The following is a 288,358-nucleotide window of genomic DNA, read 5'->3' on the forward strand; positions in this document are numbered from 1 at the left end:
GAATCTCCACTGATTGCCAGAAATGTGATCAAATCGGTAGATTGCTCATGATCCAATAACTAAGATGCATTCTGATTTCAGAACATAAAAAGCTGCAATAGGGTGACAAAATACAATCACACAGCGCAAATATATGACTGTTTCAATTTAAGTATGTTTTAGCATTCTAACTGTCTGGTCCCATAAGCTTCAGAGAAGTTATAGCTACTTGGAATTCTATAGCAATCGTCGCAGACTTAATAAACCTGTCTTGGGGACTAATGAATTATTTAAAGACTGCATAAAGAAAATGTAACCTATGCATTTAAAGTAGGAAAATCCACTTTAAAGTCATCATTCTGCCGTCTTTATCAATCTTGCCAGGTTTTTTTTATTCATATATCAGTATTTTGTTTGTCCAATCTGAATGAATTTAGAATGGAAAGTATTGTCATTTAATTTAGGCTGATCTTTTAGTCTGCATAAATCTATATACACATATATATATGTATGTATGTATATTCTCTACAGCTCTATTAAGCCATAAAGTGCCTTAAACATAAAACAGAATTTCTTTGTAAGAGGGGGGGATGAAATTCTATGTACAAACACACATGGAGGAGGAGTTTGTGGAGGGGCAGAGAGGTACGCTGTCATTTTTGAACTCGACCTTGATTACTATGGATCTGTTTGCTATTTCGGGAATGTGGCAACTGAGTGTTCAGTAGTGAAAAATGACACTGAACGGACAAAGAAAACACAAGCTCTGTGATGCATAAACAGACCAGCCATTTCCAATGAGTTCAGCACCCATAAGTGAGGCCAGATTTTCAAAAAGCCCAGCACGTTGAGCATGCAGCGGGCGCTGAGTGTTTTTGAACATCTGGCGCCAGATGGGGGTGCTGAGGGCTTGAAATTCCAGCCCTTAGCTCTTCTGAAAGTTGGCCCACAGACTGTGCAGAGGTGGGACTTGGGGACGCCACAGAGGAAGAAGCTACAGGAGTTTAAGATAAAGGCTTGGGTGAAGATCTCGGCAGATGAGGAGTCAGAGCCACGGTAGTGCTAGGCCGTATTGGGGTGAGGGTGATGCTCACCTACTTGGGCAGATGACATAGCAGCTTTATTGTGCACCTTTATGTATTTTACAGCTGCCATCTGCACACCCTTTCCCGACGTAAACACCCAGCAGGAGACGGAGATGGAACGGAATAGATCATCAACAGGAGCCACCTCCCAGCTCCCCACGGGCCTGGCTCAGCTCCAAACCTGCCTGACGATGGACACAGAGATCCTGGTGCAGGGAGAAGTCCTTCTAAGAACTCACCTCATCACCCAGCCGGGCTGCTCCAGAGATGCAAATGGTCATGGCTGCAGGAAAGGCCCTGCTATTTATGATCTGATTTTTCCCCATTGCCCGAGCCCCTGAGCACCTCGCAGTCTTTAACGGCTTTATCTTCTCAGCATGTCTGTGAGGTAGGGCCATGCTGTGCTATGATTCCCCTTTTAGACGGAGAACTGATGCTGAGGGAGACTAGGCCAAGTCTATGGGAACTTGGGGAATTAATCTCAGGTCTTCTGGAGCCCAGGCTAGTACTGTAACCACTGGGCCATCTTTCCTTGATTCCTCTTGTCCAGGGAGAGCCAGTTCTGCAGAGGCCCTAAACTGGAAAGAGTGGAGTCAGTGCAATGCCCAAGACCCACCTTAACTGGAAGCATCAGTTAGCTGGGAGGGTCGCACGCACTGTGAGTTGTATCATGACCCTACAAGGGGCACTGCATAGCTGAATAAGGGCTAAAGCGACAGGGGATGGCTCACTCGATGGTTCCCCGTTTCTCTGGGGCACCTGGCACTGGCCACTGTGGCAAGACAGGATACTGGGCTAAATGGACCTTTGGTTCTTACATACTGCTCCCATTGTTCCTCTGACAGTCACCATCCAGTCCCTGCTCCCCCCTTGCCCATGGGGGACGGAGGAGCGGAACGAACCTGAACCATCCCTTTTCCTGCGGCAATTCAGTTCCCCTTAGCGTCAGCTCCAGGGCACACTGCCTTCCCAGCTACCTCCATTGGAGCAGTAGTTGGGTGGCAGCTGGTCCAGGCTCTGGCCATGTGGCTGGTCCTTATGCCCCCTCATTCTGTGGCCTGGGTGCACAGCTGAGCTCACGCACAAGCCCTGTAATGGAGAGGGCTGGATGCTGGAGTCTCAGGAGCTAAACTGAGTGGGAGCTGGTTAGTAAGTGCCCTGTAGATCCAGTGAGCTGCTGGCAGTGGTGTTGGGTGATAGGAGATGGTGCAGGTCAGCACTGGACCCCACATGGTAGTAGAGGGCAAATCCTGTCGCTGGGCCCAGCTGTGATCTCACTTAGCAGTAGTGTAAATCCATTGTCTTCAGCAGAATCACTCTCTGTTTACAGTGGGGAAAATGAGATCAGAATCATGCGGCCTGTCTTCGGGGGGTGTGATGGAGCATGCATAACCTGCACTGGGCCGCAAGGGGTTAACCTCACACTATGGGCGTGCTCCATACTGGGCATGCTCCAAGTGCTAGGCTAGTATAAAAGGGAGCAGCCCAGTTCCGTCTGGGCTGACTGCTGGAGAGGGAGGACCTTTGGTGGAGGCTCCAGCTGAGAAGCCAGTTCAGCCCTTGCCTGCGGGAGCGAGAGATCCTGAGAACTGGACTGGAGACCTGTGGCCATCAGAGTCCCTGGGAGTTACCTGCTCTGAGGAACCTAGACATCCCGATGCCCCATGGACTGCAGCTTCAGGAAGCTCGGTAGGAAGTGACGCAGGGAGAGTTTGCAAGGGGTATCTCCCACCTGTGTGAGGTCAGCGGGTTTCGGTGGGACTCCCCACTGACCAGTGGCAGACCACTCGTGATGGCCTCCTGGGTACTGGCCACTAGGCTGCGCTGCCCTGTATCTGAGGCCTGCCGCTTAGACCCTGACCATTGAATCTCAGAGTAGCGAGACTCAAGACAGTCGGGAAGGCGGTAACCACGGTACCAGCACGCCTCCTGCCTACCACTACAAGGGATGGGGTGTACATACGCCGCCACATGGTGGGATGCAAAAACCAAGGCGCCGATCCGATGAAGTGAGCTGTAGCTCATGAAAGCTTATGCTCAAATAAATTGGTTAGTCTCTAAGGTGCCACAAGTCCTCCTTTTCTTTTTGTGATCCCTTGTGTTTATACGTTATTATTGGAATGTCTCAGGAGCCAAGAGCACCTTCCCCGAGTGCAGAGCTATTCACCCTGGAGATCTGGCCAAATTCCCAAGTGGGATAGCAACATTCTGACCAAAGGCCCCTTTCACAGTTGCTGTTGGTTACAATGCTTTCCTTCACTTCCTGTTCGAAGATGCCCACTTGCTATGTCCTGTTAAAGAGTTGCTGCAACCTACTCCAGAGGTAGCCACACTTTGCCAGCACATGAAAATCATTTACATGCTCTCATCCTCACCTCTCAATGTCGTCCCACACCCAGGGCCAGATCTCCGGCTGGTATAAATCATGGGTGCTCCTGTGACGGGTTCAGTCACAGAGACCTCCTTGGGACTGTCACATGACGTGCTGAGACTGACTCTGAGCCCGTTTTCCCCGCCAGCCTGAAACTCCAGAACCCTGCCTTGTTGAGCCAGACACGCTAGCCTGATACAACACAGACCCAGGTCTGGGCCACACCCCCAAAGCTGCAGACTTTAACCAAAACCTGCTCAGCAGGTCACCTATCTCCAGCACCCAGACACCCAGTTCCCAATGGGATCCAAACCCCAAATGAATCCGTTTTACTCTGTATAAAGCTTATACTGGGTAAACTCATAAATTTGTCTGCCCTCCATAACATTGATAGAGAGATAGGCACAGCTGTTTGCTCCCCCAGGTATTAATCACTTACTCTGGGTTATTTAATAAACAGAAGTGATTTTACTAAGTATAAAAAGTAGGATTTAAGTGGTTCCAAGTAACAACATGCATCCGATGAAGTGAGCTGTAGCTCACTAAAGCTTATGTTCAAATAAATGTGTTAGTCTCTAAGGTGCCACAAGTCCTCCTGTTCTTTAGACAGAACAAAGAAAGTTACCAAGCAAAATAAAATAAACACGCAGGTCTAAGCCTAATACATTAAGAGACTGATTACAAATAAAATCTCACCCTCAGATGTTCCAATAAGCTTCTTTCACAGACTGGACTCCTTCCTAGTCTCGGTCCAATCCTTTCCCCTGGTACAGACCTTGTTAGTTCCAGTAGATATCTTAGGTGAAAAGCAAGGGATTCCACATGACTCAGGTACTTTTTTCTATTCCACCCCCTTTTCTTGCTTTGGCGCAAGGCGGGAATCCTTTGTCTCTCTGGGTTCTCATGCCCTGTGAGACCCCTAGTCTCCATTCTTACAAGGCTGGCCGGCAGATACCCAGGAAGTTTTGCAAGTAAACAGAGCTATTCACAACCAATTGTCCAGTTAATGGAAGCAATCAGGATTCCAGGCCACCATTAATGGCCCACACTTTGCATAATTACAATAGGACCTCAAAGTAATACTTTATATTTCTAGCTTCAGAGACAAGAACGATACATTCATACAAATAGGATGATCAGTAGATTATAAACTTTGTAATTACGCCTTACAAAAGACCTTTTGCATAAAGCATATTCCAGTTACATCATATTCACACTTATAAACATATTTTTTAAAAGCATATGGAGTGCAACGTCACAGCTCCATTGAAGTCAATGGGCCAGATCCCCAGTTGATGGACATACCCTGACTTATGCCAGCTGAAGATATGGCCCATCCTTTCCAAGCTTGTGAGGAATTGAAGGTGCTTTGCAAGAGCCTAACCCAAAGCCACTGAAGTCATGGATTTTGGATCAGGGCCTAAAAGCGACATGAAATAATAAGTGCAGGCCTATTGTACTGAGGGTCAATCTTTTAGGAAGCCTGTAACTTTAGAAAAGATTGTCAGAGACAGAGCTATTAGCAGATAATCATGCATGACGCTTTCAGTCCTGCATCTTTCACGTGTGTATTAACTAGTCCCAGCAAACAATTCACCATTCTCCTTAACAGAACTCTCATCATACACCATTCTTTTGTTCCTCTGGCAAGAGTCGCCTTTGTTTGCTTTTCAAATTACAGTCATTTCTACATCCAGCAGCACTCACCACCACCGCAAAGGGAGCTGGCGTTTGGGCGCCATCAGTGCAGAAACACCAACATCAGGCCTTGTTTCTGTTGTTGCCGAGTTGAAGTGCTTTAAAAATATATTTGAATATCTCCTCTGCGAGGGAAATTACATGTAAATCTCAGATCAAAGTCAGGGAAGACTTGGGTGTATCAGCTTCTAATGCTCTGAAACTCTGGAGTTTGGGGTTAGCAGACACATTCTGTGTGGACTATGTGCTTACAAGTCCTACAAGGTGAAATCTGCCCTGTCCACTGCGACCATGAATGAGTCCCAGGGCTTGTCTACACTAGGGTATGTTTTGCACCGATGATGCAGCTAAGCCTATGCAGCTGTGCTAGAGCATTGTGGGTGTACTGCACTGATGTTAAAGGTGATTTGAACCAGAACAGCTTGTTCCACTTTCAAACCACCAGTGCTAGCCACTTTATATACGAGCACAACGCATCTACGTTAAGGGTTTGCACTAGTGCAGTGGCCTTGGTGCAAAATGCTCCCTATGCAGACCAGCCCCCAGAATCAGGGGAACCTGTGCAGTGCTGCAGCATGGGGTGTGTGCAAGATTTAGGGAGCCTGTATGGGGGCGGTCTGGACCTTGTGTGTCCCCGTGTACCTGGGCTTGGGGACGGGGCAGGGCAGTGATGTCACCAACACTGTTTCAGAGAGTAGACGTGCACATGCATTAGGTGCTGATGCTTCCACAGGGCTTCAGGAGTAGAGGATTTCTTTCACTCTCTACCCCCTCCCGTTGGACTCACCAAGCCTAGCAGTGATTTGGTTAGTGCTCTGGGAAAGCCCAGTGCTCTAAGGTTTACCGTAGGTGAGAGCTGCTCCTGATGGCACATGTAGGGCTCGTCTGTGTCCTGCTGCAAAGTCTTCATTTGTTCTGGCCACACAAGAGGGCCCATTGCCCAGCAGCGACTGCTCAGTGGCTGGTCTCAATCAATAAGGTGAAGCACCCCTGGGCGACGGGGGTGGTGTGCCTTTGCTGAGTGACTGAAGCCCAGGCCCTCTGGCTTGGAGAACCCGCAGCGGCACTGCAATGGAGGCTGGAGAAGCAAATATGCTCATGGCATCATGGCAGAGTGGCTGCAGGCAGGCAGGTCTCCACGGCAGGATCTGGGTTTATTGTGCCTCGGATGTTAAGATCCCTACAATAGTCAAACTCCCACGATTGTAAATGGGCAGTTTGCCTGGGCGGGGCAGCAGCATCCGGCCCTGACCTGGTGCCAGTTACAGTCTCCAGCCCCTTCATATTACAGTCCATGAGAGAGATCGCAGGGCTGTGTCCTGGCCGGGAAGCTGCAGCCATTCTGAACGAGGTGCCCACCCCAGCCCCACCCCCACCTGGAATAGGGTGTAAATCCCACACGGGTGAACAAAGGGTTAACAGGTGCCTAAGAGTTCAGATGGCCCACCTGGCTGCACTTGGAGGGTGTGTGAGGTTTGATTGGTTCTCAGACCCAGTGGGGAGGAGCTGGGCCTTCTCCATAAAGGAAGGAAGTGAAAGCTATGAGGGAGATCTCAGGAGGGAGAGGGTTAAATTGCCTTCCCTCTGGGACAGGATCCATGGGGAAGCTGTGGGAGAGGAGCTTGGGAAAAGGGCCTGGATCCAGGGGAGTAGGCCCGGGAGTGGGTGTTCCCCAGCAGGAAGAGGGAGCTGGGGAGAACTCATCAGGACAGCAAGCTCATGCCCAGCCAAGTGGAAACGGCTCTAGCTGGGCTACGTTTGTTTGGGGTTTGGGTGTTCTTCTGGAGGATGCCAGGAAAGCCACCACCCTGAGAGAAGAGTGGGGCTGCAGAGCAGGCCCGGATGGGTGGGAGACACCAAGGTGTTAATTGCAGTTGTGGGGGACGCTCTTTGTGTGGGACACTGATCCCCTGGGTTGGGTGAGATGCTACAGTGAGCTGGCCAGAGGGCTGAGTCACGGGAAGAGGCAGACAACCATAGGGCCGGAGCAGCTGCCTGCATCTGGCGCTAGATGAAGAGATCCTGCTATGTCACTCAGGCACAAGTCGCTCTTGCATATTCCCTTTCTGTGCACTGAAGATGGTGCCCGCAAAGCAGGGGAAGCCCATGCGGCTGGGTCAGCAGCACATTGAATCTGGAGGGATGGGAATGCCACATCATAGGGATGCCCAATGCATGGGGCTGGAGAGAACCACTTTCTTCCTGAGTAAGGGAGGGGGCTTGATGGCTCTGGTGTGCACCATGAGCTCCTGAGCCTTTTGCTTCTCGGTCCCCATCCAGAACCCTGGGAGACGTTCCCCTCGGAAGGATCTTGATTTAGTTGGGGTTGGTCCTGCTTTGAGCAGGGGGTTGGACTAGATGACCTCCTGAGGTCCCTTCCAACCCTGATATTCTATGATTCTATGATCTTCACTGGCGTGTGAGAAAGGAGCTGGAGGACTCATTGCACAAGTGACTTCTCCTCAGGTGGTATCGTTTCTGGCAGTCTGAGGTGGAAGACCAAGGGCTGAATGCCCAGATTATCTGACGTGCCCCCTAATCATGAAGGAGAGCCTGCTGCTCTGGGTCTGTCTGAAGCTGAAGTGCAGAACACTGTGGGGGCAGCTGGTGGGCAAGGGGCACTGAGCTCCATGCAGGGCTCACTGAGGGGGAAAGCTATGGCCTGGGTTACGCTGGAGGTCAGAGAAGGTGAGCGTGATGGTGCCTTCTGGCCTTACAATCTATGGGTCAAGTCCTGGCCCCATTGACATCAACAGGAATTTTCCCCTTGGTGTCAATGGAGCCAGGATCTCACCCTGTGCACTTCTGTTACATCACGGTCATCATCAGTGGAGAATGAAGACAGGACCTTCAAGGCCCAAACCAGCCTCACTTGAGCTACAGGATAGCTCCTCTAGCATTGAGTAGCAGGCCATTCGGGCCAGCTCCTAGACCACAGGGATAAACCGGCGTGTCACACCCTCACTGCCCCATAGACACCAGTGGGCGCTGGATCCGGCACAAAATGAGAACTAGCAGCTGAGATGGCAGCTCCTTCCAGCATCCCTGCTCCCAGTGCCATGAACCCCCCCAACACTGTGGCTCCAGCCCTGGGACCCACAGCATTGCCAGCTGGGGCTGTGAAGCCAGGACTGGCTGTTACAATCTCCTCAGAAGGGTTTGTTCGGTGTCTGCAATGGCCTGGATTGAACACAGGGTAGAGAGGGATCTCCTGGGAGCATCAGGTGGGTCTGCTAAGCACGTGGCAGCCCCTCCGTGACTCCGGTGGAAATGGTGTATGAGGTAAGCAAACAGATTTAGATTCAACTGCATAAACCATGTGTGCTTAGAGCCTCCAGGAAGTCTTTCAATATTAGCCCTGGGCATATTAGCTTTAGATGAGATCCAGGGTGTGTCGTTATTTTAATACCCAATACAGTGATTCTGTGCCTGGCTTCCCTCCCCCAGCCTAAAGTAAACATTGGTGGAGTTGGAGGGACTGGGAAGGCTCTGAGGATCGGCAATGGGCTATGAAGCCCGGTGCCATTTCAAATCTAGCCGTCTGAGTGCATAGGAAGTGAGCTCTCGGTCTCCTCACACATGGCTCTGTGGGTGTAAATTTCAGCCCAGCTAAGCCGGGGGACCCAGGAGTCCAAAGTGCCCTGCTGCTGCTCCAGGGAGGATAGTCAAGTTCCAACATCTGCCCTTTGCCCTGTCTCTTATCGGCTCTGTGGCGGCAACAAGAAGCCACCCTAGCTCTGAGCTTGTGTGCTAAAGACAATAGTGTGGCTGCAGTGGCATGAAGGCAGGAGAGGCCAGCCACCCAAAGAATGTAGCTAGGGTCGGGATTGTACTCGGGCAGCCGTTAGCTCCTCCCGCCACTGGTACCACTATGGCTATGCTTCTGTTTTCAGCATCCTAGCTTGATCTGGGCTAGCACAGAGGTGTCTACTCGAGCTGGAATTTCCACCCTCCAGCTGTGGGGTAGCCATACCCCAAGGTGGGGAGGGGTAAAGAGAAAGCAGCCTGTGTTAGGATTCATGTTTGGAGAGGGAGGTCAAAGGGGCCGGGTGTTGGTGAGCCCCAGCCTGGTTCGCCTGTGGGAAGGCACATCCCAGGGAAACTAAACTTGGGACAGCAGTTCCCATGCACCTTTCTCCTCCCTCCAGGGGAGGGGAAGCCTTGGTAAACTGCCCCCCATGTGCCTTGCCAGCAGGGTTTGAACCTCAGACCCACAGCACAGATTTCAACCCCTGGAGCTAAAGGAGTAGCTCCGTCAGCTGGCAGCAGTTGTAGGCTGTTCTCCTCTAGTGGACCAGTCGCCCCACGCAGGCATGACACACACCATGCTGAGGAGGGTTACACACACACTGCTGTGCTTGTTCTGTAGATAAATAGCAGGCGTCCCTCTCCACGGCTGCCAGCTTGGTATCTTTCGCAAGCATTCATGTCACTTGGATTTTCCTTCCAACATCTCACGCCCCTACGTAGCTGCCAGCCCCCTGCCGTGTAACGTCCCTGCGGGGTGCCGGAAAATTAGCTCAGGGTGCTGGGATTCAGGGAGCACGTCACCCCCTACCATGGTTCCTTTTGTCATCGTTAGCTGTAAACACCCATCATTTATGATCAACAGCCTAGAAGAGGGGTGAGGTCTTTAATTCTGTGATTTCCTGCTGCCTTCAGCCTCTGACTCGCTCCTCCCTGCTGTTTCTGTACCAAAGGCCACAGAACTGGGTGTGGGGAATGCCCCTGGATTTTGTGTATGTGTGGGGGGGGTCTCCCCATTCAGTTCTGGGTCTAGGGCCTGCTGCCGGGGAGGGCTAGCCTCAGCTGGGCTCCGTTTTACACCTTCCCCAGTCCAGTGCAGCAGTACCTGTTGAACTGCTTCCGGCAGCTCAAAGCACTCAGCACCTTTGAAAATCAGGCCACTGATTTAGGAGTCTATCCAGGGGACTTGACACCAAACTTTGGGCACCCCAGTTTGAAATTTCCAGCACTGGTACCTTGCCCAAAGCCATGCCCCAGACCGGTGGCAAAGACGGGATGAGAACCTAGGACCAAGGTATGAATTAGCCCAGGTGTGCTCTTCGTCTGGAAGCTTGGATCTGACTCATGGATTCTTCATTTCATCCTTTCTTGTTCTCTCTCTCAGTATTTTTCTCCTTTTATGACCACTGAGGACAATCTCTGCTGGCTTCAGATGTTTATGAAGCAGCAGTTAGGGGGAAGCCAGCTTCTAAGAATTCTGCAGTCAGTGTGAGTAGGTTCAAGTTTGGCTGAGCTCTGAAGAGTCTATAAAGGCTGAAGAAAATGCACAGAGAAACATTAGTGGAATTATTAGAACATCATTTCCATGCTCCAGTAATAAGAAAAGAGATGGAGCCAGGAGCTGACCTGCAAAGAAGCAGCATCTCCTTCAGCTTTGCCAAGGACCAGAGAGCTCTGGCTACCAGGCACTTGGGTCAGGGAAGGCTAATCGTTCTGCCTTTTCTTAAGTGCCTGGATCTTTGCTGCCTGACCCCTGCTTACTGCCCCATCCTGCTCTGATGCAATCACAGCATCTTGACTGGGATTTCAACACGCTCCATCTTGCGCCATGATTGGAAACGTCCACTAAGCCCCACCCCCTCAGCTGGGAATTACCCGTCCTGCTCTCTTCTAACTCACCGCACCAGAAATGTCTGGTATCTCAAGGAGCACGTTCAATGGGGTTAGCGACGTGGGGGCTCAAGCAGTAGCTGTTCTGGTCTGGGCTCATCTCTATTTAGGAATAGTCATACTGGACACCGTTAAACTGGCAAGGGCGTAACAAAAGCCCCATTTTACAGATGACCACTCAGTGAGACTGTGGTTGGGTCCCTCTGCCTATTATTTGTATTTCTATCGCACCTAGAAGCTCTAGTCACAGACCAGGACCCCATTATGCTAGGGGCTGTACATGCACAGAAGAAGGAGGGGAGCTTGCTTCAAAGAGCTTCCAGTCTAAATAGATTTCAGAAGTCCAATGAGATCAGATTAGCCCCGCTCTAGCGTCTGTCATTCAAACCGTCCCTTGATATGGAATTCAAACCCACAACCACTCACCTGCCATCCAGGATTCCTACCCCCAGGCTACTTTGATTCCTCTGCCCCCTTCTATTCCCTGCCTCCTCATGTTATGCTAATCACATAGGGTGAGCTCTCCTGGTTTACAGAGTGTTATGGAAGGCCCTGTTTATTCATTCACTGATCACATTTTTGGAGGCTATTTCTCATGTGTGCTATGGGTTTTCCTTGTGGTGAATTTTTTTCCCCTTTGTTGTTCTCCGTTTTTTATTTTATAATAGCTGTTGTTCATGGAGTTGAAACCAACATGGGATCTGAACTTTCCATGGTATATCCGTTCCCGGACAAGACTAGGGATAACGTTTTAAAGATGTGTCAAGGTGACTTAGGAACCTAAGTCCGACTGACTTTGGATGAGACTTTAGAGTTTTATGAGGAGAGGCTGAGGGAACTGGGGTTATTTAGCCTGCAGAAGAGAAGAGTGAGGGGGGATTTGATAGCAGCCTTCAACTACCTGAAGGGGGGTTCCAAAGAGGATGGAGCTCGGCTGTTCTCAGTGGTGGCAGATGACAGAACAAGAAGCATGGTCTCAAGTTGCAGTGGAGGAGGTCTAGGTTGGATATTAGGAAACACTATTTCACTAGGAGGGTGGTGAAGCACTGGAATGGGTTACCTAGGGAGGTGGTTGAATCTCCATTCTCAGAGGTTTCTAAGGCCCAGCTTGACAAATCCCTAGATGGGATGATTTAGTTGGTGTTGGTCCTGTTTGAGCAGGGGTTTGGACTAGATGACCTCCTGAGGTCTCTTCCAACCCTAATATTCTATGATTCTAAGGCCCAGGTCATCCAAGGAATTTAGGCACCTAACTCCCATGGGAGTTAGGTGCCTAAATACCTTAGAGGATCTGGCCTACTTGACTAACTCAATTTTGAAAATAGGACTTTGGCTTGTAAGACAATTGGCTTCTTTAGAAAATCTGACCTAAACCTTCATGTTACTTTGGAACTTGAGGAAAAAAGGCCACAAGAAATATAAACAGAAATACGAATACTTTGCTATTTGGGATATTCCGGTTGCTACTGAATTTAAATTCATAGCCCTAAATTCTGGTGCTAGTTGGGTGTGAAAGCATATTCAAGACAACTCCTGTTCTAATAACAGTTTAACAGCTTAGCATGAGTCGAATTATGCATGTGAAAGAATAACACTGAGAATAAGTCTACACTACGAAATTAGGTCAATTTTATAGAAGTCGATTTTTCGGAAGCAGTTTTATACAGTCGATTTCGTGCATCCCCACTAAGCGCAGTAAGTCGGCGGAGTGCGTCCACAGTACCGTGGCTAGCGTCGACTTTCGGAGCGGTGCACTGTGGGTAGCAATCCCACAGTTCCCGCAGTCTCCTCTGCCCACTAGAATTATGGGTTGAGCTCCCAATGCCTGATGGGGCAAAACCATTGTCGCGGGTGGTTTTGGGTACATGTCATCAGTCGCGCCTCCCTCTCTCCCTCCATGAAAGCAACGGCAGACAATCGTTTCGCGCCTTTTGTCTTGGGTTAACCATGCAGACGCCATAGCACTGCAAGCGGGAGCCCGTTCAGCTCACTGTCACCAATGCTGTTGAGGGCAAATCTACTGTGGGGGCTGCTATGATCCAAGTAGCCAATGTAATCACTGATGTTCTGTTATCAAGGGTAGTGACTCTGGGAAATGTGTGGGCCTTTTTAGATTTTAGGTGCATCGTATTCCTGTCCTTTGTTGCTAGTGAAGAAGTCTTGCATTCCACATTCCCCATTCCGTACATTCCACATGTAACAGCTCCAGGGTTTTCGCTCTTGCTCTTCCGCAGCAACTCTGCTATCCTGAGCTTCTGTGAGCTGGAGGCTTCTGCCTCAGGCTGCTCTCCCGGCCGGCAGCACCGTGCGGTCGCACCTACCCCTTGCTCCCATGGCTCATGAAGCCTGGACAGTAGTAAGGAGCAGTTCAACTGTTGGCTGCGCAAGTGCAGAATGGTGGCAGAACCTGCCTTTGGAACGGAGTTCTGACAGCGCGGATTCGTCTCCCCATAAAGCAATTGGATCCAGTTCCTCCCGTTCGGTCCATGCTGGAGCTCTTTTGCGATTCTGGAACTACATGGGCACCTGGGCTGATGAGCTCGCCATGCTGGCCAAACAGGAAATGAAATTCAAAAGCTCCTGAGGCTTTTCCTGTGTACCTGACTAGTGCATCTGAGTTGAAAGTGCTGTCCAGAGAGGTCACAATGGAGCACTCTGGGATAGCTCCTGGAGGCCAATACCATCAAATTGCATCCACACTACCCCAAATTCAACACAGCGATGTCAATTTTAGCGCTAATCCCCTCGTCGGGGAGGAGTACAAAAATCGATTTTAAAAGCCCTTTAAGTCGACAAAAATGGCTTCGTCGTGTGGACAGGTGCAGGGTTAAATTGAGCCAACGCTGCTAAATTCGACCTAAACTTGTAGTGTAGACCAGGGCTGAGTCATCATGTTTGTTGGGGAAACAGAAGATAAAGTAACTATAAAGCTAGAAAGTACAGGTTGGGGTGAGCACACAAGTCCTGTCCTTACAGAAGAGGACAGTTAACAGGGAAATGAGGAACTAGTACATACGTATAAGAAAAGATAACAAAAAGTTATAGTCAGCCTAAAAAGAGATTGGGGAAGTGGTGAACTGACTGTTCCTAGAAGCCTGCGTGATATCGTCCTGATGAGCTTCCCACTTGTAAGTAACTGATCACTGCTTGCTAATGTTTTGCCTGACTAATAAATTTTTGTTAAGCTGATTTGATGAGTGGTGAATTTCAATACAACAAAACTGTGGATTACCCAGTGTGGAATTTAGCTAGGACATCACTTGCAAACAGAACCATGGAATCTACAGTGGCTACAAGTGGTTAGGACTGTAATTTTTAGGTTTGTTTGTACCAGAGCATCTTTAGCTGCACAGGGGAATTGCTTCTATATTGGCTCAGGACATCTTGACTCCAATGGCCTGTGATGGGATGTTAGATGGGGTGGGATCTGAGTTTCTACAGAGAATTCTTTCCTGGGTATCTGGCTGGTGAATCTTGCCCACATGCTCAGGGTTCAGCTGATCGCCATATTTGGGGTCGGGAAGGAATTTTCCTCCAGGGCAGATTGGCAGAGGCCCTGGGAGGGTTTTCGTCTTCCTCAGTAGCATGGGGCACGGGTCACTTGCTGGAGGATTCTCTGCTTCTTGAAGTCTTTAAACCATGATTTGAGGACTTCAATAGCTCAGACATAGGTTAGAGGTTTATCGCAGGAGTGGGTGGGTGAGATTCTGTGGCCTTCATTGTGCAGGAGGCCAGACTAGATGATCATAATGGTCCCTTCTGACCTTAATATCTATGAATCTTGTCACCAAGGGAAAAAATGCAATTACCAGTGCACTGAGCCTTGAAAATTTGTAATAAATAATTATATTTATAATTAGTGAAATAATTAGTGATGCTCAGCAAACTCTCCATCATTCAAATTGGCATCTCGATGGAGCTCCAACTTCCCAGCTCATCAAAATTCAGAGATACCTTTAAAAAAGCGATTTCTAAATCCATTTGTCTTTATATTGCATATTTCAATTTAGCAATAAAAATACTGCGTGCTTTATGTGGCTCTCTCTACATCCCAAAGCTTCATGGGATCCCAGAAATGTATAATGAACGTATCAAATGTCTGACTCTCAATGTTGATAACATAAGCTGTAAAACATTGCTATCAAATACTATCGCTACTTACCGCCAGATTAAATTAGCAAAGTGCCGTAAACTGCCCAAGAAAGAGAGTTAGCTGCATATTCAGCTCCATTTTTCTCCCTTGCCCTGGCAGAGGTACACAAAATTCCATTTGCCATCTAAACACCTCAGAAATCTGTAATTCACATCCAATTTACCCTTAACAGAACAACAAATAAATAGATAAAGGCCACCATCTCTGAGGCAAAATCCAGTGACAGAAGCAATGAACAACAGCATCTGTATTTACCCTTTGGGATATCAGTTCTCAGGAGGAACATTCCATAAGCTAATAAGGGCTTCTATGGTATCTTTCATGCAGGGATTGCAAAGCATTCTGCAAACACGTCAAGGCACCTGCTACCCTTGTGATGGGAGTAGGTGGCCCAACAGAGCAAGCCTCTAAACCCAACTCAGTGGCATTCTTCTGTTTGGCTGTAATGTGATAACTTTTGAAAAATGCATCCAATCCATTCCAAAATGTTGGGCATCAAGGGTGAGAACTCTCTTGATTTTGGGGGAAATCCAGAAAAACCTGATTTCACTGAAATCAAACAGTGAGCTGTGGCCATTTAGAGTTTTGTGGCATCAGAGGGAACAGAATTCTGCGCTTCCTGCTCCCATAGGTCGTCAGACGTACCAGCTGAGCAGGCAAGCCACCCAGCTAGCTACCGTGGGCTCGATGACCAGCTCTCTTGCGGGAAAGGCTATAGGAGGGAGCTGGCGTGAGGAAAATGTGGTAAAGTTCATTGTGCTGGGGAAGGGCAGGGTTTGCTTAAATAATACTTAAACCCTTTTAGCCGATAGAATACACCTGCTATTGCTATTTTATTCTTTTAGGTAGTTCACCTTGAAGAAATGGCTTGTGATTAGGGAGAGAGGCTGGGCCACTGGCTTTAGAGCTCTGGGTTCAATTCCCAGCCTTGCCAAAGCTTGGGCAAGTCACTTAGGTTGGAATGTTTAAAAGGAGTTCGGAGCTTAATGCCTTTGGAACATTCCACCATCAATGGCTCTGTGCCTCAGTTTCCCATCTGTAAAATGAGGCTCATAACTCTCCTTTTGTCTGGCTTGTCTTTTTAGTGTGGGGTTTTCTAAAGCATCGAGCCTCAGAGTTAGGCACAAAGATGTGGGAGTTAGACACTTAGCTTTTTTGGCACTTTGGAAAATCCCACTCTTAGACTTCAAGTATCAGAGGGATAGCTGTGTTAGTCTGTATCCACATAAACAACAAGGAGTCCAGTGGCACCTTAAAGACTAACAGATTTATTTGGCCATAAGCTTTCGTGGGTAAAAAACTGAAAAAAAAAAATCTGTAGAAGTGGATTTTTTAACCCACGAAAGCTTATGCCCAAATAAATTTGTTAGTCTTTAAGGTACCACCAGACTCCTCGTTACTCTTAGACTTTGACTTCTTTGGGGCAGAGGCTGACTTTGCATTATTCTTTCGTACAGCTCCTAGCACATGGGGCCTTGAACCTTTGATAAAGGCCCCCCAGGGTGCGGGCTTCCCAGTGGTTCATAGTGCAGGGGGCTGGGCCAGGGCGTCTAACTAGCTCGCTGCAGTGCCTAACATTATACATTGCAGCAGCCGTGCAGCCCCTCCTCTGCTCCTGCTCTCCTCCATGATATATTGGGGGCGGGAGGCAGAAATACAGATCTACCCCCCAATATTTCCATTGCAGGGCCGCTACCCCGCCCCCTTCCCCTTATTCCGCTGCCCTGGGAGAACAAAGACGTGAGCAGAAAACAATGAAGGACATTCAGGAAACGCAGCTGATATAAATTCGGGGTGGAGGGGAAGATAATCTGAGACAAACAACTAGCCCCCCCCAAATTCGTACCCATGGGGAACAGGTGGGTTTGTACGCAAGGCGGCTAGCCTGTGCCACTCCTCACCGCTGCCCTGGCTACTATGGCTACTCTACTAGTTTTAGTGAGCTGGGAACCACCCCCAGCTGGAGGTGTAGATGTAGCCAGGGAAGACAGTGATGTTAAAAGATTAAGGGGAGGCTAGTGGGAGAGAAGGGGTGGCCTTGTGGTGAAGGTTCTACGGTGGCTACAGAGGAGAGCTGAGGTCTATCCCTGGCCCTGGGGATGTTCCTGAGCCTGTGTCTATGCTGCGTAGTTAAGCTGGCTGTGAGGGTCCCCTCTGCAAAGCACTGCTCCCAGTGTTGTGTCCTCACTGGTCCGGCAGCCTCTCCCACGGGTCTTTTTGCTGCACGGCTCTAGGATTCTGTCCCACTCTGTGGCAGAAGAATGTGTCTTCCCTTTGGGGCGAATTGCAGGAAGGGCAATGGAAGACCATCACTGCGGTGATTGTAGCCTGCAGCCTCACTGCAGTATGGATGGGTTCTAGCCAGAGTGAAACAAGAGCCCAAGCTGTATAAACCTATACCCCGAGCAGGGTCAGCCAACGTGGGCTTAAAGCACCTGCAAACCCAGATCAGAGGTTTTTCTGTGTGGGCAATAGAGGGGTTAAGGCTAAAACCCAGGTAAGAGCTGGTGTTAACTGTGCAGACCCTTAGTCAGAGGCGCTGACTTTTGGTTTTGCTCGTGGATGCCCCTTACGGGGTCTGCCCCCTCCCCCGATGCCCTGCCCCCACTCTGCCCGTGGGGCCCTGCCCCCACTCCACCTCTTCCTGCCCCCGCTCCTCCCCCTCCCCCAGATCCCCTCCCCTGAGCAGCTCCCACCCACTGCACGGCAGTGCTGACCAGAGCCGCCATGACCCAGTGCCTTCCACTCCATGACCCAATACTGGGTCAGGACCCACAGTTTGAAAGCCACCAATTTAGATAGCATGGCCCTTAAGAGGATTTTCCCAAAGATGGATAAGTAGCATTATCCCCATTTTACAGCATTCTCCTCACTCAGGAAGTGAGTGAAGGTCGTCTAATGACTCGGTAGAATTGAGAATATATGCAAGTGGCAAACTTACCTCACCGGTGGGTTCTGACTTCTGGAAAGTCAAGTTTAATTCCCTAAAGCTGAGTGATCAATATCAGCAGTAATCACTACAAGCGGACGGCTCATCTCCATATTTAATGCCCACAGACCCTGGCTGGGATCAAACCTGGGAACCTCGGGAGCGTAGCACATAAACCTTTATTGTATGAGCTAAAAGAGACAGCTCTCTCTGCCAGTGCTGTAGCAGACTCATCAAGTTCTAGCTAGGCTAGGTGCCACGAGAGGGAGACAGAGTGCCCCACCGAGCAGGCGTGGGTTACACACAGAATGAAGCACATTCACAAAGCTTTGTGTGATAAAGGCCATAATCTGAAATACCCACGACCTTGCTCAATATTTCAATGCATGAGACAAACTGGAGGCTTTCAAATGGCAGGCTGGAAAGGTCACGTTTTGGTTAAGATTTCTGATTAATTTCACAGCGGTTTAACCCATGATAAAATAACCAAATAATAAAAAAAAAACCCTAAACTAATTTTACAGCTTTGAAATCTCTGGCTTTCCTTTCGCATGCACATACTGAGCTGGGCTTCCTCAGTCTCAGCTGATGTTGTTCAACCCTTGAGACTGGTTTCTTTCTTTCTTGGAGTGACCTTGGGCATGTCACTTTATTCCATGCCTCACTTTCACAGAATCGTAGAATATCAGGGTTGGAAGGGACCTCAGGAGGTCATCTAGTCCAACCCCCTGCTCCAAGCAGGACCAATCCCCAATTTTTGCCCCAGATCCCTAAATGGCCCCCTCAGGGATTGAGCTCACAACCCTGGGTTTAGCAGGCCAATGCTCAAACCACTGAGCTATCCCCTCCCCCCCACTGTGAAAAAGGGAATGATGACACTGACCTCCTTTGCAAAGTGGTTTGAGACCTAGGGATAAAAAGCTCTAGATAATTGCGAGGCGTCACGGCACTTCGGGTGCTGCCCAATGCTAGGGCATTGCCGGAGCACAAAAGCCGTTGTTGCTTTCATCCGCCCAGCCCTTCTGCGCTATAACAGCTGCTTCGGAGACGTCCAGCACCGGTCAAGGGCTGCTTCCTCTGTTCTCATACCGCTCGTGCTAATGAGTTCCTAAATGAGTTCCTAAAACCTAATGCAGTTCCATCAGCACGGCTGCACTGTCAGCTGTTTGCAGGCCTGGCTTTCCCCTGGGCGGATGAAGCTGTTTTGCTGCCCAGTCTTGTTACCAGGACCCTGAAAGGTCACATCTTAGCCCAGGAAGGGCTGCGGAAGATGAAAGGGGCGGGGGAGGGGAAAGAAAGAGAAGAAGGGATGTGTGGGGGAAGGGAAATAAGAAAGCAAAGAGTGAGAAAGAGAAGGAAAAGGGAGGCGGGGACATTGCACAGACCAACCGACCCCTTGCTTCCCCAGATGAACTCAAGTGACCAGGCCAAATGTTGTTTTATAATCCAGCAGCACGTCTTATGGGGGTTAAACAGCCAGTGCAGAGTCCCCCTGTCCTGGGGGGGGTGTGCCTCTGGCTAGCTGGGTGACTCTAGGTCGGCCCCCCTCCTTGTTGGCTCTCCAGTATAGGGAATATTTCATAGTGGACTAGCAGCAGGAGTGGGGGCTGGGTGCACTGCATGCCAGTGATTCTGCACCTGAGGGATGGCCCTGGGGCTGCTCTAAGTTGCCCTGGGAACCAGACCCAGTATGAGGAAGGCAGACGCAAAGGTGGCTTAAAGCCACCCAGAGTGGGGCGATAATTGAGCGGGACAACACTGTTAGACTCTTACACCTCTCAGAAAATGCCAAGGGACCTCTTTATAACCTCTGCCAGAAAAGACGAGGAGAAGGGACCTCGGGTTAGCATATCTCCCAACAGGGCCTGGTCCCTGAATGGTGCCTTTGAAGATTATCATAATAGAAATGAATTGTAACAACACTGTAACGTCCCCTGGAGAATGGCACCTCCATTAATCCCTTCACTGCTAGGGCCCCACCCCAGTGCTGTGGGGAGCAGTGTCCTGTCACCATCCCTACAGAATGCCACCGCATAGAGCACATGGCCCACGGGCCAGAGCTGTGCATGCATTTGACCCACACCTGGCAATAATTCCAATACCAGGCAATCTCTGCATGGCTTTGGCATAGCCACCCCTCTTATACTGAGTCCGGCTCTAGGCAACATGGCCCAGATCTTCAGAAGCGTATAGACACCCCACAACTACTGATGTCAGTGGAAGTTGGGACCCTAAAATAAATGTACCTGTTAGATATTGACAGACTGGAGGGAGTGGAATCATCCCGAGCCTGGATTGGTGAGGTCACTATAGCTAGCAGGGCTAAGCAACAACAATGTGAGGGGGACGTCATAACGGCCTTGTAGTTGAAGGCTAAGCACCAAGGATGGATACTCTCTAAGAACCAAGTGTTGTTATTCCAGTGAGTGCCTGCCTACAGCTCCTGCTTTGAAGTGACCCTCTACTGTGATTTTGCCTGACCTTTAATTAAAGCCCCAGATCTGCCAAGCAAGTGATTCTTCGTGAGCTCTTTGGGCGGTTGTTGGAAGACAGGCTTTGCGGTATCATCATTTCAATCGGTCTGGTGGAGCACCGACACCAGGACTGCACGCGCTAGGCCAGCTCACCCGCGGGTGTGAATCGGTGACTTCCGCTCTGCCTGTTTACTCGGGTTGACAACTTTCTGAGCGAATAAAACCAAAACACCCTTGCCCCGCCCTTTCTCCGAGGCCACGCCCCACTCACTCCATCCCCCCTCCCTCCATCGCACGCTCTCCCCACCCTCAATCACTCACTCATTTTCACCGGGCTTGTGAGGGCTGGGGAGAGGATCCCTTTTCGAGCGGGTGTTCAGCTGAAAATGGGACACGTGGCAACCCTACTGTTTACACTGAGGACCCAGCTCAGCAGCCCAGATGCCATTGCTGCATCAAGCATTTCATCAAAGGCCAGCGGGGCAAATTCCCAGCATCGATGGATGCGTTTAACGACAGCTTGGATGGGTCTTAGCAGCGGCAACACAAAGGAAACATTAATACACATTGCTGCTGAGTAATCTGCCTTTAGTGCGCTTCCTTTGGTGGGCTGCGCGGCTTCCATTCATGCAAAGAGAATGGAGAGCGAGAGAATCCCGCAGGAACAGCAAATTTAATCCCGCTCTTGCCTCCTCTGTCACTGAACCCTTGCCGCTGACGTTCTGCAATTCTCAGAGCTCCGTTAGGAGCCCTCCAGATGTTCCAGCTGTCTCCAGAACGGGGAAGAAGAACAAATTCCCATTACATCTAGCTCCATGTGCATCGCCCTGAGCCAGAGGGCGGGGGGAGAGATGCCAAGTAATATGTCAGCAAGCCCAGCATGGGATCTGTGCCAAAGGCTTGTTCTGTTGCATGCAGGGATAGCAGAGGTGTCAGGGTTGTTGTTGACTCCAACCTGCTTGGACATACAAGGTGGGTCTCTTTTCGTCAGTTCTGCCAGCTGGAAAAACATCCATCACAGGGCACATTTCGACAGAGAGTGACAAGGGCGGCGGAGTCTTTGTTCAAATGGGTCCAAGCCCATTATCCCGTGAGTGTTCCTTGTGAAATGGCCTTAAAGAGCCAGTGCCACACGCCAGCAAGCTACAACTAAGGACAAGTAATATGTGCTTAACGTCAACCAGGACTAACCCTTATGGAAAAATCCAACAGAAATTAAGCCCTATACAATATCGGGATGAAACCAATAAGGGGCTGCAGAAATGTAGGCCATGCTTCATAATATTTATAAATAGTTTATATTGGGTCAATAGATATTTTCATAAACAGTTGATTGTTATAGACTCCACTAGGTTGCTTAGAACCATCTACCACACTTTCTACTGAGGTGCTCATAAACATCTGTGGCACCTACTCCTCATGTCTGTAATATGCTTATACCATCCCTGAATCATTTATAAGCTAGCTACCAATCCACCCTTAATACAAAGGGTGCCAAAATGTAACAGGGTCCGATGGAAATCCAAAGAGCCAAAACTCGTGCAAAGTGGCACATATCTGCCGAAATCGTTGAGGGAAAGGGGCACATGGCCAGCTACTGGAATGGCCATTAAAGCCACAGGGAGCTGGGTATAATTTACAGCAGATGAACGCCTCCCTCCCATCACCACCACCACCACCACCAGTCAAGAATGGGTTAAAGAACTCCTGTGTTCCTAGTCAGCCCCAACCCGCCACACTTCTGGGGCCTGTCAGATTTGGGCTGGACCATGAAAAGGAAGGAATTCAGTCCTCTTGGGGCGGCACTCTGAAACAAACAGAGCTAGCCTGCCCAGGCCAGGGCACTGGGTTGTTTACTAAGGAGCAGCTTGAGAATACCGCCAGCCCAAGCTCTCTGAGGAAAGAAGAGAGGGCCGGTTTGTCTCTTTTGTTGAAATCCCCAGGACAGGCTGGTCTTTAGCTGCCCAAGAGGGTGGGAGCTGAGACTTCCTGCAGAACCGCACAGATAGCTTCCTCTCCTTTGTGCGAGGAAAGAGGGCCTAGTCCCTTGTGGGCCTTGGAATCATTTTCCTTTTTGTTGGTGCTATTTTATACCCCCCCAGGAAGGGGAAGACTCACTAACAGGTACGGCAGGTACAGCAGGTGTTGGGCTATAGCTCATGCCATAGGGCAGTTGTTGATCTGGGAACGGACATACAAGGTAAGCAAGGTGCCTAACTTCACCCAAAATAGGCAAGCTTGAGTCATGACCTTTGACAAGCCCGAGGCTGCTCTAACTTGTGCAAGTGTAAGCAGAGTCTGAATGAGCTCTCCCCTGACATCTAGTGGTGAGCTGTGGACAAGGACTTCAGGAGCTGATCTCATTTACCTGGGCACACTCACCCTGCCTAGGTGCTCAGCATGATGGGATTGCTTGCCCAAATGATCACTTGTGGCTGGTGTTGGGATCCCCAATCTCCTTGTTATTGGGACAGGAGTAATACAGGATTGTTATCCTTGTTGTGTGAATTGAGGGCAGCAGAACTGTACCTGGCATACCCTGATGGAGGGATTCACCCTCAACTGAATGGCACTTGCTAGGCAGGGGACATGGGTTCCAAAGCCCAGTGAGTTGAGAGAGGATGGGGACAGATGTTTGTTCTTAGATGCAATTTGACTCTTCCTATCTCCACAATATAATAAAAGAGCTTATTTAGACTCAATTGAGAGTCTTGTTCCATGCTGTACAGCTGAAATCATTATTACCTAGGTCTAAGTATTAGGCCTGCTTTGGGACTGTGCACCAGCAATGAGACTCCCCCGCTAACAGCTGAAATCACTAAGAGCTGTGTTAATTGGTGGGCCCTGAAGACATCTTGGTGAGCGGCCAGCAGGGGCAGCTAGCAGAGAGGTGTGGCAAGCGGCCAGCAGGGCAACTGGTGGAGAGAAGTGGCTGGCGGAGAGGGCCAGAGCAGAGCCCCCGAGAGAGTTGCGGCAATTGGCTGGCAGGGTGGCGAGCGAATGCCTGAGCAGTGGAGTGTGTAAATGCCTCCTTACCGCCACCCCTCCTTCCACCGAGGGTGGGAGGTGAACTCTGCAGATGAAGCTCTGAACTCTGGGGCTGCACTGGTCAAGGACAGCAACTGTGAGTGGGGTGCAGAGAAGGGACGGGCACACGAAAGGGACTTGTGGGTTGCTGGACTTAAGAACCTGAGGGGAAAAGGACACTGCCCACCTTACTTGGGGGTGGGTCTTTTGCTCATGGTTTATGTTTATGAACCTAGTTGTGATCTTTTCCCAAATTAATTCTGAGTTACTTCCCACCTTTTATTGAAAGTTTTTGCCACACTCAGACTCTGTGCTTGCGAGAGGGGAAGTATGGCCTCTTAGAGGCACCCGGGGGTGGTGGTGTGTGATTGTCCCAGGTCATTGGGTGGGGGCTTGAGCCGGTGTTGGGTTGTACTCATGGAAAGGAACCCCTAGATACTGAACCCAGCCCTTGTTGTTCCTGGCTCCACCTGGCAGGAGGGTTACACCAGATTGGTGCAACTGCCCCTGGATGCTGCAAAGGGGGTATAAAAACCCCTTTCCCCCCATTTTTGGTCCTGCACTGAGCACAGCCCAGGCGGGCCCTGTGTTCTCACTGTAGCAGGGGGAGAATTGTGCCTCTCTGTGTTAGGCAGCTAAGATAGCAGCCTGCTGTGTCTCTCTGTATTACATTGCAACCTTCCAGCGGGAATATTGTGTTTGTCTCTAACTTCTCTGCATGTATGCCATGAACATAACAGGGAACAGTGAGGGTTAGTTAATATAGGGAAGTGCTTTGAGAGCCTTAGCTACTAACATTTATGTAAGTCTCCTTTTCTCTCTGACAGTTGGGTTTTCCTGTCTCTCCTTTGCTGTCACCGCTGATCATCGAGGGCTGGCTGTGAACCAGAATCCTCTTCCTTTAATCAATGCCTCCTACTCTCACTTGACTCATTCACAAAGGCAGCTCATCATCTGTGACATCACACCATCTCCAGGGTAATGGATTCTGATGTCACAAGCGATTGATTGTGGTGAGTCAGCAGGAAAGGAAGGGAATTAAATTTGACAGGCTTCTATTCACATCCAGTGAAGGGACAGCGATGGCAAAGGAAGTGCTGGGAACTACACGGACACTTGATGGAGTTAGTCAGGGCAAGGTGACCTGCAAAGCTTTGGGCTGAAAGTTACAAATTTTTGAGGAATAGGAGAATGCCAGGGACTCAAGATAATAATTTAATAATTCCAAAATTATTTCCAAGTAAAATTGCGAACAAAGTGATTTCATTTGAAAAATTCCAAGGAAAATTTGGATTTTTTTTTAATGGAAAATTTTCGAAACAACCCTGCTGTGTGGCACTCTGTGTTTGACTTGGGCAAACCACTGAGGCCCAGATTTTTAATGGCATTTAGGCACTGCTGCACTCATTGCAACAACTGACTGAGTCAGGATTTGTGTTAATTGGCTCCTAAGTCCCTTTGGAAAGGAGCCTTAGGCTCCTAAAGCACTAGGATGTTGCAATGCTGAGCGCAGCAACACCTAGATCCCTTTGAACATCTGATCTTGAATCTCTCTGTGTTTCAATGTCCTATTACTAAAATGGGGATAATAATTCTTGCTTATTTACATTGCGAGCTTTTTGACTGAGAGATTGTCTCTGCCTATATGGATGTACAGCTCTGAAGCCTTAATTCAGTGCTAATCTCTGCTGTTCTGAGGAAGCTAGCAACATGTGCAGGATGCTGGCTGCACTCCACAGAGTATACGCTGCAATGGCCCCCTCCCACATGCAGTGTGGGGCATTCGGGGCTAGAGAACGGAATGTGGAACCTCCTACAGGTGTTTGGTGGGTGGAGAGATCACTGAGCCCACTGCAAGGGGGGTGCGGGCGATGTAGCCTTTTACTTGGGTGATTTTGGCTCTGGCAGCTACAGTTCCAAGCTCAACAGCCTGAAAGTTACCTCTGCTATTTGCTTCAGATATAGAGTCTCTAGGACACATAAAGTCCGAGGGTCATGGCCACACAGACATTCACAAGTACAAGGTCTAGTCTGTTTTACAAGTTTTATTCAAGTTACAATTCAAGTTATGATTACCCAAGCCTACAGAAATGCTAAACAGACCTATGCACACGTTACAGCTATAGTTATACTCACATCCTTAAATTAACTTAGAGTCCGATGGGTCTCTCATGGCTTGATCATCAGTAAAGGGATAGTTCCTGCTGGAGTTTCCCATAGGGAGCTCAGTTTTGCCACTCTGGCCACCCCCTTTGTATAATGTGATTCTGACTATATCTCATTAGCGTTTACACGCATTTAGGACATGTGTTTGAACAATGTGATTACTGGGTATCTTGTAAGCAAAAAAAAATTACTTTTACTGTTAATTTTTCGCAGTATCACCCACTGGTACATCTTTTCCCATCGTCTTCTGGCCGAGAGTTATTCTTTCATCACATACTTATGTCAGCACTTTTTATCTCCAGAACCTAAATTTTTCAGGCCTCAGCCTCAGGCCCGCAGACGGGGTGGGGTGAGTTAATTATAAGCACACAATAAATGAACAATAAACTAAAATCATTGGCTACACTGGGAGATGATACCAAGCTGGGAGGGGTTACAAGTACTTTAGACGATAGGATTAAAATTCAAAATGATCTGAACAAACTGGAAAAATTGTCTGAAGGAAATAGGATGAAATTCAATATGGACAAATGCAAAGTAGTCCACTTTGGAAGGAACAATTTGTTGCACACATACAAAATAGGAAGTGATTGCCTAGGAAGGAGTACTGCAGAAAGGGATCTGGAGGTCATAGTGGATCACAAGCTAAATATGAGTCAACAATGTCAGGCCAGTCCTCGCTTACAGACAGCCCCCCAACCGGAAGCAAATACTCACCAGCAACTACACACCACACCACAGAAACACTAACCCAGGAACCAATCCCTGTAGCAAACCTCGTTGCCTGCTCTATCCCCGTATTTACTCTAGCGGCACTATCCGCAGACCCAACCACATCAGCCATACCATCAGGGGTTAATTCACCTGCAGGTCTACTAATGTGATATGTGCCATCATGTGCCAGCAATGCCCCTCTGCCATGTACACTGGCCAAACCAGACAGTCCCTATGTAAAAGAATAAATGGACACAAATCAGACATCAGGAACGGTAACACACAAAAGCCAGTGGGAGAACACTTCAATCTTCCTGGACGTTCTGTAAGAGATTTGAAAGTAGCTATACTTGAACAAAAAAACTTCAGAAACAGACTTCAAAGAGAAACCGCAGAACTAAAATTCATTTGCAAATTTAACACCATTAATTTGGGCTTGAATAGGGACTGGGAGTGGCTGGCTCATTACAAAAGCAGCTTTGCCTCTCCTGGAATTGACACCTCCTCATCTATTGTTGGGAGTGGACTACATCCACCCTGATGGAATTGGCCCTGTCAGCACTGGTTCTCCACTTGTGAGGTAACTCCCTTCTCTGCTTGTGTCAGTATATAATGCCTGCATCTGTAATTTTCACTCCGTGCATCTGAAGAAGTGGTTTTTTACCCACGAAAGCTTATGCCCAAATAAGTCTGTTAGTCTTTAAGGTGCCACCGGACTCCAAGACACAAGAAGTAATTCTTCTGCTCTACTCCACGTTTATTAGGCCTCAACTGGAGTATTGTGTCCAGTTCTGGGCGCCCCATTTCAGGAAAGATGTGGACAAATTGGAGAAAGTCCTGAGAAGAGCAACAAAAATTATTAAAGGGCTAGAAAACATGACCTATGAGGGAAGATTGAAAACAGTGGGTTTGTTTAGTCTGGAGAAGAGAAGACTGAGAGGGGACATGAGAACAGTTTTCAAGTACATAAAAGGTTGTTACAAAGGGGAGGGAGAAAAATTGTACTTCTTACCCTCTGAAGAGAGAACAAGAAGCAATGGGCTTAAATTGGAGAAAGGGAGGTTTAGATTGGACATCAGGAAAAACTTGCTAACTGTCAGGGTGGTTAAGCACTGGAATAAATTGCCTAGGGAGGTTGTGGAATCTCCATCACTGGAGATTTTAAGAGCAGGTTAAACAAACACCTGTCAGGGATGGTCAGATAATACTTAGTCCTGCCATGAGTGCAGGGGACTTGACTAGATGACCTCTCGAGGTCCCTTCCAGTCCTACAATTCTATGATTCTATGCACTGGGGGCTGGCAGAGAGCTGTTCTGCCACTGGGCAGATATTATCTGGGGGTGCGTGCACGCTCTTTAAGGCCTCTTTACACTGCTTTCCTAGATTAACAGAACTTCAGACCCTATCCCCTTCTTTCAAAGTAGTTCTCAAACTCCCCAAACTCTCCTTCTCCCAGCAATACACACATCTCTCTTTCTCTCTCTCTCACACACACAAATACATACACGTGTCTCACACATGTGATGGAGGTGGTGACAGCACTAACTGATGGGCTAAATGTATAGAGAGAGTCTTTCACAGAGCTGTCATCGCTCAAATCTGTTTTTCTCTCTTGTTTTTCTAAGCCAATGCAGGAGCCATGTAAGCATCCCCGGGAGTGTTTGGAACCTCTCCGAGCCATCACTCACTGTCCAGGATAAGCACTCCCCTTTGATCTGTCCTGGCATTTCGTTTTCCCCACAGCCCGAGAGAGCGAGCCAGTTGCTGGCAGACACAAAGGAGAGAATCAAGCCTGCATTTCAATAACCAGAGTTGTCCCCAGGAGTTTTAGGGGCGTGATGACTCAAACAGCATTAAGTGATTTCCTTCCTCTGCTGTCCTTGTCCCCAAAATCAGGGAGTGTCTACAAAGAGACTCAGGAAAGCTGAACCAAATTAACTGCAGGTGTGAATTTAAAGCACGCTAATTAAACAGCATTAGCCCCCTGTGTGGATGCTCTCATTCAGAAGTAAAGTGGCCTTGGTTTGCTTTAGCTTAATTCCTTGTGGAAGTGGCCCCCATATGGACATGCTCTGAGAGGCAGTTGATGATGTTGGCTCTTTTATATTAGATGGAAGCTTATTTTCCTTCAAGGGAGAAGAGCATCTGAGACTCATGTTGACCCTGGAATTTAATTCCCTCTCTCTCCTTCTCGATAAAGCTAAGCTGCCCCCAGCCTCAGTCACTCCAGATGCAGAAGAGAGTCTCTGTCTCTCTCTCGCTCTCTCTCTCTCTCTCTTCCAATGTGTTTGGAACCAACTTTAACACCTACAAGAGTTTGCTGAATTACACCTGCCTCTGACGGAGCATCTGGATCCTCCAGGAGAAATAACTCGCAGCTGAAGAGCTGACATTTGAGAGAAAAAAACAATCTCTCTGTGCCTCCAATGTGATGCTTCTGTTCCGTTGAAGTGCTCTCCGTGGCTAAATTAATTCAAGCTAGTGTCCCGGCAGCAGCAGTGGCAAGGCTAAAGGGTCGGGCTTTGTCCCTGGAGTCCCCAGCCACACTGAGAAGTGCGTGAAAATGCCTTCTGGTTCCCCAGGAGTTGCAAAAAGGTACAGGAGAATTACAGGTGCATGGAAACTGTTTTGCACCAGAGGGAATGAATCATGGTGCAGGAGTTAGAGCTGAAAAAGACCTGCTAGCTGTAGCTTGAACATTACATGGGGCACAAAGTGCACTTGTCCCAGCTAACGGGTTCTTTGTCTACCTAAGTTTGCTAACAGATGAGGTTGGTGAATCGCAGATTAGGGACATAAAAACTTTATTTATCATCCAAATACAGAGCAGCATTAATGCCACCGAACAAGAGCCATACAATGGAAAAGCCCCTTGTGGATTCAGACTGATGAACCCCTGGACACCGAGAAAATACAGACAGAAGAAGATAGTCAGTGAAGTACAGCATAAATAGGAAGTCATGGTCCAGTTCACACCAATCTCCCACTGTGCCCACTAAAGGTCGGACACACAACTTCTTTATACAACTTTTCGCTCTGACACCCACAAAGGTCAGGGACTGTATCTGATGGTATTCCATGTGTGGTGTTCCAGGAAACCTTGTTTGGTATTCCAGCTCCCCATAGTTCTCCTTTCCAGGTTGGCGTAAGTCATGTGTGTCCACCCCCTTTCTAATACGTTCCACACATCCATGCGGTTAGCTCCATAGGTACCTCTGCTCAGAATTCCCCCCAAATCTACTATTTTAAGTTGCTTTTGCTTCTTCACAATCACCTTTGTCTGTCACAAGACACATATTGCAAAATGAGACTAGGTCACTGGCTAACGCTAACCCACTGTCAGAACCAGATGTCCCAGTTTTATAGGGACAGTCCCAATATTCGGGGCTTTGTCTTATATAGGCGCCTATTACCCCACCTTCCCAACTCCTGTCCCAATTTTTCATACTTGCTATCTGGTCACCCTACCTAGTGGCCAGAGCAGGAGTGGTCAGAGCCAGATCCAAGCCAGGGGTCAGAGCGAGAATCACAGTCCAAGGATCAGAACCAAAATCAGAAACCAGGGATCATTCAAGAATCGGGTCCAGTGCAGCAGCCAGCCAAGAAATGTCTCAATTTCTCAGATAGCTTCCTATGACTGTTTCTGGATCAAATTTTATGGTCCGGCCAATCGGTGGGGCCGGTCATCTTCCCCAGTCAGGATCCTCATGGGCGGTGCCTCTGGTAGGGGTCAGAGTTCTGCTAGCCCCTCAGTTCCAGTAGATCTCGCCAGCCAGCTTGTGAGAGCCACATGGGAGCGAATGGGCTGGAGTTTGAAGTCTGTGGGCCCTTACATCCCCACGCTAGTGATGCGCATTCATGACCACCGCATAGGCCTGGCTAGATATCACCTTCTTGCTAGGCCTGTCAGATTATACGGCATGTTCCTCTACTTGCATCTCCGCAATCTTCAGTTTTACTCTTATCTCTTGAACGCACGTTCTATAATGTATTCACCTAAACGCTTTCTATGTAATAAACCAGGTCAGGAGTCAGAGGCCAACAGAGTTCATCAGTCGATCTCTGTGCCCTTCTCTGTATTCTCTGGTGCTCTATCCAGCCTAGTTCTAAACATCTCAAGGAATGGGGTTTCCATCCCTTCCCTATGTCACGGCCAAAGAGATTCTCCATCCACATATGGGGTGATACAGAGCATCCTTTCTAGAAACGTGGCTGGTGTGTCTTGCTCGCATGCTCAGGGTCTAACCAACTGCCAGACTAGGGGATTGGAAAGGAATTTCCCCCAGGTCTGATTGGCAGGGACCTTGGGGCAGAAGCGGGATTGCCTTCCTCTGCAGCATGGGCATAGTTCCCCTGCTGGGATCATCCAGGTGTCTGAATTCCCTGGTCCCTTCTGGCTTCAAACTCTATGAAGCACGTACTGAACAGGCTCCTGGCAGCGCTTTGATGCCAAGTGCTCACAAGAACAGCGAGTGAGTTTGTTGTTTTGCCACAAAAACAAATCCCTTTGGTAAAGCACAACAATGGCAGGACCCTAGTGCAGCCCTAGTGCGTGTTTGTGAGGGAGGCATGGCTAGCTGCCGTGTGTCACACGCAGGGGCAGGCAAGCCGTCACCCTTCCAGGTCTATAATAAAAGGACCCCCACCCCCAACAAGCCTTCATTCATTGCTCAAGAAGCCAAAAGAAAATCTTTCTCTTTGGGTAGCTGGTGCAAGCTAGCCCCACGGGGATAAGGGGATCATCGAATGTGAGGGAAGTAGAGTCAGAGAGGTAGGATGGTTCAGTGGTGCCTGCTATGTAGGAGACCCGATCTGATGCCCTGCTCTGCCACAGCACTTCTGTGTGCCCTTTGGGGTCAGATTTTTAAAGGTAATTAGGTGCTTAAATGCCACCGATTTCAATGGGAGTTAGACACCTAAATACCTTTAAAAATCTGGGCCTTACCGATTCTCTGCCTCGCTTTCCCATCCATAAAATGGGGTTAATGGCATTGCCCTGCCTTACAAGGATGCCGGCAGGATAAATATATTAGAGACTGCGAAGTGCTCAGAGACGACAGTGATGAAGTATGTAAGCTAAATAGATAATGCACTGCTTCCCCTTTAATACAGCAGTCGTCCCCGGTGCCTAGTACAAACATTCGCTGAGCTTTAAAAACAGTAGCTAATTAATAATTCAGCCTCCCAGCCCCTGCCAGGAAGGTGTCATTTTCCTCATTTATTAAGTAACCACTTCCCACATTCTCTCCCAGGAACCTGCTTCCAGGCTGTGCCTCTCGGCAATTCAAAATGCGTCGGTTTCCCTTCCTCTCCCCCCAGCCCCAATGGGCCTTGGGATAATTTAGTCCAGCGCTTGGTTGCTATTTGCATGCATTTTGCAAACACAGCAAGGCTGAACCCGAGGTGCGCTGCAAACCCTGCTAAGTGGGCATTCTCTGGCTGTTTGTGATGAACACCACCGCACTCCAGCCTGCTTTCAGCAAGGGGGAGCCTGCAGGCACTGGGTGAGAAGATAACATCTTGTGCTGTTATGAGGCACCGTGACTACATACCTACAGGTGCCATGGCTATCAGGCGGGACTGACTGTGGGAATCTCCAGGTCCCGGGGCACAGACCTCTACCACTTGACGTAGGCTATGTCTACACTTAAACCGCTTTGGCAGCTGCAGACACACTCTACGGCAGTGGTCCCCAGACTACGAGGAAGGAGCACCACCCCGCCCCACTCTCCCCCTGCCCAGCTCCGCTCCCTGCTCCGCCCCCAGCTGTGTCCTCAATCTTTCTCTGTCCCAGCCCAACTCTGCCCCTAGCCCCAGCTCCTCCCCCTACCCCAGTTCAGCCCTCAGCTCTGCCTTTAGCTGTGGGGTGCAACAGGAAAAGTTTGGGCACCACTGCACTACAGGGCTGGGAGGGGTTCCCTTCCAGAGAAGCGATAGCGAGGTCAACGAAGGGATTCGTCCATTGACCTAGCGCTGTCTATTCCGGGGGTTAGGTCAGCTTCACTATGGTGCTCATGGGTGGGGATTTTTCACACTCTTGAGCAACATAGCTGGGTTGACCTAACTTTTTAGTGTAGACCTGGCTTTAGAAGAGCTTGTAGGTATTAGCTGCAGATGGAAAAGTGGCCAGGAACTACCATCAGAGGGATAGCTCAGTGGTTTGAGCATTGGCCTGCTAACCCAGGGTTGTGAGTTCAATCCTTGAGGGGGCCATTTAGGGATATGGGGCAAAAATTGGGGATTGGTCCTGCTTTGAGCAGGGGGTTGGACTAGATGATCTCCTGAGGTCCCTTCCAACCCTGATAGTCTATGCTTGTGAGGCCACACCTGGAGTATTGCATCCAGTTTTGGTCCCCCCACTACAGAAGGGATGTGAAGAAATTGGAAAGAGTCCAACGAACGGCAACAGAAATGATTAGGGGGCTGTGGCACGACTTATGAGGAGAGGCTGAGGGAACTGGAGTTATTTAGTCTGCAGAAGAGAAGGGTGAGGGGGAGGTTTGATAGCAGCCTTCAACTACCTGAAGGGGGGTTCCAAAGAGGATGGACCTCGGCTGTTCTCAGTGGTGGCAGATGACAGAACGAGGAGTAATGATCTCAAGTTGCAGTGGGGGAGGTCTAGGTTGGATATTAGGAAACACTATTTCACTAGGAGGGTGGTGAAGCACTGGAATCGGTTCCCTAGGGAGGTGGTAGAATCTCCATCCTTAGAGGTTTTTAAGGCCAGGCTTGAGAAAGCCCTGGCTGGGATGATTTAGTTGGGGTTGGTCCTGCTTTGAGCAGCGGGTTGGACTAGATGACCTCCTGAGGTCTCTTCCAACCCTAATCTTCTATGATTCTATGATTCTTGTCATCCACTGGACAGGCACAGTCCCATGTCACCAAATTCACCCCTGCTATAATGCCACTTAGTACAATGGAGTCATCCCAGGGATGATTATGGTCCCGGTGTCCTTGCAATCAAAGGCTCATTGCACCTGGCCAAATTGTTTCTCTTCTATAGGTAATAAAAATCTCTTATATTTGGCACTTTTCATCCCCAAAGATCTCACAACTCTTTGTCATGTGAGTAATCACTTCACCACCTATTGGAATGCAGCCACCTCTGGGGTGGAATGGGACCCATTCTGGCCAGACAAGCTACAGAACTATTTAGGGTAGGAAGTGATGAGCAGTGTAGCCAGGGGAAATTGCAGGAAGGATTTCAGGAGACAGAAGGGAATCACCTGAGTTGAAATTGGGCTTGGAGACTCGATTTTCTTCCAAAAAAGTGACAGAGAAGGGAGGCTTAATGGGAGGTGAAAAGTGGCTGACATTAGGAACACACACACACATACTAAACCATTAAAGAAAAAAAGAAGCATTCCTCCACTGGTGCCTCACTAATCAATACATTATCTGACTTCACTTGAAATGATAAAACTTTTCTGCAGTTTAGTTCTAATTAAAAGGAATTAATCACAGAAATGACATGTTTATTCTAATTACAAAATTACTTCATGTGGCATTAGTTAAAAAAAACAAAACCCAATATTAAGGTTTTTAACCAAAACCTCTAAGTGTGAGAAAATAATTATTTGAAGTCAGAGTTCTTAAAATTAAGTCATTCTTTATTAGGAGGGGTTTTTTGTCCCTCCCCCATATAACTTCTTTTTGTATTCTTTCTTTTTGTTAGGGTTAGATAATAAAGAAATTGTGTCATACTGAGTAATAAAATCTTGACATTCTAATGAGTAATGCTTTGTAATTAGAACAAGGAAAAGTAAAGCATAATTTTATGTGAGTATGTGTGGTGTGTGGCATTGGGGGTGGAGTGTTGACATTCAAAGAGTTTTATTCTAATAATGATGATGAATTTCCAAAGATTCCACTTGAACTAGCATCCAGAAGTTCTGTGGCTGATCTGTGCTCTCAGATCCACGTGTTGCAGATAGTAGACTGAAGTGCTGAATAAATCTCTCTCGCTCAGAGACAGAGACACACACCTAGGGATCTGGTACTAGCAGAGGTGAAAGTAAGCTGGTCCGGTCCGGTATGAGCCAGTATGCTGTGCCAGACCGGACCAGCTTCCCCAGGCAGGCGCTTTAAAGGGCCCCGGGCCCCCCGCAGCAGCCAAAGCCCTAGGCCTTTTAAAGCACGGCCGGAGCCCTGCTGCCATTACCCCGGGGCTCTGGCAGCGGGACTCTGGCCACGCTTTAAAGGGCCTGGGGCTCCGGCTGCTGTGGGGAGCCCCGGGCCTTTTAAAGCGCCCCCCGAGCCCCACTGCTGGAGCCCCAGGGTAGCTCCGGAGGTGATTTAAAGGGCCTGGAGTTCCTCTGCGGTAGCAGCGGCCAGAGCCTGGGGCCCTTTAAATCGCCCCTGGCTCCCTGCTGCCTCGGCAGCTGGGAGCTCCGCAGGTGATTTTAAGGCCCCAGGGCTCCCAGCCACAGCCGGAGCCCTGGGGACTTTAAATCTTGATTTAAAGCCCCTGCCTCTTCCGGTTGAGGCCACACCCCCTTGCTCAGGACTCAGGAGTACTGGTAAATTCTGTAAGTTATTTTCACCCCTGGGTACTAGAACCTAGATTTTCATCACCAACGGGACAGGCCCCCACCGCTTGAGCTGTAGGAAGACCTCTTTTAGTATCACATGTCCTTTAGCCTCTGTGATAAATGAAGGATGGGGGAGGAGCTCCCTTTTATGGACAGCCAGGCAGTTAGCTATAAAATCCCTCTTAGTAGCTGTTCTCTACTTGTTTTACCTGTAAAGGGTTAAAAAGTCTGACTGCTATGCATTGGTAAAAGAAGTGAGTGGGCGCCTGGCCAAAAGAACCAATGGGAAGGCTAGAACTTTTTAAAATTGAGAAAAGACTCCCCTTTTGTCTGTCTGTTGTTGTTCTCCCCGGGAGAGGCGGATAGGGCAGAGCTCTGCTGTAAGAAGCTTGGGGCCAGGTATGAAAAATCCTCAGCATCATACCTAGAAACTACTCATCTGAAACCCCAGATATGTAAGTAGATCAGGAAATGTCTAGGAAGACGCGATTAGGTTTATCTCTTTTTATTTCTTTATGGCTTGCGGACTCCTCAGTGCTAACCCCAGGTGCTTTTGTTTTGCTTGTAAACTTTAAGCTGGACCTCAAGAAAGCTATTCTTGGTGCTTAATCCTTGTAGTTGCTCTTTTAAAATCTAGCAATAGCCTGAGTTCCCAGATGTATTCTCTTTCTTTTTAAAAAAAATAAAATTTACCTTTTTTAAGAACAGAATTGGATGTTTGTGTCTTAAAAGGTTTGTGCACATGTTGTTTATTTAGCTGGTGGCAACAGCTGCTTTCCTTTCTTCTTTCTTTCTCAGCTCTTCCCCGGAGGGGTTGGGGGTTGAAAGGGCTGGAGGGTATCCCACAGGAAGGAATTCCCAAGTGCACCTCAAAGGGGTTCTGCACTTGGGTGATGGCAGCATCTACCAAGCCAAGGTCAGAGAAAAGCTGTAGCCTTGGGAGTTTAATACAAGCCTGAAGTGGCAAGTATTAATTTTTGGAGTCCTTGCAGGCCCCCACCTTCTGCACTTGAAATGCCAGAGTAGGGAATCAGCCTTGACAGCCTCTCTGTGGAACAGCCACTAAAGGGCATTGCCAAGCTGCCCTTCAGTGGCTCGAGAGCATGAGTATCAACCTCAGGGTAAACTTAAGAACCAGGGCACAAACCCCAAATTGGTTGTGAGTTCTATACCTAGTTTCCAACAACCAATTATCAGATGTAAACTCCTTAAGCTCTATAACAGCCTTAACATGGAGTTACAGACAGTCCCCTCAGATACTACGATCCATCTCACACCCCAGGTAAGCTTGCCTTTGTGATAGATGGTCCCTTACAACAAAATTCAGGTTACTCCCAGTCCCAAAGGACCAGTTGCTTACTCCAGGTCAATTGCACCTTAGATCTCACACCAAACACAATGCTTGTAGCCAATTCTGTAATAAATCTTTATATAGTATGTTAACTAGGAAAAGGAAGTAAGTGAGTTATTTACAAGGGTAAAGCAGGTAAACATATATACACAAATGAACAACAGTCTTAATTTCAAAAAGTAATAGAAGGTTCAATAATAAGCAAGCTTTATATGTCCCATAGGGCTAACCCAGGCTAAACACTGGAGATCTCTTCCTTATGCCTAGAAAACATTGCCCTCAAGAGTCCAAGCAGCACAGAGACACAGTATCTTGTTAGGGAGGTTTATCCCATTCCCATTTTCTGAGCACCTGATGGGAGGAATTCACTTGCACACCTCCTCTTCATGCGGGTGGCGGTGTGGGGAAAGCAATCAACAAAGTCTTTTGTCCTCTGATGTTCCACAATAGTTAGTCTGGTGTTGATGGGCCTTCTTGGTTGGCCAAGAGATAAGACCTCCTGTTGGAGACTAGTATTTCACACTCATTAATGCTTCTCTGCTATCTGGTGCTGTGCAGTTACAGAGAAAATACTTGCATATTACCTTATAACACAGGCTACAGACAGTCTAAGAGAGATTAATGCAGACAGCAATTTACAGTCATTCAATAAAATCTAAACGTATTTTTATAACTCAAATCCCAATTTTAACAACACTAATACACAGGTGAGCCAGATGGGTTCCAGCTCTGTACTTGTCAGTGTTTAGTGAAGACCTCGAGCGAATGAACGAGTGTCCCAAAGAATGCCTTGTCCCACTGGGATGAGAGGGAGACGCAGTAACGCAAACCTCTTCCTGGCTTCACGCTATGCAGTCCGAGATGTTGAGTCTCTCTCAATGACTTCCCTCACCTCAGGTAGCTAACTGCAGATGCTGCCCTGTATCTTCGCCGCCTGTATTGACCATCATTTCCAGGGTTCTCGTTAAACTTGTCCACCTCACATAATGCCCAAGGCGATATTTTGAATGAGCCTTCATCGCTGATGGCATAGCTCCAACGAGCAATCCCCTATTTGAGATGTTACACCCCCTCCACCATGCCCACTGCTGACTCCAGCCCGTGAGGGCAGCCCCCTCTGGTTTCCCTGCACAGGCTCTGTCTGGCAGGGCAAGTGGATGGGGCTGTGTGGCCTGGAGCTGCACTGAAGGGGCTCTGTCTGGCAGGGGGGTCAGTACTCCCCAGGTGTAGCCTCCCCGCTCGCAGAGTCTCTGCCAACCTTCCCAGCAGGGTGCACAGCAGTGCAGCAGGCGAAGACCAGCAACTGCAGCCTCCAACGCAGCTCCTGGTGCCCGCGCAGATTCTCAAGAGGAGTTGCAGTGGTTGCAGGCCGAGCACATGAGGCCCTAGGTTCTCTGCAGCATGGGGGTGGTGGGAAAGGGACTTGTCCCCAGAGGTTCAAGTCAAGACTGGGGACACCTGAGGTCTCTCCAGTATTTTTTAAGTAACAGGTTGGCAACCCTGTACTTTGAACCGCTTCAGAAGATCGCATGGCAGATGCTGCCATCTCTTACGCCTCCGGAAGATGAGAGACAAAGCACAACGTGACGCTGGACGCCAGTCACAAACTATGGCCCGCATTGTACAGCAGCGCCTGCTTTGATTGTTTGCCGGGGGCATCTCAGACTGACACCGAGACACTCGCAAAGCTATTCGCTGGCTCACTAACGTGGCTGTGGTTACTTGAACACTGCTAGTCCCTTGGCTTGCCATATGAAAGAAGAGGCAGATCACCTAATGCTACGTTGCCTCTTTTGTTTCTGATCCTGGCAGGAGTCCACAAGTGCTGAGCTGGAAAAAAACGTTATCTTAAGTTTGATATGCCAGTAATAGCTCAGGTTGAGTGCCAAAGGGGCGGGGTAATTCCATGTACCCAAAGCTCTGTTTGCCTCCAGTCCCTACCTCAGCATACCTGTAATCACCAGCAGCCCCATCACAGAGAACGGTCCAGTGTTGTGGGTAGTACACAAGGACTTACGAGAGCTAGATTCAAGTCCCTGCTCTCTCACAGATGGTGGGCAAATCAATTAGCTCTTCTGTACTTCAGGTCTCCAGCTGCAAGAAGAGATGAAAAACCCTGACCTACCTCACAGGCAAGGTGAGTGCATTCATAGATTCCAAGTCCAGAAGCAGGGCCGGCTCCAGGCACTGGCTTTCCAAGCAGGTGCTTGGGGCGGCCTTCAGAATGGGATGGCAATCCGTGTCCTGCGGCGGCAATTCGGCGGCAGCTCCGCAGCTCTTCCGGGGGGTGGGGGGGGTGGGGGCGGCAATTCGGCGGCGACTGCGCGGGGCGGCAAAAATTGGTAGAGCCGCCCCTGGCCAGAAGGGACCACTGTGATTATCTAAAGATTATGAAGTGTCTGCTGATGAAAAGCAGCTGTGTGATAACGATGGAATGTTCCTGGAATGCAGAGCGAAAGAATGAAAGCCTCCTGCCTTCATTGGCCTTATGGAACAGACTACCTGAGGATTCCTGCAACATTCAGTGATGTGGCAGGTCTGCTGTGAGCATGTGTAGCGGGAATGTTTTGTTCCTCTTCCCAGAAGTAATTAGAACAGTTGGCGACAAGACAGACATGCTCCCCCTGTAATTCTGGGTGCCGTATGTATTCCATTGGGACATGCTAAGTTTGCTAATGGCAATAATTCACAGCACTAGAGGGCTATCTTATCTGTATGTTTCATCGGCATGACAGGCTGATGCTTCCTGTCTGTATGTACTGGGAATAGGGATGGTATGAGAGGCGAGTTAGACCATAAGAATGGCCATACTGGGTCAGACCAAACATCCATCTGGACATGCCCAAAATGGTGGATACACTGTACCTGAATGTACCCTGATTGTCTGATCTGGGGATGGGCGACAGGCGATGGATCACTTGATGATCACCTGTTCTGTTCATTCCCTCTGGGGACCTGGCATTGGCCACTGTCAGAAGACAGGATATTGGGCTAGATGGACCTTTGGTCTGACCCAGTATGGCCGTTCTTATGTTCTTATCTGTTTAGACAAAGTCCAGCTGCTAATTGGCATACACTCATCGCCTCTTTCTCCTTCCTTCTGTGTCGGTGTGTGCAGGCATGTGTACTTTTCTTGTAAACTCATCGGCGCTCTGAATTCCATAATCTGTTTGCCCTTTCTGCAGCAGTCCCTCTGCCTGGTAAATAACCCGGGGATGAGAGCAATGAAAGTAGTGAGGCAGAACAAAGTTATTATAAACCTGTTGAGAAGTATAAAGGCACTAAACTTGAGATGGCAAATAAATGCAGGAAGGAAAATAGGAAAGCCCCCAGGGGGGTGTTTCATTTCATGGTGGACATTAGGTTGAGTACATTATAAATAAACTGTAGGCTCGGCATTACCAGCAATAATTACAAATACAAAGCAAAAACAATTATGAGCAGCAGCGTTCAGAAGAGCTGGTCTTCCCCGCCCATCTACAACCCTAAGAAGCACAGAGGAGCGCTTGCGTGCATTCACAGGTACTTCAGTGGACTTATTTAACTGATTTGTTTATTTATTTCCCCCCTCCCGCAGTGTTCTCAGCTTAGACTGTGTCAAGATGTGCCAGGTCGGAGGGAGGTGGCACAAACCTGACTCAGTAGGAAGGGGCCGGAGGCACTTAGAACTCAGTGATGGCTCACAGCAGTTTGTGGGGAAGGTCCCCCGTTGCTTCAGTCTCCCATGGTTTGCTTTGGAATTTGAACAACCTTTCCACTCTGTAAGGGAAGCGTGACCAAAGTAGGCAGGATTCGGTGGGCTTCAGAGGGAACCAGGCCCAGACTAGGCTTGCATTCAAATTCAGTCCCAGGGTTCGTATCAAAATGCACCTCCAGGGTAATGCCAGAAGTCAGCCCCCAGGGTCACGCTGTAACGAGAGCTTTATAACTCCGGGCTCAGCCTCAATGGAAAGCCAGACGCAGGCTTGCTGCAAATTCAGGTGAAAACTCATTTGAAAGGCTGGCTCTTCGGCAGGCTATCTGGGCTTGGTCAAAGGCTGGAACTCAGGCAGAGCTGGTGGAAAAATACAGATGATTTTTGGTGAGAAAGGCTGAACACTTGTTTTCTTTTGTTTTCCTCAGAATGTCGCCCCAAACCTTTTCTTTGTTTGTTTTTGATGAAAAACCTCAACTTGAAAGAAAATGTCAGTTTTCAAAAATCACAAATTTGTGGTAGAAGTCTCAAGTCTTTGAAAACTGAAACCCACAAACCTTTAACCCAAACACGTTTGGTTTTCAGCTGACAAAAACCTGCAAAAATGTCATAAAAATAATTCTTTTTTCTATGAAACGTGTTTTCACCATGGAACCTTTTTGGGGTGAAAATTGAAAATTTCATTTTCAGTGGAAAGATTTTGACTGGCTCTAGCCTCAGGCGTCTTGAATGGCCGCATCCCAGGCTCACCCAGCTGGCCCTGGGATCACTCCAAACCTAGATTCCCTGGCTTGCTTGGAAACTCAGACCAAAGCTTGCTCTGAACTCTGCCCTACACAGATTCATGGGCTAATCACCCCTGAGATTTGGATTTTTAATGGCACCTGTAACCATCATTGCTTTCCCTGAGTTTGTGTTTCATGATGAATGAGTGGCACAGAGCCGAAGAGATTCGCAATGTGTGTTTGTTTCTCAGAGTTGGCCATGCCCAGCTTGACAAAGCCCTGGCTGGAATGATTTAGTTGGGGATCGGTCCTGCTTTGAGCAGGGGGTTGGACTAGATGACCTCCTGAGGTCCCTTCCAACCTTGATATTCTATGATTCTATGATTCTATGCCGATTCTGAAGGCACCAAAGGTAGCAGGTTAGAGTCCATGCTGCAACATGTCCGTTCCTCCTATCCATCTTTAAAATGAAGGATTGACAGCACTGACTGTGGCTGGACCCAGGTTTGTTATGCACCAGGACAGTCTTCGTGCACCAGGTCTGCTGACACACCTCATTCCTAACCTGCAGCACCCCCTGCTGTTGTACTCCAGGAATGCCTCTCAGCCGTACAGCTGTTGAGAGAGCCCCATGGATTTTTTGCAAATGTGAAATAACACAAAACCAAATGAACAAGATTGTATAAAATGACATAAAACGAAAAACTCACCCTACAGCAGCGGGTCCTGCAGCTCCTGTCCCAGGGGCCGGGCCTGGCCCCCTATTACAGGCTTTGCAACCTGGAACACAGGGTCTCTGTGCCACCTGGCCAAATCTGAGTGCGTAGTGCTGTGACCCCATCCACCAAGTCACGATGCCCAGAGCAGGTAGCTTGGCCCAGCCCTGTAGGACAGGAGCTGCCTCTGTGGGATGAGTGTGGGGTGAGCTCGCTCTCCAACCCCTCCCAGGGCGGGATCAAACCCCTCCACCAGGGCCTCTCACCTACCACGGGGGCAGGCCCCAACCCTCCGCCAAGACGGCCTCTCACCCTCCTTGGGGCAGGATAAAATGAAATAGTATGAAATTCTTGAAAACTAAAATGAAAATTTTCAAAAAAAATAATTCACGGGGCTCTAACTAGTGATAACGACAACTTGTGCCTACTGGTGAGAAGGTTTCATGTGATGTGATCAAACCACCACAAAGGAACAAAGCTATGATCATCACACTCATCTCGCTTGTGACTTATTCTAGGCCTTCCATCCATGTTTCCAGTGACTGTAGGTGAACCTACTGTGCAACCAAAAATAAAATAAAACCTCTCAGTCCCTCTCATGCCTTCCTGAATCTATTCCCCAAGCTTCTTAAGCTGTTGTATAAGGAGTCACCAGATCTGCAAATTGGTGAGATGTCCTCCCTTACATACATAAGAACATAAACATGGCCATACTGGGTCAGACCAAAGGTCCATCTAGCCCAGTATCCTGTCTTCTGACAGCGGCCAATGCCAGGTGCTTCAGAGGGAATGAACTCTAAGCTTTGTCCCTTCCATGGAATCTGTAGCCATAGTAGTTTGTATGTAAAACCTGATAGGATGACAGCCCAAAGTAATAGAATTAGGACTGGTCAATACTTGGATCGGAGACCTCCAAGAAAAACATAGATTGTACGGGAATTCAATGGATGGCACTCTACTCTAAAGCAATTCTCCATCACACCGTTTTGGGGTGCTGTCTTATTTATGAGATTTAATACCAAAAGTACTTAACCCTTGTGGTCATTACAGGTCTTGTGGCATTTTTCTTTGAACAGACATCTTAACCCTTGCTCCAGGCTGACTTCAAACCTAGATACGTCCTTTTTGCTGACGGCAATTTCAGCTAGACAAAGGATAGTATTCCTCTTCACGTACTGTCCTATGCTGGGTAGCATTGGGATGTTAAATAGGCCACTCCCAGAGGCTGCATTTCAGTCATGAGTGACGTGATTCCTGGATATTCGCTTGACACACTGTTTGGAGGATGAAAGATGCTACATGACTGTATGTAAGGTGTTAATATTGGCATTATCCTTGACCTGGAACACTCCTTTCCCCACAACTCTAAGATCTGTAACTCAGCTGGTCGCCACTTCTGCCACAGCTCATCTCACTATGTATATATGTGATGCTCTCATCACCAGAGCTTCCAACTGCCCGGTGCCGCTGTATGCCAATACTCTGATACCATCTCTCCTAAATCCCAGGCTATTGCATCTCCCTCTCTGTCGTTCCCCAGGTCCCACCTCTGGAGACAGAGCATGACATCATCGTCCCTACCCTTGAATAATTCCACTGGCCCCCTGTCTGGCTCCAAGCAGCCTGCTGTGTTTTATAAGCCCTTCTGCCTGCCAGTTCTTTCCATCTACTCCCATGTCCATTCCTTCTGGGAATGACACTGGCCAACTGAACTTAAGAAAGAGCACCAGGGCCCTCAAGATGGGGAGACTGGGTGAGTCAGAAGCCTGAAGAGGAGTTGGGTACAGGAAGGGCAGGTGAGAGCTGCCTGAGACCCAGGAGAGAGAGCTGAGTTGAGAGGAGACCTGGAACTGCTGGTGAGAACTGAGCAAAGCTGGGGACTCCTGATGAGCGCTAGGCTGGACGTAGTTTAGCCTGGCCAATCTAGAAAAAGGGGAAGATCCAGAATGGGAGGGTTGTTGCAGGCAGCTGGCTCCTCCTGAGCAGGGGTAGGACTGTCAGGCCGGCAGGCATGTAGGAGTGGAACACCACAAGGAGGTTAGCCCTGGGGGCAAAGACTTGAGCGAAGGGTGGAGGGAAGACTGGCCACTTGCAGGCAGGGATGCTGGAGAGCTGGGCCTAGATCCGGCACAAAGGAGCTGGGAACAGAGTGCTGCTGTTGACTCTCAGATGGGTGACTTGGTGGTGGTGTCCCAGGAGCAGGGAATAGGAAAAGCCCACTGTATGTTTATGTTTATTGTGGAAATGGTGAGACTGTTTTACTGAAAGGGTTTTGGGGGGATTACTGCACTGGCATATGAGAATAAAGTGTGCCCAGAGGCAGGCTTTGTATGAGACACTCAGATTCTAAGTTTCTTCAATGGTTGGAAGGAAGGGGAAACTGAGGCATGCACACCAGTTGTGCCTTGCCTTGCCACCGGGGGGGTTGTGCTCAAGGAGGGGCCTCCCTGCTACATCATCCAGCATGTTCCTTCACCCCTTCTACCATTGCTTATGCAAAAGTCTCCTCCTCTGATGTTCCTGCCATCTGGAACAGCCACTCCGTCTCATAGAGCTGCTTGGAAAATTGTTATCAAAATGTATTTTCGAGGGGAAAATGCCTTTTTCATTGAAATCAAACCATTTCGAAAAATGTGGCGACTTAGACTAAAATTCCCATGGCAAAACTGGTTTAGGAACCTTTCAGAATTTTGTATGGGAAGTTTGAAAATTCATGTTGTTTTTTTCATTTTTCTACTCATTTTATTACTGTTTGGCCAATTAGTCATAATAGTGCGCTGCTGCTAATGATGTGTCATAATATAAATAGGGTAATAATTGAACTATTCTAGCTTGATTTCACTGTTAAAATCATTAAGGGCAGCTGATACTTAGTTCTGACTGAAACCTCTGACTTTATTTTCTAGATCAAAGGGTCTCCTGTTTATGTTGAATTGAAACAGTCTGACACACGTCTCTTCTCCCTAGTCCAACTTCCCTCTATTGCTATGCAGCTCTGAAAAGTTTTAGGCTGCATATGTAGGAAAGTTACTCTGCAAAACAAAGGTGTTTTGTATCATTATTGGCCGAGACTGGTCAGACAGCCTAAATTATAACCCAGCAATACTGCAAAACTAAGTCAGTCGTGCCTTGCACCATTTTAAAGAAAAGTGTGCCTGTCTTCTCATCGTTTCCCGGTACAGGCTCAGTATGAATTTGATTTTCAGGTCTTCATCACAGAACATAAGCCAGCAGACTGAGTTGAGGCTGTAAAGCCCCAAACAACAAACAACTGGGCCAGCGATCTAAACAATAAACCACATCCTCCAGACAGCAGGGTTTATTTCTTGTGGTCTGTAGTTGCCTTATGAAACTGACTTAAGTTGTCTGTTTCGCTTATGTGAATATTAACATGCAAATGAAACAGCTCGCACCTTTTCAAATGAGATTCTCAGGTTAGCTCATTAGTCTGTGAACTGAGAATATACTTTCCCCCCCCCCCCCCGTATTGTGTGTGTATGGTACATGCTCAATCTGGGTGGAAAACTCACAGACGCATCTATACACACAACTGCCTTTAAAACTCAGATTCCATCTCTCGAACTACCTCTGAGACCACTCCATAAATCTATGTGGAATTTTATCTCTGAGGACCACAACTTTCTAAATTATGCACATACTGAGAAGCTGACTGAAAAACTGGGGCAATGCAGTGTTATTTTAAAAAGTCTTCTCCGTATATTACTGACTTGCAATCATATTTTCTGAAGCTTTCATATCATGCTTGTTGACCAGACGATTTATTAGGGGCTGTGTGGTGAATGCGGAAATGAACTGCTAACAGCCCGGAATATTGATCAGTTTGGTTTCCAAATCATTTTGAGATGTGGCAAACTTTCTCCGCTCATGGGGCTGAGCCACACAAATGCCACATTTCCTCCTCTTCTCACAGGCAACTCTCCCACTCACTCGGACACATTTTGCAACACCCTGGATCAGACCTATGCCTTGGAAGCTCTTCAGGGCAGGGGTCTTCTGAGGTGCCTCATAGATTCATAGACTTTACGATCAGATGGGACCATCATGATCATTTAGTCCGGCCTCCTGCACAATGCAGGCCACAGAACCTCACCCACCCCCAGGGTCGGATTAAGGCAGGATCTTTAGGGGCTTCAGCCCAGGATCCCAGCTCAAGTGGGGGTCCGGCAAAAATAAATCACAGGCAGTGATCTCTGGGCCACTACGAGGGGCTCTCAGGCCGGCTGCCTGCCTGCCATAGCTCCACGCCGCTCCCGGAAGTGGCTGGCTGCTGGCACGTCTCTGTGGCCCCTGGCGAGGGCCGGGAGGTGGCTCCGTGCGCTGCCCCTGAGCCCAGCACCGTCCCCGCGTCATTGGATAGCGCCCAGCGGTGTGCCAGGAGCTTCGCAGAAGACACAGCTGGCTTAGAAGGTAAGGCCCTGCTCCTGAGTCTTCAAAGAGGCCCACGGGGCTGTGTTAGCAGATCCTGATGCTGGATCAGCACCAAGGTTTGGCTGGCTCATGACGAGTGGGGGCAGCAAGCAGCAGGCACGGGGATAGCTAAGAGCAGCATGGCCCAGGAGGTTCCTCAGGTTAGGTACATGCCCAGTTTGGGGATTGTGTTAATTGTATTAATATATATATATATATATATAAAGCAATATATTAACATACCTATTGATAGCACTTACCTACCCCTTGCTGTCAATAGGTATGACCTGTCACCCTCCTCTGGGATGGGGGGATTAAGGACGCAGCATGGGGGGGTAAGTGGCTTGCCCAAGTAGAGAGAGGCAACCCAATGGGCCAGCTGAAAGGAGAGAGCAGGCCGTGAGGGAGCGAGGAGGAGGGGAGAAGGCAGAGCACAGACTCCAGAGTGAGTGGCAGAGGCCGCAGCTGGCTAGGCTGTTACCATTTCATTGCAAGGATTATTATCTATAAATCCTAAAAGCTCCCCGCTGGGTAATGAACTCTTGTTTTGAATGGCTTTACAGTCATACGTGCTGCTGGGCTGGATCTGGGCTCAGCAGACCGGAGCAGGTCAGGGAATCGAAGCCATAAAGGTGCAGATGGGTATATCAGGTATTTATACACCCATTGGCCACTTAACAGCTAGGCCATCAAACCTGTAACAACGAGGAGAGGCCGCAGACATCAGGGCCCCGTCAGCATTTCAGAGCTCAGAGGTGGTTTGAAACCCCCTCTTGGAAAGCCACAGGGACAGATCCTCAGCTGGTGTAAACTGAAGTGGCTCCATTGACTATGCTGATTTATGTGAGCCGAGGATCAGGCTCATAGGGTATTTCTACCCCAGATCTGGATGCTGCCATTGCCAGCTCAAGCAGACAGACCTGCGCTAGTGAAATGGAAGCGTAGCTACAGCGGCCCGAGTGGCAGGCTGGGCTAGCTGCCCTGAATGCGTCCGGTCTCAGGTGGGATCGTACTGGGGGCGGCGAACCCCTCCCACTGCCCGCACTGCCATGGCGACACGGCTATTCCTAGCATGCCGGCTTGACCAAAGCTAGTACATGTCCATCTGCTGGAAATGACGCCTCCAGCTTCAGCCTAGACACACCCATCGCCCACCCAGGTCGGCGTGTGTCCACCCGCTAGCATTCAGAAATCAATGGGCACAAAGGCCCTGACCCACAAGAGTATTTATGCCCAAAGGTGTTTCGTTGATTTCAATGCAAGTTAGGAGCCTAAATACCTTTGTGGCTCTGGACCAAAGAGTGTGGCTGTACCTAGGGCCCCAAAGATCTCTGCCCTGCCTTATTTTGCATTAGCGAGAGTGTGGAGCGCCGGCCCCCCAGATCAATGCACAAAGGGAGGCAGGGAGACGAGTTTCATCCTATTTCATTTGAACAAACCACCCCTCCCCGAGAGGAGAAATGTAACAGAGCCAAAGTAAGTTTATAGGAGATGCAATCAGAGAGGAATAAGGGTTAATACGAGGGTGCGTTCATACCTGCTCACGTCTACACCAGCCCCATTTCTGCTCCCCAGCCTTGCCCTGCAGCATTGTGGAAACTCCCTTGCTTCCCATTATCCCCTCCGTGCTCCTGCTCCCGGACAACCTTGCTCTGCAATGTTATTGGAGCTCCCCACGTTTCCCTTCCTACTGTGGCCACACGTGTGTGTGACGTGAGGAAGGACGGGAGAACCCAGCCGGAGTGGAGGTATCTTGCCTCTTTGGTGTGATCCTACTCCTGTGAGTTGGTGGCAAAGCTCCCATTGACTTCACTGGGAGTAAGAGCGAACCGTTTATTTGCACTCTTGTTCTTGAGCCGACAAGCTCGACTCTTTCCACCAGGAAACTCCTTCACTGGAATATTATATTGGGGGGCTGACAGGAGGGGAAGAATGCAAAACACGCCAGGGAGCCAATTCATCTACAAGGTTGTATGGATATAGGCACAGGATGAAATTTGCCCCTGTGCAGAGTTCAGCACAAGTCCCAGGGGTTACACAGTCTGTGCTGGCCCCTGGCAGAGCTCTGGCCGTCATCCTGGCATTCCTTTACCCGGCCCTGATCCTGATTGTCTCCTCCAGGATCAGCTCTGGGTAATCCTGCACCTAGCAGTCAAATCCCATGTGGGTCTTTGACAGACCCATGAACATGGGTGGCCTCGGGCATCATGCCTTGATGGGTTCAATGTGTTTCGATGACGTTCTCAACCCAGATCTGTATGAGCTCAGTGCTCAGATTTGTGACGGTAATAGGAAGAGCCGTGGGCGGCTGGCATCGCTGGCCAGATGCCAAGCTGTGGTCAGGAGGCACCTAGTGGAACTGGGGACAAGCCAGGGTCAGGTACCAGAGTCTAAGGTTCACGGTAAGCCACAGTCTAGCGTGGAAGCAAGCAGGCAATCTGCATCATTGCTCAGACAGCTCCCTGTGATGGCTTCCTGATTTATATATCGGCATGGGCCAATCAGAGGTCTGCAGGAGGTGCCACTCAGCCCCTGCAGGGTGGAACTTCTTGCAGGGACTAGTTTCACAGGGTCCCCCAGGGGAAGCCCGGCTTGAGATGCTGGTAGTGCTAGGGAAGCATCAGCAGCGTGGAACCTAAGTTGGCCCAGGTGTTGGTTGTGCAGATACTTACAACCTGTCCGCAACATGGTGTGTGGGGGCGGTGCGGGAGAGTCAGACCAATGGAGCAACAGCCACTGAACGGGCTCGTCCAGTTGCCATTGAAGTCGGGGAGTTGGACCGGCCCTGCTCCTGGGACGCAGACCTTCCTGGTTACTGCTTAGGGGGACTGATCATCTGCTTGACTGTTTTATCCCCGTTTATCAGGCACCCATGGCTGCAATGCCGGTGCATGCATCACACAACAGAATGCTGTAGCAGGAGCCACGCTCTCTCCTCGTCTCCTGCACGCAGAGCTGTGTGGTTTAAAAAGAAGGGTCCATCTGTACCCCATTTGGGCAGCAGTACAGCCAAAAGGCAGCAAGGCTCATGTTCAGCCAGTGCTCCAGTGTCATTGAGTTCCACAGGCCTGGGGCTTCCACTAAGCAGGGTCCCACAAGTTCCCAGGCATGTTCAGTCTCCTCCTGTGGAGGGAAGGCCCCAGGTATGTAGCTGCTTTCCACACTGCTCCTTCCTGGGTGAGTCAGTAGCCTTATATGGAGAGCCCAAAAGACAGTCTAGGCTGCATCTCTATGGTTAGGGTCAACAGACAACCAAGCACTTGCACGCTTCAGCGATAAGCAGGGCTGGTGGCGTGACCTGTTATTAAAGTTGCCCAATGCTTCCCATTGTAAGACCCTGTTTTGGACTGCTCAGAACATTGCCAACATTTAACCATTTGGGTTGATATTTTCCCCTGCAGAGCATCTGCCTCAGGCTGATTTTTGTTTAAACTTTGGTCAAAACCATGTAGCTGTTTCTCAGAATGAGGCGAGGGCCAATACACTGTTTTGCCTATGTTAAAAAATTCTGGCAACCTTTTCTCAGAGAAGCTCTTTTGCCCCAAAGCTTTGGAGCAGGGACTTGAAATTTGGCAGGGGCGTGGCCTTTGCCTCACGGATGTGCCTTGGGCTGTCCCTGTGAAAAGCCACCCAAATTTGGCTGAGCTATGAACCTCTGAAAAATGTCAGTTTGCACATGCTCAGAGACTTTATAGAGCCTCCCAGTGAAAAACTCCAAACATTCCAGCTGTCCTGAGCGTTTTCCAGCCTGGAGTTGCAGAAGGGAAATCTGGACTTTCCCTGAAATTGTGGATCTGGGAAGCGGAGCTAGACTTTGGGACTGAAATGAGGGAGATTGTCTGTCCTGTGCTCGTAATTCCCCATGCATCTGCTTGATTCGAATGCAGAGGTGACAAGAACAGGATGTGTGGATTGGGTCAAGGAGCCTATGGCTGGCAGCAGAGGGTAATTGAGATTGGCTGGGCAAGGGGACTCATGGCTAGAATGCTCACCTGAGATATAGGAGACCTGGGTTCAAGTCGTTGCTCCCAATCAGAGTGTCCTAACCACCACATGGCTACTCTGAGGTCTCTTGCTCTCTGGATTTCCATCCTGGACCTGAGACACTTCCTGATGAAAATTTTGTTGACACCCCATGAGACATTTTGGTTTGGATGGAAAGAAGTGTCATGGAAAATTTTTCACTCCTCTCCTTTGGAGTAGGGATCTGCAATTTGGCAGGGGACAGCCTTTGCATCAGGGACGTACCTTTGGTTATCCTTTTGAAAAGCCACGCACATGTGGCCAAGTCTTAAACCTTTGAAAAATCAGTTTGCACGTGCTCAGAGACTTTCTAGAACTTCACAGCTAAAAACTCCAAAGATCCCATCTGCTGTTTATCTCCATAATAGGCTAAATAAACCCTTAGATGGAACTCGAGGGAGTTCAAAATCTGGATCTAGATCTGAATTTACCAGTCTTATCTGCAGTTATTACTTAGGCCATGTCTACACAACAATATTTTGTCAATGCAAGTCACATTGGCGTAGAGTCACCAACTGTAGCCTGTCACTTGTGCACCTGGACATTTGGGTGCTTGCATCGGCCCTGCGCATTCTCACTGTGAGTGGTTGCATCAACGTAAACTGCAGTGCACTGCAGGTAGGTATCCCAGTGTGCCCAGCCCTGCTGTGGAGCTCAGTACCTAGTGGGACATTTTCTCAGAGCTTTGTGGGAAGCCACTGGTTCACCCAGGGATTTCTGGGAACTGGGGGGATCACTTTCTCCATCCCGTAATGCCTACTTCAGCCCATAATTTTTGCATCGTTTTTTAAAACTCCCACAGTCCTGCACACTGCATTCTCTCTGGCAGAAGCATGGACCTGACACAGCACAGTGCAATTCTCACAAGCACCGCTAACACGGGATGCAATTTTCTCCTGTATTTGCAGGATTTGAACAGGAGCTATTATAACTGGCTGTGTGGGGAGGAAGATGAAGAGATATTCAAGCACAATAACTGCATGCTGGTGGCCGCAGTGACCGAAAATGTCCGGCTGCTGCTGGTATTGACGGAGAAGCTCCACACTATGGATTGCCACTTCTGGGCCCGAGCAACAAACACTGCTTGATTGGAGGACAGGTTTGGGATGATGAACAGTAGCTGCAGAACTTTGGATATGAAAGGCCCCATGCCTGGATTTGTGCGTCAAGCTCACCCCAGTCATCTGATACACGGACACCAAAATCACAGCCCCATTGACAGTCACGCTCTGGAAGTCTGCAATGCCAGATTGCTATGAGGCAGTGAGTAATGAGTTTGAAGGTGCAAAATCCACAGAGGAGGCTCTTGTCATCAACATGTGTAAGGCCATTAATCATCCCCGGCTGCACAGGTCTGGGAATCTTGGTAATGTGTAGGAAATAGTGGATGGATGTGTAATAATGAAGTTCACAAATGGCGGTGGAGTGATAGATGGCACATATATCCCTATTTTGGCACCAGCCCACCTTACCACTGAGTACATCAACAGAAAAGGACACTTTTTCTTGGTTATGCAAGCCCTGGTGCACCACCGGGAATGCTTCACAGACATCAGTGGGGGCTAGTCAGGGGAGGTGCATGACACATGAATCTTTAAAAACATAGGACTTTTCAAAAAGTTGCATCCAGGGGCATTCTTCCCCGACCAGCACATTAACCCTGGTGATATTGAAATGCCAATAGTGATTCTGCAGGATGCAGCTTACCCCTTTTCCCCTCTCATAAATCTGTACAGTGGCCACCCTGACAGCACCAAGGAGGGATTCAATGGCCAGCTTAGCAGCTGCAGAATGACAGTTGAATGTACTTTTGGTAGATTGAAGGGGCACTGGCAGTGTTTGCTCACTAGATTGGATTTCAGTGAGGTGAGCATCCCCATCATTATTGCTGCATGTTGGGTATTGCAGAATATCTGTGAGGCAAAGGGGGAAAAGCTACCACTATGGTGGAGGAGCGAGGTGGACTAGCTGTCTGCTGAATTAGAAGCACTCTCCGTGGAGCGGTACAGCTGAGGGAGGCTTTAAAAGACTATTTTAACACTCAGGCACATTAGTCTTTGTCTGATGAACACTTATGAAACAGTATTCATAGGTGTGCTGTTGGCTCCCACTTAGAAATCTGTAATGCTCAGTGTAAGCTATTTAATATAGGGGAGTTACTGTCTGCCGCTATTAATTCTGTAATTCTTCATGCACGCTATTTAATATGGAGGTTATTGCCTCCTGATCTAATTTCTGTAATGCATGGTGTAATATTTTGAATATGGGATGTTAATGATCTCCCGCTATGAATTCTGTAATGTTTGCTGTACAGTAATAAAGATACTCAGAATTTCCACAAATAGAACTTGATTATGTGCAAAGAAACATTAAGAACTGTCAATAGTGTAACAGGCTGAACTATACCTTAAACGCCCCCGGTCCAAAACAGAATGAAACACCAGCATTGCCTGATCCTGTTGTTTTCACCAGTCCGTGTACGTGTAGCTGTGGTTCCCCTTGTTTTCTCCGAGTGTGGTGTGCTAGGGGCCGGGTGTAGACACCAGGGACCATGGAGCAATCCAAGGATTGGAAAAGGCTGCAGAGTCAATGGTCTTTGGGCATATAGGTCAACAATGCACTGCAACATTTGTATTTGTTGCCTGAGCAGACCCATGGTGTCCTGGGGCATTCCCCACTGCGCCTCTCGGTCCTTTTCCCACTCCTGCAGAAGCTGATCACCCCATTCTCAGTCCTTCTCCATGGTTTCCATGGCCCCTTCAAGCTCTGTGTTCACAGTCTAAGGCCACAGAGGATTGGAGGAGCTTGCCAAACACCTCCTCCCTAGTCCTCTTCTTTCTCTTCCCGATCAGGGTCTGACATGCAGCAGGCAGGGAGGCAGCACCCCTCAAGGCCAGTACACCAGAGACTACTGATTAAAACAGCCAGATACACCGTTAGATTTACAGTCACAATGGAAAGGGAAAGATACATCTAAAATTGCCTTGCATTAGTCCCATAAATATCTGTAATGAGAAATGATAATTGTCACTGAAGTACCTCGTTACAGCACCGCTCTGTAGCTGAAGCCACGGCAAGCATAGCCCAGCCCGGCGGGGAGGACAGGGCATGTTCTGTTGCACGGAAGCTTTAAAAGCTGGATTCCGATCCCTGGGTATTTGGAGAGAGGGAAACTGCAGTGAGTGTGGGCAATATTTCCCCAGGCAGTGGCAATCTTGGCTGATATGTCACTCCTGAGGGTGACAGAGGCACAGAGAACGCTGCAGCTAGCAGCATCCAAAAGCTGCCCCCATGCTGCTAGCCTGTTCATGGCAATGGTCCCAGATGAACTCGTCATACTGAGTGGCATGGGCAAGGCTACGTCACAGAGGGAGACACAAGGCTGCCATCCCTGGACATGTCTGGGAGAGGATTGCAGAGGATTTCTCTGGAAGTGTCACTGAGATCTCTCAAGAGAACAAAGGGGACGCCCTATTGAGAAAACAAAGTACTCATAGACTTTCAGGTCAGAAGAGACCATCATGATCATCTAGTCTGATCTCCTGCACATTGCAGGTCAGAGAACCTCACCCACCCACTCCTGTAATAGACCCCAACCTCTGGCTGAGTTATTGACATCCTCAAATCATGGTTTATAGACTTCAAGTTACAGAGAATCCACCATTTATACTAGTTTAAACCTGCAAGTGACCCATGCCCCATGCTGCAGAGAAGGCAACCCTCCCCACCCCCCCACCCCCCACGGTCTCTGCCAATCTAACCTGGGGGGAAATTCCTTCCCACTTAGACCCTGAGCATGTGGGAGAGACCCATCCGCCAAACACTTGGGAAAGAATTCTCTGTAGTAACTCAGCCCTCCCCGTCTAGTGTCCCATCACTGGCCATTGGAGCTATTTGCTGCTAGCAGTTGCAGATCAGCTACATGTCATACTCCACATGACTCTCGTTGCCTGGCTGTGTTTTCTAACATTACATAACAGCGGAGTAATTAATCAAAAGCCAATGTTCGCCAAAGCTGCAGATGGGATGGAGGGGGAAGAGTGAGGGAGGTGAAGTCTGGGGGCACAAAAAGGGGAAAAATCACTGTAAGGAATAAATCTTCAACAAACTTCCCCAAGCTCCTTTCCCCAAGCTCCCTTCCCCTTCATCAACAGGCTCATCTGTGCTCACCTGGTGGGACTGGCTTGTCTCCGAAGAAGTTGCAAACAGCTTCTCACTCATGACATGGGTTGAGTCCCCTGCCACGTCGCCCCCCAGTGCTGTTCACAGCAGGGAGCTCGGACTCCCCGCAAAGTGTCCACAGTGGTCTGCGGGCTGCTTGTGGGGTCCCTGCCAAGTTCGGCATGCACCATAAATCTTGTCGTCTTCCCTCACCTTCTGGTATGCCTGGTGTAGCTCCTTCACTTTCATGGGGCACTGCTGCTGGTCCCTGTCATGCCCCTTTGCCAGCATCCCCCATGCACTCTGCTGGTAGATGTTGATGTTTCTACAGCTGTTACATAACTGGGCTTGCACAGACTCTTCTTCTAGGGTGACCAGATAGCAAGTGTGAAAAATCGGGACAGGGAATTGAGGGGTAATAGGTGCCTATATAAGACAAAGCCTTGAATACTGGGACTGTCCCTATAAAATTGGGACATCTGGTCACCCTATCTTCTCCCCACAGGCTGAGAAGATCCCATGCTTCTTGCCTGCTCCAGGCAGGAAAGGATCTAGAAGCTCTCTGTGCACATGGTCAGATGAATACAGCAAAGGTGAGCTGCTAGGTTTGCTCACCAAGGTGGGCAATCAGGAAAAGGCATTTCCAAATCATGTTGAGGTTTTAAATGGGAAGGTTGGGTTGCCACCCAACTGGGTTTCCTCCAGACAGTTTGTTTTTTGGCTTCTGTGTCTGGGGGCCATTTAGGGTTGACAGGTGCCTGGTTGTCGACCAGAAAGTCCATTTGTAAAGGGGACCCAACAATCCTAAATGGCACCTGAATCAAAAGTCCAGTTACAGTGGGGCAAAGGGAGGCACTGGGTCATTAACCCATGACAGCTCCTGCTCAGCTGGGGCTGTCTGCTACCTGCAGGTAGGCTCCTTGAGACGATCCAGTGAGCGATGGGGTAGGGAAGAGGAGTGTGCAAAGGGCAAGAAGCAGAGAAAGAGCGTGGCCTTGGGGAAGAAGTGAGTGAGTGGCGCCTCGGGGCAAGAGGTGGAGCAGGACAGAGCCTTGGGGGAAGAGGTGGGCCAGGGGGCAGGGCCTCAGGCGTCCAGTTACCGGCAATTAGAAAAGTAGCAACTCTATAGGGAGAGGGGGCAGTGTTCCAGTTTCTGTGACCTCTGCGTCTCTGAGTCCCACATTATAACCAGGCCACAGGGACAGGGGAATTGTGGGGCAGCTTCTGGAGGACTGTTAAGATTGACACAGGTCATGCAGTATTTATGCCTCCACTGCATTGACCTAAGTGGTCTCTCCATATTGCTCAGGGAGGTGGTGTTACTGGGTCACTGGAATGGGGCACTTACATTGCCAGGAGACAAATTTTGGTGTAAACACATGCACAGTGGGACAGGGTCGGGCCAGATGGCTATAGGAGAGTAATTTTTTTTTTTGAAGCAAAAGATGTTTTTTTATTTGCATAACACACTTACAAAGTAAAAACAGTGGCATATGAAATGTGTAACACAGCAACCAATCACAATTGTTTTCTTGTGAGCTTCAGGGGAGGGAAGTGTTCAAGCTTGCCTGGGCCCAGAGCGGGGGGCTTCCTCGACTCTCGTGGTCTTCCACCCTTCCGAGTTACCTGGTGGCCCAGAGCGAGGGGGCTTCATCAACTCTCGTGGTCTTCCAACCCCTCGAGTTAATTGACGCCACGCCCGAGTGTCACCAAGAATTCCCTCCTCTGAAAACACCCAAAGAGAGGGGCAGGCTGTGTGGTGGACAATCCGGGGGGTGGGGGGGCATGTGCACCCACGTGTGAAAGGACCCCTCTAAGGTGGTGGTGTCCGCAGCAGCAATGGCTGGGGCTGGGGTCCCTTACTCTCTCCCCCCAGTCAAAGGGTCAAACAAAGGGACCCGGATGGGGACACCGAGCAGAGAACCTCGGACAGCGCCCACCGCTCCTCAAAAGCATCAAGGGAGTCGGTGGACGCCGCCCAGAGGAACTCCGCCCAGATACGTGAATGGACCAAGGATCGGAAAACGGCCCCACAGTCACAGGAAACTCCATCGGCCAACCTCCTCTCTCTGGTTTTATAGATGGCCATTTTAGCCAGGGCCAGGAGGAGTTTAACTAGGAGACCCAGCAACTTTGTGAGGCCATGGATGGGGAGTGCATAAATAAAAAGGTGAGGGGAAAAATGCAACCAAAAACGTAATAGGAGATTTGTGAGGAGCTGGAATAGGGGCTGCAGCCTGGCGCACTCTAAATATACATGCGCCAGGGTTTCCCTCACTCCACAAAACGGACAAGTATCTAGACGGGGGTGAACCGCGCCAAGTACATGCCCATGCTCACAGCTCCATGAAGGAGCTGCCAACTGATGTCCCCGACGGGCCTTGGAACCAAGCTGGAATATAGGCTGGCCCACCGGGGCTGCTCACCCTCCAAAGGTGGCAGAAGGTCTCGCCACTTTGTGTCGGGGCGGAACAATAGGGTGAGGGCGTGAAGGGTGTGAAGCACAAGCATGTATAGATGTTTCCTTGGCGCGGTTTGGAAGCGTACCAGCTGCAGTTCATGCAGCTGGCTCGCAGTGAAGGGGTGAGGGGGTCGATTGGGTCTGCGGGGCGGGGGTCCAATTAAAAGGTCCAGCAGGCCTGGCGTACAGGGTGGGCAGGGCGTGCCCTAGAGCAGGACCCAGTTGAGGTAAGCTCAAGCAGCGGGCGGCAAAGCGGCCTTCGCCTCCTGAAGTACGCACCGCGGGGTGCGAGGTCTGGAGAGCCCCATGCGCCGGGTGAGCGTCAGGGGATCAGCCAGTCTCCCCGGTCGTAGTCCAGGAGGTCTCCGACTCTCGTGACTTCTGCCAGGATCAAGCTCTGGCGCACCGAGCAGGACTTCGCCACCTGCACACGGAGCTGAGGTTTGTGTAGCAGGGGCTCCGCGAGGAGATCTACCCCCTCGGTAGCCGCCACGGACCTGGTCGTTAAAAACAGTTTCCAAGTCCGGAGGAGGTCCTGGTAGAAGACCGGCAGCCCCGAGAGGTCTTGTGGAAGACCTCCCGGATGGAGATAAAAGAGCTGCCGGTCAAACCAGAGCCCTTGGATACGGCGCAGGATGGTGTACACCAGTGTGCTCCACGCCGAACTGCCTGCACCATAGAGGAGCCTCTGTAGGGCCTGGAGGCGGAAGACACGGACCTGAGTGTGTAGACACTTCAGGCCCTGTCCTCCTTTCAGCGGTAGATGAAGAACCTCTACAGGGGCATTCCTGACCAAAAGAACCCCAGAATCGATGTTCGGAGGTTGGTCAGGAAACCTGGGGCTGGGACCAGGGTGTTGAACCGGTACCAGAGCATGGACAGGACTAGTTGGTTAAGCACCAGCGCTCTCCCTCGGAGGGAGAGACATTTGAGTAGTCCCGTCCATTTCCGGAGCCACTCTATCACCCTGCCCTCTAAATTTTCCCAGTTTTCCGGCGGAGAGGGATGCGTGGCAGAAAGGTAAATGCCGAGGTAGAGCAGCGGACCCGCACTCCACCAGATGGTCTGAAGAGCGGGTGGGAGGGAGCTCGCCTGCCGCCAGTCTCCTGCCGCCAAGCCAGAGATCTTGACCCAGTTGACCTGGGCGGAGAAGGCTGCCGAATAGATGGCCTGGCAAGCCTCCACCTGTGCCAAGTCACTGGGGTCTGGATCACGAGGAGCACGTCATCAGCGTACGCCGACAGGACCAGCTGCAGCTCCGGCTCCCACAGCACCAACCCTGTCAACCTCCTGCGGAGGAGGCAGAGGAAGGGCTCGATCGCCAGAGCGTACAGCTGGTCCGAGAGGGGCCACCCCTGCCGTACTCCTCGCCCGAAGCTGACCAGTTCGGTCAGGGTCCAGTTGAGCTTAGCCAGACACTCTGCGGAAGCATATAGCACCTGGAGAAAACCCACAAACTGGGGTCCAAAGCCAAACGCCCACAGAGTTCTCAAGAGGTACCCGTGGTCCACCCTATCGAACGCCTTCTCCTGATCTAGGGACAGGAGGGCGAACGACAGACTGTCTCTACGCCTGAGTTCCAAAAGGTCCAGAACCAGAAATAGGTTATCAAAGATACTGCGGTCTGGGACGGTGTAGGTCTGGTCTGGGTGGATCACGTCCACCAGCACAGACCCTAGCCGCAGCAAAATTGCTTTCGCTACGATTTTGTAGTCCGTGCTGAGGAGTGAGACGGGACGCCAATTTCGTAAATCGCGGCGGTCCCCCTTCTTCAGCAATAAGGCGAGCACAGCTCGCCTGCATGAAAGAGGGAGGACCCTGCTCTGCAGAGACTCGGCCCAGACGGTGACTAGGTCTGGGCCGAGGACGTCCCAAAACACGCGGTAGAACTCCACAGTCAGCCCGTCAATGCCTGGAGACTTATTAGTGGGCATACGACGGAGGGCTTTCAAGAACTCGGCCAGAGTGAGAGGCAACTCTAGCCAGTCTCGGTCGCTCGCGCTGACCATAGGGAGCTCCTCCCAAACAACTCTGCAAGCGTTAGGGTTGGTCAGATTCGGGGAGAAAAGACTTGTATAGAAGGCTCGGGCCCTCCCGCACATCTCCTCCGGTTCCGTGAAGGGGGTGCTGTCTTCTGCCAGGAGGCAGGTGACGTGTTTCTTGGCTCCCCCCATTTTCTCCAGGGCATGGAAGAAGCAGGAACCGCGATCCATCTCCTGAAGGAGGCGGATGTGGGATTGAACAAAGGCGCCCCGGGCCCGATGGTCCTCGAGGGCCCAGAGCTACTCCCGCTTCTCCCAGCATGCTCCGCAGAGGAGTGGGTCTTCGGGGCTGGTGGCCAGATGCCTCTCCAGCTGTAAGACCTCCCGTTGCAACTGCTCTATCGCCGCATTTCTCCTTCCATGGAGGGCCTGGTGGTTTTAGCGGGGCCCTTCCCCTTCTTCTTGCCCTGGCCTTTCCTGCTGGCTGGAGGGGCTTCCCTAGAGTCTGAGGAGGCGATGGGCATGGCAGTGGTGGAGGTCACCCTGGTGCCCTCCATTGCCGATGCCCCAGCGGGGCCGGTGGCAGGTGGTTAACAGAAGTTGGGGTCAGATAGAAAGGGACAGGCTGTGGGGTGGACAATTTGTGGGGGGGGGCACATAAACTACGGTACACTTGTCCAGAGAGTCCTGTTTGGTTGGCTGGTGCTTCTGGTCCACGCGGTGGAATCAGGGTGAGCAGCTGAGTCCAGAGGCAGATGTTAGATAGCCAGCAAAGATGGCGGGTGGGGGGGCAGTGAGGAAGGTCGTAGTGTGGGGGTTGGGAGGACACAGATGTCCCCCCAGGTCCCTGCAAACACAATTAAGACACAGTCAAAGCCTCCCCCACACGAGAGCACAGTTCGAAAGTTACTCAGTCTTAGGCCCCCTCCACAGCGATTTGTGGATTCCCCGGGCGGTGTTCCTCTGGTGGACGGCTTTTTTTCCCTCTATTCCGGGTTTTCTTTTTTTCAGCAACAGCATTCCAGAAATGCCGGAGTAAGTGATAAGAATCCTCTCGACCGAAAACGGGTCAGCAGACAAACAGCAAGCGGCTGGGTCTGAGGGCTGGGTCCTTCCACTCCCCTCTTCTGGGGAGCGGGCCGGCAGGCCCCCGCTCTCTCGGGGGAGGGGTTTCAGCTGAAGCGGCAACAGCGTCCGAGGGCGGGCGGGGTGGGGTGGAGGCTAACTAACAGCCGGCCAGCACTCTAGCAACAGCAGGAAAGAAAAAAAAAAACAAAAAAAAAAAAAAGAAAGGGAGGAGAAGGTGGGGGGAGCGTCTGGCCCGGTCGGGGGGGAAGCCGAAAGCAGGGGCAAAAAGCAAGGAAAGCCCAGGCCAGAGGGCAGCAGCAGGAAAGCAGGCTAAGTAGGTCCCTTTTCCCTGGGTAAGGTAACAGGGAAGGTTCCAGAACAATCAGAAACCTTCTGGAGACAATTAAGACAGGCTGATTAGAACGCCTGCAGCCAATCAAGAAGCTGCTAGAATCAATTAAGGCAGGCTAATCAGGGCACTTGGGTTTTAAAAAGGAGCTCACTTCAGTTTGTGGTGTGCGCGTGAGGAGCTGGGAGCAAGAGGCACTAGGAGCTGAGAGTGAGAACGCGGACTGTTGGAGGACTGAGGTGTACAAGCATCATCAGACACCAGGAGGAAGGTCCTTTGTCACAACAGTTAGGTTGTCGCAAGCTGACTTAGGTCGACCAACCGTTGTAACGTAGACCAAGCCTAACTCACGGGGTTTAATTAGACAGGCAGAGTTCTAACCTCATGCAACAGACCTGATGAAAGAAGGGAGGGAAATACCTGTCAGTCACTTCCCAAAATCTTGTATGCCATGGCCTACATTTCATCTGGCAACCCCACACCAAATGTGGGCTGTGATTTACTTTCAGGGAAGCAAGAGATTGTTCCAATTAGTTTACGTGCTAACCGTGGAAAACAATACAAACCCTCACAGCCAGTTTCTTTATACAGTATTCTGCCAAAGAAATGGAACTTGTCTGCTATGGACAAAATGCCTTGCATATGCAAATTTGTCCACAGATTTATGGATATGAATGTAGCTATCAGAACTGTTTCATGGAGGGAGCTCTTTTTCTTTTGCCATATAATTTCCCTCCTGCTATTTCTCCAATTCAATGACTTAAGCTGCAGAAGGATAAGAACATAAGAACGGCCATACTGGGTCAGACCAAAGGTCCATCCAGCCCAGTATCCTGTCTTCCAACAGTGGCCAATGCCCAGTGCCCCAGAGGGAATGAACAGAACAGGGAATCATCAAGTGATCCATCCCCTGTCACCCATTCCCAGCTTCTGGCAAACAGAGGGTAAGGGACACCATCCCTGCCCATCCTGCTAATAGCCATTGATGGACCTATCCTCCATGAATTTATGTTGTTCCTTTTTGAAGGATCTCTGCCCAGATGTGTCATTAACTGGATAAGCAACCTTTAAGATTCTATCACAGGGAGAAAAATGCCAGCTGAACCCCCAGCTTCTTTATGTCATATTGGGTTCAGGTGAGATTTTTTTGTTCTAGTGACGTTGGCAGGCAAGTGGAACTTGGAACTCTGCCCCCAGCCCTGAAGTGGAATAAGCTAGGAACAGATCCACCTTTAAGTTCTGGACAGCTTTTCCCCCATTAAACAAATTTGCTCATGTCACAGTGTGGCATTATGAGAATTTGTCCGGTATCATGAAAAGAAACTAGTCTGAGCCTGGATTGCTGTTCTATTTTATATAGGTTCTTATACTGCACTCATCATGGTGGTATCTGAGCACCTAGGCTAGGGTTAGGGTTTCAGCTGCAGCCATCCCTGCTCATATTGATCCCTTGTCTAGGGGTGTAACGATGCTGGTTCTGGTGGGACCCAACAGAGACTGCCAATTCAGGACAAATTGCTACAAGCAGGGCAGTTACAGCCCAAGGCTGGGGTTTCTCCACCTCTAAGGCAAACCAAACCAACCAGACAGAGAGGACTTTGGTTTTACCCCACTGGCTAACCACAAGTCACACAAGCAATTCCCTCAGACACTCCAGTTTCCCAGTATCTCCACCAATACCACTCGTTATGGGGATGAATGGTTATGAAAACCAATACCCCGTAAAAGAAAAAAGGTTCTCCTGATCCCAAAGGACCAAGCCCCAGACCCAGGTCAATATACAAATCAGATCTTACCCACAAATCACGCTGTTGCCAATCCTTTAGAATCTAAAATCTAAAGGTTTATTCATAAAAGGGAAAAGATAGAGATGAGAGCTAGAATTGGTTAAGTGGACTCAATTACATACGGTGATGGCAAAGTTCTTAGTTCAGGCTTGTAGCAGTGATGGAATAAACTGCAGGTTCAAATCAAGTCTCTGGAGAACATCCCCAGCTGGGATGGGTCATTCAGTCCTTTGTGTGGAGCTTCCATTTGTAGCAAAGTCCCTCCAGAGGTAAGAAGCAGGATTGAAGACGAGATGGAGGAGCTGCAGTAGCTTTTTATAGTCTCTTGTCATATGGCCTCTCTTTCTTTGTCCCAAGGACACGCTATCCAGCACGTGGCATGGGAAAACCTCAGAGTTTTGTCCATAGGCATGTCCCTGCATGCCTTGCTGAGTCCCAAGGTGTATCCGCCTTCTCTCAATGGGTCAGTTGTGTAGCTGATGGTCCTTAATGGGCCATCCAGCAGGCTAGGCAGAGCTGACACCAACTTGACTGGGGTGTCACCCAGAAGCATAGCACAAGTTTGAAATACAGAAAGTTTAGAGCCAATATTCATAACTTCAACTACAAAAATGACACACATATACAGACAGCATAATCAAAACCTGCAAACCATAACCTTGTCTGAGACACCTTATTTGACCCCCTTTATACAAGATTTGGTGCCACTACAGGACCTTGGTTGCAACAATTATCTGTACGGTCCCAGATTATGTCAATAACGTCACAAGGGGTGTCAGAAATTCATTTCCAGACGTCAAGGTCAGCATGGTCACACGTAGCCCACGGGGACTGAGTGGTCTAAATGGCTGTCCCCCGCCCTGCCCCCCGCCCCTCCCCGGGAAAGCACGTGTTGCAATCCCACCTTGACATCATGCATCTTCCCTTTGCTAGGCCCTCAGAGGCATTGCTCTAAGGGACAGAATTCGCTCCTGGGGCTGATGTAATTTGCAGCGAGTGTGTAATCGGGCGGGGTAGGATTAGCGTGGATGTGATTTTGTAGCTGTTTGCTAAGGCCACGTCGTCACTCGGAACAGCCACGTGTAGCACTCGCTGCAGGAGTTCTCCCGTTGCTGTAGTTAATCCACCTCCCCGAGAGGCAGCAGCTACGTCAAGGGAGGAATTCTCCCGTTTCCTAGCACTGTCTACATGGGGTGCAGGGGAGCCGGAATAGGGGAGGCCAGAGGGCCTGGCCTGTCCATTTTTCACCAGGGCCCCGCTTTTCCTCTCTCCCCGAGGCCCCACACCCCTGGCCAGGCCGGCAGCTGGATCCTGGCCAGGGAGCCTGGGCAGATATGGGGCGCAGCGCCACAGGCCCTCCCCTTCCCGGGGGGGTGCTGAGAGCAACCCCAGCCCGTGTCCCCACCCCATGGGCCCTCCACCCAGGGCAGGTCCACGGCTCCCCCCAGCTGCCCGCACGGCTCTCACCATGACTAGGCTGCGGCACCCTAGCTGGAGCTGGGCTGGGGTAAGAGCCGCGTGGGCAACTGTGCGGAGCCGCGGACGCTCCTGCCCTGGGCGGGGCTCCCGCGGGGCGGGGACATGGGCCGGGGCCTGCTCTTGGCTCCCCCACCCCGGGCAGGTGGAGGGTCTGTGGCTTTTGGCCCGCTCTGGCTTCCGGCTTGGCCAGGGGCAGGGCTCAGATGGAAGGGTCGGGGCAGAGGTGGGGCCAGGGGTGGGGCCATTTTGGGGAAGGCTCCACTGCCCCGATCGGGGGTTAGGTCGGCATAGCTACGGCTCTCAAGGATGTGGATTTTTCGCACCTCTGAGTAACCCTGACCCTGGCACTAGCGTGTGGGGCAGCAGCCCCGAGCTCAGTCCTGGGGAGAGAAACAGCCAGTGCTGGGCAGGGGGCTCTGAATCCGCCCAAAGGGGACAGTTGGAGAAAGCTGCTAGAGAAGAAGAAGGGAAGGAGAAGAAGCTAGATGCTGAGCTAGTGGAAGACCTGGAGGCTGGGTAGGAGGTGAGGTGATGAAATAAAGAACAAGAGAATAAAAGTAGGGGACGGGGAAACAAGAAGGAGGAAAGAAGGAAAAGGGGAAGGGTTTCAGGTCAGGCCGGAGAAGCAGAAGAAACAGCGCTGGGTGTGTGAGCGGGCACTATTAGAGACAGGAAGGAGAGGGAAATAAAATCTACTGATGAACTGGAGAGAGAGTATCCAGGGGAAAAACTGCAAGGAAATATAATTGGTGAAAAAGGGCACTGATCAAAAAGCCGCATTCGATGAAAACGGATCCTGAAAACAGGAAATGAGGAGCTCACCCACAAAGAACCTAAAGTAGCTGAACAGAGAGAATGCCTGTTTGAACAGCTCTTGATGGAACGTCGTTCAAAGGTGCCTAATGGACAAATAAGGTCCCGCTCCACGAAGGAACCCCGCTCGTGGATAAACTGGGTGAAAAGAGGTGTCACCACAGGAACAGCTCATCTAAGCAGCACCTTCAAGCTGGAGAAAATCAAAGAAGAGGACAGCAAGAGCAGAGCTGGATTTACAGCCGGGGAAAGGAAAAGTCGATGCTTCCCTGAAGTGACACAGTGTATTGTTGAGTCATCTCTTTTGTTCTCGTTAATAACAATGCCTTTGGTATTAACTGCTCAGAGTGAGGAAGAGTAGCATGTACAGGCTTGCCAAGGGTCATGTGTTGCTAACCTATTGTTTAGTATGACAAGGAATAAGTACTTGGGAACGTTCTATCTTATTCAAGCTCCTGGTACAATGATAAATTGCTAAAATTTTAACGGGATCCCTTGTGTCTTGGTTTGCCTCTGACTCGCCTCACAGTTAGCATAGCCTGGCCTTGCCGGGTCACTGTGTCGGGGTGAGTTTCCAGTGTAGACCAACCCTGACATATCAGTAAAAAATCCCCCCGCACTCCCCAACTGACATAGCTGTGTCAGTTAAACTTTTCAGTGTAGATCAGGCCTAAGGCAGGAAAGGATTTTACACCCTTCTGGGAGGTGCTCACCTGCAGGGTGAAGAATGTCACACTTGACAGGATCTCCACCTAGAGGCCAGTACCATCCCCTTGACCTGGCTTGGCAATAGAAGGACTTGCAGGATTCATGGGTTTGGTAGATGGAGGTTTTGGCCAGGATTTTCAGAAGTGGTTGGGGATTGTGAGGGCCAGACTGGAGATGCTGTTCTTAGGGTTTTCCCTGCCTCTAATTCCCTCAGCCTGAGAAAGATGCTCAAATCGTTCTATAAAGCTGGCTTGGAGATAATAGGACCCACCCGGGTGGGCGGGAGGGTGAGTCAGTAGAAGAGCTCTGCATCAGTGTTCAGGGTCCTGGCAGATTTAGGTTAGATACAAGTTAAAGCTTTCTAATGATGGGGATAGTTAAGCGCTGGCTGCAACAGGGTCTTTTTGTGGAATCCTTGTCATTGGAGGTTTTTTAAGACCATTTTGGACTAACACCTGGTCCAGGTTTACTTGGTCCTACCTTAGCCCAGGGGGCTGGAGTACATGTGCTCTGGAGTGCTCTTGCAGCCCTACGTTTCTATGATTTGTTCCTTGGTGCAAATGGATCGGATGGAGAAAGAAGGGAAGCTGGGAAAGAGAGTCTTGTGGGGTGCGGCTTGTCTGGACCATTGCCAAGCTTCAATCCCAGCTAACCGCTGAGAAATCTGCGGCTAGTATGACAGTTCTTGTGTGGTCAGCTGTAAGGAGGGGGATGCTGCTCTCTGCTACCGTTCCATATAATCCGTTGCAGGGCCGTCTGCCAGGGTGATGCCTGCCAACCCCAGGGATGTCAGGGGAAGCAGAGGGTGCTTGGTACCTTGCTGGATCAGGCCCTGGCTGTGACTTGGAATTCCTAAAATCTTCTTGTTGCTTCACTCGGATACAATGTTTTGTTGGTATCTCTTAACTGGCTCTGCTGCATAGTGTTCCTGTGGGCTGTTAAACACCAGCCACATCCTACCCCAGAGGTGGCTGAGTGTATCTCCCTACCTACATATGAATATGCAAGGGGTAAGGAGCAAAATCAAGCAATCTTCCTCTCGTGCCTTCCAGTCATTCCCACTGGGGAGTGGGGACAGTTGCTGCAATGCCCAAAGGGGGCAGACTGGCCAACCTTCCCCATGCCCTGAATCGGGTTGGCATTGGGGAATCACAAAGGTGATGTAAAAGCACCTTCTTCCCTGCCCTCCTTGGGTCCTGAGCTTGGCACCAACCCCAGGATCAGCCCCTGCTGTGAGTCTGCAAGGCCCGCTCGCTGTCTGGGTGAGCTTGCTGGGGTGACGCTAGCCACGGTCATGACAGAGGATGGCAGGTTGGCAGAGCTCAGTGCTGGCTCTGCAGGTAGAGAGCCAGGGTTTATTATCCATAAGCCAAGTGGCTCAGTGACTCATCTGTTTGCAGGGTTCAGGAGAGGATGCAGCTGGAAGAGAGAGGGGGAGTAACATTGTCACCGTCTGTTTACAGGTTCCTTTCTCTCCCTTTCCACCTCCCCCGGAGATAATGCTCATGAAAGCTGGACCCCAGTCATTCTGGAGCTGGAGGATTTTTCAGCAGAGGTAGAAGAAGCTGAAGTGCTGGCAGGAGACTGCGGGCAATGGAGCGATGCTGTATTAGGCTGATGGACTAAGAACAGAACATGGGGGAAATGGCTCCTTTCCTTCCCAGGGGCTCTGTAGGGCTGTCTGACCAAGGTTTCGATCAGGAAGGGCTTTGTGTCAGGAGGTTTGGATCCCAGGCTCAATGGCAGAGCTGGGGCTTTAATCCCTTGTGGAGAGTGGGGCTGGATTTGGAATTGGCTCCTCCACTTCGCGATTGGACCCAAAGAGGGATTGGGGCCAAGGGCTAGAAAAGGAAGTGGGCTCTAGCTCATAAATATGGTTTTCCGGCTGACACACTCAGCTACAATGACAGGTTTCAGAGTAGCAGCCGTGTTAGTTTGTATTCGCAAAAAGAAAAGGAGGACTTGTGGCACCTTAGAGACTAACCAATTTATTTGAGCATAAGCTTTCGTGAGCTACAGCTCACTTCATCGGATGCATACTGTGGAAAATACAGAAGATGTTTTTATACACACAGACCATGAAAAAAATGGGTGTTTATCACTACAAAAGGTTTTCTCTCCCCCCATCCCAGTCTCCTGCTGGTAATAGCTTATCTAAAGTGATCACTCTCCTTACAATGTGTATGATAATCAAGGTGGGCCATTTCCAGCACAAAACCAGGGTTTAACAAGAACGTCTGAGGAACAGTGTGTGTGTGGGGGGGAGGAATAAACAAGGGGAAATAGGTTACTTTTTATAATGAATCAACCATTCCCAGTCTCTATTCAAGCCTAAGTTAATTGTATCCAATTTGCAAATAAATTCCAATTCAGCAGTCTCTCGTTGGAGTCTGTTTTCGAAGTTTTTTTGTTGAAGGATAGTCACTTTGAGATCAGAAATCGAGTGACCAGAGAGATTGAAGTGTTCTCCGACTGGTTTATGAATGTTATAATTCTTGACATCTGATTTGTGTCCATTTATTCTTTTATGTAGAGACTGTCCAGTTTGCCCAATGTACATGGCAGAGGGGCATTGCTGGCACATGATGGCATATATCACATTGGTGGATGTGCAGGTGAACGAGCCTCTCATAGTGTGGCTAATGTTATTAGGCCCTGTGATGGTGTCCCCTGAATAGATATGTGGGCACAGTTGGCAACGGGCTTTGTTGCAGGGATAGGTTCCTGGGTTAGTGGTTCTGTTGTGTGGTATGTGGTTGTTGGTGAGTATTTGCTTCAGGTTGGGGGGCTGTCTGTAGGCAAGGACTGGCCTGTCTCCCAAGATTTGTGAGAGTGTTGGGTCATCCTTCAGGATAGGTTGTAGATCCTTAATAATGCGTTGGAGGGGTTTTAGTTGGGGGCTGAAGGTGACAGCTAGTGGCGTTCTGTTATTTTCTTTGTTGGGCCTGTCCTGTAGTAGGTGACTTCTGGGAACTCTTCTGGCTCTATCAATCTGTTTCTTCACTTCCGCAGGTGGGTATTGTAGTTGTAAGAATGCTTGATAGAGATCTTGTAGGTGTTTGTCTCTGTCTGAGGGGTTGGAGCAAATGCGGTTGTATTGCAGAGCTTGGCTGTAGACGATGGATCGTGTGGTGTGGTCAGGGTGAAAGCTGGAGGCATGTAGGTAGGAATAGAGGTCAGTAGGTTTCCGGTATAGGGTGGTGTTTATGTGACCATCATTTATTAGCACTGTAGTGTCCAGGAAGTGGACATTTGCTCCAACCCCTAGGACAGAGACAAACTTAAATGCTTAAATGCTTAAATGATGCTTATAGCGATGTAGGATAAAGGTGTTTTGTACTGTGCTGAAGGACGTAGATAAGAGGAAGTTAATCAGGACCCTCTTAATACACACAGTGTAATGTGAAAAAGTCCCTGTATTGGGAAAAACAGGAATGTTCCGATATGGAGTAAGGTGATATGATGACGTGAAAATAGCACAGAGAGCATGCCTATGCATGCGGTTGGTACCGGTTACAATGGTCAGATAATGTAGAAAGGTATCTATGCTAGAGTAGAAGGGCATAGCTGGGGACTCGTAAGAGAAATCCATTGTGCGCTGACTATGCCCCAGGAGAAGCAATTGATCAATATATTTTTTGACACATCTGTTATTCATTGCTTTTATAGTTACTGTGAAACACAAGGCCATGCTTCATAAAGGTATGAATTAATAAACCTGAATGTCTTGGCTTTGAGTGTGTGGTATTCCTCACCCCCCCGCCCCTGCAAGCTCTTTGCTGGCAAATTCTCTCTAGTTAGCTTCACACAGCTCCCCACGCACTGTGTAGACCTCCCAGCCCAGCAGCCCCCTGCCAGAATTCATTGTCACATCTTCTGCCTTGCCTGGCGTAAGCCCCTCCACTGCCAGGATTCATGGTCTTGGTCCCCCTCCTTCCAACCACTGATAAAGCCGGCTCCTTCTAGTGCTGCCTCTGCCTGGGTTCCAGCATTGCCAACTCTCATGATATTTGTTTTACTTAAAGTCCCAGCTCCTGGAGTCATGTGGTTAGGTGACAGGTTTCAGAGTGGTAGCCATGTTAGTCTGTATCAGCAAAAAGAATGAGGAGTACTTGTGGCAACTTAGAGACTAACAAATTTATTTGAGCATAAGACTCTCAGATTTCTTTTTCCCCCCTTCATTTAAATAAGCAAGTTTCTAGCCCTCACCGTTGCTTGAAAATGTGCCCTGATTGTAGCCTAAAGACACCAGAAACCAGAAGGCAAAGGAAAGGAACCCATAATCTGCTTGTTTTTAAATGCTGTGATCTTTAAGTCAAACTCATGATGTTTTGGAGGAGGAGGTGATGTCGCACTCCAGGTTTTATGGAAATATGTTTATAAGTGTAAATATGATGTAACTGGAATATGCTTTAGAATCATAGAATCATAGAATATCAGGGTTGGAAGGGACCTCAGGAGGTCATCTAGTCCAACCCCCTGCTCAAAAGCAGGACCAATCCCCAATTAAATCATCCCAGCCAGGGCTTTGTCAAGCCTGACCTTAAAAACTTCTAAGGAAGGAGATTCCACCACCTCCCTAGGCAACGCATTCCAGTGTTTCACCACCCTCCTAGTGAAAAAGTTTTTCCTAATATCCAACCTAAACCTCCCCCACTGCAACTTGAGACCATTACTCCTTGTCCTGTCCTCTTCTACCACTGAGAATAGTCTAGAACCATCCTCTCTGGAACCACCTCTCAGGTAGTTGAAAGCAGCTATCAAATCCCCCCTCATTCTTCTCTTCTGCAGACTAAACAATCCCAGTTCCCTCAGCCTCTCCTCATAAGTCATGTGTTCCAGACCCCTAATCATTTTTGTTGCCCTTCGCTGGACTCTCTCCAATTTATCCACATCCTTCTTGTAGTGTGGGGCCCAAAACTGGACACAGTACTCCAGATGAGGCCCCACCAATGTCGAATAGAGGGGGACGATCACGTCCCTCGATCTGCTCGCTATGCCCCTACTTATACATCCCAAAATGCCATTGGCCTTCTTGGCAACAAGGGCACACTGCTGACTCATATCCAGCTTCTCGTCCACTGTCACCCCTAGGTCCTTTTCCGCAGAACTGCTGCCTAGCCATTCGGTCCCTAGTCTGTAGCTGTGCATTGGGTTCTTCCGTCCTAAGTGCAGGACCCTGCACTTATCCTTATTGAACCTCATCAGATTTCTTTTGACCCAATCCTCCAATTTGTCTAGGTCCCTCTGTATCCTATCCCTGCCCTCCAGAATATCTACCACTCCTCCCAGTTTAGTATCATCCGCAAATTTGCTGAGAGTGCAATCCACACCATCCTCCAGATCATTTATGAAGATATTGAACAAAACCGGCCCCAGGACCGACTCCTGGGGCACTCCACTTGACACTGGCTGCCAACTAGACATGGAGCCATTGGTCACTACCCGTTGAGCCCGACAATCTAGCCAACTTTCTACCCACCTTATAGTGCATTCATCCAGCCCGTACTTCTTTAACTTGCTGACAAGAATACTGTGGGAGACCGTGTCAAAAGCTTTGCTAAAGTCAAGAAACAATACATCCACTGCTTTCCCTTCATCCACAGAACCAGTAATCTCATCATAGAAGGTGATTAGATTAGTCAGGCATGACCTTCCCTTGGTGAATCCATGCTGACTGTTCCTGATCACTTTCCTCTCATGTAAGTGCTTCAGGATTGATTCTTTGAGGACCTGCTCCATGATTTTTCCGGGGACTGAGGTGAGGCTGACTGGCCTGTAGTTCCCAGGATCTTTCTTCTTCCCTTTTTTAAAGATTGGCACTACATTAGCCTTTTTCCAGTCATCTTTATGCAAAAGGTCTCTTGTAAGGTATCATTACAAAGCTTATAATCTACTGAATACATTTTTCCTATTTGTATGAATGTATCATTCTTGTATCTGAAACTAGAAATATGAACTCTGAGGTCCTATTGTAATTATGCAAAGTGCGGGCCATTAATGGTGGTGTAGAATCTTGATGGCTCCCATTGACTAGGACAATTGACTTTAAATGGCTTTGTTTACTTGCCAGCCTGCCTGTGTATATGTAGGCCACCCCCTGGGTAATGTAAAATGAGGTCTTACAGTGACATGTGTCCACGTCACCTGATACTGGAATCCATCTTAAACTTGGTGCTTTTCCACTTAGAAGGATGGGTGGGGACCCAGAGAGACAAAAGATTCCTTCCTTGTGCCAAAGCTGTAAAAGGGGGGGGAGAGCAGGACAAGGGGGGGTCCCAGTCATGAGAAATCCCCTGCTTTTCACCTAAGATGCCTGCTGGACCTAACAAGGACTGGACCAGGGGAAAGAATTGGACCCAGACTAGAAAGGAGTCTGGTCTGTGAAAGAAGCTTATTGGAACATCTCTGAGGGTGAGATTTACTTGTAATCAGTTTCTTAATGTGTTAGGCTTAGACTTGCACGTTTTGTTTTATTTTGCTTGCTGATTTACTTTACAGGTGTTCTGCCTGTTATTACTTGAAACCACTTAAATCCTACTTTTTATACTTAATAAAATCACTTTTGTTTATTGATAAACCCAGAGTAAGTGATTAATACCTGGGGGAGCAAACAGCTGTGCCTATCTCTCTATCAATGTTATGGAGGGCAGACAAATTTATGAGTTTACCCAGTATAAGCTTTATACAGAGTAAAACGGATTCATTTGGGGTTTGGATCCCATTGGGAACTGGGTGTCTGGGTGCTGGAGATAGGTGACCTGCTGAGCAGGTTTTGGTTAAAGTCTGCAGCTTTGGGGGCGTGGCCCAGACCTGGGTGTGTATTGCAGCAGGCTAGCTTGTCTGGCTCAACAAGGCAGGGTTCTGGAGTCCCAAGCTGGTAGGGAAAACGGGCTCAGAGGTAATCTCAGCACATCAGGTGACAGTCCCAAGGGGTTCAGAGTAGCAGCTGTGTTAGTTTGTATACGCAAAAAGAAAAGGAGTACTTGTGGCACCTTAGAGACTAACAAATTTATTTGAGCATAAGCTTTCATGAGCTACAGCTCACTGCTCACAAAAGTTTATGCTCAAATAAATTTGTTAGTCTCTAAGGTGCCACAAGTACTCCTTTTCTTTTAGTCCCAAGGGGGTCTCTGTGACCGAACCTGTCACGGGGGGTGGGGTAACTAATATTTAATATGTGGGGTTGCCCAGACTGTTCTCCTTGAAAATGGCAGCTGGCAGTGACAGAGGACCTATGACAAGAAACATTCTTTGTTAGTTGCTCTCCTGCCAACGTGTTAGAGTCACCCAGCTGAAAGCAGGGATGAATTCAATAGATCAGACACTGTTACCTCCCTTCGCTTCCACAGCAGGGCCCAGCTGAACCTTGGATCACTATGTAAAAGAGAGGAGACCTGTCCTCTGACACCCTCGTGGCCGGATTTCAAGTTGTTCTCTCTCTCTCTCTCTCTTTCCTTTCAGGTAGAGCAAACCCCTCAAGATTCCTGCCAAACTCAGCTGCAAATCAACTCCAATTAACAGCCAGGACATCTGAAAACTGTTTTATGCCTCTGTGTGAGCCCTGTCAAATCGGTTGCATGCTGGGAGGCTGGGGTATTAGCATTGTTATTGTATGTGCTGGGTTTATTTGTCTAGCTAAGGTACGTGTGGCTCCCATCTCATTGGCGCATGTCCCAGTTTATAATGTGTTTATCCTCAGAGGGCTCCTGCAGGGAGGGCAGTGCGATCCAGGCCCATAGAGGGTAAGTGACTTGCTCAAGGTCACTCAGGAAGGCTGTAGCAGAACAGGAAAGTGACCCTGGATGTCCCAAGGCCAAGACTAGTGTCCTTACCACTGGGCCATCCTTCCATAGGGGTGCATGGTGCTTTCCAGACAAGTGACAGACAGGTTACTGCCCCATGGAGGTTGAAAGCTAAGGGCTAGATTGTGCACCCATGGCTCGCACTGGGGAGCAGCATATATCCATCCAAGCACACCCACCGAGTGCTCACCACCACCAGCAAGGGTTGTTGGATCTTGTCCTGTGTGAGGCCTAGCTACGGGGCAATGAAGGCTGAGAAAAGGAGGGAAAGTAGAGGGCTGTGGGCTCTTGCTAGCACTGAGTACTCAGTGCAATGCCTAGATCAGGCCCTGTGACACAGAGAGGATGGTATTGGGAGGGAGAAATAAAGGCCAATGGCCCCGTTCTCACACATACACACACACAGACTCTGCTCCTGTGCTTCAGGCCGGCAGTGTTGTTAAAGTGGCTTTTCAGTCTCCCTTGTGCTCTCAGTGAGGCCGGGCCCTCCCTTCTGCACCTCTAATATCTCCCCTGCTGGGAAGAGGGTCCTCAGGCCAGCTCCATGCCAGCTGAAGAGGCCCTGGCTGCGTGAAGCCACTTCAGTGTAACTGAGACACAGACCCAGTGTTTCGCTCCAATCTTTCAGTACGTAGTTCAAAGTTAAGTTGTTAAACATTTGCATTTACAGGCTGGAGTCATTTTTTCCAACTCTCTCCATTAAAACCTTTAAGCTAAAGAGTAATGTAACATAAGCCCCATAACCATGACAACTTCCTCGGTACTTAAAGCAATTATAGAAGAGGAAAATGATATGCATTTTATTTGGTACTGTGCAATGCACACTATTTTGTGTATTTAAGAGGTGGCAATGAGCTGTGTGTGTTAGATAATTACACCGAAAACAACAAGATTGCTGTGTTTTGGAAAGGGAAAATGTTGGCTCCGGGGAGGGGCGGGGGGGGGGAGGGAATGCAATGCCTGCAGGTGATTTATGTATTTTAAGGCGATTTTAAAATTGTTTTGCAATTGTACTATGTGGCACAGTATCTGGAGTATTCAGCAAAGGAAATGTAAAATTTTCCTCTCCGTTTTATGTAACAGATTCAAATGTGCAAGGTCGGCTCGTGTGGTTTCGAACTTTGGGGAGTTAATGGTTATATAAACTCCACACTGAGTTCTCTGGCACGTTTCTTTTTCTCTGGCACCACTGGTCTGGCTCTTGCAGGTGAACCTGTCGTCGACCCTCAGGCAGGTCATTCCACAGGTGGCAAAGTGGATGACACACAACCGTCAGGCAAACTTCTCGCCTTGAAGCAGCAATTACTGCTTGAACTATCTAGGTTTTCCCCTGTGTTAGTCATTTCCAACAACTTGCATTTGCTAAGATCAGAGTATCCAGAAATTTAAAATCTATCTACAGGTCTGGGGCTGGGAAGTTGACTTTTGTGCTACTCCTGTGGTGACAAGAGAACTGTGAAGTTATGTGCCCTGGGTACTTATATGCTCTCTGCAGTAGTTGAGTTCCTCACAATCTTTACTGTTTTTATCCCAACAACAGACCTGGGAGGTGGAGAAAAGCTTTCATCCCCATTGTATGGATGGGGAACTGGAGCACAGACCAAGTGACTTGCCCAAGGTCACACTTGTATCACTCAATAACCCTATGAGGTAGAGAAGTAGCACCCCACGTTGCAGAAGGGGAAACTGAGCCATAGAGTGATTAAGAGTGACATCAGCGTGAGCCAGGGGTCCTCAATACCTCTGAACATAAGGCTTTTATATCACTCCCTGCCTCAGTTTCCCCATCTGCAACTTTGAGACAACATTTCCCTGGCTAACAGGAGACTCAACTCAGTGTCTGTGACATACTTTGAGAGCCTTGGATTTAAGTCACTATGCAAGTGCCAATCACTTTTAATCTGATGTAGCTGGAAGGTTTCCCCACTTCTTGAAGAATCAGGTTAGGAAGGGAAGGAAAGCCTAGAGCCATGTTGTGAGAGGGGACATAAGCCCCACACCATAGGTGCGGGATCTAGTGGTGAGGGGGTGCTGCAGGACCCCTAGGTTTTACATGGGGGTCCCCTGCCAGTCCTGCGCCCGAGGTCCCAGCTGCCACTCTGCTGCAAGCCTGGGGTCCTGGCTGCCAGTCCTATGCCTGGGGCTCTGCTGCTGGCCCCCCCGCCACCCCAGCTGTGGCCCCAGCCTCGGCCCCTTTACCCCTGTCTGGGTTCCCCCCTCCCGGAGACACGGCCCTGCTCCCAGCCCCAGCTCTGTGGGCAGGGGGAGGGGCGGACAGGGGTAAGGGGGCTGGTTGTCAGTACCCCCACTATTAAAAGTATTCCAGCTCCACTGCCCCACACTGGTACGGAAAGGATTAAGGGGAGGTGGAGAGCTCAATGAGGGCACCTGCCCATATCTACAGGGCAGGGCAAAGGACCAATTTAGGATGAGATCCAGCTAGGGAGGAGGATGGGGGAAGAGTCTGTGGAGGGGTGAGCCCGGGAATAGCCTGGGGAAAAGGGCCTAGACTGAGAAAGGCTGAGGGAGGAATTGGCCTAAGGAGGGAGCAGACCTTAGCTGCTTCCTTCAGTGTCCACAGATTGGGACCCAGAATAGAGGGGCAGCCTGGTTTCCCCTACCAGCCACCACGGCGGGAAAGCCTCCTGATATAAGGGTTGGAAGGACTCCTGAGGCCGGCGTCAGGCCAAAGCCCTGGCATAAGGCCATTGGAATACTGCTTTGTGGGAGCCTGTTACCCAGGAAGGGGTGGGGGGACAAGTCACCCCAATAATCCCCCCACTCCGGTGACTAATGCCAGTAATTACAGCCGGAGAGACACCTGCCCGAATGTTATTCTGTGTGAAACCACCAGGGGAAATGGCTTTCAAGCACTGACATGAGGGACGGGTGACATTCACCCTCGTGTGGATGGCCTGTCCAAGGTCTCCATAGCAGCACCAGCCCCGTGGTGGGAGATTATGGGGGAGGAGACGTTCAAGTGGAGGGACCGTGCAATGCGGTCGTCAGTGCCACCTGGAAACCGACAGGCAGCTGCTGCAGCCCTGGTGTGATGTGCTCCTGCTTGGAGCTCCATGCAGTAAGGAAAGCGTTACATTCCCCAGGGATTTAGTTTTTGGGTGGCCTTGCAATGTAATCCCATGTGACGAATCCATGTGCCACAGGGCATGCTTACTACGTGAATCAAACACCCTCTGCCCCTATGGTGGCAGGGACTTGAAGTCTGGTGCTTCTGCTCTGAAGCCATGGGCCTGTGTCACTTGAGCTAAAGGAGGACCCTGCCAAGCTAACTGCAGGTATGTCTACACTGCACACTAAGCCCAGGCTCTGACTCAGGTTTGAGCTCAAGCCCCACTTCTGTCCACGCATAAATGAGTCTGACTCGGGTCAGCAAACACTCAGGGTCTGGGTCCTAGAACCCTACAAATGGGAGGGGGTCAGATCCTGAGTCCTGCTGGGACTCGGGTCCAAGCCCTGTCATTTTGCAGTGTGGATGCAGCTCAAGCCACAGACCTGAGTCAGAAGGTCTGTGTAGTGTAACATGGACGTGTTAAGAAAAGGAGGACTTGTGGCACCTTAGAGACTAACAAATTTATTTGAGCATAAGCTTTCGTGAGCTACAGCTCAATTCATCAGATGCATGCAGTGGAAAATACAGTGGGGAGATTTATATACATAAAGAACATGAAACAATGGGTGTTACCATACACACAGTAAGGAGATGAGCTATTACCAGCAGGAGAGCGGGGGTGGGGGGGAACCTTTTGTAGTGATAATCAAGGTTGGCCATTTCCAGCAGTTGACAAGAATGTCTGAGGAACAGTTGGGGGGTAGAGGGGGGGAAATAAACATGGGGAAATAGTTTTACTTTGTGTAATGACCCATCCACTCCCAGTCTCTATTCAAGCCTAAGTTAATTGCATCCAGTTTGCAAATTAATTCCAATTCAGCAGTCTCTCGTTGGAGTCTGTTTTTGAAGTTTTTTTGTTGAAGAATTGCAACTTTTAGGTCTGTAATCGAGTGACCAGAGAGATTGAAGTGTTCTCCGACTGGTTTTTGAATGTTAACACTGACAGACAGTTGTCAGCGGGCAGAATTGAACCGGGGACCGCTGAAGCTTAGCCTAGGAGGCTGGGTTTTAGCTCATGCAGTAGAGGCTCATACACTCAGCTTCAGAGGTCCCAGGTTTGATTCCACCTTGCCAACGACTGGGGTCTATTGGCCTTAGAAGTGGGGGCTTATCTAGGATATCAGTTGGGAAGTCTCCGAAGCTCGGGATGCCCTTCCTCAGCTAGGGGAAGTATGTAACCTACACCTGCTTGGTGGGGTGCTCTGTCCCCCACTAGTGGTGCCCAGCCTAGTTAGAGATTGATGAGTCTGCTACAGCATTAGCTAACAGCCACGTGGCTTTTAGCTCATACACTGAGCTTCACAGGTCCCAAGTTCAATCCTGCTGACGACTGTGGTCTGTTGGCGTTACATTAGCACAGCTGTGAGACCCAGCCCAGCAATGATAAACCCAGACTTATAATGCAGGGGGGATGCTCGAGCACAGACTGAGGAACACCAGATACACCAGCCCAGCTCCCACAGACCTGGGCTTAGTGCACAGTGTAGCCACACCCAGCTTGTGTTAGTTGGTCCCATGCCCTCCCGCCCAGCCACTAGGGGGCATCATCGCTGATCAAGATGCCAAGTCCATATGTTACAGAGGTAGCTTTCTTGTCAGTCTATATATCACTGATTGAACCACTGGCGCTCAGCACATGGTGAGAAAGGGGCCCAAAAGTAACAGCTGGATGTGAACACCTGCCCTGAGTCTTTGGGAAACACTCATACCCTGAAAAGGGTACGAGGTCCATGCTTTGTTCCTGCCCCTTCTCTCTAGAAAGAACCAAACCAAGCCTCTCTCCCACCCCCATCTCGAACACCCCCTCCACACTGGGGAAGTTTGGCTTCGGCTCCAAACTCTGCACCCTGGACTCGTGTCTATTACAACCGTGATCCCCTTCCAGAGAGGACGTCTTCAGTATGGCGCTAGACTCATGAAAAAGAAACCCACTCAAGGAGGCCATATCCTGAGCTCTGCACAGGAGTGTAGGGGCAGAGCTGGCTGTGATAGTCAGCAGTGGGTGCTGGGGGGTGAGTGGAACACTAGGCATTGCCAGCGGAGCTGAACACCTCACTGGGAATTAATGGACTGGGCCTGCTTTATAGCAGGTTTCCCCCCTTTGCCCTTACGGTAATCACTTCTCGAGGCATGGAACTGCACAGGCTGCCATCTTGTGCATGCAAACGAGGGAAGTGCTGAGATAAAGCAGAAGCTGCTGTCCCTGAAAGCAATAGTCTCAGCACTTTGGCCTCATGCACGGTTTCTTGCTAAGACTCCCACATATTTCCCTTTCCACTGGAGGATCTGAAAGCACTCTGCCAACATTAATGAATGAACATCCCCGGGAGGCTGAGAAGTATTATTTCCCAGGGAGGGAAACCGAGGCACAGAGCAGCTAAGGGGCTGTCAACACTGTGATTGGAGCTTGGATAGGCATACCCATTCCAGCTTTAATCTCACTGGGAAGCCCTGGCAGTAAGGGCTGTACACACCCGCCAGGAGCCTGGGGTATGTATTCCAGTTCCTAGCCCATGCCAGGGTCTACATTGCCGTGTCTTCACTGCCATCTGTAGCCATGCTAGCTAGCTTAAATTTAGCTCAGGTCTTCCTAGCCGAGCTGCAGTCAAATCTCCAATTATAGTGCAGACATACCCTAAGTGGCATGGTCAAAAACATACAGGGATCAGTGTCCAAGCCCGGACTCCAAGCAAGGACTCCAGCTGCCGAGTCCTTTGTTCCAACCACTAGATACTACTCCTCCAACCTGATCACACGCCTGAGCCTCTTGTGAGTTAGACTGTCATAAAGAAACAGCAGTAGGCGATGGGAAATCTTTACAGTCAGATGATGAAATAACCCCCTGGGCCCAGGAGAGGGTTTGAAATTCACTTCTGCCTACTGTTGTTGTTTAGTATTATGAACAGTTATAGGAGATGGTAGCTGGGACCTGTGTAAGGCTGAAAACCTGGCAAGTCACTGTGCAGCTGGGTAGTCTGTGATTTCACAAATCACACTGCTTTTCCCTGGGAGTCACAGGATCCGGTTTCACTCTCGCTGGTGCCAATGAGTGAGTGGACATGCACATTGAGATCAGTGGGGTGACCCTCGTGCCAAATGTGTGAGAGGAGAATCAGCCCCACAGTGCTCTGTTCTTTCTGATGGGGGAGGAGTCGTTGGGAGTTTAAATACAGATCTCCACTTAGCAGCTGGAGGCTCCAGCTAGTCTGACCTGCACAGAGTTCCCCGAATCAGCAGCTGTCATGCATTTATTATTTTTTCAGTCCAGACCAACTGCAAGCAGCAGAGATGCCACAGAAACGGTTTGGCTTGCCAGTGCTTGTAAAGAGAGGATCTGAACAGGAACGAGAGGAATTTGCTGTTCGGTTGATTAGTCCCATTATTAGAGTGATGTGGTTTGCATTTCTGCATGTGGCTTCAGTGCTGGGGAAAAGCGGCAGGGTTGACGAGGGGACAGTCACAAAGGGAAGGAGAGGATTAGATCAGGGCTCTCTTATTTACATCCCCGTGTCACTGAGCAATGGGTTGGGAAGACAGGGGAGGATTTTGCTTCAGAGAAACTGGGTCCCTTGACGTTTCCCCATTAGGTGTCGCCATCGGATTTGAGAAGAGCTTCATGTTCTGTTCTTTCAGGTGGAATGGAACGAGCCCACCCCGAACCCTGGGGACACCTTCGATCTGGACCTAATCCCCGTGGCTGGCCCCCGGTCACTGTAGTGACCCCCAACTTAAGCTTTGTCTCTGAGCTCCCTTGAACTCCCGATTGGGTCTGGATCTAGCGCATCTCTCTTTAAAACAAGCGGCACAAACTGTGTTGGGGTGGCGGGGAACAATCCCACAGGCCATCCGCTTTGGCTAAAAGTTGTCACAACTTAACTGACCAACGGCAGAGCTCCGGACAACTGAACCCTAGTGACTTGTCCTGTCTGGTCCTGGCAGGCTCTTTGTTCTCTTCTCCAATGCTGCATACAAACAGTTACCAGCGCCGAGTAAAACTGAGGGTACATCAACATTGCAGTTAGACCCCTGGGGCTGGCCTGTACCAGCTGACTGGGGTCACAGGGCTCGGGCTAAGGGGCTATTTAATGGCCGTGTAGACGCTCAGGCCGGAGCCCGGGCTCTGGAACCCTGTGAGGTGGGAGCTCTGGCTGCAGTTCCGCGTCTACACAATTAAACAGCCCTTCTTGCCCGAGAGCCCGAGTCAGCTGGCACAGGCCAGCCACAGGTATTTAACCGCAATATAGCCATACCCTAAGGGACCAGGATGCTGTAGCCCAGGTGCTCAGGGGCAGCAAGTTATATATATGGGCCCGTGGTGCCCAGGCTCCAGGAGCATTAGGGGCCTGGAGGCCCGGCTCCACCAATGTTTGGGGCCGGGTCTCTCCCCAGGCCCCGCCTGCCGCCCCATGCACCTCCCCCAGAGCATCTCCTGGCCCCACCTGCCACCCCCGGGCAATTTAAAAGGGCCTGGGAGGCCCAGCTGCCTCTGCCACCACCGGCAGTACAGGGGGCTAAGGCGGCTTCCTGCCCGGCCTTGCCCCGCGCCACTCCCGGAAGTGGCTGGAACAGCCCTATGGCCCCGGGGGAGGGCGTGTCTCCACGTGCTGCCCCCGCCCCGAGCGCCAACTCCGCAGATCCCATTGGCCGGGAACTGTGCACAATGGGAGCCTCGGGGGTGGTGCCTGCAGGAGCCACTGCCAGAGTGAGGTGCGAGTTGCTTTCGGGAGCTGCCCAAGGTAAGTGCCGCACCCTTTACCCCCTCCCGCACTCCAACCCCCTTTCCCATCCCAGAGCCCACACGCTGCACCCAAACTCCCTCCCAGAGCCTGCCCGCGCACCCACACCTGCACCCCAACCCCCAGCACCAGCCCAGAGCCCGCATCCAAACTCCCTCCCAGAGCCCAAACCCCCTCCCACACCCAAACTTCCTCCCAGAGCCTGTACCCCTCACTCCCTCCTGCACCCCAACCCCCTGCCCCAGTCCAGAACCCACACCAAGCACCCGAACTCCTTCCCAGAGCCTGCACCCCAAACCCACTCCCACACCAAACTCCCGCCCAGGGGTGTGTGTGTGTGTGTGTGTAACTTGGATACGTTCTGGGCACCACCCAAAATTATACAAACCTGCCGCCCCTTCAGGTCCTCAGCCACTGTAACATAGCTTCAACATAGCTCCTTTGACTTCCAGGGGACTACAGCAACTCACACCAGCTGAGGATCTGGCCCTATAGTGTGTGACTATCTGGCACAATTTGGAGAGTTTGTATTCTCACATTTGGGCATGTCTTCATTCCGGAGTTAGCCTGGGCTCTTACCCTAACCTCCGTCCACACGCGCAACCCTTTCAGCCAACTCAAGTAGTGCTTTCATCACAGGGTAGCTGGCCCCCCGGGGTGTGGGCTACAGCACGGTTTCCTCTTTCACCCAGGCTGGAGCCTGTCCACTTTGCACTAAGGACACAGGCTAAACTACTGAAGTACTGACACTCCTCCAGTGCCTTCCCACAATTCCCCACTGAGTGCCCAGAAGGACAGACAAGTCCTTCCACAATTTACCAGGAAAGAATGATAGAGCATCTCAGCTTCCAGCAGCATGAAGAACTGTGGACTATGCCCCCAGAAGCCCTAGCCACACACACAAAGAATTGCAGGACCAATGAGGACCAAGTAACTCAAGCAGGGCTTCACAGTGTGGCTGCTCTGAACTGGGCTAGGCTAACACAAGTGCTCAAACCCAGGTGCCAGTCACTTGAGTTAACTCTGCAATGGAGACATTCCCTTTTTGTTTGCTTGTAGTGTGCCGAGGGCAACGCAGTTGGAGAGCCATGTTAAGGAATGTGGTTACAGCTCAGGACAATGTTTTCCTTGGCCACACTACAAACATGAAACCATGTTAGAATGAGGTTGCCCCAAATTCACCAGACAAGCAGGTGTGTTGCTGACACAGTTTGAACTGTAGTGGAGATGGGCCCTAATGGTTTTGGGCCAACTTCAGACATCTGGAGGTTTAGACAGTGGGGGAGGTTTAGATTGGATATTAGGGAAAACTTTTTCACTAAGAGGGTGGTGAAACACTGGAATGCGTTACCTAGGGAGGTGGTAGAATCTCCTTCCTTAGAGGTTTTTAAGATCAGGCTTGACAAAGCCCTGGCTGGGATGATTTAGTTGGGGATTGGTCCTGCTTTGAGCAGGGGGTTGGACTAGATGACCTTCTGGGGTCCCTTCCAACCCTGATATTCTATGATTCTATGATCTTGGGATCTCTGGCTGGGTAACCAAACATTAAGGGATGCAAAATCAGAGGCTTACTTTTCTTCCTGGACCTGTAAAACCAGGCAGTTAATCTTAAGAGAATAGGCCTTCTCATGAGATTTCTGGTCTAGTCTATTTCCCAGTCGGATTGATATCACCATCAGAAAAGTCCTCTCCTGGAACTTCTGTTATTGACTGCAGAAGCGGAAAGTGACAAGACAGATGAATAAGAAGTAGTATTCATCATTAACAGTAATCAGAGCTGTTCAAACGTCAACATTTCCATTCCCTCAGAAATTCTGACATTTTGAAATTTGTTTTTCTTTTGAATTGGAATGAAAACAAAACATTGCACAATTTGCAGCAAAATTAAGACATTTTCAGAGATTTCATTTGGGGCCAATTTTTTTCAAAAACTTCTCTTTGGGTCAATTGGATGCTTCATTCTGATAACACAAACTTTTTTTCTGATTTTGACTTTTTAAAAAAAAATAAGGTTTTTATTTTCAAATTTCAAAATTAAAGGTCCCTTTGAAATGAAAAGTGGAAACATTCTGTTCAGCGGGTGTCCACATGCTTTGCATGTGAGGAGCTGCTCAATGAAATTGCTTTGAAATCTCACGAAAGGGTGTTTTCCCAATGTAAAAACGTTCCATGACTGACCAGCTGTAACAAGAATAATAGTTAGTACCTTCCACTTCACGGGCTCCTCTGCTCTATAGAGAATGAGTCTGAATCCATTTACAGCACCCTTGGGAGGCCGGTAGATATCGTTATCCCCATTTAATAGACGGGGAGACTGAGTCACAGGAAGGGGACGTGACCTCCCCAAGGTGACTTGTGTGCACTAGCATTGACACCGAATCACATGTTTTATGGTGCACAGCACTAGGGAACCTGAAAAACATGCCCCATCTCTCCGCTATGGGTGTTGTCTCTCTTGGCATTTTCTTATGTGGCTATTTACGGTATTTAAGAAACGCTATCGGGGTGGGTGGGGGGACGACACCAAAATAAAACTAGCTGTTTGCAAAGTGCCTTCCTTCTGTTTGCTTCCAAAGAGATACCTGGAGTGATATTTTTTTTTAAAGAAAAAAATTACATTTGAAACACCAATGAAGCTCAATTCCAGCAGTGCAACACTCACAAGCAACCCTACAATAACAACCCAGCAGCAGCAGCTCCGTGTTTGCGAGGGCAGCTGGGAACGAGGCTGCCAGCCAGAGTAGACAGATGTGCACTAGCTCATGACCCCCTAACACACTGAAACCAGCTGCGTGAACATTGCACCACCGACGGAGGCTCAGGCTAGACACCCAAGCTCGGACGCAGGGTAGGGCGGGCTTGCACTCAGGTGGCTTACCCGCGCTCTACCTGTGTGCCAATGTTCACCTGCTAGTTTAGTGTCCTAGCATGAGCCTGTCTAGCCAGGCTGAATGGCTTGCTCCCAGGCCCTGGGTCGACACACCCTGACATACTGCAACCCAACCCAGACCCAACGATAGGGTCTAGGTTGGGTCAGCTGGGAAAACAACTGGACTTTCTCGGGCTTTTTGAGAATGAGTACAAAAAGATTTTCCCTGTTAAAATTCATGTAACCTTTTAAATCACCTCTGCAACAGGTGGGCTTGGGTCCAGTTCAGGTCAGGCCAAAAAAGTAGGTCCCAGCAGCGCTCCCCTCTGAGAGACCCTACAATAATTAACCAGTATGCACAGCACAGCACTCCTCACCTGTCTTATTTAACCAAAAAAACAAAACAAACGAGGCCACAGAAGGGGAAAAATTCATTCTCAGACTTCTGCCACATGTGGCTGTTTTGCGGTAAAGTACATATAATCCTTCATCAAGGCAGGAGGCTGAGGGCTGGTACAATAAATACCTCCCGTTTACATATAAATGCATAGCTCTGCCTCGGCCCCCGATGCCGAGGTTTCCCATTAGCTAACAGATTTCTCCCTTGGTCTCCTTTCAGCTTTCAGGTAAAAAGTCCCTGCTGAACAATTAGAGAGACTTATATGGTTCGGGTTCCCCTGGCTTCCTTGATAATATCTCTGTCTCATTGATCCCAAGGTACTATAGGACACCAGCTGGAAAGCTAAGAGAATAAATAATAAAGGAGCGTTCATTTAGACTTCAGGGTTGGTCTCTAATCATTGTTCTGTGGCTTCACACCTGCTGCAGTATTCCAAGCTCTTCCCCCATTAACGTTGGTAACGTAGGGAAAACACCGCTGGGAAAAAGTTTGGGAGTTTGACGTCTGGTCTCCCTGAAAGCCTCTGGCCTTATTCCTTAGCCCTGTCCTGCAGGTGCTGCATGCCACTAAAGCCAGGAGTCATTTACAGCTCCCTAATCCTGAAGCCACAGAGGAGTTCTTTCTAAACTACACCTGTTCTCAAGGGGCCGTTTGCCTGCAAGCGATTGCCAGAGTTTAGGAGCCCTCCAGCCATGCCCATTCCCCCTTCACAATGCCCCCCATGCTTGGGGGTGGCTGGTAGCAGTCAGCTGTGCTGGCTGTGTGCCATTGGGGATTCCATCTGTCTGTGGGAACTCAGAGCTGGGAGAATGCAGCTGCTTCCCGATTCCTTCCTGCTGCACCCACAGGCACAGGGAGACCAGAGTGGGTCTCAGGATTGAACCGTCCACCTCTCTGCTCTAGTTTTGGGTCCTCCTGGGGGGCTATTGGGTGGAACTTGAGCTACAGGGTGGAAATTTAACACAGGAACATTTAGGAGGAATACGAGGAAGGACTTCCAAACAGATGTAGCCCTGACTGGAACCCAGGATCCGAACAGCCCCACCCTTGGGGAAGTCTGGATCAGTCTTTGGTTCCTAATAATTCGCAAGAGCCCCAGGGAAGCCCCGATCCTCAAATCACTTTAAACAGTGGCGCCTGGTGCAATAGTTGGGGGAGGCTGATGGCTTGGCAGCACTGGCCTGTGATGGGGAAACTGAGAGATTAGACTCCGAAGGAGCTAGGTAGCGCCTCCCCTGCCTACCACAAGGGCCATCAGCTGAACGTAGACACTGTGTTGACCCTAGCTCTGGAAGGTCTAAGGCAGGTGCCTAGTCAGCACTGGCAGGGGAGGAGGAGGGCGAGACAAAAGTTCTGACAATGCTGAGCTGTCTCGGTTTGATTTTTCACTTAGAAACTACTTTTGTTTCTTTTTTAAAAAAATTGTATTCTACTGTGTCTTGCCAGATTTTTAAGAAGTCGAAACTGAAATGAAACATTTGATCGACCTGAAAAGAATGGATGGTGCTGGAGAGGGGGTTAAATTTCTCTTTACAGAGAATATTGAAATTTTCAGTTTTCACTCTTGTCATAAATATAAAGGGAAAGGTAAACACCTTTAAATCCCTCCTGGCCAGAGGAAAAACCCTTTCACCTGTAAAGGGTTAAGAAGCTAGGATAACCTCGCTGGCACCTGACCAAAATAACCAATGAGGAGAAAGATACTTTCAAAGCTGGAGCGGGGGAGAAACAAAGTCTCTCTCGGTCTGTGTGTTTCCTTTGCCCGGACCAGAGCAGGAATGCAGGTCAGAACTCGTGTAAAGGGCTAATAAGCAGTCTAGTGAGATATGCATTAGATTTTGTTTTGTTTAAATGGATGATAAAATAAGTTGTGCTGAATGGAATGGATATTCCTGTTTTTGTGTCTTTTTGTAACTTAAGGTTTTGCCTAGAGGGATTCTCTATGCTTTGAATCTGATTACCCTGTAAGGTATTTACCATCCTGATTTTACAGAGGTGATTCTTTTACTTTTTCTTCAATTAAAATTCTTCTTGTAATCACCTGATTGCTTTTTCATTGTTCTTAAGATCCAAGGGTTTGGGTCTGTGTTCACCTATGCAAATTGGTGAGGATTTTTATCAAGCCTTCCCCAGGAAAGGGGGGTGTACGGTTTGGGAGGATTTTGCGGGGAAAAACGTTTCCAAGCAGGCTCTTTCCCTGTTATATATTTGTTAGACGCTTGGTGGTGGCAGCAATAAAGTCCAAGGGAAAAAGGTAAAATAGTTTGTACCTTGGGAAAGTTTTAACCTAAGCTGGTAAAAATAAGCTTAGGGTGTTTTTCATGCAGGTCCCCACGTCTGTACCGTACAGTTCAGTCAAAACTGAAATGAAACATTTGATCAACCTGAAAAGAATGGCTGGTGCTGGAGAGGAGCTTAAATTTCTCTTTACAGAGAATTTTGAAATTTTCAGTTTTCACTCGGAACTGCAATGAAACCAAATTTCAAAATCTCAAAACCCTTCATGAAACGGAATTTCCACCCTTCATCTAGCTCCTCTTCTTTGTGTTGGTTGTACGGTATCATCGGTCACCTATTCCCCTCTGTGCACTGGGCAAGCGCCGTTGAAAATCAAGCAGTGATCCAACAGCCTCAAGACAGGTGGGGCTGTTAGCTTCATTACCGTTCGGTGGCGAAAGATCTTTCTAGGAAATCAGAAGAGAGCCTGGTTATAGCCAGTCTTGAAAATTATATTTCACAGCAACACTAAGACACCTTAATCAAGGTGTTTCCAGATGGACAGCAGCTTTACCCAGAAGTTACAAGCAAACCATCAAGTATCAGAGGGTTGGACGTGTTAATCTGTATCCACAAAAACAACGAGGAATCCGGTGGCACCTTAAAGACTAACAGATTCATTTGGGCATAAGCTATCGTGGGTAAAAGACCCACTTCTTCAGATGCATGGAGTGAAAATTACACATTCAGGCATAAATATACTGGTACATGAAGGGAAGGGATTTATTTTACAAGTGGAGAACCATCGCTGACAAGGCCAATTCAGTCAGGGTGGATGTGGTCCGCTCCCAATTTTCTGGGACCCTTTCTCTGATAGAAAACTCAGTTCAGATGCAGATCTCAGGTAGGCGTGAGGTCCCTGCTTTCTAGCACAACCTTCCAGAGGAGATCAAGTAATTTGTCTAAGATCACCCATTAAATGGAGAACTGCAGTTACATTAGAACCTGGCATCTGCCCAACTTTGTTGGGATAACTCACTGGATCAAAGAGCATGGCTTCCTGACCCCCTCCATAGGAAAAAAAATCTTTGACGTTTGTATGGTATTGAGTATATGGAGTACTTCCTTTCTACAAAATCCACACTGGGAACATGGGATCTTTGTCCCCATCCAGTGGCTGATGCACGTAAGCTAAGTCTACTACAGCCAGCAGTAAAGGAGCTATTTTATCTCAGGCTTTTAGCACTGACAGTCCAGGATGGAATCTCCACTAATGATCCATGATGTAGGGATCTAGGCATATACGTTAGCAGAAAAGGCGCTGTGCATTTGGGCCTAAATCCTGACATCTGTACTCAGCCAAAGCTACCCCTGACTTCAGCTTTGACCCTTGATTCTGTTTCTTAACTTGCTCGCTAATTTTTTTTTTTTAAAAGATGCATGATGCAAAGGGGTTCGGGCCAGACCCTCGGCTGGTGTACAACGGCTGCTCCATGGAATGACACTGATTCACTGAAGATCCACTGCTGAAGATCTACCTGGCCCAGCTTACAGCTGGAATGGCTGAAAGTTTTCCCCAGTGTGAAAGTCACTCCTTAAAAAGTTCCCCAGGACAGGACTAGCCAGATAATTTGTAAAGTCCTGGGTATCAGGGACTGTTATCTACTAAATCTCCTCGGGTAATATCAGCTTCTGTCCGGCTGGACATCTAGCCCTAGATTAAGTGTATTTTCTACATCTTCCACCACAGGCTTTTGGAGGACAAAGAAAATTTACTGTGCGTTTACATATATTTTTGGGGGGGTAAGTGAATTTAGTGCTGGTGAAAGATGTCAGCTTGTCAATCCTGACAAGTGAAGTCCTCTATCCACAGAATAGGTCGATGGGCAGCACAAGCATAGGTGCTGAAACGAGGGGTGCTGCTGCACCCCCTGGCTTGAAATGGTTTCCATCGCATACGCGGTTTACAGTCTGGTTCAATGGCTCTCAGTCCCCCCACTATACAAATTGTTCCAGCACCCCTGAGCACAAGTCTCTTCCACACTACCCCATGAATGCGCCTCCCCCGCTGGCCTGCAGGGGGCACCAATTGCTGTGAAAAGGCTGTCCAAATGAATCCAGGGAGCCCAAATACCACAGTGATGGGTGCAGTATAAGAACCAGAATAGTATGTGCCCATTCAGTACTTAAGCTGTCTGATGCGATTCCTACCAGGGCTGTCAATTAGCCCCAGCTCCGCAAAGCTAGTTAGGTGTCTAACTCCCATTGATTTCAATGAGAGTTAGGCACCTAAATTCCTTTGAGTGTCTGGGCCTTGTGCGAAATGTGAGGCTGATTTTTTTGTGATACGGACATCTGCCCAGCAGGAACTTGTCTGAGCCTGAGCAGCTCATTGCACACAGGGGCCACCAGACAGTTCTGATTTTCAGTCACTGCCTCAAGACCAGCCACCACTAGAGGAGGACCGAGGGGATCTTGGTTACATTCATAATTTCAGAAGGTGCTAGAGTACCATGGTGATGATTACTGGGTAACAGCCCAGGCAGACGGATCGATAGCTACTTTCCAATGCAGTGTTTGTATGGCTGACAAGGAGGAGATCCCTAGAGACAACCAGTCTTGCTCGCTACCACCCTGCTGAACAGCACCAAAATCTGAGATCACAGCAGTGCTGCTAAGTTTGGAGTAACTATACTGAAGTGAATAGAGATACTCCTGTTTTACATTAGGGTAACTGGAATCTGGTATGTAGCAGGGAAATCCTGTATGTAGCAGGGAAATGTAAGACCCTCCAAGGAACCTCACAGCCGCAGAAAATCCACCTCACGCTATCTATCACCTTGGAGCTGTCATATGTTCTTTGTGTGTTGCTGCAAGGTTTTGCCACCAAAATACTCTCCAATAGATTGTAATTGCTTGTCTCCTTCCTCCAGCCCTCGGGAACAGCGATTTGTCGTCCACACTTCCTTGCCATTCAGCTGTTGTCAGGAGTTGTTCCTGCATCATTCGTGCATCGCAGGTCACACTCACACACCAACGATGTGCCCAAGGAAACGGCCCTGCTCTTGGAGGCCTGGACCTTTGGAGCAGTCAGGGCGTTTCTGACAAGCTAATAGTTATCGGTGTCAAGGGAGGCCGGCTCACCATCATTTCGCTGCCAGCTCTGAGGCCTCAGCATTTGTCGTCTGTCACTTGATCTGCAAGAATACGTCATGCGCCGAGCCCCGGCTAATCTTCCGCTGCTACCACAGACGCCATCTGTGAGTCCCTGCTCCGCGGTGCTTGGCACAGATTGCTGCCCTTCTGTGGTGTGTTTGTTCCTTTCTGGAGGACGTGCAGCTTCCCTTGGAGGTGGAGGAAGCTGGGTGGATGGAGCCCAAAGTCAGCTCTGTGCAACTGGGTCTTTCATCTGCCCCACTTCCTAGGAAACAGCATGTTCCGGTACTCCGGCCACCTTGACTTCGCTAGAGTAGCTCTTGACTCCTGCGGTGGGTGGTCCCCCTGGAAGCCACAGCATGGGGCTGAGGAGCACTTTCAAACCGGTTATAAAGCAGCTAAAGAGGTGCCCCATCTAATTATCCAGTCACTACTGGTTGCCTGGTATCAGTGGGAGGCTGGGGGTTGATTAAGGCAGGAGAGGCTGAAGACTGGTAGGGATCTGGTGGACCAAGCATGGAACTGTGGGGATCACGAACACTCGGCTTCTCTTCCTGGCTCTGCTATTGAGCCACTTGGGTTAAATTAATTAGGGAGCCTCAAATGGTAGAATTCTCCCAGCCCCATCAGCATGTAAATTACACACATGGAGACTCCGTTAGGATCACCTCTGAATTTGGCCCTCTGAGTGTAAGGGAGTCTCAGCTGGTGTAACTCACACATCTAGGAGCTGGAAGAAAGTATAAATTACATCATTGAGAGTCTCCTGTGCATTAGGCCAACTGTGTGACCTTGGGCAAGGGTATGTGCCTCAGTTTCCCCATCTGTAACAGCGAGGCTGAGATCGTCTGCCTCATGGGGCATTGTGAGTGTTACCTGGGGAGATGAAAAGCATGTTATGAGTGCTCAGGCTGGTTGTTTGTGTTCTCCTGGCACGTGTCTCGGCAGATGCCGTTCCTATTACTCATGTACCTCTCAAGTCCCTTTTCATTTGTTTTTCTAAAACTTCTGCAACCATGGGGAACAGCCGCATTGCCCAAGAAAACACAGAAGCACAAGGCTGGCACCAGCCTAGCTGTGAATCAGGCACAGAAGACCACATTCTCCAGGCAATCCCTCCTCTCATGCCACACTGACTAACGTCTCCAAGGCACAGCTGGATGAATCTTGTCTAACCTTTGCTTAAAGAACATTCTTTGCTGCCGTAGGTGACTGGTTTTGGCTAGTCCCATGGGTGGTCATTTAAGGGGGACAGCATCTGAAGAAAATAGCTGGAGGGAATTATGCAAATAAATTCTTCTCTCCTTAAGTCCCCAGGATACCTGTTGTATGCCTCCAGCAGGCATAATTACAATCTCTCTATCCCCCATCTGTGATTCAAAGACTAATGTGTACATGAGTCAATCCCTTGCTGGATTCAATGACTCTAGAGCTGGGAACCACTTCAAATTTGAACACACTGTATGTCTATTCCTGGAAGGACCTCCAGTCTGCCGACATCGCAACATACATCTCGATGTGAAGTCAACAGGATGGAATTCAACGGAGACAAGTGCAAATTACTTCACTTAGGAAGGAAAAATCAAACGCACAACTACAAAATGGGGAATGATGGACTATGTAAGAATACTGCTGAAAAGGAGCCGGGGGTTATAGTGGATCCCAAATTAAATATGAGTCAACGGTGTGGTGCAGTTGCGAAAACGGCTAATATACTGAGTTGTATTAACCGGAGTGCCGTATGTAAGACACGGGAGGTCAGTGTCCCACTCCATTTGGCACTGGTGAGGCCTCAGATGGAGCATGGTTTTGGGCCCCACACTTTATGAAAGATGTGAACAACTTGGAGAGAGTCCAGAGGAGAGCAACAAAAAATGATCAACGGTTTAGAAACCTGACCTGTGAGGAACATTTACACAAACTGGGCATGTTTAGTCTCGAGAAAAGAAGCCTTGGGGGGAGCCCAATAACAATCTTCAAATATGTTAAGGGCTGTAATAAAGAGGATGTTGATCAATTGTGCTCCATGGCCACTGAAGGTAGGACAAGAAGTGATGGGCTTAATCTGCAGCAAGGGAGATTGGGGTTAGATATTAGGAAAACCTTTCTAACTCTCAGGGTAGTTACGCTCTGGAACAGGCTTCCAAAGGAGGTTGTGGAATCCCCATTGCTGGTTTTTTTTTTAGGACAGGTTGGACAATACCTGTTGGGGCTTATGTAGGTTTCCTTGGTCCTGCCTCAGTGCAGGGGGCTGGACTTGATGGCCTCTCAAGGTCCCTTCCAGCCTGACATTTCTATGACTCTGTGCAATTTTAGCAGCAACAAGCATCATTTTAAGAAGGCTGCCAAACCTGTCCCGTGGAGAGGGTCAAATTCCATGTTTCATTGTGGGCTGGGGGAAACATTTAGGACAATGTATTTGCCTGGCACCCTCTTTACCATAGCACCTTGCAATCATTCATGGATTTTATCATCATAACACCTCTGCGCGGTAAGCAAGCAACCTGCCCTTTCTGCAGACTGGGACCAGAAACAGCAACTTGGCTAAGTCACTTGCCCAAGGTCACAGAGAAAAGCCTGAGTGAGGTGGAAATTAGAGCTAGGTTTCTTGGTTCCCAAACCAGCATCCTGGCCACCAAGCCATCCTTCCTGTCCCACCACAGTGGAAGGTTTGCACAAAGGTCGGGGGAGGGTGTTACAGATTTTATGGCATAACAAAGGGCTAGATCCACAAAGGGACTTTTAGGCATCTTGAACTTTGGACTCCAGTCTCTTAGGTGAGTGCCCTAACCACTGGGCTAGTCTGGCATGGCTCTTGCTCAGTCTCTCCTGGTGAAGCTGTTCCACTGGGTATAACTAATTAAATATGCACTGGACCAGAGCATGAGCGAGAAGGGCTGTATGGTGCAGTGGGTCCAGCACTCACCTGAGAGGTGGGGAATCCAGGTTCAAATCCCCCGCATAAGGCAGAGCGGTACTTGAACCTGGATCTCCTACATCCCAGGGGAGTGTGCTAGCCACTGGGCTACAGACTATCAGGGAGGGTACTAGCCCTTTTGTGTGTGCTCTAAGAATGGCTACTGGATCAGGTGAGATAGATGGGGGCAGGTATGCTCACCGGGAGATATGTAGGTGCCGTAGGGACTGTAACAGTGGAAACTTAGTCACCGAGGGATTTCAGATGCCTCCAGAGCTAGCCAGTGGCTGGGTTTTGAGGATGTCAGTGATGCCTAAATGTTGGACTTAGCTGCCTAAAGTGGCACTTAGGAGCCTAAGTTCTTTGATGGATCTAGCCCAGAAGATTTTAGTTATCACTATTTGTCCAGGTCCTTATTGTCAGAGTCAGTGTGAAAATATGCTGCCCTTGAATCAAAGAATCATAGAATATCAGGGTTGGAAGGGACCTCAGGAGGTCATCTAGTCCAACCCCCTGCTCAAAGCAGGACCAACCCCAACTAAATCATCCCAGCCAGGGCTTTGTCAAGCCTGACCTTAAAAACCTCTAAGGAAGGAGATTCTACCACCTCCCTAGGTAACCCATTCCAGTGCTTCACCACCCTCCTAGTGAAAAAGTTTTTCCTAATATCCAACCTAAACCTCCCCCACTGCACCTTGAGACCATTACTCCTTGTTCTGTCATCTGCTACCACTGAGAGAAGTCTAGATCCATCCTCTTTGGAACCCCCTTTCAGGTACTTGAAAGCAGCTATCAAATCCCCCCTCATTCTTCTCTTCTGCAGACTAAACAATCCCAGTTCCCTCAGCCTCTCCTCATAAGTCATGTGTGAAACCTGTCATTATGCAAGGCACTGCATTTAGCCGTATGGAGTGGAAATCAACTTCATGAAAAAACTCGCACAGATGCAGACAGACATCATCTTCCTTTCCAAATGCAAGCAGATGGACATCGTGCCAAAAGGACTGAAGGTAAAAAATCCATTACAATCTACATACCACACAGACTATGCTGACAGCTTGTGCCACACGCTCTCAAAGAAACTGCGGAATCACCTGATCAACATCCTCTACAGCAAACAGGGAAAGATTAAGAATGAGCTCTCAAAAATGGATACTCTCATAAAAAAACAACCTTCCACACAAACTTCCTCATGGCTGGACTTTTCCTAAAACTAGACAAGCCATTTACAACACACACTTTGCTTCTCTGCAAAAGAAAAAGGACACTAAACTTTCTAAACTACTACATGCCACAAGGGGCTACAGCAATGGTTCCCTCAACCCACCCAGCAATATTGTTAACCTATCCAACTATACTCTCAGCCCAGCAGAAGCAGCTGTCCTATCTCGGGGCCTCTCCTTCTGCCCCTCCATCCCCACGAACATGATACAGTTCTGTGGTGACCTGGAATCCTATTTTCGACGTCTCCGACTCAAGGAATATTTCCAACATACCTCTGAACAACATACTAATCCACAGAGACCTCCCTACCAACACTACAAAAAAAAGGATTCTAGATGGACTCCTCCTGAAGGTCGAAACAGCAGACTGGACTTCTACATAGAGTGCTTCCGCCGACGTGCATGGGCTGAAATTGTGGAAAAGCAGCATCACTTCCCCCATAACCTCAGCCATGCAGAACACAATGCCATCCACAGCCTCAGAAACAACTCTGACATCATAATCAAAAAGGCTGACAAAGGAGGTGCTGTTGTCATCATGAATAGGTCGGAATATGAACAAGAGGCTGCTCGGCAGCTCTCCAACAACACTTTCTACAAGCCATTACCCTCTGATCCCACTGAGAGTTACCAAAAGCAACTACAGCATTTGCTCAAGAAACTCCCTGAAAAAGCACAAGATCAAATCCGCACAGACACACCCCTGGAACCCCGACCTGGGATATTCTATCTACTACCCAAGATCCATAAACCTGGAAATCCTGGGCGCCCCATCATCTCAGGCGTTGGCACCCTGACAGCAGGATTGTCTGGCTATGTAGACTCCCTCCTCAGGCCCTACGCTACCAGCACTCCCAGCTACCTTCGAGACACCACTGACTTCCTGAGGAAACTACAATCCATCGGTGATCATCCTGATAACACCATCCTGGCCACTATGGATGTAGAAGCCCTCTACACCAACATTCCACACAAAGATGGACTACAAGCCGTCAAGAACACTATCCCCGATAATGTCACGGCTAACCTGGTGGCTGAACTTTGTGACTTTGTCCTTACCCATAACTACTTCACATTTGGGGACAATGTATACCTTCAGATCAGCGGCACTGCTATGGGTACCCGCATGGCCCCACAGTATGCCAACATTTTTATGGCTGACTTAGAACAACGCTTCCTCAGCTCTCGTCCCCTAACGCCCCTACTCTACTTGCGCTATATTGATGACATCTTCATCATCTGGACCCATGGAAAAGAAGCCCTTGAGGAATTCCACCATGATTTCAACAATTTCCATCCCACCATCAACCTCAGCCTGGTCCAGTCCACACAAGAGATCCACTTCCTGGACACTACAGTGCTAATAAACGATGGTCACATAAACACCACCACCGGAAACCTACTGACCACTATTCCTACCTACATGCCTCCAGCTTTCACCCTGACCACACCACACGATCCATCGTCTACAGCCAAGCTCTGCGATACAACCGCATTTGCTCCAACCCCTCAGACAGAGACAAACACCTACAAGATCTCTATCAAGCATTCTTACAACTACAATACCCACCTGCGGAAGTGAAGAAACAGATTGATAGAGCCAGAAGAGTTCCCAGAAGTCACCTACTACAGGACAGGCCTCACAAAGAAAATAACAGAACGCCACTAGCCGTCACCTTCAGCCCCCAACTAAAACCCCTCCAACGCATTATTAAGGATCTACAACCTATCCTGAAGGATGACCCAACACTCTCACAAATCTTGGGAGACAGGCCAGTCCTTGCCTACAGACAGCCCCCCAACCTGAAGCAAATACTCACCAACAACCACATACCACACAACAGAACCACTAACCCAGGAACCTATCCTTGCAACAAAGCCCATTGCCAACTGTGCCCACATATCTATTCAGGGGACACCATCACAGGGCCTAATAACGTCAGCCACACTATCAGAGGCTCGTTCACCTGCACATCTCCCAATGTGATATATGCCATCACGTGCCAGCAATGCCCCTCTGCCATGTACATTGGTCAAACTGGACAGTCTCTACGTAAAAGAGTAAATGGACACAAATCAGATGTCAAGAATTATAACATTCATAAACCAGTCGGAGAACACTTCAATCTCTCTGGTCACTCGATTTCTGATCTCAAAGTGACTATCCTTCAACAAAAAAACTTCGAAAACAGACTCCAACGAGAGACTGCTGAATTGGAATTTATTTGCAAATTGGATACAATTAACTTAGGCTTGAATAGAGACTGGGAGTGGCTTAGTCATTATGCAAGGTAGCCTATTTCCCCTTGTTTTTTCCTACCCACCCCCCCAGACATTCTTGTTAAACCCTGGATTTGTGCTGGAAATGGCCCACCTTGATTATCATACACATTGTAAGGAGAGTGGTCACTTTAGATAAGCTATTACCAGCAGGAGAGTGGAGTGGGAGCAGGTATTTTTTCATGCTTTTTGTGTGTATATAATAAGATCTTCTATACTTTCCACAGTATGCATCCGATGAAGTGAGCTGTAGCTCACGAAAGCTTATGCGCAAATAAATTGGTTAGTCTCTAAGGTGCCACAAGTACTCCTTTTCTTTTTGCGAATACAGACTAACACGGCTGTTACTCTGAAACTTAATCATTTTTGTTATCCTCCACTGGACTCTTTCCAATTTTTCCACATCCTTCTTGTAGAGTGGGGCCCAAAACTTGACACAGTACTCCAGATGAGCCCTCACCAATGTCAAATAGAAGGGAACGATCACGTCCTTCAATCTGCTAGCAATGCCCCTACTTATACACTCCAAAATGCCATTGGCCTTCTTAGCAACAAGGGCACACTGTTGACTCATATCCAGCTCCTCGTCCACTGTCACCCCTAGGTCCTTCTCTGCAGAACTGCTGCCTAGCCATTCAGTCCCTAGTCTGTAGCTGTGCATTGGATTCTTCCGTCCTAAGTGCAGGACTCTGCACTTGTCCTTGTTGAACCTCATCAGATTTCTTTTGGCCCAATCCTCTAATTTGTCTAGGGTCCTCTGTATCCTATCCCTACCCTCCATCGTATCTACCACTCCTCGCAGTTCAGTGTCATCTGCAAACATTCTGAGGGTGCAGTCCATGCCATCCCCCAGATCATTAATGAAGATATTGAACAAAACCAGCCCCAGGACTGACCTTTGGGGCATTCTGCTTGATACCGGCTGCCAACTAGATGTGGAGCCATTGATCACTACCTGTTGAACCCAACGATCTAGGCAGCTTTCTATCCACCTTATAGTCCATTCATCCAGCCCATACTTCTTTAACTTGCTGGCAAGAATACTGTGGGAGACCGTGTCAAAAGCTTTGCTAAAGTCAAGGAACAACACGTCCACTGCTTTCCCTTCATCCACAGAGCTAGTTATCTCATCATAGAAGGCAATTAGATTAGTCAGGCATCACTTGCCCTTGGTGAATCCATGCTGACTGTTCCTGATCACTTTCCTCTCCTCTAAGTGCTTCCGAATTGATTCCTAGAGGACCTGCTCCATGATTTATCCAGGGACTGAAGTGAGGCTGACTGGCCTGTAGTTCCCCGGATCCTCCTTCTTCCCTTTTTTAAAGATGGGCACTACATTAGCCTTTTTCCAGTCGTCTGGGACCTCCCCCAATTGCTATGCGTTTTCAAAGATAATGGCCAACGGCTCTGCAATTACATCTGCCAGTTCCTTCAGCACTCTCGGATGCAGCGCATCCGGCCCCATGGACTTGTGCTAGTCCAGCTTTTCTAAATAGTCCCAAACCACTTCTTTCTCCACGGAGGGCTGGTCACCTCCTCTCCATGCTGTGCTGCCCAGTGCAGTAGTCTGGGAGCTGAGCTTGTTCGTGAAGACAGAGGCAAAAAAAGCATTGAGTACATTAGCTCTTTCCTCATCATCTGTCACGAGGTTGCCTCCCTCATTCAGTAAGGGGCCCACACTTTCCTTGACTTTCTTCTTGTTGCTAACATACCTGAAGAAACCCTTCTTGTTACTCTTAACATCTCTTGCTCGCTGCAACTCCAAGTGTGATTTGGCTTTCCTCATTTCACTCCTGCATGCCCGAGCAATATTTTTATACTCTTCCCTGGTCATTTGTCCAATCTTCCACTTCTTGTAAGCTTCTTTTTTGTATTTAAGAGCATCAAGGATTTCACTGTTAAGCCAAGCTGGTCGCCTGCCATATTTACTATTCTTTCTACACAACGGGATGGTTTGTCCCTGTAACCTCAGTAAGGATTCTTTAAAATACAGCCAGCTCTCCTGGACTCCTTTCTCCGTCATATTATTCTCCCAGGGCATCCTGCCCATCAGTTTCCTGAGGGAGTCAAAGTCTGTTTTTCTGAAGTCCAGGGTCTGTATTCTGCTGCTCTCCTTTCTTCCCTGTGTCAGGATCCTGAACTCGACCATCTCATGGTCACTGCCTCCCAGGTTCCCATCCACTTTTGTTTCCCCTACTAATTCTTCCCGGTTTGTGAGCAGCAGGTCAAGAAGAGCTCTGCCCCTAGTTGGTTCCTCCAGCACTTGCACCAGGAAATTGTCCCCTACACTTTCTAAAAGCTTCCTGGATTGTCTGTGCACCGCTGTATTGCTCTCCCAGCAGATATCAGGGTGATTGAAGTCTCCCATGAGAACTAGGGCCTGCGGTCTAGTAACTTCCATTAGTTGCCGGAAGAAAGCCTCGTCCACCTCATCCCCCTGCTCTGGTGATCTATAACAGACTCCCAACACAAGATCACCCTTTTTGCTCACACTTCTAAACTTAATCCAGAGACTCTCAGGTTTTTCTGCAGTTTCATACTTGAGCTCTGAGCAGTCATACTGCTCCCTTACATACAGTGCAACTCCCCCACCTTTTCTGCCCTTCCTGTCCTTCCTGAACAGTTTATATCCATCCATGACAGTACTCCAGTCATGTGAGTTATCCCATCAAGTCTCTGTTATTCTAATCACATCGTAATTCCTTGTCTGTGCCAGGACTTCCATTCTCCCTGCTTGTTTCCCAGGCTTCTTGCATTTGTGTATAAGCACTTGAGATAACTCGCTGTTTGTCCTGTTTCCTTAATATGAGACAGGAGCCCTCCCCTCTTACGCTCTCCTGTTTGTGCTTCCTCCCGGTATCCCACTTCCCCACTTACCTCAGGGCTTTGGTCTCCTTCCCCCGGTGAACCTAGTTTAAAGCTCTCCTCACTAAGTTAGCCAGCCTGCTTGCGAAGATGCTCTTCCCTCTCTTCGTTAGCTGGAGCCTGTCTCTGCCTAGCACTCCTCCTTCTTGGAACACCATCCCATGGTCAAAGAATCCAAAGCCTGCTCTCCGACACCACCTGCGTAGCCATTCGTTGACTTCCACGATTCGACGGTCTCTACCCAGGCCTTTTCCTTCTACGGGGAGGATGGACGAGAAGACCACTTGCACCTCAAACTCCTTTATCCTTCTTCCCAGAGCCACATAGTCCACAGTGATCCGCTCAAGGTCATTCTTGGCAGTATCATTGGTGCCCACGTGGAGAAGCAGGAAGGGGTAGTGATCCGAGGGCTTGATGAGTCTCGGCAGTCTCTCCGTCACATCGCGAATCTTAGCCCCTGGCAAGCAGCAGATTTCTCGGTTTTCCCAGTCGGGGCGGCAGATAGATGACTTATGTCTACACTACAGAATTACTCTGGTATAATTACATCACTCAGAGGTGTGCAAAATCTGCACCCCTGAGCAACATAGTTATACTGACCTAAACACCAGAGTAGACAGTGCTATGTTGGCGGGAGATTTTCTCCCATCATCATAGTTGCTGCCTGTCACAGAGGTGGATTAACTACACCGATGGGAAAGCTCTTGTCCATCAGTGTAGAGTGGTTTCATTAAAGTGCTACAGAGGTGCAGCTGCATCCGTGCAGCTCTGCCAATGCAGTGTTTTAAGTGTAGTCCTGCCTATTATTTTCTTTTATGAAACCCTGAAGCGGTGAGTTCCACAAGTTAATTAAATATCTTGTGAAGAAGTGTTTTTCTTAACCTCTTAGATTGATTCAGAGATGAGCAAAATTCAAGAGACGCTATAGAGGTTCAAGGGGCAGGGAATGAGATGTGTCGAGGGGAAAGTCAGTGGTGTGGCAGCATCCCCTCGCTGCGTCATCTCCTCTGCAGAGGTGAGCAGCATGTGGCCACGGAGGTGTGGCCATCCAGACTTGGGGAGGGGGTGGAGCCAGGAGCACAGCTGCTAGGCAAGAGGCAATTTGCATAACTCCGCCCTCTTTAACAGACCATGTGCAAGGACAGGCCTACTGGGAAGGGAGGCTGGGGGGCGGGAGGGTGTGCAAGGCCGTGGCCCTATTCTTTCAAAGATCTCACCCTTCCAAGGGAACTGGAGGCCACTATGTTTGGCCCTTCCACACGGCCACTGGCAGCAGGGTGCAGAGTGGGCCAAGGTCCTGGATCCCAACCAGTCAGATGGCTCATTCGACGGAGCCTGCCTCACCCCCTGCAGGACACCAGGGACGCCTCCTCTTGAAATCAGTAAGACTCACCCCTGTGCTGCAAGGGGGTGGGAACCGGTTCCCACATGCTCATGGGACGGCGAGGGCATAGGAGTCAGTTTGCCTTTTGCCTCCCTCAAGTCCTTTCCTGCTAGGGCCCGTGAGGCAGGAGCAAAACTGGGGGGGATGGGAGTGACTCCTGGGGGTCTGGCTCAGCTCGGCGTGCAAAGGACTGCCGATAGGAGTTATGGGGGGCAGCGAGAGATGCATAGGAGCAGCTAGCTGAGTCTGTGACCTCTCACTAGTTTTACCTTAAAGTGCCCCTCTCCTGCCCATCTCTGCCAGCGAAGGTGGCTGCTGGCAGTGGGTGGACACGGCTGGTGAGTCGTGCTCCCCCCGAGGAGCCGTGCAATCCCCTTCCCCCGGCAGGGAACAGAAATAACTAGTAACACATTTCCTGAGCTCTCTGTGCCGCCCGCCCACTCACCTTGGCTTGCCCGCCAGCAGCAGCCTGACAACGCCCACCTGCCAGGAGAAGCCAGCCTGAGAGAGCCAGGGAAGGCGAGTGGAGGCGGGGGATCCTGCGAGCGTGCAGGGCCTGAGGGAGTTTCTGGAGTCAGCCTGCATCTGGGGTTAAAGTACCTCCAAGGAGGGGAGGCACCAGTTCTCTGGGAGGATGGTCCAGTGGTTAGAGCCTGAGCCTAGGACTTGGGAATGCTGGGTTCAATTCCCTGCTCTGCCACAGGTGCCCTTTTGGGTCTTGGGCAAATCACTTAGCTCTTTGTGCCTGAGTTCCTGTGTGAAATTGAGGCGAGCACCCTGCATCACAGGGTGGCACGGGGACATGCTGTGAGGTGCACAGAGGCTGCAGACGAATCTTACAAGGCACTAGATTACAGGTGAGCTGGGTTCAATACCCAGGTCTGCTACCAACCTCTTGTGTGACCCTGGGCCAGTCATGTTCTCCCTCTTCCCTGCCCGTTAAGTGCAGGTAATAACTTGTCCTTTGTCTGTTTTGCCTGTAAGAGTCTCAGGGCAGAGATTCATTTACTGTATGTACAAGTGTAACACCGACAGACCCCCATCGTTGGCGGGCAGGATCGAACCTGGGACCTCTAGAGCTAAATGCATAGGCCTCTACTGCATGAGCTAAAAGCCACATGGCCCTTAGCTAAGGCTGTAGAGCAGACTCATTATTCTCTCCCTCTCTAAGTGGACAGAGCACCAAACCCAGGAGGTGTGTGGGTTACACGAGCAGCACCTGCCGCTGTCAGACCCCCAAGCTTTGCTGGTGCCCCTCGGCGCTGCTCTGCTATTTGCTGTAGTTCTCAGCCAGGGATGGAAGAAGTGGGGCATCGGGAGGTTTATGTGGCGGGATGACTGTCTCGTGTTCCAGCCTCCTCAACCTGTGTCTTGACTGGAGGCCAAGACCACCACCAGCCTCTCTCCCCCCTCCTGAGCCCCCCACTGCTCCCTGCCCCTCCCCGCCCCCGTGAGGAACTGTGTGGCAAGAAGAGCAGGATGGGGAAGGGAGCCCCTCACCCACCTAACTGCAGCCCCAATCCTGCCAGCAGCTGCGTGGCTCCCGCCAGGTGCCGACCACACTCAGCTCCCTCTGAAATCAACTAGAGCTGAGAGATCTCGGCAACTCACTGGCTCGCAGCCTGCATGGCAAGCCAGGAATTCCTCCAGCCGGATTCCCCGTTAGGTCACTCCGGTTCGATGTCCCTGGAGGATGCAGATTGGTGAATCAGCCTCACAGAGTTTCAGATCCTGTCCCCCTGTAAGCCAACCCATTGGGAGGTCTCCTCTGAACTCCCCCAGGACTCCTGCTCCGTGTGTGTCTCTGTCTCCCTCTGTTACCCACATAGACAAGACTATTTACAGGCTTGGCAAGAAGCTTTCCTGGATTTCATTCCTCAGCCAGCCACATCTCCAAAGGCCGCAGGGAGTGGGGTGAAGAAGCTGCCACACATTGAACAAACGGGGTCTGATTCACTCATCCTCAGCCAGGTTATTTGATGGTGAGGACCAAGACCGAATATTAGATCCTCAGCAGGGCCTCCTCCCGAAGGCGCAGCCTGCCGATTGCTCCAGGCAGTGCCAACGTGGGGCAAGAGATCATAGAATCATAGAATCATAGAATATCAGGGTTGGAAGGGACCTCAGGAGGTCATCTAGTCCAACCCCCTGCTCGAAGCAGGACCAATCCCCAACTAAATCATCCCAGCCAGGGCTTTGTCAAGCCTGACCTTAAAAACTTCTCAGGAAGGAGATTCCACCACCTCCCTAGGTAACGCATTCCAGTGTTTCACCATCCTCCTAGTGAAAAGTTTTTCTTAATATCCAACCTAAACCTCCCCCACTGCAACTTGAGACCATTACTCCTTGTCCTGTCTTCTTCTACCACTGAGAATAGTCTAAACCATCCTCCCTGGAACCACCTCTCAGGTAGTTGAAAGCAGCTATCAAATCCCCCCTCATTCTTCTCTTCTGCAGACTAAACAATCCCAGTTCCCTCAGCCTCTCCTCATAAGTCATGTGTTCCAGACCCCTAATCATTTTTGTTGCCCTTCGCTGGACTCTCTCTAATTTATCCACATCCTTCTTGTAGTGTGGGGCCCAAACCTGGACACAGTACTCCAGATGAGGCCTCACCAATGTCGAATAGAGGGGGACGATCACGTCCCTCGATCTGCTCGCTATGCCCCTACTTATACATCCCAAAATGCCATTGGCCTTCTTGGCAACAAGGGCACACTGCTGACTCATATCCAGCTTCTCGTCCACTGTCACCCCTAGGTCCTTTTCCGCAGAACTGCTGCCTAGCCATTCGGTCCCTAGTCTGTAGCTGTGCATTGGGTTCTTCCGTCCTAAGTGCAGGACCCTGCACTTGTCCTTGTTGAACCTCATCAGATTTCTTTTGGACCAATCCTCCAATTTATCTAGGTCCCTCTGTATCCTATCCCTGCCCTCCAACGTATCTACCACTCCTCCCAGTTTAGTATCATCCGCAAATTTGCTGAGAGTGCAATCCACACCATCCTCCAGATCATTTATGAAGATATTGAACAAAACCGGCCCCAGGACTGACCACTGGGGCACTCCACTTGACACTGGCTGCCAACTAGACATGGAGCCATTGATCACTACCCGTTGAGCCCAACAATCTAGCCAACTTTCTACCCACCTTATAGTCCATTCATCCAGCCCATACTTCTTTAACTTGCTGACAAGAATACTGTGGGAGACCGTGTCAAAAGCTTTGCTAAAGTCAAGAAACAATACATCCACTGCTTTCCCTTCATCCACAGAACCAGTAATCTCATCATAGAAGGCGATTAGATTAGTCAAGCATGACCTTCCCTTGGTGAATTCATGCTGACTGTTCCTGATCACTTTCCTCTCATGTAAGTGCTTCAGGATTGATTCTTTGAGGACCTGCTCCATGATTTTTCCAGGGACTGAGGTGAGGCTGACTGGCCTGTAGTTCCCAGGATCCTCCTTCTTCCCTTTTTTAAAGATTGGCACTACATTAGCCTTTTTCCAGTCATCCGGGACTTCCCCCGTTCGCCACGTGTTTTCAAAGATAATGGCCAATGGCTCTGCAATCACAGCCGCCAATTCCTTTAGATCTCTCAGATGGAGCTCGTCCTCCATTGAAATGCTCCATTGAAAATCCCTGTGGAGTTAATGCAGCCGGCAGAGTTCCTCCTGCATGGAGCCGTGCGAGGTGGGCGACCCATCCTACAGTGTTGATTTTAATATTAGCATTTGTATTACATTGCTCCCTGGCTGCCAGGATCAGGGCCCCACTGCACGAGGGTTGTAGTTAGATGGCGTGAGTCTGGGTGGAAGGAAGTGTCTTTGTCACCACCAGTTTGCAGAGAGGGCACTGATGCCCAGAGACATTACCACCATGAGGCATGATCCCTGGAAGTTAATGGCTAGACACTACCTGACTTCAGATCGGGCACGAAGACCCAGATTTTTAAAGGTATTTCGGCACCACAACCTGAGCTCAGCAACGCCTTAATACCTTTAAAAACCTGGGCTTAAGTGACATGGCCAAGGTCACACAAGGTGACACTAGCAGAGCTGCAAATTGAGCCCTTCTCTCTCTGAACCCCCGCCCCCCCCCCCGGATCCTCTGCCTTAACTGCCTAGCCACCCAGCCTCATGCTGGAAAGAATTGAATACGTCTCTGGCCACCCGTCAAGATCATTAATGGGGAAGCTCCCGAATCTCCAGGCAACAGCAGTGTCTTTCGCTCGCTGTGAGTTAAGAAACGCTGCTGCCGTTTTCGATGCTAATTTTATAACTTTCAAAAGCCCGTTCCATGCCTCCTCCTCCTCCTCATTTCACTCTCTCCCCTCCTGCTGAGATGCCGAGCCCTCCTCTGCCAATTTGTACGAACTTCTTCGGCTTGGAAACGAGAGCAGAGAATCACCCACATAAGAAGGCTGGTGTGAAAATATCAGAGGCAGACGCACTGCATAAAAATGACTCAAGGAGTTCCCTGTGTCAGGGTGAAATGAAAAGAACCCCACAATTACTAGCTTTTAAAAAACGGATCATTTTTAAACCCATCCCGTGATTTTTTGGGGCCAGGCATTGGAAAGTTCTCTGGAACTCCAATATTATATACAGCCTGGCTGTCATTTACTAATGCTCAGAGCTGGTCAAAATATTAATTGTGGAGAATTTATTCCATTCATATCGCCTGATGGTTTTTTTTAAAAATCCCCCCCCCCCCCCGGGCCCTCCATTGCATCTCTTAAGATTTTACTGGGACTCTCACAATAGCTGGTGTTTCTCTTGAAGTCCCAGCTGCTGGAATCGAGAGATTTCACATGAATCTCCTCTTTCATAGAATAGAATCACAGAATACCAGAGTTGGAAGGGACCTCAGGAGGTCATCTATTCCAACCCCTTGCGCAAAGCAGGACCAATCCCCAATTTTTACCTCAGATCCCTAAATGGCCCCCTCAAGGATTGAACTCACAACCCTGGGTTTAGCAGGCCAATGCTCAAACCACTGAGCTGTCTCTCCCTCCACCCAAGCAAAACCCCTGGAGATGCCGGGATCGAACCCAGGGCCTCAGACATGCAAAGCATGTGCTCTACCATTGAGCTACAGCCCCCGCGCATAATGGGTGTGTGTGTGGAAGAAAGTACGTTTCTTACCATTGTACGTGCAGAGGAAAGCTTGAAAATGGGATCTAAATGCAACCCAAACATTCAGAAACCAAAAGCAAATAAAAAGAGCCCTATATTTATCATTTTAATATCTCATCATTTTTAACCCAGTCTCATGAGTTTGGGGGGGCCCTGCCTCATGTGACCAAAACACTTTGCAAATTTGTGTCAAAATCGCCGTATCATTTTGGTGGAAAATAAGCAAACAAAATAAATTCTGGGAAAAGGGAAATGTCTAAATTGTTTTATTCCAAATGACTTTTCATTTTAAATTTTCATTCCATTTTATTTTTTAAAAAGGTAAAACAACTCAAGAAATGTTTCATTCACCCCCAAATGATTTTTTTTTAAACTTTTTCGGGTCAGCCACTGAACCAAAAAATCAGATATTTGCACAGCTGTTGTCAGGGTTCCCGCCCCATTCTGAACTCTAGGGTACAGATGTGGGGACCTGCATGAAAGACCCCCTAAGCTTATTTCTACCAGCTTAGGTTAAAAACTCCCCAAGGCACAAATTCTCCCTTGTACCTTGGATTAGGTAACTCTGCCAACACCAACTGATTTAGACAAACTCAGGGAAAGGACCACTTGGAGTTCCTACTTCCCCCTAATATCCCCCCGAGCCCCTATTCCCCTTTTCCTGGGGTGGCTTGAGAATGAGATGAGCACAGAGCAACCTTGGTTTTTTTTAGGACACACAAAAAAAAACCCAATCAGATTCTAAAAGAAACAGAACTTTATTAGAAAGAAAAAAGGTAAAAGAAGCCCCTCTGTAAAATTAGAATGGAAGATAATCTTACAGGGCAATCAGATTCAAAAACACAGAGGATTTCCCTCCGGGCCAAACGTTAAAGTTACAAAAAGAAAACCAGGAATACACCTTCCTCTCAGCACAGAGAAAATCACAAGCCAAAACAAAAATAAGCTAACTCATTCCCTTGCTAGTACTTACTAATTCTCATGGAGTTGGATTGCTTGCTTCCTTGATCTGTGTCCGGCAAGCACACAGAACAGACAGACCAAAATCTTCCCCCCCGGCCCAAGATTTGAAAGTATCTTGTCCCCTTATTGGTCCTTTTGGTCAGGTGCCAGCCAAGTTACCTGAGCTTCTTAACCCTTTACAGGTAAAAGGATTTTGTGCCTCTGGCCAGGAGGGATTTTATAGGACTGTATACAGGAAGGTTGTTACCCTTCCCTTTATATTTATGACAGCTGTAATAGAGAGACCGTGGTCAGCAACTATAGTCCTGGGCTGAATTTACCCTTGCGATCTAGATGAAAGGCACCAAACCTCATTAGCAATACAACAAGTGCCCAGTGCATTTCTAAATATAGTTTGCCTATTTGTATAGCTTAAACTCCATTGGTAATGAACGAGGCCAATTGTTGTTAATTATTATTATTCCAGTAGCAGCCAGAGGCCCCAGAGCTGCCGGTAACTCAGTCAGACGTTAAGATCCTGTTGCAGGAGTGGGTGGGTGAGGTTCTGTGGCCTGTGTCACACAGGAGTCAGACTAGATGATCACGCTAGGCCCTTCTGGCCTTAAAGTCTGTGATTCAGAGCAATCTGGATCACTTGGTACAATGGGTGCAAGCGAGCAATATGGGTTTTAATACAGCTAAACGTAAAATACATCTGGGGACAAAGAATATCGGCGGTATGTACAGGAGAGGGGACTCTGCCATGGGAAGCAGTGACTCTGAGAAAGATTTGGGGGTTGTGATGGATAATCAGCTGAACAGGAGCTCCCAGTGTGTGCTAATGTGATCATGGGATGCATAAATAGGGAAATCTCCAGTAGGAGCAGAGAAGTTATTTTACTTCTGTATTTGGCACTGGTGCAAGCGCTGCTGGAATCCTCTGTCCAGTTCTGGTGCCCACAATTCAGGAAGGATGTTGATAAATTGGAGAGGGTTCGGAGAAGAGCAAAGGGTGTGTGTGGGTGGGAGAACTGTCTCTTGTTATCGAATATCTAGCTCTTATAAGGCCCTTTCCATTAGTAAACCTCAAAGCCTGGTGGAATAGCAGGGGGGCTGCAGATCAGGATTGAGGGGGATTGGCAGAGCTGTGGGGGGACCCCTGGGCTGGAGTAGCAGACAGGTTTCCTCAGGACTGAGGGGGATTGGCAGAGCTGGAGGAAGGGAAGCCCAGGGCTGGAATAGTGTGTGTGTGTTGGGGGGGGAGTCCAGGGATGCAGGTCAGGACTGAGACGCATTGGCAGACCTGAGGGCTGGGGGTGGTGGGGAGGCTGGGACAGCAGGTGGGCTGGCAGAGCTGGGATTGGGGAGATGTGCAGCTCAGGGCTGGGATTGCAGGGGGTTGCAGATCAGGATTGAGGTGGGCTGGCAGGGCTGGGGGAGGGAACTTAGGGCTGGGGCAGGAGTGGGGCTGCAGGCCAGGATTGAGCTGGGCTGGCAGAGCTGGCTGGGGTGGGGATGAGCCCAGGGCCTGGATAGCAGGGGGGCTGCAGGCCAGGACGGAGGTGGGCTGGCAGAGCTGTGTGGGGCCCCAGGAGCAGAACAGCAGTGAGTGCCCAGCCAGGGCTGGAGAGCATGGGCACAGCCGCAGGGGAGCTTGGCCGTGGAATACCAGGGCAGAGTTGCCGCTGAAGACTGAAGTGCTCTGACAAGAGCTGTGTGGGGGAGAGGCCGCCCACACTGTGCCTGGCTCATGCCTGCGTTATTAATCTCACACATCCACGAGCACTAGATTCCCTGGCAGATCGGTTTGAGACAGAGAACAAGCCGGAGAACTCGGTGCTGATTTCAGTCGCGCTCCGGCAACAGGGAACATGCAAATTAGAGAGGCAACAAGACCTGTTAGAGCCCATCTTGTCCACCCTTCTTGGCAGGGCGGGCTGCCCCCATGCTACAATCTCTACAGCTTTCCCCAGATTCAGCTGTACACGACTTACAGCCTGACCCGAAGGCCGTTGAACTCAATAGGAGTCTTTACACAAACCCCTGTGGGCTTTTTATCAGGCTCTTAAAGTGACAGGATACATCCTTCCCTTGGGAGAATATTCCACAGCCTGCCTGCTAGAAGAGTTGCCCTGAGATCCTCTTACAGTTTTCCTTGATTAATGTTACCCCATCACTCTCTGGATCTCCCTAAGCAGCCCCCTGCCCTCCCCTCCCATCCTCCCTTGTTGTGTGTTTTATGATAGTATTAATTCCTAGGACTCCCCAGTTGTAAGTCTGCTATATTCGTCTGTGTGATGTGCAAGAACAGGAATTCTGTGCCAGATGAGGTAGGGAGTATGTACCATTTCAACCAGCCCTGCCCATTGCTTTTCCTTTCTTTCTTTCTTTCTTTCTTTCTTTCTTTCTTTCTTTCTTTCTTTCTTTCTTTCTTTCTTTCTTTCTTTCTTTCTTTCTTTCTTTCGAATCTGGAGAAGAGATCTAGAGACAGTGCATGCCACTGTCAACTCAAAACAAGTGGGTATGAAATAAGGGATGGACAAGCCTCTAGGTTAAATGAATGAATGACTATTAAATGAACTGTAGGAAAATGCCAAGTGTGGTCCTCTTCTGTTTGGCATTTAATTTCATAGAGAAGATGATGAAGGATATAGCTTTTTAAATCCTCTCACAAAGTAAATTTGAAAAGACAAGCGTACTGAGTGACATACCGATAGAGCTGTGCAAGTATCTTTTTACAGTTTACTTGCAATGCCGTAAAATAAAATAAAATGTTTTGAGTCAAACCAAAAATGAATTTATTTGTAATTTTCAGCTGATTGCCAAGTAAGAAAATAATTTCAGGTCAAATTAAATGTTATTTGACCCAAAACAAGGCACTTTATTTTGACTTTGCGCTTTGTTGATGTTTTACATTAAAAAAAATAAAACGAAAGAAAATTTCAAAATGAAAAGTTATTTAGAATTGACAGTGGAACCATTTTGTTTTTGAAATGTGAAAACAAAACATTTCAACTGTACAGAATTTTTCTTAATTTTTTTTTCCCATCTGAAACTATTTGGTGAAATCAACACGAATTTGTGAAACGTGTCGGTGTCATAGAATCTGCCTTTTTTGCCAAAAAATATTTTGGTTGTACAATGTCACCCAGCTGTACGTACAAATGGGTTGGCTCCAAATGAGAGAAAGATAAAAGTCAGGGGATGTTCTTCTGTAAATGCACCTGTGATGGGGTGTCCACCCCATCCTACCCTGGCCACTAAGGACACGTCTACACAGCAGCTGGGAGCAAGCCTCCCAGCACAGGTAGACAGAGACGCACTGGCAAGGCTTGAGCTAACAAGCTAAAAATAGCGGTGTGAACATTATAGCATGGGCAGGGGTGCTGGCTAGCTGCCTGAGATCAAGCCCCCCTGATCCCTGGGTCCAAGCTTGTGTGGCTAGCCTGAGCTGCCCGTGCTGCAACACCCATGCCGTTATTTTCAGCATGCTAGCTCCAGTGGAGTTAGCATGTGCCTGTCTTCCTGGGCTGGGAGGCATGCTCCTAGCCGCAGTGTAGATGTACCCTAAGGGGTTAACAGGTAGGCTATTAAGGTGTTAACAGGAGGCTACCTGTTTCCTCATCTGTGGCTAACCCTGGGACGTTAACATCTGGGGATAAGAGGGCTGCTGCCAGAGAGACTGAGTGACTGGAAGGCAGAGTGGGTGGGTTCTCCTACTATCCCCAGCAAAGACTAGTAAACCCATTGGAGCAAAGGAGTCAGATTCTATGGGGCCTGGGGTTACTGACCTTTCACTAGGGTCACTTAGACTGCAGGGCTATCAGACTGCATTGCTCCAGAAGAGGAGAGATTATGAACAGCTTGGGCAGAGAGCAGGAGTCATAAGAAGATGCCAGCCAGCGCAGGGCCAAATGACTCTTGGAGGGGTGCAGGAAAGGACAGAGTTGCCACAACACCATGCACAGCCATGAGAGGGCGCTGGCTGGCAAAGGCACCCCTGGGCAGCACCATACTGGGCATCTTTGGGCATAGCTCCTGACCCTCTGCTGGGGGTAGCACAGGGTAACGGGCTCCGATCACAGTTGTAGGAGGCTCAGCATTGCCCTGCAACTTGTGCCATCATTTATACCCATGGCCCTACCAAATTCATGGCCCATTTTCATAAATTTCATGGTCATAGCATTTTTAAAATGTTGTATTTCACGGTTTCCGATATTTAAATCTTAAATTTCACTGTGTTGTAGCAAAGCGTGAATATGGATTTAAAAATGGCAAAATATAAACATGTAAAGCCCATGATGACCCTCCCCCAAAAGTGACAACCCCCCCCCCCCAATGCCGTGCCCCCTCACTTCTGCGCTGCTGCTGGTCGCATCGCTGCCTTCAGAACTGGGTGCTCAGCCAGCAGCCACCGCTCCCCGGTTGCCCAGCTCTGAAGGCAGTGAAGAAGTAAGGGTGGCAATACTGTGACCCCCTTTTGGGTCAGGACCCCCAGTTTGAGAAATGCTGTTATAGGATAAAAGTACACAAAAGACCAGATTTTAGGGGGGGGGGGGAGACCAGATTCCATGGTTTGTGACGTGTTTTTCATGGCTGTGAATTTCGTAGGGTCCTATTTATACCGGTCCGAGGTAGGGCTAAAACACGACCAGATGGGAACAGTTATGCCATTTTGCACCCATGTTGCCTTGGTGCAAATGCCTGCACAAGGATGTGGATGAATTGGGTACAAGTCTCCCGCTTAAAGGGATGGCGTGCTACCCTCCATAAATGGTATCAGACGCTGTGAGTGGTTGAGAAAGGAAACATTAAGCCAGTTGGCAGAGAAACATACGCAAGGAGAAATGACATGCTGTAGCTAAATGAGAGATTTCAAAGGCTGGATCCCTCTGCAGTTTGATCTTTAAAATACTAAAACACGCCAGCTGCCAGCTGAAAGGGCTTTGTAATGAGATTATGAAGAAGATGGGAATGCAACATCAATGCCAATTAAATGGCCTAAACCAGGTTCCTTCCTAGTGAACGTGGAACCTGGACTTTATCCCATCAAAGAGAAGACAGAGAAACCCAGCCTATGTCGACAGATGAATTATCCCCAGGCTGATTTAAGTTCTTAGTCTTTGAGGGCTCTTGAAATATTTTATTCCAAACTGACAATCAGACAAAGCACAGCTCTTTCATTCCTCATAAAAAGAGGTGGCGGATAGCTCAGGTTTTGGCAAAGGGTTATGTTGTCTTTTACTAGATCATTGGGAGAGCCCAGTGGGTAACGGAGTTTTCTGTTCATTGGCAATTTTGAAAAGTCAAAGCAAAAAATCATTTCAGGTGAGACCAAATGTGATTTTTTAAAAAAAAATATTTTGGCCAATTGAAAAGTTTGCAGGGGGGAGAGTCATATTTGGCTGGAATGAAATATTTTGTTTTAACAATATCAAAATGTGCTTCCATTTTTGAATGTTTAAAAACCCAAGAAGAAAAGGAGGACTTGTGGCACCTTAGAGACTAACAAATTTATTTGAGCATCAGCTTTCATGAGCTACAGCTCACTTCAAGGAATGCATCTGATGTAGCTCACAAAAACTTATGCTCAGATACATTTGTTAGTCTCTAAGGTGCCACAAGTCCTCCTGTTCTTTTTGTGGATACAGACTAACACGGCTGCTACTCTGAAAACCCAAGGACATTTCTGAAACTAAAAGTTGTTTGAGATGAAAACATGGAGGTGTTCTTTCGGATTTTTCTTCCCCCAACCGAACAAAGGGACAATATCAACATGTTGGTGTTGCCAAATCTGTGTTTCTCACCGGGGGGGGGAAGCTTCAGCTGAAAACATTTCCCGAGCTCTAATCATTGGCTCCAATCCGGCCTCATCGTGGCTGTAGTAGGTCATTGCCATCTGGTGTGTGTCTTGTCCTTCCCACGGCACACGGCACAGCTTGGTGTTCCGGGAGAGCTGTTAGAACTGTACGTGTGCAGACAGTTAATATAAAGAGTGCCATCTACCTTTAGCAATAGCAGCATTGTTCAGAAGTTAGTAGCTTTTAGGGTGACCAGACAGCAAGTGTGAAAAATCGGGATGGGGTGGGGGGGAATAGGTGCCTATATAAGACAAGCCTCAAATATTAGGACTGTCCCTATAAAATCGGGTCACCCTAGTACAGTGGTCACCAACCAGTAGATCGCAATCGACTGGTAAATTGTGGAGCCTCTGCTGGTCCAATCTCAGTCTCCGGCAGCTAAAAATCCTGGTGGCGCAGGGGGGCTAAGGCAGGCTCCCTGCCTGCCTTGGCCCTGCGCCGCTCCAGTAAGTGGCCAGCAGCACGTCTCTGCGGCCACTGGTGGGAGGGGGCGGGGGGGTCTCTGTGCCCTTCTCCTGCCTGCAGGTACAACCCTTTGCCTGGGAACAGGGAACTGTGGCCAATGGGAGCTGCGGGGGTGGTGCCTGCAGGGAGGGAAAGGGTGCTGAGCCACGTGCCGCACTCTAAGGGCCACAGGGGCGTGCTGGCCACTTCTGGGAGTGGTGCGGGACTGGGGCAGGCAGGGAGCCTGCCTTAGCACCACTGCACTGCCGACCAAGGTAAGCACCGCCTGGCGGGAGCCTGCACCCTTCACCTCTTCCCACACCCCAACCCCCTGCCCCAGCCCTGAGCCTCCTCCTGGAGCCAGCACCCTGAACACCCTCTTGCACCCCAACCCCTTGTCCCCTCCCAGAGCTCCTGCACTTCAACCCCTTGCCCCATGCCTGAGCCCCCTCCCAGAGCCTCCACCCCGAGCCACCTCCTGCGCCGCAACCCCTTGCCCCGGCCCTGGGCCCCCTCCCAGAGCCCGCACCCCAACCCTCCTGCACCCCACCTCCTTGCCCCAGCCCGGAGCCCCCTTATGCACTCAAACTCCCTCTCAGCATGAACCCCTCACCACCTCCTGCATCCCAACCCCCTGCCCCAGGCTCAGCCTGGAGCCCATTCCCACAGTCCAAACCCCTCGGCCCCAGCCCATAGTCCACAGTTCCTCCAGCACCCCAACCCCCTGCCCCAGCCCGGTGAAAGTGAGTGAGGGTGGAGGAGAGCAAGTGACGGAGGGAGGGCTGATGGAGTGAGTTTGTCGGGGTCTCAGGGAAGGACCAGGGCCTCGGGGAAGGGAAGAGGTAGATTATGGGTTGCACTTAAATTCAAAAACTGATCGTGTGCTTAAAAAGGTTGGAGACCACTGCCCTAGTAGCTTCGATAAAGTTATTGCTGTTATGTGCTGCTCGTGGCGGCCTGAATCCAGCTCTTAACACTTGGTGCGATTGCTGACAACCTGAGCAGAGAGGCTGGGGACTACATAGGCCATGGAGACCAAACTCCCCCTCATGACGGTACTGTAAAGAAACACAGGACATCAGTATAGTTCTGACACCTTTCCTACGCACCAACTTTGTTCCAAAATGTCAAAGAAAACAGATACACAAGCTCTTTTTCTAGGTCTCTTGAATTTTTCTGTCTCATTATACTGAGTGGGCCTCTCGTTTACTTGGGAAACTGTTTTAGTGATTCTCTCCATTGTGCTGCGGCTCTTTTCTTTTCTTTTCTTTTCTTTTCTTTTCTTTTCTTTTCTTTTCTTTTCTTTTCTCAAGTTGATCTCCTTAAGAACACTGAACTCTTGCTTCAGGAAAGCTACTCAAGCTTTTATAAAGGTTGCCCAGCAGAAGAGTTGCTTGTCGCCCCATCCTTCAGACACCCATGTGAACGGATTATCAACAGTGGACTGCTCAAGAAACTATACAAGCTATGATTTGCCTCCAAAACATGCAACAGATGCATAGTGAAAATCTTAGGTTCTGGTAGATAGGGAATTACGTTGGCAGACCAGATCTTTCACAGCAATTAAAAATGTTAAAGAAAGAATATATTTATGAACAGCTCCAGATGCAGTTTCTTTAATAAAGGTACTGTATTCTACGATCCTCTAATGAAACTTAATAGAGTAGTCTAACAGTCCTTTCCCAAATCCAGAACATCCCAGAATATCTTGCTGCCTTGCTAAACCCACAATGCCCCATACGTTCCCATGGTAAGTATAATATTGGTATTTTGTCTCTTTACCCAGCTCCAGATGGTCAAAAATAGGATTCAGCTTTAGGCTTCGAAGCCTATGCATGGCCTCATTTTCAAAAGAGTGGGTCCCACCAAAATTCCTAAATATGGATTTAGGAGCTTTCCCTTAAGCACGCATTTCTGAAGAATGAGGGCAAACAACCGTACAAAGGGTAGGAAGAGAACAAAATGTCTGCGGAGAGAGCATGAATAAAAGCTGCAGAGGGGTGAGTATTTGTGTGAAAGAAAAACAATCTAATGGAAGAAAAACCCCGGCAGCCTGTCATTTGGTATAAGCAACGCACATGTCCCTTGCCAGACTGGCTTGAGTGAGCTTCTCAGAGAGGTAGGCCCGGAGGTGCTAAAATATTTTTCCTAAACAAACCATCTTTGGGTGGAGAAATGGAGTTAGGTTGGAAGGGTAAAACCATGGGCGGCGGGTGAAGCTTCCCCTGGGGGAGGCTAGCTCCCCGTCCTGCCTTTTCCACTCGCGGCCCCGCCAACCGTCCACAGCTGCTCTGCCCCAGGCTCCGCCCCGGCTCGGTCCCGTCCCCGCTCAGCCCCCTCGCCGCCACTCCCCACGTCCCTCCTCTCCTCCACCCCTCAGCCCTGCGAGGCCCCCACCACCGGCTGTGTCCCTCCCCTCCTCCAACTCCCACGAGGCCCCCCCACCCACCATGTGCCTCCTCTCCTCCACCCCCTGCCCCCACGAGGCTCCCCCGCCCATCGTGACCCTCCTCTTCCAACCCCCTCCTCCTCCCCAAACCCCCCCACAGGGACATGGCGAGCCGTGGGGACCTCTGGGAAGGGGGGTGTGTAGTGGAGGAGAGGAGGGACTCACGGAAGAGGCAGAGCAGGGACGGGAAGGGGCAGAGCGCAGGCCGGGCCACCACGGCCCAGGTGTCTGGGGTGGCGGCGTCTGGGCCAGGGGAGGCTTAGCCTCCCCTGGCCTATTATACCCAGCGTCTATGGGTAAAACATTCCCAAACTCTGCCTCGTGCTGCAATCCCCCCCAAATGCCAGGTCTGTACAAAGCTGCAGACATTCAAGGAGATGCCAAAAAGTCAACCAGTGGAAAATGATGAACTAAAGAAGAGGAATACAATAGTACTGACAGAATCCACAGGGATAGGTGTCAAGCTGTCTGGAGTGGATCATGAATGTGTGTCCCGACCTCAGGACAGACTCTTATAACCCAGGGCACAAATCCCAAATGGGTTGTGAGTTCTGCACTTAGATTTCACCAACCAAGCACCAAGTGTGAACTCCTCAGGCGCTATATCAGCCTTAATATGGAGTCACAGACAGTCCCCGTGGATACTCCGATCTATCTTGCCACCCAGGCTAGCCTGCCTTTGTGACAGATGGTCCCTTACACCACAATTCACAACAATATTCAGGTTATGCCCTGTCCCAAAGGACCAATCGCTTACCCCAGGTCAGTTGTATCTCGGATCTCTCACCAAGGACAACGCCTGTAGCCAATCTTATAATAAACTAACTGAAGACTTATTAACTAAGAAAAAGGAACGAGAGTTATTTTCGAATTTAAAGCAGGTAAACACACACACAGCTTTGTCCACTAGAATCAAGTGGTCAGCATGGCTCTCCTGTGCCGTGTGAATGAGTCTTAGGTTCCAAAAGCTGGTAGAAGCTGCTGTAATATGCAAGTGTCTGCACTGCAATTAGACACCCACGGTTGGCCCGTGCCAGCTGACTTGGGCTCGCGGGGCTGTTTCATTGCTGGGTAGACCTCTGGGTTCAGCCTGCGGCCCGAGCTCTGGGACCCTTCCACCTCTCGGGGTCCTAACCCCAGGCTCGGAAGTCCACACTGCAATGAAAGAGCCCCACAGCCGGAGCCCCGCATGCTTGAGTCAGCTGGCATGGGACAGCCACGGGTTATTAATTGCAGCGTAGTCCTACTCAATAAGTCCTTTAGTGCTAACTCAAGCTAAGCAACTTGGGGATCCCTTGCTTTTATGCTTAGAAACGTTGCCCTCCCCAAATTTCAAGCAGCGTAGTGATACAGCTCCTTCTGGTCAGGGATTTTCATTCCCTTCCCCCAGAGATCAAACTGATGAGACAAGTGTTTGCACCTGTCTCCTCTTCATGGGTGTGGTGGGGCGGGGGAGGAAATCAGTGAAATCTTTGTCCTTTGATCTTTCACAATGACTCATTTGGTTTCAATGGGCCTTCAAGACCAGCACTTACGTTAATTAATGCGTCTTTCCTGTTTGGCACATTACACAGTTACAAAAGAGCTTTAAAATGCAAATGCTCCGCATAACTTATACCGTGAGCTACAGAAGTTGGAAGTGAGATCAATGCAGGCAAGATCCTCCAAGCATTTCATCAGATCTAAACACTGAACATATTCTGATCAACTTAACACCTATTTGAACAATGCTAACGCACAGGGGAACCAGGATGGTTTCCAGCTGTGCATTTGTCACTGTTCCATGAGGCCTAAGGGCCTTAGCATGAACTGCCACCTGGTCTGGCAGCATCACAGTAGGGTTCAGGATTAAAGAATAACGAGGATAATTGCTTGGACACTAACAGTAGCTCGATGTATAAATGGATTCTGTTGCTTTACAATGGTGATTCATGCTGTCATGCACAGGGATACACCAGCTGTCAGATTTGATGCAGGGAAGAAATTTTCCGTCCACTGCAGATTGGCAGGGATTTTTGGGGGGCTGCTGGGGTAGCAAGGAGACCTTCTTCTGAAGCACTTAGTAAAGGTTGTCCACTAGGCTCAAGTGGGCAGGACGGGTCGTGTGATTGAAGGTTGCGCAAAACACTTTGGGTGGTTTTGGTTTCATCACACCATCCTCTACTTCTATGTTCCTAAAGAAAACCTAACTGAGCTGCATGATTGTTTTTCTTTCAAGTACCGGGACAGGCTCCAGCTGCCCAGCAGGAAAGAGCCAGAAAGAAAAGAACAACAAAGGAAGACAGTGAAGATGTTTCAGTGAGATAATTTTAGCTGCTCTAAACGGCACAGGTAATGTGCAAGCATATTGGAGAGAAAAGGGGAGAGGGAAGAAAAAGGGAACAAAGTCTGCGCTGCGCACCTAATGCCCCAAATATGGAGAAAAAGAGGCATTTCGTCAAGGTTTGAAGCAGATTGAGAGCTGGTGTGGGCAGGGGTAGCTCTGCTGACTGTCGAGGGAGTTTCACCCTCTTGAATCAAGTCTGAATGTGACCCCTGGCCACATCCTGTTCAGAATCCTGCTCTGTGACAGGCTCCAGCTCACTGCGCTGTAGCTCAGTCCAACATCTGGTACCACGGCACGCCCTGGCACCCTGAGCCGTGGCATGCCCCAGCGTTCTGCACCTTGGGATGCCCCAGCAGCCAAAGCCATGGTGTGCGGCAACATTCTGCACCTCGGCATGTCCTTGCCTCCTGCACCTTGGCACAAGCCGGTACCCTGAATCACGGCACGCTGCAGCATCCTGCATCGTAGCATGCCCCAGCTCTGGGCCATGCCCCAGCACTCGGCCCCCCTGCCACCCTGCCTAGGCAGCTTTGGGGAGGAGGCTTTGGTGCCACTGGGGGAAGGGAAACAAATCCAGAGCTGGTGTGTGTGTGTTTGTTCAGAGAGGGGGCAGTGGATGGTGGTTTCCTGATAAATAGAGGTTGCAAGAAAGGGAGAGACGGCCTGATCTCCAGGGGAGCTCCAGTCCGTCTCTCCAGAGCTCGCAATCTGGTGCCGCACGCAACACTGGCATCTGGACAATGAATGTCGCACCAGTCTCTGTCAGTCCCTGGTTGGGTTAGCCCTCCTCCCACGCCACAGGGCACCCGGCACCAGCAGGTCTCGCAGCGCTGCATGAACTGCCCTTAGCCCCAGTGAGTGCCACACTCCAGCAAAGACAATGAGCCTGATCCAGAGTCCGCTGGCGTCCATGGGAATCGTTCTATAGACTCCAGTGGGATTTGGATCAGACCCAGTGTCCCCAGGCAGGCTGGGGCAGGATGTGGCTGAATTCTCAAAGTGGTTCACTGGAGATGTACAGTGTGCGGGGGAAGGGAGGCGAAACGACCAGAATGCCATACCTGTTAACCCTGGGCACACAGGGCCTTGGTCATCTCTGTGCTATACGCTGACAGTATTAGCACGGCAGTGCCCCACCTGGGCAAGGCACTTTATGGGTGTGTCTACACTGCAGCGTAAACCTGGGTCTGTGGCACCCGGACTTGCTGACTTGGTGTTTCCAAGCCAGCACTTCAGCGTCCACACTGCATTGCAATTGATGGACCCAGCTCTCACGGCCATGCTAACACGGCCATGCTGTGCAATGCAGCCCTTCTGCCTTGGGGCTGCGGCTTGAGCTGCGTCCACACTGCAAAATGACAGGGCCTGGACCTGAGTCGCAGCAGGACTTGGGCTCTGACCCATCCGCCCATTCCCAGCCTCTGGCAAACAGAGGCTAGGGACACCATCCCTGTCCATCCTGGCTAATAGCCATTGATGGACCTATCCTCCATGCATTTAGCTAGTTCTTTTTTGAACCCTGTTATCGTCTTAAGATGCTGTGTAGACATGATCCCGCAAACCCTTCCTCACGTGAGTTATTCCTGATGTCAGTGGGGCTGCTCTATTCTCTAAGGAAGGGTTGCCCACAGTGCCAAGATCCCCACCCTCAAGAGCTGACGAATTTACAGCCCTGATCCTGGCAGGCGCCGGCAGGGCGCTCGGTGTCTTCTGCCCCTGGTGATTTGCTAGGGGAGGGGGATGCTCAGCCCCTGGCTGGCTGGGGCTCTGAGCTGCAGAACAAGAGGCAGAGCGTGGGGAAGCGACGCGGCCCAGACAGCAGCGGGTTCAGGCTGGGCATGGGGCTGGTATGTTTTCCCCTCGGGGTACGTAACGACCGTGGCTTGCTGTTAGGATGCCAGCCGGAGAGCAGAGCCGGGGGGGAAGGGGGCTCAGAATCTCCCCCTCTCGTGCGGTTGCCCTATCACTCTCCGTTCAATTCGAGGAGACTTTCTGGGCATGCCGGCTGTTGCCAAGCCTGACAGAGACCGGCCAGCTGTCTGTCGGGGCAGGGGGGGCATGGCCCTCCCAGGCTAGGGGCTCTGGTCCCCAGGTCTGTTTCTCAGCAGTGTCCAGCGGGAGGTGGCTACGCAGCATCTCAGCCCCCTCTTCCCATCGCTCTGAGGCATTCCTCCTCTCCCCTATGACTGTCTCAGGGTGTCTCACTGCTTTCCAGAGCAGGGGAAGTGTGTGTGTGTGTGTGTGGGGGGGGGGTTGCACGGAACGACAGCACCATGTTCAGGAATCTGGGCGTCAAGGAGATTGCTCTCTCTCCACCTGTCACACATGCTCAGCCCACACGTCTATCCCTCCCACGCCTCACCCCCCGCCACACTTTCCCTGTCATCCTCTCACTCCCCCTCCTGCCTCTGAATCTCTCCCCACCCCGGCTTTGAGCCTCGCTAAAGCAGGAAGCAGGAGCAGACCAGACCAGCTTTGTTCTCCAGGGTGTTCCACACAGGTGCTGGGGAAAATTTGACAGAAAAAAGGGAGGTGGGGCGGGAAATTCAGATATCCTCCCCCCGAGGCGCCTTTGCTTCGTAAGGTCAGTGGCGACACAGGCTATTCTGGGTGACATGGAGGAAGACACCCGTGATGAGCGAAAGAGCTTTGCCGAAGACCTGATGCCTCTGGACTTATCTGGGGCCCGGTAGCGCTGAGATCAGGGCCCCGCAGGTGCCGTACGGACCCATAGCTGTCCACACCTGCCCCAAGCAGCCAACAGGCAAAGGGAAGTCTGGTTATCCCCACTTCCCAGATGAAGCCCAGAGAGAGCCAATGATCTACTCGGGGTCACCCAGGGAAGTTGGGGTGCAGCGGGGACCTGCCCCCGGGCTGAATCATTCTCTCTTACCTACAAGTCTATTGTGTGGAAGAGAGCGGCTCACCCCCCCACCCCCCCACATGCGCAGCCCCTGACACAGGCATTTCCTCAGAGCAGGGCTCTCCCTCAGCCCCTGGCAGGGTTCAGGAGCGAGCTGTTGAATTGACTGGCATTGTTTCAACTTTGGGAGCTGGATTGTGAAGGCTGGCCCTCACTGGCCATGGTGCAGCGCTCCACTACCCCAGTGGGCCAGCAGGAGGTGCTGTGATTCAGGGAGGCATAACCCCCTTTGAAAGTGTTGTAGCAGGCAATGGAGGAGGAGGTGGGGGAAGCTTGCTTCCCCTCCTCCCCTTGCACACTCATATTCACAATCTGGCCCTTGGTGAATTTAGTGCTGGTGAAAGGAGTTTTGCAGCTTTGGGTCAGGATCGAGCCCTGTCAGCCACGCCTAAGGACTAGCCGCCAGGCAGATTAATGAGCTCAGCTGGCTTGCAGTAGGACCCCCTGCTTGGCTGAAGTGAGGCTCCTATGCCTGCCTTTTTCCTAGCCTTGCTGTTCCCCTGCTCTAGTCCGTTCCTGCCTGTTCCCTTCCTCGGTTCCTGACTCTTGGCTCTGACTTCTGGTTCCTGACTGCTGTGGCTCCAACCAGTAAGTCTGACCACCCACACCCCAGTCCTGACACACTGAAGACTAAAGGCCTTTGTAGCAGGGGCAGGGTGAATTTCCCACACACATAACCCCTGCCAAATATACACGGTCTTTAGTAATTATTTGTCATTATTAAATGTGTATCAGCCATTACCTGAGATGTTCCCACCCCTACGGGTGAGTGGGGAATCAGGACCCATACAGTCTCTGGTCTCTGCTGAGACTGCCAGCTGTAATATTATTAAAAGCTACCACATGGCTCTGTTAAGAACATAAGAACAGCCATACTGGGTCAGACCAAAGGTCCATGCAGCCCAGTATCCTGTCTGCCGACAGTGGCCAGTGCCAAGTGCCCCAGAGGTAATGAACAGAACAGGTAATCATCAAGTGATCCATTCCTTGTTGCCCATTCCCAGCTTCTGGCAAACAGAGGCTAGGGACACCATCCCTGCCCATCCTGGCTAATAGCCATAGATGGACCTATCCTCCATGAATTTAGTTAGTTCTTTTTTTGAATCCTGTTATAGTCTTGGCCTTCACAATATCCTCTGGCAAGGAGTTCCACAGGTTGACTGTGCATTGTGTGAAAAAATAATTCCTTTTGCTTGTTTTAAACCTGCTGTCTATTAATTTCATTTGGTGACCCCTAGTTCTTGTGTTATGAGAAAAAGCAAATAACACTTCCTTTTTTACTTTCGCCACACCAGTCATGATTTTATAGACCTCTATCATATCCCCCCTTAGCTGTCTCTTTTCCAAGCTGAAAAGAGTTACCGGTGGTTTTACAAGTTTAACTGAACGTGTAGGCTGTTAGATCTTGGAGACATGCTTTGCTGTTAGTTGAGATGCAGTTTTTTTTAAAAACTGACCATACCACCGGAAGTTTGTTCTCCCTGCCTGTGAGTCTCTCTGACTGATTCAATTATGAGGCACAGAGCTGCTGCCTGTATGGTATACACACACAAGAGAAACATCACAGGATGTCACAACAGTACACCAACCAAGAGGTCCAGTTATGGCCACCTCCAGTCTTGCAAAATTATAAGACAGATCTGCAAAATCAGGTAATTACAAGTCAAGAGGGTTTTTAATTGCATTTTTTTCCGCCTTCCAGAATTGCCAGACTAGATCAGACCATAGTCCATCCACTTTGTACCCTGTCTCCAATAGAGGCCCGCGCCAGATGCTTCAGGAGATGGTGCCAGAACCCCACAGTAGGCAGATGTGAGAGAAGCTCCTGCCCACATTAGAACTCAACCTCACCTATCAGTCTCCTTACCCACAGCTGTCACTGCTTTCTTCATTCTCTTGGCTCCTTCCTCCTCCTAAAGAGGCGAACAGGCTGGCTAACCTAGTGAGGAGGGCTTTAAACTAGCTTCACCGGGGAAGGAGACCCAAAGCCCTGAGGTAAGTGGGGACGAGGGATACCGGGAGGAAGCATGAGCAGGAGAACGCGAGAGGGGAGGGCTCCTGCCTCATACTAAGAAAGCAGGACAAACAGTGAGTGATCTCAAGCGCCTACACACAAATGCAAGAAGCCTGGGAAAAAAGCAGGGAGAACTAGAAGTCCTGGCACAGTCAAGGAATTACGATGTGATTGGAATAACAGAGTCTTGGTGGGATAACTCACATGACTGGAGTACTATCATGGATGGATATAAGCTGTTCAGGAAGGACAGAAAGGGCAGAAAAGGTGAGGGAGTTCCACTGTATGTAAGGGAGCAGTATGATGGCCCAGAGCTCCGGTATGAAATTGCAGAAAAACCTGAGAGTCTCTGGATTGAGTTTAGAAGCGTGAGCAACAAGGGTGATGTCATGGTGGGAGTCTACTATAGACCACCAGATCAGGGGGATGAGGTGGACAAGGCTTTCTTCTGGCAACTAACCGAAGTTAGTAGATTGCAGGCCCTGGTTCTCATGGGAGACTTCAATCACCCTGATATCTGCTGGGAGAGCAATACAGCAATGCACAGGCAATCCAGGAAGTTTTTGGAAAATGTAGGGGACAATTTCCTGGTGCAAGTGCTGGAGGAACCAACTAGGGGCAGAGCTCTTCTTGACCTGCTGCTCACAAACTGGGAAGAATTAGTAGGGGAAGCAAAAGTGGATGGGAACCTGGGAGGCAGTGACCATGAGATGGTCGAGTTCAGGATCCTGACACAGGGAAGAAAGGAGAGCAGCAGAATACAGACCCTGGACTTCAGAAAAGCAGACTTTGACTCCCTCAGGGAACTGATGGGCAGGATGCCCTGGGAGAATAACATGAGGAGAAAAGGAGTCCAGGAGAGATGGCTGTATTTTAAAGAATCCTTACTGAGGTTACAGGGACAAACCATCCCGTTGTGTAGAAAGAATAGTAAATATGGCAGGCGACCAGCTTGGCTTAACAGTGAAATCCTTGCTGATCTTGAACACAAAAAAGAAGCTTACAAGAAGTAGAAAATTGGACAAATGATCAGGGAAGAGTATAAAAATATTGCTCGGGGATGCAGGAGTGAAATCAGGATGGCCAAATCACACCTGGAGTTGCAGCGAGCAAGAGATGTTAAGAGTAACAAGAAGGGTTTCTTCAGGTATGTTAGCAACAAGAAGAAAGTCAAGGAAAGCGTGGGTCCCTTACTGAATAAAGGAGGCAACCTAGTGACAGAGGATGTGGAAAGAGCTAGTGTACTCAATGCTTTTTTTTTGCCTCTTCATGAACTAGGTCAGCTCTCAGACTACTGCACTGGGCAGCACAGCATGGGGAGGAGGTGACCAGCGCTCTGTGGAGAAAGAAGTGGTTTGGGACTATTTAGAAAAGCTGGACATGCACAAGTCCATGGGGCCGGATGCGTTGCATCCGAGAGTGCTAAAGGAGTTAGCGGATGTGATTGCAGAACCATTGGCCATTATCTTTGAAAACTCATGGCGAGCGGGGGAGGTCCCGGACGACTGGAAAAAGGTTAATGTAGTGCCCATCTTTAAAAAAGGGAAGAAGGAGGATCCTGGGAACTACAGGCCATTCAGCCTCACCTCAGTCCCTGGAAAAATCGTGGAGCAGGTCCTCAAGGAATCAATTCTGAAGCACTTAGAGGAGAAGAAAGTGAGCAGGAACAGTCAGCATGGATTCACCAAGGGCAAGTCATGCCTGACTAATCTAATTGCCTTCTATGACGAGATAACTGGCTCTGTGGATGAGGGGAAACCAGTGGATGTGTTGTTCCTTGACTTTAGCAAAGCTTTTGACACGATCTCCCACAGTATTCTTGCCAGCAAGTTAAAGAAATATGAGCTGGATGAATGGACTATAAGGTGGATAGAAAGCTGGCTAGATTGTCGGGCTCAACGGGTAGTGATCAATGGCTCCATATCTAGTTGGCAGCCGGTATCAAGTGGAGTGCCCCAAGGGTCGGTCCTGGGGCTGGTTTTGTTCAATATCTTCATTAATGATCTGGAGGATGGCTTGGACTGCACCCTCAGCAAGTTTGCAGATGACACTAAACTGGGAGGAGAGGTAGATACACTGGAAGGTAGGGATAGGATACAGAGTGACCTAGACAAATTAGAGGATTGGGCCAAAAGAAATTTGATGAGATTCAATAAGGATAAGTGCAGAGTCCTGCACTTAGGACGGAAGAATCCCATGCACCGCTACAGACTAGAGACAGAATGGATAGGCAGCAGTTCTGCAGAAAAGGACCGAGGGGTTACAGTGGATGAGAAGCTGGATATGAGTCAACAGTGTGCCCTTGTTGCCAAAAAGGCCAATGGCATTTTGGGATGTATAAGTAGGGGCATTGCCAGCAGATCAAGGGAAGTGATCGTTCCGCTCTATTCGATATTGGTGAGGCCTCATCTGGAGTACTGTGTCCAGTTTTGGGCCCCACTCTACAAGAAGGATGTGGAAAAATTGGAAAGTGTCCAGCAGAGGGCAACAAAAATGATTAAGGGACTGGAACACATGACTTATGAGGAGAGGCTGAGGGAACTGGGATTGTTTAGTCTGTGGAAGAGAAGAATGAGGGGGGATTTGATAGCGGCTTTCAACTACCTGAAAGGGGGTTCCAAAGAGGATGGCTCTAGACTGTTCTCAGTGGTAGCAGATGACAAAATAAGGAGTAATGGTCACAAGTTGCAGTGGGGGAGGTTTAGGTTGGATATTAAGAAAAACTTTTTCACGAGGAGGGTGGTGAAACACTGGAATGCGTTACCTAGGGAGGTGGTGGAATCTCCTTCCTTAGAGGTTTTTGAGGTCAGGCTTGACAAAGCCCTGGCTGGGATGATTTAATTGGTGTTGGTCCTGCTTTGAGCAGGGGGTTGGACTAGATGACCCCCTGAGGTCCCTTCCAACCCTGATATTCTATGATTCTATGAGGCCAGATTCACCTCTCATTTACACCGCTATAAGGCCAAGAGTAACTTCAAGGAAGTCAATGGAATTACACTGGTGTAAAACCAGGCTAAGAAAGCTCAGAATCAGGCCCCCTGACCACAGGAAGTAACCTTCCCCTTCCTCTCCATCAGCCATGGCACGGGTTCTCCAGAGCACCATGAACCAGCTACTCACCTGCTAGCCTCGGCAAACAGAAGGTGGCTGCATGCATTTAATCAAGCTGAGATTCCCACTGGCTAGAACAGTTTAGTGGATGAAAGCACTGATCACAGAAGTAAGCAATCACGCTGTGGGTTAAAGAAGAACTAAAAAGCAGTGAGAGGCAGCAGAAAGCAAAACAGGGAAAATAAACAAACCTCAGCTCATGCCGTGGGCTAGCCTGTGTTTCAGTGGCTATTGCTGAGAGAGCAGCTGGCTGGGTCTTGACACCGGTTGGAATGAATCCTGGTGGGGTGGAATGAGTGTTTAGCCAACACAAGAAGCTTGGTAAATTAATGCAGCCCACTTAATTAGTGGAGTGGGTAGCTCCCTACCCTGGGCCTTAGGGCTGCTTCTAGTCTTAGCTCTTGGGCCAGTGCCTCCATTTCTCCTTCTGTAAAATGGGGCCAGTAATAATACTGACCTCCTGGTGAAGTGTTTTGAGATCAGCTGAGCAAGAGCTGGGTGTTGTTATTATTATTACCCTGGGAAGCTCCTATTTCTCCCTGTCCACCTTTTCACTGAACCTGGCCCTCCTGGCAAAGAGGGATGCACAGCAAAATGAAAAGGCCACAGGTGTAAATCAGAGACAAGAACCAGTGGCCGGATTGTCAGCCAGCATAGGGCTGAGGGTCAGACCATGAGTTTTCTAATATGCTACAGGACACTGACTGAGGCTTCACATTTAAGCCTGACTTGTGAGAATGTATGTGAAAGAGCAAATTGACCCCCGTCTCTCACAGTTCAAAGGCAAGCTCTATTGGTAGGTGTGTTTTGGTGATTTCAGTTACTGGGATTTCAGTCCTGTCAACCCCAAGTGTTCAAAAGTCAGACCCCCAAATTCATGAGAGTACCTTAAAAATCAGAAAGGTTGGGCTATTTTTATTTGCCGTCTGTTCTTTTTTAACCTTTAGCGTTTCCCCTTTCCAGCTTTTCTCCCCAGACACGAAGGACCAGAGTCTTACTTTTTTTTTTTTAACATAAGCTGAGATTCTCATGTAATAACATGACTCCAGGTGCTGGTGCTTTTAGAAAAAACATTGACTATCACAAGACTGGTGAAGTCTGGCAACACTGAGATTTCCAACAATGTTCAGGAAATCTTTTCTAGTAACCAAGGAGCTTCCAAAGCCAAAGTCAAGCAACCCCACACTGCTAGATGAATAGGATTCGGATATTATCCAGACCACTTATGGACTGCAGCTGTGCACTGTGCACATTGCAGGTGGCTTTAAAGTTTGCCTGTGCATGACCCTGATCCTGCTGTAGCTCTCTGCAGGCCAGTGCCCCTAAGTAGCCATGCCAGGTTGCAGCAGCCACACGGGGCTTTAAAAGACTATCAAGGATCAGGATAGCGTAGTGTCCCAGCCAAGTCCTCTCTCCTGGACCCTGCAGGCAGCAGGGGTGATGCATGGCAGGAGATCCCCTGTGTCACCAGAGGATCTCATACCCGGGAGCAGCCTTCCCCGGGCTAGCTAGTGCGGTGGTTAAGCCAGCTCCAGGGCCAGGTCATGCTGGCGATGTGGACGGAGCTCCTCTCATGGGGTTCTCCCAGACTTTTTCCACGGAGACAGGTGCTGGTGGCGGTTAAACCCCTGCCCCAGCATAGAATCATAGAATCATAGACTATCAGGGCTGGAAGGGACCTCAGGAGGTCATCTAGTCCAACCCCCTGCTCAAAGCAGGACCGATCCCCGACTAAATCATCCCAGCCAGGGCTTTGTCAAGCCTGCCCTTAAAAACTTCCAGGGAAGGAGATTCCACCACCTCCCTAGGTAACGCATTCCAGTGTTTCACCACCCTCGTCATGAAAAAGTTTTTCCTAATATCCAACCTAAATCTCCCCCACTGCAACTTGAGACCATTACTCCTTGTTCTGTCCTCTTCTACCACTGAGAACTGTCTAGATCCATCCTCTTTGGAACCCCCTTTCAGGTAGTTGAAAGCAGCTATCAAATCCCCCTCATTCTTCTCTTCTGAAGACTAAACATCCTCAGTTCCCTCAGCCTCTCCTCATAACTCATGTGTTCCAGTCCCCTAATCATTTTTGTTGCCCTCCACTGGACTCTTTCCAATTTTTCCACATCTTTCTTGTAGTGTGGGGCCCAAAACTGGACATAATACTCCAGATGAGGCCTCACCAATGTCGAATAGAGGGGAACGATCAAGTCCCTCGATCTGCTGGCAATGCCCCTTCTTATACATCCCAAAATGCCATTGGCCTTCTTGGCAACAAGGGCACACTGTTGACTCATATCCAGCTTCTCGTCCACTGTAACCCCTCGGTCCTTTTCTGCAGAACTGCTGCCTAGCCATTCGGTCCCTAATCTGTAGCGGTGCATGGAATTATTCCGTCCTAAGTGCAGGACTCCGCACTTGTCCTTGTTGAACCTCATCAGATTTCTTTTGGCCCAGTCCTCCAATTTGTCTAGGGTCCTCTGTATCCTATCCCTACCCTCCAGTGTATCTACCTCTCCTCCCAGTTTAGTGTCATCTGCAAACTTGCTGAGGGTGCAATCCACACCATCCTCCAGATCATTTATAAAGATATTGAACAAAACCAGCCCCAGGACCGACCCCTGGGGTACTCCACTTGATACTGGCTGCCAACTAGATATGGAGCCATTGATCACTACCCGTTGAGCCCGACAATCTAGCCAGCTTTCTATCCACCTTATAGTCCATTCATCCAGCCCATACTTCTTTAACTTGCTGGCAAGAATACTGTGGGAGATCGTGTCAAAAGCTTTGCTAAAGTCAAGGAACAACACGTCCACTGCTTTCCCTTCATCCACAGAGCCAGTTATCTCGTCATAGAAGGCAATTAGATTAGTCAGGCATGACTTGCCCTTGGTGAATCCATGCTGACTGTTCTTGCTCACTTTCCTCTCCTCTAAGTGCTTCAGAATTGATTCTTTGAGGACCTGCTCCATGATTTTTCCAGGGACTGAGGTGAGGCTGACTGGCCTATAGTTCCCAGGATCCTCCTTCTTCCCTTTTTTAAAGATGGGCACATTAGCCTTTTTCCAGTCATCTGGGACCTCTCCCAATCGCCATGAGTTTTCAAAGATAATGGCCAATGGCTCTGCAATCACATCCGCCAACTCCTTTAGCACTCTCAGATGCAGCGCATCCTGCCCCATGGACTTGTGCTCGTCCAGCTTTTCTAAATAGTCCCAAACCACTTCTTTCTCTACCAAGGGCTGGTCACCTCCTCTCCATGCTGTGCTGCCCAGTGCAGTAGTCTGGGAGCTGACCTTGTTCGTGAAGACAGAGGCAAAAAAAGCATTGAGTACATTAGCTTTTTCCACATCCTCTGTCACAAGGTTGCCTCCCTCATTCAGTAAGGGGCCCACACTTTCCTTGATTTTCTTCTTGTTGTTAACATACCTAAAAAACCCTTCTTGTTACTCTTAACATCTCTTGCTCGCTGCAACTCCAGGTGTGATTTGTCCTTCCTGATTTCACTCCTCAAGCCTGAGCAATATTTTTATACTCATCCCTGGTCATTTGTCCAATCTTCCACTTCTTGTAAGCTTCTTTTTTGTATTTAAGAGCATCAAGGATTTCACTGTTAAGCCAAGCTGGTCGCCTGCCATATTTACTATTCTTTCTACACAACGGGATGGTTTGTCCCTGTAACCTCAATAAGGATTCTTTAAAATACAGTCAGCTCTTCTGGACTCCTTTCCCCGTCATGTTATTCTCCCAGGGCATCCTGCCCATCAGTTTCCTGAGGTAGTCAAAGTCTGTTTTTCTGAAGTCCAGGGTCTGTATTTCTTCCTTGTGTCAGGATCCTGAACTCGACCATCTCATGGTCACTGCCTCCCAGGTTCCCATCCACTTTTGCTTCCCCTACTAATTCTTCCCAGTTTGTGAGCAGCAGGTCAAGAAGAGCTCTGCCCCTAGTTGGTTCCTCCAGCACTTGCACCAGGAAATTGTCCCCTACATTTTCCAAAAACTTCCTGGATTGCCTGTGCACTGCTGTATTGCTCTCCCAGCAGATATCAGGGTGATTGAAGTCTCCCATGAGAACCAAGGCCTGCGATCTAGTAACTTTGGTTAGTTGCCGGAAGAAAGCCTTGTCCACCTCATCCCCCTGATCTGGTGGTCTATAGTAGACTCCCACCACGACATTACCCTTGTTGCTCACACTTCTAAACTTAATCCAGAGACTCAGGTTTTTCTGCAGTTTCATATTTGAGCTCTGAGCAGTCATACTGCTCCCTTACATACAGTGGAACTCCCCCACCTTTTCTGCCCTTCCTGTCCTTCCTGAACAGCTTATATCCATCCATGACAATACTCCAGTCATGTGAGTTATCCCACCAAGTCTCTGTTATTCCAATCACATCATAATTCCTTGACTGTGCCAGGACTTCCAGTTCTCCCTGCTTGTTTCCCAGGCTTCGTGCATTGTCCCATCCTCCCCACCATGGAACGAGCAAGGGGTTGATCCTCAGACCCTGCAGCTCTCGGATGATATCTCTCTGTGCCCTTCCATGATTCTGGGCCCACCTGCCAGGATGCCCACTCCTTACCCATGCTGCCGAGGCATCTCCTGCCTTCTGTAAAGAGGATTCCCTAGTACCGGGGGATTCAGCTGATGTATCAACAAGTCAGGGGTGACAATACCAAGGCCTCAGCCCACTCCAGCCCCACAAGAGACCCCCAGACCCACTAGGGTCTCCTACAGGTGCTGGGACAGTGGGAATGGTGCCAACACCACCCCTTCCACATAGGAATGCCGTGATCCCAGTACAGGCATCAGGGACACAGCGTGGGCTGTTTATTTCTCTGTTCTAACATGAAAGTGCCACTTTCCATTAGCCCTCAAGAACCTGGCTGATTATCGTGTCCCTGGATGACTTTGATGCAAAGCTGGTTCAGGCTCAGGTTAGCAACACTGCGCAGTAGCAACCGATGAGAACTCTGCAGACACAGTCAGTGTAATCTCACCCATTGATGGAAACCAGGCCCTGGGGTGGCTGGAGATCAAACCAGAATGCCTCCTCCCCATCATTTTAAAATTTACTGCTGAAGAGGCATTAAAACATACATAATTCAGAAACATTGGATAGAGAATTCAATGCTAAAAGGAAGAGGAGCACACACTTAAAAAATAATCAAGCTAATCAATGGGGGCCGGATTCCACGCCCCGCTACATCCATGCCAATCTAAAGTCACTCGATTGACTTGACCAGCAGTAGTCCAGATTTTCACCAATGTAAACAAGATCCAAATGTGGCTTGGTTATTTTTCTAGCAACAGACGTACCCTCTCAGCTAATCAGTTCCATACATGACAAGTATACCAGGCCAATTTAGCTACGTCCCTATTATTGCATTAATCCCATCAGTGTCAGAACAGCCAAGTACACCGTTCAGATTGGAAAGGCAAAAAGCACAGCAGTAATAATAAAGAGAATGAGTTTGTTTACTTGATTAAGCCTCCGCTGGTTTGATGCTGCAGGGAGACAATTGCTTGTTAATATTTTCCCCGCCCACCAAGGAAACAAAACCAAAAGGCATTGCATTAGAAAATAAAGGCCGCTCTGATTTTTTTTTCTTTTTTTTAATGCCGGAAAAGGTTTATCTGTCTCCAAAAAGAAGTGCTTGTTGGGGAAAAAAAAGTGGGAAGAACTCGCAGGCTTCCCTGCTCCCAACTATTAGCAATAATAATTATAATTAATACCAATAAAGCACTCACCCTCTGATGTCCCCCACTTGCGAGCCCCCCACTGCCACAGAATGAGGGGGTTTCAACAAAGAAGTACAGTGGGCACCCACGCTTTGAGGAGGCAAGAACAGTGCAGGCGCTGATGTGAATTGTGTTGTGATTGGTATGTTGTGCGTTCTGAGTGGCGGTTTGAATGGAATGCAATGTTCCCAGTCTGGAGACGGATGACTAGAGTACTCCGAATGTATTATTATTGTCATTATTTTTTTTACACATCTCTAGCTCTCCTTCCGACCACCCTTCCCGCAGACGTTGCTTCCAGAAAAACAACCAACTGGCCAACAACCAACTGGCCGCAGGCAGAGCTGAGAGGGTTTGTGCACTGTTTCCTTAAATCTATAGCAGGAAGGCTGGGGGGTTGAGGCTGGGGAAGCCTCTAATCTAGGCTGCCCTTTTCAGTGAAGGAGGGAGAAAGGCTGGGCAGCTTATGGATAACGCTGTGGGTTTGTCAGCTCAAGCTATAACCCAGTGTTGCCCCTAAAACAGCACCCGTTCATGCACAAAAATCTCTCGCTTGAGTAAAGTGGTGCTTTAAATTCCAGCTCTCTGGCCCATCCAGGCAGTGGGAAGGGGGAAGATTGGGTGTGGCTGACACTCAGCCAGTAATGCAGTGGGGATGCTGTGACAGGTTCAATCACAGAACCCCCCTTGGGATTGTCACCTGATGTGCTGAGACTACCTCTGGGCCCATTTTCTCTGCCACTTTGGGCCTCCAGTACCCTGCCTTGTTGGGCCTCCAGAATGCCAGTCTGCTCCAACACAGACCCGGGGTCTGAACCATGCGCGCCAAAGCTGCAGAATTAACTGAAAACAGCTCAAGTGCTCCTGTCTCCAGCACCCAGACACCCAATTCCCAATGGGGTCCAAACACCAAATGAATCCATTTTACTCTGTATAAAGCTTATACAGGGTCAGCTCATGAATTGTCTGCCCTCTATAACACTGATAGAGAGATATGCACAGCTGTTTGCTCCTGTAGGTATTAATTACCTACTCTGGGTTAATTAATAAGCAAAAGTGATTTTATTAAGTATAAAAAGTAGGATTTAAGTGGTTCCAAGTAATAACAGACAGAACAAAGTAAGTTACCAAGCAAAATAATACAAAACACGCAAGTCTAAGCCCAATACATTAGGAAACAGAGTACAAATAAAATCTCACCCTCAGAGATGTTCCAATAAGCTTCTTTCACAGACGGGACTCCTTCCTAGTCTGGGCCCAATCCTTTCCCCTGGTACAGTTCTTGTCATCTCCAGCTCAGATGGTAACTAGGGAATTTCTCATGACTGGCACCTCCTTTGTTCTGTTCCACCCCCTTTGGCACAAGGCAGGAATCTTTTGTCTCTCTGGGTTCCCACCCCTCCTTCTAAATGGAAAAGCACCGGGTTTAAGATGGATTCCAGTACCAGGAGACATGGTCACATGTCCGGGGAGATCCAAAACCTTCATTCTTCCTGGTCTGACTCACAGGAAGGCTTGCACGTAAACAGAGCCATTTGCAACCAATTGTTCTAGTTGATGGGAGCCATCAAGGTTACAAACCACCATTAATGGCCCACACTTTGCATAATTACAATAGGACCTCAGAGTTATATTCCATCTTTCTATTTTCAGATACAAGAATGATACATTTATACAAAATGGATGACCACACTCAGTAGATTATAAACTTTGTAATTATACCTTACAAGAGACCTTTTGCATGAAGCATATTCCAGTTACATTATATTCACACTCATTAGCATATTTTCATAAAATCATATAGAGTGCAACATCACAGATGCAGCTACAGCTGGAGTTAGCATAAGTCACCAACTACTAATCTAGTCCCGCTGGGCACCTTCAGTGTTTTGCAAGGCTAAGCGGAGAGGAGTTGCTCAAGATGGCTGTTGCAGTGAAGACAAGCCCATTGTTTTCTTTATTACAGTAAAGTTCCTTGTTCAGTATTAGAAGAAAACAACTGCCTTGTGACTTTACTGGAGTCTTGGGGTGTGGCCAAGTGGTAAATAATGAAGAGGACAGGTCACTGAGCAATCTGAATCACTTGTTAAGCAGGGTACAAGCAAATAATATGTATTATAATATGGCTAATGTATACATCTGAGAACAAAGAATGTAGGCCATGCTTACAGGATGGGGGACGGGGGAAGCAGCGACTCGGAAAAAGCTTTCGGGGTTTGGGTAGATAATTAGCTGAACATGCGTGCCCAGTGTGATGCTGTGGCCAAAAGGGCTAATGCCATCCTGGGCTGCATAAAAAGGGGAATCTCGAGTAGGAGCAGAGAAGTTATTTTACCTCTGAATTTGCCACTGGTGCAACTGCTTCTGGAATCCTGTGCCCAGTTTGGGTAGCTGCAATTGAAAAAGGATGTTGATAAATTGGAGAGGTTCAGAGAAGAGCCACAAGAATGACTAAAGGATTAGAAAACCTGCCTTATTGTGATAGACTCAAAAGGTTAAGGGGTGACTTGATCACAGTCTATACGCCTCCACGGGGAACAAATATTTGATAATGGGCTGTTCAGTCTATCAGAGGAAGGTCTAACACTATCCAATGGCTGGAAGTTGAAGCAGGCCAAATTCAGACTGGAGATAAGGCAGAAACTTTTAGCAGCATGTGTAATTAACCACTGGAACAATTTACCAAAGGTCGTGGTGGATTCTCCATTACTGACAATTTTTAAATCAAGCCTGGCTGTTTTTCTAAGCAGTATGCACTAGGAATTGATTTGGGGCAGTTCTCTGCAGTGTGCTATACAGGAGGTCAGACTAGATGATCAGAAAGGTCCCGCTGGCCTTGAAATCTATGAATCACAGGCTAGCATCATGAATAATTCCCCAGGGTTGTGGGCTGGTTTGCACAGCCCATGCAGAAGTTCACGCTGTCACGCCTTTGCGGCTCTGGAACCTGAGCTAGCCAGATTAGAGCTAGCTCCGGGTGTCAGCTCAAGCTGTAATCCCACCATGTGATTGCAGTGGAGTTGACCAGAAGCTGCTGTGGTGGGGGCCAGTTCTGCTCCAGACTAGTTCACGTTGCGAGTCTTCACAGTAAGGCTCTAGGCAGGGCAGATACTGCAAATGCAGCACCTTCTGCCTGTTCTCAGCTGTGCACCTCACTATGCAGCCGACATGCTTTCCTTTAGCACCTTGATTTGAGCTGCCCTCCTGCATCTGTCTTGTAGATGGTAAACTGAGGCAGGGAGGACATTTCTCCCCAGGGTCACGTAGAGTTAGGAGTGCAGCCGGGATTCAAACCAGGAGGGCCAAGCCCATGTTATTTCCATTGGCCATGCAGCCTCCCCTTATGGCAAATACAGGACCCACACAAACTCGTTGGGGTAGGCGTTCGTCCTTTTGGTTGACAACTGCCACTGATACCCCAGGGGAAATATCTCTCTAGGGCCAGCGTGTGACATGAAAGCACAGGGGGCTGCAGGCAGCATCTCTGCACATCCCTAGCACGTGCAGGGAGCTGTCTCACCCCACTGCAGGTGGCCAGGGGAGCTCTTCCCCACAGCTTGCCTCTTGCCCCTCCTGTAGAGGCCGGTGCACAGGGGGGTTGCTGTGCTCTGGGGACCCCAGGGTTCTGGGGGGAGCCCACACTCTTAAAGGTTCAGGCTCAAACTCAGCCCTGACGGGACTCCACTAGAGAATGATGAGCTGCACCGGGGATCAGTCCAGCCCATTGTTCTTTTGATGGTCTGTCTGGGTTTTAGGCGCTCTTTCTCCCATTGCACTCATTCTGGTGTCGGTCTAGTTAGCCCTTTTCCCCTCTTCTGATGTTTTGTGCCTGATTCTGATCTCACACAGGGTTAGCTCCAGGGATCTCAGGGGAATAAACCCCATTTTACCCCAGTGTCAGTGAGATATGAATCATGTTCTTTCTATTTAGCTTTCTTTCCCTACCTCTCTCACTCCCTCCTTTTCTTTCTTTCTTTCTTTCTTTCTTTCTTTCTTTCTTTCTTTCTTTCTTTCTTTCTTTCTTTCTTTCTTTCTTTCTATTTCTGCTCCCCTCCCCTCTCTCAGCAGTATGGGAGCTGGCCGCTCACTTCCCGCCCTGGTTTTCTTTTCTCCCTTTGCCCAGTGTCTCCTCTGCTTGCCAGCACTGGCTCAGCTCCACAGATGGCAGGGAGATTGAGAGCCTCTCACCTCCCCTCCTGTTCTGCTCTCCAGCTTGTCATCCTCTCCCCCGCTCGTGCCACCCATCCAATCAGTCTGGGCACGAGGGCACCATGTGTCTAGCTCAGTGCTCTGCACCATGATGGCAAGCGATAAACAGTGGCAATCATAATAATCAGGCATCAGAGTCTCCTTTTCCTGTGACCCTCCTGGCCCCGCTCTTCTGTTTGTCCCTCTCCATGGTTCCAGCGACCCTCTGTCTGGATCTGTCTCTCCCACTGTCCCCATTCCGCTGTGTCTCTCAGTGCCAGTTCTCTTTCTCTCTCTCTTTGCTTCTGGCTCCCCTCCTTCCTTCCTTGCTGCCAACTCACCTTCCTTTAATTAGCAATACAAGGAAAACAGTTGTCATGGTATTTTCCACCAGCCAGACATTCCCCAGGAAGCCCAGAAGGAACCCCACACAACCCCCAGAAATGGGAGGGAACCAGTGCATTGCAGAAAGCAGAGCTGGAATCAGCCAAACTGGATCCAAAGCACCAAACGGTGCCATGCAGACCCAGCCTAATCTCCCGGCGACTTGGACTTTGGGCGCGGGGTTTGTGTGTGGAGTGAGACACAAGTTGTTATTTACATTGTGGGCTGAATTCATTGCTGGTGTCACTCCAGTGTTCGGTGGGATACAGTCGGGATGGAGCTAGCTCTGTGTGTGTGTGTGAGCACGCGTGCGCGGTGGAAGATGGGGGAGAAATGTTGCACAGTGCCAGGTGTCCAGTTAGGTGTGCAAAGTGTGTCCTCTGTTGCTGCAGTTGTGCAAGCAGTTCCCCAATTCACGTGCACAACTGTGGTGACTGGGCATGCAAAGCAAGACACCTGAAAACTGGGTTCATAATCCGATTCACTCACTTAACTCACTACATTGGATGTGGGCTGGATAAAACACCTAAGACTGTCCTCTAGGGAATGACCCAGTGCTGCCCATGCGGGATTGTTCTTTTTCTTCTCTAATTTCCATGAAATCCCTGAGACTAGCCGTTTATCAGCCAGGGAGGTTTAAGGCAGGATCCCTGGGATATCGGTCCCATGGCCAGAGGGGCCTAGAAGGCAGCTGGTGAGTCTAGCAGTGGGATACCTGCTACTATGGGACCAAGGGAGGAGGAGAAGCACCCTAGGTCCATGGCATGTTACATCATAACATGCCAGGAGAGGAGGGTGCACCAGACACCCGCTGAGAGTTGTGTGGCTTGACCTCGGCCACTATGGCTTTGTCTACACATTGCCACCACAGCTCCTGTGAGAGCACCAGAGGCCACCAGCCTTTGAACCACTGTATCAGCTGGCTCTCCTCTGAGCAGGGGGTCGTTAAAACGCTGGCAACTGCTGACATCCTGTCCACGCTCAGGCTCCCGCACTCCCTGCCAGAATCAGAGCTGAACCAGCACTATTGACGGTAGGAGACGCTTGGCAAATAGCCTGGTGCGGACACTGCCTTGGCATGGCTGGCATGCTGCCCAGAGTGTAAGGGGGAGACATCCACTGGGGACCAGTATGAGCCACCTTATTACATAACACTGAGAACCCTCTGAGTAAGCGACTGAGGACAGCTCCTTCCTCCTTGGGACGAGAAGACACACGCACCCACCCTACCACTCCTCTATCCGTATGACGGCTTTCCGGAAGGGAACTCTCTCTGGAAGGGAATCCTTTATCCATTGGTTATATAAGGCCCTGATCTCCTTTTATGGTTGTCTTTCCTGCCTTGCCAAGAACAAATGCAGCTTCAGCTATGTCTGTGGGCTGGCAGAGCAATTAAAGCATCTGATTCAAGCTTAGTAAGGAACGCACTTTGGATGGGCGGATTTAATTTGGTGGAAAACCTAGATGAGATTTCCCCCCTCCTCTCCCTCTTTCCCTCCCTCCCTCCCTCCATCACAACCATCCCTAAGATAGCAGTTGGCCTGGTGTCATTAAATGACTGGTACAACTTCCACCTCCCAGAGCTTTAGAAATTCTGGAGTGTTTTCATTTGAATCCGAGTGACTCTGTCCACTCCGCTCCTTCCCCTTTCTCCTTTCTGCTGAATTATCACAATTTCCAACAATTGCCTGTGTGTATGCAGGGGGTGTGCGGGGGACTGTGGGCGGCTGGCTTGGTGTGACACACTGAATTCATATGCGTTTCCCCCCCTCTGTGAGCGCCGCTGGGGGAAGCATGCTAATGATGACCTGGCTGAGTAAATAGTTGAGCGATGAATAAGTGCTTTCTGGGAGTTGAAAGGCAGAAGGTGGGATTACTCATCCATCCATCCAACTGTCTCCAGAACCTTTCAAGTGCTTCTCAGCGCTGAGGCTGGGGGTGTGCGCGAGGGGGCGGGAAGCAAAGGGAGTGCTGCCAAGATTTGGGTTGCCACAGCCACCGGGCCCGCTCTCCTCCAATGAGCGCGGAGCTGCGAGTGGAGGAAGAGGCAGGGAGCCACCCACATGGGGAGCTGTGCGAGGTATAAGTACAAGGGAATGCCTGAGACAGGAGCAATTCCGACCGGGAAGCAATAGAGCTCTGTGTCGCTTTCGCCTGGCGCTCGAAGTTAGCAGCAGTTTGGAAGGCAAAGGAGAAATCGCTAGGATATTAGCCAGCAGCTTCTAGCTGTGTGTGTGTTTCGGCAGAGGGAACTCTCGGCTGATCAAGATCCCACACTCCGGAAGAGGACAGCAGACACGGCGCACGGTGGGAGATCCCAGGCCGGGACGCCCTCTCTTTCCCAGGCGCTCGCTGCCTGACAACATCGCCCTAGGCACGTGGGACCAGCACGCTGGGAACGGCCTGAACGGATTTGCCACCGACTCCGTCTGGCTGCAAAGGGGACTGGACAGCTCTCCTTGGGGTGATATCTGACTCGGTTGTGTTTGTGTGAGACGTACTTGGGGAGGCAAGAGGGGGTGGTGTGTGCCTTTCGGGAGAGGATTTAAAAGCAGGGCGGGAGTGTCACTAAATTAAAAGCCCGGGGTAACCACTAGGGTTTTACCTCTAGGTCTGTTGCATTGCTGCTTGGTTTAGCCTGCCCACGCCACAGGAACCATGCAGCTGGATAGCATCACCAATGGGAGCGTCCACACCTTCCCGGGGCATCGCGGAGTAGCCAATAAGCCCAACGTGATCCTGCAGATAGGGAAGTGCAGGACTGAGATGCTGGAGCACGTCAGGAGGACCCACCGGCACCTCCTCACGGAGGTGTCCAAGCAGGTGGAGAGGGAGCTGAAAGGCTTGCAGAAATCAGTGGGGAAGCTAGAGAATAACCTGGAGGACCATGTCCCATCCACGGACAACCAGAGGTGGAAAAAGTCCATCAAGGCCTGCCTGGCCAGATGCCAGGAGACCATTGCCCACCTGGAGAGGTGGGTTAAAAGGGAGATGAATGTCTGGAGGGAGGTGTTCTTCCGCCTGGAGAAATGGGCAGACCGGTTGGAGTCTATGGGGGGTAAATATGGCCCCGCGGACCATGCCAGGCAGACTGTCTCTGTCGGGGTGGGAGGCCCGGAGGGCAGGAGCAATGACGGGGAGATTTATGATTACGCCCTTGACATGAGCCAGATGTACGCACTGACTCCTTCTCCCGGGGAGATAACTAGCATGCCCCAGCCCCATGACTCCTACCAGTGGATCACTGCCCCGGAGGACGCTCCGGCCTCCCCGGTGGAGACCCAGATCTTCGAGGACCCCCGGGAGTTCTTGAGCCACTTGGAGGAATATCTGAAGCAGGTGGGAGGGACTGAGGAGTACTGGCTTTCTCAGATCCAAAACCACATGAACGGCCCAGCTAAAAAGTGGTGGGAGTATAAGCAGGACTCGGTCAAGAACTGGGTGGAGTTCAAGAAGGAGTTCCTGCAGTACAGCGAGGGCACTTTGACCAGGGACGCCATCAAACGGGAGCTGGATCTACCCCAGAAGCAGGGGGAACCCCTGGATGAGTTCCTCTGGCGTAAGAGAGACCTGTATCAGACACTCTACACTGATGCAGAGGAGGAGGAGATTATCCAGTATGTGGTAGGCACCCTCCGGCCCAAATTCAAGCACTTCCTGAGTCACCCCTTGCCCAAGACCTTGGAGCAGTTGATCCAGAGGGGGAAGGAAGTCCTAAGTGACTTCGACCAGTCAGAAGAGCCGACCCCCCAGAGAACCCCAGAGCATCAGCCAGGGGACTCAGCTGATAGCTTGACACCTTCAACCACAGCTAGTCCCATTGCCAGCGATGAGACGCAACCCGAGCCCCCTAGCCCACCAACTACGGTGATATGAGCTAGTATAACTATGGGATTGGCCTGTATTATACAAAGGTGTGGAGGGGGCTGATTTAGGAAGCTTCTCCTTAGCGAGAGGTTCTGGCTGTGACCAGTCATGGCTGGACTCAGTCCAGTGGCCCTCGGCAGAGGAATGAACTTTGTTTACGGATGGGCCACGTGAGAACGTAGCTGCCCGCCTCACCCGAGTCATGTGACAGGGATGGTGCGAGTCTGAGGATACTATTTTAACCACTGTGGGGTGGACAGTTTTATGATACTCCTGGAGTAGCTAGACTGTTCCCCTCTGCAGAGGCAGCCACCCTATGCTGGCGCCTTGCAAGGACTTCAAACAGGTGCAGCTATTGACCAAGAGTTCCCACCTACCCACCAGTCTCGTATCCTCTGGAGAGGGGCCCCCTTCCTCAGTGGAACATCCTTGTTTTGACACTTGCCTGTCTCTGTCATACTGACGGGACTTTGTCCATCCCAAGAAGAAGCCACTGGCTTCTGCTTCCTTCGCAACCTCCCACCAAAGCTTCAGGGCAGAAACTTTTTTAAAGTTCATAATGGTTTCGAAGTGAGCCTAGAACTTGCAAATGGCAACTTTAAGGGGTTTGATTAATTTTACCACCTGACATTGTATCTCACCCGGCACCTGCTCTCATTTTTCCTCCCAGGGGTTCTCTCCCTTTCTCAGCTCCTTCTCTCCCCGTGGGTGACCCATGCCAACAGGCCGTTGCAGCAACAAGGGAAATTTCATCCCATGTCCGCTGCTACCATGGAGAGGGAAGCCCAAACTTGCTTCCCACCATCCCTCCTGGTGGCAATTCAGCACGTGCTGTTTCACCACTAAACTGGGCACAACTAAACCTTTGTTCCTTGCTGCATTAGTCTTCTCTAGCTAAGATTCAGGACCAGGCAGATGAATGGGGATAAGCCAGAGATCTTTCTACTTTGGGGTTGTGAGATGGGGCAATCAGACAAGGCACCAACGTTGTACAGGGGTAAATTCCTATTCTTTTTTTTAAATCAAACAAACACACCCTGAACTCAGAGCAAATATCCCCCAAGCAGCAAAGCAAGGCCCCTCCATTGGAGATGCCAGTACAATAGGACATCAGAAGTCCATTTCTGTGGAACTTTGCCACAGGAAATCAGAAACAAAGTTAAGAGGTGCTACACGTGTTGGGTCCCAGACCCTGCTTGCAAAGAAGACTCCTTGATGGCAGATCTACAGACACATTGCTTTTGGAAGGTCTGATGTCCTAGGTGTGAGGAGTCTGATGGATGAACTTTGTCTAAAACTGATGAACTTTCTAAACCAGCCCCTTCGTTCTGCAAGCTGGTACTAGATGGAGCTGAAATTGGGCTCTGTGCTACTTTTCCACGTTAAATATCAAAGACCAGAACTGACTGCACTTTGACTAAAGCATGAAGATGGGACGTTTGAGACCTTTGAGACAGGACGTTTGGACCTTCTTGATCTTCAGGCCTGTCTAACGTACTGAGGAAGGCTTTACTGGGGGTGTGCTAACAACAGTGCCCCACACCACTGACGGTTGCACTTCAGCAACTGCATAGCATCCATCACCTAACAGGCAGCATCAGCACGTGAGAGGAAGAGAGAAACTACAAGTAGTAGCTGGAATTTCCCTGGGACTCCGCAGCTGCCCCGGTGGCTCTGAAAGCCTTTGGGTGCGACTCCTTCCCAGAGGCTGAAGGTAAGACAACTTCCCCACTCTGCAATTAGCAAGTGTTAAGGCAGGTGTCATAGGAGCTAACTCAGCCCAGGGGTGTGTGGGTCCCACAGCAATGAAGCCAGGGGTGTTGCGCCAAGACTGACCTCGGCCCCTAAACTTAGGTGCGCCGCTGAAGCGTGTAACGCCAGAGAGAGGGATGGCGATCGCATAGCATGGCCCAAGCAGGTACAATAACTCAGAGTAATGGGAGCGGATTGAGCAAAGGGAAATGAAATGCATTGAACTGTGGGATAATGTCCCGAGGGGAGGGGTGGGACATTTAAAACAGGGATGATGACTCCTCCTGCTAGCTAAGCAACCTACCAGCTCCCTCTTTAGCACAGCTGAATAAGCGACTGCCTCTAGACTAAGAGGTTCCAAGTTCAAGTCCTGGGGATAGTAACCTACACAGCATGAGTTGAGTCTCAGGACCGGGGACTTTGCCCATGTCTGGGTCAGAGAGCAAGCGTTCTTTCCTTGCTGCTGAGACATCTTTGCTTGGCTGTGACTGAATGTCAGTGCAGAAGGGGGATCTTTACACTAGCAAGCTGAGATCTGTGGGAATGGATGACAGAGTGTCAATGCAAAGTAGTATCTGTCACTGTGGCTCACGTGTATTATCTACTCTGTTACAGTGACTCACTTGGACCCTCCTCTGAAGAATTCATTTCACACTGCTCCTAGCACAGAAGAAAAGAGGCTTAAATTCCAAGGGTTCAGCAAGGGGGAGCGGATGTCCGAAGTCAAAGCCACCGTGTGCCTCATCTGCAGTCCTGAGGGAAACACCCAGACCAGGTAATTAGTGCTCAGCCAGACCTTTCCGAACCTCCTAAAGGGTCTGATGCCAAGTGCTGAAGGGTGCTCGATGCCATTGCATGCACCACCCAGAGGAGTTTATTCCTGAGAGGGGGAGTGGGCATCACAGCCTTGTCTTCTGCTTATGACATTCAGGCCACCAAGCAGCCATCAGGGTCTGACCCAGGCCACCTGGGGTATGTTTACACAGCAAAGAAAACCCCACGGCTGGCCCGGGCTAGTCTACTGGAGCTGCGGGGCTGCGTAGACGTCCAGGCTGGGGTTGGAGCCCGAGTTCTGGGACCCTCCCAGCCCGCAGGGTCCCAGAGCCCAGGCTCCACCCTGGTGTCCTAGCCCTGAAAGTATTCCCTCCCTCCAGCCCCTGCTCCATCCTGCACCCTCCACTTAATCCTGCTTGGTGTTGCTTTTAGGGATTGCTGCTACTGTTGCTGAGCTTCTTTCTGTACGGCCGAGAGCCGCTGTTTCCATTGGGAAGAACGGGAGACCTCAGCACTCCCAGAAGAGCCTTCTGCCAGAGAAAGAGGTGATGGGATGAAAGAGTGGCTTGAAAGACACGGCGATGAAGCATCAAAGAGGGAGCTACAGCCGCTGAGCAGAAAAAACGACAGGGATGGCGCTGGTCAAAGCTGGGCCACGCTCAGTAGACCAAGCTCTGTATAGACGGAAAGGCAAAAGTAGGCATGAAGAAACAAGCTGGTCCTTGGACTTTGGGGACAGCAGGAATGCTGGAGTTGCGCTATAACTGCACAATACTCGCTGCTGATTTAGGCGTAACTGAACCCAGGGAATTGGAGGCTGATGGGGCCTGGAGGAAAGAATCGATCCTTGGTTGTGAACTGAAATCCTGCTCTGATTCAATTTGCCGAAAACGACAGATCCAAGCGGGCCGCGAACCCTCCTGGCTGTTAATGTTTTAACGCATTTGACCTAAGTGTGGGTAGTTTAGTTTCACGCAGGTAGCCATGGTCAAACCTCAGTAGCTTTGGAGGTTCAGAAAAGCATCCTGGAAGCCAGATGCTTGTCTGAACAATGTGAGTCTGCACAGCTGGGCCGGCCAACTCACAAGAACAGACCCTCTTGTGAGATAATAGACACTTCCTGCTTCTGGATGGGCCAGAATTACCGCAAGAAGTGGGTTTCTTGTGCTACTTTGGTGCTTTTCTTTCCGGCCAGAACCAGGAAGTGTAATGGGGTGTGAAAAACAATCATGCTAGTGAAATTGACCCAACTTTTTTGAACATCAAGAAAGTTTTGGTTCATGTGTCGGGTGAAGGGTCGGGTCGGTTCTTATTTCTTCCAAATCCACCCGTTCCGTGTGTGTGTGTGTGTATATGTGCGCTGAGCAACCAAATCAATCCCAATAACCAAATTCTGCAGCATTTTGTTACATTTGACCGAACTGATGATATCTGATGCATACTCCAATGATCAGTCAGCAAAAATGCCCGGGGACCAGATTATGTGGATGCCACAGGAAGCTGGCAGCTAGGTAGACCACAAGGGTAAAAATCCTTTCTGTTTTGCAGTGTTCAGTGCGAAGGCTTTTTCAGGGACCCTCAATATCCACTGCCATTGTCTTTGGGCATTTTCTTTTCCTGAACATTTATTCTCACTTTGTTAAATAAATGAAGCTAACCAAGCCATGGCACCTTTTGGCCCTGGGAGTTTTTTCACCTGACCTTTTGGAGTATGCAGAACTGGATCTCTGGTACTGGTTTTATTTCACTGGTTGCTCCTAGCAGATTGGAGCTTTACTTGTAGCACCCTGGTTTATATAACCAGCTCTTCTTGAAAGGACTGATAGTATTTCTGTCCCAGGGCAGACTGACATGCGTGAGTTGGTGTGTGTTGTGTCTGTTGAACCGAAACAGAATTCAACTACTGTATCATTTTGTCAGGCAATTTTACATTTAACTCTGACAAAGCTGCTACATAGGTTTATTTTTACTATAGATCTTATTAATTCATACGGTATTGTATAAAAGGTGACTGTTTGGTGTCATTACAGGTCACTGTATTCACTACATTGGGTTAGAAGCCAAAGGTCTTTGCACGGTGAAATAACTTGACCTAATTCTGACTGTATCTGCTTGTTTATTCCTCATGTGTCACCCTGGCGTTACTGACTCCCCCAAAGGGTGTCAGTCGCTGGAATCTGTCAAAAGAACACCACCACCTTCTGTTTGCCATTGTAGCAGAGTCTGTTCTTAGAAAAGAGCCTTTTGTAGATTTATTTAATAAAACGCTGAAACATCTGCTTACACTATTCCGCTTCTTGCTCTCCGTTCTTTACCTACCTCGTTCCCTGCAGAGTGAGGTACACGCTAGCCTGAGAAAAGCTGAATTTTCCCACCCAGAAGAAATTATTTAACCCCCTACAATCCTACTGTCGTGTCTTCAGGAACAAAATGCTATTTTAAAGTACATATTTCCCCTTAACCCTGCGGATCCTGCATCCATCCTGGATGCAGCAGGCAATCTAATTATCAAAAGGGGGGTCCCAGATCTTTGTTTTGTGCTCTGCATGGATATGAGGTGCAGGACAAAGATGGCTTTAAGTCACTATTAGAGGGTGGCCTGGCCCTTTAACAGCCTCTCTATAAAGAGCTGGAGGAAGAGGGGTGCAGGAGTGTGAAGGTGCAGAGAGTTGAAAGCTCTGGCAGGCTGCAGGGAGAAGAAGGTGGCAGAAGAGTCTTGGACTTCAGGGGCCAAATGACTCCAGCCAGGCAGAGCCTGCCAAAAGCACGGGAAGTCTCAGTGGGAAGGTCTGGATTGGCTCCGGGGAAAAGTGGTCTTGGATCCTCTCTGGGGAGAAGCCCCAGGACTGAGTATTGTGAATTTTATACAACTAAATTAGATCCCAAAGAGGGATGTTTTTAAGGACTCTGGATTGGTGGAGTTAATTGAAGGGGTGCTGGGAGAAAGGGAAACTGAGGCAGAATGCTGCAGAGCCATCTAGGGTGGGGAGGCATTTGTCTGGTTACAGTCACCTTTGTCCTCTCCCAATTCTGGGTCCAATCAGAGGCAAGTTATGGCTGCCTCCAAGCTGCTCTAACTACACGCAACTGCCCAAAGGGGATCAGCAGCTCAGAATAGCCAGAGCCCAGTAGCACGCAAGCCATGCCCATCTTTCCCAAGTGCCCTATGTCGGGAGCAGCGAGGAGGAGAAGGGGAGAGCCATTATGGTGGCCCTTTCCAGCTGGGAAATCTCTCTACAACACGGATATTTTCCATTGACTGGGTCCAGGGCAGTGTAAAGGGACCATACCATGGAAGAGAATCTAGCCCAGTAGGTGAAGTGAACTTAGGGCTGTTGAAATGTGCTGGACTGACCGAGCTGGAGATCGCTCTTTCTGCATAGCACGGCACAAGATTCTGCACTGCTCTTGCACTTCAAACCTGACCTGGAGGGACCTCTTTTCAGGGTGAGGGTTAGTTCAGCCTCCATGCCTATGGGCCAGTCTACACTGGCTGCTGCAGCAGTGCTTTAATGAGGCTTGTGTAGTCACGGCGGAGTGCTGGGAGAGCTCTCCCGGCGCCCTAAAAAACCACCTCCACGAGGGGCGTAGCTCCCACCGCCGGGACCCGCGCTGTCTACACTGGCGCTTGACAGCGCTGAAACTTGCTGAGCTCAGGGAGGAGTTTTTTCACACCCCTCCGCAAGAAAGCTGCAGCGCTGTAAAGTGCCATTGTAGACAAGCCCTCCTGGGTGTGGCTCTGTGTCCCACCTAGTGGCACCAAGAGAGAGAGAGAAAATGAGTCTGCGGTACAGCTTTAACTAACAGGCAGCTGGCTTTTCGCTCATGCCAGAGAGGCCCATGCAATAAGCTCCCGAGGTCCCCGGTTCAATTCTACCTACCAACGACCAGGGTCTGTCTGTTGGTCTTACACCTACTCAGTAACCATCTCATCCAGTAAAGGGGGACAAAGCTACACTAGCGGAGGTTAAAATAAAATATTTTTTAAAAATCTATTCCCCGTAAAGTTCAACAATAAACAATAGCCGGGAGCACGGAGGGCTTTATAGATTAGCAAGGTTTTCAATTTTGTGTCAGTCCCATCTGAATTTTAATCCAACCACAGCCAAATCATTGTTGTTCACCTATTTTCTGCTGGGGCAGCCCACAGGTCCCTGGGGAGCCACGGGGCTTAAACCTCCAATTAACAAAGAAATTCCTTATTACAGCTCCAAGCTCAGTCATTAGGGAGTCCCCAGGGATGTTCACAAGCTGTGACTGGATTGAGTCCAATCGACATGGAACCAACCTGAAACCCTTGACCAAACTAGGACAGGACCCTTCCTGAAGTTTCTTGGGGCCTGATCTGCTTTGGATTGGAGTCAATGGGAGTCTTTCAGCTGACTGCAATGGTGCTTTGGATCAGGCCTGTAGGGAGCGGAAAACAACCATTGTTTCCTGTTTGTTTCAAGCCTGCTTTTCATCCCCTGGTTTTGACTGGCCAAGACACCATAAAGAACGCAGTGGGTGGGACCTTTCCAATCTGGGCCTTCCTATTCGAATATTTTTGGATGGCATTTTTTAAAATCTCTGGGTTGTTGGGTTTTTTTTTGTTGTTAGTTTGTTTTGTTTGTTTTTTAAATGAAGAAATTGGAATGGTCAATCTTGTCAATCATATTGACTGACTGTTGTCAAAATCAGGCATTGGTGCGCGTAGAAGGGGACTGCTCCCCGGAGCCATTATGCTGCGGTATGGCAAGGGGTAACTAGGAAGGCACCAAACCCTACATTACTGACACAACAGGCTACAACAGCTCCACTCATCATGCCACTATGATGCTGCAATAACTACTGCCGTACTAGCCTGCTCGCTGCTCTGGTCACTGGAGATGATATTGTTCCACGTCCATTCCAGGGGATGCCACAGGCAGGCATCCAGTGTGTACGCTGCATACTCTGACAAAGCAAAATTTCGTGGCCCCGGTAGGGGTAGAACTCAGATTCTCCTTTGTTGAAAACAGGCTTCCTACCATCTGAGCTAAAAGAGAATCTCCTTCAGGGCTTAGCAGTAGAGGGCTGCTGACATGTAGTTGAACAGTTCTAATTCCACTCAGCAGACAGCGGTGGAGTGAGGCTACCAGTTTAAACACCATGCCAATGTTAAAATCATGGCCTTAACTCTGACCCTGCCCTGCATTGTGATACCAGCCCAAATTCAGCAGGGAATCTAGAGGCAGTCTATGTTGGTGTGACTTCTATCCTCTTCAACCTGTTAGTCACTGTGACAGGGTATACCAGCCTTTTTCTGCCCCCCGACATCCCACCCTGAAGGGAGAGTGTCACCTGGAAAAGAGGGGCAGTGAGTTTAGACCACTGAGCACGGCCTAGAGAAGTCACTCAGGTACTGTCAGAACCAACAAGGCTTGGTCCTCCAGTGACTAGAAGGGCTGGCAGGAAGCAGTAGCCAATCAGGGTCCACCAGATGAGATAAGAGGCCTCACCTGCCCCTCCATAGGGAGAGTGCTGGGTGACACTAGGGCAGGAGAGGAGTTCTCAGGTGCTAACCCAGAACACCCAGTCCTTGGACAGGGCCTCACAACATGACTGGGCCTTCAGTTGAAACATGCAACAAACTCTCTATTTTTGTAGTAAAGCTTGAATGCTCAGGTGGCTGGTTTTGTGTTGGCTTTCTATTAATGGTTAGTTTAGAGAGGAGAGGGGTGAGAGGAGAGGGGTAAGGCGAGAGGCACGATACAAAATAACAACAGGGAGAGGGGTGGGTGATTTCGTCCCTCTCCACTCAGCTTCCTGGTTCCCGCAGCACCTGCTGTTTTCAGCACTCTGTCAGCTCTATGCCACCCTGGAGCTGCACCTTCCCCAGGGCGGCAGCAGCCCCCACCAGTGACACCCTCCTATCTGGCACCTGCACCCTGCATGACGGCAGCCCCATTATCCACTGCCCACCACAATCCCAGCCAGCTCCCCCGTCCACCTGGTAGCACCCAGCAGCCACCAGCCGCACCTCCACCCCACATGATCCAGCGCTCTCAATTCCCACACCCCCTTCCCAGCAGCACCAAGCGCCTCCATCCTTGCTCCCCATCCACTTAGCAGCTTCCTCCCAACACCGAGCATCCCACCACCACCTGTCGCCCCTCACGGCTGCACACCATCTACAAAGCACTGCCCCAACAGTATCATTTGAAATTACTTTATGCTCGATGGATAAATTATTCAAATTAAAAAAAGTTGAAGCTGCAAAGGATGATGGGCTTGGAGGGTCACAAATCACTGCGAGCCGGTTTGTGTGGGGATGAAGATTGAGGCCCTCCCTCCATCTAGATGACCCATTAGGACATTTCCATCTCTAACAGCTGCTGTAAGATCATTGTGATGGGGCTTAGTCCCCATGACTTGTAAGGCAAGTCAGGTCCAGTCATTGGGATGGGCTGTGGCCAAGAAGCAGAGCTGCAGGAGCAGGGTTAGCTCCTGTGGTGGGGCCCTAGCCTGGAGCAGCGCCCTGAGGACCAGGGAATGAGGCAGAAGCCCAGTAGGGTGTAAGGTCAGTTTATGTGCTACTTAGACGCCCAGCAGGGAGAAGCCAGGGGGAGGGAGATGTCAGTTCTCTGGCCAGGGGGAAGAATGAGAAGGTGAGAGGTTTTTTGCAGGAGTGGGTGGGTGAGATTCTGTAGCCTGCATTGTGCAGTAGGTCAGACTAGATGATCATAATGGTCCCTTCTGACCTTAATATCTATGAATATATGACTTCGGACTGGAGCTGATCCCCTGGAGTGGGTAAAGGACCTTTGGTTTGGAGCTGAACCCCAGACGGGAGCTGAACTGTTGCATGATTCGGCCAGAAGGCTGAGCCACAAAAGACCCAGTGAGAGAATTCAGGGAAGAGGCTGTCTGGGAGCGGTCCCTGCGACTGAGAAAGTGCCTGCCAGAGAGGGTGAGAGGGACAAAGTCCCCTGCAATGCCAAGTCTGGGCAGAAGGGGGTGCCCTAGAGGTGAGGATGTGTGTTTAGTCACTGATTACCCACCCAGCACAGGACACTGTAAGTTACTCCTGAAGCCTGGCTCCCTGAATGGTGCTATACCCCTACCCCTCTGTCCCTGCTGCACAGGTGGAGTGGCCTGCCCCAAGGAAAGGCATTTAATTCTGTCCCCCTTGATCCTTAAGCCACACTGGGCCACACTCCGACATGTGCTAAGAAATATGAACAGGGAATCATTTTCTCCCCGTTCATTAGTAAACAGGCAGGTGAACCCAACATTTATTAGGCCAGTGCCTTGGTGTCTTTCGTTAGCATTTCCTCGTATTCATCCATTACCGGACTCTATTTCAATGGATCACATCTAGGGTCTGGGGAATTCGAACAAGCCTCTAATTAACCTTGGCAAACTCTGAACTGAAAATAACTATTCCCTTGCCTCCACCCGAGAGCTGCATTCTGGCTTCCGGCACCGAGCACAGCCTGCACCCACCAAACAGCCGCCCTCTCGTAAGATGCAGGGAGACCTTGTGTGAGCTTGCTGAGAAATAGCAAATAATCCAAGCCATAAAAACCCAACTGTTTCTGACACACAACCAGTCATTGCTTGGGAGAGAGTGCCTTGGCTTTTGGGAGGTGCTCTGTACAACACATGTCGGAGGAACTAGGTATATTGCCTGGAATGGGACACCCCTTGTTGGTGTCTCTTGGGAGGAAGAGGTGTAATATTGTAGGGTGCTGTGTTGTATGTAAGAATTGAAGGTAAGAAGGGATGGGGCACTGGGCTGGAACCCAGGAGAGTTGGGTTCAATTCATAGTTATCTAGGGTGCTGATGTCAGCCCATCGTATCTGAACACCTCAAACCTTTACAGCTTTGAGCCTCACAACGTGCATTAGCCTCATGTTACAAATGGGAAATTCCCCACATGTCCCAGATGGGAAACTGAGGCATAGAGCAACTGGATGATTTCCCCAAGGTCACGTTGTCAGTGGGAAATTGTGGGGCAGAGTAGGGAACATAACTTTTGTCTCCCAAGCACCAGGTCTGCTCCCTTGCTGTGTTCTGCCACCCATTTCCCTTATGATCTTGTGCAAGTCACTTAATCTACCTTGTGTCTCTGTTCCTCATTAGTATGAGGGGGCTAATACCTCTCTACTTCCCAGTCCCAGGGGTGTTGTGAAGATAAGGACTACTCATGTTTGTGAGCCACTCAGATAATGGGATGGTTATGATGAGTGTGATGGGTTAGGTCACAGAGATCCCCTTGGGACTGTCACCTGATGTGCTGAATTTACCTCTGAGCCCGTTTTCCCTGCCAGCTTGGGACTCCAGAACCCTGCCTTGTTGAGCCAGACATGCTAACCTGCTGCAATACACACCCAGGTCTGGGCCAACGCCCCCAAAGCTGCAGGCTACCTATCTCCAGCACCCAGACACCCACTTTCCAATGGCATCCAAACCCTAAAAGAATCTGTTTTACTATGTATAAAGTTTATACAGGGTAAACTCAAATTGTCTGCCCTCTATAACACTGATAGAGAGCTGTTTGCTCCCCCAGGTATTAATCACTTACTCTGGGTTTATCAATAAACAAACGTGATTTTATTAAGTATAAAAAGTAGGATTTAAGTGGTTCCAAGTAATAACAGACAGAACAAAATAAGTCACCAAGCAAAATAAAACAAAACGTGCAAGTCTAAGCCCAATACATTAAGAAACAGATTACAGATAAAATCTCACCCTCAGAGATGTTCTAATAAGCTTCTGTCAAGGTTCCTCCCCCACTCTGAACTCTAGGGTACAGATGTGGGGACCTGCATAAAAACCTCCTAAGCTTACTTTTACCAGCTTAGGTTAAAACTTCCCCAAGGTACAAATTAATTTTACCCTTTGCCCTTGGAATTTCCACTGCCACCACCAAACTTTAACTGGGTTTACTGGGAAACGTAGTTTGTGCACGTCTTTCCCCCCAAAATCCTCCCAACCCTTGCACCCCACTTCCTGGGGAAGGTTTGGTAAAAATCCTCACCAATTTGCATAGGTGACCACAGACCCAAACCCTTGGATCTTAGAACAATGAAAAAGCATTCAGTTTTCTTACAAGAAGACTTTTAATAGAAGTAAAGGAATCACCTCTGTAAAATCAGGATGGTAGATACCTTACAGGGTAATTAGATTCAAAACATAGAGAATCCCTCTAGGCAAAACCTTAAGTTACAAAAAAGACACACAGACAGGAATGGTCATTCTATTCAGCACAGCTATTTTCTCAGCCATTTAAAGAAATCATTATCTAACACATACCTAGCTAGATTACTTACTAAAAGTTCTAAGACTCCATTCCTGTTCTGTCCCCAGCAAAAACAGCATACAGACAGATACAGACCCTTTGTTTCTCTCCCTCCTCCCAGCTTTTGAAAGTATCTTGTCTCCTCATTGGTCATTTTGGTCAGGTGCCGGCGAGGTTACCTTTAGTTTCTTAACCCTTTACAGGTGAGAGGATTTTTCCCCTGGCCAGGAGGGATTTTAAAGGGGTTTACCCTTCCCTTTATATTTATGACAGCTTCTTTCACAGACTGGACTTCTTCCTAGTCTGGGCCCAATCTTTTCCCCTGGTACAGTCCTTGTTAGTTCCAGCAGACATCTTAGATGGAAACTAGGGGTTTTCTCATGACTGGAAGCTCCTTTGTTCTGTTTCACCCCCTTTTATATATTTGGCACAAGGCGGGAATCTTTTGTCTCTCTGGGTCTCCACCCCTCCTTCTAAATGGAAAGCACCAGGTTTAAGATGGATTCCAGTATCAGGTGATATAGTCACATGTCACTAAGACTTTGTTACCCACTGGCTGGCACACAGGTATACAGGAAGTCTTACAAGTAAACAGAGCCATTTACAACCAATTGTCCTAGTCAATGGGAGCCATCAAGATTCTAAATCACCATTAATGGCTCACACTTTGCATAATTACAATAGGACCTCAGAGTTATACTTCATATTCCTAGTTTCAGATACAAGAATGAGACATTCATACAAATAGAATGAATATATTCAGTAGGTTATAAGCTTTGTAATGATACCTTACAAGAGACCTTTTGCATGAAGCATATTCTAGTTACATCATATTCACACTTATAAACAAAAAGAAAAGGAGTACTTGTGGCACCTTAGAGACTAACCAATTTATTTGAGCATAAGCTTTCATGAGCTACAGCTCTATCAATTCCCAGGCCACCAGTAACACAGGATCATTATATCCTACACAAACGATATGCACAGAGCCCCACTGAAATGCAGCCACCTCTGGAGTGGAGGGTCACAACCAACTAGTACATGGCAATGAATGGGAAAGGTTGGAAGGGGCTTAATGATGCTCTTTTGAAATGTGAAAAATGGATCTTTTGCATCCAGGCAGCTGCAAGTTAGACACAAGGCGCAGTTTAAAGGGCTTGGTCATAAGGATATCCATGCCTAAGAGTTAATGCACTAAGTCTGCCTTGGCAGGATGAGTCACCCGGGTGGGGTTTTGAACTCGCGTGGTGTTGAGTTCAGTTCATTACCGGGTCACTGTCGGACATTTTAGAAGGAGGAAGGAAAGAAAGTTTGGGGCCTGATCCAAAGCCCAATGACTTAATGGGGCAGCCCCTCGTTGAACGTAAGCCAGAGGCTGCTGGGGGCAAAGGAAGATACTTGGGATGGGGGAAGATCAGGAAGCCACAAGAGGGTGCTGGAGACAATGGGCATGTCTATACTGCAGACTAAGTCCAGGCTGTGACTCAGGTTTGAGCCCACGGCCCTCCTTCCATCCACACACAAATCAGTCTGACTCAGGGCAGCAAGCACTCCGGACTCGCATACTATGACCCTGCTAGCAGGGTGGATCAGAGCCCAAGTATCACTGAAACTCGGGTCCAAACCCCGTCATTTGTGGATGCAGCTCAAGCCACAGACGCAAGTTAGAAGGGCTGCGTAGTGTAGTATGGACGTGTCAGCCTGGCAGTGAGACCAGGTTTACAATGCAGTGTGGATGTACCCAATAAGAGCCAAGGGCTTAGGTAGATTTACGGAGCTGTAGGGGAAGCAGGAGGGAATTTGTGCCAGGGCAGAGCTGGAGAGTGTTGTCTAAAAGCCAGGTAATAGCTCTGCCTTGCGCCGGGGAACAAAGGGGGCAATGGGGGTCCAATTACAATTGCAATCGCCTAAGTGTGGATGCAGCTTCCTGCTAGTGCGTCTCTGTGCATGGGATGGGGAGTGGTTAGCTGTGCCCCTGCCCCCGTTCTGCACTGGCCAGTGGAGCTGGCTGGGCAGGGAAGGAAAAGGGTCCCGGGGGGATGAGGTGCCGCCGTGGCATGTTCTAGCCCCAGAGGAGCCAAAGGAAACCAGAGCAGTGCTGGTGGGGAGGGGCAGCTAGAAGCTTGGTGCTTTACAGGCTCCAGCACAGACTCTGCCCCTCAAGAGCAGCACCCCGTTAGCCAGGGGTGTTTTCTGTCGGGGTGCCTGCAGTCTCCCGCTCCCTTTGGGACTGGATGCTAGGCCTGGCCCCCAGCCTGGGCTCTTCCCGGCATCTTTCCTGTTGTCCTGCGGGACCAGACGTGCGTCCTCCTAGCACCTTCTCATCCCGCCCCTCCCAGCACCCCCCGCCACCCCAGCCCAGATCCATGTCACCCCAGCCAACTGCCTCTCCTCCCTCTGTCCCACCCAGCCCCACCTTTCCCAGGTACCTTCCTTCTTACCCAGCCCCACATTTAACCTCCTTCACCGCCAAGCCTCTCTGCTCCCCTCACCATCCCTGTCTTCTGGGGTGGGGCAGTGACTCTTGCTCCTCTCCATCTCCCGGCCTTTTGGGGGTGGGGGGGGATCAGAGGGGTCCTTCCTTCACCAGCCCTTGGGGGGTGGTGCCCCCCATGAGAACACAGAGTAGGGCCTCTGAGGCCTGTAGCTCAGTGCGATGGCTGGAGCAGGCTTTGCTGTGGGGAGCAGAGGAGGCGTTCATGAATGTTCTGGGCTTGGGGAAGGGGTGGCCTTTACCTATCAACCCTCTGAAAGGCCCAGTGAGACTATGTGGCATCCCCCCCAATTTCCCTTCCTGCCCCCGTCAGAGGGAAGAGAATGAAGGCCCCTGCAGGAAGTCAGGGGTGACCACTGGGGCAGGAGGGCTGGTGGGCGAGGGGCACTGACGTGGGCAGAGGGAGGGAGAGCTGGTTTGATGTGGGGGCCAGGAGAGAGAACCACCAGGAAGAGGCGCCTTATGGATTCTTTCCCCCCATCCTTCCTCCCCTTACCCTGATCTGGATCCGGAAATGGCTCCCTCAGGACTTTGGATCTAAATCTCGAGTGGGCAGCAGCTCCCACTCCCACACAGCCCCTCTCATGGGGGAGTTTGGATTCTCAGGTCTGACTCATTTGCTGTGTGAACTGTCAACCTAGAGATGGAACAATCCCAGGCCCCCTTCCCAATCACCCTGCCGCGCCATCCAGTTCACACTGGAAATGAAAGCAGACCAGCCACTGCAGTGTGGTATGAGGAGACCATCTTTGCCTGTTTATGGGGAAGAGCCCTCCAGAACCATCCACGCGTTGTGAAGTCAGCACATAGTCTGGATTCCCCCACGCAATTCTGTTCAGCGAAAGCAACCAGGCGTCTCTGTTTCCCCACCCACTCGCCCCCCTCCCATCATCCCAGCGAGCACTGGCCCCTTTCCTGCGCTGTACCTTTTTGGTGGAATAAAGATGGGCCCTCTGTCTCCAGAGCTGTCGATCCAGTCCGTCTTTTGCTGGCACACAATTGACTTAGGGAAACAAAAACAACGCCCTGTGGTGAGAGGCTTTAATGCACATCCAGAGCCCGTTTCTATGACACCAGGGTTCTACCTCTCAGAAGGTGTTAGGTGTCAATCAGGATTTCGCTGCTGGCAAAAACGGCCCAAGTCTCTATGGAAACGAGACGTAGGTTATTACGGCGCCAGTTGGGCTGCTGTCTGCAGAGATTCCCATCCTGAATATTCACATTCGTATACGATATTAATATTGCCTTTGCTAAAAAAAGGGCATTAGATTCTCCCTGGATCTGAGCAACACTGTCTCCTCCTCTCACATCTCAATGAAGAAACGATGCTCTGAGCCTGAGTTTCACGTATTCACCTCCTTTTCGTACTTATTAAACATGATTTAATGATTGATGCAAGATGGAAATGCAGCTAATGGCTTTCCCGTGATACAGACATTATAGGAATGAAAGGGATTTGCAACTGCTATGCAACAGGACTAGTGGTTTAGAGCACATCCATTTCTGGGGTGTTCAGCTTGAAAAGGGTGAATTCCCTTTAAAGGCCTCTCAGGTTGGAGCCCCCAGAAATGGAGGCACCCCATATGACTAGAGGCTTTTGAAAATCTTGCCCTACAACTTTGAATTTGTCAGTGGGGTCTGACGAGGAGGCAAAGTTATTCTGTGGGCAGGTTGTGTCCCCTTTCCTTCTGTGGCTCGGTGCCAGAAGTCACCCATCTGAGTGAGCCAGAAGTCACCCATCTCTGGGCACCACCCTTCATAGCGACTGGCTCATGGACGCTAGATACCATATAGCCAAATAACAAGCAGAGGGAGGGAGAAATTCAAACTTACCGTCTTTGTGAGGAAGAAAAGAGACTTTTTCAGCTGGCATTTGAAGTGGAGCTGGGGAGTCTATGGGCTTGAAAGATACCAAGAGGTTGTTGCAGGTGCAGAGGAGAAGGCTCTCTCACTCCGGCACTGAGGAGTGCGTGGGAAGCGGGGAAAGAGGAGGACGGTCCCAGGTGAGCGACGGGAGTTTGGAGAGAGAAAGGGGACATAGACGAAGCCTAAGTGGTAGGAAAGACAAGTGCATGGAGGGTTTGCCAGACATGGAGGGGAGATTGAAACAAACGCGTCTGTACTGAGTAGGGTTGAGGGGTGGTATGTATTTCTGAAGGCTCTGTATTTTGTTTTACGAAGATGCCTGATGTTTTCTCCCCGTCTCAAAGCTTCTCTCACTATCAAAGGTTGATCACGAGTCCTGAGACACCAAGCTACCCACTAACTACCTCACCCCACTACTGTACTGTAATGAGCTGGCAGCAGTGCTGGTTTCTGCTAGATTCTGCTGGATCTGGAATCACCGTTGGTGCACTGTGTGTCATATGGCCAAAGCTGTCACCAGCTAGAGGAGATTTTCCTGGAGCTCAGCTTAGTAGCCTGTGCTGTTAGAACACGGAGGTCTGAGTTCTGTCCATGCAAACCCCTTTGCCACGCTAATCAGCATCCTTCTGGGCAGTGTCAAGCCCAGAGACTGAACTGCTCACTGGCTAGAGCTGGTCTTACTAGAATGAAGGTCAGGGTGGAGGCCCATCGGTGGGGCAGCCTATGGAAAGCTTGCATTGCTACAGCCCACGCTGCACCTGTTCTGTGCATAAGCCAAGGACGTTGATCTCCAGGGCTGTCAACTGGAGCCCTTACTCCAGCCCCACAGCAGATTTCTCATTAGCTGGAGTTTGAATGAGGAAATTGCATGCCAGCTGGATGGTTTCTAGTAGAGGTCAGCTTGAGGATTAACACTGAAAAGCAACCCTGACCCCCAGGGCACTTACAGCAAAATGAAAGGCAGCTAATTCCTCAATCAGGCCACCACAGGGAGTGAAAGGCACCTGAATGGGATGGGGAGTTAATCAGATCCAAATGCCTCCACAGTTTCTGTTGCTAGGGAGACTGCTTCCTTGGCATCCCAAGATGAGAATGGCTATGCCTTTGACTTCTCAGGAATTAGGTTCTCAGGCCACATGAGAAAGAAAAAGAGAGAGAAAATAAACCCGAGATCTACGATTTTTTTTAAAAAAATCTTTCCCATAACCAACAAAAACAGGCCCAAGTTTATTTTTAAGGTCATAATGCTGAATCTTTAACCACTAAAAAGCCAATTTCCCTGCTGATGGAGACATGGGGAGCCAGAAAATGATTGCTTCCCAATGTCCTATTAGCACTGGTCTAATACCAACATGTGATACAGCTCTTGCAGTGATACTCAGACCTCAGTGATGCAGGAGCCAAAGTAGAGATCAGCATTACCCAAAAGAGCCACAGTCGTGTGAATTCATTGTTCCATTTAATATAGCACTATAGATTCATATTTAAACAGTACAACCGGGGAAATATTTAGTCTCTCTATAGATATATATTATTCTCACAGCCAAGTAGGAATATTTTATCAGCTACAATTGGTTAATAACCTAGTAAAAGCATCCTGACTGGTTAATAACTTAGATCGGTTAATAATGAAATCGCACCATGTTTGAATATCACATGCTGCAAAGAGCTCCAGGTGACACACTAACGAGCCACTGGTGGCTCGTGCCTCAGTCTGAGTATCACCGATCCAGGGTAGAACCGCAGAGTTACAACCAACTTGGGAATGGAGGTTGTTCGTAACTCTGAACAAAACGTTAGGGTTGTTTGGTTGTTCTTTCAAAAGTTTACAACTCAGCATTGACTTAATACGGCTTTGGAACTTTACCCTGCAGAAGAAAAATGACGCTTTTAACCCTCTTAATTTAAATGAAACAAGCACAGAAACATTTTCCTTCCCTTGTCAAATCTTTTTTTAAAACTTTTTTATTTAATAGTTTACATTTCACACAACACTGTACTGTATTTGCGCTTTTTTTGTTTTTGCTTTTGTCTCTGCTGTACCCTGATTGCATGCTTCCAGTTCCAGATGAGTGTGTGGTTGACCAGTCAGTTCCTAACTCTGGTGTTTGTAACTCTGAGGTCCTACTGTATGGCATGGGATTAGAGTCCTCTGTCTACTGATGTGCCAATGGACCTCAACCCTGATCTCCAGGGACACGCTCCAGGGTTGAAAAGGGAAACAGGTTCCATGCACGCTGAGCTTCCAATCCGAAGCCCACTGACGTCATTAGAAAGACTCCCATTGAGTTCAGCAGGTTCTGGGTCAGGCCTCTCATCCTTGGCTTTTCTGCTGAGGCTGCCTGCAGAGTTGGCAGCTCTGACTGTCGGTAGCTTTGTGATGTGCACACCTGTGTCTAAGAGGACTGGGGCCAAGCCAGTCCATTCACATAGGCCTCCACTTGGTCCCTGCCATAGATGTTGGATGTTTCTTATGCCAACAGCTTGGAAGAGGCAGGACAGCGTTTTGTAGGGATGATGGCTGGTCATTTGGACCCCAAATGTAGCTTCTCTTCAACAACCAACTTTAGAGAACCAGATATTGACACAAACTCTTTCATGATTTTTTCCTAAGAATGCCATTGAAAACAGGTTGGTGTTGTTTGGGGCTGCCATTGTGGACAGGGGGATGGGGGGTGATTTAAACATTTCCCTGCAATGATGGAAACCCAACCACAGCCTCTCTAAAAACAAGCAACAGCTTGAGAGGACCTGGAGGTGACACTGGCTCGCAGATCATGGCCCACACAACAAGCCAGACCCAAAGCCCATCAAAGGCAAGGGGAGTCTCTCAAGGCTTTGGCTCAGGCCCTAGGATGGGATAGCTAGACCCCCACACTGACAAAGAAGGGGTGAATGAGAGCCTGGGGACTCAAACGGCTACACCTAGGAAAGTTGTCACGCCTGGAGGGAGCAGTCACAGGTGCCGAATTTCTGATTTCCCTGGGGGTGCTTCACCCCCGCTGTACCCCAGATCCCGCCTCCACTCCACCCCTTCTCCCAAGGCCCTACCCCACCTCTTCCTGCCCCTGCTCTTCCCCGGCCCTGCCTCTTCCCGCCCTGTTCTGCCCCCACCCCCAAATGCCCTACCCTTGGTCCGTCTCTTCCTGCCCCCACCCCTCCACCTCCCCACCAGTGCCTCCTGCCCGCTGTGGAACAGCTGATCAGCGGCGGGTGGGAGGAACTGGAAGGGAAGGGGAGGAGCTGATCGGTGGGGCCCACCAGTGGGTGCTGGGCACCCATTCTTTTTTTCCCATGGGTGCTCCCGCCTTGGCACACCCACAAAGTCGGTGCCTGTGAGAGCAGTTACAAAGGGGAAAGCCCAGTTCAGCAGGGACTGACTGGGACGAGGCCTGGACCTCTTGGGCTAGCTCCTTGAACAAAGGCCTGGCCAGGCTCAGGGCCTGTCCAGCGCAGGGCTCACGACAGGCCAGAGTGTTACAGAACGGCCATTCTGGCTGGCGCTCTTTAGGGGCTGAAATGATGTTACTGTACTTCCGGGGCTTCCACTGCTACTGCTCACTGCAAGTCCTGGGAGCACAGCCCCACAGCTCTTTTTTAGCGCTGGAGCACAGATCCAAGGACTGCCTGAAGAAAAGCCTGGATGAGGCCAGGGGATATTCAGGCCATGTCTCTAAGCTGCAATTAGAAACCCACGGCTGGCCTGGGCCAGCTGACTCCGCTCGTGGGGCTCCAGCCGGGGGGGCTGTTTGATTTCAATGTAGCCATTCTGGCTTGGGCTGCAGCCTGAGCTCTGGGACCCTCCCAACTCACAGGGTACTGGAGCCCGGACCCCAGCCCGATTCTGGAAGTCTACATTGCAATTAAACAGCCCCTCCACCCAAGCCCACGTCAACTAGCTCAGGCCAGCCATGGAATTTGAATCGCAGTGTAGACATACCCAGAGACTGACTGAAAGAAGGCCTGGCTGGGGATAGGATCATAGAATCATAGAATAACAGAGTTGGAAGGGACCTCTGGAGGCCATCTAGTCCAACCCCCTGCCCAGAGCAGGACCAATCCCAACTAAATCATCCCAGCCAGGGCTTTGTCAAGCCTGACCTTAAAAACTTCTAAGGAAGGGGATTCCACCACCTCCCTAGGTAACGCATTCCAGTGTTTCACCACCCTCCTAGTGAAAAAAGTTTTTCCTAATATCCAACCTAAACCTCCCCCACTGCAACTTGAGACCATTACTCCTTGTCCTGTCATCTGCTTTCACTGAGAATAGTCTAGATCCATCCTCTTTGGATCCACCTTTCAGGTAGTTAAAAGCAGCTATCAAATCCCCGTCATTCTTCTCTTCTGTAGACTAAACAATCCCAGTTCCCTCAGCCTCTCCTCATAACTCATGTGTTCCAGCCCCCTAATCATTTTTGTTGCCCTTCGCTGGACTCTCTCCAATTTCTCCACATCCTTCTTGTAGTGTGGGGCCTAAAACTGGACACAGTACTCCAGATGAGGCCTCACCAATGTCGAATAGAGGGGAACGATCACGTCCCTCGATCTGCTGGCAATGTCCCTACTTATACATCCAAAAATGCCATTGGCCTTCTCAACAAGGGCACACTGTTGACTCATATCCAGCTTCTCGTCCACTGTCACCCCTAGGTCCTTTTCCACAGAACTGCTGCCTAGCCATTCGATCCCTAGTCTGTAGCGGTGCATTGGATTCTTCCGTCCTAAGTGCAGGACTCTGCACTTGTCCTTGTTGAACCTCATCAGATTTCTTTTGGCCCAATCCTCCAATTTGTCTAGGTCCCTCTGTATCGTATCCCTACTCTCCAGCGTATCTACCACTCCTCCCAGTTTAGTGTCAGAATCTAGTGTTTGGATCTATCCAATGCCTGCTAGACTCCAGAGTCCCTGGAACAGGCAGCCCTGGCATGGGACTTTGATATTTGCTTTGTTTCCTGTGGCTAATGTGTTTTCCTTCTGAACCCGGCAGAGTGAGTTTGTGCCCGGTCTGGGCCCTGATTGAGGGTGGAGTACGAGCATGGTAGCCAGTGGCTGCCTGCAACAAACCTGGGTGATGTGACCCTACGCGAGCCCACAGAACAAGCTGCCACACCCCCTGAAGTGATGCCATCACAGGCCCTAAAGCTCTTGTGTGCCACGATGTAGAATTTCTGGCTGCCATGGCGTTCCCTGACCCTGGCACCTGGGGCATGAAGCTGAGGCTGCTGGGGAAAGGGAGCGTGGCTGGAGCTCTGGCTATTCCCTTTGTGGGCTGCTGGGTGCAGAGAAGCGTAACCACGAGGAAGCTGGCTGGTCCCAGCACAGGGAGATGGTCTTTGCCCCCCCCCCCCCCCCCCGTGCTGAGCAGGCTGGGAAAGCAAAACTGAGCTGTCAGCTCTCTCACACCAGCTCGGAGGAATGTGAATCGCAGACAGTGACCACACAGCGCAAGCTGAGTGGGGCCTTTCCAGTTCGGTCAGCGCTGGCGTCCTGTCGTTTGGCGAAGGCTTCCTCTGCACTGGGGATTTGCCCCAGCCACAGCCACGAAGGGACACCCTCCCGTGTGAATCTCCCGCACTGCTGGGGTCAACCCTGAATAGCAGCTTGTGTCAGTGCACGGTGGCCTGGCCTCATGCAGTGGTGAGCTCTGGAGATGGCTCTCTCGAGACATACAGAACGGCAGGTCCTTGCACCCCCAGCGACCTCCTGGAGCCCCCACATTTTGAAAACCTCTGATTCAGTGGATAGGGCACTAGCCTGGGGCTCTGCAGACCTGGGATCTCTTCCGAGCTCAGTTGCTTCCTGCCCTGGAGCAAGTCACCGCCCACTCTGTGGCTCTCCTTTACCACCCTCCTTACTCATTTATCTCTGTGTGCAACCAGCCTGGGGCCCCGATCTCTGTTGGGGTGTCTGCATGCTACTGCAGTACGTGAAGTAATCGCTTCCTTTTATACAGCCCCCCCTGTAACAAGCGACACGGGTGCAGAGAGGAACTTTGCCTTTGTCCTCTAGGGACTAGGCCACTCTCCTCCCGGCTGAAATCAGGGCAAACCCCCAGTGTTACAGCAGAGCAGGGCAGTTGAAAAATTGTGTCTCTGTCCGTTGAAAACCGCCCCCACCCCGATCTCCTAGATAGCGTTTTGCAGCAAGCTGGTAAAATCTTGCTCCGCAGCATCGGAGGCTCGGGGCCTCTCCCCTGTTTCGCCTCAGAGGTGTTCCTTGTTGTAGGGGGGCTTTGATTTGTATAGTTCTTTCCAAGCTGGTCCGCTGCCGGTTCCCGTCCCACACGGCTCACTCAGCCGGACACGTGTGGAACTGAATGTATTCCCTCTCCAGATAGTCTCTCCTCGCTGCGCTCTTTAAGAATAAATCAAAGCGGACAATGGGAGTGATTAATGGCCTTGTGCAGCTGTGTCGGGGTATCAGTCAATATTCTATTACCCAGCTTGTCTGTGGCACCCCCGGCCCTCTCCCCCTTTTTTTTGACAGACCCAGCGGTTCATTGTTAAACAGTGACAGGTTTCTGGTTCCCTTCCCCGCTCCCCGGGGCAGACAGAGCTTGCTCAAGCTACAAAGGAAGAACAAACTGCACCGCTTCCATGCAGCTAATGAAAAGCATCTCTGGGAAGAGCTGAGTGTGTCCCTGGGCACCCTGGGCAGAGGGTGAAGGGAAGAGGGCAGGCTGCAGGCAGCCCTTCCCGAGGGGTATTGCCCCACTTGGGAAACACACAAGAACTTAAAATCAGCTGAATGAATTTCCCCTCGCAGCTGAACAGAACAGAACAGAACAGCTGTCTCAGAGGAAGGAGCCCTGCAGGGTCTGTCTAGACAGGGCATATTGCAGTAAGGGGCTCCAGAGCAGCACCAAGAGCCGCAGGTGACTTCATCCAATGGCTGTGGACATTGGTGGACAATAGGACTAGGGCTTATCTACTGAGTTTGCCTCAGCTTTAAAACACACTGTAAAATTGTAGTGATGGGGGAAGGTGCTGGATAGGCATCTCTGGGCTCTAAGCTCCAGCACTTATCCACGGCACAGACAACAGCATGTATCTCTCCCTAGCATTGAGTGCGATCAAGGGTACTAGGTGAGGAATTGGGCACCTTTATTCCCAGCTCTGCCACTGACTGATGGTGTGGCATTGGGCAAATCACTTAACCGCCCTCTGCCTCCATTTCCCTTTTCTGTCTTGTCTATTGTGACTGATTTTCAGGGCAGGGACTAACTATGTGTTTCCACAACACCTAGCAGAATGGGATCCTTATCTTGCTTGGGGCCACTGGGTGCTACCGCTAATAACAACAGTACCATGCCAGTCCTTAATTGGCTGGACCAACCTAAAGGATAGAGGACAGTTGAGTCTCCAAGGCCCATTTGGTCTATGGCAGTGGTCCACAAACTGTGGGGCATGGCCTCCGAGGGGGTGGGGGAAGTGGAGTCCTGATTTGCCTCCATCTTCGCTCTGGCCCTGCCTCCAGCTCTGCTCTGGCCCCACCCGCAGCGCAGCTCCCAGCTGTGGCCCCAGGCCCAGCCTCAGCTTCCAGCCCCATTCCTGGCCTCTATTCCTGGCCTCAGCTCCTAGCCCTGGCCTTGGCTCCTGGCCTCAGTTCCTGGCCCCGGCCCCTAGTCCCTGCCTGCAGGCCCCAGCCCCCAACCGCGGGCCCCGGCTCCTGGCCCTGCTCCCAGCTGCAGATCCCGACAGCAGTTCGGGGGTGGGGGACATGCAGACAAGTTCCATTATGGGTAAGGAGGTCACAACAGGAAAAGTTTGGGCATCACCGCTCTGTGGTATCTCTGCTGAGGCTGGCAGTTCAGGTGAGTTTTTGTGATGCCTTTTCACTGGACTCAGCCCCGCCAAACTCTTTTGAACATAAGCCATAAATGGCTCATCAGATGGTAATACTTTTGGTCACCAGCTGGGTTTAGAAAACAATCAAGAGGCGAGGGGGTTTCTAGGTCATTAGCATGCATCAGGGTCATTTAACATGACATCTGCCATAGGTCATTTTGTTGGTGTTGGTTCAGCTTTTCTACCAGCACCTCTGATTTTGTAGGAACAATTTTCAGTATGGGATACAGGGATTTGGAACCAAGCAGAATGCTTATTTGTATATTATAGCAAAGTGGTCATGATAAGGTTAATGAGGCTACCCAGGGTGTTATGAGATGGAGCCATGCTCCACCTCCTTCCTTCCAACCTCTTTTAGTTAATGGGAGATTATTTCCCCCTACCCACCCCCATCCCCCGTCTGTGTGGTGCAGATGAATAAAGCAGCAAGTTCCCAGCCTGCGGTCCTAGGAGTAGACTCTTTGCACTGAGCTGTTCCTTCCCAAAACAGATCATTGCTTCCAGCTTTCAGTTGCTGTAGCCTGAACTTTGAGAGCATCACAGAGTAATTGGAGCCCAGATACTATGGAGATGGAAAGGAGTCAGTGAATCCCCGCACTAAGTCAGAACTGGGTCTAGTTTTCCTCTCCTTTAACCTCCAGACCCTTATGATTTTGGGTGAGGTTATATATACCCAGTTCCACCATGGTCAGGCCATCTTGCCACACACCGGTGATCTCTTGAGGAGCTGATTACGTGCTTGGATACTTCCTTTCATAAACCCAGTTCCGGCAGAGAAACTACCCATGGCTGAGTGGTTGAGTTAACTACCTTGCCCAAGCACACAGCAGAAGGGCAGTTCACCTCGAACCAAAAGGCTTTACTCCCCTTACCAAGAAGCCCTGAAATTCATGCACATTTGGAAGCCAGTTCTGATCTCATTTAGAATGGTGTAAATCAGGAGTAACTACATTGACTTCAGTGGGGTTACACCAGCATAAAGCTAACGTGAGGGAGATCAGAATCAGGACCCAGAAGTCTCCAGGATGAGGTGTTTTTCAAGCAGAGACAGAGTCACTATGTAAATGTGCTAATGAGATCAATGCCAACAGCCATGGTACATTCTGTTCCATTCTGGATCGAGAAGTTTTGAAGTAGATGCTTGGTGGGCTAATAATCTGCCTAGCAGTTCCCAGAACATTCTCCCAGCTGGCAGCTTGTGCATGCGGAGCACGGGAAATTGGCTGGCTGGGGTTTGATTGTGGGAGCGCTGAATTATTATTGTAGCCTTCCTAACTCCGTCACATTTCCGATGAAAAATGAGTAACAATTCTCAGGGTTATTTTCCCCCTACTTGAACCTTACATTTTCCTTCACTTAAAACTATTCTGTTCCAATCCTCTGAGAACTAACACTAGTTGCGATTATTTATTGTTTGTATACAGTGCATAGGAGACCCAATCACAGCCCAGGACCCCACAGCGCTAGGTGCTGTACAAACACAGAACAAAAAGACAGTCCCTGCCCCACAGAGCTTCCAGTCGACATATAAGATGAGACAACGGAAGGATGCAGACAGACCGGGGAGGACAAGGAAACAGTGCGACAAAAGCAGTTAGCACGCTAGGCTGTGGTCTCAGAAAATCAGCAGCCTGGCTGTTAAGTTTATGGTGGACATCATGGCAGAGGGAAACTTTAAGGAGGATTTTGAAGGAAGCCAGTGAATTAGATGTGCAGGCGTTCACGTGGAGCTCCTCCCAAGAGCAAGGGCAGCAGGGGAGAAAGCAGAGTCTCCAAGATTGTAAGTAGCAGCCAGTAGGCATCAGGCTGTGGGGTCTGTCCCCTCTCCTTTGGATTGGTCTCCAGTGAATGATCCATGTCGCTCCACAGTTTGGCTTGGCTTTAGATCCATCTCACTCGCCCCCCACAGCCCAGGGCAAGGTCCTTCCACTCTCTGGCCTGGGCCCCACACACTGGGGAGATGTTCTCTCTCCTGAGCCCCAGTCATTTCGGGGCTCACCCACTCCCCCCCGCTGAGTCTCAATAGCTCCCGTCCCTCCCCATGCAGAGAGCACCCACCCCGCTCTCTCTTTAACCCGTCTCCGCCCCAGTTCAAAGTGAGTTTCTATCATCTCTGCATTGGAAAGTCACCAATCTGTGCATACTTTCATCTTTTCCCCTGCAAGAATTCTGTGCTGACCCCAGGGTACACCACAATTCCAAAGTAGCCCTGCAAAGTGTTAGGGTCATAGAATCATAGAATATCAGGGTTGGAAGGGACCTCAGGAGGTCATCTAGTCCAACCCCCTGCTCAAAGCAGGACCAACCCCAACTAAATCATCCCAGCCAGGGCTTTGTCGAGACAGGCCTTAAAAACCTCTAAGGAAGGAGATTCCGTTACCTCCCTAGGTAACACATTCCACTGCTTCACCATCCTTCTAGTGAAAAAGTTTTTTCTAACATCCAACCTAAACCTCTCCCACTGCAACTTGAGACCATTGCTCCTTGTTCTGTCATCTGCTACCACTGAGAACAGCCGAGCTGCATCCTCTTTGGAACCCCCCTTCAGGTAGTTGAAAGCAGCTATCAAATCCCCCCTCATTCTTCTCTTCCGCAGACTAAACAATCCCAGTTCCCTCAGCCTCTTCTCATAAGTCATGTGCTCCAGCCCCCCTAATCATTTTTGTTGTCCTCTGCTGGACTCTTTCCAATTTTTCCACATCCTTCTTGTAGTATAGAGCCCAAAACTGGACACAGTACTCCAGATGAGGCCTCACCAATGTCGAATAGAGGGGAATGATCATGTCCCTCGATCTGCTGGCAATGCCCCTACTTATACAGCCCAAAATGCTGTTAGCCTTCTTGGCAACAAGGGCACACTGTTGTCTCATATCCAGCTTCTTGTCCAATGTAACCTCTGTTTCTAAATAGGTTATAACCGTTGATTTTAACATCCCAGGTATGCAATCAATACTATCAGATTTCACTAACACTCACTGGATCAAATTCATGCTCATAAATGAACAATTCCAATTGATCTTTTTTGTTACTGAGGCTCCTAGCACTGACAATTAAAGAATGTCTGCTCATTATGTCCTCTGATTATTTGATTAATTCTGCACTCAATTTTGTGCTGTGTCCTTAGGTCTTCCCTCTTCTTACTCCTCCCTGGTTAGTTTAATGTCCTCCTGTCTATTTTAGCCAGCTTGCCCCTGAGAAGATAGGTCCCCATTCTACTGAGGTGGAGGCCATCCACACTTTACAGCCCCCTTGCACCATAGAAGATGGACCAGTGTTCCACAAAACCAAACCCCTACAACCTATCTCACTGACTTGCACAGTGGTTCACTTCCAGAATCTTTTGTCTTCCTTTGCTCATGGACCAGGAAGAATCTCAGGAAAGATCACATGGACTTTCTCCTTCTTCAGCATGCTTCTGAGTTCCCAGAAGTCATCTGCTCTCTGTGAGAGATCCTGCAATGCAGTGTCATCAGTGCCTATATGAGACATCGCCAACGGATCCTTTCCCACCGACTTCAAAAGCCTATTCAATCTCAGAATGACATCTCATCTCTCGGTTCTGGGAAGGCAGCACAGCGTCCTATCTGCCTGTCGCTTGCAGAATGTTCTTCCAATTCTTCTGAGCATTGAATCCCCAACAAGGATCATCTGTCTTCATTGGATGGTGGGAGAGCTCTTTGTGGAGAAGCTTGATTTTCTTTACAGATTGGGCCAAGCTGCCATCCACAGGGTATCCCATATGCCTCTATGTTCCCTTGCATCAGCTGGTCTTGAGAGATATCATCCACAATTTCCATGCTGAATACCTGGTATCAATTGGAAATGTCTAGCTCTTTGACCATCTAGCAGACCCTCTAACGTTCTAGTAGAATGAGATATTGTGATTATTGGATTATAACTCAGCGGCCAATATGCAACAGATAGAGCCTGACAGCTCAGGGTCAGAGACTTCCCCATGTTCTCTTCAGTTCAGCCGCTGATGTGGGCTTCATAGAGTTAACTAGTATCTTGTAAAGACACACAGAAGAAAAGGAAAAGAGTAAGGAGAGGAGGAGAAAAGAAATGACAGAGGGCACAGGAGGGCATTAGGAAGCCACTTAGGGAAGAATCACTTCTCCTTCCAGTTGTACTTAAGCCTCAGCCACAGAGGCTGAATCATGATGGGTCTAGGATTTTCTGGGCAAAATGCAAACCCTGTGCATGTTTCCTTTAAGGAGGCACCATGCAAAAGTTCTTTCTTTGTTCTTGAAACATCCATGTTACAGATGGGACAATCTCAGGGAACGGTGATGGCTCTCTCCTGCACACCATCCAGGTCAAGATAGGAGGCTGTGAGTCAATTAATTGAATCAAGGCCGTGAGTGAGGTCATGGCAGAGGTGGTAGCTGGACTAACTCATGCAAAATACCAACAAGAATTTATGGTCTCTAAAATTAACCAGCTCAAATCAAGTCATCTGGTCACTGGACATTTTATATGGGCTAAATTCACGGGTATGTCCCAGCTGCTTTGTACTGTTTTGGGGATTGTCAAAGGTCATAACTGGCCCCTGGGTAATGATGATGTCAGAAAGGCACTTAGAATGTTCAACGTTTCTCCAGTATCCCATGGAGAAGGTGGGTTCTTTCCTTGCCAACAGACAGGCAACTGGGGAAAAACTTGGCCATGCATCCTTGGCAAACTTGGCCATGCATCCTTTAGATGGATTCAATGGCCAACAGATCTGAAATGGATCTGTCAGCTGAGAAACAGAGATTAGACCCATTGGGGGCTCCATGGAAACTGCATAGGATTCATATTCTTGCATAGATAGTTCTCTTTCATAGAATCACAGAAATGCAGGGCTGAAAGGGACCTCGAGAGGTCATCTGATCCATCCTCCATTGCTCAGGCAGGACCAAGGAAACCTAGACCATCCCAACAGGTGTTTGTCCAACCTGCTCTTCAAAACTTCCAGTGACAGGATTCCCCAATCTCCCTTGGAAGCCTAGTCCAGAATGTAACTACCCTTCAAGTTAGAAAGGTTTTCCTACTATCTAAACTAAATCTCCCTTGCTGCAGATTAAGCCCATTATTTCTTGTCCTACCTTAAGTGGACATGGAGTACAATTGATCACCGTCCTCTTAATAAGAGCTCTTAATATATTTGGAGACTTGTTATCAGTTCCCCTCTCAGTCTTCTTTTCAAGACTAAATATGTCCAGGTTTTTTAACCTATTTCCTCATAGTTCAGGTTTTCTAAACCTTTTATCAATTTTGTTGCTCTCCTCTGGACTCTCTCTTCAATTTATCCAGATCTTTCCTAGAGTATAGCACCCAGAATCTGATGCAGTACTCCAGCTAAGGCCTCACCTGTGCTGAGGAGAATAGGACAATAACCTCCCGTGTCTTACATACAACCCTCCTCTTAATGTACCCCAGCATGATATTAGTCCTTTTCCCCAACTGCATCACACTGTTGATGCCTATTCAATTTGTGTTCCACTATAAACCCCCAGATCTTATTCAGCAGCATTCTGATCTTGCCGGTTATTGCCCATTGAGTAGTTGTTCATTTGATTTTCCCCTCTTAAGTGTACTACTTTGCACTTGTCATTACTAAATTTCATTCTGTTTCTAACCTTTGCCAGTAGAATGGGAGTCCCAAATGCAGTGGTGCAGCAGGGCACTCCCAGGGGAGATGGTATAGTCTAGTCGCTAGTGATACTTAGCGTGTATACAGGCCTCTCTATGCTCAGAGAGCTGTACAAGAATCACCCAGTTATCCCTCGTGTGGCACTCATGTGTGAGAGGTTACCTACCCACTGTCATCCCCATTTTGCAGCATGAGCTATCAAGAGGCAGCATCAATTTGGCCAGGATTACATGATTGCCAGCATTACAAGTCAGGCGTTCCTGGATTCCATTCCTAAGCTCTAACCGCCAGACCGACCCATTCCTGTCTCTGCCACTGACTGGGGCAAGTCAGAACCTCTCTGTATCTCACCTACGACGTGGATCTAGTCCCCACTTTCTGGGGGTATTGTGGGGCTTAATTATGCCATGCTTGTGAAGCACTTTGAGATCCTTGGGTGGAAGAGGTTCGACTTAGGAGAAGAATGGTTTCATGGTGATAGTGTAACACCGACAGACCCCGGTCGTCGGCGGGCGGGATTGAACCTGGGGCCAATGAAGCTTAGTGTATGAGCCTCTCCAGCATGAGCTAAAAGCCAACTGGCTGTTAGGTAAGACTGTAGAGCAGACTCATTTTATCTCTCTCTCTAAGTGGTCTTGGTGCCACGAGATGGGACAGAACCCCGCACCCAGAAGGTGTGTGGGTTACAATAGCACTGGGCTGGGATGCTTGGTTCAGTTCCTAGCTTTGCCAATGACTTCCTATATAGGCTCAGACAAATTTCTCTGCTTCTGTTCCCCACCTGTAAAATGAAGAGAATAGCGTTTCCTTTGTTTGTTTAGCATGGGGACATGGAGATCACCGAGCCTGGCAGGGCCCAGATCTCAGCTGAAGTGTCTAAGTGCATCTGCAATACATAGAATAATGAAGAGTAGCTGGTGCTGGTAGCAAGCTGTGTATTTGGCCTCCCAGTATTTCAACGACACATCTGTTCCTGCCGCCCTCTGGGTCACCACAGCAGAGGCCTTGAAGGAGGAGGCAGGAACAGCCTGCCCTCCAGTTCATACAACATGTGTAAATGTTTTAAAGCCTGCCTTTAACAAGTCCATTACACCTTGACTGTCTTTTGTGCTTGGGGCCAGGCCTGCTGTCTCTGATGGTTCATACAGCCAGCCTGACAGCCATTGTAATGGGAGAGCAGCAGACAGTGTTCCTGTAAACAGAGATCCTGGCTGCGGATAGCACCAAGCCAAACAAAATGTCCCATTCATTGGTACTGAGGAGCAGAACTCATGGTGCCAAGGGGTGGAATTTAACCTGCCCATGTGGGTGTGGGGGGCAAAATCACACAGCATGGGCTAAATTGTGAGGTTAGGCACACCCCTGAGCAAGGAAGGATGATCAGCCTCCCCAAAGAGGCACTGTGGTGCAGAGTCACAAGGTCTCCCCTGCCGGGGTAGGGAGGAAGTGATTTGCTGCTGGTCTAGACCAGCGTCCGATGACCACAACCCTGGGCAAGCGCAGCTGTGTCGGCCCATGAGTCGTGGGAGGAGAGACCCAAGGCTCAGCCGGTTCCCCGTCGCACCTCCATCCCCTTGCTTCGCTCTGTCCCTCGATGCCACCTCCCCGCTGCTGGCGCAAGACCCTTCTGGGTAGCTGTTGCCACCTGGAACCACGTGTGCGTCCCCTCCCCCTTTCCCAGCTCACCATGGATTTTCAAAACTGAGTGGCCAGCACCTTGCGCTGGCCTGTGCCTTGGAGTGACTTTCTCTCGCTGATAGTTTTTCATTTATACCTGTTTTGTTTGACTCCGCAGCAAGGTTACGTACCCCTCCAAAGCATTTTGGGATGCGGTTTGTAGGAAAGATGCTGCTCACAATCAAGCTGTATTTTATTCAATGGTGATTACCCTTCAGCTGCTTCCCCCCCAGGGTTATTTCACTGCCGATCAGCCCCAAGTACTTCCGCTGGGGTGTTTTTTATCAATATCTCTGAACCTGTTACAGCTTTGGAGTATGCATGTGCTCAGTGATTGCTCATAAACAATAAAGCAGGGCTACAGTGCCGGTGAGCAGCTGTTCCTGAGTCCGACACAATCTCACGCCTGCAATTAGCCTGGGATATAGGTTATGCTAGGACACTCCTCACTCACAAATGAGGCCATTTCTGATTTTTTCAGCCATAAAGCCAGATTTTGTTTATTGTTGCCTGCTATAATATTTCAGGCTTAATTTTACATCCCATATGAAAGGGACGTGAGCCAAAGGGGCCTGTTGCATTATTTTCATCGCCCTGATGGCAAACATAGAGACTTAACAATCGCAGCCAGGGCCGTGGCCAGTGTCTGCAGTTACATGAAGTGCTAAGAGTCAGGCTTAGAGTCTCTGGGGTGGTGTGTTGGGATCCCTTCCCGCGCCCAGCAAGCTTCACAATAGGACACCCCTTTAATACTATGCAGGGTGGGCTGGCGGTTGGCTAGAACCCACTGAATCCTAATCAGGAGCATCTGAGACTTCCAAGGAGGTTCTCCTGTGCAACGACCGACCAGGTCCAACCATGCCGAGCGTGTGACAGGTCATAGGAGCCCAGGCCCAGCTGGCCTGTCTCCAAATACAACAGCTGGACATGCTGCACTACGGGGAATTTCTGTGCTGGGAGTGGTGGAATGGGAGGAGGCAGGGATGCTCTTCCACTCCCAATATGCCCATGAAGGAGAGAGCTACACCACTGCTAAGCACTGAGACTGCAGCTATGGGTGCTTTAGGACATGTCTACTCTGCACCTGGGAGCGAGGCTCCCAGTCCCGCTCCACTGACTTGGGCTAGCCCTCCAAAAATAGCTTCTAGACAGCACTTTGACATTGCATCCTGGGCTGGAGCTTGGAGTGTCCATCCACCCCACCCACTAAGGCTCCAGAGCCCAAGCTCCAGCCCGAGTTGCCATGTCCGTACTGCTATTTTTAGACGGATGTAGAGCAAGCCTGGGGCACCAGACTGGGAGATTATTGCTGGGCTAGGGCTGACAGTGCTGCCTAGCCCACAGGAGAGGCGACTGCGGGGTTGGCAGAGTTGCCAAGGTCTAACCTATCTCTGTGCATCAGCTAGTCTTGAGAGGAAGATATTCATAGATTCCAAGGCCAGAAGGGAACCTTGTGATCACCTGGTCTGACCCCCTGTGTAACACAGGCCAGAGAGCTGCCCCAGAACAATTCCTAGAGCAGGTCTTTTAGAGAAACAGCCAATCTGGATTTAAAAATTGTCAGCGATGGAGAATCCACCACAAACTTTGATAAGCTGTTCCAATGGTAATTACCCTCACTGTTAAAACTGTACACCTGATTTCGAGTCTGAATTTGTCAGTCTTCAGCTTCATGTTAGACCTTTTGCTGCTAAATGGAAGAGCCCACTATCAAATTTTTGTTCCCCGTGTAGGTGTTTATAGACTGTGATCAAGTCACCCCTTAACCTTCTCTTTGTTAAATAAAATAAATTGAGCTTCTTGGTCTATCACGATAAGACAGGCTTTCTAATCCTTTAATCATTCTTGTGGCTCTTCTCTGAACCCTCTGCAATGTATCAGCCTCCTGCAGTTGTGGACACCAGAACTGGACACAGTATTCCAGCAGCAGTTTCACCAGTGCCAAATACAAAGGTAAAATAACCTCATTCCTCCTATTCGCGATTTCCCTGTTTATGCATCCAAGGATTGTGTTAACCTTTTTGTCCAAAATTTCGCACTGGGAGCTCGTTCAGCTGATTATCCACCATGACCCGCAAATCTTTTTCTCCATTCCAGGATACAGTCCCCATCCAGCAAGTATGGCCTAAGTTCTTTGTTCACAGATGTATACATTTACATCTAGCCATATTAAAACACATACTGTCTGCTTACGCCCAGTTTATCAAGTGGTCCAGATCACTCTGAATCAGTGACCTGTTCTCTTCATTATTTAACACTCCCCCAATTTTGTGCCCCAATTATCAGTGGTGATTTTATGTTATCTTCCAAGTCACTGATAAAAATGTTAAATAGTGTAAGGCCAAGAACTGATCCTTGAGGGGCCCCCACTAGAAATACACACGATCAATAATCATTCAGTTTTCAATTACATTTTGAGACCTATGAGTTAGGCAGCTTTTAATCCATTTAATGTGTGTCATGTTAAATTTATGTTGTTCTATTTTTTTATCAAAGTGTTATGCAATACCAAATCAAACACCTTACAGAAGTCTAAGTATAGTACACCAACACTATTACCCGTATCAACCAGACATGTAATCTCATCAAAAAAGATAAATTAATTTGACAGGATCTATTTTCCATAAACCCATGTTGATTGACATTAATTATATTACCCTCCTTTAATTCTTTATTACTTGAGTTCTGTATCAGACGCTCCATTATCTTGCCTGGGATTGATGTCAGACTGACAGACTTATAATTACCCGGATCATCCCGTTTACCACTTTTAACTATTGGCATGATATTAGCTTTCTTCCCGTGTTACAGAACTTCCCCTGGGTTCCAAGACTCATTGAATAGCAACATTAATGATCCAGCATGCTCCTTAGCCAGCTCTTTTGAAACTCTTGGATGTAAGTTATTTGGACCTGCTCACTGAAAAATGTTTGTCTTTAGTAGCTGCTGTTTATCATTTCCTGAGATTCTAGTGAGAATGAAAGTGTTATCACCATTATATGATGAAACTACATTATCTGTTTCCCCCCCAGATACAGAACAGAAACATTTATTGAACACCTCTTCTTGTTTTGCAATATTATTGACAATTTTACCCTTTCCATATTTCAATATTATGCCTTTCATACAAGTGAAAAACATCTGGAAGCATGCTTTATGAAGACATAATGCCTCCCTCAGTCACTTCTTGTGTGCCTGCCCCCTAAACCAGGGTGCCTTTGCCGTTCCGTGATTCAACTCTTATGGGCTAATTTTATTTTGAACTGAAAAATCCACCATCGGCACAGAAAGAGACAAAGGGGTTTATAAAAATTAGCCATGGTCTGAGGTTTCAATTATGGTGGAGCCACACACAACCTTCCTGGTCTGAGAGTTTCTTTCAAACTGGAAACTCAGAGAAAATGTTCACATATCCCTCTATAAGCTCAGCCTCCATGTTTTGCACAAATCTAGGTATGAGGACTCTGAATCACAAGCTGAACAGCCACTGGTGACTCATCTGAGTCAGGGTCACTCTCTGGCAATGAAGGAATGGTTCATCTAGCTCTGTATTCTTTCTGGGACAGTAGCCAGTGCTGGATTAGAGCTGGGCAAAAAAAAATTGGCAAATAATTTTTTTCACAAAAAAAATGCATGTTTGGGCTCTCTGAAACTTTTCACAAAATCAGGAGGAATTTGACAGTTAGTTTGTTTTTTTTAAAGTCATAATATTTTGTTTTGACTAGGGCTGTCAAGTGATTAAAAAAAGTAATCACGATTAATCACATGATCAAAACATTTAATCACAATTAATTGCACTGTTAATATTAGAATACCATTTATTTAAATATTTTGGATGTTATCTATATTTTCCAATATACTGATTTCAATTATAACACAGAACACAAAGTGTACAGTGGTCACTTTATATTTATTTTTGATTACAAATATTTGCACTGTAAAAAACAAAAGAAATCGTATTTTTCAATTCACCTCATACAAGTACTGTAGAGCAATCTCTTTATCATGAAAGTTGAACTTACAAATGTAGAATGTAAAATGTAAAACTTCAGAGTCTACAAGTTCACTCAGTCCTACTTCTCGATCAGCCAGTCACTCAGATAAATGCCTTTGTTTCCTATTTACAATGTCACCAGAAAGTGAGAACAGAACAATTGATCACCATCCCCTTGATAACAGCCCTTAATGTATGCAAAGACTGTTAACAGGTCCCATCCCACTCTTCTTTTCTCAAGACTAAACATGCCCAGGGTTTTAACCTTCACTCACAGTTCAGGTGTTTTAAACCTTTTCTCATTTCTGTTGCTCTCCTCTGGACTGTCTCCAATTCGTCCACATCTTTCCTAAAGTGTGGTGTCCAGATTTGCACACAGAACTCCAGCTGAGGCTTCACCAGTGCCAAGTAGAGGGGGACAATTACCTTCCTTGTCTTACATACAATCCTCCTGTTAATACAGCCCAAAGTGATACCAGCCTTTTTTGCAGCTGCATGACATTGTTTTCTTATATTCAATTTGTGCTCCAGATAACCCCTAGATCCATTTCAGTAGTGCTACCACCCAACCCATTATTCCCCATTTTGTAGCTGTGCATTTGATTTTTCCTTCCTAAGTGTAGTACTTTGCACTTGTCTTTATTGAATTTCACCTTGTTGATTTCAGACCTACTGTCTGATTTGTCAAGGTCATTTTGAATTCTAATCCTCCAAAATGCTTGCAACCCCGCCCAGCTTGATGTCATCCACAAATTTCATAAGCATGCTCTTCACTCCATTATCCACAACATGAATGAAAACATTGAATAGATCCAGACCTAGGACTTATGCCTGTGGGATCCATGTTGATAGTGAAATATTTGAGTACATTCTTCCAACCTGTTATGCACCCACCCTTACAGTAATGTCATCTAGACCAAATGTCACTAGTTTGCTTCTGAGAATGTCCTGTGGACTGTGTGAAAAGCCTTACTAAAATTAAGATCTATCACGTCTACTGCTTCCTCCTATCCACTAGGCCAGTAACTCTGTCAAGAAAGGAAATTAGGTTGGTTTGACATGATTTGTTCTTGACAAATCCATGCTGGTTATTCCTTATACCCCTATTATCCTCTGGATGTTTACAAATTAATTGTTTTTGTTCCAGTATCTGACCAGGTATCGAAATTCGGCTGATTGGCCTATAATTCCCTGGGTATTCTTTGTTCCCCCTTTTAAAGATAGGTACTATGTTGCCCTTGTCCAGTCTTCTGGGAATTCACTCATCCTCCGAGAGTTCTTCAAGATAATTGCTAACGGTCCCAAGATTATTTCAGCTAGTTCCTTAAATCCGCTAGGGTGAATTTCTTCAGGCCCTGCCAACTTGAATATGTATGGGGAGATGTCAGCAAACCAGTAAAGTGCCTGAAACAACTATGACTTATTGCTAAAAGCAGCCAAGACCACAGGCCGTAAAGTGGCCATGTAGCAAACTCAGCTTGACCAAGGCAGGAGGGGTGGGGGTTTTGAATGCCACGGAAAGGGCAGCTTGACACCACGTCCTTCCTGATAAGAATTGTGTTGAAGTTGCTGATACATGCATTTTAGAAGAGCAGGATGTGCTCCAGGAATGTCTACTGGGGCCTCAAGGCTGCAAACTCTGGAAAAACCCAGCCCTGATTAATCAATAATCAGAAGGAGCCTCTTGCTTGCCCATTGGAACAGCTTGCTTAACAAGTTTTCTTTAAGGGACATGTCATTCTATTACTAATGTATAAATAAGGGGAAAAAGTTTGAGGTAGGAGGACTCTTCGGGACTGAACTCTCCCTCTGGATGCATCTTGTGTTTCCCACTAGCAGACAGGCTGCCACTGTGCCACTAGAGAGCCACACTCAGCTTCAGTAATTATCGAGGGTTGGGGGTCTGTTACTAACCCATTGTGGACGTGTGTGTAAGTGAATGACACTAAGTAAAGTTTAGCTCTAAGTGAAAGCACTCGTGTGTTGTCCTGTTTGTGCCAGCCATCGATCGGTCGGACAGACGTGTCTCCCCTGATTTATTCCCTGACACCACCTCACACAGACTAAACGTTACCAAGAGCTTTGGGTTGAAAGAACCCAGGGTAACAAACATATCTAACTGATTTAAATAATCTTTAACCTGTTCTTTCCCTATTCTGGCTTGCGTTCCCTCCCCCTTGTTGTTAATATTCATTGTGCTGAGGGCACCATTAACCTTTTCAGTGACAACTGAAGCAAAATGGGTATTAAACACCTCAGCTTTTTTGATATCATCAGTTATTTGCTCTCCTTTCCCACTAAGCAGAAAACCTACACTTTCCTTTGTCTTTCCCGTGCTCCTTATGTATTAAAAGAACATCTTCTTGTTGTCTGTTATGCCCCTTGCTAGGTGTAACTCAGTTTATGGCTTAACCTTTCTGATTTTGTCACTACATGCTTGTGCTATTCTTTTGTTCTCCTGTTTAGCAATTAGTCTGTTTTCAGTTTTTCTAGGATTCCTTTTTGATTTTCAGGTCATTAAAGAGCTCCTAGTGGAGCCATATGGGCCTCTCACTATTCTGCCTATCTTTCCTTCACATCAGATAGTTTCATAGAATCATAGAATCATAGAATATCAGGGCTGGAAGAGGCCTCAGGAGGTCATCTAGTCCAACCCCCTGCTCAAAGCAGGACCAACATCAACTAAATCATCCTAGGTTTTTGTCAAACCTGACCTTAAATATTAAAGTCCTGCCTTTAATATTGATGGTCCCCTTGAGAAATTGCAAGCTCTTCTGAACTCCTTTATCCCTCAGAGCAGTGATACTCAGATCTCAGTGGTGCAGGAACCAAATTAGTGATCAACATTACCCAAAAGAGCCACATTCGTATGAATTCATTGTTTCATTTTCCATTTTATAATAAATGAAGACACATTAGAGAGACCCTTGCAGCTCATGACCCTCAGTCTGAGTATCATTGCCTTAGATTTTCTTCCCATGTAACTTTGCCTACTAGTTCCCTGAGTTTGCTAAAGGCTTCTTTTTAGAAGTCTGTTGTCCTTATTCGGCTGCTCTCACGCCTTCCTTTCCTTCGACTCATGAAAGCTCTCATTTCATGATCACTGTCACCCAAATTGCCTTCCACCTTCAGATTCACAGACAATACCTCACTTTTGGTCAGAATCAAATCTAAAATACCTGTTCCCCGAGTGACTTCCTTCACTTTCCGAAACAAAAAGTTGCCCCCAATACATTCCGAGGACTAACTGGACATTTTATGTTTTGCCTCATACGTGTTGCTCCAGTGATTTCAGCGAAGGTAATATGGCAACCTGCAGATTGAGCTCACTATTGCTAATACCCCTCCTGTTTTTTTGCTCCAGTGAATCAGGCTCTTCCCCCGGCATTGGGAAAGAAGAGCTCTGCAGGGGCACAGTGTTTCCATTCCTCACCTAACTCAGCTTGCAACTTTCATTTTCCTTGTCTCGCTTCAGTATGGCAGGGTTAGTCAAGTAGTACACCATTTGGGAATAGGGCTCTTTTACTGCAGGTCTTTCTCATTTGGTCCATTAAATATTGCCTCTATACCCACTAAGCCTGGAGCATTTCTGTAAACCATCTATCAGAAGCCACAGCACAATGGCTTTGCTGATACAGGCGATGAGAAATGGCTTTTTGAACCTTACTATCCTATGGTGCATCAAAGCCCACACTTTCCTGCAGTCCATTAACCCTTACTATTTGTTGTTTGCAAACCTCTTAGAAAAGCACTGACAGAAAGCTAATTGGATTGGAGGGCTCAGGTCTTCCCTATTTCCCTTGTTATGAACCCACATCAGCTGGCATGCATAATGCCAGGTTCATACATGGAATATGCAAGTGGCTTTCATCTGGCATGTTTCTTGGATATATCCTTAATAAAGGAATCTTTTACATCCTCCAGGTGTAGTCCTTGACCTTTGCTAGGTCAGGGAGCCACTGTTACATTGGGGAAGCTTAATGGTATGTCCCTGTTCTCAAAACATCTTGTGAGTTTCCTGTAGCAAGCCAGTTCCAGGCTGTTTCTCTAGCAAAGCATTCGGAGTAACACCATATCTCCTTGGTGATTTGCTTCATCTCGTGAGTGGTCTTGATGGGCCATGGGCCTTCTCTTTCTGGAACACTGGAAATGTCTTATGGTGGGGTGGTATCCAGTGTAGGCATCCAGGTTAAGGATGAGCAGACTGGTTTGGATGAAAGAAGAACTTGCTTAAACTTTAAACCGAAGGTTATTTTTAAAAATGTGAAAAACATTAAAAAAAAACAACACATGTTCCTGATGCCACCCTAAGGGAAGGGGAGGCTGTTCCCAGTCATGTCTGGGAATGGAAGTGCCAAAATACAGTGAGAGGATATTTCTGTAATAGAACTTTTCACATAATGTGTGCTTATTCAATGGAACTCATTGCCACAAGACAGTATCAAAGCCAAGAGCTTAGCAAAGGGATTAGACAGTTTTATGGGTAATAGAGCCAGTCAGGAATTTTTCAGTGAGTTCCCCCCCTGCACACACACACACCCCGCTTTGGAAAATGCTGATTCATCAAAAATGAAACTGTTTATCGAAACTGACATTTCCACAAAACTTTTCTTGGGCAATGTGATGAGGTGTATACCCCATACTGACTCTGACAGAGTTAACTTGAGCTGGAGCGCTCAATTAGGCCACCTGGCTGCACCTGGAAGGTAGGCCAGGCCCAGTTAAAGGGGATGCCAGCTGGAGGAGGAGTTGGGTGCTTATTGTAAAGAGAGGAAGCCCAGAACAAGAGAGGGCTGCAGGGAGAGAGGGATGAACTTTGCAGTCCCTGGCCTGGCAGCAGAGAGTGGAGAAATTGAGAGGGTCAAGGAGGAACCTTGGGGAAGAGTTGGCCATGGGACACTCTCCCGAGTGGAGCAGTCTGGCAAGAGGACAGGAGACACACTATACCCAGATGTAGAGACACTTTTTTCCCAGCCTATGTATTATATAATTTTTTTAACATTAGCTTGAATAACATATTTACATCCACCAGGGTAGAGCAAGCTCCAGCGATGAGGGGAAGGATCTGTGCCTCTGATGCAGCAGCCTCAGGAACTGAGTAAAGGGGAAGCTTAAGGGTGATGAAAATTCAAGCCTGAGGAGGGCAGAAGTGGTTGAAGTTTGTGTTTCCATGTGGGATTTGCTGGCGGACTCCAGGGGGAGCCTGTGCTCTGAAAGAAGGGTGAATCTGGAGCGGCTGTGGAGCCGGGGAAGATGGAGAGGTCATGAAGCCCTGAGGCCAAAGGGGGTAAGGACCATATGGTGAGGACTCTGTTACCCCAAAAAGGGGGGATTATAAGTGACCTGGTTGCAGACCACTGCAGGGCCATAGCAGCTGCCCAGAAGAGGAGGAGGAGAGCTTTCTATGCCATGCCCACCACCACAAGGCGGGGCACCAGCCATGAGTCCACTCTTCTACAGGAAGGGTTCTCAGGTCCAGGATGGAATTTCTGTTCAGAGAGATGCACTCACCTGGGACATGGGAGACCCAGCTTCAAGCCCTGCTGTGCCACCTGATTTGGTGCAGGGACATGACAGTTGATCTCTCACATCCTTGCTGAATGCCCAACCACGCGGCTACTTGCTATTCTGGTCTCTCTCTTTCTCTGGTTTTTCATGAAAAATGTCTTCAAGGTCGTGGTTTCATCCTGCTGTGGAACAAAACCTTGCAATTGTTTGGGAAATGGCACTTTTGTTTTCTGGCTAGCCCATCCGGATAATGAGAATAGCCAGTAGATTTCTAGAAGACCTTTGGAAGGGCTAGAAACTCTCCTTCCTTCACAACTTAACCCCCCCCCCTCCGTAAATACTGAGGGTCAGAAGGAAACTTTCCCTGGAGGCACGTTATCCCATAACTGCCCACTGCAGGGTACCTTCCTCTGATGCATGTGGTGGTGACTGCTGCTGGAAACAATGTACTGAACTTAAATGGACCTCAGGTCAGATCCAGTCTGGCAATTCCGATTATAGCCAGGAACAATAATAAGAATACTTGCCTATTAATTTTATTGCTGCTGTTGTATTTATTAATCATCATAAATATCATGTATTGAGCCCTGATACAGGGAGTAGCTCCGTGTAAAACACAGTGAAAAGCCAGGGCCCTGCTCCGTGGGACTTGGCGGCAACCACAAAGTACCCAGATGGCCGCAGATTTGTCACAAGAGAAAACAAACGCTGCAGTAGAAACCTGCACTGTCTCTGAGGCCGGCATCCTCCAAGTGATACATTGGATGTCTGTATCCCATTGCCAGCCTCGGCTGGGTTGTGAATGCCTCATCCAGCTTGGAACCTTCCCATGCTCTTTTCCCTGCTTATGATCGTTTCTCTTATGCTTATACAGACCGCATCGCACCGCTGCTCAGTCCAGGATCTAGCTGTCTAGGCCTTTCCCAGTTACCTGTTTGCATCGCTCTTGCGTAGGAGGGCCTCCGACTGTGCCTATTGCTAGCGGCCGTGGCTGTCTTTTGAAACTGGAGGCTTTGCAGAAGCTGCATTGAAATTGCCACTCTGACTAATTTTCTCTGAGTAACTCTCAGAGCCCAGACCCCCAGTGTAAAACGCTACAGTGCTAATGTGACACTGAACTCAGACTGATTACTCCTGCAGGCCTTTCCTTCCTGGGGACCACATTCAGATCCCACCCCTCCCCCGTCGCTGTTACAAAAACACCGCGAATTCTCACACCTCTTCAATGGGGTGGACTAGAGACAGGAAGGGGGGGCCTGGTGCCAATTTGTTTGCTTCTGTATGGGGGATGGGTTTGTGGCCGCTCCACATTCCCACAGTTTTAGTACATGGAGCCGGGCTTAATGGGCTGAGTTCTAATGGTTAGGGCAGGAAATATATTCCCCTTCTCCACAGCTATTTCCCTCCTCTGCCTCTCCCTCGTCTGGCTTGAGAAAGGTTTGAGCTTTAGGTTGGGCCTGGTTGTGCATGGAATGCAGAGACGGCAGCACTGAAAGAGGGTCTCCAGCTGTAACCTGACAGCAAATGATTTACCCAGTGCTTCTAGCACATGGGGCAGCCTGGAGACCTGAGAATGGGACAGCATTGAGCAGGTTAGAACCTTCAGAACATGTGTCGGGTAAAATAATTTTCACTATTATAGCCCTTTCCTCCTGAGGATCTCAAAGTACTTTACAAAGATTAATGAAGTCATCTTCCCTACCTGCCCTTCAAGAGATGTTGGCTTTATTATCCCCATTTTACTGATGGGGAAACTGAGGCACAGATCATTTAAGTGGCTTGCCCAAGGCCACAGGAGTGAGACAGTGAGAAGAGGATTATGCAGTAATCTTCCCTAGAGGAATGTGCCTGATGTCCTTCAGTAACGACCAGGTTTATGAACACATATCATGGATGGGATAGGCCACTCGTGCATAATGCAAGCTTTAGATCACATTGCACCATCATCTATGCTCTCCCTAGCCATAGCAGACGTATAACACGCCGTAATCATTGTCAGCTGCCACGGCTTGATGTTATATATGTGAAATAAGTAGTGTCACTCACCCTTGAGGGTCTCACCAGCACCAGATCTCTTATCACCTACCCTCTGTCCAGATATGCATCTCCGCCAGGATTCTAGTGATCCAGACCTCTGATCTGCTGGTGGCACAAAGGGGCCATGTTCCCCACTGCCCCAATGCTGGCTCCTGATCTCATCTGGATCCCTTTCAGCATTGCTATGGTAAAGCCCCTGCAAAGAGAGCCCCCCACCCAGTGAAATGAGGTTCTGCAACCTGGGGAATCTCCACTCTGAAGGACACAACACATCCTTGTGCTGCATAAGTGTCTGAGGGGTTTGCATCTGGGGTGGGGTTGTGTCTATGTGCATCTTCCCTTGACCCCTCCCTCTCTGGCCCATGCCCCGCCTCTCCCCCATCCTCTGTGAGGCCTAGGGATGGGGAATGGGGGCAGATGCTGCTGATTGCTTCTCCCCCTCTTTTATAAAGCAGATCTCAGGATGATGATACCGGCCCACAAATATACCGCATTAGAATGTGTACTGTGTAGGTCCAGCACAGAGGACCCAGCCCAGGAGGAGGGGAAAGGTGGCCTGTCCCCTCTAAGGACAGTGGGGGCCTCGGACCAGCCAGCCCTGTTCCAAGGCGAGGGCCCTTTTAAGGACAGGTGTCCAGAAAGCATCAGTAGAACCAGGCTGAAGTCGGGCGACTACCCTGCGGAGCATGAGAAAGCCTCAGCCAGGGGTGATGGGCAGGGAAAGTGGTTGGTAGGACAGAACCCTGCTGGGCCTGGGGGAGCCTGTCAGAAGCAAAACACCGACCCAGGAAGGAGAGCTGTGTTCAACCCTGCTCCCAGGGAGAAGAACCCTCAGAGGCGCAGGCTCCATAATGGGAAGCCCCTGGAAGTTGCTGGGCTGAGCCCCTGGAACTTGCCTGCCAGAAGTGACCCCTTCCCCATCTCTAAAGGGAGACAACGAAACTTTTTCTTTCCACCTGTAACCCATGCCTGCTTGGTGTGGCACTCTGTCCCCCTCGAGTGGCAGTGAGACCAGGGAGAGATTGATGAGCCTGCTCCAGACTTGGCTAAAAAAGATGCATCTTTTAACTCATGCAGTAGCAGCTCATGCCTTCAGCTCCAGAGGTTCCCATGTTTGATCCTAGCTGGTGATGACTGGAGTCTGTTGGTATTACACACCATTTGTCTGTTTTTCCTGTTAGTTTGTAAAATCTTTGAGGCAATAGCTGCCACTGTCTGTGGTGTACAGCGCCTGACACGTTGGGGTTCCCATGTCAGTCAGCACCTAGCCTGAAGCAGGACCAGAAACAGCATTTGTTGTCCTGATACAAACAATTAGTGTCTAGAGTAGTATTTAAACTTGGGCTAGTTAACCCCATTAATTGGAGTTTAAAACACAACCAAATCCTCTAACATAGAGAGATCTTGTGTTTGTACCATGCCTACCGAATGGGGTTCTCATCTTAGTTCAGGTACCTAGTCACATCCATAAGACAAATAAGGAGACATAGTAACTATAACCTCAAAGGGCAAAGGTATTTTAAAAAGAACACTGCGTCATAATTAGTGCAATTTCCACACTGAAACTGGTTAAAAAAATTCAGTTACTTTTTTGGAGGGAGGAGGGTGAAAAATGTGGTTTTGACAAACCAGTATTTTATTGCAAAAGTGTCCATTTTCATCCAAAAATGAGTTTTTGCTGGAAAAAACCCCAAATTTGAAAATGAAAATGGACAATTTTTGGTTCATCAACTGAGGACCTTCTTGGGTTTTGACAACCAAAACCAGAAAATGTTTGGGTTTCTGAAAACTTATTTAAAAATGGTTTGGAGATTTTTTGCGTTTTGATGCAAACCAAAGAATTCCGTAAAAAATGCTTATGAAAAGTTTTCACTTCCTTCAAAGTAATATACACTTCCTGACCAACTCTGCTCATTCCCCTGTAAGAATTACTCAGCATCAATGGAAAGAAATCTGGCAGTTCAAAACCTGCACCTTTTGTCTGAACCCCTTTCATATTGAGGAGTCTGCTGAAATGCGTGCTTCATTGGAACGACTCTGTCTGAGCTTTTGCAAAACAAAAGCCACCAGGACAAGTATTTACACATCCAAACCCAGGCCTGTTTGCACCCATCAGTACTTTGAACATAAAGATCCCCCAGCATTCAAAAAAGATATATTGGAATTGGAAAAGGTTCAGAAAAGGGCAACAAAAATGATTAGGGGTTTGGAATAGCTTCCGTATGAGGAGAGATGAATAAGACTGGGACTTTTCAACATGGAAAAGAGATGACTAAGGGGGGATATGATCGAAGTCTATAAAATTTATATGGTTAAGCAAATTACCTAGGGAGGTTGTGGAATCTCCATCATTGGGGATTTTTAAGAGTAGGTTGGACAAACACCTGTCAGGGATGGTCTAGATAATACTTAGTCCTGCCTTGAGTGCAAGGGAGTAGACTATATGACCTCTCAAGTTCCTTTCCAGTTCTATGATTCCATGAAAATCATGAGTGGTGTGGAGAAAATAAATAAGGAAGTGTTATTTACTCCTTCTCATAACACAAGAACTAGGGGTCACCAAATAAAATTCACAGACAGCAGGTTTAAAACAAACAAAAGGAAGTATTTCTTCACACAACGCACAGTCAACCTGTGGAACTAATTGTCAGAGGATGTTGTGAAGGCCAAGACTATAACAGGGTTCAAAAAAAAACTAGGTAAGTTCATGGAGGATAGGTCCACCAATGGCTATTAGCCAGGATGGGCAGGGATGGTGTCCCTAGCCTTTGTTTGCCAGAAGCTGGGAATGGGAGACTGGGGATGGATCAATGCACTATAAGGTGGGTAGAAAGTTGGCTAGATTGTCGGGCTCAATGGGTAGTGATCAATGGCTCCATGTCTAGTTGGCAGCCGGTGTCAAGTGGAGTGCCCCAGGGGTCGGTCCTGGGGCCGGTTTTGTTCAATATCTTCATAAATGATCTGGAGGATGGTGTGGATTGCACTCTCAGCAAATTTGCAGATGATACTAAACTGGGAGGAATGCTAGATACGCTGGAGGGCAGGGATAGGATACAGAGGAACCTAGACAAATTGGAGGATTGGGCCAAAAGAAATCTGATGAGGTTCAAGAAGGATAAGTGCAGAGTCCTGCACTTAGGACGGAAGAACCCAATGCACAGCTACAGACTAGGGACCGAATGGCTAGGCAGCAGTTCTGCGGAAAAGGACCTGGGGTGACAGTGGACGAGAAGCTGGATATGAGTCAGCAGTGTGCCCTTGTTGCCAAGAAGGCCAATGGCATTTTGGGATGTATAAGTAGGGGCATAGCGAGCAGATCGAGGGACGTGATCGTCTCTCTCTATTCGACATTGGTGAGGCCTCATCTGGAGTACTGTGTCCAGTTTTGGGCCCCACACTACAAGAAGGATGTGGATAAATTGGAAAGAGTCCAGCGAAGGGCAACAAAAATGATTAGGGATCTGGAACACATGACTTATGAGGAGAGGCTGAGGGAACTGGGATTGTTTAGTCTGCAGAAGAGAAGAATGAGGGGGGATTTGATAGCTGCTTTCAACTACCTGAGAGGTGGTTCCAGAGAGGATGTTCCTAGACTATTCTCAGTGGTAGAAGATGACAGGACAAGGAGTAATGGTCTCAAGTTGCAGTGGGGGAGGTTTAGGTTGGATATTAGGAAAAACTTTTTCACTAGGAGGGTGGTGAAACACTGGAATGTGTTGCCTAGGGAGGTGGTGGAATCTCCTTCCTTAGAAGTTTTTAAGGTCAGGCTTGACAAAGCCCTGGCTGGGATGATTTAATTGGGGATTGGTCCTGCTTTTGAGCAGGGGGTTGGACTAGATGACCTCCTGAGGTCCCTTCCAACCCTGATATTCTATGATTCTGTGATTCTACGATCACTCAATGATTACATGTTCTGTTCATTCCCTCTGGGGCACCTGGCATTGGCCACTGTGGGAAGACGGGATACTGGGCTAGATGGACCTTTGGTCTGACCCAGTGTGGCCGTTCTTATGTAAAAAGGGATCCTAAGATATGTCACTGTAAACATAAGGACAGGACAACATACATAAAGGAAAACTGAAATATACCCACCATAAACCTAATGACAACTCTCAAAATAAAGCCATTTGCAATATACAAAGGCAGCCTCAGGTATAACCTAACATACCTGCAATGATGCCCCAATATACATACAAATGCTGTGAACGAGAAACGAGCAGAAATGCTGCCGAGAGACATACTGCATCAGGGTGACTTCAGATTTTTTTAAACTCCTCTTTTCTGAGCAAATTAATTAATTAAATGTGTAACGAGAAGAGATTCTCTTGAGCACCATTGAATAATGCTCTTATAAAGACTTGAGAGCTAATCTGTCAAGCCCAAATCACTTTGCTGCTCTGTATTTCCCCTGTGAGCTGGTTGCTAATTCCACTGAATTTATGAATGAAAGTCAAATGCAGAGGTCCCCCCACAATTTTTAAAAAAGTCTTCTAGAACACAAGAAACTACAGGGAGAAAACCTACCAAAAATACAATCCTGTCCACCTGCAGGAATTTGAGACTTTTGCACACACTTTCTACTACAGGGACACACACTCATAGACAGGTGCACACAATGGCAGAGACCCAGGCCCATCAATTCCCCGTCAACTCACGCACACCAATGCCACTCTCCCGCATAGCCTGCATGTAGAGACACAGTCCCACCTGTGCACCCAAACACAGACGTGTACACTCATACATGCACCGGTGCACGCAGATGTGCCCGTGCGCTGACAGTCATACAAATTGACCTACACATTCACACACAGACAAACAACACACATTCACACACAACCATCTGGGGCCTGATTCTTCTCTGGATTTGCATCCCCGAGAGCAACACCACAGAAGGGGGTGACGTTAATACAATGGCATCGTCACTCTTTACAGAGCATGGTGTATGTGCCAACGTGTTCTTTGTTGGCTATTGAGTCTGATGCACGAGTGACAGGCCTGTTCACAGGTAGGGCACACTCATGCAGTAGCCATGCTCTGAATCTGACAGATTCTTTGTAGCAGATTCTTTCCTCATCTGAGACTGGTCATCACAAAGCTTGATCCAGTCCACCTCGCAACGCCTCACTCCATCTAGAAGCTGACTCCGCCAACCGGAGTGGCATTCTGTACTACTTTCCCAATCATCCACAGAGAGTCCAAAGGATACTAAATCATCTTTGCAAGCATCCTGATGTCTGCGCAGTGGTCTGCCTCTCTTTCTGGACCCTTCGCAGCCTTCAAAGTACAGCACACTCTATGAGATCCTGTAATCCGGCATTCGCGTGACACATCCAAGCCACCTGAGTCTTTTCTTACTAATCAACATTCCCATGAATGACATACTAGCATGATTTAACACTTCCACATTTGTCACCCGGTCTTGCCGTCTTAAAGAATTTTACGCAAGCATCAGATATGAAAACTTTTTAGTCTTTTGGTATGTTTGGCATAAGTCATCCATGTTTCTGAGCCATGTAGAAGAGTGGATAAAAGTTGCACTGGGTTAAATATAGTGAAAGTGGAGAGTTGGGGCTGGTGGGTATCCTCATAAGCAAACCTTCTGCAGTATTAGCATGGATACTAACTGCCAACCTTGTGACAGCGGAGCCAGCAGAAAGGTTCAAACTAAGCTCAAAGCTTGTTGGAATTTTTTCCCCCATGGGAAATTTCAGCTGTTGATTAACAAAATGAAACAAAAAAAAGTTAGATGAAAACTGAACGTTGTGAGGGTTTTGGACAAAAAAAAACCCAACAACCCAAAAACTTTCTGATTTTCAGGAGGTTTTTTTGTGTTGTTTTTGGACAGATTTTTCCATGGAAAGCAAACTCTTTCCACACACACAAAAACCACTGAAGCCAAATCCCAATTTTCTGACAGAAAATTTTTGATTATCCCTAACTGATCCTCCTGAGGAGACTGCAAGTGTTTGGTCCTGAACCCAATGGTAAGGACATGAAATTGTAGAAATCAGAGATTCATAGAATCTAAGGCCAGAATTCTAGGCTGTGGAGGTTCTCAGACCATGCTCATCACCTTGGTAACTGAGCGCCTTCCAGCAGTGCCGAAAGCAACATGACTCCACATATCTGTCACATATTGTGTGTGCTCTCACCAGAGGGAGAAATGTGCGCAGCGGAGTGTCTTGTTTTGGTAGGTGTGCGTTTTTTGGTGGTTTTTAATAAATATACCTCTTGTTATGTTTTAGAGAAGGCTGGGTCCAAAAAAGTGCCTTGCACTTGGAGTGGAAAGTAGGGAGGTTTGTGATGGTCCTTAGCACCTTGGCGAGTTCATTCCACAACCTTGGACCGCCCCCCGGAGAAAGTTCTGACTCCCGCAGAGACAAGCTTTGCTCCAATTGCTGAGAGTTCCATCGGACTGGAGGAGCGTAGCTGCCGATCATGGTCTTTGTCCCAGTGCTTTAGATGTCTTCCTCGATATCCTGGGCATAGGCAATAGAGCACTTTGATGATAAGGAACAAGGCCTTACCATAGAATCATAGAATCATAGAAGATTAGGCTTGGGAGAGACCCCAGGCAGTCATCTAGTCCAATCCCCTGCTCAAAGCAGGACTGACACCAACTAAATCATCCCAGCTCAGGCTTTGTCAAGCCTGGCCTTAAAAACCTCTAAGGATGGAGATTCCACCACCTCCCTAGCTAACCCATTCCAGTGCTTCACCACCCTCCTAGTGAAATAGTGTTTCCTAATATCCAATCTAGACCTCCCCCACTGCAACTTGAGACCATTGCTCCTTGTTCTGTCATCTGCCATCTTTCATCTGGTTCTTCAAAGGGAACCTCTAGTCTGACCTCCTGTATATTACAGGCTGTGGAATTTCACCCTGTTGCCCCTGCACTGAGTCCAGTGACTTGTGTTTGGGTAAAGCATACCTTCCAGAGAGGCACATATGCCTTTTGACCAAGTTCAGACCTGGGTCTCTACAATGGACCAAACCACACTCCCCATGCTGAATGTTCTCCGCTTTGGAGAAGCTCGGATCCTACCCTGCTTCCAACTTTGTGTCTTCGGCTCATTTCTGATACAATCTAGTAAGAAGAGAAAAATGAAATCTCTGCCAGAATGAGTGCAGGGGTATGTCTGGCTAAAATTTCCACCTCCTGGCTTCCCTGAATGGAGCAGCGAGACAGCTTGACAATGATACATTATTTCCTCGGCTGCCCATGTGTTTCGTCCCTGAAATGAGTTCAGTCAAACATTGCTGTCAAGCTGGTGGCTTCCGAAATAAGCTGTGATAAACTGCATGGGACCGAAACCTGGTCTGAGCTGATGCTGATGACAATCACGTCTCTGTGTTTGACATGTTTCCCACACCATTACCGTGGGAACTTGCCAGCTCTCTTCACACCGTGCTGAGCTGCCCCTCAGTAGGGAAGGTGGGGGCCCTTGTCTGCAAAGGCCTATATCATGCCCCACACAGTGGCTGCCATTTTAGCACCTGGCATGGAGCTCTAGCCTCACATGCTGGTTCAGACTATGAATCAGCAGAGTAGCAGCGAGGCTGGGAAATAAATCTGTCAGTGAGAGGACATAGCTCTTCCCGAGGTGCCTGGACTCCTGTAACAAATTGCCATCACCGGAACTGCTGAGTCACACTGGCCCTTTAAAGAGACACCAGGTGAGAAGTTGCCAGTTGTAATGTTCTGCGGATGACACAGAGAGACAGCTGCATACTGCTCACAGGGGGACAGTAAGCTACACACAGTTTAATCTGAGCATTAGAGACTCTCATTGTTATCAGGAACAAGGGAAATAAATAGAAATGAGTCCATAAAACTTTCTCATGAAAATTTTTGAGATATTGGAAAAGAATTCCTGTCCTGAATTGGGATGAAAAGTCAAAATTTCAAACACTTTTGCAGATTGGGTCAGGTCAATTGAAACCAAACATTGCAAAATTATTGATTTTGACCATTTCCATTTTGTAAAAAAGTATTGTGAGCTTAAATTTCCAAATTAAAAGTCATTTTGAACTGGAATAAACAAGTTTTTCTTTAGACACTGTCGAAACAAAACATGTTGACAATTTCAAAACTTTTAGGAGTTGAAAAATTCATCAGGATTGACCCTTTTCAGTGAACCATTTCAGTTCCGACAAATTGGTATGTTCCAATGAAAAAAATATTTCAGCAGAAGAGTTCCAACCTGATCTAGAAGTGAACCAGCCACATAGAGAGTGGCTAACACTATTGCCCTTACTGCAAGGGCTCTGAAAACTGGCTGCAAGACTTTCCCTGACTCCTCTATTGCTGAAGTCCATGGGACTTTAATTAAGCCAGTGCATCAATGCTTTCCTAAGTGGGGCGCCTGAATTTGTCTGGCTTCAACTTCCAGTTCTCGGATTTTGCTATGCCTTTGTCTGCTAGATGAAAGGGCCCCCTCCTATCCGAGATCTTTTCCCCGGGTAGGGACTTGCAGCCTGTGATCAGATCACCCCTTAACCTTCTCTTTGATTAAACTCAACAGACTGAACTCCCTGCGTCTCTCATTGGAAGGTATATTTCCCCAACCTAAACTTTTCTTGTAGCTCTTCTTTGAACCCCTGCTCATCTTTATCCTTTTTGAAGTGTGGTTATCAGAATGGGCCACAGCTAGTCCCCCAGAGGTCTCACCAGTGCTGCATACAGAGATATTACCACCTATCTTCTTTTGCTCGATAGTCACCCGTTTTTACACCCACGGAGCATGTTAGCTCTTTTTAGCCATAGCAACACACTGGGCGTTCAGCAAGCCAGTGGCAAAGTTCTGAGGGCCAAGGATTCCTGATTTGCAGTCCCGTGTTCCAGCTGCGAAACCAGGCTAGGAGACTGCTGCATGTCTGTCTATATGTAAATAGATAGCAACAAAGTCGGGTGCCAGTCGATGATGCTCAAGAATGCATGGCATAGCTCCTGGAGTGTGTAAACTAATGACACGTGTGTGTACAGTCTGAATGGCTTTCTTTGTGCAGCTCATTATACCAGTTCTTAACAGATGTTTCCTCCACATCTTGTAACGGCCCTGAAGAAACTCATCGATCTGAGAGCTATTCGTACGAGCTCATATAGAATGAGACCCTAACCCACATATAGGGGCATCCAGAGGGCCTAGTACTGTACAGTGGTGCAGGATGAAATAGCAGAGGACAAGCCATTAAAAAGACTCATCAGGACTGGGATTGATTCTCCTTCTGGCTCCTGACTAGGATTTGAAAAATCTCTGCTTATTAATAAAAGGAAGTAACTTTGAAATGTCATTCATGCGCGTTGTCATTAAAGAGCCTCTCTTCCTCCTGCCAAAATCATTATAGAATATCAGTGCAAAGTGTCTGGAAACCATGTTGGAGGAGAAATTCTCTCTATGAAACCAGAGAGCGAGGAGCAGCTATCTAGGCAGAAAGACTATTAATAATAAGTCTAATAACTAAAGTGGTTACAGACAGAGAAAATAATGAAGAAGCTATTGGAAGTGGGTGGAAGATTAACAGGTAATATGACATATCATCCCACACCAGAGCATCAAGCTTATTAGAAATACAGTGCTGTCCACTACAATGTTTTGCAGTCCTGTGTGTCCCCATTGCTTTCATGAGGCCAAGGACAGTTTGCTTAGACCCTTTAATAACTTCACTTCATGTCCTAAAAGTGCTTTGTAGTGTTGCTGTGTGCTGTGATCCACCCCAGAGCTGGCTGCATTCTAGTGGTAGATGACACAATCCCTGGTTCATTTAAGATAAACATTGATGTATGAATGCAAGGCATGTTCTTTTTCTTACCCTCATTTTTATTCTGAGTATTTTTACTAATTTAAGTAACACAGTGGCCAATTTGGAAATACTTCAGCAACAGTCTTGTTGAAATCTTTGGAAACAGTGAAGGGCAAGGAAAGGAAAAGGAAGACCTAATTAATAACAAGTGTGACATGAATAAAATAGCTATTTGGAAAGCTACACTGTTTGAGGTTATTAAGAGTCAGGGTTTCGGTTCAAGCCGTTATTATGATAAGGGGACACTTGCAAAATCCGGTCCAAATTTCAAAGCCCCATCTGGAGTGTTAGGATCTAGTGGCAGACTCAGCTGCCTGTCTTTTAGAGGAGGTATTAATATGGCCCTCATTACTATAGTATCTGAGCATCTCACAGCTTAGTGTATTTATCCTCACCACACCCCTGTGAGGTAGGGAAGTGCTATTATCCTCAGCGAACAGATGGGGAAACAGAGGCACACAGAGGCTAAGGGATTTGCTCAAGATCACACAGGAAGTCTGTAGCTCAGCAGGATGTTGAACCCAGGTTTCTCATTCTTAGGCTAGCACTGTTGTGATAATTCGACTGACAAATTTACCGTAATTGAGAGCTCAGTTGTAAAAAAGCACGTAAAAGTTTACAAGATGAGACAGTAACCTAGAATAACAATTTTGTTATGGAAAATAGGTCCATCTGTTCTCAATAATGAACGTTCTACAGGTGCAAGAAAGCCAGACAGACTAAATTAGTCCAAACAAAAAGCCCGAGTTGATATGATTCCATATGCTGAAATCTTGCTTGGAAATTAATGAACCAAAATTGGCATGCTGGATATTGTGCCTAATTGGTGGACTGATTAATGAGGGGATGGGCTCTTCTGCCCACCATTCCCTTTGGGGGTCCTTAAAGAAAGAGATTTTGGGGGGAGATTTTGGCAGTCATGATGGTGAAGCTCACTCCGTTAGCCTCGGAGGCTAATGGAGTGAGCTTCACCATCATGACTGCCAAACCCACCCCATTTCCTGGGACCCAGGGACTTCATCAACCTGATCCTAAGAGATGTCTGACCAGGCCAGACCAGAAAGAGGGACCCAGATAACATCACCCTCCCTAGCAGGTCCACCTGGATCCCAGCCACCACATAAGATGAAGCAGGATTGGAACTGAACAACAGCAGCTCCATCTTACCTCAACTCACTTCTTCTCTTCTCCCCAAAAGAACAGTTACCATCTTTGGGACCACCTCAAAGACAGCCAGATAAAGGGATGTCTCTTTTGAAAACTCTCTCCAGCTAAAGGGAAAGGGAACAAGGGATGTTGCTAAAATGAAAGCGTGACTTGATACTTTACATTTCAAACGCTTTAACTGTGTTCCCTTTTTTTATTAAAAAGATACAGCAAAGGTTAAAAGGATTTTTAATAGTGTTTGCCATGGAGCTAGGCAGGCTGAGTCTCTGTATACCAAACCCCAGACCTTGTTTAACGCTGTTTAATGTCAGAAAGTAACTGGGTTATGTTAACACCTTTGGGCCATATCTTCCATCTATATTAACACAAAGACACCCTAACCACTAACGATCCTTCCTCCCTGAATCCACTGGTGCTCTGACACTGTATAAGAGCAGAAGCTCTGCCCCATGGGGGTGAGACCCAGGACAGATTCAGTTAAAAGTATGTGAATCTGTTGCTCTTTTTCATGCACAGAGATGGAGTCATCATTAGAACCCAGAGCAACAGTTCACTTTCAACATGGCACAGTGCACGGGAGAGCAAGCCAAGCAGAGAGAATCATAGAAGAATCATAGAATCATAGAAGATTAGGGTTGGAAGAGACCTCAGGAGGTCATCTAGTCCACCCCGCTGCTTAAAGCAGGACCAACACCTATCGAGGTATGATAGAGCCAAAATATTCTTTAAACCTTTGGCTCTTCATGTCTATACTGCTACCGACTGGCATCTAACCATCAACAAATGGTTAATGCCTCATTCCTGTTCTGGTGGCAATGACTTTGTCTATTGTCAGAGAGATCTGTATTGAGCCATTTATTTTCACTCTCCAGGGTCCTAACGTGTCCAGGGTTTGTAATTACACTTTTGGCATGTAACAATAAGTTGGCTAATTGGCCACAGATGCCTCTGGAATACTCCCTTGGAGGGAAACAGGCAGGTTCCAAAGGTTGAGGAAAACACCAGTCATTTTGCAAATTTCATCCTTTTCAGACTTGGGCAACATGTAGACAAAACCCCCAAAGACTGTAAGAATGAAACATTTCCTTTACAATTGAAGGAAATACCATTTTTTCCTACTGTCTGTGATTTCTTGGGTATTGTATATGTTCCAAAGACCAGTTTAACCTTGGCTCATGAATGAAAGGGTAGATCCATTCATATATTTCAGTTCCGTATTGAACTCTTTGCTGGGAAGTTTTACAAGGCGATCTGCCCTCTTAATAGCAATGGGAGAGGGGGCAAGAAGCAGCCGACATAGCCCAGCCCAGACAGAGTTAATCAGCACCTCATGACTGGCCCACCCTCTCAGCTGGAATATATAGAAGAACTAAGCCTTGAAGGGACGGGGTGGGGGGAGTTAAGAGAGAGAATACTCTGTGGCAAAGAGAGCAGCAGGCTGCAAGGCCCTGTGGAACCTGGGCCATAAAGGAGCAGAAACCTAACCATGGGTGTAGCTGTCTGTCTATCCCCAGCTGGTGATGAGAGCCACCAGCCTGCAGGAAGGTTTCTCTGCCAATACTGGCTGCCCCTTGGCACTTTTCTACTCTGGGAATGACTGGAAGTGCCCTTTATAGAATCGCTAAACGTGGCGATCATATCCTACAAAACAAGGCACCTGCAAGCAGATGGGAGTCCCTGTTTACTGCAGTGTTATTAACTGGCATATTTCCTAGACTGACAGCCTTTAATTCAGGCTGCTCTGCCTCAATCCAGGATGCAGAAAAGGGGTTAGAGCAAATGAAATACTGTAGACCATCATGCACAGGCCCAATAACAGAATTGCTTGTCTGCAAGCAGTCTCCACTTTGGCATATATATATTTTGGTGCATTAACCCTTGTGCGTGGGGCTAGTAAATCCAGCCCCTGCCTGCACTGTTGCTAGATTCGAACCCCTGCAACCTGCAGCGATTAGCGCGGTCATAGGCAAAAGAACACCTGTGCCTTCCAGTTCTCTCACCCACACACAGGAACTGCAGTCTGGCAACTGCATGTGCCATAGTGGTGTACCAGAGGGGTGTGGACATGTGCAAATTTCACATACACAAACGGAGGCTAGGCTGAGGTTGCTGAAAATTAGGCTCCTGAGGCTCAGCTGCCTTAAACTTTAGGAAGAGCCTAAATCTGTGGCATTGTTACCCTGCTGCACAAAACAGGAGAGAAAGAAAGAAAGAAATTGGAGGAAAAATCTGCAAGTAATAAAATACATTGTAACGAGTCTCCCCTTCCTCCACTAGCTGAGTTGCAGGTGGGTGTTGGATTGGAAAGGGCAAATGAAAGTGTACTGGGATGTGGGGCTTCCTGTACCCAGCTCTAGGGGAACAGGCACTGCCTTGTGAGCGATCTGGCTGTATTCAAAGCTTGTTGGATTTTACGACAATGTGGTCTTGCCTCCTCCATTTGGATATCCCTGATGCTACACTATGTCTGAGTCTGGACTGCATTGAGATGGCCCATCCAGCTTATGAACAGCACAGGCCATTCCAATTGGCCTGTGTCAAGGGCACGCTCACCCTCATGAAACATACTGGTGTATGGGGTGATGTTATCTTTAACGTGACAGTCAGTGGGAGCTGAGCATCTCCCACAGGTGGGTCCTTGCTCTGAATATGCCAGCCCTAATCAAGACACAAACGATATCCTGGTCAGTCAGAGGGAGCAGCTACAGGGAAGTCCAGTGGAGGTTGATGGGACTGACTGCAATGGCATATAGCTGATCTGTGACTGCTAGGAGCAAATATCTCCAATGGCCAGTGATGGGACACTAGATGGGGAGGGCTCTGAGTTACTACAGAGAATTTATTCGCAGGTACCTGGGTGCTGGTCTTGCCCATTTGTTTGGGTCTAACTGATCGCCATATATGGGGTCAGGAAGGAATTTTCCCCCAGGTCAGATTGGCAGAGACCCTGAGAGGTTTTCACCTTCCTCTGCAGCATGGGGCACGGGTCACTTTAAACTAGAGTTAATGGTGGATTCTCTGTAACTTGAAGTCTTTCAACTATAATTTGAGGACATCAGTAACTCAGCCAGAGGTTGTGGGTGGGTGAGGTTCTGTAGTCTGTGATGAGCAGGACATCAGGCTAGATGATCATGATGGTTTCTTCCGGCCTTAAAGTCTATGAATAATGCTAGTTGAAGATTAGGCCCTGAATGTGCTATCCTCCCCTCAGTTGGAAGCTGCTCTTTAAAGATCTTGCAAATATCTCTTTTGGGATGAAAATATAGGAAAGAAGAGAGGTAGCAAGAATAGAGAACTGGATTCAATTCCCCCACCTTAGCATCCACAGGGTTAATGTAAGTCAGCTCCTGCTCTTCTGGCTGCAGAAAAGCTCTCCAGTCTATATTACTGCAGGAATAAAAGCAATTATTCTGGTGAATCATTATTTTTGCATTAGAGCAAAGGCCAGACTTCCCCTGCTGGTGTCTCAGAGGGACTGGAGAATGTAACATATGACTCTCTACCAGTATGCAGAAGAATTTAAAAAACCCAAAACAAAGCTCATAAAATCTACTAATTAAGAACAGACACAAATGTTGCGAGTTATAGAAATAATGCAGGATCCACACAGAACGGGCTGTATTATTTGATACAATCTTTTCGGTACACTGGTGTAGATTTATCAGTACTAATAATGCAGGCTTTTTGTGGGGGGCTAGTACATTAGCTCCCCTACTCCACTTTAATGCTACAGACTAGGGACCGAATGGCTCGGCAGCAGTTCTGCGGAAAAGGACCTAGGGGTGACAGTGGGCGAGAAGCTAAATATGAGTCAGCAGTGTGCCCTTGTTGCCAAGAAGGCTAACAGTATTTTGGGCTGTATAAGTAGGGGCATTGCCAGCAGATCGAGGGACGTGATCATTCCCCTCTATTCGACATTGGTGAGGCCTCAACTGGAGTACTGTGTCCAGTTTTGGGCCCCACACTACAAGAAGAGTGTGGAAAAATTGGAAAGAGTCCAGCGGAGGGCAACAACAATGATTAGGGGGCTGGAGCACATAATTTATGAGGAGAGACTGAGGGAACTGGGACTATTTAGTCTGCGGAAGAGAAGAATGAGGGGGGATTTGATAGCTGCTTTCAACTACCTGAAAGGGGGTTCCAAAGAGGATGGATCTAGACTGTTCTCAGTGGTACCAGATGACAGAACAAGAAGCAATGGTCTCAAGTTCCAGCGGGGGAGGTTTAGGGTGGATATTAGGAAAAACTTTTTCACTGGGAGGGTGGTGAAGCAGTCGAATGTGTTACCTAGGGAGGTGATGGAATCTCCTTCCTTAGGTTTTTAAGGCCTGTGTTGACAAAGCCCTGGCTGGGATGATTTAGTTGGGGTTGGTCCTGCTTTGAGCAGGGAGTTGGACTAGATGACCTCCTGAGGTCCCTTCCAACCCTAATAGTCTATGATTCTGTGAATGGGGATCAGAATTGTATTGCCAATGCCTGCCTCTCATTCTGCCATGTCAGTTCCAGCCTACCGTGGAAGCTGGCTGCTCCAGTCCCCAGTCTCATAATCACGAGCAGCCTTGGATTGGTTGGGTGGAAGTGCACACAGGCAAATGGAAGTAGCAGGCACTAGCCAATACAGATCAAGTCTTAGTAGTGGAAATTCCTACAGCTGAGTGGGAAAGTTGGGAACCACTGGTTTTTTTGCAGGCTAGTAAAATAACGGATGGATAATCTGCCTATGAATTATCCATTGTTAGAGTTGAGTGGAACACCAAGGGTTGGAGCCTGGGCAATCTATGAATGCCCATACAGAGGGAGAATGTACAAGTTGAGACTGACTAAGGTGGGGTCTGAGATTCAGGAGATCTCTCAGGTTTTTGCACTGTGACCTTTAGGCCATATTTTCAAAGGTATTTAGGCACCCATAGATGGAGATGGGCACCCAGCGGGATTCTCCAAAACGAGTTAAGCATCTTGCTTAGGTGCCTATCAGGATTTTCAATGCCACCTATCTGCATCTGTAGGTGCCTAGATACCTTTGAAAATCCAGCCCTTAATCTCTCTGGGCCTCTGTTAAATGAGAATGATGGTAATAATCCTCCTTTTCCCAACTTTTTTTTCTTGTTTACCTAGAATGTAAAATATAATTTATTATTTTAGAATCATGCCATCTATTCTCAGATATGTTAAAGAGTTAACATGGAAATAACCCCCATCCTCAGTACTAGGGTCATTGTTATTATTTATTTGCTGTACGGTAGCACTCAGGAGCCCTAGCCACAGACCAGGAGCCCATTGTGCTAGGGGCTGTACAGACCCAGAGCACAAAGATGGTCCCTTCCCTAGGAAGATTACAATCTCCAATCTAAGACAAGAGATGACAGATAGATTTAGACAGACAGCGGAATACAAGGAAACAAGAAGACAATACTGGTCAAATGTAAATGTATCCATGTAGGAGCAAAGGAAGTCAGCCATACAGGATGGGGACCCTGTGGTGGGAAGCAGTGACTCTGAAAAAGATTTGGGAGTTGTGGTGGAGAATCAGCTGAACACTTGAAGGGCAAATGCAATCCTTGGATGCATAAACAGGGGAATATCAAGTAGCAGTAGAGAAGTTATTTTACCTTTGTATTTGGCACTGGTGTGACCGCTGCTGGGATACTGTGTCCTGTTCTGGTGCCCTGTGACGGGGCAGAGTGGCCCCACACTGGTACCGCAGGGGTTAACCCTTCCTTCCTAGTGGAGGAAGCCCCGCCCCGGGAGCTCTGCTGGGCATGCGCCAACTGGAGAACAGGTATAAAAGCCTGCAGAGCTGCTCAGTCTAGGCTGACTGGTAGAGGGGAAGGAGGTATGCTGCCAGCTCCTGAGGAGGGACAGCCTGTGCACCAGGATCCGGAGGCCAGCCAGGCTGGGACACACCCTGATGCCCAGATGGAGTACGTCACTGGAGGGGAGCAGAATAGAGGACCCCCTGAAGCGGAGAACCTGGTGTTTATGGTAGGAAGTGACCCAGGGGAACTTTAGAGGCAAATGGCATTAGAGCTGCACAGACATTTGGTGTGTTGTGGGTGGATCCCTGCCGAGCTGGTGGCAAGGGGAGCTTGCCACTACCAGGGCCCTGGGTTGGGACCTGGTGGAGGGGGGGGGGCTGGGTCCCCCTACCACCCTCCCCACACACCCTGTGGGAATCCTATGGACTCTGGCTTCTAGGTCATACTACCATGTCTGAGAGGGGGATTATATGGATGCTGCCATTGGGCCATACTGCCCTGACACTTGGGGTGAGTAACCTGGACTCTGGCCGCTCGGCTGCACTACCCTGGCCAAGGGGTGATTGTGTGGAAGGAGGCCATAGGACCGCAACCAGCCACCCACAGAGAGACAGGCATGTGAACTTGGGAATGATGAGGTTCTGACACACCATCCCACCCCTGCCACAAAGGGGTCGGGTCGGGCTGGTGCCAGGCCTGCCACATGTCCACAATTCAAGAAGGATGTTGATTAATTGGATAGAGATCAGAGAAGAAGGGGGTTATTGATCAGCGAGTTACTAGTTTTCAAATGATACCCCATAAGGCATATTTTGTACAAAGATTATTACAATAGTGTGGAGGATGTGAATACAGGGATGCATATGGTCACACTGGGTCAGACCAATGGTGTGTCTTCTGACAGAAGCCAGTGCCAGATGCTTCAGATGGAATGAACAGAACAGGGAAAACATCAGGTGACCTAGCCCCTGTTGTCCAGTTCCCGCTTCTGGCTGTCAGAGGTTTAGGAACATCTGAAGCATGAGATTGTATCCCTGACCATCTTGGGTAATAGCCACTGATGACCTATCCTCCATTAACTTATCTAATTCATTTTTGAATGCAGTTACATTTTTGGCCTTCACAATATCCCCTGGCAATGAGTTCCACAGGTTGACTGTGCCTTGTGTGAAGCAATTCTTCCTTATGTTTGTTTTAAACCTGCTGCCTATTAATGTCATTGAGGGACCGCTGTTTCTTGTGTTATGTGAAGGGGTAAATAACACGTCCTAAGTCATTTTCTCCATGTCAGTCACAATTTTATAGACCTACCCCCTTAGCTATCTTTTGTCTCAGCTGAACAGTCCCAGTCTTTTCAATCTCTCCTGATACAGAAGCTGTTCCATACCCATAACCATTATTGTTGACCTTTTCTGCAGCTTTTCCAATTTTAATGCATCTTTTATTAAGATGGGGTGACCAGACCTGCACAAGGTGTGGGCCTACCGTGGATTTATATAGTGTCATTATTTTCTGTCTTATTATCTATCCCTTTCTTAATGGTTCCCAACATTCTGCTCACTTTTTTGAGTGCTTCTGCACACTGAGTGGATGTTTTCAGAGAACTCTCCACAGGGACTCCAAGATCTTTCTCGAGTGGTAACAGCTAATTTAGATCCCTTCATTTTGTATGTACAGTTGGGATTACATTTCCCAGCGTGCCTTACTTTGCTCTTATAAACATTGAATTTCATCTGTCGTTTTGTTGCCTTGTACCACACGTCTTGGTACAGCTCTTAGTGCAACGTTGGCCTTGAACCCCATGGCAGCCTCTCAGTGCTGCTATGGTACAATGACCTGCAAGGTTATTTATCTAGGAACAAAGAATGTAGATCACACTTCTAAGGAGGGAATCAGTATCCTGGATTGAAGGCTCATCGTAGACAACAAATAGAACATGTGCCATGCTGTAGCTAAGAGGGCAAATGTGATCCTCGGGTGCACAAGCAGGAGACTAGCCGCTAAGAATAGGAAGGTAGTGTTGCCTCAGTATACAACACCATGCAACTATTACTGAGCACTGTGTACAGTTCTGGTGTCCACACTTCAAAAATGAGGGGGAACAATTGGAAAGGCTTCTGAAAAGAGCTACAAGATCTGGAAAATAGCATGCCTCATGCAGAGAGAGTAAAGAAGCTCAATCTATTTTGTTTATCTAAGCAAAGGTTAACAGGTAACTTGAACACAGTCTATAAATACCTACACAGGGAAGAGATTTCTGAGAGCAGATGGCTTTTCATTCTAGCAGGAAAAGGCATAACGAGATCCAATGATTGGAAACTGAAGCTAGACAAATTCAGACGAGAAACAGGACACAAACATTCAACAAGGGTAATCAACCATTGGAACAACTTCCTAAGGAGTGTGGCAGATTCTCTGTCACTTGATGTTTATAGATCGAGACTGGGTGTCTTTCTAAAATATCTGCTCTAGCTCAAATAAAAGTTATGGGCTTGATGCAGAAAGGGGTGGAATTGGCTGGTATGTGTTATGTAGGGGGTCAGACTTGGTGATCATAATGATTCCTTTTGCTCGTAAAAAATATATATTAATACAAATACTGGAGCCGGTTGGAAAAGGAACATTTTTTTGTTGAAAAAATTCAAAGCTTTCTCCATTTCTCAAGGTTGGAAACACTCTCTTTTTTCAGGTTTCAGAGTAACAGCCGTGTTAGTCTGTATCCGCAAAAAGAAAAGGAGTACTTGTGGCACCTTAGAAACTAACCAATTTATTTGAGCATAAGCTTTCGTGAGCTACAGCTCACTTCATCAGCTGTAGCTCACGAAAGCTTATGCTCAAATAAATTGGTTAGTCTCTAAGGTGCCACAAGTCCTCCTTTTCTCTTTTTTCAACTATTTTTTTTCAAAACTTTTCATAAACATGTTCTATAATGTTCTATTCAGAGGGATGATAGAATATTTTTGTTTACATAAAATCCCATTTTTTACTAAATGAAAAAAATTAGCTAATGGTTTTGATCATAATTTTATTACGTTTGTAACAAATGTTGCAAGAAATTCTGCAAAGAATGCATTTTTTCAAAAAAGTTAAACAAAAAAAGTCAATATAATATTTATATCAAAATAATGTGAAATGGTCAGTTAACAAACAAGAGGAAGAAGCACTCTGTGTAGCTCAAAAGCATGTCTCTTTCACCAACAGAAGTTGGTCCAATAAAAGAGATTATTTCTCCCAGCTTGTCTCTCCAATATCCCAGGACCAACAAGGCAATAACACAGCAAACAACTAACAAGTAATAATTCTGCAATCTAATAAAAATCATTGTTATGATATTCAGGCTAAACTTCCCTTTTCTCTTGTTCATCCCATTGGTCCTAATTGGTTTAGCATCAAAAAATCTGCTGCTTTTACGTTCTGCAAATGCTTGTAGACCGTTCTAGTCCCCTTTGTCACAGCTTAGACAAGCTGTATGTATTGACCCCTTTTAATCTCTCCTCCCTCCTGACTCTTTAATGCTTCTAGTTTGTCTCTTCAAATCCATCCCAATTTATCAATATCCTTCTGGTATCCGTGTCCTGAATGGAATACGATGTACGCAGAAGTCAACAGCTGGCCCTGTTACACATGGTCTTACAAGTTCTCTTTCTTAGCATGTCAGCAGCCAGAGGATTGCATTGTTAGTTTTGTTACGTAGTTTTATTTTGGGGAAGCTGTTGCAAACAGGAAGTCTTTGCTCCCTGTTTTAATCTCCCTTCAATTTTTGAGGCTGCGTTGTTTCCTGGCAACCACACATTGGTATTCAGGCTGAGATTTCTGAAAGAGGGAATGCTGTTTGTGGCCACCTCTGTTCAAGGACTGGTGTATATTGTTACATTAAGAGAATGCCCAGACTGCATCATTTTCACTATTAATGGAAACCCCACCAGCTAGGCCTCGATGTCTGCTCCTAAGGGATAGCTTGACCTGTGGTATATGCAGGCCCTCTGTTTTTCCCCCAATTGCAAGTGGCACTAGCAATTGGACTGGCATCCCTTCCACGGCTGACTATTCCACATTTCATAAGCGAATGGGCTTTGGCTCAAACACATCCCCGCTTTAACATGACTGATCTGCATTTGGCATCTTGTGTCCGGATGCTGTTTTCCTGAGATTCATTCTGGGTTTTTCTTGGCTGGAAAAAAGCCCCTCTTTAATGCTAACTGAACTGGTGGATGCTGCAGGTTTGGGAACGCAAATGGAAGACGTGGGTGCTGCTGAGATGTGGACTAATGGAATCTCTGGGTGCTGGTGAGACATATGGTCCTTGGTGTGCAAATGGAGGTGGTGAGGAATGATCTGGATGCTAAGAGACATTCAGTGGGGTTTGTAATGAACACATTAGAGTGACACCTGTGGGGCTTTGTAACTAGTATGCTTAAGGACAATAACCACTTCTCAGAGGGTCTGATCAAAAGCCCATTGAAGTAAATGGGAAGATTCCCATGCATTTCGGTGGACTTTGAATCAGCCCTTTACTCTCTTTCTTCCTGGTCTGCTGTTAGAACCAAGAGCCTAGCAGAGCAGCTCTGTTTAGGGTCAGCCAGTTCTCCTGCACTGTACTGGAGCAAATCCTTGGCTTCCAAAGCAATTGTGATTGGACACAAAAATGGAAGGGGATACAAAGCAAAGGGTTGGGGTTTGTTTGTGATGGGTATATTTAGTAAGAGGAGGTGGGAAGCATAGGTTGCCCATATTTATCAGGCTAAGATCTTGAAATGATTAACAAGTGAATTATTATTCTATTGCTACAGTTCCTAAATGCCATACCCAGATTGTGGCCCCTGTGCTAGGCGCTGTACAAACATATCATGAACGACAGCTCTGCCTCAAATAGCTTGCAGTCTAAACGACAAAGAAGCAACAGCAAGATGAGACAAACAAAAGAATGAGCGTGAGTGGGAGAGACTGTGGAATAAATAAATACATTAGGACGTGCACAATGCTTAGCTGGTCAGGGGTACTGATCTCCGCTCCCCCCTGGCCTAGCCATTAGTAGGTTGTGTTAGGTTAACTGATGCAACACAAGGAACAACAGAATGAAAGAAAAAAGTAGGGAGGGGTGAGAAAGAGAAACGGAAGTGGCAAAATGTTTCCCTTTTTTTGTATGTGTACATAAAAATGCCTTCACTTGTCCAGCATTCTTTGCAAACAGTGCACCAGCCTTCCTCTCCAGATTAGAGTGATCGATGTGCAGGAAGAGGGCAGGAATGGGAGTCAGAAGCTCTCCTCGCTAATCCCAACTCTGACACTGACTGCTTTGCCCTGGGGCAGCTCGCATAAGCCCACGTTTTGCCCCTCCTGCTCCCAATCCCACATACAACCCCCCCGATGCATGCCGGCAAGTTAAGATCAGCTCTGACAATGCGTTGGCCACGGCATGACGCTCCTTGTCTCTGGAGGCTGGTGACAACTGAAAGTGGGTGGACAAAAGTGACTCACGGAGATGCTGCTTGCAGCTAATTCCCTACTGCTGCCGGAGTGCAGGCGATGCCAGACTCCAGCTAGACTAGGCAGTGCCAGGGTGCCAAGGAGTTCCCGCTGGGTAACCGACCTGCCCTTCACCAGCTCTGCATACAAACAGCAGGCACAGAGGAACCTGCCAATCCTCCCTCATTCTGAATTCCTTGTTAGGCCTTTTTTTTTCTCCCCCCAGCCTCTCACTCTCACGCATAGCGGGTTTCAAATCAATGAGGCGATTACAATCTCGCTCTCCTCTCGTGCTCCTTTAAGTTGTCACAGCTCAGCAGCCCCGCGTGACCCAGCTCCTAATTGCCCAGATTACATCTCGATCGATGTCCCTGGATCGCGCACTGCTTTCCTGTGCTGTGACTGACGGCAAGATGGACGGGGAGGCAGGGGCGTGCGGAAGGGGAGCAAAGGCCTAGAAGCTGGTCACGGTTTAAAACATGCTGTAAACAGTCAGTTGAGCTGGAGGCTTTTTGACCCACGTGGGTGTGGGTTGGATCAGACACTGATTCTATAAACTGCTGACAAAGCCTGGGGCAAACATACCAGAGGGAGCTTGGGTAGGAAAAAGAGCAAGCAACGGTCCACGGCAGTAATTCTATTCACCGGAGCTGCCTCCCTGAGTTCAGAGATTGTAAGATTCTGAGGGCTGCGCCCAGATCCAATACTGTGGATCAATACAGATCAATACTGCCCATTGATCTCAGTGGGAGAGAGGGGTCTGAATCCCTTTTGAGGATCAGGGCTGATTGGCAGTCCTAGGGGCCCCCCACCTAGCTGCCCCATAGCCACTTGCTGCAATATAATGAATCATCCTCCTAAATGAGGCTACTCATGAGAGTGCAGATTAGCTTGGCAAGTAGATCAGTTCCACCGTTCATTCCCTCCTCCTGCTGCTTGGAAAGAAAACGCACAGAGACAGGGATGCCACAGGCTTTCTGTGTGACCTTGGGCCAGTCACTTAACCCATCTATGCCTCAGTTCCCCATTTGTACAAGGGAGATCACAGCATTGCCCTACCACACAGCGGGCTTGAGAGGATAAATACATTAAAGTCCATGAGGTGCTCCAGTATATTGGTGATGGGAGCTGTATAAGTACCTTAGACAGACGGTACATAATAACAGCCAGCTCTTATATACATGAAAACCTATTTTCCCAAGGTGCCAAGGCCCACAGGAGGTGCCCGAGTCAGGCAAATCGCCCAGCAATTCTGATTAAACCAGTAAGGGGACCATATTGCAAGGCAGCATTTCCGAATGCATTGCCCATGTTGATTCCGTTACAGAAAGATTCATTTAGCCACACACAGCTCCTTCCTTACCCACTGTCAGGCTGAGATATGTTACATTTCTTTAATTAGTCCTTTGTTATTCCCGGATGGGCTTCTTGTCACGAGGCCTCACTATTCTTTATTTATGGGTATTCTTTTTCCAAGATGGATTTTTTTTGGAGACAGAGGGTTCTGAGAGCTTTAATAAGGAAGCCTGATTAAATCAGACACGCTTACTTACAGCTCTCCAACGTCTTGCCTTCTTGGATTGCAAGCAACCAGCAGGGGACATGGGGACCCAGACCTAAGCTATGGGGGTTCTTTTCATCTCCATTGGCACATGCAACATGCAATGCCAGTCTGCTGAGACAGAAACTATCCAAAGACCTGTAAATTCGCGAAGATCTTTCATACCCCGCAAAGCTCCAGGAGTTATTTGTGTCTCTGCTGAACCTAGACGTGCCTCCTAACGTGCGGTTGGCAATGGTGCTGGTATGGCTAAGCAAGGCCCCAGATATCCAAAACAAACACTACATTTGGAAATGTTGCATGGTATCATGCGTGCTGCTGGACAAACAGGATGTAGTGTACAGGCTTCTTTATGTGCACTGCTGCCCTCTACTGGCGTACTCTCTCACCCTTATAGTATATGCTAACTACTTATGCTAAACAATCTGTTCCATCTTGCATTTAGCAGTAATGCTTGGATTACCTTTCCCAGACCTGACGAAGAGCTTGATGTGGCTCGAAAGCTTGTCTCTCTCCCGAACGGAAGTTGGTCCAATAAAAGATACGTCCTCACCCACCTTGTCTCTCAGACTATAAATAAGACCCGAGTAAGCTACCAGTCCTGGAGTTTGTGGGTCTGAACCAGTCTGGATTTAGCTGGGCCTCTCACAAGCATACTACAGGCTAGACATTGGAAAGCAGGGTAGTCTAGCAGACATAGCATTGGCTCAGGATTTGGAAGCATGTCACTTCCCCTTTCTGTGCTTGCTTCATCTCCTGCTCTTTGTCCTGTCGATTTTGACCATCTGCCCTATTGGACCAGGACCATCTATCACCGTGCGTATACACAGCGCTTAGCACCAGGGGGCCCTGATTTTGCTTGGGACCTTTGTGTGCTACCATAAAGTAAATAACAAAAAGTGTTGCACAATATGTTCAGCGATTTGACACTGCCTACGGCAAGAACGCCTGGACATTTTGTTTTGCTTGAATAGTTTCTTATCCTAAGTGCCCCCAATTTGTAACCTCTGAGGTCTGCTACATGAGACTGGAGCTCTCCGGGAAACCACCTCTCTGCTCTCCACTCCTAAATTCAGGCAGGGCCAACCCAGAGGCAGAACTGTCTCAGCCTTGTGACCTTGCCTCTGGGCCACCGTCCCAACTTTGTGAATGTTGCCATGTGCCGTGTTGTCATGTTGGAATGCAGCATTGTGATGTTATGACACGAGTCGTGCTCTGATGCAATGACACCATTTGGCAACTCATTCTAACACCTGCCAACTTAGGAACTGTCGAATCTTTCCACCTCCGCTCATCAAATCCTCACCTTTCTTTCTTTCTTTCTTTCTTTCTTTCTTTCTTTCTTTCTTTTTCTTTCTTTCACCCTTGCAAAGCACTTTGGAAATAAACCTACCGCCGACTTGTTTTGAAAAGCTAAGCGGCCCAAGTAAACCATCCCAAGCAAAATCTCAAAACCATCTGGACTAAGGGCAAACCAAAAGACAAGACATCTAGCAGTGAGAGGGGGAAAATCCCCAGTGGTAGAAAGAATGAGGGGAAATGAAAGGGGCGGATACAAAAACCAAGAGAAGGGGGCAAACACAGGCGAGAATCAAGCAGCCCAAATGAGTGGTCAGCAGAGCTACGCCCTAAAGACTCTTGTTTTGGAATCAGCCGGGTTTTCACCTCTCTTGATCTCAAGGTGGGTCACCCATTTGACCCAGAGGGAAAATGGTTAAAGGTTGTAAAGCCAACAGCCTCTCCTCCGAAACCAATAACCACTTTCCCCTCTCCACAGCTGGATCTAAAAGCACTTTGCAAAGGAAAGGAGTAAATTTCTCCCCACAGGGGGAAGCTGAGACATGGCTAGTTAAAGCCATCTGCCCAGGCCACACAGGGTACGTCAACCCTGCCCCTTGAGCAAGCCTCCCTGCTCAGGTAGATAGACTTGCCCTAGCAGGATTCGAGCTAGCAAACTAAAACTAGCAGCGTGGATGTTGTGGGTCAGGCGGCAGACCGGGTTCTCAAGTCCACCTGGCCCCTGGGTCCAAGCGCGGGTGGCTAGCCCGAGTCTGCACCGGAGCTGCAATGTCCACACTGCTGTTTTTTAGCGCACTAGCTCGAGCCTGGCTAGTCTCCAGCCTGGAAGGCGTGCTCCCGGCTGCAGTGTAGACACACCCGCAGTGAGTCCCTGGCACGGCTGGAAGTAGAATGCAGATCCGCTGAGTTCCAGTCCTGTAGCCGCCCTCCCGACGGAAGACACGAAGGGTTTCCACTCATTGCAACGCGGCCAAGATTCGTGATTCCAAACAGCTGAAAATAGGATGCTATTGGCAGGAGCTGAGGCTGCTGCTCATGGTTCCTAGCTGAGTGGGTGAGCTGAAGAAGCCAGATGGCTGGGGAAGGACTCCAGCTCTTCTCAAATATCAGCCGTGTACTCCCTCTAAGGAAAAAAGAACAGGAGGACTTGTGGCACCTTAGAGACTAACACATTTATTTGAGCATCAGCTTTCTGAGCTCCAGCTCACTTCATCGGGGAGATCCCTGTGCCAACTGCTCTCACAATTCATGGTCTCGCGCCACCTCGTGGGCAAGCCGGTATCTGCACTGTGTTTACTGAGAAATAACACTGCAAGGGCACAAGGGGACAGCGATTGGAGATGGAGAAAGAGGAACAAATCAGAGAGATTTGGCACCAAATCATCCTTCTAGGTCATGTGGCTTTTGCTGAACTCATCTCGTTTGCTGTACTTTGAGCATGTAGGAAAAAAAGCCTGGAGACTCACGAAAAGCCTTCCCACGTCTGGCTTACATTGCACCAAAATGTATTCTTCTCAGACGACCGATAGTTCACCTAGGAGAAGGGGAAGGTCATAGGCACAGCTGTTTCTTGTCACCTTGGATCCGAAGTGGCTAGGTTTGCTGCTGTGATAGGCGCTGTACACGGCAAAGAGACAGTCTCTGTCTCAAAGAGCTAACAGTCTAAATAGACAGGACAGACACAGGGTGGGAAAGGAACTGGAGGGGAGGTGACTTGCCCAAGATCACTGGCAGTGCTGTATATAGAATGCAGCTCACCCAAGTTCCAGTCCAGTGTTCTACCCACTGGACCACACTGCTCTCAGGGCAGCCGACACTGTGTGACTTTTCATCACCTTCCAGCTTTGGGGAAGAACAGGGATTTCTGAAGAGGAAATTACAGGCCTGATGTGCTTTGAGGAAACAAACCAGGCATGTTCTGTACAAGAGAAAAGCATACCCAGTGCAACTGATTGGGTGTAGATTCATAGATACTAAGGTCAGAAGGGACCATTATGATCATCTAGTCTGACCTCCTGCACAACGCAGGCCACCGAATCTCACCCACCCACTCCTGCGAGAAACCTCTCACCTATGTCTGAGCTATTGAAGTCCTCAAATCACGGTTTAAAGACTTCAAGGTGCAGAGAATCCTCCAGCAAGTGACCCCGTGCCCCACGCTGCAGAGGAAGGCGTCTCCAATAGCTAAGCTCTTTACTGGCTTTGACTAGCTGACAAGGGGAACGTACCATGCCATGCAGAGCATTCCCTAAGCTCACCCCTTCTCCAGCGCCTTGCCAGGGGGTGATGGGAAAGCGGGTTCTCGGGGGAGGCTCACGCTGTGGGGGCAGGGGCAGGCACTTTGGGCAAGCTCGAAACCTAGCTGGCCATTGCAGGGGTATAAACCCATCTAATGATATGTTAACGAGGTTTGCCTAGCAGACCTGGGCATGCTCTGTCACATGGAACGCTGCAGGAGCAGAAAAGCCCCCTGAAAAGACCGTCTGGGTGGGCACTGGGTAAAGAAAAATCCATGCAGAGTTCAATCCAAAATCCGCAGAGGTGTCACTCCTTTGAGGAACGTGAGGTTATAATTTACGTGTATTAGGCCCAGCTCCTGACTTGGGCAATACAAAGACTTTTCCAGGGGTGGAAGTCTTTCTATGTGGACATGCATCAATAAGAGGCCCAGGGACAGCTGCTTATGCAACCCACACACATCCTGGGTGTGGTGTTCTGTCCCATGTAATGGCACCGAGACCACTTAGGGAGAGATGTTAATGAGTCCACTCTACATCATTAGCTAAGGGCCATGTGGCTTTTAGATCATGCAGTAGAGGCTCATGCATGTAGCTCTAGAGGTCCCAGGTTAGATCCTGCTCGCCGACAGCAGGGGTCTGTCAGCGTTACAAGTGGGGGCTCGTCCGGGATTTCAACTGGGAAGTCTCTGAAGCTCGGGACCCACTTCCTCAGCTAGGGGAAGTAGGCGAGTCCCCACTTGCTTACATTCCAGGGTGGGCTCATGGATCACTGGGCTGTGTGTGGATGTCCGCGCCCCCCCCCCTCCGCTAAGTCAGACCTGTTCTGGCTTCCTGTGCGGCCGAAGTAGATGCCTCTTCACCAGCCAACTTAAAGGCAATGGTTTGGCAGACACGAGTACAGCTTCCCCCGTGGGGTGGCCACCGTGTTGTTGCCGGCACCCAGTGCCGAGAGGCTGAACAACAGCTGGAGTGGTTCGTTACCCGGTGTGCTACACCCAATAATCACAATGGGGTGGAGAAGCAGAAAAGTTTATTTGCAGCTGCAAAAAGGTACAGGGAGAATAAAATCTCAAATCCTGCACACAGAGCAGGAAGTTACACAGGCTTTTATACATCCTTTTTCCCAGCATACTTATCCAATAGCAAGCTGCTCCAAGTATCCATATAGCCAGCCAATCCAGTTCCCAGCTAGTTTCCTGATTCTCTGTATCATTTGTTAAACTATACATAAAGCTGCTTTATTCAGCATTGTTCTTCCATATCTCCCCTGTTTGGCCTTGCTTAGTTTCAGGCAGTCTGACTCTGCAACATACTGTTGCAGATTCTCAGCATAACTGCTGTGTGCGCCTCCAGGCGGGGGGGGGGCAAGGACACTTGGGCCCAGCACGCAGAGCTGCTACGAGTGCCTCCAGGCAGGAGGGGGGCCAAGGACACCTGGGCCTAGTGCGAGGGGGCTTCATCGACACTCGTGGTCTTCCGTCCCCTCGAGTTACCTAGTGGCCATGCCTCAGTGTCCCCAACAGTGTTGTCCCAGTTCTCCAGGCACTGAATTCCCTGCAGTTGCGGCACCGGCCCTGCTATGGTCAGTGGTTTGAGCATTGGTCTGCTAAACCCAGGGTTTTGAGTTCAATCCTTGAGGGGGCCATTTAGGGATCTGGGGCAAAAATTGAGGATTGGTCCTGCTTTGAGCAGGAGGTTGGACAAGATTGTTGCCGGCACCCAGTGCCGAGAGGCTGAACAACAGCTTGAGTGGTTCGTTACCCGGTGTGCTACACCCAATAATCACACTGGGGTGGAGAAGCAGAAAAGTTTATTTGCAGCTGCAAAAAGGTACAGGGAGAATAAAATCTCAAATCCTGCACACAGAGCAGGAAGTTACACAGGCTTTTATACATCCTTTTTCCCAGCATACTTATCCAATAGCAAGCTGCTCCAAGTATCCATATAGCCAGCCAATCCAGTTCCCAGCTAGTTCCCTGATTCTCTGTATCATTTGTTAAACTATACATAAAGCTGCTTTATTCAGCATTGTTCTTCCATATCTCCCCTGTTTGGCCTTGCTTAGTTTCAGGCAGTCTGACTCTGCAACATACTGTTGCAGATTCTCAGCATAACTGCTGTGTGTGCCTCCAGGTGGGGGGGCCAAGGACACTTGGGCCTAGTACGCAGAGCTGCTGCGAATGCCTCCAGGCAGGAGGGGGGGCCAAGGACACCTGGGCCTAGTGCGAGGGGGCTTCATCGACACTCGTGGTCTTCCATCCCCTCGAGTTACCTAGTGGCCATGCCCCAGTGTTCCCAACAACTCCCCCCTTTGAGAACACTCAACAGCCTTGGCTCTGAGTTTTCTCACTTGGGCTACTTATTTTTTACAATATGACTTTGCATAAGCACTTTGTTATAGCCTGAAGAGAATGACTTATTAACTTTTGCAAAAGGGCCCTGACACATGAGACTGCACAGCATAATACCAGTAATACAAGCAGTACAGGAAAGAGAATTTTCAATAGCAGGCTAAATAAACCACCAAGCCAAGACGACAAACCCCAGCCTGAAAACAAGGTTTGCAACCAATCGTTCTCTGGGGCAGTATAGGCAACCTGTGCTCCGGCTCGGGCATGGGCTTCAGCCTGTACCACCTTTTCATAGATTTCATAACTGCTATCATTTACATATACACAACATCGGGCCCGACGAGGGCACAAACCCCTGCTTGGGATGCCAAGAGATAGTCCAAAGCCAGCCTGTTTTGGAGGGAAAACGTCCTGAGCTGCTGTACCTCTTTATTTAAAGTTTTTACTGCTGACCCTAAATCACTAACCGAGTTTTTTTAACTTTAAGGCCACCTTCTTAAGTACCATCTGCAGCCTTACAGTATAGCAGCCTATGCATGCCATGGCTGGCCCAGTAAACAGTGGTGCTATTCCCAGTACAGAGCACCCTACCAGCTTCTCGGTTGTGAGGGGATTCTTCATATTGCCCTCTAATGCCGTAGTCAGTCGCCGCAGGGTCTTTTCTCGTGACTCAACAGAGGTGTCTCGGGCATTTCTAATCTTTCCTTTGGGCAGTGTGGCAGTTATGGAAAGATGAGGAACTCCATGAGCTATATAACAGCTACCTGTCCAGTTGGCTGGCAGCACCTTGTAAGCCTTTTGGCCACATACAAAATAGTGACCCTGTAGGGCCCAGTAAGGACTGTTTCTTAAGGGGATTTCTGGGATATTTAAGGCTGCTTTGGCTGCTTTTTTAAACAATTTATATGCCCCTAAGGGGGCATCCCATCCTCCTGATTGGGTACAAGTGGGGGCATTTCTAATTGTGCTGTTCAAATTACACTCGCCATAGAGACCACTACAAACCCACCATTGGCTTGCTACATTGGAGATATTAACTGGACGGCAAATTACATTTCCAAACCCCATTTTTGTGGTAAGATTATTTGTAAGTGTTTCCCTAAAAGGGGAGGAACCATTACACCCACACTGTTGGCCTCCCCTGTTGGTTTTTATTTAATACCCATCAGCCCACTGTGTAATAACACAGGAGCTCTTTCCCACAGGATGCCCATAGTGATCAGATTGGTTTCGGGTAAAACATAACACTCCCTTAGTGAGTACTGCAACTGAATACTCCTGGTCCTGATAGGTGGCTTGCTGTAAAGAGGTCTTGTTCCAGAACGGTGAGTCCGTTCTTTCCTGCTCTTTGGTGGTGGCTAATTCTGCTAGGGTCAAGGGCAGCATGTCAAGGGGCATTCCCATTTTGGGGGACAGTGGAGCCAGAGCACATACCCAGTAATCAGTCTGGTTTGTTAAATTAGCAACATGGTGCACAAGCAAAACAAAGGAGTTATGCTCCCGATATGCACAGTTTGGAAATACCAATACAGAGAATAACAATTTTACCCAATTAATTATTACCAGAGTCTTCCCAACCCAGGGTCTCCAGTACCTGGGTGGGCCCATTTTAGCATTAAGGTGCCCGCTATTTGTGTCTTTTAAACAGTAGCTTTAGCCCGAGATCGTCACTAGATGAGGAGTCAGCAGGTTGGATGGTCCACTGTTCTGCTGACGAGGGGGCAGGTACTGCCTTCAGACGAGAGTGATGGATCCAGTTCTTGTGGCCCTCGATCTTTGCCGCTGTATGGGAGATCAGCAGGACGGTATAGGGTCCTTTCCACTTTTCCTGGAGAGGCTCGTCTTTCCAGGTGCGAACAAGCACAGAGTCACTGGGCTGTAAGGAGTGAACAGGAGAATCCAAGGGGAGAGGCTGGGAATTCTTGGTATACCTGTGAAGAGACAAGAGAACAACAGACAGGGAACACATATACTGTGACAAAAAAACATTACCCATCTCCCATTCCCCTGACAGAACCGGGGTGCCATTCATAGGCCATGCCCTTCCAAACATAATTTCAAAGGGACTGAGCCCTAATCTACCCTTTGGGAGAACGCGGATATGGAGTAGGACGAGGGGCAAAGCATCAGGCCATCGCAGTGAGGCTTCTTGGCACACTTTTGAGAGATGCCGTTTAAGGGTCTGATTGGTCCGCTCCACTACCCCACTGGCTTGCGGTCTCCAGGGCGTATGGAGTTTCCAGAGGATCTGTAAGGCATGTGAGATGCTTTGGATGATTTTTGACGTGAAGTGTGTCCCGTTGTCAGATTCCATCCACAGGGGGAGTCCAAAGCAAGGAACGATCTCCTTAACAAACTTGAGGGCCACTGTTCTGGCAGTGCAGTTACGGCATGGGAAGGCTTCTGGCCATCCGCTGAACCGATCCACTATGACAAGGAGATATTTGAACCCTTGGGTCCGGGGAAACTCAGTAAAGTCTATTTGCCACACTTGTCCGGGGCCCGGAGTGGGTTCTAGGGCAGCTGGTGGCACAGGATGTCCCGGTTGGGGGTTATTCTTTTGGCAGACTAAGCAGTCCGCTTGTACCTGGGCAGCTAGGGGTCGGAGTCCGGAAGTGATAAAGTATTTTCCCATTAGCTGGATAAGTGCTTCCCTGCCAGCATGAGTATGCAGCACTGGCCGGATTAGGCCCTTTGGTAAGAGGACCTTTCCTTCTGGGGATGGAGCCATCCCTCCTTTTACAACAGCATAACCCACCCTCTTTTGCCCATTTATTACAGTACTGCTACCATCAGTGTACCGCTCATAATCTGCATTTGGGAGGGGTACATCCTTTAAATCCAGACGGCTGGAGTACTGGACATCTATGATCTCTAAACAGTTATGTTTCTGTTCCTCTGTTTCTGGCAAGAGGGTGGCTGGGTTAAGGGAGGGGCAAGGCTGTAGGGTAACTTCAGAGTTCTCTAACAGCTTAGCCTGGTACCGAGCAATCCGAGCCTGGGTGAGCCAAAGCCCTCCCTTTGCATCCAATAAGGCTCGGACCATGTGGGGAGTATAGATTTGCATAACCCCTCCCAATGTTAGCTTCTCAGCTTCCTCAAGCAATAGGGCAGTAGCTGCGACCACCCGTAAACATGCCGGCCAACCCTTTGCAACCTGATCCAATTGCTTAGAAAAATAAGCCACCGGACGTCTCCATGCTTCTAACAGCTGTGTAAGCACTCCTAGGGCCACCCCCCTTCGTTCATGTACATACAACTGAAACGGCTTAGAGAGATCCGGCAGGTCCAGAGCTGGGGCTTCCATCAATTTTCTTTTCAGGATTTTAAATGCCCTGTCAGCCTCTGGGGTCCAATAGAAGGGGTCATGATCTGTTTCTTTTACACAGTCGTACAGGGGTTTAGCCCACAGTCCAAACTCTGGGATCCATATCCTGCAAAAGCCTGCCATACCCGGAAGTGCCCTGAGCCGCTTACAATTATTTGGAGAGGAACTTGACAGATAGATTCCTTTCTTTTTTTTTCGCTTGAACGCTGACGCTCCCCTTACCTTAGCTGTAACCTGATCCCTCTCCACCTCAGACAACAGGGTTCTCAGGAGGATATTACAGTCGTCTCAATCGGCTTGTGACTACTGAGGCACCCCTCAAAGACTGAAATAAACCTGCTTGCGTTCGTTGAGAATTCCCCAGCCTGTGTTTTAAAAGCTGCTAAGTCTATTGGATTGAATGGCACATGGATGTAAACTTGCATAGTGGTAGCCTGACGTCCATCTGCCCCTGGGCAAGCCACAACCGTCTCGGTAAGCAAAGGATAGAGTCCCACCGAGGGGGCAATCTCTGTAACCCGAGGCATCCTACCCTTATAAGGTGGGGGTGTGGGGGCCGAAGGGGACACCGGCTCTGCCATTACAGTGGGGGTGGGGCTCTGGGGACTAACATTAGCTACTACCGAACCAGTCGGAGTCAGATTACAGTGCTGTAAAATATCTGGTCGAGTACATAAAGTCAGAAACAAATGCACATACATATGTTCATTCCATTTACCCATTCACTGACAAAACAAAACTAATTGGAGGATCGTGTTGTAATTAATTGACCCTCCTGGTGGCCACCACTCCTGGTCCTCTAGTTGATATTGAGGCCAGTCAACTGTACAGAATCGTTTTAATTGGCTCTTAGTCATCGGATCCGCACCAAATACCTTCCAGTTTGCTAGAATGCACTCTAGGGGTGTACACCGTGCCCTAACCCCTGAGCTCTGTCCCTGTCCCATACCTACAGGGTAACTCTGGGCGTCCCCAGGTTCCAACAGAGCATACAATCCGGATTTTAAAAGGTTCCTACCTTATCCAAGGGACCGGTTCTTCACCGCCGTCCTGCAGCTGCTCCTCCCCCACGTGTAAGGGACCGGTTCTTCACCGCCGTCCACAACAGCTTCTCCACTACATGAGTGCGTTGCACCGTTGTGCCCTCTGGGGTCGATCAAATCGCGTCTCCTCTGAGGCCCCCGATGAACTCACCGGTGCGCGCTGGGCGTCGGTTCTCGCCACAATCCTCGACCTCCAGGAGGGGTCCGGGCAAGGCTAAATTGCAGCCTTGTCGCCCACCCAGGGACGCCAAAAGCTGTTGCTGGCACCCAGTGCCGAGAGGCTGAACAACAGCTTGAGTGGTTCGTTACCTGGTGTGCTGCACCCAATAATCACAATGGGGTGGAGAAGCAGAAAAGTTTATTTGCAGCTGCAAAAAGGTACAGGGAGAATAAAATCTCAAATCCTGCACACAGAGCAGGAAGTTACACAGGCTTTTATACATCCTTTTTCCCAGCATACTTATCCAATAGCAAGCTGCCCCAAGTATCCATATAGCCAGCCAATCCAGTTCCCAGCTAGTTCCCAGATTCTCTGTATCATTTGTTAAACTATACATAAAGCTGCTTTATTCAGCATTGTTCTTCCATATCTCCCCTGTTTGGCCTTGCTTAGTTTCAGGCAGTCTGACTCTGCAACATACTGTTGCAGATTCTCAGCATAACTGCTGTGTGTGCCTCCAGGAGGGGGGGCCAAGGACACTTGGGCCTAGTACGCAGAGCTGCTGCGAGTGCCTCCAGGCAGGAGGGGGGGCCAAGGACACCTGGGCCTAGTGCGAGGGGGCTTCATCGACACTCGTGGTCTTCCATCCCCTCGAGTTACCTAGTGGCCATGCCCCAGTGTTCCCAACAAGATGACCTTCTGAGGTCCCTTCCAACCCTGATATTCTATGATTCTATTTAATTTGAAAGGAGCCTCCATTTCTTCTTGCCTTTTATTCCCTTGCCTGTGGCCTGAGGGGCAAGGAAATCTAATTTGCATATTTTAGAGGATGTTAATTACACAGCCCCTCACTTCAAGCCCCGACATCCTGGCGCTGACCAGTCTCCTTTGCTTCATATGCTGCAGCCATGGAGAACGGTTAATTCTGGGGCCTATTGAGCTATCCGGGAACGTAATGAGCTCCAGACTATCTCCCAGAGGGGTCAGGCACAGGGGGCTTCCATTAGGCACTCACACCAGTTTAGGAACCGGTGCCTCTGGATCAGGGACGGGACGAACAGTTTGCATGAAAGAAGAGGTAGAGACCGGGGGTCAGAGGAGAAGTCCTGATCCTCACCCAGATTTCCTGCCCCGCTGTGGTGTTTGCATCCTGGGGCTTGGGTCATGCCTGTTTTACAGAGGGCAAGTTCCAGGTCTGCACTGTGATTTCAACCCTCCTCCCGCCGCATTGTTCAGGGGGAAGCAGGTGGAGGTTTGTGACTCAGGCCCAACGAGAAGCAATCCGAAGCTTATGTACTTCCGTAGCTCCCCTCCTGCTAAGGAGGGACATTCTCTGCACAGGCCCAGAGCATGACCCTTTGCCCATGCAGACTGTTGCTTTACCCCTTTCCTGGGCTGGAAAAGGTAGAAAAGGTGGAAAAGAAGGCTCAGCTCTTCTGCAAAGGTGCTCCTTTCGGTGTCTGTGGGCTCCATCCCCAGGGGAGAGTGGAATTGACACACAAGACAAGTCTCTTGGGCCCCATCTGCAGGAGGCTGCTCGGTTGTTATTTATTATGGTCAGGCAGTGGGGAAGGGTGGGGGATGTTTGCACTGACGTCCAGGGCTGGCAGTTTAATTTAAGGCTCCGCTGTGTGTTATTTATGGTGTGTGCCCAGCTGCCACGCACAGAAATCGTTTGTTTAATAAACAACATCAATAAACCATTAGCCACATGCCCCACCTTAGCAGCCTGTGCCCTGCACTGAGTGACAGCTCGTTGTATGGCTGGAGACCTCATGGCCATGGACCTTCCCTCGGCGGCTCTTACTCAGGCTCAATAGCTGAGTAAGGGATGCAGGATTGGGCCCCTGGAGTAGGCTGAGCAAACCGGTCCCTATCTTGATGTCTGTACCTGCTTTTCCTCTGAGCCCTAAGTGGCAGGATCGTCTAGTGGTTAGGGCACAAGCTAGGACTTGGCAGACCTGAGGTCCACTCTCTGCTCTGCCACTGACATCCTGTATGAGCATGGATAAATCACTTAGTCTCTCTTTGCCTCAGTTTCCCTCCCATGAAATGGGGATAATAGCACCTCCCTACATCACAGGGGTACATTAAAGATGATGAGGTGTGCAGATATGACAGTGGTGGGATCACATCCGTACCATAGATAGTTTGTAGACTTTATATGCGAGGGCTGCGTCAGTCTAAATAACTGGCTGGTAGCACAATCCCTGACTGATTCTAACCTAACAGGTGGGCCCTTCTTTTTTCCTTTCCCTGGGAGGCCTCCCACTGGCAGGACATCAGAAATAAACCTTCCCCTGCCTACGGGATGCAGTGGCTCCAGCATTGCTGGGAAGAACGGAACAGCACATCAGGAAAGGGACAGGGAGAGTAACATCAATTGCTGGCTAATAAACATCGACTTTTACCTCAGATGCTACAGTTGTCGTTGTGTGGAATCGTTCCGGGGATTGACCATATCAAGGGGACGCTGTAATTTGTGACAGCCACGCATGGCCGGGTCACGCCTGGAATGCAAATGACATGCTAATGCCGAGAGAGGTACCCGTGTAAGGAGGCTGACAAGCCAGACAGGAGAGAGAGCAGAGAGACGTGAGTAGAGACAAAAGACAAAATGAAGAGACTGGGTGGGGGGAGAGTTCGGGGAGAGACACAGGGAGGCCAAGGGTGCTATGGACCCTGCCACATCTGGTCACTTTGCCTTCCTCAGTTCAACCAAGCTTTTTTGCTTAAAGATTTGCCCTTCCCTTTAAAGAGGATTGAAGCTCTCAGCAGAGAGGCTGCAATAAGCACGGAACTCGGAGCACCTGAGAAGCACACAGAGTTTCTGCAGTGAAGGAACCCCATGGAGATAACCCCACTCCCCCTTCCCGGCCCTCCAGCCTGTCCTTGCTGTGCTGGAGAGCTCTGCTCCGCTCTGAGAAGGTTTATTTCTGATGTCCCTCCACCAAGGGACTTAGTAGGCATTACAGCGCCTAACGTCTAAGTTCCCTGTCACCTACTGGAATCCTCAGCCTTGAGCTGGGCACCCAGGGGCCCTCTACAATGGGATACCCAAAAGCCAGCATGCTGAGCGGGGATCCGCTTATGCTAGCCAGGAGGAAGTGCTGAGAGCGGGGTATGGCCTAAGCCCCGCGCCTCCAAGCTGGTTAGGCATCCAGTCCCTTTGTGGATATGGTTCTCTGCGCAAGTGTCTCTGCTGTGCTGGGGATTAGCCAAAAGTCCGGCTGCAATGACACCCAACAGGCTTCTCTGGAGATGTATGGAATAACGGGCCTTATTCTTCCCTTGGCTTCAGTCCCAGAGCCTTAAAAATCCCTCCTGCAGGAGACAATGTGATATATGCCATCATGTGCCAGCAATGCCCCTCTGCCATGTGCATTGGCCAAACCGGACAGTCTCTACGTAAAAGACTAAACGGACACAAATCGGACATCAGGAATCATAACATTAAAAAACCAGTCGGAGAACACTTCAACCTCTACGGCCACTCAGTAACAGACTTAAAGGTGGCAATTTTGCAACAGAAAAACTTCAGAAACAGACTCCAATGAGGAACTGCTGAACTTGAATTGATTTGCAAACAGGCTTAAAGAGAGACTGGGAGTGGCTGGGTCATTATACAAATTGAATTTATTTCCCCATGTTCAGCATTCTCACACCTCTTGTCAACTATCTGTAATGGGCCATCTTGATTATCACTATAAATGTTTTTTTCTCCTGATGATAATAGCTCATCTTAATTAATTAGCCTCTTAGAGTTGGTCTGGCAACTTCCGCCTTTTCATATTCTCTGTATGTATATATATCCTCTTGCTATGTGCTCCATTCTATGCATCCGATGAAGTGAGCTGTAGCCCATGAAAGCTTATGCTCTAATAAATTTATTAGTCTCTAAGGTGCCACAAGTCCTCCTGTTCTTTTGGCAGATACAGACTAACGCGGCTGCTACTCGGAAACCCGTCATCATTGAAAATGTTTGTTTACCAAGCCCTGTGCTTTATTAGTGCCACTGGGGTTTTTGGAAAACAGAACATTTTGCAGGTCATTCTGACAAAAATATCAACAGAAAATTTCAAGAGAAATAGAAAATTTTGATAACATCAACACTTCTTGCAAAAGAAGATACAGTTTTAGAAAAAAAAATCTGAAAAAACCCCCAACCTTTTCCTGCAAAAAATTGTGACCAGCTCTTCTTAGGAGATGGGCTACGAGAAACAGTCTTACATAGAATCTGGTGTGGTCTAGGCCAGCAGTGGTACCATCTGCTAGCTGTCCAGTGGCTTACCTCATATCAATCAGTTGTCTCAGAGTACGTCTACACTGCAAAATAAACTCTGCCTCAGCTAGTCTCAGAGCTCGGAGCCTCGGCTTAACTGATTTAGGTTTGCCGTGCTAAAAATAGCGGTGTAGACATTCCCGCTTGGGCTGGAGCCTCAGCTGTGGGACCTACCCCCTTTGCCGGGTCGCAGAGCCTAAATCTGAATGTCCACGCTGCTATTTTTAGCCCTGTAGCATGAGCCCAAGTCAGCTGACCTGGGCTATGAGACTCAGTTCTGCAGGGTTTTTTGCAGTGTAGACGTACCTTCAGTCCAATTTCTAGCTGGCAGGTGTCTGCATCATAAAACCCGGTTTCCTAATTGGCACTAAGTGGCACCTTTTCATTGCAGTGTCATCAGAGAGGCCAACTCTTTTTGTTTTAGTGACCATTTTAAAGACATTCCTTAGCTAGTGGAGCTGGGTGTTTTAATCACACATTCATTAATACTTGGAACATACCAATCTAGGCTCAAACATTAGAGAAACGAATTAAGCGGATAATCCGATCTGAAGAAGCTTCATCAGAGTGATTCTACAGTATATCTGGAAGCAATTTCAGATCCTTGCATACCGCTAACTGATTTATTCAGAACCAGATAGATCATCAGCTTTTCTAATTTTAAGACAGTACAAGGGAAAAGTCAATGGAATAGCTTCTGAGCTGGTGTAAATTAATATAGCTCCCTTGACTTTAATGGACCTATTACACCAGTTATCTTAGCTGAAAATCTGGCTGAATGTGTGCAGTTGTGGTGGTGGTGGTGAGTTGTTGTTTTTTGTTTGTTTTTGTTTTTTAATTTATAAACTGCAGTAAATTTGAAAATGAAATGATAAAATTTTGACCATCTGAGATCTGTTCCTCAGACTTACTGATACAAGTTGGAAAGGTCTCAGCCTAGCTGCTATACAGAGCTGCCAGCATTAAAAACACAGACAGATCTGCATAATCATACCTGTAATTCATACCTGTCTGTTGTTATTGGTGGTACAGGTCAGATGCCTGTAGTTAGGTGTACCCAACATATTGTATTATAAGACACTGTCTTCAGTTTCTTATAACTTTGCCAACCTTTAATCATTCAGGCTGAAATTTTCCACATTGGATGTCTGTCTGATAATTTTCTTTTCTTTTCATTGGCCTGGTCTACACTACAAGTTTGTTGGATTTAGCAACGTTAAATCAAATTGAGCCTGCACCCATCCACACAACTAAACCATTTTTTTCGGCATAAAGGGCCCTTAAAATCTATTTCTGTACTCCTCCCCGACAAGGGGATTAGTGCTGAAATCGACATCGCCGTTTCAAATTAGGGTTAGTGTGGATGCAATTCAAAGGTATTGGCCTCCGGGAGCTATCCCACAGTGCACCATTGGGACCACTCTGGACAGCACTCTGAACTTGGATACACTGGCCAGGTGTACAGGAAAAGCCCCGAGAACTTTTGAATCTCATTTCCTGTTTGGCCAGGTGAGCTCATCAGCACAGGTGACCATGCAGTTCCAGAATCGAAAAAGAGCTTCAGCATGGACCGAACGGGAGGTACTGGATCTGATCGCTGTATGGGGAGAGGAATCCGTGCTACCAGAACTATGTTCCAAAAGACGAAACGCCAAAACATTTCAAAAAATCTCTGAGGCCATGGTGGACAGAGGATACAGCAGCTACACACAGTGCTGCGCGAAACTTAAGGAGCTCAGACAAGCATACCAGAAAACCAAAAAATCAAATGGACACTCCAGGACAGAGCCCCAGACATGCTGCTTCTATGCTGAGCTGCATGCAATTCTAGGGGGGGGCCACCACCACTACCCCACCCCTGTCCATGGACTCTGATGATGGGGTACTCTCTGCCATGCCTGAGGATTTTGCGGACAGGGACAATGAGGAGGAGGAGGAGGACGAGCTTGAGGAGAGCACACAGCACACCGTACTCCCCGACAGCCAGGATCTTTTTATCACCCTGACTGAAATACCCTCCCAACTCAACCAAGCCGGAGAAGGGACCTCTGGTGAGAGTACCTTTTTAAATATAATACATGTTATAAAAGCAAGCATTTTTAATGATTAATTAGCCCTGAAGACTTGGGATGAATTCGTGGCCAGTACAGCTACTGGAAAAGTCTGTTAACGTGTCTGGGGATGGAGCGGAAATCCTCCAGGGACATCTCCATGAAGCTCTCCTGGAGGTACTCTAAAAGCCTTTGTAGAAGGTTTCTGGGGAGAGCAGCCTTATTCCGTCCTCCATGGTAGGACACTTTACCATGCAATGCTAGTAGCAAGTAATCTGGTATCATTGCATGACAAAACCTGGCAGCTTATGGTCCAGGTGTTTGCTGGCATTCAGGCAACATCCGTTCTTTATCTTTCTGTGTTTTCCTCAGGAGAGTGATATCGTTCATGGTAACCTGGTTGAAATAGGGGAATTTAATTAAGGGGACATTCAGAGGTGGCCGTTCCTACTGGGCTGTTTGCATGTGGCTGAAAAGAAATCCTGTCCGCAGTTAGTCACGTGGTGGGAGGGGGCGCGGGAAATGGCGCTGATCTGTTCGCATTTGGCTAGCAGGGATTTTCCCTGATACCAGCCACGCGGTGGGGTGAGAGGTAAAGCAATCACCCCAGAGAATTGGATGGGGGGGGTAATTTGGTTTCTGCTCCTGCATGTTAACAGGAAAACCACAGCACTAAATGGCCAATTCAATGGGCTTTGCTTGGTATGGGAAAGGAGGGCACTGCTGTTATGAAGGTTGCAGAAGCTGAAAGACTATGGCTTACCATGGCCACCTGCAAGCCGAATTCTGTTGCCTGGCACTGCATGTGTGATCTCTAACACCAAAGCCACAGGCACTCAATATAAAATGCAAAATGCGACCTTGTACCGAAATCACATGTGCTATGTAATGTGAATAGTGTTGTTCACCGTGAAAGAGTATAGCCATTGTTCTGTGAAATGTATCTTTTTAAATACTTCACTCCCTTTTTTTCCTCCAGCAGCTGCAAATGTTTCAAGCCTCCCTCCTCCATCCCAAAGGCTATCTCAGATAAGGCGGCAAAAAAAATGCACATGCGATGAAATGTTCTCTGAGCTCATGCAGTCATCCGGCACTGACAGAGCTCAGCAGAATGTGTGGAGGGACACAATAGCAGAGTACAGGAAAGTGGCCGATGAACATGAGGAGAGGTGGTGGCAGGAAGAGCAGAGGAGGCAGGATGCAATGCTGGGGCTACTGCTGGATCAAACGTACATGCTCCAGCAGCTGGTGGAGGTTCATGAATGGCAGCAGGATCATAGACTGCCACTGCAGCCCCTGTTTAACTGCCCTCCCTCCTCCCCAAGTTCCATAGCCTCCTCACCCAGATGCCCAAGAACGTAGGGGATTGGGGGGAGGCTCCGGGCACCCAACCACTCCACCCCAGTGGACAGCCCAAGCAACAGAAGGCTGTCATTCAACAAGTTTTGAAGTGGCATTTTCCTTCCCTCCTACCCTCCTCCCACACCCCACTTGGGCTACCTTTTGAGTTATCTTCCTATTTTTATAATCAATTAATAAAGAATATATGTTTTTTAAACTATAGTGACTTTATTTCCTTTGCAAGCAAGCTGTGATCGAAGGGGGGAGGGCAGGTGGCTTACAGGGAATTTAGAGGCAAACAAGGGGGTGGGTTTTCATCAAGGAGAAACAAACAGAAGTGTCACGCAGTACCCTGGCCAGTCATGAAACTGGTTTTCAAAGCTTCTCTGATGTGCAACGCTTCCTGCTGTGCTCTTCTAACTGCCCTGGTAGCTGGCTGTATGTATTCAGTGGACAGACAATTTGCCTCAACCTTCCACCCCACCATAAATGTCTCCCCCTTACTCTCACAGAGATTGTGGAGCACACAGCAAGCAGCAATAACAATGGGAATATTAGTTTCGCTGAGGTCTGAGTGAGTCAGTAAATTGCGCCAGCGACCCTTTAAGCGTCCAAATGCACACTCTACCACCATTCTGCACTTGCTCAGCCTATAGCTGAACAGCTCCTTACTACTGTCCATGGTGCCTGTGAAATGTATGGCTTATGGCTTCATAAGCCAGGGCATTAAGAAGTAGGCTGGGTCCCCAAGGATAACTATACTCCTTTCAACATCCACAACAGTTATTTTCTGGTCTGGGAAGTAAATCCCTTCCTGCAGCTGTTTAAACAGACCAAAGTTCCTGAAGACACGAGTGTCATGAACCTTTCCCGGCCATGCCACATTGATGTTGGTGAAATGTCCCTTGTGATCCACCAGTGCTTGCAGCACCATTGAAAAGTACCCCTTGTGGTATATGTACTGGCTGCCCTGGTGGGTCCAGTCCCAAGATAGGGATATGAGTTCCGTCTAGCGCCCCACCACAGTTAGGGAATCCCATTGCAGCAAAGCCTACTACTATTACCTGCACATTTCCCAGAGTCACTACCTTTGTGGCAGCAGCAGCTCAATGATTGTGTTGTCTACTTGCATCACAGCAACCCCCACAGTAGATTTGCCCACTCCAAATTGATTACCAACTGACCCGTAGCTGTCTGGCATTGCAAGCTTCCACAGGGCTATTGCCACTCACTTGTGAACTGTGAGGGCTGCTCTCATCTTGGTATTCTTGTGCTTCAGGACAGGGGAAAGCAAGTCACAAAGTTCCATGAAAGTGCCCTTACGCATGCAAAAGTTTTGGAGCCACTGTGAATCATCCCAAACCTGCAACACTATGCGGTCCCACCAGTCTGTGCTTGTTTCCCGGGCCCAGAATCGGCATGAGCCTGCCCCGCTTATTGCCAGGGACCACAGTTTTAAAGAAATCTGTGTTCATGTCCTTATCACCACGCTGCCATCGCCTCCTTGCCTGGTTTTTCAGGTTCTGGTTCTGCATAAACTGCACGATAATGCGCAAGGTGTTTACAATGGTCATAACTGCTGCGGTGAGCTGAACGGGCTCCAGGCTTGCCGTGCTATGGCATCTGCTCGGGCAATCCAGGGAAAAGGGTGTGAAATGATTGTCTGCCGTTGCTTCCACAGAGGGAAGAAGGGTTGACTGATGACATTTACCCATAACCACCAGCGACAAATTTTTGGCCCCATCAGGCATTGGGAGCTCAGCCCAGAATTCCAATGGGCAGCGGGGACTGCGGGAACTGTGGGATAGCTACCCGCAGTGCACCGCTTGGAATGTTGATGCTTGCCATGGTACTGTGGACGCACACAGCCGAATTAATGTGCTTAGTGTGGACGCATGCACTCGACTTTATACAATCTGTTCCCAAAAATCGACTTCTGTAAAATCAGAGTAATTTCATAGTGTAGACATGGCCTTTGTTGTTGTTTTAACTTCAGCAAAAACAGTTCAGCCCTTTCTTGGAACAAGGAGAGGGGAAATGTGTTGTTTTGCCCACATTAAAAAAAAATCTTACAGTGGTTCCATTGAGAAGCCCTAGTGACCCCAGGCTGCAGAGGAAGAGGGGCCAGCAAGTGTCTGCATCATAAAACCTACCCTCACAGTTGGCACTGTCTCCTTTTGATGGAAAAGTCATCAGAGAGGCTAAACATCTTTGTTTTAATTGATCAGATTAATGATGTGTGATACAGCATGGCCAGAGGGCAGCAGGAGAGCTTTAGAAGGGAGCTTTATTCCCTGTTGAGGGAAGAAAGTTTGCTATAGATTAATTAAAGCACCTGAAGCCAATTAGAGCACCGGAAGCCAGTCACCTGATAAAATCCCCCTGCTTCAATCAGACAAGGAAAGGAGTGGAAGCATAGTGGATTGATGTTGGAGTAGAGAGCGGTTTGGAGGAGTTGAAGCAGAGTGGATTGGTGTTGGAGCAGAGAGCGGTTTGGAGGAGTTGAAGCAGAGTGGATTGGTGTTGGAGCAGAGAGCCGTTTGGAGGAGTTGAAGCAGAGAGCCGTTTGGAGGATTGGAAGCAGAGTGGATTGGTGTTGGAGCAGAGAGCAGTTTGGAGGGAAGCAGGTCAGAGCATTTCTAGGGATAGTAGGATACTATGGGAGATTCATCCCTCATTTCGCCACAAGAGCAGGGCCATTGATGGATTTGATAAAGGCTCGAGGCCCCGAGATAGTAAAGTGGACTGATGTGGCAGAAGGAGCATTTGCAGATTTAAGGACAGCCCTTTGCTGCCATCCAGTACTCATAGCCCCAGACTTTGAGAAGGAATTCACCCTACAAACAGATGCCTTGGAGGTAGGGCTAGGAGCCGTCCTTTCGCAGATGGTAGGGGAGGAGGAACACCCGATCTTGTACCTCAGCCGGAAACTCCTCCCCAGAGAACAAAAGTATGCCATCATTGAAAAGGAATGTCTGGTGGTAAAATGGGCTATGGAGACTCTCCGCTACTACCTACTGGGGCGGCTGTTTATCCTCATGATAGACCATGCCCCAGTCCAGTGGGTGCACAGAAACAAGGAGAAGAACACAAGTGTGACTAAGTGGTTCCTATCCCTGCAGCCCTTCCATTTCCGGGTACAGCACAGGGCCAGAAGCCAACACGGCAATGCTGATGGCCTATCACTACTGCCTCTTGTCCCAAGTAGCCCAACCCCATGGTGTTAAGTGGGAGTGGGGGGGAGGGAGAGATATGTGATACAGCATGGCCAGAGGGCAGCAGGAGAGTGATTTTTTTTTTGAAGCAGAAAAGAATTTTATTTGTATAACACTTACAAGGAATCACCAAAAAGGATAAAGCAAAACTATGCAACAAAAGCAAACACAAGGTATAACACAGCAGCCTTCAGGAGGGAGAAGTGTTCAGTCTAGCCTGGGCCCAGAGCAGGGGGGCTTCCTCGACACTTGTGGTCTTCCACCCTCCTGAGTTACCTGGTGGCCTTGAGTGGGGGGCTTCCTCGACACTCATGGTCTTCCAGCCCCTCGAGTTACCTAGTGCCACGCCCAATGTCACCGATTATTTCTCTCCTGAGAATGCCTGACAAGATGGGCACGGCTGCAGGGTGGGTGGTTTGGAGGTGCAGGGGATGTACACCCACGTGTGATAGGACCCCTCCTAGGTGACAGTAATGATGGTATCCACAGCGGCAACGGCTGGGGCTGGGGTCTCTCGCTCTTCCCCTCAATCAAAGGGTCAGACGGAGGGAACCGGACGGGGTCACCGAGCAGAGAACCTCGGACAGCGCCCAACGCTCCTCGAAGGCGTCAAGGGAGTCGGTGGACGCCGCCCAGAGGAACTCCGCCCGGATACGTGAATGTACTGAGGATCGGAAAGCGGCCCTACAATCGCAGGACGCTTCATTAGCCAACCTCCTCTCTCTGGTTTTATAAATGGCTGTTTTAGCTAGGGCTAGGAGGAGGTTAACCAGGAGATCTCGCGACTTTGTGGGGCCACGGATGGGGAGTGTGTAAATAAAAAGGTGAGGGGAAAAGTGTAGCCAAAAGCGTAATAAAATATTCGTGAGGAGCCGGAAAAGGGGCTGCAGCCTGGCACACTCTAAATATACGTTTGCCAGGGTTTCCCTCACGTTGCAAAAAGGGCAAGTATCCGGGATGGGGGTGAACTGTGTCAAAAACATGCCCGTGTTCACAGCTCCATGAGGGAGCCACCAACTAATGTCTCCTACGGGCCTCGGGACCAAGGTGGAATACAGGCTGGCCCACCGGGGTTGCTCACCCTCCAAAGGTGGCAGGAGGTCCCGCCACTTTGTATCGGGGCGGGACACCAGGGTGTGAGCGTGGAGGGTGTGAAGCGTGAGTGTGTATAAATATTTCCGTGTCGCGATTTGGAAGCTGACCAGCTGCAGTTCATGCAGCCAGCTCGCAGTGAAAGGGTGAGGGGTTTGTTGGGATCTATGGGGTAGGGGCCCAATTGAAAGATCCGGCGGGCCTGGGGTAGAGGGTGGGCAGGGTGTGCCCTCGCGCAGGGCTCGGTTGAGATAAGCCCGAGCAGCGGGCGTCAAGGCGGCCTTCACCTCCTGAAGTACGCGCCGGGGGGTACGAGGTCTGGAGAGCTCCATGCGCCCAGTGAGCGTCAGGGGATCCAGCCAGTCTCCCTGGTCATAGTCCAGGAGGTCTCAGATTCTCGTGACTTCCGCCAGGACCAAACTCTGGTGCACCAAGCGGGACTCCGCTGCCTGCACACGGAGCTGGGGGTTGTGTAGCAGGGGCTCCGCGAGGAGATCTGCTCCCACGGTGGCTGTCACGGACCTGGTCGTTGAAAACAGTTTCCAGGTCCAGAGGAGGTCCTGGTAGAAGACCGGCAGCCCGGAGAGGTCTCGCGGAAAACCTCTCGGATAGAGATAAAAGAGCTGCCGGTCGTATCGGAGCCCTTGGAAGCGGCACAGGAAGGCGTGCGCCAGTGTGCTCCACGTCGAACTACCTGCACTGTAAAGGAGCCTCTGCAGGGCCTGGAGGCGGAAGACATGGACCTGAATGTGCAGACACTTCAGGCCCTGCCCTCCTTTCTTCAGGGGTAGATGAAGAACCCCAACAGGGGCCCAGTGCATTCCTGACCAAAAGAACTCTAGAATCGATGTCCGGAGGTCGGTCAGGAAACCCGGGGCCGGGACCAGGGTGTTGAGCCGGTACCAGAGCGTGGACAGGACCAGTTGGTTAAGCATCAGTGCTCTCCCTCAGAGGGAGTGACATCGGAGTAGCCTCGTCCATTTCCGGAGCTGCTCTATCACCCTGCCTTCTAAATTTTTCCAGTTCTCCGGCGGAGAAGGGTGCGTGGAAGAAAGGTAAACGCCTAGGTAGAGCAGTGGACCCACGCTCCACTGGATGGTCTGAAGCGCGGGTGGGAGGGAGCTCACCTGCCGCCAGTCCCCCACCGCCAAGCCAGAGCTCTTGGCCCAGTTGACTCGGGCGGAGGAGGCTGCTGAATAGATGGCCTGGCAAGCCTCCACCCGCGCCAAGTCCCCCGGGTCCTGGACTATGAGGAGCATGTCATCGGCGTACGCTGACAGGACCAGCCGCAGCTCTGGCTCCCGCAACACCAACCCCGTCAACCTCCTGCGGAGGAGACAGAGGAAGGGCTCAATCGCCAGAGCGTACAGCTGGCCCGAGAGGGGGCACCCCTGCCGTACTCCTCGCCTGAAGCTGACTGGTTCGGTCAGGGTCCAGTTGAGCCTAACCAGACACTCTGCGGAAGGGTACAGCACCTGGAGAAAACTCACAAACTGAGGTCCGAATCCAAACGCCTGCAGAGTGCCCAGGAGGTACCCATGGTCCACTCTATTGAACGCCTTCTCCTGATCAAGAGACAGGAGGGCGAACAACAGACCGTCTCTATGCCCGAGTTCCAAAAGTTCTCGGACTAGAAATAGGTTGTCAAAAATGCTGCGACCCGGGACAGTATAGGTCTGGTCTGGGTGGATCACGTCCGCCATCACGGACCCTAGCCGTAGCGAGATTGCTTTCGCTACAATTTTGTAATCCGTGCTAATGAGTGAGATGGGACTCCAATTTCATAAATCGCGGAGGTCCCCCTTCTTCGGCAACAAGGCGAGCACTGCTTGCCTGCACGAAAGAGGGAGGACCCCGCCCTGCAAAGACTTAGCCCAGACAGTGGCTAGGTCTGGGCCAAGAATGTCCCAGAACGCACGGTAGAACTCCACGGTCAGCCCGTCCATGCCCGGAGATTTATTGGTGGGCATGCGACGGAGGGCTTCTGAGAACTCGGCCAGGGTGAGAGGCAGCTCTAGTCGGTCTCGGTCGCCCACGCTGACCGTGGGGAGTTCCTCCCAGAGCACCCTGCAAGCGCCAGGATCGGTCGGATCCGGGGAGAAAAGGCTTGTGTAGAAGTCACGGGCCCTCCCACACATCTCCACCGGATCCTTGAGGGGTGCGCAGTCTTCTGCTAGAAGGCAGGTGACGTGTTTCTTGGCCCCCCTCGTTTTCTCCAGGGCATAGAAGAAACGGGAGCCGCGATCCATCTCCCGAAGGAGGCGGATGCAGGATCGAACAAAGGCACCTCGGGACCGATGGTCCTCGAGGGCCCGGAGCTCCTCCCGCTTCTCCCGGCACGCTCCACAGAGGAACGGGTCCTCAGGGCTGGCGGCCAGACGCCTCTCCATCTCTAAGACCTCCTGGTCCAACTGCTCTATCGCTGCATTTCTCCGTCGGCTGGTGCCCTGGGTGTAGTCACGGCAGAAGAGCTTGGCGCGCACCTTCCCTAGATCCCACCATCACCGCGCCGAGGGAAAGGCACACCGCTGCCCTCGCCAGGCCAGCCAAAACTCCCGGAAGGACGTCACAAAGCCCTCGTCCTCCAACAGGCTGTTGTTAAAATGCCAATAGGCCGGCCCCGGCCTCTCTGCACGGAGGGAGGCTGCTATGGTGGCTAGATGATGGTCGGAAAATGGGGCCGGCCAAATGTTGGAGGAGTGGGCCTGTGAAAGATGGAAACGGGATAAATAAATACGGTCCAACCGAGAGTGGTGTGACCGATGAGCCTCCACCCGGACAAAGGTGAACGTGGAAGTGTCGTCTGGGTGGTGATCATGCCAGACGTCTACTAGGGAGTGATGTTCGACTATTTCTCGGAGAATGTTTGCAGCGGCCGGGCTCAGCTCGGCCCCTGAGCGGTCCTGTTCCTTGAGGGTGGTGTTAAAGTCCCCTCCCAGGACTAAGCACTCGTGAGAATCTAGGGTGCTGAGGAAATCGGACACCCGCTGATAGAATTGCGGCCGCTTCGGGCTCGTTGCCAGGGCATAGATGTTGACGAGGTTGACCACGAGCCCCTCCATACGGACTCGGAGATGCAGCAGGTGGCCCGGCACGGCCTCAGTGACCCCTAGCACCTCGGGCCGTAGGTTGGGGGAGAATAGGGTCGCCACTCCAGCTTGTTGAATCGTGAAGTGGCTGAAGTAGACCCCGTCCCCCGACTCCAGCCGCCAGCTGTCCTCGGCGGTCGGATCCATATGGGTCTCCTGCAGGAAAACCACAGAGTACCCCCCTTTCTGAAGGTAAGAGAGCACCTGGGACCTGCGGAGAGCCATCCTACAGCCCCTGGTATTCAAAGTTGCAATAATGAGGGGCGTCATGCGGAGGGCTGGGGGTTCCTTGTTGGCGGGGGTGTTCGCAGCCCCCGGAGGGTCACGCAATAATCCGTGACCCATCCCGTAAGTGAGTAAATCATCACGGAAGCTGCGGGCCCGCCCGTAGGCCGCAGCACCATGCCTTCCTTTCCCTTTACCCTCCTTTATAAGGGCCCTTGTGGCCTGGAGGATGTGATCAAAGTCCCCCCATAGCTGGAGAGCTAGCTGTACCCTGTTGCGGGAGCCACGGATGTCTTCTAAAAACTGTTGCAACATTTTCGCAGCTCATGGGGGGGTGGGGTTGCGATTTCCGGGTTATTCCCTGGTGGGGCTCTTGGTGCAGCCTCGTGGTCCGCTGGGGCAGGCAGGCAGGGTGCAGACCACCGACAGGGCGTCTGACAGGCTAAAGATATTAGGTCCGTCTCAAGCCTTGGGGTAGAAGAGGATGGCGGAGGGAAAATTGCAGCTCCTAATGGGTCACGGCAGGAAAAAGCAAAGACTGCTCCTTGGGGGGGATCTGCAAAAACAGGAAAGAAATAACCCCAGGGGCGGCAATAGCATTTCAGGAGGAGGTGGATTGGGAAGGGACAGGGGTGGGGGCGGGGGCAGAGGCGAGGCTCTGGGCTTCGGGAGACAAGCAGCTAAGAGGTGGTGCCTCCCGAACAGATTCGAGGGTTAAGGGCGTGGGGAGGGGGCTCCCAGTGATGCTAGGCACAGGCTCTGTGATGGATTTGGCAGCCATGGCTTCAGGTGGTGGACCACCTTCTGCAGGGTGCTTGCCCGGGAAGGCGGTTAGGGGGAGGGAGCATGGGGAAAGGGGGACTGAGGTAAGGTTGCCCAGATCAAGGCCAGCCGGCAGTAGGTCATTCTCTCCCTGGGTGACCGGGGTCAAACCTAGGGCCTCGATCTCCTCATACATGGAGGAAAGGTCGTCTTCTGCCACCCCAGGGGACTCCCCTCTGGCACCCGCTACGATGGTCGCTTCGGGGTTCACGGGGGGTTCGGGTGATATTCGGACAGAAGGGGCTTCCTCAGGGGTCTCGGAGGGGAGGGTCTCCCCTGGAGGGGAGATTCTACCTTCCAGTGCTATTTTGTCTTCCCCTCCTGACACCGGTGGATGGATCTCACTCGTGGGCATAGCGGAAGGCTCAGTGTCTGTGCCTCCCTTCCTGGTCTTCCGGGGGGCCTCCTCATCGGATGGGTGCAGCGGAGCTCGAGCTTTTCGCTTGCCTCATTTTCCCTGGACTAGGGTCCAGCCCTCCATAGCATCGTCTGGGGGCTGGTTAGCAGGGGTCGTGTCGGGGGGCAGAGGCGATGGTTCAGGGGCTCGGGGGGGTAACGGTGAGGCAACATGAGGGGGGGCGGTTCTCCTTGGGGCAGGCCCTCTCCTATGCCCGGTAATATCTTTGCTGCACCCTCCTCCATAGGCTCTGCTGGATTGCTCGTCTGGGCGTTGTAGGGGAGGTGTCTCTTGGGCCCGGGCAGGAGCAGCGGTGGATCGAGCAGGAGGAGAGGTGGTTTCAGATGTCGGGCAGCCAGGGGCGTCGGCAAAGACAGAGCTGATGTCCTGCCGGGTCTCGGGGGTCTCGGGTGCCCCTCCCCGCCGGGCCAAGGGGCAGTCTCTTCAGACATGCCCCGCTGATCAGCAGAGGTAGCACCGGGCCTCTCCTGTGGAATAGTAGACCCGATAGTGGGCTCCCTGGTAGGGGACTAGGAAGGACCCCTCGAGCGCCTCTCCGTCACGCGCCGCCAGCAGCTGTAGAAGCTGCACTTGCCGGCCGAACGAAAGGACGTGACGGAGGGTGGGGTCCTTGCAGCCCAACGGGAGAGGGCTGATGACAGAAACGGGTTTCCCCAGGGTGGAGAGAGCAGCTAACAGGGCAGCACTGGGTAGAAAAGGAGGGACAGAGGTCAGGACTAGGCGGATGCCCAGGTCTTCTAGCGGCTCCAGGGGGACAAACACCCTCCCCCCCCCACCGCCAGGCCCTTCTCCACCGCCTCCTGGGCGGCAGCCTCCGATGCTAAGAAAAAGACGACCTTCCCGTACATTTTGGAGGCTGCCACAATAGCCGTGGGTCCTACCACCCTCCCCAATGCCTGCACGTATGTCTCCACGTGGGGCGAGGTGGGCACCAGGAGGCAACGGACGCCGTGCTTCCTGGTCATGGTGGGAAAGGGGCCCCGGCCGCTATTGATGGTAGCGGAGGTGGTGGGTGGGCGAGATGACAAGGCGGCAGGTGTGGGGGGGCTGCCACCGCCCGGGCATACACCCTGGGGGCCGGGGGAGGGACGCTCGCAGAGCTGGTGGAGGGAACAGTGGAGAGGGACGCCATGGTCGATGACGAGGCCACAGTGGTGGGGGCAGCCTCTGCCATGGAGGGCTTGGTGGTTGTGGCGGGGCCTTTCCCCTTCTTCACACCCTGGCCTTTCCGGCTAACTAGGGGGGCTTTCCTAGAATCTGGGGGGGCGGTGGGCGTAGCAGCGGCAATAGTCGCCCCGGTGCCTCCGGCTGCCAATGCCCCAGCAGGGGCGGTGGCAGGTGTTTTGGCAGCAGTGGTGGTGGTGGGGGGGGGCTTGGGGGTTAGGCAGGGGGGTAGGTGGGGGAGGGGCAACTGAGGTTGTTAGAGGGGCCTCACCCCTCTCGTTCCCCGCCATCGTGAGCAGGGAGAGACGGGGAGACACCAGAAGGAGGAGGGGGGAGGGGGAAGCAGATTAACCACTTCTCCCTGTTGGGCTGCAGGTGGGGGGGAGGGGCAAATGGGTCGGACTGGACAAGGGAAGGAAACAGGAGTTGGGGTCAGGTAGTGGGGCAAACTGTGGGGTGGGCAGTCCGGGGGTGGTGGGGGGGAACGCAGACCCATACGCGTTTATCCAAAGAGTCTCATTTGGTCGGCTGTTGTGTCTGGTCTGGGTGATGGAATTCAAAGCAAGCAGTTGAGGCTAGAGGCAGATGGCAGGTTGCCAGCAGGGACGGACGGCGGGGGGGCCGTGACGGTTGCAGTAGTGTTGGGGGGGCACCAATGGATCGGGGGTCAGCTCCGTGCCACACCCCCTGTGCCCCTACAAACGTAGTTAAGACGCAGTCAAACTCCCCCCACACGAGAGTACAGTTCAAAAGTTACTCAGTCTTACGGCCCCCTCCACGATGATTTGTAGCTTCCCCGGGCGATGTCTCTGTCAGCTGTCTTCTCTCCCGGTCTTTGTGGAGCATTCCAAAAATGCCAAGCAAAGATAAGATGATTAATTGCGGGTCCACAAACAAACAGCAAAACGGTTGGGTCTGGGGGCGTCCACTCCCCTCCTCCGGGAAGCGGGTCGGCAGTCCTCCCCCTCCTCCGGGGGTTGCAGCTGAAGCAGTAGCAGCGTCCGAGGGCAGGCGTGGAGGGGCTGGCAGGCAAGCTGGCAGCCGACCAGCACTCGAACAGCAGAAAAAAAAAAAGCAAAAAAAAAAAAAAACGAAGAAAAAGTGTCTGGCCCTGTAGAGGGAAGGAAGTTTGCTATAAATTAATTAAAGCACCTGACGCCAATTAAAGCACCTGAAACCAGTCACATGATAAAACCCCCCTGCTTCAATCAGACAAGGAAAGGAGTGGAAGCATAGTGGATTGGTGTTGGAGCAGAGAGCAGTTTGGAGGAGTTGAAGCAGAGCGGATTGGCGTTGGAGCAGAGAACGGTTTGGAGGAGTTGAAGCAGAGCGGATTGGTGTTGGAGCAGAAAGCAGTTTGGAGGGAAGCAGAGGAGAGTTTGGAGAAGTGCTGCGGTGGGCTAAGAAGACCAAGATCCTAGGTAAAGGGACACCTGGTTTGTGCAGGGGGAGGGCACGAAGCCCCACAAGTTGAAGGGCAGGAGAGGGAAGTAGCCCAGGGGACAGAACCGCTAGTTCAAGTGGTTTAGCGCTATCCCTAGGGCCCCTGGGCTGAGCCCCTAAGTAGAGGGTGGGCCTGGGTCCCTCCCTCTCCACTCCCCTCCTCTAGGACACTAGTGGGGCAGTTAATACCCCAGTTCAGGGGCGAGAAACGGTGCCCTGAACCCTCCCCAAGAAGAGAAAGCGCGAGACCCATCAAAGTAGTGCCAGCAATTTGCCACAGATGGTTCATTAGATGGTAGTATCGTGGGGCGTTTTAATCACATATTCATTAACACTTGTTACACAGTAATCTAAATTAAAACATTACGGAAATGAATGGTGAGGGGCACCCTGGAGTCAGGGAGGTGCCTTTTGTTGTCCCTGTGAAAATCCACACAGATTTGGCCAACCTATAAAGTTATGAAAAAATCTTAGTAGAAAATTGTTAGATTTTGCCAGTTAATTTCTCTGGAGAGCCTCTCAGCATAGAGCATACTGCATCCCCCACTGCTGCTGTGTGTCGACTGGACTGCATATCCCCCATCCCCACAGAGCGACTGGCCAGGCTGTATTCTGGGCTGCGGGGGTTGAACAGGACTTTTGCTGCAATTGCTCCTACTGGTTGCTGGAGGCTACCATGGTGCCAGACACTAGAATATGAGAGCAGGTGGATTGTGTTCTGCAGATGACACAGAAATTGAGGGAATGGTAAATAATGAAGAGGATGGGTCACTGACACAGAGAAATCTGGATCGCTAGGTAAACTGGGTGCAAGCTTACAATATGTCTTTTAATCTGGCTAAATGTAAATATATACAGCTAGGGAAAGAGCATGCAGGCCATACTTCCAGGGTGGAGAACTCTATCCTGGGAAGCAGTGACTCTGGAAAGATTTGGGGGGCGGGGTGGATAATCAGATGAACATGAGGTCCCAGTGTGACGCTGTGACCAAAAGAGCTAACGCGTTCCTTGGATGCATAAACAGGGGAATCTCGAGAAGGAGTAGAGAGGTTATTTTACCTCTAGATTTGGCATTGGAGTGACCACTGCTGGAATCCTGTGTCCCGTTCTGGCGCCCACAATTCAAGAAGGATGTTGATAAATTGGCGAGGGGTCAGAGAAGAGCAGGAAGAATGATTAAAGGATTAAGAAGCATCCCCTATTGTGATAGACTCAAGGAGCTCCATCTATTTAGCTTAACAAAGAGATGGTTAAGAGGTGACTTGATTGCAGTTTATAGGTATCTACATGGGGAATAAATATTTAATAATGAGCTCTTTAATCTAGCAGAGAAGGGTATGACATGATCCAATGGCTGGAAGTTGAAGAGAGACAAATGCAGACTTGTGTAAATTTTTAACAGTGACGGTAATTAACCACTGGAACAACTTACAAGGGTCATGGTGGATTCTCCATCAATGACAAGTTTTCAATCAACAGGGGATGTGTTTCTAAAAGATCTGATCTGGGAATTATTTTTGGGAAGTTTTATAGCCTGTGTCATCCAGGGATCAGACTAGATGATCACAATGGTCACTTCCAGCCTTGGAATCTATGAATCTGTGTTATAAATGCCTTTGGCTGCCTGCAGCCCATCTATAACTAGGGATCCCAATATTATTATTAGCAGTAGAAATAAATCGAAGTTAGTTGCAATAGTTGGAAACATTGACAACATTCCCCTAGCATAGATAGGGTCTACAAGGTTTTTAACCGGTTCAGAAATGAGGGGACACGTCTTAAACTTCCAATTAGATTAGGTTAAAAAAAACTAGAAAAAGTTGCATTTCCCCCCTTTTTATGGTTGAAATTTTAATGAAAAATTTAATCAAAATTCAAAGGTGAAGAAACTGTTCACCAGCTTTTAGCTCGTCACAAACCAGGAAAATATTTCTTGACTTTTTCCCCTATATTTTTCCTTTACATTCAAAATATTGATTGAAAATATTGTTCAAAGTTTGACCACCTCTGTTTCCAGAGCACTAGTATCCATGGGTGATATCCTGACCTTCTTGAATTCAACAGAAATTTTACTGTTGACTTCAATGAGGCTAGGATTTCACCCTCTAGCTTCTTTAACTTAACGTCCACCAGAAGCAAGAAATATTTGCCTTTTCCCCGGTGGAAAAGCCTGTGTTTGTGCTGCTGTTTTTTTAAGCCTATGTTAGTCAGGATGTTTGTTATCCCAGGCTCTGCCAATTCATGTCAGCAGCAACTGCTCCAGGAGCCCTCACGGCTCTTTGCAGCATTTTATGGAGCGTCCCTCTGCCAAACCCTGTTTCTGACCACTGAATGGTGAACATCTTCTTCTTTTTTAATGATGGGAACAAAGGCAAACAAAAACAGATGGAACAAAAGCTTGAGATCATGGAGCAAATTCCTGCTGTTGGAGTTTCTTTACTGTTAACTCTCTATAAATTCATTTGTTTGGTCAGCACTATAGTATCGCTGTTGCTGATGTGTTTGCCCTCACAACACTCCTGTGAGGGTGGGAAAGATGATTTCCCTCCATATACAGATGGGGCATTGAGGCACGGAGAGAGAGGAGAGGGAGTTCTAATCCTTGCTGTGCTGTAGCCATGCCGTGTGATTTAGAGCACCTCACTTCACTTCTCTCTGTATGTCTGCACTGCACAGTTAACTCAAGCTTTTAGCTGTAAAGCCCCTACAGCCCACACAGAAAAACCTTTGAGCTGCGTTTGGAAGTGCATGAAGCCCAAGTTAGCTGACCCAGCTGGTGATATAAATTAGCAATCAGGCTCCTCTTTCACTTAGGCTAGTACCTGCTCACTTTGCAGAGCGAACACAGCCAAAATCTCTCGAGTCCTAATAGTCCTCCAATGTCCTTCCCACAGGTCCCCTCGAAGGACAGACAAGTTCTTCTGCAATTGACACAACAGACTAGAAAAGAATCCTAGAGTGTCTCAATGCAAAGAACCATGGGATATACCCCCAAACACACAGGTGAGCATCAAACATTGAGGACACAGGGAGGGTTTTGCTGTGGGGACACTCACACCTAGGCTAGGCCAACCTGGGCACTCAGACCCAGGTGCCAATCATTCGGGATAATTGTGCAGTGTAGAAATAGCCTCAGTTGCCCTGTGTGAAAAATGGGGATGAGACCACTTCTTCAGCCTCACAGGGACGTTGTGAGAAATCCTGAAGAGAAATACTTTAAGGACTGGAAATAGCTCTCAGACTACCATGACATAAGCATCTTGAAAGATGGACCATTTGGAGAACCAGCTAAACTTTAGAGATCTTGAAAACAAATTCAAACCTCTAGTTCTTTTTCAGTTTGCTCATCATTTATTTAGTCAACCAATGGGAGAACAGGCTCTTCTCTCTCCGATTGGAGCACCAGGATATTTTACTGACTGTGGAGTGGAAATATTTTTTGTTTCCCATAACCATCTGGGTTGAGCACCAAGTGAAAAAGGTAGCAGTACTGAAGGGTATCATGTGTGCTTGTATAATTAAGTTGTATCAATGCAAAATTGTTTCTTAATGACTCATCAGACTGCACTGTTTGTCTTCTCCACTGATCAGCTGACTGAAAACAGATTCCTCCCATGCAGCCTCTGTAAAAACTTGTCATTGTATTAGCAGTTTATAAATTATACAGAAATACATCAGACAACCCTGGTTGCAAAATATCAGCAATAGTTACACACAACAAACAGCAAAGCACAGGGGGAAAAGGAATATATCTATATAATGAGTGTCTAAGGAATGTTATACCTAATGCAAATAATAGGTTATGAATTAATAAGAAGATGCAGAAGCCAGCTTTGAAATTAGCTTTCATTGTCCAATATATTAAATGCAAATATTTACAAATACAGTGTATATCCCTGTATTACTACAGAGAGTACAAATGAAGCCAAATGAACTTTGGAGGGAATGGATGACACAAGATCCGAGCCTCTTTTACACTGATATAAATCTATAGTAGATCCGCCACTCACAATGGAATGGCTGCAGATTTACTTTGGTATCATAGGAAGACCTAGTGACTGGAAACTGAGGTAAGATAAATTCAGATCAGAAAGACGGTGCACTTTTTTTTTTTTTTGCAGTGGAGTAATTAACCACTGGAACAGCTTACCTAGCATTGTGGTAGATTCTCCATCACCTTGGAGTCTTGAAGTCAAGACGGGATGTCTTTCTAAAAGCAATTCTGTGGCTCAATCAGAAGCTATGGGCTTGATGTAGGAATCACTGGGTACAATTCTGTGGTCTGTGCTACACAAGAGGTCAGATTAGATTATCATAACGGTCTGAGCAGGCCCTTCTGAATCTATGGACCAAGACGTGGACTTTCACACTGTAATGTAAGAGGGATGCTATGAGGGAAACTTCTCAATGGACTTGATCCAAAAGTTACTGGAAAGATTCCTCTTGAGTTCCGTGGTCTTGGCTCAGATCTGGTATCGTTAAGTGGTGATGGAGAGCAGTGTTGGTTTGGGTTAGTGCAACTGTGACCTTCAGTAATAATTGAAGGTTAAAATAGTTGGGTGAAATTCATTGGTGCACAGAAGGCCAGCACAAAGTCTATGCATCGCTCAAGTCCCACTTGAGTCTTCAGAATAGGTCCTATACAGGAGAAGTGACACATGAGCACCATGCTAGCCCTCTGCGCAGGAATTTCACACAGGAATTTCACACATGAATCACAGGAATTTCATTGGGAGTGAGAGTTGAGTAGGGTTATGGTGTAGAATTCAGCTATTTATTGATCTTTTGAGATGTTTTAAGCTCTCTACCTATTTCTGAGATGCCTGCTGCCTGAGCACCAACACTTACATGGTGTCTTTGTGCTCAGGATCTCAAAGTGCTTCACCAATATGAATGCATTAAACCTCACTAATGTCTCCTGTGAGGAAGAGAAGTATTGTTATCCATGCTGCATTCCTCCTTTTTTAATTGGTAGGATGGTCAAAGTCCAAACTGCCATCATACAAGGGTACCCTGAGTTAGGGTTGCGAGAACTCTGGTAGAGCCCAATTTAGGTTTTAGTTGCACATTCAGCATCCCTGGCCTCAGCGTTCGTACTGGGACTTTGCAAGGCAGCATCAAGTCATTACTAAAGCTGGTCCAAATTTTTCAAAATTAGAAATTTCAGCCAAATCTTGAATTTCAAAATTTTGAACAATAAATGGAAAACGGGTAGTTAAAATGTTTAGGAAATTCACACCCATACATCTATTTTTCAGCCACCTATGAGGAAGCTTCACATTTTTCAAACTTTGACATTTCAAGTTTCAAATGTCAGCTTTTGATTATTTTGTGGGAAAGCATTTGATCATTGCTGTGAGATGAATTAGTCACCTGCGTATCTGTTTTCCTGGCTGTCCAAACTGTCTTCTCATGCCCCTAGTTTCAACCTTATCCTATTCTATCCTTTCTACATTTATTCTGCCTTCCCCACACTTTCTTTTATTATCGCTCTGGACTGTTCCTGAATACAATGTAATTTTCTTCCTAAACCTGTTTGTTCCTTGACTTGAGAGAAGTGCAGGGAAGGCTCAGCTGGGATGAGGTTGGCCCCACAAACCAGAGGTCAGAAGTCCCACCCTATGATCTGAGTGTGCTATGACACTTACTTTTCACCAGAGCGCTCTCCAGAAGACCAGCTAGGTGGACTTTGGACTGAGAGGCAACAGAACTAGGTTCAACTCCAGGCTCCGTGATGCTTTCTGAGCCACATTGTGCTTCAGCTTTGCCCTCTATAAAATGAGCTTTTCTATTTCACAAGGGTATTGTGTGTTGGCAGCTTAAGCCAGGGTCCCGGGGTGTAACTGCATCCACAGAAATCAGGCCCGGATGGGCACTACTGCTTGTGCATCTCCCGTCTCTCGGCCAGCGCTCAGGACCCACTCCCTGCTGGAGTCCGCAGCAGCATCTCTCAGCCTTAGGGACTGGTGGATGGCTGGAGCGAGCAGGGAGGGGTACGTATGAGGTTGAGCCGGGGAGAAGGGGGGCAAGCCAGGCTGTTCTCCTTGTCTGGCCTGGCGGAGAGCTGTGGAGTGCCAGGGGTCAGCCTGTGCTGCCACCTCTGGGGCAGGGGTGTTCGGTCCGTGCACTCCTGCCCGCTCCAGGCTGCCATGGCAACTTCTTCCCAGGGACCCCGGGGCCGGGGGAGGCTGGATGTAGAGCAGAGTGTGTGGGGGGGAGTATGGCTGGATGTGGGGGAAAGAGAGAGAGGAGGGAGGAGGGCTAGATGGGGGCAGAGAGGGAGGGGAAGGGAGCAGAGCTGCCTTTGGGGCAGAAAGGAGGAGGGAGCAGGGCTGGATGTGGGGCAGAAAGTGAGGAAAGGGGTCAGGGCTGGCTATGGAGCACAGCAGGGAGGAAACTGGGCTGGACGTGGGGAAGAGGGAAGAAAGGGGGAGCAGGGCTGGATGTGATATAGTGCACCCACTGAAATGGGGCGGGGAGGGGGGTATCTCCGCCCTGGTGTTATAAGGCTAAAGTCACTAATGTTTGTGGTGTGCTTGGATACTCCGGTGAGGGGTCAGATAACTACCAAGACAGAGAAAGCAAAAATCTGACTGAAATGTGCCTGAAATGTGCCGCCCTGATTGAACCTGGGGCACGACAGAGAACCGGCCTGATGCTCAGCATTTGTGGCCAGAACAGAGAGTTGATTGTCGTTCTCACTGTCCCTTTGTAATTTTTGAGCAGTGCTTGTGTGCTTTCAAAATATCCGCTGAGAGCCAGATTAGCTAGCTGGATCCTATAGAAGTATGTCACCCAGCCTGGAACAAGGCAGTTATTTGTTTCTCCCGCCTTTCTTCTCCCCTGTCTGGTTGGACCATTGAGACCACACCTAGAGGTTTGTGAGTCTGCTACACTCTCTGAGCTAGCAGTCCTGCGCCTTTAACTCCAGGCTTATGCCTGTAGATGCAGAGGTTTGCGTTGAATCCCTGCAGCTGACCGTCCAGGGGCATTGTTACAGAAGTGCCGAGCATCCTTACGTTAGTCCAGTGCAACTTCCACCCTGACCTGAGGGCAGCCCCACATGTGGATGATTCAAAGTGAAGTGAAGGAAGCCGCACAACCTTCCCCAGTCTCCTATGACAGATTCCAGGAGAGAACTTAGTAAATCTGACTCCTGCGCCTGCACCGTTGATCGAAGAGGGTATCAAAGCCTCGTTCACCCTTATAAGTCTGTTGACAGGCTCCATGCTGGCTTGCCGGGATATCTCAGCGCTTGAGTTAACGGCTCCAATTAGCTACTGCTCACAGCCTGGCTGGGCTGGGGTCTCCCTGTGGGGAATACACACCTCATGGGTTCTGGCTGACACATGGTGCCCCTATTTCTATATTCCTGACACACGGAAGAAGAGAAGCGATCTCAATTCTGCTTGATTTCTACAGAGACGGCGGTCAGTTTGCAATTGGAAAGGAAGGCCTTTAACGGAGTCAGCGGTTGTTTTGTACTAGGCATGATATTCAGGAGAGTCAAAAAAGGAGCCAGACCTCCAGATTCTCCTCCAGAGTAACAACAAAATTCACATGGGCCTCACCAGAGGAATAAGAGGGAGCCTTCCCCCAGGTCAGGAATACGAGAGGACTGATTGACGTGGGGTTGTGTGAGTTTTGTGCCCTGGAATATGCAGCTACGTGAAATATGCAGCATATATAACAATCCATAACCTGTTGTTGTTATGATTAGTTGCAGGCAGGTAGCAATAGCGCCAGGGGGCCAAGCCGACTGGGACCCCATTGTGATAATATGGATATTTCAAATGTTATTAATATTTATTATGGGCACCGGGCAGTGCCTAGGAGCCAGTCACGGGCTAGCGCCCCATTGTACTAGGTGCTGTACAAACACGGGACAGTGTCAGGAATCAGGGCTAGTCTCTCGGCAGCCTCATCCATACAGCGGGCTTGCATCAGGCGGCCTGAATAGCCACACCACCTGAGTGGCTGCAGAGGCCAGCAGGCTGTCTCGTAAGCCAGCAGCAGCTGCTTGCTGGCTTCTGAATGGTCCTGCCCACCTTTTATGGGGAAGGGATAACTCAGTGGTTTGAGCATTGGTCTGCTAAACCTAGGGTTGCGAGTTCAATTCTTGAGGGGGCCATTTAGGAATCTGGAGCAAAAATTGGGGATTGGTCCTGCTTTGAGCAGGGGGCTGGACAAGATGACCTCCTGAGGTCCCTTCCAATCCTGATATTCTATTCTATTCTATGCCTGCTCCTGCATTACCTGGTTCCTGCAGCTCCTTGTAGTGAGGTGGAGTGGCCTCCCACGGACCCAGAGAAGGAGGGACCACTCACTGAGCCCTGGTGGGTGGAGCCAGGCCGGGATCACCCCTCCCACCAGAAGTCAGTGGGCGGGACAGAAAGTATAAAAGGCGGGTCTCTGAGCCCAGTTGGGTGGCAGCCGCTTGCCTCCTGCCTGCTCCTGAGCTGGGAGATGGCCACAGGCCCCTGTGGAGCTGAGGACTGGCCACAGCTACCCACTGACCAAGCTACAGAGGAGTTGCCAGGGCTGCTGCTGGCCTTCTACCCTGATGACCCAGAGGTCCCCCCTATGGATCCAGGTTCACCCCAAGGGAGAGATGGAAAGTGGCCCAGGGACAGCCGACCCTAGTGCAGTCAGCGTGTTGCGGCTGGATTCCCCGCTGACTCAGTAGCAGACCACTCGGCCACTCTCAGGGCCCTGGGGTGGCAGTACTTCCCCTCCTTAGGCCAGGAGGCCTGCATCGGCCTACAGTGCACCGAGCTAGGACTCTAGACTCTGCTCAACCCCTGCTGGAGCCCCCTGCACTGTGACTGGGCTCTCAGCCCCTGCCAGAGCCCTAATGACTAGTTGCCCCACACTAACTATGGGCTTGGGCTCCTGTGTTTGTTGCTTTACCCTGAATACAGGCCCGAGCCAGAGATTCTTATTGCCCTGCCCTGACTAAAGGCTTGGAGACTCCTAACTGTGTTTGCTACTCGGCCCTGACTGCAGGCCAGAGCCCCAGGCTGTGTGTTGCCCTGCTAATTCCCCAGGGCAACACACAGGGATGTAGTGAGGCCGAGTGGCCTCCCACGGACACAGAGGAGGGGGGACCATCACCACTACAACCCACAACACTCCTGCTTTGCACCCTGTCCTACCCCTGCCTTGAACCCTGACCTTGCTGGATACCCTGCTGGCTCTAATTCCTGCCCTCTGCTTTGACCCTTGGCTTCAGCTCTGGAGTACTGAATCTGTCTCTGATCCTAGCCCTTAGGTCCTGATGCCTGCTATGACCAATAAGCTAGGCTGCCCTCACCTGGGTCGGCTGCCAGACAATTCCTGTCCTAAGATTGGCTTATTTATTGGGCTATTGCAAATATGTTGCATAACCCCAGTCACTGTTATATGTTTCCATGTGGGTGGCTTTAATAGCATGAGCTTAATGGAATTACTTCTGATTTACACTGAGGGTAGAATCTGGCCCAGGGACTAATGCGCAAGAGGATGCTACAGGCCTGATTCAGCAAGGTACTTAAGCACGTGCCTAATTTTAGGCATAGTCCTGTTGACTTCAGTGAGACTGTTCACATGCTTAAAGTTAGGCATGTGCTTAAATAACTTCCTGAAATGGGGTCGAGGTTCTTAAGGGCCAAATTCTCTGATGGTGTAACTCTACTGCGGGCACAATTATGGACCGAGGGCCTGATTCTGATCTCACACCGATTTCAGTGCAGTAACTCCTGACTTCCGCTGTCAATGTCAGAATCAGGGCCTGAGCTCCTAAGTGATTTTGCATTAACGTCTTTCTGGTTCCATGACGCAAACCCATCCCTTGTGTAGCTCTGTCGCCTTCTGCAGAGTTATGCCAGGAATGAATTTGGCCCAAGTGAGTTCTTCAAGCGCTCGGTTCAGGAATATGTGGCATTGTGCACTTTTCAGTGCTCAGACGCAGCCAGATCTCACACACAGCCTTGAATGTCAGCATCGGTCCTCCAGAAAAAGGAGATATTAGCCAAGGATACTTGGGCTATTCACTGATTGTTTGGGGAAGCACTACAGAGTCTCTAACTTGCACCTGGACAGCCAGCAGTCCTCATGTCAGATTTGGGCCCAAGAATCTGTTGGCCTAGAGATGAGAATATAATTCCCCACCACCACCCATTAAACACACACACACGCATGTGTGTGTGTGTGACTTTGTCTTTTTCCATTTCTATCACCTAGCGATAAAGCTGGATAATGCAGCAGCCTTCAGAGAAAACTGGATGCTGTCTTCAAGTTGAATGAACTTTCCTGAAGAAAGTGAGGAAGGACAGAGAGAGAGAGAGAGAAGGTGAATTCTGAATTCATAGCTGAATTCATAACAGAATTTTTTAAAAACAGCCTTGTTTTTATGGATAAAAAATCAGAGTCCAGTTTTCAAATAGAGAGGCTTTGCTTGACCATCCAAACTTTGCATTTGGATGCTCAGCTCTAACTACTGAGTGGGAGGGAACATGGTGCAATGGACAGGGCACTGAACTAGGACTCAAGAGACCTGGAGTCTATTCCTGGCTGTGCCAATGACCTGCTGTGTAACCTTGGTTAAATCACCTACCGTCTGTGTTTCCTTTCCCACCCTTTCTCTGCCTTGTCTGTTTAGACTGTAATCTCTATAGGGGAGGTACTGTCCAGTCTGTCCCAGGGGCTTCAGTGGGACTGCTCAGAAGCTAAAGAACCTTGCTGAATAAAGATCAAACAAGATCCAGATCCTCCAGCTGGCTCTGTTATCGGCCGATGCCCACACACAGCCCCACTGAAGTCAATAGGGCTCTGTGTGTATTGTGTCTACACACAGCCAGTTACAGCAGTAGAGTCCACAAGAGACCGTTGGACGTGGGGATGGGTGAGAGGAGTGGTCAAAATTAAGTCAGTGATGAAGGGAAAATTGATGGCACAGCAGGATGTGAACAAACCTCACCATGGTGACTATTGCACCTGACTCTGCTGCCAAAGCGGAACTGAAGCAGAACATTGTCTGATGTTCTAGCTTAGAGCCTCTTTATTTTATATTCTCCCTGGTAATCACCTGCACACAAACTCTCCACCAGCCAAAGTGTTATTTGTTCATTTAATATTTTCTGCCATTCACCTTTTATTTTGCTCTGCCCAGCTTTTGCCGTATCTCTTCCCTTTGTTTCTCCTCAGCTGCTTCTGTTTGAATTAAAGCTCTTTTATTCTTCCCTCTCAGGGGGCGTTCAAGCTACATTTGCCTTGCGGCAGAGACATAACAAACCAGGCTGTGTCTGGGATGCCGTATTTCATCCGTCAGCAACATTCACGTGGAAGCACGGCACTTTGATTTTCATTCTTTCCATGTTTCCTCCTTATGGTGTAGCTAATTCTTTGATTTTTCCTATCTCACTAACTCAATTTTTACATCTTTTTCTCCCCCCCTCCAATATTTTGCAGACTCTATAAAATATATTTATATTCCAGTTATTACCAGGTCCCTGGTAGAACACATAAGAATATTAAACATCAAAACTGCTTTTCAGAGCCCTGCTCCTGTTAACAGTTGCGAAGAAGAGATTATAGCAAACTTCATCGGAGGTTTTGCTTAGCCACAGATCATGTGCACACATGCTCATTAGCGTGAACACTCACAAATAGTCACACACTCACACATACTCAGGCCCGGACATCCACAGACAGGCACACAAAAACACATACGTACTCACTCAGGTATATACAAACAAGTACACATACACGAGTTCACATTTATTCTCACACTCTTACGTGCACACATACACACTCTGAAATTCACAAGCACATGTGTACTTGGACAGACACACTCACATACATATTCTCTGCCTCTCAGGCAGACACACGACTTTTGGAATATAAATATTTTACCCATTTCTCCACCCCTTTTCCAAAGGGCTGACACAGCTTTTAGGGCTTGTGACAAGTGCTAGGCTGACAGCCCTGGAATCTGGAGCCTTTCTTTACCTCCAGAAGAAGGCCATGACAGGCAGCTTCCCCATCACCATCCCATCGTGGAAACACCACCTGTCTGGGTCAGAGGAAAGCTCAGTCTCTAGGGGTATGTCTACACTGCAATGTAAGCCTGGAGTGCGACTCAGACTCAAGCATACCCTTTATGTCTACACACAAATCATAGTAACCCAAGGCTTAGAACCAGGTCCCTATGGGGGTGGCGGGTCCAATCCTGAATCAAGCCGGGACCCAGAGTTCAAGCCCTATTGCTTTGCAGTGTAGACGCAGCCCCTACTGGACTCACGTTCTGGGAGTCCACCAAAAGTATCCCACAGTCCAACACTCTTTGTCCTCTGGACAGTCAGGTTTGGTGGGCAATCAAGTTTTCCCACCATGAACAAAGGGAGCTGGGAAGTCTGGGAGACGGGTGGTTGGACTTGGCCCCGCATAAGTCAGTGTAGACACAGGAGCCTCCAGATGGGACCCAGGGTTCAACAATTCCTAACCTAAGATTACAGATGAATGTAGATGCTCAACCCCTGGGATAACAAACCCAGGGTCTGCTAACTTGAGTTCTACTAACCCAGGGCTTACCATGCAGTGTAGACATATCTTATGTCTTTGATTTCTTTGCTAAGTCTGCCAAGAAGTGACAGCCACCCCTCACCATGGGTTGATGGTGGTTGTCATCTGTATTCCCCCTCCGTGGTCCACTAAGGGCACTCACTTTAGGCTTCCAGCTTTCACCTCTCTTGGGTGAAATCCAGGTTTCACTTCATATCCGATGAAGTGAGCTGTACCTCACGAAAGCTTATGCTCAAATAAATTTGTTAGTCTCTAAGGTGCCACAAGTCCTCCTTTTCTTTTTGCAAATACAAACTAACACAGCTGCTACTATGAAACCTTTCATCCTGATTGGGGATTTTAAGGTGGCACAGCTCTGCCTTACACTCTGATTTCCCCAGCAAGCCAAACTGCCTTAAAAGACCAGCACCCGTGGCTGGCTTTCTCACCGAGGGGTATGATCGGTGTGTTGCCCACAGTTATGAGTTACTGCACATTATGGAAAATAGATCCTATCAAACTAACTCAATATCTATTTTTGAGGAGATTATCAATTTCTGTAAGGCGTTTGACTTGGGCTGGCAAGACATTTTGATTAAAAAAGTAGTATGATATAAAATTAATGTGGCACACTTTACATGGATTAAAAGCTGGCTGACTGATAGATCTCAAAATGTAACTGCAAATGGGAAATCATCATTGAACAGAAGTGTGTCTAGCGGGATCCGCAGGGATCTGTTCTTGGCCCTATGCTATTAATGTCCTGGAAGAAAACATAAAAAAAACATCACTGATAAAGTTTGCAGATGACACAAACATTGGGGCAGTGGTAAATAATGAAGAGGACAGGTCACTGATACAGAGCGATCCGGATCGCTTGTTAAGCAGGGCGTGAACAAACAGTATGTGTTTTCATCAAGCTAAGTGTAAATGTAGATATCTATGAACAAAGAATGTAGGCCATAGTTTCTTGATGGGAGATTCTATCCTGGGAAGCTGTGACTCTGAAAAAAATTTGGGGGTCATGGTGGCTAATCAGTTGAACATGAGCTCCCGGTATAATGCTGAGGCCAAAAGGACTAATGCAATCCTGGGATGCATAAATAGGGAAATTTCAAGTAGGAGTACTGAGGCTATTTTACCTCTATATTTGGGACTGCTGCTGGAATACTGTGTTTAGTTCTGGTGTCCACAATTCGAGAAAGATGTTAATAAATTGGAGAGGGGTCAGAGAAGAGCCATAAGAATAATAAAAAGATTAGAAAGCATGCCTTATAGTGATAGACTCAAAGAGCTCCATCTATTTATCTTAACAAAGAGAATGTTAAGGGGTCTTGACTTGATTATAATCTGTAAGTACCTACAAAACATTTGATAATGGGCTCTTCAATCGAGCAGAGAAAGGTATAACATGCTCCAATGGCTGGGAGTTGAAGCTGGACTAATTCAAACTGGAAATTGGGTGTACATTTTTAACAGTGAGAGTAATTAATCATTGGAACAATTTACCAAGGTTCATGATGGATTCTCCACCACTGGCCATTTTAAAATCAAGATTGGGTGTTTTTCTAAAAGATCTGCTCTAGGAATTACTTTTGGGGAGTCCTATGGCCTGTGTTACACAGGAGGTTAGACTAGATGATCATAGTGATCTCTTCTGGCCTCAGAATCTATGAATCTAGCTCCTTCTAAGCAAGCACTTTTATTCTTAAGATAAAAGCATTACAGAGAAGACTTATTAAAATAATAAAAGAACCCACACGCATGCTAAAAACCTTACTAGAGGTCACCCCCAAATGCAATCGAGGGCTCTGGTAGGTGTTAGTCCCTCCAAACCCATGGCTGGGTTTTCTATGTGGTTACAAATTCATCCATTTTAGATCCCGAATCAGAACAGAGGCTGGGCAGATCACATGTTTCTTTACACTGCTGGGGACTTTGATCTTGGCCTTCTATAATCAGTGGACAATGACCCTGTCCTCAGGGTTTAGCTTCAAAAGGCTGGGTTTTCGCATAACCCGGAATTAGGGAATTTGCATTAACCTCTCCCTAGGAATTGCTGAGGAAATCCACTTCACTCTTATTGTCCCAAAAGTCCATACCTGTCTGGCACATTTTCAGTCTAGTCTTTTGAACACCCAGCTATCACAGCTGTTACTTCTCCTCCCCAGAGAGTTTACGTACAAACCCGGCCCACAATAATACATAGACTTAATACAATAAGGCCTTCCAAGGTTATTGCAGGAAATTGTCATATCTCTCACAGAGGTTTTGTGACACTGGGATTCAGACCATCTTGCCATTTCCTCTAGTCCAATAAATGGTGCTGTAGCTAAAATTCTGCTAGATTTGAAATAGTGCTTGTTCTCTCTCTCTCTCTCTTTATCTATCTATCCTGTACCAGGGCCAAAGCAAAGAATTTTTGGGCCCTAAGCATTAGAGAAATAGCGGGCCCCCATCTTCCTTAAAGTAGACAGAGCATGTGATATACAGTCTGTAAATATGAGAACCTCTCCATTAATTAATAATTATTGTTATATGAGAGAAGACTTTTTACAAAATCTAATATGAAATATATTAATATTAATAGATCTAGAATATTTAATTTAAAACGACAGGGCAATTTGATTATTTTAAACAAAATCTAATACCCACTCTCTCTTCTTTTGCTCTGGGAAACATTTACCAAGTAGTCTAATCACTGGGTCTATTTGTGAAATGTGACTTAGAAATGGACTCAACTGTGCCCAGCTACAGGGCAAAGGGTTCATGACTAAAACACAACTTGCTGGAGACCATACAAATCAGAAAGGCGCGAGTGCCTAGTGCCTGGGATAATTAAGCCTACCGAGCCAAAGACCCTTTGCTGAAAACCAGGCATGGCTAAGAGAGCTCGTAAGGGAGAGGGCTTCAGAGTCTCAACTGGCTGGGGATACAAGTTTGTTCTGAATCAACATAAATAAGAAATTAACTCTGAGACACTGATTGTGGGATTGGGCTTCAGCAGCTGAGTACCCAGGAAAGCTGGGTCCTTTCGCCTTGGGAAGAAGGGTGGACTTGGGTGCGAGGACCCTGAAGAGGTCCTGTGGACAATGGCACTGATGATCCCCAAGGCCATAAAGGAGGCAGGAAGAACCAAGGACAGGCTGAACCCTGGAAAGGGCCTGAGAGATTGGAGCCCTTCCCAGAAGCTCCCCTACTTTTACGTGGCTTTGATTGCCGTGCCCACCTCAGAAAGCACCGAGAAGAGGGACAGCTGCCTAGGGCACCAAACCTGAGTGGTGCTGTGTAGTGAGGCCGAGTGGCCTCCTTCTGAGTGGGAGAGCGAGGGGCCGTTACAGTCCCTTGGAGGGCGGAGCCTAGATCGCCCCGCCCCCCTCGCCGGAAGTACCGGGGCGTGGCCGGAAGTATAAAAGGCTGGCTCTGCAGCACAGTTGGGGGAGAACCTGCAGAGGAGAAGGACGCTCTGCCTGTTCTCCCACATCCCCGAGAGGAACCTACACCTGGCTGTTCCCGATTCCCAGACGCTGACGAGGACTGGCCCGGATTGCTGGCTGCTGTGTACCCCAAGGAACCGGAAGAGACCTGGAGACCACAGGTACCGAACCCTGGGGAGGCAGGAAGTAGCCCGGGACAGCCACGGAGCAGCCGGCTGCAGAGCCCGGTGTGGCTCAGTCGGCGTGTTGCGGCTGGATCCCCGCCGACGCAGGGACAGCCAATCCTGCCCCTGCAGGGCCCTGGGCTGGGACCCGGTGGAGTAGGGTGGGCCCGCGTTCCCCTGCCACCCCAACCCGGGGTGGCTGATCCCCTACACTGTGCAAGGAGGCTCAAGCTCTGAAGAGGAGTGTCCCTTACCCGTCACCCTTAGAGACCGTTTGTTTGCTGGCTGCCTGAGCTCCACCCAGGCCACAGCCAGCCCAGATAGACTGTGTTTAAGGGCCGACTAGTTGAGCTACCCAAGCCCAGGTGAAAGCCTGATAGGGACTATTAATCGCCCGGCCCCATTGAGGGCTCTTGGCCGTCTTGCAGACTCTGGCCCTGAGTGGCCTCCCTCCGGCGGGGGAGCAAGAAACCTTGCACGCTGCCACCCCGTGCTCCAGGCCGCAATGCCATTCACTGAAGTTTGGCCTAGGTGCTCCCCCCTCGTAAGTCATAACAGGAAGCGACTGGGCCACGCCTGGTTGGGGCCCAAATAGGGTTGCCATCTCCAAAGGGCAGAAAAACTGGCCACTGCCCCTCTCTGCTCCTCCCAGGCACCCCCACCACCAGTCTCTCGCTGCTGTACTCCACCGAGGTGCCCCTGCACCAGCCTGGCCCTCCTCTTCCCCTCCCGGGGGCCTCCCCACCACCACTAGCATGACCCTCCCAACCCAGGAGTCCCTGCCTCCCCCACCCTGGTCCCTGCTCTTGCCCCTCCCTGCTGGCGAGCCTCAGGTCTGTCCTGCTTTCTGAGGCCGAGAGGAGCTGGAGCCAGACGCCTCAGCACCCTGAGGGCCCAGCACGCGGAGTGGGACCCTAGAGACTAACCAATTTATTTGAGCATAAGCTTCCGTGAGCTACAGCTCACTTCATCGGATGCAACCGCACTCCTTTTCTTTTTACCATGAAAGTAGGTGGCTGACATGGCTGCTTCCCTCCCTCTGGGGCTCCTGCCTAGGGACAGCAGCTTTCAGTGACAGCCGAGGCTTTCTTGCAGGCCCAACCCGGGCTCCTCCCTGCTCCTTTGGGCTCAGGAGGGTTTGAAGTGACACTTAGGCCACGTGCTGGGGGAATAATGCTACCTCTCTACCTCGCAGCTCAGATGCTACAGTAATGGAGGCCCTCGGAGCAGGTAGACCCAACAGGAACGGCTACCGATGCTCTAGGAATGGTACAGACAGCACTCCCCATCCTTTGAACCTGGCAGAGAAGCCCTGTTTGCCAGCAAGAGGTAAAGAAGCATGGCTAATGAATTGCTGCTCTCTGATTCCTATCCCTTAAGCCTCTGAGTTAATTATGATATTAACTGTTACTGTTACATTATGCTGACGTTTGAAGTATTCCAGAAATTGGCACTAGATGCAGAACAGGAGAATTAAATACAGAGATGCTAACAATAAATGCTTTGGCAAGGGGAGGGGGAAATCATTTTCTGATGGAAGAGTCTGGCTTCACTCTTTCTCCCTCTGTCTGTGATGTATGGCTTGGCAGAGCGACATAGTTTTAAGCAGGATCACACCAGCAGAGGAAGAAATGGGGGGAGTGGGAGGGTTGTGACTTACATTTAAAAATAATAAAATGATCTAACTGAATACATCTTCTCTGAGCAAGCACTAAATATGCTAAATATGTTCAGAGATCAAGCAGCTTAAATGGATGCATCAGAAATGCAGACTGTACACATTTCCCTCCCCCCTCTCCCCCCGCAAAGCAATTAATGTGATGAAAAGGAACAAAGTGGCAGAAGAAAAAAAACTGATCAAAAAAAATTTCCTTCGGAGCTTTTGGAATATGTGCCATGGATTGTGCTTCAGTTTTCTGCACTCAAACTCCACAGTGGTTGAACGTGTGTGTATTGGCAAAGTTGCCCAGTCTTGCCTAGTGCTGGCTGATGGCATTAAAAGCATCATGTGCCCATTTTGTATGGCAAGATAACAGAATTATCTCTTTTCTTGGCTTCTTTGCTGCACTTGGGAAAATGTTTGGTGAATGTAGAGATGATGGAAGCTTGAGGCAGTTCCAGAGTTAACACCAGTGACTTTAATGTGGCCCAGCCTGTGTTGTGTTGTCTGCTATTGTGCGGTCCACTAGACTAGAGGATAACAGCCTATTACTAGTTGTAGTAGCCATTCGAGCTATGCCTTTAGCTCTAGTGTTAGAGGTCTACACAGCAGCGCTAACGGTCCTGGGCTCAGATACACCTAGAGATTTCTTCAATGAGCAAAATAAAGTTTAGGCTGAAGAGCAGAAGAACTTTCCTAAAAGTGAGGTTTGTCAGAATGCGGAACAAATAGTCTCCCAAAGGAAATGGAGAATATGCTGAGGGGAACAATCTTGTTTCGGGTTAACTCTGTAATGAAGTTAGCTAGCGTATGTGTGCACTGCTGCTCTCCAGGGGATGGAATTAGAACTGCTCACCCTGTTTTATATCCTATATTGCTAAGAGATAAAGGAGATTCTCCTTAACTCAAGTGGAGAAGGCCTATGCTTTTGGAGAAGGAAGGTCTAAATTCTATCCCATTGCTGCTGTAAAGGTCCAAACGACCATGCTGTGCAGCATAAGGACGACTTTGAAGTCTGTTGGTGGCCAAGGGATTGTTCCAGAATGTTCTAAACCATCTTTCATTTGGAAATGGGCGCTGGAACAATTTTTGCAGGGGGGGGGGGGGGGGGGCTGAGAGCCATTGAACCAAACCGTAAACCCTGGACATAACGGAAACCACTCCAAGCCAGAGGTGCAGCAGCATCTCCCGCACATCTAGTTCCAGCACCTGTGTCTGGAGATCTCCTTGAAGTGCTTTCTGAGGATTAATTAACGGAGCCAGACAACTGTGTTAGAGAAGCATTGTTATCCCTATGTTATAGACTGGAAAATGGAAGCAGAGAGAGTAAGGGATACAGCCACAGCCCTGCAGCAAATCAGTGGAAGACCCAAGAATAGAACTGAGGTTTCCTGATTCCTAGGCCCCCAGTTTAACTGATCAACACATTTCTTAATCTATTTAATGAAATTGAGCCTTACAGTGGTTATTCTTATTAATTGTGTGATGTGGCCTTTAGGTAATGAAGTCGGACCCTGACTATTCATATACTGTCTCCATGGGCTGCAGTGCCAGGGATAGGCGTTGGCACTATACTCATGTGTGCCCCCTACTGGTAAGCCCTCCAAGTAAAAAGTGCTGGAAACATCACAAATGTGGGTTAAAAGAGGCAGAGAACAGCGCTTGGGCCTGGCAGTCAGGCGACCAGGGTCATTCGTGTCTCTGCCAATGACTTGTTGAGTGACCTTGGTCAAGTCACAATTATTTTTTTTTCCTGAATTTTCAATTGGCCAAAAAATCGAACATTTCCCATTGTTTTGGAATTGCCATTATTCACCCAGCTCTCACTGCAAGTCCCTGAGCTGTGTTTCCAGATTGCCTTTTGTTATTGTTTTACTTTAGCGGCCACAGAATGTTCCTAAATAATATTATGCCACCAATTAACGACCAATACAGACAGGATGGATTCTCCAATTACACTGGGCAATCTGGTTCCATAAATATTTCACAGGGCTAGGGCCTAGAGAGCCACTAGTTAGCATCATTAATGCACACAAGGATGAGGGGGTGGGGAGAGGTGGTGCAATATTGGACAGGGCTTCCTGAAGTTGTCTCCCCTTGTGTGGGGGAGGACATGCAGGAGGGAACTTGAACTGGGAACTTCCAGGGGTTGAAATGATGGGTGTATTTTACAGAGAAGCGTGGGCATGTTGAACTTAAAACTCCAGTGCTCCTGTGTTATTCAGTGGACTTCTCCTTGCAGGCCAGGAGGGTTTTTAAGGTTCAAAGCCTCCCTCTCTTATGCAGCCCAGCATATCTCCTTGATTTCATGCACGAGGGGCATGAACGTTTTGGAAGGTACCAGGGTAAAGCTCATTGCAGCCAAAATTAGTGCTCACCCATCACTGCTAATAAATCTTTGACCCCCTCCCGTCGGTGACACATGGCTCCTCCATTCTCCTAGCTCCTGCTTGCACTGTTGTGTTAATGAGAATGGTGAATGTGATCAATAGCAGGAGCTGATGGGAGAGCCTCTCTCAGATTCCCCGGTGGGCTCAGAGTGACAGTTGTGGTCCATCATCTCTCCCTGAACTGGGTTCACTGGCCAATACTTGCCCTCTGCTTTGATTCTAAACACCATCCTCCTTGCTCTCCAGTTTAGGGAAATCAGCTCCCGTATTTCAAGGTGCCTGCTGGGGCTGGGAAGACACTTCCTCACTGGGGTAAGTTTGGCACTGTTGGCTTAAGAGCATTACATTTTCTCTCTTCTGCCGAAGCAGCATCAGTGGCCTTTCATGAACACAGGATGTTCGAGCTTGAAGAAGGATGGTTGTTGGGTTCAGTCACTGGCCTAGCACTTAGGAAAGAGAAGTGCCATTCTTGGGACCCCAGAGTTCTTGGGCAAACATATGGGACCAGATTTTCAAAGGGCTTTAGATGCTTTCAGCAATATGTAGCTGCCTGCTGGGATTTTCAAAAGAACTTATCTGCTTCTTTAGACATCTAAATATCTTTGAAAATCTGTCTCTTAGTCTCTCTGTGCCTTCCTTCTCCATCTATAAAACAGGGATAATAGTATTTCCCTACCTCAAGGGGTGTTGCCAGGATAAATTCATTAAGGCTCTCAATGTGAAGGTCCCAGCCAGCCACCACATCCTGGCCTCCACCCAACATTTGCTGAAAGCTCGTGGGCCCAGAAGCTAGCAGGACTAGTCTCAGCCAAGGCACCACACTATGTGCCCTGATGGGAAGATTGCCCAGGCTCCACCAATTGGCCCAACCACACTATTTAAGCCAGAAGGAGGCCCAGGAAGTTGTCTGAGCAACAAGGTGATTTTCTGTTGAGGCTGCATTGGACCCTGCTTGTGCCTGCACCCAGCGCTGTCCCTGATTCCTGCTTTGCTCCTGCCTCCTGCCTCACCCCTGCCTTTGCTCCTGTTCCCACTGTGCTCCGGCTCCGTGCTTGATCTTTGCTTCTCCTCCAATTCCTGTCCTTGCTTCCACCATTAGTTGCCACGGCTGTCTCTGACCCCAGCCTCCGGCTTGACACTTGATTCTGGCATTTGGTATCTGATCTCAATCCTGACCTGCTGCTTCCATTCCTGTCTCTGACTCTGGCTGGACCCCTGGCTCTGGTAACTGGCAGTTGATTCTGGTACTGACCCTCGGCTTTGTTCCCCAACCTGGATGCTTGCTCATCCCACTAGACTCTGACTGCTAGGCCAGACTCCCTACATCTTAGTCCACAACATGTATATTCTGATGAGGGAGCTGTAGGAAGTATATAGATAGGTTGGGCTAGATGGACTACTATGGCAAAATCTATATATGAATAATATCATGGTCTCCAGCCATTCCTTCTGCAGTGGTGTTGGCCTGAGTTCATTATTCTGTAAGTCCAGCTGTTGTCAACCCATTTTTTCAGGTGACTGTCCCTCAAACTTTATTTTAGTCTTCTGGCCTCCTTGTCCTTGTTTCAGTAGAAATACAATACACTGTCCCATTAAAATTACCACAATCTAATGCAATTTAATTCTGTCTGTTTTCAATGGGATTTCATTTGGCTCGCTCTAATTCAATCCATTTCAGCTACATGCAATGAAGATAAATCAGTTTAAGGAATTTCATTAAATATAATTTACTACAGAGGAAATAAATCACATTCATTTAAAACACACAACAATCAATACAGTGCAGTTTGCTTAAATTCAGTTGCGTTCAACCGAAGTAAATTAAACCAAAGCAATTTGAGGTATTCAAATTAAAATTCACAAAAATTTGGTGTAAAGTTTAGTTTATTTTGGAGATGGTTTATTCAGCTCATTTGTACCCATTTCAGGCCAGTGCAAACTAGTAGCCTTAAAGATGCTTTTGCCTGGAATTCTATCACCAATTCCTATTTTTTTTCCATTTTTGTGGTTTTCAGTTTCTAAGACTTTAGACCATTGTATCATTCAACTTTTTTGTTTATCTTCCTGTCTTGCCAGTCTCTTGCCTTAAGTTTCCTTACTGAGTTCTGGTGGACAATGCAGGGGGAACCTGAAGATCACTGAAACCAGTTTTGATAAGAGTCTTCAATAGGCAAACTGCAAGTTCAGTTCAGCAATAGGTAGTTGGCTGCTTCCTTTTGAAATTGTTCATTGTCTCTGCCTTCAAATCTCTGCTCAACAATGCCCCTCCACCAATTACCCTACTGGGTGGAACACTGACACAGATAATAGTACAGGTTATTTGAAAAGTTCTGACCTGGATCCAGATTATTTGGAACATCACCAATATGTAGGGTGTGTTGGATCAAGGGTTTTAGTTCTGCTCCTTCATTACCAATACTCAGATCTTTTTTGCCCCCATTTGTGGAGTTTTTTTACCGAAAAGAAACATGTGCCACTCACCAATTTGGAAGATAATGAGCCTGATACACTACTATTCTATTACGTTGATTCGTAAAATCATAGAAGATTAGGGTTGGGAGACACCTCAGGAGGTCAAGTCCAACCCCCTGCTCAAAGCAGGACCAACCCCAACTAAGTCATCCCAGCCAGGGATTTGTCAAGCCAGGCCTTAAAAAACTCTAAGGATGGAGGTTCCACCACCTCCCAAGGTAACCCATTCCAGTGCTTCATCACCCTCCTTGTGAAACAGTGTTTCCTAATATCCAACCTAGATCTCCCCCACTGCAACTTGAGACCATTGCTCCTTGTTCTGTCATCTGCCACCACTGAGAACAGCCCAGCTCCATCCTCTTTGGAACCCCCCTTCAGGTAGTTGAAGGCTGTTATCAAATCCCCCCTCACTCTTCTCTTCTGCAGACTAAATAAGCCCAGTTCCCTCAGCCTCTCCACATGTGCCCCAGCTCCCTAATCATTTTTGTTGCCCTCTGCTGGACTTTCTCCAATTTGTCCACATCCTTTCTGTAGTGGGGGCCCCAAAACTGGACACAATATTCCAGGTGTGGCCTCACCAGTGCCAAATAGAGGGGAATAATCACTTTCCTCGATCTGCTGGGAATGCTCCTACTAATGCAGCCCAATATGCCATTAGCCTTCTTGGCAACAAGGGCACACTGCTGACTCATATCCAGCTTCTCGTCCACTGTAATCCCCAGGTCCTTTTCTGCAGAACTGCCACTTAGCCAGTCGGTCCCCAGCCTGTAGCAGTGCATGGGATTCTTCCGTCCTAAGTGCAGGACTCGGCACTTGTCCTTGTAGAACCTCATTAGATTTCTTTTGGCCCAATCCTCCAATTTGTCTAGGTCACTCTGGACCCTATCCCTACCCTCCAATGTATCTATCTCTCCCCCCAGGTTAGTGTCATCTGCAAACTTGCTGAGAGTGCAATCCATCCCATCATCCTGATCATTAATGAAAATGTTGAACAAAACCGGCCACAGGACCGACTCCTGGGGCATTCTGCTTGATACCAGCTGCCAACTAGACATTGAGCCATTCATCACTACCTGTTGAGCCCGACGATCTAGCCAGCTTTCTATCCACCTTATAGTCCATTCATCCAATCCATACTCCTTTAACTTGCTGGTAAGAATACTGTGGGAGACCGTTTGAAAAGCTTTGCTAAAGTCAAGATATATTACGTCCACCACTTTCCCCATATCCACAGAGCCAGTTATCTCATCATAGAAGGCAATCAGATTAGTCAGGCATGACTTGCCCTTGGTGAATCCATGCTGACTGTTCCTGGTCACCTTCCTCTTCTCCAAGTGCTTCAAATTGGATTCCTTGAGGATCTGCTCCATGATTTTTCCAGGGACCGAGGTGAGGCTGATCAGTCTGTATTTCCCCAGATTCTCCTGATCTTTTTTAAAGAAGGGCACTATATTTGCCTTTTTCCAATCATCTGGGACCTCCCCCAATCGCCATGAGTTTTCAAAGATAATGGCCAATGGCTCTGCAATCATATCAGCCAACTCCCTCAGCACCTTTGGATGCATTAGATCTGGACCAATGGACTTGTGCTCGTCCAGCTTTTCTAAATAGTCCTTAACCTGTTCTTTCACCACTGAGGGCTGCTCACCTCCTCCCCATGCTGTGCTGCCCAGTGCAGCAGTCTGGGAGCTGACCTTGTCTGTGAAGACTGAGGCAAAAAAAGCATTGAGTACTTCAGCTTTTTCCACATCCTCTGTCACTAGTTGCCTCCCCTTTCCAGTTTTATGTTGATGTAAGTCCAACAGAGATACACTGGTATCAATAGGGCTAATGCAGTGGTGAACCTGGCTCTGTAAAGTTTTTAATCTCTACTTGATTCAAGACTCACAACTAGCATAGGTCAAAAAACCAAATATCTATCTTGTGGGAAATTGTGACATTTTGAAATTTATTTGAATCCCACACCAGGACAAAACTGAAATTTCAAAAATTTAGGTGGAATGGAAATTCTGAAGAAAAAAAAAAGGATTTGGGAACATTGAAACAATCTTATCAAAACATGTTTTTTCGATAAGGTGTAAACATTATAATATAATAGATGCAATGAGAAAAATCAAAACAAAATACTCCGTTTCAGTTTCAACCTGGTCAAACATTTTTCTACTAGGGATTTTATCAAAATTAACAAGCTGTTATGAAACATTTGAATTGTGATGAAACACAGGTTTCCAACAGAATGTCAGACATTTTTCAACCCCTGTGACTTGCAACTCAACAGGTGCTGTGGTTTAATAGAGTACAGCATCTTTCCTGAACCATCTAAGCCAGGGGTGGGCAAACTATGGCCTGCGGGCCAGATCCAGCCCGTCAGGGATTTGGATCCGGTCCGCAGGATTGCCACCCCCGTGGCGCCACGGGCTCTGTGCCGCTCCCAGAAGTGGCCGGCACCACATCCCTGTGGCCCCTGGGGGAGGAGGGGGCAGAGGACTCCATGTGCTGCCCTTGCCTGTGGTACCTTCCCCCGAAGCTCTCATTGGCCAGGAATGGGGAACCGTGGCCAATGGGAGCTTCAGGGGAGGTACCCACAGGCAAGGGCAGCGGGCAGAGCCCTCTGACCCCCCTCCCCCAGGGGCCACAGAGACATGGTGCCGGCCACTTCCGGGAGCAGCGTGGGGCCAGGGCAGGCAGGCAGGGAGCCTGCCCTGGCCCTGGTGCACGCTACTGCCCCCCCAGCACCACTCCAGATAAGTGGTGCCAGGCCGGAGCCCGAACCTCTCCTGCACCCTGCACCCAACTCCCTGCCCTGAGCCCCCTGCCTGCACCTCAACCCCCTGCCACAGCCTGCACCCCTCCTGCACTCTAGCCCCCTGCCCTGAGCCTCCTTGTACACACCGCACCCCTCCTCTGCCGCAACCCCTTGCCCTGAGCCCCTTCCTGCACACCGCACCCCCTCCCACACCCCAACCCCCTGCCCCAGCCCTACAGTCATGGCCCTGCATGCAATTTCCCCACCCAGATGTGGCCCTCGGGCCAAAAAGTTTGCCCGCCCCTGGTCTAAGCACTGCTAGCTGATAAGCAAGACATCTGCCTATCTAAGCAGCAACAGGGATGAAACTGAGCAAAATGAAAATTTAGGCTTATACCAGGAAATATTTTCTAGTACAGTGATGGCTCCTAGACTCTCAAGTGGTGTGAAATGGGGGAAGATCATAGAATATCAGGGTTGGAAGGGACCTCAGGAGGTCATCTAGTTCCAACCCCCTGCTCAAAGCAAGACCAATCCCCAACTAAATCATCCCAGCCGGGGCTTTGTCAAGCCTGACCTTAAAAATATCTAAGGAAGGAGATTCCACCACCTCCCTAGGTAACGCATTCCAGTGTTTCACCACCCTCCTAGTGAAAAAGTGTTTCCTAATATCCAACCTAAACCTCCCCCACTGCAACTTGAGACCATTACTCCTTGTTCTGTCATCAGCTACCACTGAGAACAGTCTAGAGCCATCCTCTTTGGAACCCCTTTTCAGGTAGTTGAAAGCAGCTATCAAATCCCCCCTCATTCTTCTCTTCCGCAGACTAAACAATCCCAGTTCCCTCAGCCTCTCCTCATAACTCATGTGTTCCAGTCCCCTAATCATTTTTGTTGCCCTCTGCTGGACTCTTTCCAATTTTTCCACATCCTTCTTGTAGTGTGGGGCCCAAAACTGGACACAGTACTCCAGATGAGGCCTCAGCAATGTCAAATAGAGGGGAATGATCATGTCCCTCGATCTGCGGGCAATGCTCCTACTTATACAGCCCAAAATGCCATTGGCCTTCTTGGCAACACTGTTGACTCATATCCAGTTTCTCGTCCACTGTAATAAGTCATTTCAAAGTTCACTGGACAAACAACGGAGAAAAATCCATGTTGATCAAGGAGATGGACAATAAGACTAAGCTGTCTTCCCTATATCTACTTCCTATGTTTCTACAGTGTAGTTAACCTCCTCCATGCTAATTCACAGCAGGTGGATAGTTATAATGTTTGAATTGCATGTACTTGCCCATAAATTCCTTTGCAATCAACATTACAATCATTGTAAGTATAAATGTTTTGCCTGCATGAGAAAGCCTGGGATATTCTCTCTCTCTCTCTCTCGCGCTGCTGCTGAGGCTATTTCCAGCCTGTTACCAGATGACACTACATTTCCTGACTCTCTTTTATGCTACAGAAATATCCGCTTGTGGCACTTAAATGATATTCTCCTGGCAATGTAACGGTGGAAAGGTTCTGAACTAAAACTGCCGGTGATTAAAAGGGGTGTTGGAAAAGCAAACAAGGCTGGCTCTGCATCCTGTTTCATTTCCATTCAGCAACTCCATCTTTAGGGCTACTGGAGACTGTGGTTATCTCAGTGCAGCTGCAGCAGGGTGTGAAGAGAAAGCAAGGAGCTATTTGCTTCATACCATTCTGCTCCATATTGCAGGCACACTCTTAGTCCTTGAACTCCCAGCACATGAGGACTTGGGGACTCTAGAGTCAACAGTCGATGCAGCCATCACACCCATCTAATTTCCGTACTTGCCAGGAGAACTGAGGAATTACATTGGAGAGCTTCCGTTGCAAGCTACTGAATGGTATAAAGCAATGTTAACTTACAGTAGGTGCAGTTGTCCACTTGGATAGCCACTACCTCGAGGGAAGAAAATCATTTAAATCTGATGTCTTGACTCTCTAGAACCTCACCAAGTATTCACTAAGTAATTTCAGCTAGAGCTGGGTGGGACATTTTTGACTAAACGTTTCTTCATCAGTATGTGCCCATTCACCAAAACCAAAATTTTTTTGCAGGAAAGAGTCAGTTTCGACAAATTTCTCAACTTTCTCAAATTTCTCAGAACATGTTTGGGGGGGAAATATTGAAGTTTCAAAACTGTCAAAACATCCTGCTTAACATTTTTGAAATAAAGACTTCTGGTTTTCTGGTTCAGAACAACTTTTCATTTAGAAATGTAAACTAATTAGATTTAAAAAAATTGACAAATGGCTGAAATTGAAACAAAATGTTTCATCAAAATTAATTATTTTGATTGACCTGCATCGAGGGTTATTGGGTTGGGGTTTTTTTGTTTTGTTTTTTCAGATTTTCAGGTTTATGAACACATTCAAGATTTTGACTTTCTGTTATGGTTTGGACATGAACATTTTTCAAAACATTCAGTATTTTCACAGGATGGGAAAGCCTTTCCCACACACTTCTAATTTCTGCTGGTTTGGGAGAACTTGCCACAGAGCCAGAGTTCTTCGCTTCCTCATCCCTCCTTTTCTGGATCTGCAGATCTGTGTTCCCCCACCACCTGGAGAACATGGCCCTGCTGTGCCAGGAACAATACAGACACAAAGTAGAGTAAAAGAGTCACTGCTCCAAAGAGTTAACAGCTAAATAGGCATGGGGAGACCTTGTCTTAATGCACACATCATCGCCTCTCTGGACACTGACCCACACCTACTAGTGATGGATGTTGCCAAAAAAAAAAACCAGCTCTGATTGATGCACTTCATCTGGCTAAGGAGTCACAGGCCCTTGTCCTCCTGCCGACTGTTCTAACCTGCTTCAGAAAGAAAGGGTTAGCATCAACAGCACAAAACAATGGACTGGCGGACATTGATGTGCTGGCCGATGTTTCTGTTCCTGCCAATCTAACAGCAGAGAGTCATGGTTTTGAAAATGATTAGGAGGCTGCATGCAAAACCGGAAAAGATTTACAGGTGGAATGGCAAACAATCGCAAGCAGACAACATTGGACAATGTTTGGTCTTAAAAACTTTTTTTGGGGGTAAAATCTTGTGTTGCTTTAGTTTGTGTGAAACATAAGGAGCAGTAACTCTAAGTACAGCACGGTTCAGCATATGGAGATGTTATACTGTAGGTGTTCTATAATTTTTCTCTGGTGTTTTTAAAATGTTTTTCTTTATAGAATTGTGTGCCATGGTTCTCCATCTGACACATTGCATGCTTAGATTTCCTAAGTTTGCTCTAAGCATTCTGGTGCACCATACAGTGTCTCTATTACCATGCACTATGTTTGGTTTTCACCTTTAGTATTGTGACAGGGTCTGGCCAGAGGACTACAGGAGAGTGATATCAGATATTAAACTGATAAGAATAGATAAAACTTAGATAATTTTTGTACTTCACAGTCCAGGAGACATAGACAAGGTTTTCATCTCAGGACCAAAACACCAAAAGCATGAAGACACTTGATCATGGCCTTGGATAGACTGAGAGACTACTTACACTTTGATGTTAGCTCCAAGGAAAGTAGATATATTAGGCCCAGATTAAGCAGGTCCCTTTTCCCTGAGTAAGATAATGGGCTGTTCCAGAACAATCAGGAAGTTGCTGGAACCAATTATGGCAGGAAGGCTAATTAGGACATCTGGAGCCAATTAAGAAGCTACTAGAATCAATTAGGACAGGCAGGCTAATCAGGGCACCTGGTTTAAAAAGGACCTCACTTCAGTTAGTGAGGCGTGTGCGAGGAGCAGGGAGCAAGAGGTGCGCAAGGAGCTGAGAGTGAGAAGGCATACTGCTGGAGGACTGAGGAGTACAACTATCATCAGGCAACAGGAGGAAGGTCCTGCGGTGAGGATAAAGAAGGTGTTGGGAGGAAGCCATGGGGAAGTAGCCCAGGGAGTTGTAGCTGTCGCGCAGCTGTTACAGGAAACACTGTAGACAGCTGCAATCCACAGGGCCCTGGGCTGGAAGTAGAGGGGGAGCCCGGGTTCCCCCCATTCCCCCAACTCCCTATTGGGTACAAGAAGAGTTGACCTGGAGTGTGGGTCCCACCAGAGGGGAAGGTCCCTGGCCTATCCCCCGACTCACTAGGTGGATCAGCAGAGACTGTGGGGATTGTTCTCCTCCCTTTCCCTGTGCTGGCCAATGATGAGGTTAGCTGAATGAACGGCAGGTTTGAGCCACGAGCAAAAGTTGCCAAACTGAGGGCTGCCGTGAATCTCTGAGGTGAGCAAATCTGCCAATAAGCGCAGGACCCACCAAGGCAGAGGAGGAACTTTGTCACAATACTGAAAGTTAATAAGCAGTTAACAGATTCATAACTAGTATACTGTGCAATGTATCATTATTTCACCCTTGTTTTTCTATGTATCCCCCTGACAACAGTTTCTTCCACATATTGGCAACTTCCCGATAATTGCAACATTTTGCTGAGAACCGAGAGATTGCTATGAAGTGGAATCTACTGTATTACTACTGCCATATTATAGCTGGGGAACTGAGGCACAGAAAGAATCAATGACTTGTCCAAGGCCATACAGGAAGGCTGTAGTAGAGCCAGAAATTGACCACCTAAGTGCTCAGATAGGACGTGTCTCATGCTGAATAGGGCAGAGCAGAAGTATTGCTCACCTGTTTCTCTGAAATGGTATAAATTCTTTGTTTTCCATCCTCTTCTTTTCTTTTTGAACAGAAACTTGAGTTTGGCCTTAAATTAATTTGATGATGTGCCTTAAAAAAAAAAAAGATGCTCTGTGACTTTTTTCACATAGATTTTGGAAATGTAGTTACAAGTAAGCAGGATCGTGCAGTCCTTTTGGTGCAAAGCTCATTATTCAGAGCTTAGAGCTCAACAGATCCAAATCAAACACACACACTCACAAAAAAGGGGCTTCTGTTCTCCTGCATCCAGGGTGAATTGGCATGGAAAGGAAGAACTCTGGGTCAGAGCACGCTCATTAGCTTTGCAGATTAGTAGGCATAGCATTGCGCCATCTGAAATGAAATAAGGTTAAAATGGGCCCATTTAATTAGATTCTCCTGTGCTGGGGGAAAGTTGTTTGTCGAGAGACTGTCAAAATATTAACTACAATTAGATAGACTTAGACTCGTTCAAAGCAAATTGGAGAAATTAAAGGGTTTTGAAGGTCTGTGTAAAAACTATCCTTTTAACTGTATAATACTTGAGTGCCAAGGTGTGGGGAAATCCACTTCACTGAAAAAGGTCCAGGCGCTTTATGAGATCAAATCAGAATTTTTAATCTCACTCAGGAGTCTGTCATGTTTAGAGCATCTGATGAAGTGGGCTGTAGCCCACGAAAGCTTATACTCTAATAGATTTGTTAATCTCTAAGGTGCCACAAGTACTCATTATGATTTTCACTCTCTTTTTGGTAAGGAAGCGGTTAGCACTCAGATACTTGGGCTTGTCTACATGAACAATTAGGCCAAGGCAAGCTGGGGTGTGAAACTTCTCTGCACTGTGAATCTACTGTGTACTCTGCTGATGCACGTTAACAGTGTTTTAGAGCACTTCGATGTACTCCTCTGTGGGATTAGCTCAAATGAACTAATGAATTGTTCAGTTGTTCATGTAGACAAGCCCATAAGGTGATGAGGGCCGTATGACTAGATGATCAGATACAGTATGTACAAAAATGACAAATATGGCAGCTAGACAGATACATATTATTATTTCTCTGTAGTAGTAGTGCCTAGGATACCCAGTCTCGGACCAGAACACAATTGTGTTAGGCATTATACAAACACAGAACAAAAAGAAAGTTCCTGCCCTGAATAGCTGAAAATTTAAGCATAAGACACGAGCCAACAGCTGCGTACAAACAAGGTAGCACAAAGAAACAACCTTCTCGACCTTTTCAGGCAACTATACTAGGTGTCTCAACTTCTTCACCCTCCTGCTCCCACAGCCTGTGGCCTCCTCCACTCCTTATCTTGGGCCCCAGTTCAGCAAAGCATCGAAGCGCATGCCCGAGTGCTTTGATGAATTGGGGCTGTAGAAATGAATTTCAGGTTCCAGGCCGGGTGCAACGTCATGTTCTGCCTCCTCATCCATTGCGTACAATCAGCAGGAAGTGCTCCGAATCCCAGAGCATGACAGCTTATTCAGGCTCCGTTGTAGGACAGAGTTGAGTCCAACTGGCTTGGAGTTGGGAAGCAATGGTGCATGGTGATTCCTCTCTTTTGCATTCCTGATCCTTCCCTATATCTCTCAAGACTAATCATCATCATCAATAGTTTCCTCCCCATTGGGGTCTCTTCCTGGCTATCTGAGGACACATGTCTCGTTCACCACTGTACGTCCTAGAGACAGGAGGTCCAGAGAGGTCTGCCAATCACTACAAACCAAGGAAGTTGTGCAGTGGGTACAGGATTTCCTTTCCCATGACCCCCTGAGCTCTCCTTGGCCAAGGCTGGCTCAAAGGATGGGGGTCCATGGCTCCAGATCTCTCTCCTGCCCCCAGCATGATCCACACCAAGTGCCTGCATGGGCTTTTGCACAAGCCAAAGGCAGAAGAGCCTCTGACGTCCCAGCACAGATCATGGCCCCAGTCAAGGATAGTCCAGGTTCCAGAACGATTCAGAACTCTGCTGAGATGGCCAACAATGGGGGCCAATTGGTACCAAATGTGATAGTGGATTTTGTTATGTACCCATTTGTAACACTGGAGGCCAAGTATGGGATGCACCTAGACACTGAGCTGTCTTCCCACCCTTCGACTTGGGCTAAGTCTTCACTGCCAAAGAAGGTGTGCTTTTACAGCAAGATGATAATAATAAAATAAAATAATAAAAATAAATAAATAATAACTAATACCCAGCTCTTTTCATCAGCAGCTCTCAGAGGGAGCTCAGTTTCATCATACCCATTTTACAGATGGGGAAACTAAGGCACAAAGTGGTCCAGTAATTTGCTCAGGGTCAGAGTTGGGAATAAAACCCAGGTCTCCTGAGTTCCAGTCCAGTGCTCTATCCACTATCTCACACTGCCTAAAACTAGCTATCTCACTGTGAAATCCTAATAGAGCCAACCCACTGCAGTTTTTACTTCAGTGTAACTAGCTGGGTTCAACCCCAGCTTGAGGGAGTGGGATACTAGCTACATGAGTTGAAAATCTGCATGTGCCTTGTCTCCACTACAGAGGCAGATTAAAGTCACCTGGGGCCCTGGGCCAGAGCAGGTTGGGGGGGAGCCCGGTGCTGGAACCATGACCCTGCTCCACCCCTTCTACCTGCAGCCCTGCCCACATTCTGCTCCTTATTCATGTAGACAATTGTTCATGTAGACAAGCCCATAAGGTGATGAGGGCCGTATGACTAGATGATCAGATACAGTATGTACAAAAATGACAAATATGGTAGCTAGACAGACATATTATTATTTCTCTGTTGTAGTAGTGCCTAGGATACCCAGTGGTCCCACCCTTATTCCATCCATAACCCCACCCCATTCCACCCCTTCATTGCAGCGCCCCCCCCCCCCCGACTTCCCCCTCCCAGAGAATCTCTGTGCCCCCACCTCAGCCCTGGGTCAGGGCAGGGGGAGATTTTTCCAAGAGTTCCAAATTAGCTGGGGTAATCCGCCACTGCTCCAGTGGGATTTTGCAGTGATATTGCTAAATTAAGTTAGCTAGCCTGATTCAAATCTTTTTGGCAGTGAAGACAGCACTGCTGTCTCCACACTTTGTGCAGTGTGAAGGAAGCTGGCACGCCTTCTGTTTATGCTGTAGCTACTCCGGAATTTCCCAGACTTTGAAATCTGAACTCCCCTTCAGGAAAATTAAACCAGTCCTAGGACTGGAAGGGACCTCTGGGTCACTGAGTCCAATTCCTTGCTATCGCTGGCCACCTCTTCAGTTAGGGGCCCATGCTACCAGCCATGTGTTGTTAGCGGCCTATCCATCTATCTTCTGAGGCCCCTGCCCCTCCATGGCATGTGCCCCACACTTTGGGAAAACCTGGTGTAGATCTTCATATTATTTTTCATGTTTATTATGGCAGTGCCTATGGACCAATCACAGTCTGGGCCCCTCTGTGCTAGACACTGTACAGAGTAGTAGGCACTCTTGCCTTAAAGAATTTACAAGCCAAATAATATAATCCTCTTTTTTGTTACTTGCTTTAATGCGTAATAAAATAGCTAACCGTGGATGTATTGTTTCTTGACTTTAGCAAAGCTTTTGACACGGTCTCCCACAGTATTCTTGTCAGCAAGTTAAGGAAGTATGGGCTGGATGAATGCACTATAAGGTGGGTAGAAAGCTGGCTAGATTGTCGGGCTCAACGGGTAGTGATCAATGGCTCCATGTCTAGTTGGCAGCCGGTATCAAGTGGAGTGCCCCAAGGGTCGGTCCTGGGGCCGGTTTTGTTCAATATCTTCATAAATGATCTGGAGGATGGTGTGGATTGCACTCTCAGCAAATTTGCGGATGATACTAAACTGGGAGGAGTGGTAGATACGCTGGAGGGGAGGGATAGGATACAGAAGGACCTAGACAAATTGGATTGGGCCAAAAGAAATCTGATGAGGTTCAATAAGGATAAGTGCAGGGTCCTGCACTTAGGACGGAAGAACCCAATGCACAGCTACAGACTAGGGACCGAATGGCTAGGCAGCAGTTCTGCGGAAAAGGACCTAGGGGTGACAGTGGACGAGAAGCTGGATATGAGTCAGCAGTGTGCCCTTGTTGCCAAGAAGGCCAATGGCATTTTGGGATGTATAAGTAGGGGCATAGCGAGCAGATCGAGGGACGTGATCGTTCCCCTCTATTCGACATTGGTGAGGCCTCATCTGGAGTACTGTGTCCAGTTTTGGGCCCCACACTACAAGAAGGATGTGGATAAATTGGAGAGAGTCCAGCGAAGGGCAACAAAAATGATTAGGGGTCTGGAACACATGACTTATGAGGAGAGGCTGAGGGAGCTGGGATTGTTTAGCCTGCAGAAGAGAAGAATGAGGGGGGATTTGATAGCTGCTTTCAACTACCTGAAAGGGGGTTCCAAAGAGGATGGCTCGAGACTGTTCTCAATGGTAGCAGATGACAGAACGAGGAGTAATGGTCTCAAGTTGCAGTGGGGGAGGTTTAGATTGGATATTAGGAAAAACTTTTTCACTAAGAGGGTGGTGAAACACTGGAATGCGTTACCTAGGGAGGTGGTAGAATCTCCTTCCTTAGAGGTTTTTAAGGTCAGGCTTGACAAAGCCCTGGCTGGGATGATTTAACTGGGAATTGGTCCTGCTTTGAGCAGGGGGTTGGACTAGATGACCTTCTGGGGTCCCTTCCAACCCTGATATTCTATGATTCTATGATCAGCTTGTAAGCTACCATCATTGGCATCTGAGTTAGTACCCGTTGACGGGAATGGGGTAATTCAGAGCTATTGTTTCAGGCTCTCTGCAAACTCAGGCAGACATCAGTTATATTTGTTTTGCACTTCAAAGTTTTTCTTTGCAGCCACAAGAGCTAATGCCTTAAAACAAAAAAGCTGAGACTGGAGAACAGCCAAGAGGTCTATCTGGGCCCCCCCCCCCCACACCATTTCCACATGACACTTCTTCACCTCCCATGCTTTGGGAAACCCTCATCTACCCTATGGGGAAAGGAAATTTCCATCATCATCCTCATCAGCCTGGCACCTCTTCCCAACACGACAAATTTACTGCCAAAAATATTATGTCAGACGATGCATTTGACATGAATTTGCCAGCTGAAACGAACAACACTGGTATTTGGGTGAGACTAACTATCTCCTTAATCAAGCCATAAGGAGGAGAAGCATTCAACCAATTTTTAATTTTAACCAGAAGACTCATAGGGCCAGCTGCTTTGGCACAAGAAGGAGCAATCTGATATCTACCCATGGGAGCAGCTGGTTTTTCTTCTCTGGGGCTGGCTTCTGCTGGGATACTATTAGCTGAGGAATGTTTTGTTTGATTTCCAGCTAACTGCTTATCCCCTGTCTGTCTCTGCCCACATCGTGGTGGTCAGACTGCAACCCACAGCACTACTATGACTCAGAGATCCCAGCAAGGCACTGAGGGCCCCATCACTTCTTCCAAGCCTAGCATGGAGTAGCCATCATGTCCCTGCCTACTGCTTTGCTGAAGGGTCAGGACAGTGCAGCCCAGCGCTGCTGGGACTCTGAGGAGGACAGGGATAGGTTATACAAGCCTTGCACCACCCAGGAAGGAGATCCTATTAGCTCAATCAGCCCCTCCTGAGATGGCTGTGGGAGGAGTCAAGCCTGGAGGGAGGGGACCTCTTGTGCTAATTCCTTAACAGAAGGCCTGGTGGAGGCTAGGGCACACCCAGAGACAGTCTGCAGAAAGGACTGGCTGGAGCTAGGATCTATCCAGAAACTGCCTGTTGCCAGGGTCTCCTTGGGGGAGGTAGGCCTGATGAGGGACTTATGTTTGCCATGCTTCCTACTGTATGGGTTTTCCTTTTGGACACAGCAGATTGAGTTTGTTGCCCTGCCCAGGCCCTGCTTAAGTTCAGCCACGGTAGCCAGTGGTCACCAGCAATCAATCTGTGTTGATTTGACTCTACCAGCACCCACACAGGAATTTGCCATAGGATCCGAAATGACCCAGCCACACAGCCATACCCCTCTTAACTGATTTTAATAAACTGGCTGTGAACTTACCTCAGCCCACTGTTCCCCTGAACAACAGCTGGGGCATTCTTCTTCCTTGCTGGTGCTAGGGGAGTGTGCTGTGCAAACAGTGAAGGGGGCCTGGGGATGGTGCCTAAGAGTACCTAGCATGGTTCTGGGTTTTCATTGGACCAATATAGCTGACTGTTGTGTACTGCAATTGGGCTTCTTGGGATCAGCTTTTTACCTAGAGCAGTGGTTCTCAACCAGGGGTACTCAGCGAGATATTTGCCTACTTTTACAACAGGCAACATAAAAAGCACTAGGGAAGTCACAGAATCGTAGAAGATTAGGTTCCAACCCCAACTAAATCATCCCAGCCAGGGCTTTGTCAAGCCGGGCCTTAAAAATCTCTAAGGATGGAGATTCTACCACCTCCCTAGGGAACCCATTCCAGTGCTTCACCACCCTCCTAGTGAAATAGTGTTTCCTAACATCCAACCTAGACCTCCCCCACTGCAACTTGAGAACATTGCTCCTTGTTCTGTCATCTGCCACCACTGAGAACAGCCCAGCTCCATCCTCTTTGAAACCCCCCTTCAGGTAGTTGAAGGCTGCTATCAAATCCCCCCTCACTCTTCTCTTCTGCAGACTAAATAAACCCAGTTCCCTCAGCCTCTCTTTGTAAATCATGTGCCCCTGCGCCCTGATCATTTTAGTTGCCCTCCGCTGTACTCTCTCCAGTTTTTCCACATCCTTTCTGTAGTGGGGGTCCCAAAACTGAACGCAATACTCCAGATGTGGCCTCACCAGTGCCGAACAGATGGGAATAATCATTTCCCTCAATCTGCTGGTAATCCTCCTACTAATGCAGCCCAATATGCCATTAGCCTTCTTGGCAATAAGGGCACACTGTTGACTCATATCCAGCTTCTCATCCACTGTGATCCCCAGGTCCTTTTCTGCAGAACTGCCGCTTAGCCAGTCACTCCCCAGCCTGTAGCAGTGCATGGGATTCTTCCGTCCTAAGTGCAGGACTCGGAACTTGTCCTTGTTGAACCTCAGATTTCTTTTGGCCCAATCCTCCAATTTGTCTAGGTCACTCTGGATCCTATCCCTACCCTCCAGTGTATCTACCTCTCCCCCGAGCTTAGTATCATCCGCAAACTTGCTGAGGGTTCAATCCATCCCATGATCCTGATCATGAATGAACATGTTGAACAAAACCGGCCACAGGACCGACCCCTGGGGCATTCTGCTTGATACCAGCTGTCAACTAGACATCGAACTGTTGATCACTATCCATTGAGCCCAACTATCTAGCCAGTTTTCTATCCACCTTATAGTCCATTCATCCAATCCATACTCCTTTAACTTGCTGGCAAGAATACTGTGGGAGACCGTATCAAAAGCTTTGCTAAAGTCAAGATATATCACATCCACCGCTTTCCCCATATCCACAGAGCCAGTTATCTCATCATAGAAGGCAATCAGGTTGGTCAGGCATGACTTGCCCTTGGTGAATCCATGCTGACTGTTCCTGATCACCTTCCTCTCCTTCAAGTTCTTCAAAATGGGTTCCTTGAGGACCTGCTCCATGATTTTTCTGGGGACAGAGGTGAGGTTGACTGGTCCGTAGTTCCCCGTATTCTCCTTCTTCTCTTTTTTAAAGATTTAAAGTCAGTACAAACTAAAATTTCATACAGACAATGTCTGGTTTATACTGCTCTACATGCTATACACTGAAATGTAAGAACAATATATATATATATTGTTTGATTTCTTTTATAATTATACGGTAACAATGAAAAAGGAAGCAATTTGTCCGTAGTGGTGTGCTGTGCCACTTTTGTATGTTTATGTCTGATTTTGTAAGCAAGTAGATTTTTAAGTGAGGTGAAACAAGACAAATCAGACTCCTGAAAGGGGGACAGTAGTCTGAAAAGGTTGAGAGACACTGACCTAGACTCTCAGCAACTCCCTGCCCCTCCCATCTGCTCTCTGCATAATTGGTTGCAATGCAAATAAGTAACAAATGCAGCCTCTGGGATTCTGGAATCCAGGGTTCTGGAATGCACCCCTACAGCGAATGCTAAAGGGGACTGCAAGGCAGGCCACGTAGATCTCAATCTCCATTGGCGTGGTGGTTGCCTGTGCAGCACTACGTGCCGAGACGCGTAGCCTCCACAGGCTGCAACGCTAAACATGAGAACAGTTGCTGCTTGCCCTGTTTGAAGTAAATTAAAGCCCAGACCCCGCGCTGTAAACAATGAGAATTTTGCCACCTAGCACATGCTTCCAGTTAAATAGAAATGGATTTTCTTTTTGGTTTCTCTTGACAAACTGTGGTTCAAATGGAAGAAAAACAGGTCATCTACCCCAATAGCATCTGGTTGAGCTAGACTAGACTAGACCTTTTAGAAAGATGTGCAATCTTGATTTAAAGATTCCAAGGGATGGAGAATTGATCACATCCCTTGGTATGCTGATCCAGTGACTGATTATCCTCCTGGTTAAAAATGTGCACCTCAATTCCAGTTTTAGATTTCCTGACTTCAACTTCCAGCCCCTGGATCTTGTTCACCAGACTAAAGAACCCGTTAGTGTCCAATGACTTCTCCTGGCATAGGTAATTATAGCTTGTCAAATAATCTCTTAAATTTCTCTGCAATGCACTAAATAGATTGTGCTCCGTTAGTCTGACTTCAAGGCAGATGTTCCAGACCTCGAATCATTCTCTTGACTCTTCTCTAAACCCTTTCCAATTTTTTAACATCCCATTTGAAGTGTGGATGCCGGAACTGGGCACAGTAGTCCAGCAATGGTCTTGCCGATGCTGCATTTAGAAGCACTGAATGGGAGATTAAAATTATGCTCACAGCATGATGGGATCTGTTGTCTAAAGCCATCCTCAAGTGATGCTACAAACCACACAATGGCTTTCTAAAAATACCTTGTTGATTTCAGCAAGAGGCCACTCAGATCTTGCAATGTGTGTGCCTCCAGCCTACATCCAAGGAAATACTGTGAAAGCCGAGAAGGGTTCCCTCAAAGAAACGCAGGCGCAAATAAAATGTTAAATGCTATTGGCAGTTTGGGTTTTGTTACCACTCACCGAGCAATATTTTATACGCAAAGGAACAAAAGAGAGCTGATTGGAGTGGCTGGAACTGCTAATGCTGTGATTGGAGATTTATTACTTTTCAATGGCCTTTTTGACAATCTAATATGTTCATTCAAGTGCTGCATCCACGAATTTAGCATCCTGGCTTCCACCCCTCCACTTCCCCTTTCATCTGTCACAGATATAATCAATGAACTTACATCTCAGCCAGACTCTTCACACTCCAGACTCCGGCAGCTGGACACTGGAACTCCAAGGAAAACTGCTAAATTAGCTGAGATCTAAGCAAGGGGAAGGAGTGCGAGGAAAAGAGAGCAGGAACAGACAGAGAAGAGGTTGCATCATGCTTGTCTGGGGTGAGATACTGCATTGAGAGACAGCTCATCCCGAACCTTCATGCATCCCCAGGTTTTAGGTGTGACCATGCCAAAGGGCTGAGCTGGGTATATGGAGCCCTGGAACTCCAGAAGTGAACTTCCATGGACTGTGCACCCTTCTGGAGACCTGCAGGGGGTGCTCTTGTTCCAGCACAGGCTCAGCTTAGTGTCACGATAAAAATACCATTACCGGAGGTGAGAAAAACCTTTGTGCAATTTGAAGTATTCCTCCTTTAATGCCCAGTTCTCCATGCCGCTGGGTTACGGTGATGCACTCTCCAGGGGGCTGCACCTTGAGGGGCTGCTACCTAGCAATTGCAGCTCATGCAGAATGAGGCAGGCTACTCACTAGGCAGCCCTTGCTCAGAAATCTAGCACGGAAGCTACTAGATCGCATGCCCTGATTCTCATGGGTGACTTTAATTTTCCTGATATCTGCTGGGAGAGCAATACAGCGGTGCATAGACAATCCAGGAAGTTTTTGGAAAGCGTAGGGGACAATTTCCTGGCGCAAGTGCTAGAGGAGCCAACTAGGGGGGGTGCTTTTCTTGACCTGCTGCTCACAAACCGGGTAGAATTAGTGGGGGAAGCAAAAGTGGATGGGAATCTGGGAGGCAGTGACCATGAGTTGGTTGAGTTCAGGATCCTGACGCAGGGAACAAAGGTAAGCAGCAGGATACGGACCCTGGACTTCAGGAAAGCAGACTTCGACTCCCTCAGGGAACGGATGGCCAGGATCCCCTGGGGGACTAACTTGAAGGGGAAAGGAGTCCAGGAGAGCTGGCTGTATTTCAAGGAATCCCTGTTGAGGTTACAGGGACAAACCATCCCGATGAGTCGAAAGAATAGTAAATATGGCAGGCGACCAACTTGGCTTAATGGTGAAATCCTAGCGGATCTTAAACATAAAAAAGAAGCTTACAAGAAGTGGAAGGTTGGACATATGACCAGGGAAGAGTATAAAAATATTGCTCGGGCATGTAGGAATGTTATCAGGAGGGCCAAATCGCACCTGGAGCTGCAGCTAGCCAGAGATGTCAAGAGTAACAAGAAGGGTTTCTTCAGGTATGTTGGCAACAAGAAGAAAGCCAAGGAATGTGTGGGCCCCTTACTGAATGAGGGAGGCAACCTAGTGACAGAGGATGTGGAGAAAGCTAATGTACTCACTGCTTTTTTTGCCTCTGTTTTCACTAACAAGGTCAGCTCCCAGACTGCTGCGCTGGGCATCACAAAATGCGGAAGAGATGGCCAGCCCTCTGTGGAGATAGAGGCGGTTAGGGACTATTTAGAAAAGCTGGACGTGCACAAGTCCATGGGGCCGGACGAGTTGCATCCGAGAGTGCTGAAGGAATTGGCGGCTGTGATTGCAGAGCCACTGGCCATTATCTTTGAAAACTCGTGGCGAACCGGGGAAGTCCCGGATGACTGGAAAAAGGCTAATGTAGTGCCAATCTTTAAAAAAGGGAAGAAGGAAGATCCTGGGAACTACAGGCCAGTCAGCCTCACCTCAGTCCCTGGAAAAATCATGGAGCAGGTCCTCAAAGAATCAATCCTGAAGCACTTGCATGAGAGGAAAGTGATCAGGAACAGCCAGCATGGATTCACCAAGGGAAGGTCATGCCTGACTAATCTAATCGCCTTTTATGATGAGATTACTGGTTCTGTGGATGAAGGGAAAGCAGTGGATGTATTGTTTCTTGACTTTAGCAAAGCTTTTGACACGGTCTCCCATAGTATTCTTGTCAGCAAGTTAAGGAAGTATGGGCTGGATGAATGCACTATAAGGTGGGTAGAAAGCTGGCTAAATTGTCGGGCTCAACGGGTAGTGATCAATGGCTCCATGTCTAGTTGGCAGCCGGTATCAAGTGGAGTGCCCCAAGGGTCAGTCCTGGGGCCGGTTTTATTCAATATCTTCATAAATGATCTGGAGGATGGTGTGGATTGCACTCTCAGCAAATTTGCGGATGATACTAAACTGGGAGGAGTGGTAGATACGCTGGAGGGGAGGGATAGGATACAGAAGGACCTAGACCAATTGGAAGATTGGGCCAAAAGGAATCTGATGAGGTTCAATAAGGATAAGTGCAGGGTCCTGCACTTAGGACGGAAGAACCCAATGCACAGCTACAGACTAGGGACCGAATGGCTAGGCAGCAGTTCTGCAGAAAAGGACCTAGGGGTGACAGTGGACGAGAAGCTGGATATGAGTCAGCAGTGTGCCCTTGTTGCCAAGAAATCATAGAATCATAGAATATCAGGGTTGGAAGGGACCCCAGAAGGTCATCTAGTCCAACCCCCTGCTCGAAGCAGGACCAATTCCCAGTTAAATCATCCCAGGCAGGGCTTTTCATAGATATTTAGGTCAGAAGGGACCATTATGATCATCTAGTCCGACCTCCTGCACAACGCAGGCCACAGAATTTCACCCACCACTCCTAAAAAAGACCTCACACCTATATCTGTGCTATTGAAGTCCTCAAATTGTAGTTTGAAGACCTCAAGGAGCAGAGAATCCTCCAGGCTTTGTCAAGCCTGACCTTAAAAACCTCTAAGGAAGGAGATTCTACCACCTCCCTAGGTAACGCATTCCAGTGTTTCACCACCCTCCTAGTGAAAAAGTTTTTCCTAATATCCAATCTAAACCTCCCCCACTGCAACTTGAGACCATTACTCCTCGTTCTGTCATCTGCTACCATTGAGAACAGTCTAGAGCCATCCTCTTTGGAACCCCCTTTCAGGTAGTTGAAAGCAGCTATCAAATCACCTTCCACTTGGGTTCTGAAACCTGCATGGACTATCAGGTGATTCCAGGCTGCAGTGCCGGGGTTGATTTTAGTATTTTTTCTTTATGCTGTGGTAGTGCCCGAAGGCCTCCATTGTGCTAGGCGCTGCACACATGCATAACAGACACGTCCCTGCTCTGAGGAGCTAACAAGCCAAGGATAAGATGAGACACAACAGTTGGCTGCAACAGCTAGAGGGAGCACAAGAGAGCAGTGAGAGGACTGAGGTTGGTGCCGTATCGGTGTAACTAGTACCATCCTGGCACAGGAATTGAACTGGGGATCTCCAGAGCTAAAAGGGTGAGTTAGTGCAGCTTGAGCTGAAAGGGTAACGCTCCACAGGTGGGGCCATAACAGCCTCACACCATCTGTGGGTTGGTACAGAGTGGGACATGTAAGTAGACTGGGCAGGAAGCTGTTTTCCCATCCTATGAAAATTCTCGAGATATCAAAAAAATTTCCCGTCCCAAATCCAGACAAAAAAGCCAATAGGTCACATTTTCACAGACCAAAAAGTCTGAAAAATAAATGTGGGTCAATCAAAAAGGTCTGTTACACTACTTTCAAAATGGTTTGTTTCGATTTAGTCCTTTTTTCTTCTGTTTAAACTGTTTTTTCAGTCTCAATTTACTAAACTTCCTAAACAAAAAAGTTGTTTTGCCTCAAAAAATTGAAACGTTCCCTTTTGAAAATGTCAGAATGGGACCTTGCAACAATTTCAAAGCCCTTTTTTTCCCCAAAAAAGGTCGCGTCGAGAGATCTGCCAAAATCTTCCATTTTGTGAACAGTTTCAACCATCGGCATTCTTCGGTGAAAAATGTTTAATCAAAAAATGCCCAATAAGCTCTTCCTGTCTTGCATACTCACCATTGGGTGATAACAGCATGTCACCTGCCCAGGTTTGGTTGTAACCCTCACTGGCTTGGGTCCTCCTCTCTTGAAGGCCCATCTTTTTCTCTATGGAATACATCAGCTTTAGTGGCCAGCTAATACATCAGAGCTAAATGTTATAAACCAAAGTGAGTTGACTGGAGGGCACTGCATCTTGGACTCCCTGCCCCTCCTTTGGTGCACCACAGCTTAGATTTGACAGTCCCCAGGACATACTGCAAAACTCACTTGTTCTCTCACGCGTGTTCTGGGAAGTGGGATGAATGCTTGAGGTGGAGAAGTGGGAAGGATAAGAAACATTATAATACCAGCCTCAGTGAGGCAGGATGGCCCAGTGGATACAGCACTAAGCTAAGACTTAGGAGACCTGTGATCTGTTCTTGGCTCTGCTGTGGGACCCTGGGCAAGTCCCTTCCCCAATTGGTGCTTCAGTTTTGCCCTAGAAATAATGATACAGTTTTGTTTGTGAAAAGATCTCTTTGAGACCTGCAGCTGAAAGTGCTAAATCAGAGTGGGGTGTTGTTACTGCTGTGCAGGCATTTGTATTGTTGAGGAGCTCTGCATTAAGATTTACTGTATTGTACTTTGGGGGGGGGTTGTTTTAAATGCATGGGGTGTGTTTAAAGTTTACACTGGTGCAACCGCAAATAAAAATCAATAAATATAATCTACCTGCATTCAATCCAGGGACCCAGCAAAAGGGTTTGCCTGCAGGAAGGAGGAAGATGAACTTTTGCTATCAAATTCAGAACCTTCTTGGAGTTTCGATCAAGTTTGGGTTCTGGCAGCAATCCTCCGGCATCCATGCATGTTTTGGTTTCAGTCGGGGCTGGCAACAGACGCACTTGCTGCCAGTGCCGAGAGGAAAGCTACTGACAATGTGTTTCTACCCTGTTCCAATGTTCCAGTCTCTCAGCATATCTGCTCTGCGTTTGCATCTGCCCACCTCCCCTTCCCCGACTGTTTATTCATATCCTGCTCAGCTCCCTCTGCTGGGAGCTCTCCTCCCTCTCGTTCCATCTCCTCTAGCCCCTGCTAACTCCCAACGCACCCCCCTCCGAACTCCAGCACCAGTCTTCCTCTCCTGTACACGTCCAGCCCCAGACACCCCTTGTTCCCCTTGCCCTGCCCTCAGTGGCTGCTTCATCTCCCTTCCTGGGAGGTTACCCTTCCTCGGTACCACCTGCCTGCCCAATCTCTGCCCCACCTTGTCCCACCACCCATGCCCTGTACACTGCTGGAGCAGATGTTTTACGCCCATGTCCTTGGCTTCCTCTCGTCCCATCCTATTCACCATTCTCAGCCGCTCTCTCTGGCACATTTCAGGTGACCTCATGCACTTCTGTAAATTCAGCTACATCCTCTATGTCGGTGACTCTCAAGTGTCCCTCTCCCTACCCCAATCTTTCACCCTCTAGCCGGTCACATGCTTCCTCCAGTCTCACCAATCTTTCGCTGCCATCTTAAACTCGGTGGGTCAAACTCACCCCTGGCGTAACTCCACTGAAGTCCTGCATTCCCCACTCCCCAAGCCACGGACTAGAGCTCCCAACCAGCATCTCCTCCTTGCTGCCAATCCATCCTATGCCCCCTCTGGTGGGGAAGAGCAACCCAATGGAATCCACTTCCAGATGCCAAACCCTCCTACGCCCCCATCCTACAGACCAGAGCTCTCCTCCTACACACTTCCAAAATCCCAGCACCCAAATTAGTCCTACAATGCTGCCTCCATGCCAAGACCCCCGACCCCACCTCATTGGAGTGGAGGAAACACACTGGATGTTTGTACAGTCATTCTCCTCCCTGCAGAGGCTCAGACCGTTGTTTTTCCCCGTGAGCAGTGCAGCTGGAAGGCGAAAGTTTCCCTAAAGCTGAATGCTAAGTAAGCAATTCTGCTGCAACATACTCTGCTAATTTCTCCAGCAGGGGTCATTAAGTGTAATGACATTTGCTACAAAAGCACGGCTGGCTTCACTGCTTTGCCCAGGAAAAGGAACAGGTAATGACAAGTGAAAACGGTGGTGATTAGAGCAACAATACGGGTGAACTGGAAAGAGGCACTGGTTTAGCAAACCATTGAATGTCTTCTGAAGAAGGCCGGGTCTTGTAAATAGCTGGTGCAATGGACTGTTGTGAAAACAGAGATGAGAAACAGTCAAGCGGGAGCTTAATTAGAATTTGCTGCAGTCAGGTAGGTCAGGGAACCAGAGCAGGGCTTATTGAATAGCAACAGAGCATTTGACCCCTTTGCTCTGGGGCTTTGGCGTTCAGGACTGGACTCTGTTCAGCCAGGGGCCAGACTGAGGTTTTCCCAGCAATCCCGTGTTGCTAAGCAGATGGCACACTGCATTTTGTACCAGCTCAGGGCCCGAGTCACCATTCCTAGACAGAGTCACAAAGAGCTGGTTGAAGAGATTTTCTGGAATTTTGCAGAAGTTATTTTCCATTCCGTTGGCTGACGTTTCAAACACTTCCGAGCTTTCCTGTTGGCTCTGAGACAATGACCTGCAATAACCGAGCCTGGAGATCCCATTCTACATGCGGAGGCCCTCTGCTCCTGCAGTGAGCTCTGGACGGGGGCAGGGATCCATCCACACAAAGCTATTGCCAGGATGGAGGCTTATACGTCTGCAACCACTGCTGGGTTACAGAAAGGCTGAGCCCCTGGATTCAATGGCCAAACTCCCATTGGTTTCACTAGGACCGAGATTTGTCACTCCTGGAGATGGTTAGTGCCACCGGCGATGCTAGAGACTTTTGTGTATGTACAGCACCTAGCACAATGGGTCCTGTTCCATAACTGGAGCTCCAAGATGCTGCTGCCGTGCAAGTAATGCAGTGCCACAATTCAGCACCCCTGGAGGTATTTGGACTGGCTGTATGCTCTACAGGCAGAATACCTCTAGCAGCTGCTCCCCCTCCAGGCCTGTGCTTTCCCATGCCTTCGGTGCTTGCTTCTCCTCTTAGCCCTGGTCTGTCTGTCTAAATCCATATATAGCCCTCATCATTACCTTAGTGTCCGGCTGCCTAATAAACCCAGGACATAGACCAGCTTTTCTCCAAATCAGGTGTGATGCCTTCTTTTCCCATTTGAGTTCATCCACAGGAGCCTTTACTATGATCCCACAATTAAAACCAGCTTTTCCCCCAGCCAGCTGGGTGGTCTCTACTTATAGATTTGCTCCTGTTGTTAAATCACAACTCTCCAGCCCTCAGACCGATACATGGATGCATTTGGCTGATGAAACTGCTAGGGAAACTAGCAGTGTTTCTGCTCTGATATCATTTCCAGTGGCCTGGCTGTACAACAACAAACATGTAGCTAATGAGGCTCACTCAGTGCAGCAGCTGAAATCCCAAGGGAAGCTTTCGGAGCAGAGCAGGTGGCTAAAATAGCCAGTTTAGTGTTAGAGATAAACGGCAAGCAGGGGCTGCTTCCTCTTCTTTGCCCTCTTCTTTCTTCTTCAGGCTCCTCTGGCATAATCCGTGTGATGATCCCAAAGCAATTGATGAATGTTAAATTGTCTTACAACACCCCCATTTTACAGAGGGAGAACCTGAGGCACAGAACAGTGAGGTGTTTTGACCAAGGACCCCGAGGGAATCAGTGGCAGAGGCAGGAATACAACCCAAATCTCTGGCCGCCTGCCCCTGTGCTTTAACCAGATTATCCCTCAGTTCAAAGCATTGTTATCTATGGCCCAGATCCTCAAAGGTATTAACTCCCATTGCAGGATTTGACCCTATGTTACTGCCCCTTCAGAGGCAGGAATACAACCCAAATCTCTGACCTCCTGCCCCTGTGCTTTAACCAGGTTATCCCTCAGTTCAAAGCATTGTTATCTATGGCCCAGATCCTCAAAGGTATTAACTCCCATTGCAGGATTTGACCCTATGTTACTGCCCCTTCAGAGGCAAGAATACAACCCAAATCTCTGACCTCCTGCCCCTGTGCTTTAACCAGGTTATCCCTCAGTTCAAAGCATTGTTATCTATGGCCCAGATCCTCAAAGGTATAACTCCCACTGGAGGTTTTGGCCCTGTGTTACTGTCCCTTCACCGCTCCTGCATTTAGTGTCATTCTGTAAAGCAGTTAAGACTTACTCGGGTGGAGAACATGCTCGGAGGCCCTCCCTGCCTTCTCTGGACCATGTTCACAGCCTTCAGCAGGAGGAAAATAGCTTGCGCTGATCTGATACTATGATGTATGTTCTCACTTGAGTTATCACCCTTGTACCTCTGGGTCTAAAGACAGCAAGTCTGCAGCCGCACAAACAATTTCTATCCATGTAGATTCTAAATCTCTGGTTTGTTCTGGATGACAAATGGGAGACTTAGGGGCTAATTACAGCAGGCCTTCTAATTTACAGCTGGAGTCACCAAATCAATAGAAACTCCTTGCTTCATTAAATAATCACAGCTGCCAATAGCTGGAGTGGCTCCTTCTGCAGGTGTACTAAAAACCTCTTGATTTGCTTGGTGTCTTGGTGCAAAGCATTTTGCAAGGAAGCCAGCTGCAAAGCTGCCTTTCCCTGCACCGAAGTAAGAGAGATGGAAAGAGAGAGCAAATTGGACTGCTTTGTCAGCTGTGCTGTATTTGCATGGGCTGGAGTCTGAAACAGGTGTAGCTCTTGCCTTTATTTGGAAGCTGATTAAGCTGATAAGGCGCGTGCTAAGGGCTGCTCAATATGCTGCCTAAACAAATGCTGGGGAGAGGGGCAGCACTTGGAGTCAAATTGTCTTAAAATGCTAATGACTCCTATTGCCCCTTCCAGGCACCGCTCTCAAAGTGCCTGAGCAACACTAGGCCTTGCAACATTGCTGGGAGATGTTCAAATATTAGGTTTCAGGGTAGTAGCCCTGTTAGTCTGTATTCGCAAAAAGAAAAGGAGTATTTGTGGCACCTTAGAGACTATCAAATTAGAAACAATTAAATCCTGTTCTCTGCATTTGCCTTTTTTCTGTTACCTCCATCTCTGGTATGTGAAAAACCTGGTATCTGCTTGAGTTCATCTGATCCTGCTGCTTATTCCCTACCTGAAGTCATAATTCTGCTGGCCATAATTGTGGCAGCAGCTAGTTACCATAGGAGGGGGGATAAGCAGCAGGAGAAAATTATTTCTTAAGACAAACATCCTGTTTTCATGGAAATCTCCCTAATATAGGATGAAGCAGGGGAAATACAGACTATAAATGGTTTCTAAGCAGCAGGCCATTCCTGAGGAGGCAGCAAAAAAGGGGAAACCCCCACACAAAACTAACATTGTTGCTTCTTCCAGCTATAGCATAGCTTGGCAATGAGACTTAATATTTGTTTCTGTTTTAAAGCCGTCAGTGCTGGAGGTCTTGCTCTGTACAGTTACAGTTGGTATTCTAGGTAGGAAACACTTTAATGGAGGCCAGACAACACCAGTTGCTTCAAAAATTTGTTAGTCTCTAAGGTGCCACAAGTACTCCTTTTCTTTTTGTTCAAATATTAGCAATCCCATTTTATAGATGGGAAAACTAAGGTCCATCCGGCCAAATTCATTACTGGTGTAAATGCACTGATTTCAGTGGGGTCACAGCAGGGATAAATTTGACCCCTCTGGATTAGGACCCAGATTTCAATGGAAGTTGGGAGCATTAATACCTATCAGGATTTGGATCTTTCTCAAGGAAATATAGGGGCCTAATTATTAACAAGTAGTTATATTATGGTAGTGCTTAGAGGTCCCAGCTGAACCTAGGTCCTGGTTTGCTGAGTGCTGTACAGACACACAGTGAGAGACGGTCTCTGTGTCCAAGAGTTTACAGTTACACCAGTGACTTCAGCAGAACTATTCTCAGTATGGTAAGCACGTGAATACATCTATTGAGGCCCAGTGTCTCAATAGACAAAGACCGGGAGGGGAAGAGATGGGCCCAGGGTCACACAGCAGGTCAGGGGCAGAGCTGGGAATAGAAATCTAAGCATCTTTAATTCCCCCTCTAGAGCCCATGTGACACCCGGTGGCCCATGGTACCTTATTATAGTTAAATACAGATACAGAAGTAATCTGCACATGAGCATGAATGTGGGGATTTTGCTCTGATACCTGCAAACCAAGCCATCCTCCTCCATTACGGATGGACAGACGGACACACACATTTTGCTATACTAATCCCAGACAAACCTGATTGGTCTTTGTGTCTCTTCTTCCCACGCCCCTCCATCACATCCATCACCTGAAAAAAACAAGCTAAGCTGCACTAAGGATGCTCAACGGCATTGGAAAGGGATGTGGCCCACTTGAAGTCGTCTTCTTAAGCTGAAAAATACGTGGAATGGAGTTTTCAAAGTGAGCAATGTGAGGGTCATTCTGGATTTTGTTAAAAGGCCTTTGGAAGTTTTGATTTATTGCTGATGCTTAAAAGGGTCTTTGCTCAAATCAACTCACCTACTCCAGCCCCTTTCTTGCTGCACCCTGCTGCCTGCTGTCCCCCCAGCTTCAGATTCAGGTGTTGCTTTGTGGCTGCTGTTACTGGCAGCAGAGACATGGGGAGAAGGTGCCCTACCATAAGGCAGTAAAACTGACTACACGCTGAGGATCTGTTCTGCAAGTTGCCAAGCGCCGGCTGGCTGTGTGAAGTGATAAGTCCCATTGCAATAGAATTCAGGAGGCAGCTGGCAGCAGCAGGCCCAAAGGGCTGTTATAGCCAACAGCGGGTTTGGAACCAGGGACCTTCAGAACCTCTATAGCTGGAGCTAAAGGGGCAGATGGTGGAGTGGCCAGCTGTAGAGAGTGTGTAGATTACCCAGGTCCTTTGTGTAAAATTCCATTGTGAGGTAAGTGGAGGGAGATGATTGGCCAGAACCTATTAGGGGTGGGGCTAAAGACCTATAAAGCTTGCTCCAGTTGGTCTAGAAGTTCAATCAATTAGCAGAAGACTGTGCTAATTTGAGGGTTGGGCTGGGAGTTTGTGTTTTAGGAGATGTCTCTGGTCTGCAGATCCGGGAAAGTTTAAGGGCTGCAATTAGGCTTTATTTTTTCTGCCCTTTATGGGGGACTTCATAAACCTGTTATGAAGCTGGCATTGAAATCTTCGTAATTTAATAGCATGCTTCCTAAGGGAGTTTTAAAGGGCAAATCATGTATTTTTTTCTATATATATTTTTTAAAATCAGCTCCTGAGTTTTCTGCTCTTTTCCTCCAACTTATTTATAAATGTGTCCTACAATTTAAATTGTAGTTATTATTTGTGCCGTGGTACAAGAGCACAGGAGCCTTTGTAGAAGTGCGGGGCTACTGGTGCTGGAAGGAGTCAGGGACCCATGCCCCCAGCTTTTTAACATGGGTGTAGTTTGGGGTGCAGGGGGCAGCATTGACCCCCTGAACTGCAAGCCTCAGGCAGGTGGGGAGCGGCACTGGCAGGGGTTGTGATTTGCAGTGCAGGAGCTAATAAGGGTGATCATTCTCCCCTCCCCCCCCCGTTGCCCCAAACTATGCTCATTTTAAAAGGTGGCCCCCTGACACCTCCCCCCAGTTCTGGTTCTGTTACTGTGGTAGCATCTAGGAGCCCTACTCATGGACCAAAATCCCATTGTGCTAGGTTCTGTACAAACCCAGAACGAAGAGAAAGCCTCTGCCCCTGAACAGCTTGCAGTTGATGTATGGAACGAGAGGGCAGTTAGATACATACAGAGAGGGCTGTGTAAGGAAACAATACGCCAATATTTGCCAGTTTACTAGACTGAGGTCTCTACACCAGCAGCCTAACTGTCGTCAGGTGTTTTATAGGCATTATGGCAGAGGACAGTCTGGAGGAGGGCAATGAGTTAGTTTTGCAGATGTAGCTGAGCAGCTCCTACCTAGTGTGAGGGGTGCCATGGGAGACAGCATGAAGGGGCTTGTTTGACAATTTAACCAGTGGTTGATGGAGGCTGGCGCCATGGGCCAAGTGCAGGTGGGAGCCGACATCTCAACGACTGATACACGATAGGTAGGAAGGGGATACGAAGCAAGGGGCCTTGCAATGACTGCTGTGTATCAGAGTGACTCCCTTAGCTGGCAGCTGTAGTAGGTGTTTATCCTGTTGTGGACCAGCCCCCACTAGGGGGTGATAAAGGTGCACATGCTCCTAATATGGCTTATGCTATCAAAGGTACAAATAAAACAAATTAAAACGCCAGGAAAACACATTTTTGCTACTGTCTCTCAGCTGTAGCAATCTTGAAGGTTACTCGTAGCAGAGGTAGGTTCAAACATTTCACCTCTACATGGGATTTACTTCCCTGAAGATAATACTGTCCCTTGAAGTAAACATCCTGCTCTTGAAAGTTCAGACAATGACCAGGCTCCTCACACTAAGCATGTGTGTCCCCCTTTGTCAGCAGTAGTACAGTATGTGCAGTACACTGCTTTATTGTAAGCTTTTATGCTGGCAAACAATAAAGATCAGAGTGGCCACTGAGTCACCTCCTCAAAGCTCCTGGGGAGGAAAGAGTCTTTCTCAGAAACCCAGCAGAGCACTTTCCATCAGTGGGGGGAGAGTGAAGGCCACACCGCCCTCTAATGTAGTCTCCTTTGTGCGGAGAGAGCTCACAAAGTGCTCTGCAATCACTCACCAAGGAGAAGCCTTAATTAGACAGGAATTCTTCCCTTGCTGCGGCCAGCTACAGAAGGGACTGGGGGAGGAAGGCAGAGAAAAGTGGAGCAGGAGGAACTGAAAGGGACTAATTTCCAGCTTCTTAGCGCACACTGTGTCCTGCTTTTAGACTTGTGCTGACTGGCAAACGATCCGCTGAAGGGCCAGAAAGGGCAAGCGCTCCCTCACTGGCACTGGGAGCCAGATTCCATCCCGGGTGTGCAGCAGCGGGAGACTGGCAGTATGAGTTTGCCCTGCACCCATGTGTTCATCCAAAGCAAGGGTAGGGGCAATTCAGTTGCCACTCCTCTGCGATGAAATGGTGTGACCCAAGGACCTCTAGATGCCAACTGGCAGAGGGCACAATGCTAATGAACAGGTGGAGAGGGACTGCAGGAAAAAAACAAAACCAGCTGGGTTATCCCATCAAGGGGGTGGACAGTGAACATTTGAAACTGTATCTGGGGTGCAGGTTGACCCCCAGATATTCCTTCACTCTGTGCGGACAAACCACCAGCAGGCTTGAGCTTATGAGAAAGGATCTCAGTCAAACTGGTTCCAGATGCCAGGAAAAGGGCGTAGGGTGAGCTGTCTTGATAGGGGAATGCTCAGTTTAATCGTGTGCCTATTGCTAACCGGCCCAGAGAGGACGAGGCCTGCAGAGGCTTGTCAGTGCTTGTGCTGCTGGAGGCCGGTGAATTCAGGGAGTTGAACCACAGCTAGCACAGACAAGACTCCCTCACGCTAAGAGCAAGTGGTAGCAAGGTGCCTCACAACCCTGGTGGAGTATCCAGCCGCAGGAGGCTCACCCCAGCATGGGTTGTGACCTTCTGGTAGTGGAGAACTGTCCCAGTGGGAAGAAGGCATGTCTGTCGTTTCGCTACTGATCACTGGCTGCTGTACCAGCCGTACAGACTATTGGCAGCTGGATGAAGACTGCTCGGAGGTATGCCAGAGGACTGACCTGGCACACAGGTGGGCCAGCATCAGGGGGCATAAAATCACATTTGCAACCTCCCGAGTGGTGCTGAGTCCTCCTTAGTAACAGTTGGGAATTGGAGCCTTTATTTCTGTGTATAGGAAACCCATGTTTTTGCTTACCAAAACAAAAGGGCAAAAGGAAGAGTAACAGGATGGGAGGTAGCAAAGGTAAAGTTAGTCCTAACACTGGGGAGGAATCAGAGTAGCAGCCGTGTTAGTCTGTATTTGCAAAAAGAAAAGGAGGACTTGTGGCCCCTTAGAGACTAACCAATTTATTTGAGCATAAGCTTTCGTGAGCTACAGTCACTGAATGCATCTGATGAAGTGAGCTGTAGCTCACGAAAGCTTATGCTCAAATAAATTTGTTAGTCTCTAAGGGGCCACAAGTCCTCCTTTTCTTTTTACTGGGGAGGAAGTATCTCTGATATTCTCCCAAGGGAAATGCTAGAACGCCCTAGCTAATGTTTCAATCATTGCATGCTGGGTAATGACATGTGAGG

General features: G+C 48.8%; 2 protein-coding genes across 3 annotated transcripts; one reads left to right on the forward strand and one right to left on the reverse strand.

Moving 5' to 3' along the window:
* Nucleotides 1-38,537: 38,537 nt before the first annotated feature.
* On the reverse strand, nt 38,538-155,059 carry LOC311516358 (uncharacterized protein). Of its 2 annotated transcripts, XM_084620340.1 has the most exons (6): nt 154,991-155,059; nt 154,084-154,160; nt 132,768-132,823; nt 52,742-52,852; nt 52,109-52,613; nt 38,538-40,170 (listed from the first exon to the last, which is right to left on the reverse strand). In XM_084620340.1, exons 1-5 carry the CDS (start codon nt 155,028-155,030, stop codon nt 52,526-52,528), a joined length of 372 nt encoding a protein of 123 aa, XP_084476466.1. In that variant the 5' UTR covers nt 155,031-155,059; the 3' UTR covers nt 38,538-40,170; nt 52,109-52,525. The 2 variants fall into 2 exon arrangements, 1 of the variants encoding a protein (XP_084476466.1); XR_014710390.1 differs by lacking the exons at nt 38,538-40,170; nt 52,109-52,613; nt 52,742-52,852; nt 154,991-155,059 and adding an exon at nt 111,165-111,535 and having other exon boundaries at nt 154,084-154,242.
* On the forward strand, nt 137,225-143,685 carry ARC (activity regulated cytoskeleton associated protein). The gene is made up of 3 exons (XM_084620339.1): nt 137,225-140,585; nt 141,239-141,398; nt 141,830-143,685. The coding sequence occupies exon 1, from the start codon at nt 137,663-137,665 to the stop codon at nt 138,878-138,880; it is 1,218 nt and encodes a 405-aa protein (XP_084476465.1). The 5' UTR covers nt 137,225-137,662; the 3' UTR covers nt 138,881-140,585; nt 141,239-141,398; nt 141,830-143,685.
* Nucleotides 155,060-288,358: the final 133,299 nt, after the last annotated feature.

Source organism: Lepidochelys olivacea (genome assembly GCF_965140295.1).
Source record: "Lepidochelys olivacea isolate rLepOli2 genome assembly, chromosome: 2".
In the NCBI taxonomy this organism is placed as follows: domain Eukaryota; kingdom Metazoa; phylum Chordata; order Testudines; family Cheloniidae; genus Lepidochelys; species Lepidochelys olivacea.

Bases quoted from the DNA above. Each gene is read 5' to 3' on its own strand.
- LOC311516358 (XM_084620340.1), bottom strand. From the start codon at position 155,030: ATGCCAGCTGAAAAAGTCTCTTTTCTTCCTCACAAAGACG. The intron at 132,824-154,083 runs GTACAGCGCAGG...TTTCAATTGCAG, and splicing joins ATCTTTATTCCACCAAAAAG to CTACCCAAACTGGGCACAGG. The intron at 52,853-132,767 runs GTAAAATAACTT...CCAAATACCCAG, and splicing joins CACCAGTGGCAAATTCAGAG to GGATCGGAATCCAGCTTTTA.
- ARC (XM_084620339.1), top strand. From the start codon at position 137,663: ATGCAGCTGGATAGCATCACCAATGGGAGCGTCCACACCTTCCCGGGG.